Source organism: Ornithodoros turicata, chromosome 3, assembly GCF_037126465.1.
Source record: "Ornithodoros turicata isolate Travis chromosome 3, ASM3712646v1, whole genome shotgun sequence".
Lineage (NCBI taxonomy): Eukaryota > Metazoa > Arthropoda > Arachnida > Ixodida > Argasidae > Ornithodoros > Ornithodoros turicata.
This window is the reverse complement of record NC_088203.1, coordinates 747,361-1,035,718: the sequence shown is the minus strand read 5'-3', so window position 1 is coordinate 1,035,718 and position 288,358 is coordinate 747,361. Positions and strand designations below refer to the sequence as shown.

Here is a 288,358-nt window from a genome sequence, read left to right as displayed (position 1 = left end):
CTGGCTTGGATGCTACCATCTGCCGAGCTTATCGACGCTGGACCCCGCGTGTGAGGGATGTATTGTTACGCTTGGTCGTATGTTGGGTCGATGTGGTGAAGGTACTTTCGGGTAGTCGGTGAAATGTTTACGAATATCGGCGGTCGTCAAGATGTCAGTGAGGTCTCTCTTTTTGAGTATTCCTTCGGCTCACTGTTGGGTATTCAGCGTGCTGGGTTATTTTGAAGGAGATGCTTTGATGCGGTCTATATACAGACTGTGCATGATTAATGTTACATAGTGAGAAAATGTATTTAGTGTTGCGGTTGCGATGCAACTCCAACTGAGACATCTTGGAAGACGTTGAAGAAATTAGATCGGCAGTTTCACCTAACTACACCTAAGGCTCGATATGAAAACCAGCTCGACCATGGTGGAACAAAACCGCGGACCCAAAACGCGCGAACCACCATCGAACCCCAAAGAAGTTTGATCCTTGAAGCATGAACCTGTCGCACCAGAGAGGAAACACTTGACATTAGACACAAAAGCCAACAACTGCCATTCTCTGGTTTCTCTCCAACCATTCTGTCTGCCGTACATCACGACGCGCAATAAAGTTTTATCTCCGGAATTAATTTTACGACCGCGAAAAGGGGAGTCCACCACCATTGATTCTTACGCGCAATTAAGCCTCCGACGTCTAACTCCATTGGGCCGGTTTCTTGTCGACCTCCTCTGTCATCCAAGGTTTCGTTTACTCTTCGACGACCCAGTATGTGTCCGTGTAAATCCTTGGAGCAGAAACTTTATTAATCTTCTCGGATTCTCGATACCACAAAGGGCATTTTTGTGCTCGTCTGCTGCCGGCGTGCACAACGTAGTGCACGAAGACAGCGATGATTAACTTGTTTTAAGCAATGCAGGAAGCAAAATGAAACATGAGGGGGAGAGAAGGTGACGTACGGATAAGAGATTAGGTTTAACAGCTTTGAGCTTTGAAGTCACGTTATCTGAGAAGGCTTCGCACTTTGGCAGCTATTTTGAATCGCCAAGGGCACATACCTGGAACCCTAGCGGTGCCGTCACAACATCACTTCCTCTTCCTCCTCCTCCCCTCCATGTACCCGTGGATTAAAACAGTTGCTTCTTCCATGCATCCACAGAAAAGGTCGTGAGCTCATCCTTAGATTGCAATCTCGATAACTGCACTCATGTTGACTCGTCACTCGCACTTTTTAGCTACGTTACTGCCAGTGAAGTAATTGATATTACGTATTGCAGTTGCATTGGGTGTAAAATTCAATTTTAATGATACCATTAATGACCTAATAGGAATGGCGACCAACAGGAGGCTCACCATTGTTTGCAAGCAGCGACTATACTTATATTACATTTGCAAATAGATCTTGCAAACAGAATACCAAACACATGACAACTATGACATGCGTTGTTTTCCCAATTGAGCTGCGTTACCCTAACACACTGCCTGTCAGAGATTAGGGAAGCAATGTGTGAATATACGATGATCAGTGGAGTAGCTCGCAAAACGAGTTAAGTGACACCAATGGCTACACAGTAGACAGAAAAAGGATGCAGAAACCAAAACATGCTTCTTGAGCAAATAGCCGCCAAGAAATTCGTAAAGAAATTCTAATGATGTGACGCTGTTAACAGGACTAGGGCCTTGAATGGTACCAAGGTTATACCCTAGTCAGACGACAAACATAAGGCCGTTAGCGGAAAATCCGTAACTTCAGCGGTAGCCCAACTATCATTTCGAATACCATCGTTCTCTCCCATGATTTGTTGAAAACATGAGGGGTACGCCTTTTTCGTGACAATTATGAACTGCATAATTGTCACAAAAAAGGCGTTCACTCTAGGAAGATGCCAGTAGAACTCTGTTTACCAAGTCGTCGTCGTCGTCGTCGTCTGTGGTGCCCTTAACAGATGACGCAGTAAAAGATATCCACCCTTCGCTAGTTCACCCTGCCTCCGCTAGCTTCGAAAGCTTAGTATATAGGCAGATGGATTATCACCTCGCAGTTTAAAAAATTCAATAACGGTTATAACTCCTCCCTATTGGAAATTTGTTCCTGTGGTTACCCCTGAGCCTGAGTGGGGCGTTTGGGGTAACCCTAGGCCCTACGGTTACCACAGCAGCTATAGGGGAACCCCAGGGCATAGGGTTACACCAAACTTCCCACAATGCCTTAAGATCTCAGGCTCTGTGTTAACCCCTGCAACAAATTTTCTATCTTCAGACACATTTGTAGTGCTTGGGTCTTGTGAGCAGTTCCTCATATTATTTACGGGCCGCCCCACCACCTTTGTCATTACCCCCAGTGTATGTTGAGGTGACGCCTAGGAAGATCCCGAGGGTACCTATGGCAAACCCCAGAAAGTTCTGGGTAAACCACAGAACACCTTTGGGTATTACCCAGGACGGCTTGGGGCAGCCCTAGGGCGTCTTGGGGAAACCCTAGTGCGTCGTGAGGAGACCTAGTGCGTCTTGGGGTTACCTCAGCAGACCCCCAGGATACCTGTGGTAACCTCAAGCTTTGCCTCAAGGTAGCATCAGACCTTTCTCCAATAGGGCTGTAACGTGAATTCCAGCATCAGCTGTGTGTGAGGACGCACAAAGTGTTTATTTCAGTGTGATGACCACTGCTTTGTGGTCGTTAAAACGGTTGACGAGATCAGTGATGTCTTGAACGAAGTGGATGTTTTCAATTGCCAAGACCAGGCACGATCCGTGTCTCGTGGTGAGTTGGCGGACGTTGGTGCGTATCGTGAGGTCTAGTTGGTAGGGCATGTTTTCTAGGAACGCCTACGAACGCCCGCTGAAGCGTCCATGTTCAAGTTCCCGACGAGGCGGAGCTTGTTAGTGTCGTAAGGTGTAAGTGTGTAGACTCTATATAGTCGCGCATCCGTTGCTTCGTGCCGCGAGGCGAGAAGTAACACACGGCTATCACGAGTCCACTGGGCACACAATTCCCTCCGATGTCATCTTCACAGACGGGCACTTCGAGTGGTGTAGCGGTTACACCGGCGCGCAGGTAAATGGCGACTAATGCAGCGCGGTTGTTGTCGTTGCGGAGCGCCCCAGTGCGGTACTTGAAGCCATCAACGCGAACTGCAGTCCAGCGTCCTGGCAGACAGCCTCCTCTCCACACGCCCTCACCAATCGTTTTTTTTTTTTTCTGCTTCTCTTTTGTGTCGCAGCTTTGGCCGCTCTGTGCGGACCACGCAGGTCACAGAACTAGCAGTAGGTCTGCAGATAACAGCTGCCGCTGTAAAACTGCTACTTTTTAAGGAATGGAGCAGTACATAATGGTACCGTGATGTTACACGTAGAGTTTGTCTGCGCAGTGTGGAGCCCTTGTAATCCAGTACGGCTGATGACAATGATATGCTGCAACCCGCAGAAAAGCTGACTCACAACGTGTTTACAGAGTGTCTTGACAAGAGCAGAAACAGCCAAAGGAGCATCGGCACAGTTCGCCATGGAAGTTCTTCAAGTAGTAAGAACCAGGCTCCGTCGGTTGACACCATCCTTTTCTTCCACAATGATCTTTAGCAGCTAATAAAGACTGAAATGTGTGGAAATATGTCTCTGCCAGAAATGTGACATCGAATAAACTTGTGGAGGTTTGTTGTATCTGGGAGGTACGGTTCTTTGGCTGTTCGCAGTTTAAGCTGTAGAGGACTTGGGCAATTCCGATCTTCGTTATGCGCGGGTCTGGTCTTTCTGTGGCGGGTACGGGCCGGGATTGGGTTCTTTTTTAAGGATGCGGCCCGTGTCAATCTCTAGCTCAATCTCCTCAATGTTCGCCAGGACATTGAGGAGATTCATCAGCATTCTATCGCTGTATCCGATGGTCTTCGAATTGCGGAGCGAAGGATACATTGATGCGCGGTCTGTGCAGAGGGGAAGTAAAGTAGCGCGGTAAACGATCCAGAATGGCAAATGACAAAGTTGGATCCGCTGAATACACGAAAGACCTGTTCAGCACTATTGTTGCCATTCGTCTGATTCGTCGCAATGATTCGATTCGTCGAAAATGACCTCCTGTCATACCAGCTTAAACCACAGATAAACAGGACGGCAAGTACAATAACCGTTCGCGACGTCACAAGCAGAAAAGCTGTCATATATTGCACTTAGGTGGCGAATAACAACGACTGTATTTGAGATCACCGGGCACAAATAGAATCGGTTCGTGTGGACACTTACTTCCGCTTCGATTTTGTTCGCCGGAAGTGATAGGGAAACTTTCGCAACTGGTTGTTTTTCTACCAGTAGGAAGATAAAATGACCCCGTTTTATCTTTCAATGAGGATATTACAACAATGAATAATTAGGCTCGTTTTAATTGAGTACGAGACAGTGGACGTCTAACGCCTTAATTCGACGTGACGCCTGCGTACTTGACACGTCTCTAATCCATCAGCAGCGAAATTCTATAAATTACAATTCTGAAATTTCCTAGGCACGTAATGTCACAGCAACGCGTCGTTCTTATGTTTGCCCTTATGCTATTTAATTCTCACCAGCTACATGATATACTTTCCTGCAATGCACTGTGTATAGCGCGGCGATCAGAAAGGAAGAAAAGAAACACCTCAATGAAAGTTCACGAAACACCGGAGAATTAAAACCAGGTTAGAAGAGCCTCCAAAGATGGGCAGGTTTGTTTTACAGCGAAAACCGGAAGAGCGCATTCAAAAGGTTTGAGATTAGCCTTCTCACGGTGTCTTCAAGGTGCACTCGGCAATGGTCCTCTTCAGATCTCCCCGTGAGTTGAAATTGGCTTGTCGCGAGAGATTTAGAGAGAAAAAAAAAAAGAGAGATGAAAAAAAAGTGAATGTGGCCACTCGTGTCGCTGCACTCTTGTCGAGTGCTAAGAGAGGGAAAGTTGAAAGAGAGAGTGAAGTGCTAATTCAGCAAGCGGAAATCGTCGTCGAAATGGAAAGCATGAAGATCTTTATGTGTTTGAACCAGATGATGAGCTGAGAATCGCGTTCAACGAGAGTCCGAACAACCGAAGAGCCATAACTTTGTGTTGTGAGAACGATGTTGACGACGATTAGGCATGTTGATGATGACGGTCACTCATAGGTAAGTTACTCCAAAAAAAAAAGAACTCAGTTACATATAGCCTGCAAAAAAGTATCCGTCGTCAGTTACAGTTCCTCTTTTTGAAATGTGCCTAGTTAGAGCTACAGTTACCACATTAAAGTATCTTAGTTACATTAGTTGCCTTTTAAGTAAAACGTAACTCAAACTGTACAAACTATGAGTAAAAATGTAACTATAGTGTAAAAAACTATATGTAAAAAATGTAACTCTCAAAAAGTGTTTTAGCACTTGTACTGTCCAAGCATAGTTAGACAGAAAACGTGGATGGAGTTAGAGGGCGAATCATGATGAGTCATCCTGAAGTGGGGGGGGGGGGGGGGGGGGGGTTGAGAAAAACGGCAGGGGTTTTAAAGCCTCCGCAAAACGACGCTAGGGAACTGACGCGTGGCATATCTTGCAATATCATGGCTACCGTCACTTTGACCACAAGCGGTAAGTTACTTTTGTAGAAAAGTATCTGTAACTAGTTGCAGTTACAAGTTACTTGTGACTTAGTTACTACCCAAGACATTATGCTGGCGGTGATCGGAACAAGAAGGGGACAAAGTACGGGACAAGAAATGGGAAAACTATTGTGAGAACCTCTGGAAGAAAGTTTGACAGTCACAAATGTGAAGGTAACGCTTTACTAGGTCAGGATAATCTGCCTCATTCTTAAACATCGCCCATAATCTCAATTGCATGTAAGCTTTGTTTTCCCAGAACCCCGTATTAAAACTATTCTAGTAAAAATGCAATAAAGAAGGCTCTGCCTATAGAAACAGCCAATGAGACAGGAAAGAAACTCGTCCCCATTACGACTTGGTTCGTTTATCTTCCGACAGAGTTTCCTCCACCCCCCGTGATGTATGAAACCGAATTGTCATTTTCCGTCGGTGAAACCGATTCCTGGTTCCCGATAAGAAATGCCTGCAAGGCGTTCACCAGAGCCAGTGATCAAAGTAGGAAGAAGACGTGCACTTCCTGGATCAAAGAGGATTAACTCGGGTGGGCGTAACAGTTGCGCCGCCGTAGCAGGTTTTCGCGTCCAGGTAATACGACCTCTGAGCCGTATGGATAGTAGTCCCTTCATCACGTGCCGATGCACTGGTCAGGCTGAGGTATACTGGCAGCGGTAGTTCAAGAATAGCTCTCAAGTTGGCAACATTATGAAGCTGGACAGAGCATGCAAGGGAGAACATAGAGAGTCTTGCGTTGGGGTACCGGCTTATTGGTCCCCTCGTCACGATTGTAGCCGAGATTACAAGAAGGGCTGACGTCGGGACCGATAGGAAGCCTGTTGCGTAATATGAGAAGGCAACATTGAAACCCAGAGGGGTCTTCACACAAGACCCACTTCCAGAAAAAAAGAACGCGTTAATTGTGTGGCTTATCGTCGAGTCCACACATTGATTTCTTTCAAAGAAGGACTTAGGTTTGGCAAGACCATTCAGTTTGCTGGTCCTCTTCTTTTCGTGCCCCAGAAAATATCAGGGCAAATTAAGTGTATTCTTGTTTCGAGGCTTGTACGATTCGTCGATTTGTATATTTGCCTCCCGTATACACCGTTTTCCAGTCAGCCTCTCACACAGTGCTTTTGCTGGCAGCACAAGCCAGAAAGGAGGAAAGCTATATCGGGGAGGCAGCACACGGCTCGTAACCTTTACTTCTCTCTGGCTTGGGCGCTAAAGAGTTTTCGGTGTGCTCCCCCGGCTAGACGGCGCTGCGCTTTCAATAATCTGGCGTCCACGACAAAACGGTGTTACTTTCGTCTGAAGCCACTGCGCGGAGCCCTTCGGTTGAACCAGGGAATTTTTCTTCGATACATTATAGACGACCTGTACTGTTATCATTGTTCTCTTGGAGACACAACTTCTCGAGTTCCTAAGAAAAAGGCATAAAATGCGGGATAATGACGTGCCGAGAGATCTTTGTTCCGCTTAAAGTCAAAGCACCCCACATAAAGAACCTTCTGTTACGACGTGCAACGGAACCACTGCATCCGTCTTTGTTCCCAAATGGAGTAAATCAAGAGCATCACGCGATACAACAAATGATCATGACAAAGGGTGACGCCTCACTTTTCCGCTCAGCCTCCATCCTCGCAGCATCCACCGGTTTATCCACCGGTCCTACCGATCATAGAGCCACTAATGACCGGCTGAGTCCGCATTGTTTCAAAGCCGACGCCTCGCAGATTCATGATGCACTTTCTCCTTGGCCGTACCTAAATAATCTTCGCGCCACACCTAGAACAGCGAGGAATCTGATGACTTCCTTCCTAGGGATCCTCCGACTCTATATGTTGTTGCTGGGGTCGGGCAGGAGTTGGTCGCCGTTCAGGATCAGTTAAAAGCTAGGGCAGTAAGAGTTTTTGCCAGTAATACCGTAGAGTTTTGCAGAGTACCGCTGCCAATGAAGGTGTGCAGTGTTTGGTAGGTGACTTTAGTCTCTGTTCACTACGTACCTGGTGTTAGCATGCTCTCAGCATTGAGTGGTCCTTCAAGGGCCAGTTGCGAAGATGTTGAAACTGCAACTGATACCTTGAGTGCAAACGTATATAACATTACCAATAAACATGGGCTGCTACACTCGCATGTTGCGTTTCAACTTCGAGTCTAGTCCTGTCTGCTTGTGTTTTGTGTTCCTGTCCCTACCACCGCCTCAAGTTCGAGGAAATGATGCTGTCAACACTGATTGTATAGTGCTTTCCGCGAGTTAGGGACGCTTCATCGGTATTTTTCCTAGAACTTCGCGTCTGTTGTACCGAACAGAAATATTTAGACATGCTTAAACTAACATGGTTGCCAACCTTAAGTAGTTGTTCTTCCAACTTGAATTACAGAGACAACGATAAACTAAACCAATGGCAAAACCAAACGTTCCATTCACCCCCGTTAATTGTTACATATTATACGTAGAAGGCTGTAACATCTCCGTACATCGTCACAGAGTGCATTTTCAGGCGCAACGTCACGGTCAACAACTATGGGTAAGAAAAACCCAGAGAGTAACAGCCAGCAGAAGAAGAGCGTTCCTTACAAATAACGACTCTTCTCAAAACCTGCCGTAACCGTTAGACGCCAAATATCCAAAATAAGCCCGTCAACCCTGTAATCTCTGTACAAGACGTCAATTTTCAACTGCAAGGAAACGATGCATAAGTTCAAGGCGGAGGTGATCGCTGGAGATCATTGACAAAACATCGATCACGGGACAGCTATTTGAGGCAATTAGAGGGTAATTACGCGCCCTGGGCTATCTCTTTCGGCAGGCGTCTTTTTGACGGCCCGATGATGATGGCCAAAGAAGGGAACTTCGGAGAATTCGTGCAGGTCTAAACTACTCGCTTTTATTTTCCTATTATTATTGGCGAGTATCTTTGACAGTACCTTATCTTGAAGCGCTCTTGGAGGCGCTTTTGTGGTGGTGCCATACAGGTTAATGTACGTTATGGTGGATCCAGAGGTTCCAAGGTTAACCTTGTAGGACACTTGGATCGTGGCATAACACTGATAAGCATTCCTGTAGAAATAAATCGGACTAGTCAGGATTTTAACGATTCCGCAACAATAAATGAATGAATAATGATGATGACATGGGATGCTTCCCCGCAGTACTCATTTAAAAGAGGACGAATTAAAGGGGAGATGACCAGTAGGAGGTTTCGAGTTCTTGAAGGAGGTACAACATCTCGGCTATACGCGGATATACGTAGAACATGTTAAGTAAAAACAGTTTACTCTGTTCCTTCATCATCATCATCATTAAGTGAAAATATATAGACATTTGAACATTTCCCGAGACGCCAGCAATTAAGTGTCACGGTACAACTTGTTCGAACACGTCATCTTCCGCGTCTGATGACAACAGCACATACCTTTATTGGCTGTCTAAACTTATCTACAGACCTATGTAGCTGAAGCTGACTGAACTGAATGCAACGTATTCTTTCCAGGAGTCCCTCTACCGGTGTGCGCTCCAAATCGGCTAAAGCAGACGACCTAAAGGGGTTTACTTATTTATCATACATACTCTACTGCTTCACTAGGTGGAATTGTGTAGGGGAGAGGGGAATACATAGCACAAAAGCTTTACCAACTTAAAAGCAAAAAATAATAATAATAAAAAGGACACAAATGTTTGACAAATTCAAGTACCAATAATGAGCATACTGAAAGGAAATCGCATGAAGCGAAGGTTGACCCAAGTTAGGGGTGGACAGGGGTGCCTCGACAGGGGTTTTACATCAAAGTGATAATGGAAGCCTAGAAAACCGAAACTTATTCCACGAAGACATCACGGCCAGCAGCTCTGTGAGTCAGAGGGATCACGTTCGTTTTTCTTCTTCTTCTTCTTCCGGGTTAGCGCCGAAGCAAATGTGGCTATGCGCGGCGTACAGACATGGAGAGATGGAGAGAGGACAGCAGGGAGGAGTGGGGGCTGAGCGTCCGTCATCACGTGCTCACGAGAACCAATAAAGGGTTTATGTCCCACCAACTACGACACGAAGAAGAATACTCTGCAATGCATGCATAACGCCAAGGACGACATTTATGAAAGCGTGAGAACCCCTTTTCCAAAATATCGTATGACCGAAAAATACGGATGGTTCTCGAAACCAAAAAAGACACGCGCTTGGGATATCAATAAAAAGGACGCAAAGTAAACTCAAATTTTCGCCTTGGACCGGTTATTTCCTGGCGAGATTAGCACCAATTTCGTCGATAGCCAAGCTGAGACCTTCCATATAGCATCCCCCACGTAATGGCTGGTAATAGCCGGATTCGGAGGTCATTAACAACCGGATTACTGAGCCATGTTGGGCCCCTAGTAGGCTCCATTAAAGATGTGCACATGGATGTTTACGAGCACCTTTTCGAATTGCTGAGCTGTTGTACGAGTAACATGTACCTGCGTTGAATACACCAAATCAGTCTCTTCTGTGTAGCCGTAAAGGAAGAGGAAACTTAAGGGTAATCGTATTTATACGGACAGAAAATCACTTCGAGTGGAATCGACAATCACACGTTATGTATACTTTAAATGTGAACGCGGATCTTGTGGCTGTAAATGACGTTAATCGACAGATTTCTACGTAAATTGAGGTAAATGAACAACAGCCGCAACGTATACGCCCATTTCGCAGTTTGTGCAACTGTTTGGGAATCGAAACTCAGAGAGAAAGAAGTAGAGAGTAAACAAAAAACGCAGATTGATGCAGCTACTATATACACAACTTTGTTGGTTCAAAGTGGACTTCTGGAGGTATAACTGAACGTGCCAACCGCAGTCATCGAAATAAAGTGTCGTTTATTAATTATGAAATTAATTTCCCCACTTTTCCGTCAAGCAATACGTCCTCCAGGGTACCGTGCAAACGTCAATTTTTGTTGTTGCAGCGTATCATGTCATGGCATGTTATTCCACGTTATCACTCTTTATCGCATATCGATCATCGCACATTATGCCATACACATGCTATCGGGAACAAGTGACTTTTCAGCCACAAGAAGAAATCAAGTACGGCAACCCAACTCGTTCCCCAATTAACCTTGACCGCAATAAGCTTCCTAATTTCAATAAATTTGCCCGCGTCGCGAACCTGCTTTCTCCCTGTGTGGTGATTAACACAGACGGCGAGCCCCGCATATCAAATATCTATTTTCCGCAGACTCGCGCAGGGGACTCGAGGTAGCCAATATGGGGTCATTTACAGTCAATCTTTTCATCCGTTGCAATTCGGCGATCGATAAAAGCGCCCCCAAGTGACGTCACTCGATAGATCTGGCTTGCGTGTCCACTGCTCGGTATGTCCGGAACTCACGACACTGAATATCGTGGATGATGGAAAACCTTAATTAATAGTAATTTTGTGTATTGATCACCATATGGCTGGTAATCGCAACTACTATTTGATCCGAAGGTATCGAGCTCCGTCTGAGGACCACGTCCACGAGGGACGTTATGCACACCTTAAATGCTTATCGGCTAAATGAGTGTAGCTTCGTCCCTTCAAAGTTGTCTCGCGACGCCACCGAATATCAGAACCAGTGTTTTACGTAGCGCTGCTACCGTACTCGCTACTAGTTTCAGTCCCGCTAGATTTAACATTGGTATTTCCTCTAGCAATTCGGGTAGCGGTGGACCTTTTTTTTTTTTTCTGCTATACCGCTATGGAAATTTCCATGAAACGGAAACCTAGTTAACAGCACAACAAGAAAAAAAAGTAGGGCATCCGCAGTTTGTCTGTTGCTGTTACTTTTTTCTTCTCATGCAAGCACCCACGTCTAGCGATCCCTTGACTTTCACGAGAGAAACTCAAAATGCATCTGTCATGCAAGTGTACTGTTGATTTGTTGATGACGTTCAACTGCAGAAGCTGACTTGTCCCCACGTATAGCATTATAATTCAGCAACAACAATAATTCAATATTTTCTCGTAAGGTCTTTATTTGCCTATTGGAAGCGCGCTTCCAGAAGCAGTAGAAGCAGCATGCTTTGAAGCCATAATTACTAGACTCGTTCCTTCAAGAGACGCCGCTTAGATTCTGAAACTATCCCATACGTGCAATCAACTGTCAAACCGGAACGACAAAAATCGTGAAAGTCAACTCTCGCAAGGTGAGCCATACCGAACATAATAAATATGAAAAGCAATTTTGTATCCAACAGCTCCCGTGGCATAGTGGTTAGGGTGGTCGCTTTCCACGCCGAGAGTGGGAGGTGAAGCGGGTTCGAAAACTCGCACAGGCTGTGCTGTGTCCGGTTTTCCCTGGGTTTTCCGGCAGGATTTCCAGACGAATGTCGGCACTGTTTCCCTGAAGGCGGCCCAGAACACAAACTAACCTCCCTGTCCGCCACTCCTTCCTGCTGTCCCATCTCCATCTGGCCATATGGGTCTTCTTTTCTTTTTTTTTTCTTCCATTGCGTTCGCAGGATTTTTTCCTTTTATCGACATTCACGTTCGACGCACTGGTCACCAACAAAGTGTGAGGCCCACCCAGTACCGGAGAAGCTTGGACACGCAACTATAGAAAGAAACGGTACATATATTTCTATTATGGAGGCCCAATGGAGGCTGATATGAATGAAACCTCGTCCGCTATTCCCCTCACGTAGTCCTCATTTCGCAGGCCCGCGTTCCTGCTTAATTTAGCGCCATTTCCGCTTGTCGTTACCAACACTGTGTCCCGTTTGACATCACCTTTTATATCTTGTTACTTAGATATCGGTTGCCGACCCAACAGACCCTGGGTCCTAATGGGTTGTTTTTCAGAAGGGGGAAGCGTTTGTGTGGGTCGCGTTAGATCCGTCCTAAGCGAACGGAGGAGAACGTGCTATTCGCGTTAACGTTAGATAAAGTTGATTAAATGAATTAATATATAACGAAATAACGTAATGAAAATTGAAATACAATGAAAATGAAGAAAAACCAAAAATATAATGAAATAAATGTACGAAAATAGATTAATCTGCCCCTTCAAACTGGAGACCAAGAACATTAAAAAGGTGATTTTATGGCCAAGACAAAGTGAGCATTGAAACACCAAATGCAATATCCGCCGGGGAGCATCGCAGGATCACCTTACGTCCTGAATGTTCATACAATTGTAACGCAATTTGTTAGTTATCTTCCCCTGAATATATGCACTAAGTAAGCAACTTATCAGCGCAAAACGAGACGATTAAAAAGATGGCAATTAGCGAGCGTCGTCACGTGACTTCTAGTAGGGATCCTATCGATTCACTGGGAAATTCCCGACGGAACTAAAAATGCCTCGAACCGTTGCAACAGGACGTGATGATGCCAATGGAAATAAATAAAAAGTCTCAAAAGCCTCCTCTATAAAACTAACTACCCTGGTCGCAAATCAATGGCGAGACGTGCTCACAGCTTCTATCGCTAAGAGAGGTCTGTCAACATTGGGCGTTCCTGTATGCTTACGGGTGGTTGTGCAGGATTTGAGGAGACTCGCTCGTCACACTTTAGTCGGAACAGTGCGACATAGTACCACGGCTGAACTACATTATGCCAATGAAAAAATGGCTAGGAAGCAAGCGCGAGCTGGTGAAGATGATGCATGATGTAGAACCCCGAGACTAGGGAACACGAAGGGACAGACACAAACACGAAGTCTCAATTTCGTGAGACTTTGTGTTTGTGTCTGTCCCTTCGTGTTCCCTAGTCTCGGGGTTTTACATCATGCTACATTATGCACTTTGAAACACCCCTTGTTGAATGGAGGTAATTCTGAGGGCGTCAGAAGGCTCTTTTGAGAGCTTCAACAAAGCATTCGAGAACAGACACGTTTCGATTCTCGCCGTATGAGGACCTTATCAAGATTTCATGGGCAGGTAGCGTTTGAGGAAGTGACGTCAGCAGAAACAGTTCTCTTACTCTCATCTCTCTATGCTGGACAAACTCTTCTCTCTTCTGGCGATATTTCAGCTCAATGGAGAAAGACGATATTTTCTTCGCACATAAGGCTTCCTTACTTGCCCGGCACACAATTCCCGCTGACACGTAAAATGGAGGCTACATGTTAGTCAAGGTGATGGTCACGGTGATGTGATAAAGAAAAAAATGGGGAAAATATTTATTTATTTATTTATTGTGGTGCTCCAAGGGCCTTGCGGGAGAATGCATAACAGCAATGATTACAGAACAGTAACAAAAAAAAAAAATGGTCAAGGATTGCATAGGAAGGCGGCGCGTCAAGCAATTTATAGGAGGAATGCATTCGCGGGGCCAGAAGCTTTATTGGGGGGTGTTATTGGACAAAACTACATACGTACTTTCGCCATGAACTTCTTACCTCGGTTCTATCACCGTCACCACCATATACTTGATTGGTGTGACGTTCTTTCAAAGTGCCTGAAGACGATAAGTGCGGTGTTTCCGAGCGTCAAGCCAAATTGTATCCGGCGTTAAGCGGAGGTGTAAACACAACCATCTCATTGGCGGACGATCCGTCGTGCATAGTAACGACAGCGGGGCTTCGACGCTCGTCATGCAGTTCACGTCGCTGGCCGTGACAAAAATAAGCCGGCCTTCATGTGGAGGCCACTGGAGGGCCACGATTTTTGGCGGCAACTTTGAATGGCCTTTTGGTAACAGGTTCGCACGGAAGTTCATTGGAGACAGCGAAAGGAACTTTTGCTCTTGAACGTATTCGTTACGTTATGATAAGACACCTCCGGGAGCTGAGTTATTGAGCTTAACTGGGTGCGTAAAGTACATAAAATGCTACCAACAACAACAACAACAAATATAATGACGAGTATAGAATTTCCGTTGAGGGAATTTCTTCTTGAGCACTCTCAAGATAAAGGTTGTTTCATCGGTACCCGCAAGGAAGCTGGCCTATTTTCTGGCTGTCTCTGCCTCGTCGAATTCATACATGAGAAAGCAGGTGGTGCAAACTTATCGGTCCGTGCAGCTGCTGCGGTATCCGAGATACGTTTTACCCAGCCGACCATCCAGCTTTCCAACCACATCTCGAGGAAGGTCATTTCGTTTTCTCGACACTGCATGCTCGTAGTGTCTAGAAGACAACCATGATGCCATGGACAGCACTGCCATGGCACCATCGGTCAAACCGGTTCTCTGAATTAGATGAGACCTACTGCGCAGTGATCACCGCATATTAAGCAGTTCTCGAAACATCGGAACCATCTATTATTTCGTGTTAACGCCGCAAAGCAACTGTGGCTATGAGTGAAATACAGAAGTGGGCAGATAAAGAAATCATTGTAGGAGACAGGGCGTCCTCGGCCGACTCCAGGACTCGGCTGTGTCGTCTGGAAGAACTAAAGGAAAAGCCGGGAAAACCTGAGACATGTGGATTGGAACCCTCTCACTCATTTAGAATGACCACTCGATCGGCCGCTGGTCTATTCACTACAGCAGTTAACGAAAACTTGTTTGTCTGTTCTTGGCGGTTTTAGAAACGAAATGTCTTTTGTAAGTCTTGTAAGAATGCCATAAAGAGAGCTTAATGGATGGAGGAGGAGGAGGAGGAGGAGTGTCGTTGGGAGGAACCGAGAGGTCTGCCTGCCTGATTAGGCGGCATGTTTCTCGGGAGGGGAAAAGTGGTGGAGAGGAGGAGAGGAAAGGGTGAAAGTGGAGTAGCTGCGTCCATGGGCCGACTTCAGGGGAACTGTGCCGGCATACGCCTATTACACATCTGAGGGAAGTCCAGGAAAAACCCCAGACGGCACAGCCGGCCCGCGGATTCGAACCGCGGACCTCCCAGTCTCCAAGCGCACGCGTTACCGCAGCGCCACCGGAGCTGGTTTTAATAGATATAGGTCGGGAGACTCCGATATTTCCAATGGAAGAGGGTGGTTAAGCTCGGAGATTCCGCACGTACAGATCCTCAAAACCTCTGCAATCTTCTTTGGGCTGTATTGCATTCACCTATGTGAACCGAACATCGCTTCGAATAGCGGAGCTATTAACTACTGTTACTGCCATCTAGATACAGAAAACCTGCTTTAATACCTACTCTCGCTCCTTCGCACGGGGATGTCAGATGCGTTGTTTAAGCGGCTCTGTTGTGGTGCGCATAATTGTTCGTAATTTTATGAAACGACAGATTGATTATGACGACGACGAGAGATGTTTTACCACGAATCTTTGTGATTACTAATATAATATTCATATGGGATAACGGTTTACGTACACTAATTTAGTTGTCCCTTAAGTACAAGACGCGGATGTGCGATCATTGCCTCCGCCGGCGCAAATTTGAATGAATCGCTTCGTGACGTTCCTTCTTGCGAGGCATACATATTTCATGAGCGCCAAATTGGTCTGCGGCCATCTATATCAACACGGTAATCTGCTTTAAATGTGCTAAGTGCTTTGACTACAGTAACTGATTGAGTCTTTCGACGAGTATTAAGAGACACACGATTAATGGCAATAGTAAATAAGAGCGAACACGCGGTGGAAGCCTCGGTTAGATCATCTCCTTTTTTATCTTAATTTCGCATTGACACCGCGACGCATCTGTGGCTATATGGGAGGGCTGTAGCACGCGTCATGGTCCGGCTTCGTGGGAAACTTGTTTAGAAAGTGGATCGAGTGGAAGCTTTTCTCTACTCGGCTGCTGAGCAAAGATCATTTCTTGTCCAGCGACGTTCGCGAAATTATGTGTCCGAAAGGATGATCCCCTTACGGACATTTTTATTTAGTGCTACGAAGATAGCCCCTCCTCGACCCCAACAATGAGGCTCCCTTTTTCCTGTGGTCAAAGCTTTTTCGCTTAAATAACAGAGGATGGAACGCTTTAAACAGATGGAAAGACATCGTGCGTGTGACCGCCTCCAAGATTACGATCATTAGGCATCCTTCAAATAACACGACTCCCGTTATGATGACAGCGTGGACTTGTTGGTGCATGAACACTTTGAAAACTACGATATTTCCGCCCGACAGTATACGATTGTCATATTAAAGGGAAGTTGCGCACCTTCTAAGATGATTTCTGTTACTATAAAGATGTGTCCATAAAGCGGGAATATCCCTGGTGTTACGCGTCCAGCTCCAAGCGATATGCACAAGAACGCGAATGAATAAAGAAATGCCAATTTTGTTACTCCCCCATCCATGTACCTTCAAGTATTTTTTACACCCTTTCAGCGTGCAAAAGGAGTTTTCTTATTTCGTATAGCTTCAACTGAGCGTGTAATAACAGCGTTGCGAGATAACTCGTTTTGTCTCGAAGAATGTCCCTTTTCTTTCAACAATCTTTCTTTTCTTTTTTTAATAAGCATATCACGCCCCTAAAATGGTGGTTTGTGTTTCAGAAACTGTATGCTGTGAACTTGCATCAAAAGCCCGGAAGGTGGAAAAGAAGAAAGTTACTCAAGCGGACGCGAAACAAGCAATTGGTACTCTTATGAGACGTCTGTGCAATGAACACTGGTGCAGCAGTGTCCCTTCTACGTCGTTCCTGCGCAAGGTGGACCCAGATCTCCGTTTTTATATGCCGTCAGCGCTTCCTCGACCCATCACGTCGCTCATCTACAGGCTTCGCCTCAACGTGCCATACAGTGGGCGACTTTTGTTTAAGCTCGGCATGGTCCCGTCCCCCAACTGCGGTCTGTGTGATGTAGTTGAGGACGTGGATCATATACTCCAAGACTGCCCGAGGTACAGTGCACACCGTTGTACCCTTGTGTCGTCCCTGTCCCGCCTGGATAATCAGCCATACTCCACCGAAAAGGTTCTTGGGTGCTGGCCAGCAAATCAGCTCATACCTGCCATGCGCGCCCTGGCGCAATTTCTCGTCTCGACGGACCTCTCTGACAGATTGTGACGCCCTTTGTTTTTGTGCATTGAGATTTCGCTTTTGGTGCCAAGCTAGGTGGTGATGTTCTCATTTATTCTGTTTCCATTCTGTTGCAAAGCGTCGAGTTTTGTGTAATTTCCCTTTCTTTTCTTAATAACGCGTCCTGGAGTAGCCAGTCCCGAGTGGCTCGAGACTAACATTTTCTTTTAAAAATCAATCAAGAAAGTACGTTGCTTCAACATTTAGCACCTCGGAAGATATGTACGAAAACGATACGATTAGCGTCACAGCGTGCGACAGCTGCTTTAATGAAATTTCTTGTGGATATCGCAGCGCCTCTAATTTTTTAGACTTACTGATTTTTATTTTCAAGTGTTTTGGAGTAGTCGGCTCCTGTGTTTTGTATGGAGCCACCATCTCCATATTTTTCTTTTCTAATTCCAACTCCAAGGGAGTTACGAAATCCAAGCTTAGCAATGTTATGCCACCTGCTTGAAAGGAACAGGGCTTATCATGTTCTCGGAACCGTTAACGTGAACACTTTCTGATCTACTAAAACGCGCTAATATCTCTTATTTCTATCAGTCCTCTCGAGACTAAAAGCTAATGCGACAAGAAACTACGTTAATTTGTGGTTCGACACCACGGGACGAAAATTGCCGCTTCGTAGATTGATTCGAGGTCATAACGAGCTCTCAAATATCACGACAAGCGGAACAATATTGTACGAGACACGGAAGGGTAAAAATACGGATAGTATAAAAGTGGAATGACATTATAATGCAATACGCAATACAAGACACAACAGCCCGACAATATTTGGTCAACAAATAACGTCTCAAAATGGCATGACATCACCGTGGTGGGACACAGAAATATTCACCCGGTCAATTGGAGCGAGGAAAATAATCGGCCACCCAGCGACCGCGAAACCAATTAGTCACCGCGAAGAACCTCGTACTTCCAAGGCGTCCATACAAAAGCAGAGATTACCATAGCCTAGCTCCTATCAATGTTAACGGAGATTACGTATTCGAATCACGAGCCGCTATGCCAATTATTTCTTCGGTGCTCTACGAGGTAAAAATAAGAGTTGATCCGCAACGGGTCTCCGTCAGTCTCTTTGGTGAGCCTCTCTCACTATCGGGAACATCTTTAGCGGCTGCAATAAAAAATACTCGCTAGTCCGACTTCCGCGATTTCAGACACAAACAAAGAAGAACAGGCGTCTCTGGGGAGTAGAGAATGTGTTTATCAAGCAGTGAGGAATCTGCGGGCATACTTCGTGGAGAACTCATTTGCTGTAAAGGTGGACTGTAAAGCGGTATAGATGTCAAACCTCAGAAAATTTATCTATTCGATACTCCTACGTCACAATTTTTGTCACGATTGCTCCCATAGCTTTTCTTATTCTTCTTGTTTTTTGTTTTGTTTTGTTTTTTAAATTAAAATTGAAACTTGCGGGCAACATTGTGTCGAAGTTTCTGCCAACTGCGCATTGCTCGTCAAGAACGGCGGCAAAACTCCATTGCATGCGCATAACATTGGGTCTAAAACGAATTTAAAGAAGTCGGCTACGTGTCGGCTAGTAGTCATCATGAGCAGCAAGGCTCTCGGGGACATAGTTCACTGTTGCTCGACACACGGCGGGATTATTTCCCCCAGACGTCGCCCGGAGCCGTTTTATCTCAGTTTTACTCGCAAATTAAAAATACTTAGCGTTCCCTGTCACACTTATAACTTGTTGTGCTGTGTTCACAAGCAACAAGCTATTGTCTATCTACTGCTTTACGGACAATACCCTGACAATAGAGAGTTTTAGTAGATCGTACGCAAAGGCGGTAGCGTACGTAACGGATAGCGTTGGTGGTTCTGCGCACTGCGCGAAGCGCTCTTTGTGTTATGCGCGTGCGCAGAACCATCAACGCTATGCCTTTCGCACGCAAAGGCGATACCGTACGATCTACTAAAACTCTCTATTACCCTTTACGGACGATAGCCTTAACAATACCCGGACACAGCCGGGACCGAATCCAGCTCACCTCTCAATTGGTATTTTTGTTCGAAACAGGAGGAAAACTCAATGGTGACTTCTTCCTGGGTAGAAACCGCGACGCTATTTCGTCATTCGACTGTCGACTTTCGATTATGCGGAACGAGCCTTACATTCGTGCTGGTGTATACGTGACTCGGTGAAAATAACCAACGGCGACATGGCAAGGTTACTTGTCATGGGCTGTGCGCGCACTCAAGTGGGTCCTTACGAGAATAAAACCGACGAAAGTGAGAGATTCAAATATGGCGGCGAAAAAGGATACGAGCCTCTTGATCACGTGTGCGCTAACCCTTACGATGCAATGGCACTTAATGATGCAGAAGACAGCCTCGTCTTCTCTTCGATGTCACATGCAAACATTTGAAGCTACCGAACCTGTTATCATAAAGAATACGAACAAAACTGAGCGCAATAAAAGATACTCGTGGCAGAGGCACTTTTGCTTCCTTCCAGGGTACACTGAATAGCGACGTACTCGGGAACTTGAATGGGCGTCTTTCTCCCGCCATTAACTCTTTATCGTCGCTGATAAGAAAAAAAAAAGAAACCTGATCGGGGAAGGCAAGAATGCCTGAAAGTGGCGGGCCCCTGCAAGGAGCAGTTGATAAGGAAAGAGTCGACTGGTAGGCAGGTGACATGCCTTCACGCTCCTATAATTCCTTTTCAAGGGTTCGTATGAAGTTTCCGAGCAAAATTCGGTACCTCCAAATCATTATCCTCAATTGATTTTCTTGTCCGGTTAAGCCTAATCTTTCACCGACGACTTTACAGTTGGAGTGCATTCGAGAAGCACAAAAACACGCTCCGCATGCGTGCACCTGAGACGTTCGCACGTACGCAGCATTCTTTTCGTATTTTTCTTTTCATAGAAAAAAAAAATTCATTTAAAAATTCTCTCATGTCTTGATCACCTCCTTGAACCGCAAAACAGAATTCACAACGGCTTCTGTTTTACTTGTGTTGTCTTTGATTAATTTCACGAGGTAGCCAAGGGTCTATCCGACCCTTGGCTACCCTTGTGGATAACACATCGTATTAACCTCCTCTTTTGATATAGAAAGGCGAACCTAGACAGGCATGAAGGGCTTCGAAAGGTCCAAGATCATCGTATATGTTCCCCGTGTGACCATCGAATTGAAACGCGTGGCGGGCAAAGCGAGCGTGAAAAAAACCGACCGCACGATTTGCCGGCGGCGTCCCAACGGAGCGGATTTATCCGCTGGGATATCAACTGGCCAGAGGTAATTTTCCCGCAGCTACGGGTGTCACTCGCTGTGGCCTTTGAGCGAGAACCAATGCAGCTTCAACGTTAACACAGCGAACCAACTGTTGTGTAAGACGTTGTGTACAGATGGACATGAGGGGGGAGAAGCGGCAGCGCCGTCCGAGGTATTACATCAAGGACAGCATCAACTTGGCCGCTGATAACAGGAAAGGAGAGAAGTTAGACGTAAAAATAGAAATCAAATGACAACCGGATGCGAGATTTATATTGCGAGCAAAATGTCAACTCCTTTTTACGCATTCGTGTCCAGTTCTACCTACAGTGAACAAACATCACTCCACCCTAAAATATCCTCCGTCATCTACCCTTTCTTCTCTGCGGGGTCTCTAAAAAATAAGGACGCAAAAGCTACCCTGGAAGAGGACGAGTTCCAAATGGTTGGAGCAACTTTCTCTTCGGACATCTCAAGGAACCGTCGGGGGCGTCCATGGCCGACTCCCACGCGTACGATATAGGTCGTCGGAGAACATTGCACGTGAAAAGGTCTAATCAAGCAGCCCACGCGCTCTACGGTCCTACGGCGGCGTTGATGGAAGTGACGGACGGATTGTGTGAAAGTGCGGAGGAGTTTTGCACGCCAAGTGTCATGTCTAATGAGAATCGTATTCTTCTGAACGACGCGTTATCTCCTCATCCGTACTTTTTCTGCCCCTCTGGGATCAGTTCGACGGCGCAAACAAGTCTCTGTTTGTGTTTTCTTTTTGATTTCGGTGTCAGCACCGCAGAGCAACTACGGCTATGACCGGTGGACAGGGGGACTGTGTCTCAGGGGGAAAAACGTCATAACCCAGCTGGTGATAAGGCGTAAGACACGAACCCAGTAACTTTGGAGCGCCGGTTGACCAATCGGGAATTTTCCCCCAGCACCCCCAAATGCACCCCCAAATGCCCCCAAAATGCCGGCGAGAAGGGCCGAAACGCCACAAAAGCAGCAGACCCCGCCCGCGAGATCAAAATCTTGTGACCAGCTTTGGCACTCGAGTCCGCCGTAGTACAGACCTGAACCGACGTCAACCAACAATGGTTACCTATGTCCTACCACATAAACGCACTCAAGAGCACCAGTGGGTTCAAAAAGACGCGCGACTCCGTCGGTGCTAAATGATTGGAGGCAATTATTTTCTTGTATCGGTGACGCCCTTGGAGGTTGATTAACGACTTTAAAACATCAAGTTGACGATGCTTGGTTTCTGCGCTGACTGCATCGGTCATCTACCAATGACAGCTGCATGAGAAGCCCCTTAGGCCCCGCGCTCCTTATCTGATGAAAACGCTCAAAGAGGTTAAACCGCAACGTCGGCCGTCGTTTCGAAAGAAGACGCCTCGTGTCCTTTATTCCAACCGGTACGAGATAGTGGTGAACAAAAAGTGTGCCTGCAGTCGGTTCTTTTCTTTTTCTTTTTTATAGACGATAGTCGTTAACACCAAAATCGGTTACGAAATACTTCTCTTTCAAAAGCGGGTGAACGGCGACCTTCAAATTCCACCGTCCAAACCCCCGACTGCGCTAATAAAACAGACAGCCAGAAAATGACTCAACGACCACTATGATCCTTTGGCAAAGCGCCTCCACACATCGCAGCAGCAAGATCTCGCAAGAGCCAACAACATACCTAGTGATAGTTCTACGGGGAGCATTCAGAAATAAAGAAAAATCGCCTCTGGGCTGGTTTGGTTACCGACAATTCTTTCTACCAGTTTTTCTTTTTTTTTTTTTTTATCGCATTACCGTCACCATCTATCGCATCAGGGACTCTCTGCACTACAGGCAAGGCAATTCCCATACCCAGAAACGTGTTCTGTCAAATAGGAACGTTTTAAAAAGTATGGGATTGTAAAAGCGAGCAAAGAATACGAAGAGTGTCTCGGTTCTATCTCGTATTTCCTTCACTACCTTTTATCTCACCACCGATGGCACTTGTTTCAGTACAACCGTCTCATTGCCGTAATTATAGCTCAGAGGTTAAAGAGACGCTCGGGATGCGTGAAAATCTCGTAGGCAGCGATGAATAGATAACGAGATCGGTTCATTTCCATACGCAGTTTTTCCGTGAACACCAATAGAGCTGTCACGTAAATACGGCCCTTGCGATGTGTTACACAACCATTTTTCCGTGTCTCAGCGCCGATGAAGCGAATGAATTCGCCTTCTTATCTAAACGAGTCTATAAAGTATGTGACAGCGGCTACTGAAGGGAGATGGCTGAGGCAAAGCAACCCTCACATGACTCACTCACTCACGATGTTAGGTACGCAAACTGAAGTACCTAGGATTTTTTTTTATTTGTATTCTATTCTATTTTTCTATTAAATTCAGCTATAAATTCCGATTTCGCGCAAAAAGTGGTGCTTCACTCTCAGAAGGCGCTGATGTTCGCCGAAAGTCATTACGCCGAAACCGAACCCGGGTCTATTTGTTTATCTGGAATCCTACTGGGCCTTTGGTGAATGAAGTTTCCCATGCAGCAGCTGTCGTCAAACACGACCCAACTATGGGCGACGTATTGTCCTTTTAAATTGATCGCATCATGCCAGGTAAATGCAAAAAAGGGTTATTTCCATCGATCTGACCCCGCATGCCCAGTGGGGGAACATCCCGCTTATGAAGCCAGTGAAGCGGTCACACACTCATGCCGTTCAGAGCTCGACGCCCAAGTTTGTTCAATCTAGAAAAACAATTATTTTTTTCCCCTCAATACTCGGTGGAGGTGGTGATGGTGAAAACTACTCGCCGAGACCTCTAAAAGCAGATGGTGGTGAAAGAGGTCGCCGTTGTCGCAGAACTTGAGACAACCACCATCCCCAGTGACATCGTTCTGCCCTCTCATTGGTTAAAATCCGGAGGCCTTTTGAGACACTTACGCTGTTGCGTTAATTGTCCGAAAACGTCCAGCGCAGACCGGGAGTGATCATTCTCTGTAATGGTTGGTCTTAACCGTGCTATGTGGCGAAGCCGATCTCTTCACCACCATCTGTTTCTAGAAGTTGTGTCGGCTGTGCTGTTCCCTCCGAAGTCGGCCCAGGACGCCCCTGCGATAGACGTGACGTTGCCCGCCTGAGCGTGGCCGACGGTAAGCAGTTCCTCCACCACCATCTTTTTTACAAGTGTATATGACCGTTAAAAGGATTGTGAAACCGTTTCCAAAAACTTGTTGTTGTCTTGTTCTTGTCTGTTTGTCAAGTAATATTCTATCATGGAGAAAGGAGGCGCGTACTTCTCCGTTACCATGACGATGTACGCGCTTGTAATTTGGGATCCGGCCACTGGAGAACCGCTATCGATATGTAGCATTCGGGATCGCGTGCACGGATAAAACGTCACTTCCGTTTGACGTAACCTCCCGAAGGACGGCCAGTTTGAAAAAAAAAATCGCAGTTTTAAAAACCGTTCAAATGAGGAATGTGGGACTTTGGGTGTCGAATCCATGGCCTACAACGTATGAAAAGGAGCCATACATTTAGTGCTTTCTCAACCCCTTGAAGAGTAGTTCGCATTTTGTGTCTTTCCACAAAGCCATATTTTCACTATAGGAAACAACAACATCAAATAAGTCGTGAGTATGATCTGGTGTGATTCACCACTGGAGGGCAGTACACTACCCCATTGCACGGGAAACATTAGATGTGAGATATGAGAATCAAGTTAAAGTTATGTGCAAGTACAACATTTGAGCTCTCCTCCACTGGCTGCGCTGCGCTACAAAAAAGGAAGGTGAAACAGAGAGGCGGCAACTCTGTGCTCAGTCGAGTACTGCTAGCCGACAGACGTTCAACCTGGCAGCAATTCTTGGCCCATGTCAGAGCCACGTGCAACACCGTCGATGTCTTCTGATCTTCTTGGAGTTCCTCTTGTCTACCGGATTGCTCCAGACACGCTGTAGAGTCCTACTGTGTACCTCAATGACCGTTGGTGTTTCTTTCTTTCTTTTTTTTTTTTTGTTCACTAGGAAACGAAATATGTAAAGTGGATCGAGTCTTCCTTCATCCCGTTCTCTTCACGTTGCAGCCATGCGTGGCAATCTGTAACACGACCACTAAAACACGTTTATTACCACGCTTCATCGAGCCACGTGGATCACCGTCGATGTCACCAATAGGTCGGGATCTGTCGGTAATCAAACTGTTTGGAACTCTGGAACAAAGTGGGGCATATCACCAAGGTGGTGAAAAGTTTGCTGAGACACGTGAAGACAGGGAATTCGCGTGTTTGATGAGCACGTCCCGTTTTGCCTTGTCTCTTCGTTCCCAATGCAACTTCCTCAAGTCTGCCTGGTACAACTTCTCAACAAACTTTCAAAATTTGAACTGGCGGAAAATTATAGGGACACCTATGTGGATTGTGCCACCTAGAGAAATGTTACAATTTAAATGGGAAGTACAACTAGAGGCACGTGGTCTTACATGTCGGCCGTTAGCGCTCGTACGCAAAGCTGCCTCGCGGTCGCCGTCTGACGGAGAACGAGCGAGGCGAATCCCGTGCCCTTCATGCAGCCGGGCTCACTCTTGGGCGCATCGCTGCGTAACTGCGTCGTTCAGTCAACTGCCATGGTTGTAAAAATTGACAGTTCAGTTCCGGAAGGACTAGGAAGCTGTAATCAGGCTTGTGTCACTACGACGGGTGTACAACAGCTCTATATCCGCCAACCAGCTGAAAGCAGACATGGGTCTCCAAGTGGAAGATCCTGAGAGCCATTCACCGTAAGAAAGGCATCGCCTGCCGGGAAACCATGAAGAGTGCTGCGTAGCTCAGCGATTCGCACACGCGCGCTCAAGAGGACTTTGCCAGCCAACATATTGCCATGGTGCAGTGTGTGACGTAAGGTGCTCGTACAGATAGCATTTGGTTCTTCGAGACAGACCACTGCGAGCTGCGGGTTCTACCGCCTAGTTCTTTGTGCCTGCTGGAACTCATATCTGGTTCCTGGTGCTTGGTTCCGGCTGTCGGTCTGCCCACCAGATTCCTGCCGCTGCCTCGGATTGTTGCTGGGACGCTGCCACTGCGAAGTGTGCGCTGAGCTACTCCTGCCGCTGGGTCTGCGTACGAGGTGCTTCCAGGATAAGTCACAGCCCAGGATCTCGACCTACGACCACAAGAAAGGTTGTGCTTACACGTTATTTGACTCCGTCTCATGCTAGCTTCTGTCCAAATAACCCTGAGGGCTCTAGCATCCGCGTTCAGTGTAGGAACTGTGGACTGGCCCACTGTCGCGTATGTTAGCTCACAGACCGCCGCATCACACACATGAGAACCGAGTGGATGAAGGCAAGGCCTCTTCTGGTAACCGTGTCTGCGTAAAGTTTCACGTTTCACGGTCCTAATGGTGGTTCCTGTCACAACAGGAGGGTTTTGCGCAAGGATCCACCTTACCATTGCAAACTAAACTGTCGTGATGGTTTGAAGAGCCTTACGGGGGCTCTCCTCGCAGGCTGAGTGGAAGACCCTGAGAGATAGACAAGAAGGAACATTCTTCGCTTCTTCTTCTTCTTCTCTCTCCTTCCCAAGAAGGCCGCGCTCATTGGTATCCGTAAACGATTTGTCCAATCATTGAGAGAGATGGCTTGAGGAGACCAATTCGCATTGTCCTAAGAAAGAGAGAGAAAGAGTAAATCACGAAGGACGCAACGGATGACTCTTGTGTTTCTCCCAAGGTAACGTCATCTGTCATTCCCCAAGGATACATCTTTGCCACTCTAAGGTAGCCTACGTCAGCTGCAGAATGAACGGACTCAGTTCTTCGAGGTCACCTTCTTCCGTTCCTTCGTCGTCAGCCTAACCTCGTTGTCGTTGACAGGGTCTGGTCTTCCAGAAAGACAATCCTGCAATACAGGTGAGCAAGCACACCCGAGCATGGCTGCAGCTTAACCAAGCTACGGCTGCCACTGGCCACCCCCTACCCACTAACTACAACTAATCACTCCCCTGGAGAATCGTTGTGCGCAGGATGTACGCGAACTGACACCACTATCTGTCAGGAGCTCAATGAAGCTATAAGGGATGCATGGGAGTCAAATCGACATTGACACCTAATTGACATCTCCTCGACGCTACTGGTGCCAACAGAGGTCCTACGAAATACTAAGTGATGATGATGGTGGTAGTGGTAGGAGTACTAAGTCTCGTAATATGTTTGCTTCTTTGTTACAAAATACACTCAAAGTGCACCGCACTGGATACTGCACTAATTGGCGGCACCCTTCTCGTATCGTTTATATCGTAAACAACAACACTCCTTATGTATATACTCCAATCACGAATAATCGAAACGTGCGGTATAACTTCTCGAATCGCTCTCAAGAACCTAACAAGCGTTGACAGCTGACAGATTCGTGCGCACTTCTAGAGGTAACGTCCACGAGAGAAAATCAGGCAGTGCTGTCACGTGCACTCACGATCGTCAAATTCGAAAGCACGATTAAGACAGTTGAAGCGCCGTCGCAACGCCCCTTTAAAACACTCGATGACAGAAGAACGTCAGGGTAGGCTACTATTTAGGATCACGAAGTGATCCTTGATGGCTGTCGGTCCATAGTGTGTGTTTATTAACGAGCCTTCTGGTCTGCGATCGCATATGCTGTCTCGGAAGGTTGAGGTAAGGCTATGGACTTTTGACATTGCGTTGATGCGGCTTCAAGTACGAGCAATATGTTTTATATTATAGACGGCGTAAACACATGGACCAAGTACAGATCTCGCCAACGAGAAGTCGCTAATTTCTCTCATTATCGAAGCAGGTGGTGAATTCACCGACCCGTGACCCGCAGGAAACGCGAGACTTGATGAACAATCCCCGAGTTCTTAAGGAACTCCCCCATCATTATAAAGAACATCTTCATCATTCTGTCGCTATGTTTATGATGTTACCAGTGGACGCAATCAGCAGGTGCTGTGGCAGCCATCTCCTCCGACACCCATCATTAGTCGGAGAGCGACTGATTTATTTATCATTTCGCGATAGGTGGACTATGATGCGCGGTGGAAGAACTGCCTTTTAGGGTAGGGCCCACATACACAACCAGCAGATGGGAAAACGACACCTGCAACTTTGCGAGCACTCAAAGGAAATGTCTATACATTTTGAGTCGCAAAAAGAACGCGACCTTTTCTTATTCGCACATACTTTAACCGGTGCAACTAAGCACGTTCTTCATCGCATAGCAGACTTGTGCTTCAAGTACCAACTACCCTATCCTGTGGCCTGTCCGGAGGCCAAGGTTGCGTGTTCGAACCCGGCAACTTGGCAGCAAGGCGCGTCGAATTCCGCGAGGGACGTCAAACAAGCTCTGTCGTATACACTCAGAACCTTCGGGTGGGCAAAACTAATCCACAGATTAGTCGACCACTGTGACGTCATAATTTTCTGGCCCCGTTACCGATTATGAAATACTTTATAATATAATATTACATCAAATCAATTTCATATGGAAGAGCGCCCGGTTGACGTCATACCTTCTTTCACACTAACAGTTGGTATTTTTCAATGGTGAATCGCCTTCAGTATATGCTCCGTTTATTCTGTTTGTTCCGTTTATTCAGTATACTCTGTGGTTCCCGTTCACTCATGAACTATGGAACAGGTGCAGAAGCGCAGGTTTATACACAACACCGACATAAGAGTAAAACAACTTAAACCGTTCGCCCCTTTTGTCGGAGAGATAAAAAATTTCGCGACGACGCGACGGAAATTCAAGATAAAAAATTACTAGAATAAAGTTCTTTAAGATTTTAGATCTTAGATTTTAGAAGAGTTTAGATTAAAGTTCTTTCTAAAGTTCTTTTTTTTTTTCGTGTAGTTGTAGCGAAATACCAAACTTGACGAGCACAAAGACGTGTTTACGATTCGATAAGAATTCAGAGGAACAAACATTCCAGACGTATTACACTGCGAGTTATCGCAACGATTCGTTTAAGTATATTCTTATTTTGCACGTGTTATTAAGGAATGGAATCAGTTAACGGATAGGATTCTCACCTCCAGAACTGTGTCCTCCTTCGTCTCGAGTGTTATTTGTGTAACCTCTGAGTACCCATCCCATTTTTCGTGTCGCTCGTTTTTTACTCTTTTTTGTTTCTCCTTACTATCTTCTTCACTTCGGAATCTGTTTCGATTGTTAACCTGATATCTTCAGTGATGCCGAGGTGTATGCTGATATATACCTTAACAAAATGTTTCCACTCGTAACTATGACTTCCAGAAGGAAGGATGTTGGTACTCGGTAGTATCAGGAAATAAATAAATAAAATAAGTAATGTGCAGCATATGAACGCTCGTGGGTCCCAATTAGAGCAGGTACTTCTTCCAGTAGTATAGTTTCGATGGGTTTCTCGGTTTGTGTTCGAGCTCTGAAACCCACTGAAACTCTTGAACGAGTTTTACCTCGAGGGCTTTTCAAAGTTTCAAAATTGGTGATAGTATCGATTACCTTGGGCCTTGGTGAGAGGGGCTCGAGGGTGTACCCGATACAAATGGCGGAGTTTTTATTTTTGTCTCTCTCATAAACCAGCGACGTCGTAGACACAACTACCGCTCGTTTGGTGATCACGCTAAGCAGTGGGAGGACGTGAGGCCAAAAAATGGGAAGCTGGGACGCATTTTCTTCGGGAAAGAATATATCATCGCTGACCTCGCCGTTAGCACATTCTGCAGAACGAGGTGCCCGCAACCGACCTCTATTGGGAAAAGTGGACATAGAGCGTGTGGCCGATTTTCAATTTCGAGGGAGACCCTTCCAAGAGCATGACGGAAAGTAACGGTCCTCAGGCTGAATCAGGCGAACACAAAACAAGCCTAAGAACATGGACAACTTAATTATGGCAGTCATCGAGAAAGCCAGACAGCGGCGGGAGTCGAAGCATGTACCTCTCGATTGCCCGTCCAGAGGTTACATACGCGGTAGAAATCATTCGCTGTTGAAATAATTTCCACCACACCGGCAGGCAGATGGCTCGGAAATAGCAGCCTAGCACCCATTATGCGCTGTACCTTCTTGAACGTTACAGAGAGACCGAAATCCGTGACGTTACGCAATACAACTCCACAAAAGCAGGAAGACCCTTCCTTTTGGCCAACACTTAATCTGAGAGCAAGAAAGTTTGACCCAGATGGAACTAAAATAACAGTTACCCTCTTCCTGTCTTGGCTTAATCGGGCCGAGTTGAACGCGAAAGAACAAGATTTATTCCTTTACCTGCGAAGAGTAGAGGTTTAATTCCCGTGTATATAAAGGTCTGCCGGATGTACGCCGAAATAAACGCTTAAAAATATAAACGTTCGAAAATCCTCGCCTAATTATTCCACACGTCAAAATCCATCCGCCGAAATAAACCATTTAACGCCATCCGCGACCTTAAAATCCACACTGTCAAAAGAAATCATAGTAGGCCTCGGAGGGTGCTCTTCTCTCTATACATATACGTTACTTTATGAAGGATACGATGTTCTGCTCAACGAAATTCGTTCAATATTCCAATCTGTTCGCCGGTTGAAACCCGACCGAGTACCGGTGGCTATACTTGGTGGAAGGGTACAAGTTGCTCAGACACGCCTTCCTTCCTCCAGGGACGTTAAATGTGATGTGTCGAGACGCACGCTAAGGAACCCTCAGGTGGGCAATATTAATCCACAGACCCGACCACTGTGGCGTCACTCATGACCGCAGTTGACGACCGCAAACCGCAGACCGCGACGCAAAGTCCCTAATTATTATCTATTTCCATTTGTATCATAATCAGAGGTGCCTTTTTGGACAGTTGGCTCCGTTTGCAAAGCTATCTCCACACGTTGTCCCTCAGAAGCCCGTTTGTCTATTAGTCATGTCTATTAGGTTATTCCGAGAAAGAACCGAATAAATACATAGTGAAGAATACATTGCAGGATTTTAAATACTGACATAACGGGCATAATTGGGCAACGTAGGTTTGCCAGTCTTTTTTGTTCAGGGGACATTGTTTAAGTTTTTTTTTTTTTTTTGCTGGATTTTTGGCACGCTGGTGTACGTCACCAACACGAGGCAGCCGTTTACTTTTCAATTTTCATTTTCTAAAAAAAACTATGAGAGCGGGGGAGGGAGGATGTTGCTCGGGAACTATGAGCGCAATGAGGGCTCAGGCTATCGAATATTTTCTGAGATTGCAGATACCTTCGAGACATCGACGAACCATCAACTGGGACTTCCCTCGCTGCGAGACTCTTTACCAAATTACTGCGATGAAACACAAAGTGTTGTCGTTGTCATCCGGATATAGACAGCAGATGACACGATCGCGCTTGGTCGGTTTTAATCAAATAGTGAGGCATAACTCAGTCCAGAAGTGTGACGAGAATACGTCATCTAATCTGGTGAAAAGCACAGCGACGGATAAAACGTAATTTTCGAGAACGCAGTTTCTTTGAGCAAACTCATTTCCGCATACCTCCAGAGATAAATGACCAGCTATACGGAGAAAATTGGTTCTGGTCTCAGCAGTGCAGATAGAGTAGGTCCGCACTAGACAATCTCGCAAAGATCACAGGCCAACTCTATATACAGTCGTGAACATGACCGGTGCTTGAGGCGAATGGATTCCGTTTCAGTGGCCTTCTCCATCGAGGACATTTTTTTTTTACGGAAAAGTTGACAAAATCGGTTCATTTCAATTTATCTTTGTGACTCGAATCACCTTATTTTTTAAAGGGATACGTTCCCTATCCCCAATAAACAAAAAATCCCTCCCTCTTGCGCTAAAGCACAAAGCTACGCTAAAATGAACTGCTTCAGAGCGCGTCGGCATATCATCAACGGTTGGAACCAACAATATTATGTTTTCGTGACAGTGCAGATAACAATGTCAAAACTGATGACCGTCTCAACCGTGAGTGTCAATAGTTTTGGATGTCTTTCAGTCCATTGTGACTGGGATATTCCCGGTTACGAAATAAATCAGTTGTCTAATCCACATCCTTCACTCCCGCTGTTAATACAGGGTGTTTCAAAAAACGTGTCATTCGGACTTTATAAAAAAACGGGGCGACGGAAAAATACGGGGTGAACGGCATTTGTGTGGCAACTGAATTTGCCATCTTGCAAAAATATTTTCATTTGATTTTAATTAAAATAAATTGAATTTCTTTAATTGAACTCTAAAATTTCCCAAGTCAACCTAACGTTTTTTTTTTTACAGAATTAGAGAGCCCGTAGCGAACTTAGTCAGATCCACTAAGAAATCCGCTCGATATTGCAAATGGAACTGCCCAAAAAAATTCCGAAATTGAGGCTTCAAAGTTTCGGGTATCGTTGCAAAGTTTCGGGTTTCGGGTAAGTAAACTTTTTTTGGATCTGAAAGGCCAGTTATTCAGGTGGCCCAGCGACGATTCCATTTCACCATATTACCACCAGCAATGGGGTAGAGTATCCCATCTGGCCATGAAACTCCCCACTCATAATCATCATTTAAATAAAGTTGTTGTTGTCGTCTAAAATGCAGCTATTGTATTTAGTACACTCTTGAAACACTCTTTAAAAAAAGCAGGTGTACTTTAACTTCTCTTTCTTGCCACATATATTACTCCCTTTTGGATAGTTCCGCTCTAACCCCCTACTGGGGAGTAATATTATTCTCCGGCAGGGACTAAGGGAGTAATGTTACTCCCTGAGGACACTCCTTTGTTGAGAGTAATTGTACTCTCCAAAAGGGAGTTATATACGTGGCAAGAAAAATGAGTTTTTTTTAAGAGTGAAGACGTGTGCAGCGTCCTCTACGACGTCACATTCGCTACAATTCGGGGAGGAAACCTTTCCAGAAGTATAACCAGTAGACGGCCGCTGTAGGGAGCATTGAGGCGAAGCCTACAGATGATGCAAGCGGCCGATACTATCCCGCGGTGGCATTCGAAACTTGAGCTCGGGTACTTAATTGATTTCGGTTTCCATATTTCTCGCGCGATGCTGCGTACGGGTGCGATCTTTCGCTTAGCTATCCTGCTGCCTCCTGGTTCACACATGGGGATGACGGAAGATAAGAAACAGCCCTCTCCTTCTCTACCCGACCCCGACACGTTCGGTGGGTAGGTGAGACAGCGTGCCTTTATCGTGATGACGACGAATGCACCGCGAGGGCTTTGTGAACTAGTATACTGTAAACGTATTTTCATTCGCGATGTATTAAAAATTGTACTCGCGAACACAGCTTGACGTTTATCCCGCGAAAGGAAACAGCCCTGGAATCGTGAAATCAAATACACGCGAATAATTTCGCAAATGACTGAATGCGCGATTCGCGAAATTTAATACACCGCGAATAAAAATGCGTTTACAGTATGTGCAGAAGGAGAAGTCATATCGAAGCGAATTGGCAGCGAGAGAGCGAAAGAGCGCATTAGTACGCTGCTCCGCGCAAGAAACATGTAAAAACCGAAAGCAATTAATTACTCGAAAAACTCAAATCGTCGACGCCCACTTTATATATATTATATATATATTCCTTTATTTTTCTTTCTTTGTTTTGTCTCATTTTGTATTCTCTTTCTTTTTTTGCTGAAGGTTCCGACAAGTAAAACAGAGTTTCCGAATGCGTCCTAACGAAAATTTAAAATTTGGGAGATTTATTCAATTAATGAGCGTACGCAAATGCGCCGCTCAGTTTTTGGCCGATGTCTCAGGGATGCTCGCTGAAAAGAAAGCTTGTTGACAGCGCCACCTGTTTAGGAATTATTCAGCCGGGGGACGTTCGTGAAACACCCGGTATAGCGGTAATAAATATCCGGTCAGAAGCAGCATATTTGCTGGAGGGTGGCTATCCCGAGGGAGGGTAACCCCGAAGTAATGTCACTTCGTCTGACATCCACATGCACTATATTTCGCCGCGGATATGAACCCTCCCCGCTTCACTACTCCTTGGAAATTCTGCAGTGACGTCACACCGACTTGCGTCCAATTAGAACGCGTTTATGACGTGACTGCGGGTTTGAAGGAATTTCAATTTCGTCTGTTTATTTTGCAACGTAGATTTTCATCAATTTATTTCGATATACACGTTGCTTGTTATGCGAGGAATTGAGGGTCGCCTCTTGATGGCTTAGAAAATGGGAGATACCTGGGTGAATAGCGGAACGTCACGCGTAAATCTGCAGATGATATCATAGACGCGCAAATGATTTAATTCGCAATTTAATCTGGAAATTTATTTCTATCCCGTTCACCGGTTCAGTAAGCCAGTACTTACCTTTTTCTTTCAACTATATAGGACTTTTAGAAGAGCTTCTTGGATCAGGTCCAGAACTCAAAGTCTTCCTAACACGTCGTGCTTGGCGGCAGCAGAACCGGCCTTGGGCGTTGTCCTTGACCAGGTTCCAGCGGGGTGGCGGACGTCGCTTTGGAAAGTATTCATTGCGTTTGCCCCGGTGGAGTCCAATGTGTTCTCCATCTCTAACGGCAGTTGTTCTACATCCATTCTCAAGATCCTCTCTAGCCACACATGACGACTTCGACATATGTTCTACTATGCATGCTGTACACCCACCAAATATCGAAATTTCTTCAACTCCAAAATGCGTGAGGATTGGGGGAAGAGCTATTTCACTGCAGGTAGTATAGGATGCAGCACCTCAGATCAACTACATAAGTGGTATTTCTAAAAAGCTCCGCAAAAACAATCCGTTTCTCCTTTCCGGTTTGTAGTAGCCGGTTGTAAGGGGAGGACCTCGATCTTCCCGGTTGCGAAATCCCCGATCTCGAAACAAGGAGAATTACTTCGCCAAACAGCTGTGGATAGAGCGCGATAATTTCCGAGCTTCCGTTCGAAAACACATTTGAAGGTTATACGAGATTTACGGATTTACGCGGAGAAAAAAATCTCGTAGGCAACGCCACTGCGTCATCGTCGAAACGAACGGGTAACTTAAAACGTCGTAAAGAAAAGAGTCTATTTCCTTCCAAAAAACGACAATTAATCGAGTTTCGTCTTCCACTTTGGGAAAGGGAAGAGAATGATGATGATAATGACGGACAGAAGAAAAAAAAAAGGGGATGTGAGTCGCTACCCCAGAGGAAGATCCTGACGGGTAATGGAACAGAATTCTAGTTACCTTCTCGCGGCTTTCTTATCCCCAAGAAGGATCTCGCCAGAGACTTTTTTTCTCTTTCATTGTCGTTGAGGGTGGAGCTGCACTTTGGCGAATGTTACCAGATGAAACTTGAAGGCCAACTGCGCGTGAGCCAGGAAAAACAAATTCTACGATTATAGTGCTCCGCTAAGAGTCCATTTGACATTTACTTAGCAGTTTCGTAATCTCGCTGAAAGCACGTTGTACGAGGCATAGTCCGCCGGCTCCTGATGGCTTAGCACTGCGACGGTACGGTATGGCATTGTAGTGTACTAGGGTAGCGTCATATCGTAGTTGCCCGTCAAACCTGTAATGGTACGTCAGTATGTACTGAACACCGAATGACGTATAATCATGGGATGGATGCGTGCCTCTGATGGTGGAACAACATGGACCGAGACACTGGTAGCGGTATCTTCTTACGTTCAACACCCAGCCACTTGAATCCATCCGAGTCAATGATGGCATAACCGCAACAAGGTAGAGGCCTCCGTGAATTACAGTCAATTTGTCAGGGAACAACCCTTACACCACGTTTCACATGGTGCTGCGAGTGGGAACAATCCCCGGACAGAGTGTCTACGGAACCAAGCGTGGATGCGCCCTAACAAGAGAGACAAAGACACTTGTGCGCAGCCAGCTGTAATTGGTCGTCCGCTCCCTCAAGCGTAGTGAACCCGAAACGGAGGTTGAGCGAAATATTTGTCCTTGGAAGACCAATGGTGGCTATCAGCGGTTGTGATCTGCAAGTGATCGATACCTTCACATTCCACCAGTGGGATGTTGCTCACCGGCTCCTATACTTTGTGTCACCGAAAAGATACAAAACCAGGAATGGACCGAACGAGGTATCACGTTTTCTGGCAGACTCAGTTCCCCTTAAAGTCGACCGCAGGCAAAACCCCACTACCTCTATCCACGCCACGGTTGCTCGAGAAATAAAAAGAAAAAAAGGGAAAAGCTAACCAGCAGTGTCGTAGGGAATACACAGGCAGACGCAAGTAGACTAGTATACACATTAGTACACGTGTTGAGTGGAACGTTTGTGGCTTCAACGCTTTCTGGAAATATGTAAATTGCCTATTTAAAGCAAGCACGCGTAAATGTGATAGAAGACAACAACAACTTTATTTAGGTGATGATGATTGTGGTGTTCCATCACCACGGGCGATACTAAGTATTGAAGAAGTTTGGCACTATGCACATCTCGGGAATTATTCCTTCGCGAGAACGTTATTTTTAAATATCACGCAAAAGGTGATGTGGTTGTCTGGCTGATATGGCTGCTCCCAGAGCGACCTGGGACAACTTCATAGACATTTGCAGAGTCTGAGAAAACCGCGGGGAAAACCACTGAAATTCGGTCCAAATTACCGGAGCAGCAAGTGGCGACAACAGCCCTCAGTCGAAGTGATTACACCGCGTCCAATGACTGCCCTCCTTGTATACGACCCTTGTATAAGAACGCCCTTGGAATGAAGACTGAATCAATAGTTGTGACTTACTGAGGGAGCAATTTACCGCCTCGTTGACTGGCACAACCAGAACTCACTGACAGCTATTTCATTCCATTTCTCGCAACAAAAAAGAAAGAACAAGAAAAAACAAACACTCAATCCTCCTTTAGGAACTAGGTGAAATTTCTCGGAAATCTAGCACGGTGGCGTTCTTCCGGATATCGCCAAATTTATGGCCTCGGCCGACGAGGGGGTCTCGCTGGGAACTTGCATTAAATGCGACCCAATATTTATGCCTTCATAAGTAAGTTCCGTTTTCAAGATAAAAGAAAGAGACGAGGAATCAAGTTAGGACTTATCTTACCCCACAACTGCTGGAAAGCTTATCGCGCTTTATTGAAGAGGGTTTACAGGTACCTGCGAGGACCAGACTTTTAACATTGATTTTCGAATTGTGCGTTAACGCAGCGAGGCAACTGCGTTCTACAGGTACGGACAGATGCACAGCAGGAAGGAGGTTAGCGGAGAAGGAGGTTAGCAGGAGCGGGTTCCCTCGGCCGATGGTTGCCGGAACTTAGTGTCCCTGGTTCAGGCTCTCCTTGTACTCACGACTGTACTCGTCACTAACATTCCAACATTACTAGGATCTCAACACCGGTCGAAGGCTCTTCGAGGTTCTCCATGAAATCGAACGATTATATTTTTTCCTAGCCCGTAGTGCTTATGTGAGAAAATGATAAAGATCACGAAAGCGCCATCCTTGTACGCTTCCGTGCTCCTCGGGCTTCAATAAGATCAATGAACATAACCTATGCCATAACAGAGACGCACCTTACACAAACAAACGTCTCCAGTTACCACCCGACGGGACCATTATCCAAACTGTCTCCCTGTCAATCACGACTCGAAGCGGCTTCTTCACACGTCAACTCCCAGCCGCAGGCTTTCTTTTCACCCAAAAGAATACCATGCCGGAATCGACCTCGGCTGCCACCGAGGAGTACCAGGACCTTGTGGAACTTAGAAAAACAAATCTTGTATTGTAAACAAGACCTCGCCATGCAGTAAACGGCGTGGATTTGAATGTGCAGGGCGTGAACAAAAGCCGTCAAGACTAGTGTCCGAAATGTGAGAGGAGTCTTGAATGGGTCTAGAAGGGTTAAGAAAACAGGCGCTGTTTATAAGATTTTTGGAACCAAGTGACATAACTCCACACTATGTGAACTTTACAGAAATACAAGTTTGTAAAAAGGCGTGTGTGGATGTCTTCGCTAAGAGCAAACTGACGCGTTATTGTGTCGCGCTGATAACAAGGTGCTGACTGAGCATTGGTCCTTTTTTGACAGCACAATGGTCCAACTCTATTGTTGCGAGGGGCAGTAACAGGGGTGCGATTTACCACAGAGAAAGTACCGAGAGCGTGCGTTGTGCTGGCTCGTATAGACAGGGACGTATTGAGAATATCGACACTGATGTAGGGTACGAACAGTTTTCATTCAAGGTGAGACCTTCGTTAGCTCTAGGAAAGAATGCAGTATGAATGATGGGATACACAACTCAGGTATGGGAAGGGTTGACAATGTTCTGTGGGGGAGGTCAGTGGGGGTGGAGTTGGTGAAGGTGGAGAAGTGACGAAGGTAGCCGTAAAGGGAAAATCTGGAGAGCCATGAACAGGAAAGTGCAGCAAGGGCGAGAGCGGTGCACTCGAGCTTGAAACGTTGGTCGACCGAAGCATGGGTGACGCCTCCCCAATCATGATTCTTGCTCAACACTGCAATTGGAACCCCACGTGAAGAAACGTGGCATATTGGCCCGCGTAACCTCCAACAAGGGCTTTATACGAAAGCCGATTCAAAGCCCTTTTAATATCCATATTTAGAAGGCGTCCTTTGACGATGTCCCAGAGCTTAACGACGCTCACACCAGGAACAACTCTCGACCATTTCGAGATTGTGCAAAAAGGACTAATACCGGATTAAAGGAGAGGGTCTTACAAGGAACCGCCGTGTCGCCTCGAGTATCCAGGGGAAGTTTTTTCTTCTTCTTCACAAGGAAAGAAACGGGGGTCTGGGAAAGCTCTTTAAAGTCGGGACGAAAGGAAAATCCGAGCGAGGAAAAAAATAATATTTCGATCAACATTTCATATGGACGTGACGTTGCGCACCTCATGTTAGAGGCTCTGTATAGAACCCTATTGGACGCGTCTCAGTCTATGGACTCAGTTTATGACCATGGGACAACAACGGCAAGCTGTTATCATCACCACCATCTTATGACTATGGGTGAGGACCTGACTAGAATACTCGGGGACAATGTAGTATCGGAAACGCCGCTGCTTCATCTGGGGTGTCTCAAATCTAGCCCATCTTTTTAGACCGTGTTACAGCTTGGACAGTACTTAAACGTCCTACTACCGGTACTGCGCGTAAACGACATATCCTCAATTGGAGACTGTGGCAAATCTGTCCAACAAAACAGGATGCTGAGCTTTAGGGATAAGCCCACTTGGATAAGCCATCTGAGCGTAAGCATAGAAACCAATGTTGTCCAGTAATGATGACAACTACGTTTGATAGTTAACTATAAAACTAACTATTAAGTTCTACTCGAGTGTGCGATAACCCTACATATACCGTGAAGGGGTATATTTTTACTCCCTGTTAGCACCGCGAAGCGAGTGTGGCTGTATACAGAAGTGGGTCAGTGTGCGACAAGAGCCGGTCTCTGGCGAGTTTACCGAACGGCCCATGGAAAACATGAGACAGCACAGCCGGTAGTAGAACTGGAACCTCTCCAGCTTCAGCATGCATGATGTTGGAGCATACCACTTGCCAGCGGATGTCACGCATGCCAATGGTATACAGGGTGTTTCACCTATAACACCACATGCTCTACACCTACGTAGAGCAAAAAAACAAAAGGAAAAGGGGGAAGGCGGTAAGAAATACAGTTCCTTCGGTGAAAAAAAAAACGAAAAAGTCGAGTCAGTGAAGCAGAGAGTCAGACACTGTGTGGGTCACAACATAGTGTCAAGGTTGTCGATCACAATCAAAGCCATAGTCCCGTAGTTGTAATGTGTAGAAGTGATAAGTTACAAAGCACTGATCAACTTGGTGAACTCAAGAACCACAACAGAACCTTCAATGCGACCGCGTGTTGGCCAAGAACCTAAAATTTGCGCAGCGTCGAAAGGGCGGGCATCCAGACCTCTAGTTCTAGGGCCCTACGACTGTCGCCGTATTTCGAACCACAACCCATGAAAAGACATTTCCTATGCATTAGTAGCAACTTAAAAAAAGGTGACCGGCCGGCCCTCAGTGATTTCGCAGTCAAGAACGCCCCACCCCCTCAGTTTCCCTCTCAGCGTCACGCTAGGGGCTGCGGCTGATAATAGCACCTCTGTGTCAATACATACCGTTTTCTTGTCTGTCTTTCTCTCTCTCTCTCTCTTTGTGTGTGTGGTGGGTTAAGAGATGGGAGAAATACACACGTGACAGTTGTGGGTGAAACTGTCGGCCTGCCGGCATTTCGTCATGTCACATCGACTGGGACGGGTTCAGCCTGGTATGAGCTGAGCGCGGCATGGGCTATGGCCTGAAATAGAAAGCTAAATCAAGCCAGAAATTACAAAGGCATCACGGAAACAACGCCTCAATAGTATTGTGATGGGCTGAAATACGTGTTGAGGTCATTCACTTGAAATGATTAGTATTTGGTTCGTCTTCAAAATTCCAGCAATTGTTGTGTGGGGAAGCATCTCATGTCATCATCACTTTTCCTTCATTCGTTCCCTCGGGTTGTTTATGGGCACCTAATCAAACATAAAATTATTATTATTGTTACTATTATTATTCATTTCTCGTTGTTATTGAAGTGCGCTATAACTACCCTTCAATGTGCTTCAGCAAATGTTATTTGTGGAATTCGTACATGTCATTCAGTATAAGTCCCATTTTGTGACATTTTTTTTTCTGTTATGACCTTTGCCGGCCTTACTTGAGTTGCAACGAGTTCAGACTGATGTGAGCTGTCTCGGTATGAGTTGAGTGTGGTATGAGATGACGACCTGGTATGAGTTGTGTCGGTGCCGTCGACACAGTTCCTCCTGAATGGGCACAAAAAGGCATACTAACCCCCTCCCCCCCCTCCTGCTGTCGTCCTCCATCTGTCCATATCTGTACGCTGCTCATAGCCACAGTTGCTTCGCGGTGCTAACAAGGAATAAAAAAAAACGTGAGACCACAAATTGATTATGTCTCAACTACGTCGTTTTCTTTGCGATTCTCCCATCGTCGTATACCCCCTTAAACGATTTCATGAGAAAGTCCTCTAACATCTTTCAGCCTCCCTCGCCGACCACTATCTCTCTCGCTTCCTCGCAAGGAACGTGTATACGGTTGGATAACTGGAGATCGCGCAATAGATGACATATCACCAGCATGAACGCCCTTCGCGAATAAAAAAAAAAATCACCCTTATCGCTTCGAAAGAAGGACATCGAGTCAAACCGTTTGTACCTGCAGGTTGACATCCTTGCGAATGAAGCAACGTTTCTCGAGACAAATCCAGTTTGAAGGAAGCGGGAAAAAAGACTTTCCATTATTGAGGTCAGCAGTTGGAGCTTCACTTCTTTATTGATGCCTATGAAGCAAAATAGTTTTTCTTCTTCTTCTTCATCTTCTTTTTGGGTGTGTGGTTTTCATCTCTAACCGGTATTATGGCCATATAATTGTTGCGAGTCATTCGAGAATTGCTCGCAGCTGTGGCCACGACTTAGAGAACTTCGAAATAGTCTTTTGGTAGTCTTACCTGCGACGTGGTTCTAACGCCCGGATAGTGCCTCGGAGGCAGAACCGTGGCTATGATCGTGAGCGACGTCAGAGTGGTCGGTCTGTGGACTAATTCTGTCCACCTGAAGGTTCTTTAACGTGCACCGAAATCTCAGCACGTCCCTCGTAGAAGGTCAAAGCACCAAGTTCTTGGCGTCCTCCGCCGAGGTTGAACTCGCAACCTTGGGATCAGTAGGCGAACACACCACCAACTGACCCAACGAGGTCAGGAGACAGAAATTACATTCTGGTGGACATATTCTTTACCGATGTCGTCTGAGAAGGAGTGTGCCTGGACAGAATACTCAACTCATTCTGGCTGCAGGATACAGAAACAACGGAGAACCACAATGGACCAGCGATGGAGTAGAATAAATTCTCGCTTTGAAGTGTCACAGAACAACGCGAATGTCAACTGGTGAATAGTAAACTTGTGAACAGTGAACGTGCGAACACGTCCGAAGACGCGTTCAGTTTCTTCTCTTTTTTTACAAACAGACCGACCCGCCGTCCGGACAAGCGCGGAACGTGAATCATTCGCGGCAACTAAACAGGTTGCAACGCGTTGGACAATACAGATACGCACTACTTATCACGGGTCTGCGTCCTGAGACGTCTGACAACTATCAGATGATAAAGAGGGTCCCATAACATAACCGCTCTACACGCCTGAGCCATTTTCCTGAGCGCATTCATACTTTCCAAGATCCCTCACCACAAACCGTCGTCTCAAATAAACCGCCTTTTAACGACAGAACCTATCGGCAAATTTCCGAAAGAAAACATTTTTCTGATGACGTTCTCGTAGATGCCCTTTTCGTGTTTTTGGGTCGCGAATGGGACGCCAATGTTAAAACATCAGCAAACAGGTGACTTCCAGGAGGAAGAGAGGGAATTCATATTAAAGCGAGAGCAGGAACGGACCGCTCTCATTTTGAATTCGCAGGGGTGCGCGGCAATACGAGAAAAACAAGGAGTATACGGAGAAGAAAACGAAAAAGGCAGCGAGGAAAATCTTGGGAGGTTTTGGCGTTAATTGAGTTACGTCATTGATTAGGTGTAAGGAAGGAAGAGGTTGAACGGCATCATTGCCAACGGGGAGAAAAGATAAAAATTACGCGAAATTGCGTTCTGGAATAAGTGGAAGGTACGTGATCGAAGTATAACGTGAGAGCACCGTAAACCGTTGTTTGGCGACGTCTCCCCTGTGAAATAAAGTTGAATTGAATTGAATTAAAACGTGTGTTTCCGTTATAGTACAACTTTCGCCCCTCAAATTCTCCCCCAGCGCCACCGAAAAGTACGTGGACAACAGTATTGAGGAAAGAAGGCTTTATTCCAGAGAAAAGTGTGCGTCTCTCTGAAGTGAGAAGACACTTTGGGTATTTATTTTGATCTGTCCAGGAAACTACCGTTGAAACGGCAGACAACTATGTTTTGGAACTAATATCTCCACTTTTATTCTTTTACCAATCAATCAATCAAATATGAAACCCAAATGTAGCTGTACAAATTCCTGACTATCAACGAACAAGCTACTGTATTATATTATCTTTATTTCGATGGCACGTCACATAATGTTCCGTATTTTACTTTGCTCCGGTTCCTTTTTTTAGCGTATTATGTAAGTAATTTTCACACCTATTGTATACATAAACTTACTAAAAGAAATGCGTATTTATATGACTTGTGTCACGTATTTAACTAATTCTAGTCTTCTACTGCTGGGCCTCCCAGACATTGCACGTGCCAACCAAGCTAACGGAAACAAAGAAATAAAATATATTATATTAGGATAGAGTAACTCGTGGACCCCCATCCAAAGCAATACTTTCCCAAGACGTATAGTTTGACAATCCGGCAGACTCGCAGGTACAATGAATTCCCGCGTTTCCTGCAGCAGAAAGTATTGTGGCCAAGACTTCCTTTCTCTCTAATTAGAAGCATTAGCAGCGGTGCGCGACGCTCCCGCGGAGTGACTCAATTTTGGTCCCAGGAAAAACAACAGTGACCGAGCGTTCCATCATGAACTCGCTCTTTTCATGATTTTATGCTGGTGAGGGAGTTGATTGATTTTCAACCTGTTAAGGGACGAAGTAAAGCGAACAACTGCCGCCAGCCGGTCAAATGGCGGAATGGAAAAGGTCTGTATAGCATCCGGATTGTTGAATGTGGAATTATATTCCGAGGTTAGGACTTTACCACTGTCAGGGCGTTTTCGTGCAGCGCGGTGCGAGTTGCAGTGCAGTGCGAAGGAAGCACCTGCGGAACGACCAATGCACGATCGAGTTGCCACCAGTGTAACATACACGCTCAAGCCAGTGTAAGATTTTCTGCTATGCGATAATTAATAATGCAGAGTAACGAGCCGGGTAGGCACAGGCGACATATAATGATGATTGGAGCCCTACAATGAATGAGAAGGGTGAGTTGAAAAAAAAAATAGCTCACTGATTTGAAAGTAGATACGTTACCGTCGCAAAAAATAACTTTATTGAAATGATGATGAGTGCGGAGGTTCATCGTCAGTACCAGTACGAAGAGAGCACCAAATGAAGACCCCGTTAGTTGCGTTCTGCAATGCCCGCATCTCGAGATCCCCAGGAAGCTCTTGGCACGTTACATGATCACGTAAAGAAGACGGACAAAGAAATCCCAAAATGCAAGCATGCGCGCTCAGCAGCAGCACGCGTCATAAGGGGAACGGCAATAATCCGGATAAAGATGTAATAAACAAAGTGGACGGAGAATGAGAGGAGCACAGCTGCGAAACGGGGCAGGAAAAAGTCAGGACAGGGATAAGGAAAGTTCTTCTCCGGTTTTATAGAAAAAAATAATAATAATAAGTCGTCTTCTCCCTCGTTTCTTCACTAGCTTGACGTCTGTCTCCGCGCGCATGGGGGAGGGAAATTGCGAGGATATTCTGAATTTAAATTATAGGCAACCAAGATTTCATCGAACCTGAGGAGACCGCCAATTAATGTTTCATTTCGCTCACCAAGCACGCGGCATGTTGTTCTCATTCTCATTTTCGCAGTTATTATTAAGTAAATGCCGACATTGTCGTGACTCATGTCCCCACCTTCCTCATGATCAGCATCATTATTATCATTACTGATTGAAGAGAGAAAATGTTAAAAATATTGGACAAAAAAAGTTCGGTTAATCACAGAGAGTCTAGAAAGGAGACTCATCCTGCTTCACAGTCAAGTATAAAAATATTTCTCGCAAAATGTATTAACAAATAGAATACTGGCATCTCTTATTCCTCATTTTGTCTGATTCTGTCCTCTTCCAAATCTCGATCTTCCCTTTCACGATTTTTTTTTCTCTCTCTCTGTTTGTCGTGATTATTTTTCGGCGCGGAGACCGGCAGCTCCCGTGACGTCTGGATTAACGCTTCCAATTTTATCATTGGTCACTTTCCCATAAACATACGAGTTGATATTGGAGCTTTTTTTTTTTCGCTTCGAGAGGTCGGCAGAAATGCTGCAAGGACCAGTCAGTCCAAAGCACAGATTTGTCACCAAATTACATTTCCGTAGAGACAACCAACAGTGTATGCAAAGCCTATTTCGGGAGACTATATGACACTGTCTACGCAGGAAAGTTGTTCGAAAAGACATTCTCGCGAAAACCTTCGAAGCAGATGATATGTTCAAACGGAAATCGGCAGCGACGTGCATTGCATAACTTAGGCCATTTTTCACTCCATCTGGTGCATCCATTGAGAGGTCTACAAAGACCGTTACGAAGACCTGTCTCAGAAGATCTCATGAAAATTGGATGAGGTCCAGGCTTGCCATACGGCTACTGGACCAGACGACAGAAGCCACGGACCGATGGCAGATGGAAGTTATGGAACGGCATGGACGAAAGTTTTTCTTTTGTTCTTGTTACGAGTTTTTTGGACGGGGAGTGGTCTGCAAAGGAATGTAGTTAGGTTTTTCTTTCTTTTTCCCTTTGCTTCGTTATGTAATTTCAAGTTGGAATGGTTTGCTGGAGGTCAGGGAAATGTCGCTGGGTGCAATTTGTATGCTCTCTACGGCTGTGTCATCACGTGTTGCTAATACACATTGCGAGATATTCTTGCAGTTCTTTACTTCACGCGAACTCTTGTGAAATATTTACGGGACGCAGACGTACTACAAACTAACCAGTAGAACATTTCTTTGATGCGATCGACATTATGTCCGTAGGATGTCAGCGGACCCTTGCACTACAACTGCGGGGTAATATGGAACATACGACCCTGCAACGATAAAATCCTGTCGCGAATGAGGGAACAGTCGAGTGCGGTAAACTAAGAGTTAAAAAAAAATAGAATGAAAGCCGTGAAAGAGCTTGGATACCTCGCTTTACCCTGCAAAGGGCAGAACGGAGCTGTCAGGACGGGTCAGGTATAATAACAAATAGGGTTCCACGTTTTCGGTTTTAATCGAAAAACATACGCATGCATTTTTTTCGTCATTCGGTTTTAAGTGAATGAATATCCGAGGAAAGATTAGGGGATTAATCACTGCACACGTTAGATTTAACAACAACAACAAAGGAAAAAAAAACACTGCTTTCACGATGTAGGTAGGTACCACCACCATCGCTATAGAGCAATAAAGTCTTCCTTTTGTGATGTCTCACAGATGCTGGTCTTGTACTGGCTTTTGATTTTAAGGCTGCGCTGAGACCCAGCTTTGAAATTACGTTGCGATTTATATCCGCCGATAACTGCAGGGTAAACCATGTACACGCCAGAAAAATAACCGAAAAACGCCGATTTCATGAAAATAAATAAACGCCGGAAAACGTACGTCGAATCCGCCTTAAAATAAAAACTGAAAGCCCGGAACCATACTAATAACCGAGCAGAAAAAGTAATTCTAACACGAGTGGACGACGGTGTTCGAATCGCGAGGCTCAAATCAGGGAAGAAAAAATAGCAACAAGCAGTAACAAGAAAAATGACATCTACGAGACAACAGCTCATATAGTAAACGACTCGGAGCCTCTATTAAATGGTGGCACCTTCAAGCTTGGTGTTTAGGGCGATTAGCTTCCCTCAACAACCAAGGGGGGGATCTGTTTATTTTGGCAGGAAAAGTCAGCTAGACACGACTGCTTGCTAGTAAAGAATTCCATAGAGAATAAAGTTCCTGGAATAGCCCGAGTCAGGCGATGTACATGGAGTAAGAGGCCCCCTCCCCACGATGCCCCACTGGGGCCCCACAGGCCTACGATGTCACAAGCTGCTACAACAACAGCTACATGCGTGACGATAGGATTAGGTATTTCACTGCAGTAAATGCGATACCCAATACCTCAGTACATATGTGTGGGATGCAGATACATGGCAAGTGAGACACTGCAGTTGATCCAGTCGACCACACGAAAGTCTCACGAAACACGTATAGTTTCCATGACTTGTGTCAGAATGGCCATATTTGAGAAACGTTCTTTTCTCGCTACCTCATGTTGCTCGGAATTCCACTCATTTATTTCTTCTCATTTAGATAATAAAATAAATTCATCCTCTTCGCTTCTTTCTCTTTCGTTTTTTAATAACATACCCTCTCCCTTTTTCGGCGTTCTTTGTTCGACGTTCAACTTCCCCCCGTTTATGCGCCGATACAACTCAACTTTTATGCAGAAACTGGTGCCAGAAGAATGTAATGATTCCAAAGTAGCCCTTAATGTTCGAAAAGCGTACCTGAGAACAAACGCCCTGTCAGGTGGAAAAGAGGTACGAGCGTTGTACGTGACTGTATTGACCCGACGTGAAACCACTGTCTAGCTGACAATGACAAGAGGTTTCTCAGTCACAGTCTTGGCTTAGCGTAAGATAATTCCTGGACTTTTGGATGACCGAAACGGAAAAATATGCGCGTGGTCATCTTCCTTTTCCGCCAATCGATCAATCGCAGACACGTCTCGTGTGATGGTGATAAAAAGAAAAAAGAAAATAACTAGAACGTAAGTCGGGCTGCTTGCTACCTCAGTATACGGACAGTCGACAAAAACAGGGAAGGGACTAGCAGCGTAAGTCACAGTTCAGCCGATGTAAGATTGTCATAAAATATCTATAGTATATATATAGCTGAGGGACACGCTTTCAAGGCAGCCGCTTCATGATGCGATGGCTGAGGACCCAGGATTTTCCCAGAGTCGGCCTTCCAGACGAGGCAAACTTGCCTCTATAGGACCCTGCGACTGACAACCTATATTTGTATATTTAGTACAAGTTGCAGAAAATATCGTTCGGTTCTTCTCAAAATGAACTTGTGTGCGCACGTGAGGGGGAAGTGTTTCTACCCTCCTCATGTTTCAGCGTCACTCTTAAAGCTTGTTCCTTGAGAATCTGCAGCGAACAAATAATATGGAGGGAGTAAAAAAAAAAGATAATTGATTCGTGAACGTGCTGCAAAGTGTGTTAGCACATCCCCATTCGTAGACAGGAAAATCCCAATTTTACGACAGCTTGGTTACCCCAACGTCTCTTTGGCCACTCTGTGCGGCCCAGTTCTGCACATGATTACTCTTGAGCTTTCTTTATGTCTCCGGCCTCTCCGACCAGCCTCTAAGTGTTTGTGTTTGTGTGTACTTTTTAAAAGGCAACCTAAACAAGCATCCGTGCGCAGGGATACTCCAGTATACAAATGAAACAGCTCAAGTAGTAGCCCTGAAGATCTGTTGTAGATGTTTCTTTTTTCTTTTTTTATATGTACCCCAGTCTTATTTCCAGTAAGCGTAATACTGCGCTTTTTGTTTTCCCGTTCCATGTACAATGAAATCTGTAGTCGTTATATTAGATCCTATAAACTCTTTCACTAAGCCAGTAAGTGATTCGTTGTTGGGGGGGGGGGGGGGGGGCAGTGTCTCAGTAGAGCATCCGCTTAAAAAAAAAGCACCGCCGTGGTGGTTTTGTTAAACATACGGGGGTGTAAATAGCAGTGGAAAGCGAAAACCAATTGGACGAAAAATACAAAAAACAGATGTCCCGACGTTTCAGAGCCGCCTCGGCTCCTTCTTCAGGGGTGACGGGTCTGGTCACTAGGGGGTGTACTTGTTAACTTTATTCTGTAAGCTTAAACATGGGTCCATCCGTTTCTTAATTCTCAGCCTCTTAGTTGAAAAGACATTTGTCCCACAGTGATAGAGAGTGGATCTTGAGGCAAAATGGCTTAGTTCTCAGTTTTTGCACTCCTATTATGCCTGTTTAATATAACAGCAAGGACTAGGTTGAGAAACACTTTAGTCCCGCTTTTATTGTGCCTATAACTGGCTATAATACGCTTTTTACGCTTATAAGTGCCCTTTCTGGTGCAGCATATCGGCTAGCAACACTCGATCCTGTCACCGTTGCTTTCCAACCAGTGATGGACACAGGTAGGGGGCACCGCCTCCCCCCAAATCATCAGGTGAAACATTAGGTTTCCCCCTCTGCCCCCGTCCTCGCCACGCGCTTTCACAAAGAAACCGCTCCCCACCCCCGAAAGTGAGGGTCTGGATCCGCCCCTGTTCGCAACCGTGTTTAAGTGTTTGTCGTGCCGTAGCAATTTTCCTTCGTGACATATCAACGATGCCCAGAAGAAAGACACTCAAAGGTGTCAACGTCCAGCCGTTTGTTCATCTCGGAGACGAAAAAAGAAAAAAGAGGTAATTACACGTTTTACGTAGATCTGTGCGAAGCGTTAGTGGATGGAAATATTTCTTGGTCGAAAATTTAAAAAAAAATCCAATTTTCGAGCGATTCCTACAAACAGAATACTCATCTGAACCCACTCTGCGCAAAAGTTGCCTCCGACAGTTCCATGCATCAGACAAGTTGGAGACTCGTGCATTTTGGACTTCCGTGGACGGAACTACAGATGTGGCAGGACGACTTTGTTGCTGTCAGGCTAACTGATCACGAGAAAACAAAGCCTTTTCTATCGTGCTCAAAACCATTAGAAAAGAACGAATTCGTCGTTAAAGGTGCTCTATCCCTCTGGTGCTGACGACAGCAGAATTTTATTTCTGCATACACTGATGCAGCACTTTATATGAACAAAGCCGCGTCACTATATACTCTTCCTTGAAATGTTCTCGCTCATGCAATTCATCACCCCATCATCGTCACCATCTATTGTTGTTGTTGTTGTTGTCGTGCAATTCATCGCGTTTGCGAAAGAGCTCAGAAAGGCATTTAACAATCTGAGTTGGTTGCCACTCAAGCTGTACTCGAATCTGTGCTTTTAACGAGCGCAACTTCACCTTCGATCAGAGCCCATCCTGCGACGACGTATTACAACTCACACAAAAGTCCGTTATTAATGGTTTTGAGCAGATGAGAGCGTTGCAGTGAAAAGTGGCCAACTCCTTGTGTAGGAGAAAGCTATAGAAGGAGACCTGGCGTATCAGTGCCCCCATTTCACATTTTTGACCGATACGGAAACTTGAGACCATAGTGGCAATGCACTGACTGCGAACGAACGTAGACTTGATAGCAGCAGACGTGGAAGAACGACCATCCCCGATAGTCCCATTGCTAAAATAGCTTCAATGAAGCTGCCGTGCGTTTTGCACAAAGTTCTGACCGGTGAAGATCCTAAGGTTTCAGATGCTGTTGAAATACATCGGGGAAACCGCTGAAAGGCTCGTTGGACTCGTACAATCCTCAAGGGTACTGTCATGCAACAGAGCAGAGCTGAGAAAATTTAACAGCCTTTTCGTTCCAATTGCTCTCGTAGTCTAGAATTGCGAGCAACACTGCGTCCAAGTAGCCGCCAACTGCCCGTTGCTCGTCAAGTATGCCGCGGCAAAACTCTATATAGCATGCGCACGACATTGGGACAAGACGTCCTACGTGTTGTCAATCATGAGCAGCAAGCCAGTTGAGAACACTGTTATTTCCAGCCTGACCGTTTACCGCTATTTTACTTGCGAATTATAGCATTCCCTATCACATATATTGGGCTGGCTTTACAAGCAACAAGCTGTTGTCTGTCTGCTACTTTATAGTCCCTTTAAGCAACCAGCCTCAAAACGATTATCGAGACAAAGAAACAAAATGTTATACGCACACACACATCCTCATTGTCGTCCTTTACGTAGTGGTCATAATTGAAAACGACGAAATCCTTCGCGGAAATAATCCCAATCTCTGACAGCGGTAATGGCTTACTGTGGCTTATGCTGATTACGATAAGTACAAGTATGCACTATGTGCAGGTGCCATGTTGGATAGTGTGCCCACCAAGCTTGCTTTAGTGAATCTCTCATGACTGCATGAAATAGATTTATTCTGCAATTCACCTCATTATAACCACGGGGTTTATCCTTTAAAAATATTCCTACGGTGAGTAATGACTGTGCCTACTAGACTGCTATTACTGCTTTAACAGAAAAGCTTCCAAGTAAAAGTCGCCATATTTTTGTCGTCCACAAAAAGTATGAAGGAGCCTCTTTGACCAACTCGACCGACTCGAAAGACAAGAAAGAAAAGTCCTTAATCTGAGGCCACGCACGCAGCGGAACCTGCGGGGAGTCGAGATTCAGGTATCGCCTTTTTCCTTCCTTAGTTGCGGCGCTCGATCAAACTGGGCCTCTTTTCCGCCATCCGCCTCGGGCATCCTTTGTCCCTTGGCCTAGGAATTAAGAAGAAAAAAAACTCAAGGTGTGGAGCAGGTGCGCGATCGGCATTCCCAGTCAGAAGAAGCTGCAGTTGGTTACACTGTGGTGGAGACAGATGTTTTCACGCAGGTATCTCGAGTGATTCACGTTTCATCATATCCTACATAGCAAGAGGTACGCTGCAAAAAGGCTTTTCGCACAATATTATCAGCGCTCAAATAATATGTAGATACTCTGCAGGAAATAATAACGTTGCTATTACGCTGCCACAGCGTTGTTTCCACATCAATCGGACTGGATACCAAAATATGTTGAAAGCAGATTAGAAAAGAGTGGATCCTTCCATAAGAGACACCCTGTGAGACGCCCTTACCTAAGAAACTTGTTCTTTCACGTATGAACAAAGTTAAAAAGTCCTATGCTTAAGAGGACGCCTGTGAGGACCTTCCACCTGCGGGTGCTCGGCGGAGGCACGCGCATCTCTGCAAACCAGTCACGTTTCAGTTCTGGTACGGAAACAATTATTCAGCGGTCTACGGGTGTAGGAGGCGGCTGATAGAACATCCATCTCTCGGCGTCCCCAGGAAGCCACGACCAGTCACGACCGACCGATGGCACAGGCTGGAAGGTCTTGCAAAAAAGCGCTTTGGTTTCACGGCAGTTGGTCATTCAAGGTTTCCAGAAGGCAGGCTTAGGTATAGCGTATACTCTTTCTGTAGAATATCTGTATATACGGGACGTATTGTCATTGTAGGTTAAAAGGAGAGGGTTCATCGCTGCCTCCAAAGAGTTCCATCCGTACGTAAACCAAAATTAGGTGATCGAGCAAATGTGTTCATTAAAACCAATGCAAGTCCCCATCAGCCACGGTCTGATAGTAACCTTCGTATATACAAGCAACTTCCACGGCAAACAGAAAGGCCTTTTGGGGTGGACCGCTTTGAATGCAGCTCTTTTAAAAGGAAAGACCGGTCGGGCTTCAACAACAGGTGCTGTGGCGTATAATTTACCTGTCTTCCTACATCATATGTTCCTTCTGAAAGATCACGTAATTTACAGCTTCGAGATTGTTCCATCCAATGTTATGAAGTACTCCATTCACGGCTATCTATATTACGTGTGTATAGCTAGCGTGCAATGCATAAGGATGGTATCTGAAGAACTGCGTTAATTCATTCGTGCCGGTCATTCATTGACCCCGTCTTTTACATCCACGAAGACAGCCCTGTATAACGGACGCGCATCTTGTAGAGGAACTCCAGATGTGCCGACACGATGTTCCTAATTCATCGCCGCCACAAGAGACGAAAAATAAGAATGCTCGAAGGTCATAAACCTTCAGGTTCTTTTTTAAGCGGCGTAATTTGAGCCCCACATATAAACATGTGTTCTTTATAACCGCAGGTAACGTTACAAGATACAAAAATCCTGGCATGTTCTTCATACGCAGCCAAAAAATATGGGAAACAAGCAACCACCGTCTGCTCTGTCGGCAAAAGGGCGCGATCACACAGATGGAGAGTTTGTTTCTCACGAGAAACGAAAGCTCGCCACGCACACATTACTGATATCGCCGGGTTGCTCATAAATGATGGCTGCGAAATTGTCTAAAAGCACTGGAGAGTAAACCATACCAGAAACGAGCATAGTTCTAATATCCAACGAGTTGTTCTCATATAGTAAACAGTAAGCTGATAGCCGGTGCTCCTCGTGGTATGAAGAATAACATGATGCCAACATTGTAAACCAATCAACCTATTAACGCAACATTCCTCATTATCTGCGAATTCGTCTTCAGTGCTAAATATCTTTGTGGAAAATGAATTTGAATTAAAACGGTCTTTTCTACAGGTTCTTGAGACTTGCTACGAGGTTTTTCACGGAAATCGAAGCTGCTGTAGAAGACTTTGTGAGCGAATGGTCCTCACTTAACTCTACCTTCTTCCTCACATGTGTGGTGGGGATAACGCAGTCGCGGGACGAGATTGAATAAAGGAAACACTCTCTTTCAGGCAGGAAAGGAAACCAGTTTTTATTTTTCGAAATCTCAAAAAAGCAGCTTTCTTTGTATTCAAACCAGTGCTTCATAAAACACCTACAGTCATCACACATATTGCTTCAGCTTCTAAACAGATAAACTTTTTCTTTCCAATAAATAAAAAACAAACATCGCTAAAGCGAACAACACTAAAAGAAAAAAAGTCCACTTCACAGATGAACCGAATGGAATCCCCCCCGTTTCGTTGACTGGTCTGTAAGCTTTACCGGAAAAAAATTCTCGGCCATGCCAAGTTGTATAACGTGACAATAAATGGCAATAAAATATTTTTTACGAGCCCCGCTAAAAAAGAAAATCGTAGCCGACGAAAGAAGTCGACAAAAACGTTAAAAAAAAAAAAAAAAAAGAAAACACGCGCACATGCACACACACCATTTACAGGCACAAATATATTTATAATACGAACCACTCTTCAGTCATAAAAAGTCATAATTTGTGTCAGCAGCCTTTTTCTTTTAACTATATTCAACACATCGTTTGTTTTTCAAGTCGCTCTTTTTTATTAGCTATGTATAAGGTATGTACAGTTAAACACAGGAACCCTCAGTTTTGTGCAGAAGAAAGTCTCTATTTACACGCAAGAAAAATGTGACTCAAGAAAAATGTACACACACACCATACCTGCACAGTCCAAAAACGTTGGTATTGCCCACTGAACAGTTAGTAGATGAAATCACAACCGCACGTGTGTTGGATCGAGTTCTGCGACATCTTGCAAGTTTGTAACGTATAGCAACCGTCGTAAACTTGCCAGATTAGGATTTTAACTTTTTCTTTTTCTTTCAGTTTCTATTGTACGCGTCAGCTTCGCTTTGCGATAATCGCTGTTATGCGCGTTGGATTGTGACATGAAATGTGACATGAAACCTTCGATGAATGAAACACTGCTATTCCCTGAAACTGCTGCCCAGTGTGGGTTCATCCCACACAGCTGGAATGTCGTGAAGTTCACATCTTCTCTGTGTGACTCCATTCAACGTAAAAGAAACGAAACACACATTTGTACATTTCCATGGCATCGGTCCTGAGACTTTGGAAATAGGAGAAAAACGGTGTTTTTCGCCTAAGAATGGGACCTTTTTCGAAAGTGTTTGTTTAGGTCAATGCGGTTTTTTTTTTTTTTTTTTCAGAATTCTCGCAGTTCTTATGTCGATTTTGAGTCGGGGCCCAGAACTGCGGTCAGTGATGCGCTTGTTTGATGCCTCCGTTCATGCAACGTAACCTTAAAACGACTTCCCAGTGAGCGAATGAAACCTGGTTGTGTCTCAGCGAACGCAATTTCTGTTACCACTAAACTAAACAATACTGTTGGATTTTTTGATGCGCACGAAAGACAAAGCCATCGTGAAGCAATTGAGACACACAAAACCAGAATAATCAGAATTGGACTCCTCCAGACGGATACTGGAAGGCCCTTTGGAAAGCAAAAGTTTGAAAACAGCTACATGTTATATATAACGATAAAAAACAAACAAAAAAAAACATACACAACCAGCGATTGAAATAAAAGGAACGGGGAATCCCCGCCATGCAGGTATGCCAGACGGCCCTATTAAATTCCCTCACTGCATAAAATGAACGTGAAATTAGCATGAGGAAAATATGCGAGACCACGTTCCGCCGGCTCTTGCATTACAGAAACAAACAAGCGAATGTTTTGGCGAACGAATGTTCTTCACAATTTTTTTCTATAGTAGCCTATACAAACTTTAATTGGCACGCGTGGTCAGTAGATACGACGACATCGTCAAACCACCGTTTTGAACATTTTGAACAACTAACGAGTGGCTTCTGCGGCAGCTTCTACGAAACGAGGCACAATTTTGCTCCTTAACTAGAGAGTTTTGGTCTCCTGTCTCTCTCGATGGGAGTATAAGCTTTCTTTCGTCGATCGATTAGATTCTCAGAACAATTTCGATTTTAAGAGAGCGCCAAAGGGACGCCACACGTGGTGTAATGTGCGAGCAGTTTTGCTGAAATGGCAGAGCAAGCGTTCTGGGCTCGTTTCCCAATCGTATAGAGGAGATTTTTGGCTCGACTTGCGAGTCTCGCGAACCGGCTTTTTCTCGCGTCCTAAAGACAGCAACAGAGAGTGTATATCCATTATGTCCCTCCCGGCTTTTCCGGCTGACCACATGAACAAAAAAGAAGCACCGGGATAAGAAGAAAAACTCGTTAAGATAAAAAGGCCTCCCCTCCGAGCAAACATGGCAAAAAAAAAAAAAAAAAAGCGCGATCACTGACCGGGATTTTCTCGCCCCTCAAAGAGAGGGGCCCCCTCTGGAGGGTCAACTCAACGGGGACCGCCAAGGAAAATAGAACGAAAGAAAGTGGCTGCGCCTACCTGGACTAGTTGGACCTGCCTGTTGGTTTGTGTTTTTGTTAAAACATCAGGTGGGCGGGTTGGCACCAGCACACATGCAGTTATTATATGCTACACGCGTCTTATGTACAGAAGTTGAGCTCGTACATGAGCCCCGGGATGAGATACCGACGTTCCCCCGACGTGTCCGAGAGAGATTGCACTTGAGAGAGACACAGGAGGCACATTGAGTCGGAGGATCGGGGTTTCAACCCGACCCCTGCTTGTCCACATCACTGTTCCTCTGGCGGGCAGCTAAACAAGCAGGGGTAAAGCGCTGGTCAGTGTGCCGTAAGAGATTGGCCGACGGGGTGCAACGGGCCGGCGGGGTGAGGCGGCGGAGGAGGCGACTGCAGCATCGGAGGCGAGTGGTGGTGCATGTCCCCGGGTGAGCCGCCATGGCACATCATCAGGTCGGGGGTGGCCGCACCAGCCGGTGCCCCAGCCTGCGGCTGGTTGATAGGCGGCGTCATCCGCTTCTCCTTCTGCCGCCGGTTGCAGAACCAGACGCGGACCACTTCCTTCTCGAGCTGCAGACTGTCAGCCAGGGACGCTATCTCCTGGGCGGACGGCTTGGGCTGCTTGTGGAAGTGCGACTCGAGGGCTCCTTTCACCGACACCTCGATACTCGTCCGCTTCTTTCGCTTCCTCCCCTGCGCCGCAATCTTGTCGATGCTCGTCGGAGATCCCGTCGTGCTGTCGGCTTCTTCTAACCATTTGGCGAGCAGAGGTTTCAGTTTGCACATATTCTTAAAGCTTAGCTGGAGCGCTTCGAACCGGCAGATGGTCGTCTGGCTGAACACGTTACCGTACAAGGTACCCAATGCTAACCCTACATCCGCTTGCGTGAAGCCCAGTTTGATTCGGCGCTGCTTAAATTGCTTCGCAAACTGTTCCAGGTCGTCCGAACTAGGGGCCTCCTCCTCACCACACTCGGAGGGGAGCCGCTGGTCCAGTTGCCGGAGTTGATCAGGATGACCCATGTGTTGATGCGGAGGAACTTGATCCACGTGGGTTACCTCTCGCATGGCAGGATGAGCCCCACCACCTAACATGCCATTCATACCACCGTAGCCGTGGTGTTGAAGAGGTGAGCCGCCGCCTTGATGACCCATTCCCATGTGAGATAGACCAGGATGATGCCATGCACTCATATGTTGCGGTGCTCTAGGATGATGACCGCCGAGGTGACCTAAGGGATCACCTCGGTCACTCGGAGCACCAAGCGGCTTGATGTCGGCTGGACCCATTGACCAACTGTCCGCCGGTAGGGATACCCATTGCGGATGATGGTGGTGACCCAAGCCGTTGGGTCCCTGATGTTGAGGTGGCATATACTTCATCTCGGGAGGCTCGCGTCCGTAACCGACGTGCGAAGAAGCAACTTGCATCCCCTGACTGCCCAGGTGCACACTGGTCAGGCTCGACACGCTCGTGTACGGGTTGGACGCGCCGGTCGCCATGCTGCTGCCGCGCCGAGCATTGGCGCAGCACACATCTGACTCTCCGAAAGCGTGCCTCCACTATGCGCGCTGCATGCAGCCGAGCAGTGCGCTCCGCGCGCCGCCGCCGCTGTGGCGCTAATGGATCGTAGTTCTCTCATTGGTCAGAAGTCGCGGGGCGTTCAACACGTGACACAAAGTCACTGCCCACTAGCAAGGTAGGGAGGAGTCGCGCATGTGCGCCGACATGTTAGGGAGGAGCGTCAGAAACGTGTTCGCTCGCGCGCGGCAAACCGCGTGTGTCGCTCCCCCGCGCGGCACTGAGGAACTCCTAGATGTCGAGGAAAGACAAATCTCTGGACGGTTCATTCCAACAATTCTTACCAAAATAAAGTCAGCTTCTGCTCTCGTATACTGCAGTAGACGGTGTACGAAAGGTATGAAGTGTGTCAGGGGCGTCGGAAAGTGAGGCCAAGGGGTCGACCCCCCTCCTTGTACTCATGCTCAGGGGTCCTCGTCCCCTTTGATGCATGGAGATCGTGCTGGTTGTCTTTGTATTCTGTCTTACAAAACAGATTTTCTCGGGACTTGTACGTTCGTTTAAATGTATTTTATCTATACCAGGTGAGGTTTTTTCTAGATATCAGGAATCTCCTACATGGCGCAAAATATTCTCTGTCACAGCCATTGATGTCCCTGCCGCGAAACACAGTCAAAATTTAAACATATGTATGTATAAAAACCAGATAGAGACAAAACGGCCATTGCTTAATTAACCGAATGCAGCTGTTTTATCATATTTTGAGTAACTGTGCACTGCATGTAGGGATGACACTGTTTTCTTTCACTATGCAGAAACTTTCCCCCTGTAGCGAAGGTCGCATGCATTTTGGAACAAGACCTATTAACTTCGGGACAACATTTAAAAAATAACTTACGACAGAGAGCAATTTCAATTGTCTATTAAAGAAACAACCCAAAATAGGTAAATAAATCGGGGACGACCCTCTGCAAACTTTTCTGATGTCCCTTCTGGAAGTTTCCCACAACGAGCGAGCGAATTTATATAACGTTCACAGGGGGGACTTAATGACGGTCTGTGTGGAAAGATGTGTACAGTTCGGGCGTGGTAGTCTTATAACGAGTCCGTAATCTCGTTAGCGAAACAAACACCAAGGATCGCTACTAGTTGCACCGTGGCGGCAGTACATCTTCCAGCAATGCGTTTCTAAATTAAATCCTAACAACCGCATATTGCAACCAACGCTCGTTCGAAACGTCGCTGAGTGGCCTAAATGAAGATAGTGTATTCCTGAGGCGATGAGAAGCCACGTCATTGTCAGAGTTGCTCCCTGGAATCACTAAGAAGGTGCCTATGTTTTATTAATGCCCCGGGCGACATCGTTTTGATTCCGATGAGTGCAAATACAAGTCACAACGCAACCGACGGGAACACCTGAGCTGAACGCGTTCGGGTAAGCTGCGGGAAAAACGAAGCCCGTCCTCCAAAGAAGGCTACAGTTTAGAAGGCACTTTTGTCAAACTTGACCAGTGGATAGTCAACCAGCAAGAGAGTGTTTCAACAACAGCACAAGTCTTCAGTATTGGGCAACGCGACATGAATGTATCAATCCGAGGGTATAACAGCGGAAAGTGACAACAGGTAAGAAAATCACGATGATGCGATTTTGCGATTACGAGGTATTTTGCGCCCATTATGACTGCGAGTGCACGTCAAGTTTTGACGGAAATTTTATAAAAGTCATCTTTGTCCGTTCTGTTTCCAACCTTCCGTTTTCTTTTGAACTTTTTTCATTGAGACTGATTTCGTGTCTCCATTAAGAGATTTAAGAACGAGCGAACCGACTATTTCCGAAGGGCAACGAAACGACAAATTTAACTGCGCCCAACAAGCCATATTGGTGGAGGCGTCAATTTTGGGGCTCGAGATCGAGGAGGTTCCGTCAGGTTTGCGTTCAAGTGGAATATGAGTTCCGCGTTAGACGGAACAGCGGAACAACCTTTCTCTTTACTTGCTTTCTGCGGGCGCTTTTCCGACGGAACGAAGTTGACCAAGTTCACTTGTGGACTGATTCCCCATGACGATCGCTAATGGTTCGCTTATAGAGAGCGATAATGATTTCTTCCTCAGCGTTAGGCAGCCAACCGAGAACTTTGGTTCTCCATCGGCAATGGTCACGTGATAAGAAGATAATAGCAATCGGTGGCTTTGCGTCGCAGACAACCACGAGCGACGCCGCAAGTACTGGTCGGTCTGCGGATTAATCTTTAGCCACCTCAGCACACCTTATTTAAAGCGGAAGACGGCGTGTCTATGTCACCAAGCACCAAGCGTCCTCGGCCGGGATCAAACTCGTGATAAGAAGACGTCTGCTCTTATATCGCAGTCTTGCATCAAACGATGGGCAATATACCATCGATCCGGTCTATATAGGTACTTGAATACTGTATACTGTAATAGTTCATGATACCAGAAGTGGTTTCTGGCGGCAACTCTTGTACTCATTTGTTCAGTTACTTCCGAGACATCGCTTTATATACATATTAGTTTTTGAGACAAGAAGGTAGAGAAAAAGATTAACTTGGTTTGTCTTGGTTTGGATGTAACTCTTGTGTGATGTGCATGCATTTACTCTAAGATATTGCGGAGTATCCTCCGTCCTTCCGCATTGTATAGATGGCAGAAGCGACGTGCACCTGTTTGGTGGAACGGGGGATAATGATGGGGTTAGGGGGAGGCTCAAGGGAATGTTCAGTGCCTGTAAAAGCTATAGGTGTGCTGTCACATACAGTCGTAGCGAGTTAGGACGGCTATAAGTCATAATACTTGAAATGAACAGTCGATTAAAACAACATACGTATTTTAAGGTGGCTTACGTTCTCTTTGTGTGGCTCTTCCTCTTCTAGCTCTGCGACAATATCGGGCGAGATGGCCGCTGAGGGAAGATATCGTGGAGAGTATCCGCTGTTATCGTCATGCTGTAGGCTTATTTGTTTCACGATAAATTTCACAAAATCGATCTTGATAGTATCTTAAAAGAACGGGTTGCTTTTATGAGTATCTAGTATTCTACAGAAATACTTTTCAAGGTTGAGTCTTTAGTACTTTACTCCGTTTCTTATATGTCTCAGTACCTTAACTTTTCGCTTTTCCTTTTTCCTTTTATCTCGTACAAGTCGCAGTTGGATTCGAGCACAAGCCTCAGGTCGATCTGAGGCTCCTTTTTGCAGCTTTCCAACTTCCACGTAAATGACGGAAATGTAGGATAAACTTTTGGGTAACTCTTCCATATAGTGCGTATACAGCTCAGTTCTGTAGCAAAACTTAGCGTTGTTACCCAAAATAGTCACTCCTTATATCACCTGCCTGGAATCTCGCCCAAAATAATTGGTGCTTTTGCGTCACAGGACTGATTATGAGCAGTGTCAGTGTGGATTTCACCTGTTGCGGAATCTGAGCAGGACGTCGTATACCAAGTTCCTGGCGAACATTTAGGAGGCAGACATCTACCGAGGTGTTCCGACAGCCGGTATTGAAAAGCTCAGGAAAAGCCCGATGGACTCAACAAACAGCTCATCACTCAGAACTCTGATGGCATGAGATTCGTCCGCAAATAAATGCGAGCATATTGTCGATATTATAAGTAGCTTCGATTACCGGTCCTACGGCTCGGATGACTGATGTGCTTTTCCTTGCTGCGTGACTATGTGGAATAGTTTTTGGCGTGACGGTTTCAGTTACAGTGTCTCGTGCCAAACAATATAGATTGATGCTGCTCTTTATGTTTATGTATTTTAATTTGGATGGCGTTTCGTTCTCCGTGTTTATAAGCCCTTTCTATATACATTTTGGCGCAGCCACTACGAGTGTCCCCAGTGGCGTAGCCAGAAGGGGGGAAATCCTCTTTCCCAAGAAATGTGCCCGTAGAACCCCTTCCGAAATATTTTTTGCCGGGCTGCGCAACTGGTTGTCCCTAACGGCGCACGGTACTCATTTTGAATGGAAAACCAATTGAGCTATATCGATTGATGTTCGTTGCTCATACCTTAATGATCAATTGTTATATTAAAGTGTTGAAAATCAAACGATTTGGTGAACGTGGACTGAACCCCCGATATTTCTTCCTCTGTTCGAAATACCTTGGCCTCCCGAGCTGAGGCATCAAGCCCATCCCGGCTCGTACATCAAGAGGATATTCGGTGTTGTTGGGGTACTTTTAACCGATATATGGCCAATAATACCTCGTTGTAATTTGGCGTATAACAGACTTCTTTTGTCAAACAAAGAAGCATCCTCGGAGCGTCACGCAATAAACCAACTTACTTGGCAGCTATAAAGTGCGTGCAAAGTATGCAAGTTTTCACTCTGTCGGTAAACGTGCCGGATTTGGTGGGCAAATACTTAATCCTGACGACAACAACAAATATATGAGGACGATATCATTTCACTCCACGTTAGCGATTAGATGAGTGATATGGAGAACGATTCAGTTAAAAACGATTGAGTGCAAAAACACAATGGAGTTAAGCACCGTGACATTATTCCGAGGTGTCTAAAAAGAGAAAAATACTTTTGCGGCCGGACCAAATCTGATACAGAATGGGAAACGAATTATGTAAGTGCTGTAAGTGCAAACTAATTGGCTCGAACGAGAAAAAATTGAAATTATGTCGAATGGGAAAGCGCGTTGAGTGTGCTATCATCTGTCTTGTTCATCTTGCGATACTTGCCACAATTCCTCCACTTATGAAGACCGCACGAAAGAGATCGGGTAGTTGATAAGAACAGCTGACGTTCATTTGGAAAGCACTCCGTCCAACAGCAGTCATCGATTGTATGCGCTCGTAGAATACAGCGCCCTGGGAAACCGTCGCCATCTGTCGGAGACAGATCGAACTTCGCGCAAACGCCCATGACGTGGTAAGATTGAGCTCTAGCACGAAATTCCGGCAAAACACATTGGCGTTCGCAGGATTTTTTCCCGGAGGGTCAAAGCTTGCAGCCAATACATATTAGACAATAGGATGGACAACCAATGAGGAATAAAGATTTCGAATAAGGAATCACCGATCCGCCCGGATGTTAACCTAACTTCAATGAGCAAGAACCGTTTTGCTCCTATATAATTATATTCACGGAAAAGTGAAACGTCTGTAACGCAATTCATATTACACGTATCTTTGGTGGTCCACAATATTGCACTTGATGAAATCCTCATGATTTTGTTTTTAATTCCGTGTTAGCGCCGGGAAGCAACTGTGGCTATGAGCGGTGTACAGATGTGGACAGATGGAAAGAGGACAGCAGGAAGGAAGGGGAATCACCAGAAAGTTCGATGACAGTGAACAACAACAACATAGATGAATGGATGATGATGATGATGTGGGATGTTTCCCTGCACAGTGACAGTGGCAGTGATGACAGTGAACTATAAGTGCTGGATGGAGTTTTCCTATCCACCGATCTGTTCCACCTACAATATCCATGAACCCTTAACACGACAATGAGACCCAGCAGAAGGACAGTCTCTGTTGGAAATATCGGCGGCTCCCGTCCTGAGGCACTTCCCTTTACATTAGTATAGAGAGTTGGCATAGCGGGGAAACGAAGAGCGAAAGAAAACGAGATCTCTCTTATGGATTCTGTTTTCGCTCCAATTTATCTTGGTGCAAACGAACAAATGAGCAGCCATTCAACACACATCACTCACTGCCTCAGACAACCAATTATCCGATAAAATATAGGATAAATAGTCCATCTCGACCACGAAGAATATTCTGGACAGCATTTCTCGAACTTTTCCCAATTGCACAGAAAATATATACTCACTTAGAAAAGACGGCCAGTCACTGTGACAAACGTGTGAGTATGTGACATGCTATTTTCTCTTCATTGTTTTTAATTGCCATACTATCATTTTATTTTACTTTACTGGATATTTAATCGGCCCTGCTCATGCGCGCCACATTATCCATTTTATTTTCATTCCACCAAACCAACGCCCAGCTCGTGTCACTCTATCCAAATATGAAACCTGTCTGTGTTCGTGGCTACATCGTGAAGAAAACGCTAAGATAAGATAAGGCTGGTTCCCCCAGTGTAGAAAAAGATGACTACGTGAGAATGTGCCCGGAATACGGAACATTGAGGCGAATGTTGTTCAACAACGATGACAGGATGTTCTCAATGACGGATTTATCGCACGCCCCATAGTGTTGATGGAAAAACAACTACTTCTCTACGCGTTACGTTTGGAGGTCACGTGACCACTAGCGGTTATTCGCGGTTTGCTCTAAAAAATAACTTCCTTACCTAAACGATCACCCTCACGTTGCTCAATGCCGCTAATTATCAACTACGTGATTGATTGATTGATTGAAAACAGAAAAAGCGGATCATTATACCATCCATTAGTTGAACGCCCACCCAACGATTACATATTATTTGTAATTCTTCCAACAATTACGAGTTTCGTTGAAGCGTTTGTACCGTAAGTAAATACCAGACAAAACGTGACAATTCCTGCAGTCAAATGGCACCCGTGGATGTCATTTCGCGACGGGTGCGTAAAAATCATTGGTCAACGATATATTTATGCTTCCACTATACGACGCCTGAATTCAATGACGCCGGTGGACAGTGGTCAGGGTAACAAACGCACGTGGTGCTGTACATCTTCGACAGCCGTTGTTACAGTTGAAAGGCGACGTTGTTTTCACACCTATATGCCCGGTTGCACTAACGCCGATTAACATTTGAACCGATATGAACGGTCCCTTAACTTGAATTTAACGCTTAACTCTGCTTCACTAAAAGGAGTTATTGTCACTCACTCATCGCGTCACCGACTAACGTTTGTAAAAAAAGAATTGAGTGTTAACTACAAGTTTTAGCAACACGTGATCTCGGTTCAAAGATAAGCAGCGTTGGTGAAACCGGGCTTTAGTCGCTCGTTTCGATAAAAGAAATCGTCTGTTTCCAATCAATTTGGGGAGGGGGGGATATATTTATTAGACGAAAAGGAAAAAAAACGGGGAAAAGGTCAGCCAAACGAGACGTCGGCCTGCTATTCCAGAAATAAGAAACAATAATAAATAAGTAAAAAGAAAAGATAAGAATTAAAGAAAGAAAGAAATAGGAAGGAATAAGAAATAAATAAAGAAAGAAAATTAAGAAATAAGAAATAAATAAAAATAAAAAGAATTAGGAAATAACGAAAAACTAACAAGTGATGAAAGAAGGATGAGGTAGATTAAAGATTTTGGATTTTCCTGTTAAGGTCTGTATAATCCCCCCGTCAGTCTTCTAGATATCCAACATGTGCAGCTGTATATGGCAATCATCATCCTCCGTCGTCCGACAAGGTGCTCAGGGCACTTGAAGATTTTCTACATACAACCGGGCTTATGGACATTCTATGACTCGCTGAATGTGTGCTGTGTGTACCCCGCCCAGCGATTCCGACATTTTACACTCACTTGGTCGAACTTTTCAACTACATGGTAAACTCCATCATCATCTCTTTGTTTTCTCATCATCTCATCATGTGTTTGTGCTTTCTGTGCAAAAGCATACTGGGGTAGCCAGTTCGACTTCGTCGAAACCCACATCCCCATTTTTTTTTTCTTCATCACATCACATCACATCATCCTTGCTGCGGTTGTGGTTTTAGCCAAGTGTGGCTTTATCTATGACGTCAAACGGGGAGTAATTGCAGCCTCTAGTCCCCTAGGTTGCAATCACTCCTCATTTTAGTCCCCTAACCTCGAAATTTACTTCCCAGGACTGCAAATAGTCACTGAACTTCGCAAATGGTCTCCTGAATGCAACAACAACAATAGATGATGACGATGAGATGGGGTGTTTCACCGCAGTGGTGCGGTACCCTACCCCATTGCACGTGGAACATTATATGAAGATGAATGCAATAGTCTACGTAAATATGAGCTATTCGTGAACTTGATGGAATAAGGCTATATAACTTAGCTAAGTTAGCAATTTTCCACCCACACAGAGGAAGAAATAGTTAGAGGTTCTTTCTTACGAAATTGTGCCTCTGCATGTCGCAAGATTTTATATCATTCGACAAATCACCGTTGACTGTTTAATTGAGAGCATTTCCACCCCTGTCACACGGGCATTTTCGATCCTGCTCGACCGAACCTGCTTGAACCCAATGCAGATCGGATGGTGCTACACGGCCGCTTCCAAGCAGGATCGAACTTTGATCCTGCTTGACTCAAGACAGTTCCCATAACAGGATTGAGAATTTCAAGACGGCTCGACGGACGCCATTTGCATCCTCGACCCCGGTGAACTGTCATAACTTAAGACGGACATGCGCGCGAAGCTACAAATGATGCTTACATCGGTATACGATAAATTACCATTAATATCGCTGTTATATAGGAAACGGGAAATTAATGAGTTCCGTTTATTCATTTGCACAGGTCAACCATTCAATGCGCATTGAAAGTGGCCGTGTAGCAGCGTCAAAACTCGAGCGTGCTCGGGAAGTTCGATGCAGATCGCATTCAAGAAGGATCGAAATGCCCGTGTGACAGGGGTATAATGCACATGAATCGTGTAGTACCTGGAACTCTTAGAACAGAGCGTGAAATGACGCTCTATGACATTCATTTACTCCCGAAAGGAACTAATTTTTGTGGCAGTGTATTTAGTCCCCAAAAGAACTAAAAGTACTTTTCTGTTTTTCTTCTTATCGTGTACTTGCATGGTGCGAGAAATTCGAGAGATCCAGTTAATGCTTAACTAGAGGCAACTCCACCTCGTTCTACTTCGTATTTCGATGAAGCCGGTGACCAAAACATGACGAAGAAAGCCTGTCCACCAGCCCGCGTGTATGCTAAGCGTGTATGAAAGCCCGCGTGTATGCTATTTCTATCTGTCACAACTACAAGCTCTGTCGCAGCTGTAAAATACACCAAAGGTGCTTCCCAGTTGAGCGTCGTCTGTCAGAATCCCGTTCTTTTTTCTTCTTTGTCAATTTGGGTTTTATTCCTGGTCGGAAGCATCTGATGGAGGCCCTCAAGTACTTCCAGCTAGAGGTTCACCAACTTTACCCGAACCTCAGTTACGCATGCAAACCCAGTGGGATCTCGAGGCTCGACGAAAATTGGAAAGGCTTTCCAATTCTTTAGCAGGCTCGCCGAGGTTCGCAAAGGTTCGCATTTTTTTTTTTTTTTTTTTTTCAGTACGCAACTGGTCTGCTAGTCATTTCGCGCATCAAATGGACTTAATGTTTTCGGTTAATTAGATCAAGTGAAAGGTATCGTGTTTCTCCACACTTGCGCCCCCGTTCTCAGGGCCATGCCGGTGCTCAATTCTGTGCAAACGCAGCTCACCCGAACGAACGAACGAACAAACGAGACTGCGCAACGAGTAAATGACCTGTAAGTGTGAGTACCATTTGTTCCAAACCGTTCCGAAGTATTCCTTTTCCTATAAAGCAGTTTGCGTATATCCCGCATTGTATCGTTTTGCAGGGATTGCTTCATACGTATGAATAGATCCCAGAGGAGTACACATCAAGTGCTCCAAGACTACGGGACAGATACGAGGTCCGAGGACTATGCAGATAGCCCATTAAAGTGAGGAAAAGCCTGTATATGCTTCAGCGAGTTCTCGAAGCTCAGCATGAAGAATATGTTCTTTGGCGGATGCTTGCTGCTATTTGCTACATTGAAAACATTCATTCAACTATTGAGGCTTTCGCAGAGAATTGTTCTTGCATTGCGATCAAGCCCATCAACGTTCTGCCCTCAAAGCTCTCTACACCTTTTGGATATCATAGGACTTGGATTCATATTGTAGAGGGGCTCATTATTTCATTCGCCGCATCACCACCAGCAGGGTATAGAGTATCGCCCATTCATCAACTTGTAATGAAGTTGTTGATGTGATGTGATGTGAGTAAAGAAAAAATGGGGATGTAAGTTTCGACGAAGTCAAACTGGCTACCCCAGTACACTTAATACAGAAAGTTCAATCTGATGATGAGATGATGAAAACGCAAAAGGATGATGTCCAGAGACGAACAGAGATGATAATTGAGTTCAACATGTAGGTCAAAAGTTCAAGAGCTGCGCCCAAGTTAGAGTAAAGTGGCGGAATCACCGGGGGCACACACAGGACACATCACACATTCACCGTGTCATAGGATGTCCATAAGCCCGGTTGCATGCAAATGAAGTTGTTGTTTGTTGTGAAAGCATCAATTGCACTGCATTGCAACTTTTATGTACGCTCGATGAGTTGGGCATAACCCATGCTGCTGTCGAACCTCGTAGTATATGGTTGGAACCTTGGGCATTTCGAAGACTGGAATAAAATAAAGCTATACAATGAACACTTTTGCAGTCGTTGGGGACAAAGTTCAGTGCAATTCTAGGAGGTGGGGGTATATGCTAATTGAGGAAGTTTTAGTTACATTTGGCTTAGTAATTGTTCTCAATGTAGTATGGGCCACCGCCTGACGGTATTATTCTAAGGTTACTGAGCATTCTTTTTCTTATTTTTAAAGTCCTGCGCCGTTGCTCAGTGAGCGAAATTCCCGTTGTGGATCCGCTTCCCAGAATGAGAGAAATACTGGATGCCCGATCGTCAATCCGTATCCTTGTGTATACGGGGGCAGAACAAGGGGGTTGGACACAATATGTGTACATGTAGAATGCTAGACCTGTTCATCGCGGCAAGTCTGTTTTTGTTCCGTGACGGTATTATAATGGTCGGTGATACCCGTAGCTCGATCCACTCTTTCCACTGCATTCGTCGTTCACAGGTCTTAGATCCACATAAAAGTGCGGGACGCTGCAGTACAAAGGTATATTGTTGCTTACCAAGTTTGACAAATCTAAACTAGCGGGGAAAGTGAAGCATGCGAGGGAGGCGAAACGCTTTTTCGAATATACCTCTGCAATTCATGAAAGTTAGAATAGATTCTTCCTCAGCTTTCTTTAAAATCACTATGCGAGGCGCCCACGCAGCACAAGCGTAATGCGTAAGTAAAATTTTTTATAGTATGCTCAAGTCCCCAGGTGTGGCAAGACGCCTTCTCTCATTCCGCCGCGTGCAAGAAAGGCCAAAAATAAGCTCATATAGTTCATTGATTGATTTGTAAAAGAAAAAATAAAGAAAAAACCCATATAGTTGAATAATTATTGTGTGACATTCGCTCATGAGAATGTAACACAAATACCGACGACAAATACACTTAGGCAGAGATAAACGCGCATGTGCAGTCTAGTCGAACCATCGGCAACTTTTGCGAATTTTCTGAACGAAAGTTCCAACTTCGCGAACCCTTGCGAATTAGAAACTGTCTAGGTTCGAATTCGCGAGGGTTCGTGTAATTCCAACTGACAGTGACAGTGACATTCGAACTGAAGTAGTGATATCACTATTTTTGTTATGTCTGTATACCAACTACTACGGCTTCCACCATTTTACTTCCAGCTGCTCTTTCTACAGGCATTTCTGCAGGTTAATAAATTGTTTAACCACACATACTTACTGGCCCTCATTGAAAGGTGTTGCCAAACCAACTTATTTACTTGGCGGATCATCTTCTATGCAACTTAAGAAAAAATGCAACAGACAGCACATCGACAACCACGGGGACATACCGAATTTCGAACATTTACCAACAACACCCAAGTATTAACGATACCAGAAAGCACGAACAGGAAGTGACGTAGACTACATGCGCACTCACGTTTTCCGACCGGAAGTGGGTTCATTTCACGTAACGTACCTGGCGAAAGAAAAGAGTGATGAGCACACCTGGCAACCATGGTCAGACACACTTGGCGGCAGAAGATAGAAAAAAATGCGCCGTCACGTATCCATCATATTCTGAATCCCACTTGCGTGTCACATCTACAGGAAGCTCTCGACAAACACTTTGAAATCTTTGGTGCGAAAATGCTGCTGCTCCTGTGGACTATATTTGTTGTCGAGACACAATTTAGTCGAGAAGAATATTTCGAATCTCTGTTGGAGCACTGAAGGACTCCAATCACAGTAGAGATGCTGAAGAGTTTCCAACAAATTACCGTTACCATGGACACAGAGTGCGATGAAAAAAAAAAAAAAGATCCAAAAGAAATGAATTCACGGCCCTCATTCGAGTCTCGGGGGTTCACACGGGAGGGTGGAAAACGACGGCAAATCCTCTCCCAACTGCTCCCGCAAATATTTTTCTGACTACGCTACTGTACAGGACAGTTATCGAGTATGAGGAAGTTAGTTATCGCTTAGTTGTCCTGCAACATACCTGGGTAGTAATGTCATTACTGTAATGAAATTACAGCAATGAATTACTTTTCTGGTAATTTGTAATGTAATGCATTACATTTGGGCAGTAATTTTAATGAGAGTACTCGTTACTTTTTACAAAAGAATCGTGTCTGTTCTGTGTTGGCACTTGGCAGAAAGAGACTTGGCCAACTGGCGAGTTAGGAGAATTCCAACGCCCACAATGAATTCCACATCCTCAACACAGTTAGGATTAAGCTCGTAGAAATGACTTTGTAATGTCATTACTGTTTCGTAGTAATTGTAATGTAATTTCATTAAATTTCAATTGCAGTAATGAGTAATGTAATTTAATTAAATTCTAGCTGGAGTAATCAGTAATGAAATTTAATTACATTTTAGAAGTAATTTACCCAGGTATGTCTTGCAATATCAAATCTGCAAAACGACTAAGCACAAATATCGTCTCGAAATGTCTAGAAATCTAGAAAGCCAGTTTTGGAGAAGCACTTTTGCGAACTGCGAGGTTTGTCAAGGTTGAAATATGGCAGCCGTCGAAAAAACTTGTCAAGTTGCGCTGCCATGGCTATTGCGAAGAGCGGTTCGAGAGTTTCACGGGTGTCTGGCTATGGTTTTGTCCTATCGGGATTAATCGTTTTATCTAAATTCCTGCTCACTATATTGGACGGCAATACGGACCCTCTTGGCGATCACAACTTTTCATTCCCAGTTAGTAGCTCACGTGAGCAGGTGCTTGTGTTCAACATTACAAGCATTCGAAGCAGATTTCGATAGCCGTGAAAGGGAGTATTTGAAGGTTATTCGATAAGGACAATGAAGAACCAACTTTTAATGTTTCCTTCCTCATGCTGTCGTCACCCCTGTTTTCTATTTAAGCTGACGTTCTCTTTGAAATAAATTTGTTGATAATATAGAATCTCCAGGATCCTTACGAAAAATTCCTGAACATGATGGCAGCGCCAAACAGTAGACGTGGAACAGAACAACAAGAAGGGTACAGCGCACTCCCCTTCTTGCTGCAGAAAAATTCCTGCTCATTTACTGTACTTGTAAGTTGGCCCGAAAGCAGAATGCACGTTTCAAGCATAACCTGTACAAAATGGATTCCGTCGCACCTTGGAAAGCACGGCAAAACTTAAAGTGCGAAGAGCGTTTCACGTTCTTTTCCTTTTTTCTTTTTTTATAGAGGAAATAGGTTTTTTGGCGAGACCTGAACAGAGAAGGATGACGTTTCCAGGCGGTGACATGTAGAGGGTTTTTTCGCGTGACTATGAGACCGTGACGACGACAGCCATCGGTGTCAGGGAAAGCAGACTTCCGATCAAAAACCTCGTTGCGACACCAAGAGGGACAACACCTACACCGTGTACGAGTTGCAGTTAGACTTGGCTCTGGATGCTTCGGATGTTATGGGTATAACTGTGGTAGCCTTTTCACTCTCATCACCTCGTTCGTTCTCGTGAATACATATGACGTAATCCTTTTCTGCCTATATTTTAATCACGATGATGACGATGATTGGACATTACAACGTTGCTACTTTATTCCTCCCACAGATGACGCGACGTACTCGGTTCATAATTATTATTGACGGATGACCGACGATTCGTCTGAAAACCGGAGAAGCAGCCCGTGAGGAATTCGTCACGTGACGTCGAGAAAGAAATCCGCGAATATGTACTTTCAGCGAGGGATTATTAGCGGTCGTTAGCGAGCAATTAAGTAATTATCTCGCTCTTTCATCTGTCTTGGGGCAACCAGAAACCACCTTCGAAAAGTCCTGTCCAAAGACCCGTCCCGACGACAACGCGTAGGACCGTACAAGTAAATATAGGTTGGTCGCATGAACTGTTCGCTCTGAATGGCATACAATTAATAATGTAAGACTTATCTCTCTTTCAGCTGGGGAACTATTTCTCGCGGTATTCGCCCCGAAAATCACGAATTTGGGTTTCCGCGAATATGTCCATAACACGGCATGTAACGCGTTCAACGTCAAGACTCATTATATGTATAACTTTAGCATGGCGTCGAATATCCTTCGTATAGAACAATGCGCGTGTACTAAATTAATACAGTTAACTGGGAACTGTCTTCACACCCTTTCTTCATTCAGAGTTGCATCTATTTTGTCCTTCAATGGGAATACTACGAGGCAGGAATTGGGCATTTCTATGACTTTCTCATTTGAGATCTGCGTATCAATTTATTTATTTATTTGTTGTAAATACGCGAAGGTCCCGCAGATGCGGGAACAACATACCGGAGGGTGTACGCAACACAATTGTACATTATTTGACACAATTTCAAAGAGTACACACTGCGAGAATCAAAGCACTCGAAGATGTGGAAGAAAAACTGCTAACAGCTGATACATGGAAAATCTCGCGAAACATTAGGTGCTCACCAAGCAAAGGAACGGTGACTCGGGGAAGGGGAGCTATCTGGCATTCTACAACAACCAAACCATGAATGGGAAGCTCGAACAATAAGTTATTAGTAATAAGCGCGACTTGACGAGGAAGGTGATTCCAGAGACGATAGTATCCGTAATTGTACGAGGAATGAAGGACTGGAAGAAGTTGGTTGCGCAATGTAGTGGTTCAACTTTAAAAGCATGATCAGTGCCGTCGGATAGATAGGATGGAGGTTCAATCATTAATGAACGTAAACAGTTATTGCGGTATTTCTTGTGGAAGAGATTCAAGGCTGAGAGTTCGCGCCGTTGTAGCAAACCCAGTTCGCGTTTTAGTTCTATCCGGACGAAAGTTCTTAAGAACAAATCGGGCTGCGCGGTTTTGAACACTTTCCGTGGAATTTTTATGTAATGCCTGGTGAGGGTCCCAGATTGATGCGGCATACTCAAGTTTTCGTCTCAGAAATGTTGTATACGTCAACTATTTAATATGTCGGTAAGTTTTTTTTTTTATTCCGTATTAGCGCCGCGAAGCATCTGTGGCTGTGAGCGGCGTACAGATGTGAACAGATGGAGAGAGGACAACAGGAATGAGTGGGGGACAGGGGTGTACTACTTTTGCTTTAGTACACCCCTAGTACGGCTTTAGTACACCAGTCGGATCACGACTTGGCAGGCTCAATTCTTGGTCCCGCAGCACTCGTGTACGGCTGCGGCTCTTGCGCTTGCATCAGCCTGGCGAGTTCTCTCAGTTTCCGTGACCGTTCAGTCGAGGTGGCTAGTGATGGTCGAGCCACCTCTCTTTTCCTCTTCCCGCTGTTTGTGGTCCGTCGATGGGGCGCCCGCGAACAAGTCGAAAATTTTCGAAACTTTTTAACATATATCGACTATAACTTTTGATGGGCACATATTTGGGTAATTTTATTTACGCACCTATTTAAAGGCCTACGAGTTATATATCGAACACGACCACTCCCATGTTAATCGGTAAACGCGCTCATGAGCTGTGGCCGAACAGATGCCGCGTAAGCGCCTTTTTTATCGCAAATTGCGCCACTAGCGCCATTTGGCTGCACGAATCATGTATCCTCGAGTAATGGCTCTTTTGCTCTACACAACGATACCTAAACGAATCGCGCATGCCACGCAGATACAGAGCTGCAAGCGTCACAAAGACATGTTTTCGTTGCATGCGGTTTTAGCAGACACGTACAAAATACTGCGCAAAAGTACTTAAAATAAGACACTAAAGACTCACCGTAAAAAGTATTTAAAATAGAATACAAAATACTCAAAACTGAAAGTAATTTGAGTAGAGTACTAAATACTCTAATTATTTAAGATGCTCTTTAAAGTACTTCAGTATTAAAAGTAAGCGAAACGCGTATTCTGAACGTGGACGAACAAATGGAAGGAATAAACTTCGTCCCCCATACTTAAGGATATGTTTTATGTGCAAGGTCTCGGTGTCAAGTAATATGTTTGATGAACTTTGGTGGACTCGAGTAGAGTTTGGTGATATTTTCTGGCCGAACACTTCGTAATGCCCCCTGTTTGCGCGAATTCCAAAATGAAAAAAAAAAACAAAAAAAAACGGGGGGGGGGGGGGGGCTAAGTTCCAGGGAGCTGATAATCTGGACATGGCGGGGAAGTGTGCTGCATGGATACGGCTTGACGAGGAAGGAAAGCAATTTGAGTACTCAGTAGCGAATCCTGAAAAAAGTATTTAAATACGTTAAAAATACTTGTCGCAAAAAGTATTGAGTAGAGTACCAAAATACCGGAAAAGGTATTTAAAATAGTGTATCTTGGGTACGTACTCACGATACGTAGAAGTCTGGGTTTTAGCACGTGTACCCCTAAACTTCCCATGCCATCATTACTTCTCCATCATTTATTGTTGTTGTTACCAAAAAGGAAGACATTTCGCGTCAAAATAACGATAACGCTCGGTATTTGCGATGCTATGTGAGAGTTGAAGACTTGCGCCCTGTGCTCATATAAGACGGTATTGTGATGAAGGCGGACATTCCATGTGGCGCTGGACGTTTACCAGCTCGCGTGGCTGAGTGAAGTAGCGTGCTGGCCATGTCACGTTGAGACCGGGAGGTACCCGGGTTCGAATCCCGATGCCAGCTGCGCTGTCTGGGGTTTTCCTCAGACTCTGCTAGACATATGTCGGCACAGTTCCCTTAGAAGTCTGCCCAGGACGCACATTACCAAAAAATGCTAGTCGTGACGTTGCCCACCTTTGTGAGGCCGACATCGGCGAGCTCTTTCACCACCACCGGTGGACGTTTTCTCGAGAAAGCACACCAAGATCACTTATACTCATTCCCAAAATAAAGCACATGTTGATTTTACACAGGTCTGTCTCCTTGGAATATCATTGTAACGTAAGAGTAACTCATTATCTGCGGCTGACGATTACTCCTTCCTTTTGGTTTTTAGTAACGAGTGACGTATATCATTTTATTTTTATTTTATTTTATTTATTTACTTTTTTTTTTTTTTTGCAAGGCGTACCGTATACAAACTTGACACGGAGATATCACAAGGTCGCTCGCAACATATGTGCAAGTTTCATTTCACCCTCGTTGTGCGTTTCAGTTCGCACAATAGGAACATATCCGGGGTAGTTGGTATAGGTTCATGATGGCAGCAAGAAAAGAAGGACATAGGTTAGAAGTAAACAGGACAACTGCAGACTCTCAACTGAGGTTTAATCAATTTTCAATTCGCGTTTGCTCGTTACGTCCGATCGAAGCAGTTACTGTGGTAGGCTACATAAAGAACGACTCTAATACCTGCCGTCACACGGCAAATTGAATGACATTCCCAGCGAATGACGTTCGCACTGAATGTCACACGGTGAAACCAAATGGCAATAGATGCGAATGTGTTCGAGGAATTCATTCGCTTTTCCCTCTCACGCAGACTGCGTACCCTCGTCAGTAGAGAGGTAGAAAAACAAACAACGATAAGCCGTTCGCAGAAATATATAAACACGAATCAAAGGTTGTACTCCATTTTTTGTCACGAATTGAATCACTTTTGACACGAAGGAAGGAAGGCTTTATACTTTTTCAGAAGAATACTCCCGAACTTGTGTTGGCTTGTAATAGATAGCCAACTAAGCGTCATCCAACACGCAGCGATTTTGTCGAATAATGTAATGTGCCACCAATTTCGAGACAAAGAAATAAGAATATACGTAACTAATGTACACGTATATTAATGCATTTTTCCCTCAAACTGACAATAATAAACATATCCCCCCCCCCTCAAACTGACAAGTCTCTGAAGTCCAGAACTGATGGCCGGCAGACTGGAAGAGGGCCCAAAAACCGAAAAGAGAACAAGCTCTCGTGCACCTGAGGTTTGTTTGCTTTTGTGCATGAGCCGGATGACGTTGTCCTGTGACCGACGATGACGGTGCCGATGAGGATGTAACCCGAGCCCGATGGTAGCGACCACCGTGGTCGCGACACAGGGTCGTGACACTGTGCTCGTTCACCCTCTCACATTGGGTGTGAAGGGAAGACGCGCCTCTGGAGATGCGTAATGAACAAAATAAAGGAAAAAATTGTGTTCCATCACGATTTTTTCTTTTTTTTTTTGCGGGCGATCTATTGAAGGGATTTTTGCTCTGAAAACGGCTTTGGTATCAGGTGACCGAAGGGACCAGATGTTCTCATTGGGACAACTTCGTAGTTTTTATCATTAAAAAGTGCATTATTGAAAGTTAATTAGGGTGCCGTTCAGCATATGCTATATTGCAATTGATTTCATCTCGAAAAAAGTGATATATGTATATATTTTTTAAATTCGTTCGCATTTAGCTGGGACATCATGTATAGCTCCATATGTTCGGCCCTGGTGTTTCAAATCATCGACAGTGACGTAATTTGCGAATGGCATTCTTCGTGTAACTCGAAGCAATACAAACGAATGACGTCCGGTGCGAATGTTGTCACGTGACAGGGGTATATAACGTCCTGTAGTAGAAACCCGCGCGAGGAAAGTTTATTTTCTTTTCATCAGTGCGCGAATATACGAAGAAATTAATCGACTGCTCCCGTCCACAACTTCACAAAACGAGTAAAAAGGATGAGGTGTGACCTCGCCCCGGACGGGCGTCGACAGCGTTTCTTCCTCCCGGGCTGGCATTCTCCAAAACGGGCTTGACATTTCTTTAGCAGCGGGTGTGGATTGATACACGCCAGTGGCTTTCGCTTCTTGCTTTTTCCCGTTTTGTGGGAACGTGTATTGCACACGTTGTGCAAGAACCCTCTTTTTCGAGGCTTTTAAAGCCGTTCGTTCATGTCCTCGTGTCTGGAAAATCCTTCAAAGTGCTCGGTGCTGATGTATTCACTCTTTTCCTCCGACAAAATTTAGTGTGGTGGAAATGTTCCAAGTGGGTGACATTCGCGTTGCCTCGGTGGAATAAAAAAAATATGTGTCGTTGCTATACCACGTGCATAACATACTCATATTTCTGGCATTCGCATTCGTGTACCATTCATTGTAGATCGTTACTTTTTTTAGAGGGTGCTCTCGACGTCTTGGGATGAGTTTAAGCTAATGGATTTATCTAATAAGTTATCAAAAAGGTGCGCTATCTTTATCCTCTCGTTTGAAACTGCTTGTTCGTTAGAGCGCATAGCCCAAGTGTGCAAGTTAACCAAGTTAACGTGCTATGCAGACACGAATCATATATATTGTGTTCTGACGCAATTCAACCGAGCACTTGGGCTTTGTTTTTATCCTCACTCCCACGTGCTTTAGAAAGAAATAAGTTGAAGGACGCGCAAGAACATCCCACCTATGGGTTGAGACCTCTTATGATGATGTTTCTTAAATCGATACCTCTGTACCTTAAACGACAACACTCCTTTCTAGAGTGAGCAGTTGTCCGCTTACTGGTCTCAAGGTTGCCGGTTCAGCTGCTTGGTGGTGGCAGTGTACAAATGGCGGCCTCCGCAAAGGACGGTGTGCTGATATTCCTTTTAAAAATGTGGCCAAAAATGGATCTCCGGTCGTCCGCCTCGATCCTGAACGTCAAATGATTGCTGAGGCACATTTGTAATTAATCTCCGTCTTCGAAGGTCACACATGTGACATTGCAATGATATCTTTGGATTATTAATGACTCGAAAGATGCTGGTAGCGGTAGTTCTATATAGTTAGAGGTCACAATTAGATATTGCGCTTTTATTCCCGATAAATCGTTTGTCATGCCGACTGATGATTGCAGGGTTTAGCTCGCACAGCGGGAGCAATGCACTGTCGTCCATTTGAGGAATACCTAGGTTACGATCATCCGCCATTATTGTGAACAAGACAAGTTACCCTTCGCTAGGAGAACAACGAGGAACTCCTCCTCATTCGTTGCGCAATGGTGAACGAAATCGCGTCCGTTACTAACCAGCGTTTACAACCAAACGCATTTACTCGGCATCCTTTTGTATCCCGACCGACTAACGCTATGGGATGTACATGAACAATGAGTGATATTTCGTTTGAAACGAAGGAATACAGCTCTAGAAATGATTGCTTACAAGTTTGAGCGTCAAAATGGGAGCGCTGGCTTCACACGCGTTTCTCTACACTTGTGTGCCAAGACAGTTTTTCCTGAAACTGAGCAGCGCAAAAAGTTAACGAGGCTCATAAAATATTCCCCTATTCTATTCTGGTCCGCGGCTACCTGGTCACGTCTTATGAATATAAAATAATGGGACGAAACTTTGCCACTAAGTTGCGATTAATGGCACCCTCTTGTCGCCAAAAATCTCGGCTTTCCATGATTCTGGGGAGGCCTTTCTGTGGAAACTTGGCTAACAAGCAGCTGAATGTGCATGGTCTTGAACGATCCCCTCGCTTGACACCCGTATTATAGGGATTTCTTTCCACCGCGATCGTCATTAAGTTCTTTTCTTGGACGAAACGATATTTTTCTTAATTTTGACACGAAGACATTGTTCAGTCACGTAAACTGCGTCAACCATTGCTACGAGTGATAATGCATCGGATTTGAAGACGACAGAGAGAGAGGCGTACACAGCGATAGCTGTATATGGAACTTTTGTCAGGACCGCTGCTCTCAAGATACTGGCGATGACCACGTTGTTGACGTGCTGCAAACTGCGTGGGTGGCAGGAAGAAAACAGGGAGAGGTAACAGAAACGGAAACGGGGGTATTATACCGGAAATATAGCAGGTAACGGTAACAGAAACGGAAACGGATATCGCACAGTTAGAGTACCTGAAACAGAAACGGAAACGACAATAATTTACGGTAATAATGCGGGTGCCGCAGGACCCAAATTATTGCAATTCTTCACCGTATCATGTAGATAAATTTATGAAATGAACCTCAATGAAGCAAACTAAAATTAACCGAAGCACTGAAACTAAAATGAACTATCAAACTGGAGCATATAAGTAAGTAGTATACAATAAATAGAAGAAGCATACTTCTTATACGCTTATGGTGACCTGGAAGTTGCAAGCGTGAGTAACATTCCTGGAAACGATGTTCATATTAGCTGTTCACAGAAATCACGTACCTATACAGGGTGTCCCGCCGAAAGAGGGCCAGGTGCCAAGAAAAAACGGAGTGCTCAACACAAATAGAACCAACTGTACGTGCTTTGCAGTTGTGTGGTCTATCCAAAAATATGTTTTTCGTCGCTCCTTGTCAATTAATTAGCGGTAATTAATTTTCTCACTTTTTAATTATCGGTTTTAGCTCTCAGATGTCAATGAGGAAGTTGTAGTACATGTCGAAAAAGACACAACTTAAGTGGTTCGAGGCCGCTATGCCTTGTGGTTTCGTTTTTTCCCGGGTTTAAAAGTTGGTTTCAGATGCCGGGCGGACCGCAGATCGCTGCCCACAATCCGCCACCCGCGCGCGACGATTCCAGCGCCCTTCGGCGCACATTGACCTTGAGATTAGCGCTTGGATACCATCCTTGGGCCACGTCACACAAGAGGCAGATATTTCAGCTGTTTCAAGGCACAGCTATCAGAGTGCACTGCAATCGTCGCGCGCGGACCCCGAATTATGGGGAGCGCTCTGTGGTGCGCGCGCCTTCTGAAACCAATTTTCAAACCCGGGAAAAAACGAAACCACAAGCCATAGCAACCTCGAACCACTTCAGTTGCGTCTTTTTCGACATGTACTACAACTTTCGCATTGACATCTGATATATAAAACTGGTAATTAAAAAGTTAGAAAATTAATTACCGCTAATTAATTGACAGGGGGCGATGGATTTTTTTTTTTTTTTTTTTGATAGACCACACAACTGCCAAGCACCTACAGTTGATTCCATTTGTGTAGAGCACTCCGTTTTTTCTTTAGCCCCTGGCCCTTTTTCGGTGGGACACCCTGCATGTGTATTTTGAATAAACGTTGTCTCTTGTATGCATGTATCCCTGGAGTCCTCAAAATAAACTTCAAAACGTAGAGGGATTAAGTTTTGTGACGGTCTCAATGTTATTTAAAAAAAAGGAAAGAAAGAAGGAAAACAAAAAGCTGGAGGTGGGGCGGTACCGAAAACCAAAACGGAAACGTAACGGAAACGAAAGCAACAATGGTGGTAACCGAACCTGAAACAGAAACAAATAAGGGCCAGTAACGGAGGTGGTAACAGATTCCGTTACCTTTCCCTGGAAGAAAACAAGAGCGTAACGCAATCTCCGTTTACCACCTGATTGAACGAATATGCGCGGCATACCGCTAAAAATCGTACGATGCGCGGTCGAAGGAAAGCGGAACGCGGAGGCGGCTTCTCCCGCACCGCGGGAAGAATTTTCCGCTCCGCATACGCGTTACCGCGCGCTTTTGCGGCCCAACGCGCATTGGCTGCACGAAGACAACATATGTGCTAGCTTAAGCTTATATATATTTTGGGCTAGCTTGCGTCCACCCGCTCCAACTCCCGTGGCTCAGTGGTTAGCGTGCTGGCCATGTGACGTCCAGACTAGGAGGCACCCGGGTTCGAATCCTGGAGCTCTCTGGGGTTTTTCCTGGGGGTTTCACAGACACTTTGAGTCGGCCCAGTACGCACATTCCCCGTCAATCGTGACGTTGGGGGACCTCTATGAGGCCGCCAACGGCGAGCCCTTTCAGCCCTTGTTCCACCCGAGGCCCACGACCTTACCCTTACCTTGAAGACCAAGCCCGCATTATATCCAAGATGGTTTCCGTTCTTTGTCCATTTTTCTACCCTTCACTAAATGTAATGCTCTATAAAAGTAATGGTTCGATTGAATTTTTTTCTGTTGGACCACCAGGAAATTTGATGAACCACAAAATATTCTGATGGCATCTAATGAACCGTCAGATCCACCTTGATGCTTCCTTGTGGACCACCAAATTGCCCTTGGTGGCGGCCCAGCAGACTGTCCTAGTTGGTGCCTAATAAACTATAGCAAACTGCCATTGGAGTGCTGCCAAATTTTCGTTGGTGTTGTCTTGTGGACAACCAGATTGAGATCCTCCTTCTTCCAACCCGTCTCCGCTTCCTTGCACTTTCAACCGCGTAGGTGCGCTCTGTCACTCATTCGTCCTCAACCAACACCCGCATATTATCTGTGAACATATAGTTGATTCCGCGGAACCCTTACGCAATTTTCAGTTCCACGGCGACGTTCGCATGTTCGCAACACATGTGGTTGTAAGTTTTCACTGGGGCTGAGACGTCGCGGATGGAATATGCGGAACTCAGTGTGTCAAGCAATTGATACTTTTCGGAAGGTTCTTCGGACTCAATGCATTTAGTAGTACCCACGCGGACACGAGACATGTTTCTGAATGCGGTAAGGCTTAACACATCCGCTTTGCAGTCATCGCAACCTTTGTTCGAGTGAGTATGTCGGAACGAGGGAATTGCGTATTATTTTCAGCCTGCATTCCATCTTGACTGGTAATGAGAGGTGGAAGTAGAATCGACCAATTATTCCGTCTGAAGTACATGTGAGCTGATGTTATTTTGTCTGCGATGAGTCGTTTACGACGTGCCTTTATCAGTCTTGCAGTTCCGCGCTGTAGATATTGTCCGTTGATCTGCGGTGTATTAGGAAAGAGTCTTACGTTGCTCCAGCTTGGTACCTGGACTTTGATTACTTTATCATTAAATCTAGGTATTTTCAACATGTGACTGAATCTTGCTTTCGAGATACACAACTGTTCGACCACCGTCAGGTCTGACGGACCACCAACTATGAGGCCTGATGGATGAGCCATTGACCATCAGATTTGACGGTCCATCTGAAAAATTTTCATTCGGGACGTAGTTAGTGTGGGGAATCCCCTCCGACTGTGACAGGACACACTCCCGCTACATTCGTCGTACAGAGGCTTTCAGAAGACATAAGCGGTCATTAATTTGTTCTAGGTTATAAAATGCTTATTAAATTTCGTTGGCAGGAAAATAACGCAAACGTCAATCCGCTAATGGATATAAGTGAAGTTACAGCGACCCCTAGCTGCTTCTTTGGAGACTTTCGCAACCGGCAAGCGATCGCCCCTTTAATGATAGACTTCCTCGTCGGAAACCATTTTACGTTCTACGAGGCCAAGTATCGCACATTTCTAGTCACGAATTCCATGCACATGGCCAGGTTGACCTTGTGCGTTCCCATTGCTCGCTTATTTGCTCGGAGGTTAACTGGAAATGCCAGGAGGAAAGCTCCATAACAACGACCGCCAGTTATGTCGTGTAAATGGATTGCACAGTATTGCGAGTGCTAACTAATAGGAATGCAAACAGAAGTAAATCCGGTGTCGTTAGGAAGCACGAATAAAACTCTTTTCATTTGGTGCACGCTAATATATAAAATGGAGCCGGTTACAGTAGTTCAATTAGAAATCTAAAAAAAAGTAAGTAAAGTGATAAGTATAATCACTAAAGGAAACAACAGACGTGTCATATCAATTAATTTATATTGGGTTCCTCGTTTCACGACGAACCTTACTTGGGGTATGAGGCAAGACGACGACACAAGTGGATGCGCTCCATAATAAAAGGGCGTTTGTGCAAGGTTTGTGCTAGTTAGGAAATATTGTCTCGTTTTTCAGCTCTATCAGGCAGCGTGTAGATACCCTTTGCTAGAGGATTTTTTATTTTTTATTTATTTATTGATACTGTAAGCCAATATGTGGCCCAAACAGGAGTGGCATACATGTTTGACACATACTCAACAATGGACAACTAAACAAACTAAACAGAGCTCAGTAAATTGACCCATCCAAACACGATCATACACTATATCTATTAAATCAACTTTTTATCAACACCACAAGGCATTGTATTGAGAACAAAAATAAAATTGTTTGGATACAATTAACTTGGTTACGTAGGTGCAATGCCTATTTAAAACGGGGATGTGGTACCGTGAGTGGCCACTAGTTTTCTGCGTGGCAAAGAATGTAAGAAGAGTTGAAATATAGGGCACAGAAATTTCTTTAAATCTACGCATTCTCTTCAGACAGTAGGCCGCGAGAATGTTTTCTCTTGGAGCTGGATATAACAGCGGTTACGTGAGTCAAAACCGTAACCTCGATAAGGATATTAAGGACCCGACGTGAGGAATTATATCTTGCACCAACGATTCGGAAACTAGTAGTGGCAAGAAAATATTCAGAGGATAGCGTCCATTTGTAAGCACGGCGTCGAAACACCGATACATTAATCAAGACCCTTATCCGACTCATCTGCAACGACAAGTGCTCGCTCGAGTGGACCGAAACGAAAAAGGAAACGGGCATGAGAAAACAATCGCCAAAAACAATGTTGGCCCTGGCACAAAGAAGGAAAGGATGTCCAATTCGGAGGAAATCGACAGAAAAAAGAAAATTTCTGAGGGACAAGTGAACGCTTGGACGACCGCCTGAGAAAGGTTGCAGATAAAATGTTGACAGGTCCCAAAATTTATGACACTCTTATTAGTCACTAGAGAAAAGGAAATATATTTTAGTGTGTCTCGAAAAGAAGGATGTTCTTTCTCCCTTGCCTCTATTATGTCCTTCTCGTATTTACAAGACGACAACTTCGAATAGACCAGGACAATGGAATGAATTATCATGATCATTGATAAGGCGAATATTACCAACGTTGAACCCAAATATAAAATCAAATACAGCCAGTGTAATAAATTACTATTGTATAGGGATGGGCCAAACGAAATCCTCAAATCCTCGAATCCTAGGCAGGTATTCGAGCCCCAGTGCCCAAGACGGCGAATCGAATCTTTCGAGTCCACCAACCACGTTTGTTTGTTTATTTTTCAAATTCGCCCTTCCGCAGTCCGTCGGAAGCCTGATTGGCCAGCGGGGCGCGCGAAAATCACAGCATAAAGCTTCGACATTACAAATTTCAAAGTAACATGGTTTTGCTTTGATTGCTTCTTAGTTTTATGGAAGAATTCGGAGACGAGAGTTTATGCATTTCCTGTATTCGATGAACAACATGTTAAATAAATTACATGTAAGAAGCATATATAGGTATAACGTTGAACATATAGGAAGAGGAGGCAAGCAAGCTGGTGTGTACGATTGAACGGTAACATATCCTTGAGTCTGAGACGAAACGTGGGGACGAAATTAGGACGAGCACGGGACGGGACAAGAACCAAGAAAGAAAGAACGTCGTCGTCGGTTCTTGTCCCATCCTGTGCTCGTCCTGTTTTCGTCCCCACGTTGCTCCTCGGGTATTTTTTCTCGCGAAAGTTTTCTCCTGAGATTCGTTTTTCGTTAAACAAAGGTATCAAATTCTGTTTCAAAGTGTTTTTCCCCTGGGTTGTTAAACTCCTTTTTAAGAAAGTATTCTAAAGATTCGAGATTCGTAAGATTCGCATAACCTTCCTTGTATTCGGATTTGGAAATTTCTGGATTTCTAAAATTATGTAATATCCGATGGAAGAAACGACATTATGTATTACTTCGTTGCTTACAATGTGCCAAGAGGGGCGGGAAAAATAAATAAATAAATAAGGAGGAAAAGGTTAGCCTGCGCTACGGCGGCTTGCAAACACTCAGTAACAAAAAAGGATCAGACGCCTAAGACTTACTGTGTGGCAGGTATAGTAAAGCAAACTACTGAAGTACGGATATGTACACACATGAATCACCTATATGTCTAACAAATCACAAGCAACGAAAATCGCAAACAAACAATCTGCACCTCAACATCCCATGTCATCATCACTTCTTCATTTATTGTTGTTGTTGTTGTCAACACCAATGAACACTTCCTGTCGTAAGAAAGGATTCCGCACTTGATTCTTACAAAATAGCTATTCATTTCCAACTCTGGACACAAGCTGGTAGTGATTTACATATATCTGCCGCTGCAATGAGAATTAACTAATAAAGTTCGACTGCAGAGGAGTGAAAGAGAATGATGATGTTGGAGTGAAAGAAAACGACACTAATAGGTGTTATTTGTTGTTCATCATATACTTGCGGCTCATAGCCCATTACCGTCGTCACCGTTACAGCGGTAGCAAAATTTAGTTGGCGGAAGCAGAGCAACCATTACAAACACATCGCGGAAACAAAGTTCCATCGTTCGCGGTAATGCGTTCGTTCCCAATGTCTTCCTCCATCCCCGAACTTCAACTTTGGCCCGTGATTCGCCACGGTCCTTCGCCAGACGAAATTTGACATCATGTTCAGCACATACGCTGAGCTGTCTACACTGACGGATCCTCTACCCCCGTAAGTGCATTGGCCGCCTTCGTTACTACGTCGGCTTCGCGGTGTCCACGCATATATCGCTTGGCCACTGCAGATCTTTTACGTCAGCGGCGCACTACGCCATTTTGACGATGTGTGTGGTGTACACAGACCCCAGTGCAGCCCTGCAGTGTATACCGAATATGAGCGTGCGTGGCCAGTCAGCGCGTGGTCAGTATTGCCAGACGCCTTCAACCAAGTTGAGCGGCTGGGCTCCATTTCTTTTCAATGGATCCCAGTTCACTGCGGGCTAAGCGGAAGACAAAGTGGCAGCCGGTGCACCGCAATGCCAGGCGGTTGACATTAAACCTGAGACGGCATAAGGCGGTTGGCATTAAACTCGGAGAATAGTGAAGAAGAGAAGAGGGAGACCCAGGCCCGCACCACACGAGGTAAAGGTGGTTGACAGGAGTCATTTCAACCGACGGCGGTGTAACAATGGCGCCCGGACATTACGGACAGGTCCTTGTTGTAATTCGCAGATCCAACTTGGTCGTTTTCACTCTCCAGGTCCCACCGTCTCTCTTCCCTTATGCACAGACTTCACTTTGCAACTCAGACACCGATTATGATACACCTCTACAAGCTCACGTTCCAACTGCGGCATGGTGGCAAACCTTCAACACGTCCACATCAACTGCCATCTATACAATCCGGAGAGAGCAATATTGCAGCCTCAACTGACTCAGCCTTCCCGCAATCTTAGGCCCCTGCTGTAATCCTGCATATGCATCGTCCACCGGTCTGCTTGAGCTCCCTTAGCCCAGACTTGTACGTAACGCGTTACAAGTAATTGCGTTACTTGTAATCAATTACTTTTTGAGTAATTTTTCGAGTAATCAATTACATTCTTGAACGAGTAATTTTTCAAGTAATTCGATTACAATTTTGAGTAATCAATTACCGAGTAATCAATCAATTTTGAACTAGAGTCTGACTCAAAATAACGATGCTCTGTGACAAATTTCCTGTGTCTTTGTTGGGATATTCTACTGTAGTAAGCGGAAAAATATTATTGCTACTTCTCGCGCGCGAGTCTTTCGCGCTATTTTAGCTGTCCCAATCACGTAGGAGTTGAGGTTTTTTTTTTTTTTTTTTTTTTTCGAAGCACACAGGGGCGGAAATTTTTGCATGAAATCAAAGTAACTGCCCGAGTATAACGCGTTACTTTTATATTCGTTACTCGATTACATTTTGAGTAGAGTAATTTGTAACGGTAATCAATTACTTTTTTGCAGTAACGGGCACAAGTCTGCCTTAGCCCCAATGACTTTCGCATGGGTGCAGGAAATGTAGTCTATAGCACCCCATCGTACTCTCAAATGGTCGACTGGATGAACTGCAAACCCCGACAGTTACGGCGCCTCTGCATTGCAGTATCTCACTTGCTATGTGTTCTATCATGTGTGCTCGTGTGTGTGTGTCATCTCCTTCATCTCCATCCCATTCATATATTAATTAACGTGTACTGAAATACAGCAACAATTCCAAAGTCGGACACCTCGGACAACACCCCATGTTGGACAAGATTTCAAGTCCTTGAGCTTTATTCCAAGTGGATTTAAACTCTCAAGCAAGAAGCACGCTGTTCGAAAAGCTCCAAAGGTAATGCCATTGAGTGGAATCCGCACGGAATTTAATCTACCAAAATCGGCAATAATTATCAGTGAAGGGTGGGGAGAGAGGTACCACTAATGACAATGAATTGAAGAAGGGGGGACATTTCTGGCAACACAGCTGTGTTCTTTTTTATTTTTTGTTTCCCTCGTTCACTGTACCGAAATACCTGCGATGAAATACCTGAGCTCATTATCCATGCATAAGCTGTCGATGTAGCATCCGAACGACAGTGTTTTTCTTGTCAGTTCTGGCGTTGTTTTTTGCTATATCACGCAGCTATCGTTTTTGTTTTCGAGGGACTAAGATTCGGAGGTAAAGACGTCACGTAGAATTCTTTCCGAACAAAAATCTCCCGATGAAGCATCTTTCAAGAACGACAACTGCGCCAACATTCAACTGGTTCATTGCAATAATGGCCCGGTTACTAAACCACCGTTTCAGTATGCACATAAAAAGACACATTTAGCGTGCGAAGCAGGGACTGAAACCGAGACGAGTATCGGTTACGGTTCAGTGTCAGAACTCTGCAGGTGGTTTTGGTTACGGTTACGATATTCACCGTCTCATATTTGCGATTACCGGTAACCAAACAGTAGAACTGGTATTTCTCTTTCGGTTTTCTCTACGATGTATCTGCATGCAGCGTGGATGTCGCAAAATGAGCTACAAAGTGCAAACGGGTAAAAATGAACATACTTATCTGTTGCAGGAAACTTTATTCAAAAAGCCTAGCAGGACTGCAGTGCAAGTACATCTTAGCAAAAGCGTGTTGAACTGTTTCCCCTTTACTTTGAGGAGAAGTGTAGCCATCGAAGAGTACGACGCATCGTATCTATGCAAGAAAACACTTTTGTAACGTACAGAAATAAGACAATAGACGCCAGAACATGCCGCCATAGGGAAGCTCATACATCGTTCTCCATATACGGCAGGTTACAACGGACCATCATTATGTCCTCTAGGGTGTCTTCCGACAGGCTCCCTCTTTGTGGGAATAGGATGTAATTTAAACTGGAAAATGCCCTTTCAGCGCTCACTTGCGCCTCCGGCACTGCTGCTACAATGCGGGTAAGTTGATAAAGTTTCGGCATTATAAGTTTTTGAACAAAGTAGGCAAGAAAAACTGTGTGCATTCGGCGGTTATGCAAACAGGTGTGGAAACGAACAACCTGCAACGCTTGGTATCTTAAATAATAATAATAATAATAATACAGTTCATAAGTCTTAAGGGACGTACGCAATACATGTCACACGATGTCTATGTCATCCGGTTATGGGTTCAAGCACATAAGATCGTACGTTGTCTACTAGTTCGACAGAAGCACGTTACGAACACCATTAATCAGAGGTGTAAAGCAATACAAATATCGCATCCAAAGTTGTTCGCGTACACGCTCGAACACGCTCGATTCTTATGAACCGAACCGAAATCACTTTTTTTTTTTTTTTTTTCAGGTTACGGTGCTCCTTAATTGCCGATGGTGAATTTCGGTTACGTTGCGGTTGCGGAAGAAATTTGTGTTCAGTCCCTGGTGCGATGTATGGGATATATTCTTTAGTTGCCATTATGAGCTCGCGAACGGTTTTTGCCACTCGACGCTGCTCGGTGAATTCATGGAAGCCGTCGTTGGGATGTGGTCCCATATCGAGGATATCAGAAGACGCCCTTATTCCTCATTTAGCGATAGGAAGAGTACGAGATGAGCTTACTGTTGTTCAATAGCTCAGTCGCGGACAATAAGGCAGAGTCACCAACCATAATGTCGTTTACTGTATCTGGCTCCAGACACAAACTTGGATTCTTCTGTTTGCTTTATCACGGACAAACTGCGAGATTACGCACGACCAGACGATGCAGAATGAACGACAAAGGTATCCAATTGTTATCAGAGAGCCCCTTCAAGACAATTGATGCTTCGAGTGATGAGTAACAGCAGGCAAGATTCGTTAATTGCGCTGTGGGCGTGACCTCTGTATCCGCTTAAAGTATTTAACTATTCGCAGTTATGACTAGTTCGTCGTTTGATTAGCGAAAGTAATTAGCACGTTTGTAAAAAAAATTCATAAAGTATATAAGGAAAATGTATTGCGTGGATCTGGTGGTGCGAATGAAAAGAAAGCGAATAACAGTGGTATATACAATGAAAAACAGTGTAGAACAGTGACGCAAACAATGAAAACCTGTACAAGTATGAAAAATCTACAATTAACAGTGAAGGAAAACTGCACAGCACGAAAATCGCGGACAGACGATATTAACGCACAAAGAGGCACGCTTTATATAAAACTCTGAATGAAGGCTAAGGCCAGCGTTCACTTGATACATAAACGCTGCACGGGGATCGCTGACTAGACAACATAAGGTACGCACTGCGAATCTGGAAGGCTAACTAGGTGTAAAGCAGTTGAACGAAACCTCGCCGACGAAACAGCGTGCCATGAAATGGGAAATAATTTCCACCCTTCGACCATCCTCGAAAACGCTGGTCCTAACGCAGCAGTCTTTGAGGTATCACGAGGTATCGTCCATACCGCATCGCGCCATAAATTTAATGAAGAGGTCGCTACAATCGCATCGTGACCTGCCCCCTCCTTCCTCTTGGTATATAGGAAATGACGCCGGGAAAACGTGTTCATGCACTAACGTGCTTAGCACGATGTGCGTCGAGAACATCGAATGCGAAGAATATCTATATGAATGACCTACCCCCGATCTATGGAATCAAAGTAGAGCACTCGGGAAAACTGTTTTTTTTTTTTTTCCTTTTTTTTGGGGGGTTGGAGAGTTGCTCTTAAGAGAGTGTGCATATTACCGAGGAACTGTCCTAGGAAACAAAGAGAGAGCTCCTTTTAATCACGAGAAGAAGCTCGACAACCAGCCAGCTTCAATTTTTCGTTAACATCGTTGCGTCAAAGATACTCCGTACCGTGATCGCTAGCACCAACGGGCTGTTACCGCTTCTACAACAACCCCTGTAACAACGTTGATAGTCACGTGTGAGATCCTCGGTGTAGCAAAAATTATAGAGGCGGTCACAGGTGGCGCCAAAAAACGTCTTCCGGTTCCACAACATCTCCCTTGGCACTCCCGTTCTTTATTTATTTCGGGGCATCCGAGGAGGGAGATTCACCTTTGTGCAACCTTGCACGCTCATGAACTTTGTGGGCGCTTGACCAGCAGTTCCTCCGGGTGCTATGAGAGAACTGGTTCCGTTCATTAATCCCAATTAAATATATGAAGCAATAAAAGCGGGGGCGGTTCGCGCCGTGTTATTAGGCTTTAGGGCGAACGCCGACGGGGATGAATCGTGATCGGCACATCATGGAATCGGGTTTCGCCGTCCCGATACGTATACCCAGGGAAACGTCATGGTGGCATCTTCTCGTCCTCGCTTCATTATTAATGGTCTGTGGATTTTTCTGTCCGGCGACATCAGACTGCTCTATGGAATTACAGCACTAACAGTCACTGAAATAAGGAAAATGTGGGAAAGTTGACGACGCGCCAACGAGCGTTAGACGGCGCCTGAAATCCAGAAAATGAAATGAAAAAGAAAAACACAAATTTCAGGTTTCACTAACTCGGAGGAAGAAAAAAAGCCCAGGGCGAACAACTTTCCTGGAACCTCAACTGCATTAAGTGCGTGAAATAAAAAATGTGAAAGGGAAAAAAGTCGAGCATAAATTTCAGCGCTGACGGCAGCACAGGCGTGGTAACAGGAAATCCACATATATTTTACACCACCCTAGTGGAGGGAGAGATCTCGAATCGACGAATGGTGTCTCGGCCAGAGCAAAGGTTGACGGCACAACTAAGTATTTTTATTTATTTGCGTCAGACTGCTTTTCGCGTGCCCCAAAAAAAGTCACCAATTTGAGTTCCCGCTAATGTTCGTATGACACGTAACACGTTCAACGTTAAGTACTAGAATGAGTACTGTCTTGAACGGATAATTTGCTAGTAGCTTTAGTACGCTGCTGTAAAATCCACAGAACACAGGTAAGAAGAACGGAAATGCTTCTTAAGGAAGGAACGGAATAGATATGACAAGAAAAATATATGGAGACAACTGTGGTTCCGTCTATTCCGTGAGTGCTCAGTATTAAGATGAAAGAAACGGTGGTGTCGCACGAGTGTGCGGAAATAAAAACTGAGGAAGCGAAAATATTCTTCCCTGAGGTGTCTGAGCTATAGAACTTGGTGTCCGCCTCAGTATCCTCGAAATATTGAACTAGATCGCGAAACGCTCGCTGATTGAAGAATTCTGAAGACGCTGAAAAGGGCGCTCGTCCAGCGCTGCCAACTCCGACGTGGTTCGTCATTATAACTTGCGGTGCTCTTTCGCCATAAGTACCTGCAAAGCACTTTTCAAGAATCCCCATCGTTATTTGGCGACAGGAATGAAACAACTTGCACTGAATCCAGAGGGAGCTAGTATTCAGGTGTGGCACTCTTCCTCTTCGTCACTCCTTTTAGTTCCATAATAGGAGAATCGAAAAGGAATGGAAGGTCGCCGCGTTTTTATTTATTATTATTATTATTACGTTTATTTTTATTTATTACAACAAAGTGGTGGTGTCAGGGACAAAAAGCTCTCGCGGAGCTTGACAAAGGCACCTGCAGTAGTGAAGGCATACAAAACACTCTGTGGAATATCTACAATGCTGGCATTTGCAGCTATTCACAAAAGAGAAACAACCAAAATTCATCTCGTAAAACATCGGAGATTTAAACAAAAACTGGTTCAACAGCGTGATAACAAAAACAATAATTTCCCTCCGTTGTCACGACTATCTATCTTTATTGGGCGGTACATGGGCATCAGCGAGCAATACAAATTCGCAATAAAACTCATTATTGAACGATACCCACTTCTTTTCGCAATGTATGGCAAGCCGATTTCGACATACCCTCATTCGGTTTTTAGAGTGTACAGGGCGTTTTATTTTCTATTTCTTTATTATTTTTTTTTTTTTGTTTTTCCCTGTACAGAACTTCTATAATAAGGCTATGTGAGCTACGCATACATGAGGTTTTTCCCGGGTTGGCAACAACAACAACAACAATAAATAATGACGATGAGATGGGGTGTTTCCCGGGTTGGGTTATGCGGACCTCCTGTCGGAAAGCCTATTCAACGCAAGACGACCAATTACCTAAAACTCATTAATTTACTTATTAATTAGGTGTTTTTTGGGAGATCCGAGATAGCAGAATTGGAGCCAGTCATTATTTAAATCTACCCCTTTTTTAAGTGACTACGCAAATGAGCAGAAACCGAAACCACGCAGTCCTCGAGCACGAAAGGGACTACGGCCGTTGGCGTCGGAGGGTCACGTGTTTTGTAGCGATGGAGCTGATTGGAGTAGGCGCATATCTGATGGCCAGATGGACCGTTTTCTGGCCCATATAGACGACCTGAGCCCCTACGTCATCGATTACGTTTCGCCGCCGCGCAATGCATGCTGATGGGCATTATCAGGCTATCAGCCGACGCGTTTTTTTCCGCTTCTTTCCCACCATAGCAAAATGTAACCTCGAACCGGTCTTCTCGTGACGTCACATGTTTGTGCTATGGAGGGGAGCGTAGTTCCAGTTTGAGCTCATTTGCATATCAAAGTTTTGCATGTCCAAGTGCTACATGCGTTTCGGGATTTAAAATAAAAGAGAGGGTGCATTCAAATAAGGGTCGCTTCCAATTCTGTTGTCTCGCATCTTCCCGGAAACATTTAACTAGAAGTTAACTAATGAATTTATTTATTTCTCGCGATATACCCAAGGGCCTGGAGGCATTACATGAGTGAACATCATATAACAAACCAGACAGTAACAAATACGACAAATTCTAGGTAATTAGTCGACCAGTAGTTACTTCCCAACAGGACGTCTGCATTACCAGCCTGCAAAAAATGGCCTCAGAGCGGTTCTCAGCACAGCTTCTGTTTAAAAAAAAGAAAGAGAGAAATCTGTAGACGATATAAAAAACACCCTGTAGAAACGAAACCTGATGTAAATATTGGCAGCATCTTCCAAAAATCCTTCACTTCCTTCGTTCTTCATGTTTTTAAAGTTAAAAAGTTGATGACTTTCATAAAGGTTCAACGGTGAAAAACAACAAAAGCGTAGCCATACGATGTCTCGATAGGCGACACTTTTCTCTTAAGCAGGAAGGCTGTCTGGTTGGCGTCGTGTACGTGACGGGCCCCGTTTTACCAACTGAACATTTCGCGTAGTCTCTCGGAACACGAACTGCTGCTGCTTTGTAAACGATTCATTGATTGATTGATTGAGATATAAAAGCTATGGAGAAGCTTGTGAACGAAGAAAAGTACGAATGGATATCTTTTCTTCATCCTATGCGATGAAGGTGCTCTCATGAAGAGGTGGCATGTTACGAGATGTCACCTCATGGGGAGTGCCTCACGTCAGTGATAGATTACTCGTCCAACACTCCGGGTGGTCGCGAAAATATTTCCCTCTGCACTTTCTGGAAGTAAAAGGTGGGCAACAACCGATATCTTTTGTGTACGACCCCGGCTAATTTTGACGGCTTATAAAATTGACCGTAATGTCATCCCCATTTTATTAACGAAGTCCCCGCGTGGGTCCTGCACTCTTAAAAATGAACTTCACCACATAGCACGCTCCTAGCCAACTATAAGCTCAAATGATGTCGTTCTCAACAAATTGGGGCAGATAACGATATCACTCGAGATGATGGTTGGCTAGGAGCGTGCTATGCGGTGAAGTTCATTTTTAAGTGTGTGCATCGCGCAAGCTTCTTTGTTGCGGTTAATTCCGTGGACGTTCGTCCTAGTTTTGCGTACATAATCAATCAAACAATCAATAAATCATTCCCGTAGAGTCGTATTCTCAAGCTACATGGTCTGAAATCAAGATAAAGTTGCATCGATACACAAAGAGAGAACAACAACAACAAGTAGATTATGACGATGACGTAGCAGATAAAGTTGCATATGGAAAATTTCATTCCGTGCTTAATTTTCTTTTGAATTCCGGGTTAGAACCGCGAGGCAACTGTGGCATGAGCGGCGTACAGACGTGGACAGATGGAGAGAGGACAGCGGATCTCGTGCTTAACAATTTGTGTTTTGTTTCACCGTTATAAAATGCATTAATAATCGCATTAAATGCAACGAAGCGTAATACCAACACGCATATTTCTCGATGTAGCAAAATGTCACGATTATACCCTTAAAGAGCCAATGAAAGAAGCATATCCAGCGTATCGTTTTAACTCCATAGTGGACTAGCCTGAGCATGTGGCAAACACGAAGAAACAACATACCACACGATGGAGCTTGTCCATACACCACACTTTGTCTACCATGGAGTTTATCCACCAGCTTGCCTGCATTTATGCCATAGTATCGCTTTAAGATCGGCTTTCCCCGGTGCTGATCGAACGTGTCCAAAAAATGTAGCTTCTTTAGCGGGTCTATCACTTGTTGAGTTCCGTAGACAGGAACACAATTTACTCGATCACTTCCACACGATGCGATGAAAAGCAATCAGATTGGCCCATTAAAACTTTCCGTCCATGAAACACCCGTGACGTCTCAAATCCGCGGGTCAACAAATCAAGCCGCATTAGCTGCGCATCTTCGCTAGAACAGGCCCCCATGGAAATGATAGAAAAACTTGGCGACCTTACAGCCGAGAACATTTATCAAAAGGACGAAAGTCACAAAAAAAGAGAGCTCTGACAGTGGCTCATGAGATGCTCCCAGGGGCTTCTTTTTTCTTTTTTTTTTGAAACAAATACGAGGTAGTGAAGTATCCTGCCAGGATATCCAGGATAGGATAGTATATGAGGGATGGTCGAATGTTGATGCATCATGTTTAATGTAAGAAGTTGTCTCGTGAAGCAGGCAAGAGCTCTGTGGGGTGCTTTTGACGCGTCCCATTCCGCTCAGGATGATGGATATGGTCCGCTTTTAATTTCCGTTACGATTTTTTCAGTCTCCTTCATTTCACACAGTTTTTACAATGTTAGTTTTCCTTTTATATGCTTGCAGGATCGACATGCAGTGGATTAGACTAGATTGGCTCAATGCATTGATGTGTGTCTTACAACCAGATTCTACACACATATGCTGCGGGGTATACATAATAGGTGCATGCCGTCGTTTCAATTTTGGTCTGAATAAGGACGATTTACGCGTAATACGATTTTTTCCTCGAGTTATCTCCCGATACTTTAGCCTAACAAAGAAGCCGAGAAAATTCCCCACTAGCAACCCGTACAACGGAATGCCTGGAATACACCACAGATATGTTTCTCCATTATTGTGGCAATGTCGATGTTTTGTACGCGAACCCGATAACGGTACGAATATGCATAAACAGGACCCGAACTCACGTCCAATTACAGATTTAAAATGACACCCTATTTTTCCATCTGGCATTCGTGCACGGAAGGCAGAAAAGTAGACGCGATCACTTGACTCGAATCATATTGGTGTGCAGTGAACACATGGGAGAGTTCAGCAGAACGGTATATGTATGTAGATAGGTCAGGTTGTCAGACTGAAAAAAAAAAAACGTCCGCTAACCGTCGTCCGTTATCAAGATGCACAACGGCGATCAAATCACGCGTTCAGGGTGATTCTTATGCCCCACTATGATGTGAAAAGCCTGAGTTTAGGCAACAACTAGATTGGCAGGACACACACGACATCTCTTTCGTGAGAGATCATCTTGAAATGACTGTCACGTGACAAAGAGACGCAAGTTTTCTCCCGGTGGAAGTTGCGCATGACACGATCAATACACTTGTACACTTGTTTGAGGATTTTAGAACAGGGCTCGTCACGTGACCGCGACGCGACCTATACGTCCTAGAGGACAGCGAGCCAGCAAATGCGAACAATTCCAAGTTGAAGCTGGAGCCCTCGGTTTTAGCATCCAAGTGGAAACAAAATGGGCCAACAAAAAAGGCCCGTCCTGGAAGGGAGAAAGAAATGTATTCAGCAACGACGCGATAAACGGCAGCCCAAACGTATGCGCGACATTTCCAAGCCAAAGTGGAATATCTCGACTGTCCCTCCCGCAGAATTCCTTTTGCATAGACAGAACGCATGTATAAATACTTAAGGGCTGCCTCCTTTGTCGAAATGGGCCCCTGATGCAGTTTTAAAGTTGGCCTCCCACCCGAACGGTTGCCTCTAGAGACTTTCTTAAAGTGTGTGGCTGCACAAAAGTTTCCCACAACTTAGTTTGCCTGGAGATGTGCAAGTTCGTTCGGAGTACAGCAAAAGGTAAGCAGCGGACTACATAAGATTCTCCGGGGGTTCGATGTCTTTCGGATGAAGCATGAGTGACCAATAAGTGACCATTAAGGTGTCATGGAGGGTGATCAATCACGCGCTATGTGTGCACTCATGTGCGAGACTGCGGTCAAAAGCGAGAAGCACAAGTGAGAGGGGGTTTACCTAAGGAGTCGAGAGAGGATCTTTTTTACGCTCAAGGAACGTTCGCTGCGATGACCACAGAACGGACAGTCGGCTCGATGACACGTTCAAAGAACATCCCTTATACTAACTGTTGCAAAGAGCCGTCAGTGTCCCTCATATAGACACGGTTAAGGCTGCCCTTTCAAATTGCTGGATGGTGCTTTCAACGGCTTTCGGTACCAACCTTGTCGAACGCGAGAAAATTGAGTACGCGCGATGAAGTACTCGTCGAAGTTTATACACAAGAGGCTACATCATGTTGATTTTGAACTTCTTCTCTGGTAATGCAACAGCGCCTCGATGGAAGTCAGGCAGAAAAGCCTGGATAGCAACTGGTTGTCAAAAAAAAAACGAGGAACTGCCTTCTGCAAGGAATGTTGGCACTCCATGTCCTCAAGTAAATACGAACATAACGTTGATGGATTATCACGGAGGACGGGGCCCGTGGGTGGAGCCACTTATTGTTCGATCCCAGTGAAAACGTCCGTTGATGGAGTCAGGATGTGCGACAAAAAGTGTACAGTATTGACTTTCGTCGTTAGGGTGAATAAAAAAGGTTTTGTGGGGTATCTCGCCTGTATGCAGTAGTCTTTGATTACGTGTTGAAAATAGTCGGTTTTCATATTCACGTCATATCATGAAAACTTTGTCTCCTTCAATAGACAGCATTTATCGATCGAATCCGTGAAACGGATGTCATCAACTACGAAGCAACGAACCTATGTCAGAATATACTACGGCGTATATAACAATCCAAGAGAGTAATAAACATGACCGGGGGATGATCCGGCCGATCATCTCCAGGGTCATTTCTCATTTTTCAATTACGTTCTCGACAATGCGTCTTAATCTGGACGGCCTCCTACGGCACGTCGGGTGGCCGGCGAACATTCCGGAGCCGGTCCATCCATTGCTGGCATCGTGTATGGCTGTCAGTGGCGTGACAGTTGAGCCTTGTTCCTGGCGGACGTCTTCCGTGTCGTGACGGATAGGCTTACCGGAGACAGAACCAGTTCCAACTACCGGGCTTGTCCTTCTGTCCACCCTGGAAGACGGTAGTTGAGTTGATCATTCAGCCGTGACGGGTTAGAGGCAAACTTTGGACATGATTATCGTTAACCTCTGAAGGCCCAGTGGCTGTTCTCTATCCAACTCAGATTTCGTGCACGGCCGTCTTCGAGTAATTGAGCGAGTCGAAGGTCCGTTAGAACATTGGTCTTCTACGGCACGTGTGGTCATTCGTGCCTTCGAGAACTAAACCACTATGGTTCGAACAAAAAAAGAAAAAAAAATCAGTATACTCAAATTTACGTCAAGGATAGCAAAGTCCAGAGATTTAAAGGCTATGTAAAGCACAAAATGTATTCGATAGCCTGGGCCCCCATGTACTCTAACGTTACCATTTTTTGGAAAATTGTATTGAAAACTATGTGAAACACTGCGTGGAAGTATCAACCAACCGCGCATTGCTCGTCAACTACGGCGCGCGGCAATACTGTATTGCATGCGGACAACACTGGGTCTAAAACAAAAGAAGTCTGCAAGGCTACTTGTCGGCTGCGTATAGTCATCATGAGCAGCAAGCCAGTCGGGAACATAGATCACGGTTGCTCGGCACACGGGAGGAGTATTTCCCACTAGACGTCGCCCCGAGCCGTTTTACCGCAATTTTACTAGCGAATTAAAAACATTTAGAGTTCCCCGTCACATGTATAACTTGTTGTGCTGGGTTTACAACTAACAAGTTGTTAAACATCCGTCTGCTGCTGCTTTACGATATGCTTTAAGCCTATCCCTCTTGATTCTACGATGAGGTTTTTTCTTAGCTTGGATCTTGGATGATGTTGAGTACAACTTGTTGCAGATCCTTTCGTGGTTCCCTCCCTCTTTAAACAGTCCATTTCTTCATACTGAAGAAACCCGAGACGCGGGAAAATGGGGGACAAACACAACGCAGATAAAACGATCGCACAGCGGTCTATATCAGCAGCTCGCCTCTTTCCTAACTATTCTATCAGCCAATTTCTGTCGAGGTCTGTCCCAATGTTTCGTTGTTTGGCAGACACTATCGAAATGTAGTTTCCCGCACTATGTGTAGTGCACTGCGAAGTAGGCTGTACAATAATAGACAGGAAAATCTTGAAATTGTTCGTAGAAAATAGACCACCGCGTAACTTTCTCTATTCTATATTTCAGTATTCAATACTCTATTTACTTCCATAATTCAGACTCCTATGCTGTACTGCGCAATAAACCAGCTCGTGTGGCGCAGTGGTGATGGCCTTTCATGCCGAGACTATAGGAGATGACACGGGTTCGAATTCCTGCACCGGTTGTGCTGTCTGATGTTTTTCCTTGGCTTTCCGGCAGAGTTTCCAGACAGCACAGTTCCCCTGAAGTCGGCCCAGGACGCATATTATCCTTCCTGCTGTCGACGCCCGTACGCCGCTCATAGCCACAGTTGCTTCGCGGCGCTAACGCGAAACTTAAAAGGATTCAAGCTCGAAAAGTTTAGGAATAATAGGAAAGCACATTTGTGAGCGATATTTTCTGTTGGGAAGCTGTCCGACAGCAACCTCAAGATGGCAGATGGTGCAATGTGATCCTTGTTGCCGGGTGAAACAAGCCGTGAAATCGGTGGCCGGAAACAGAAGGGACGGAAATGACTGGGCACGAAGCGGTCAGCCATGAATATTCCCCTAACTGATAGCGTAACTTTGACGGACTGTCCTTGGGACGGGCGAAGGATTGAAACTTGAGAATGTGTAACACGGTCACCGTCATGTTCAGCACCATGGAAGGCTCCCATGTACAAAGAACACAACTTGTTCCGTTCCTGAGTCTTTCATATAACTGAAGCAGCCAACAGACACAGAACCACGGCCGCGTCTGTCGTCCCTGTCTGTTTGCCTTAGTACCATGTACACACTGGGATCCTACAAGTTTGACCCAGCTCCCTTCCGCGCTCACGAGGATGTTCGCAAAAACAGCACGTAATCCCTACATGGTGTATCGCATTATTACAAGGAGGATAAGATCGGGTCGCTATCTCCAAGACCTCGTCGGAAACACTAGCGGTGTGTCACCCAAGATATGTCTCTCGGAGGTCAGTAAGAGTGCCGTTACTATGGGGAAGAGACTTCCCTATGTTACACCTACTATCACTAAGAGAGCCGAGAATCGTCTCGACCTTCCCATCGTAGGGATGCACTACATATTCGAAACGCATAGAATACAACCCCAGAACATTACAATAGAAAGCATATTGAAGAATCCCGGGTGGACACAATAGGTAACTTTACGGAATCAGTGGGAGATTCTGTCACAGAAGGACATTCTTCCAAGCCTCTTGCAATACGAACGCACATAATTACGAGGATTTCTCCGAGAAACGTCCGGCTTTTTTAGGTTGGCACGACCTCCCGTGGCGGGGAACCTTTGCAACTCCCGCTGGTGTCCCCTTTTCATGGGGACAAGCTTCCCACGCTTTGTCAGACATGTTCGAACGAATATTCCATTGGACGGGTTGTGATTTCTTACCAGATCTCGAGGAATTGGCGGAGATGTATTGCACCTAGTATGACCCTATACATAATTACCAGATGGTGTGTACATGGCCACATCGCACCACCATCCCATGTAGATAGGATTTCGTAGCGTTGTTAGAACTGGCGTTGCTACCACCCTTTTCGGGAAGAGATGTGTCTCGTACATTCGCGAATACAAACATCTCTACCTCTGCAGCTCTACCCAAAAAGGTAGGCGTTGTAGGATTCCAAAGACCCATCGGTGCTTCTTTCGTGTTTTTCTTTCTTCATCGTCAGTTGATCCGCGTAGCACAGATAGTGATGGAGGACAACGGAGCTCAGTTGTTTCTAAAACGTCTCATATCTCACATCTAATGTTTCGCGTGTAATGAGGTATGAACTGCTCTCCAGCGGTGAATCACCCCATGTCATAGTCACGATGTATTTGTTATTGTTGAATATTTCGGAAAATCGAAAACAGCGACGAATTGACGCAATAAAAGTAAAGAATATGGAACCATAAATTCCTCCACTTAGTGGAACAGCTACACCATGCAACTATAGAGACAAACAGGTGTTCAACATGAACATTCTACGTGGCAAAAAGAATTATTCCAGGTCGCTACTCTGTATTATCAATATCAATATTATTTTGCGCCACATTGTTCAATAAACTATAGGGAGTTGGTAGGAGAGGATGTGAAAAGCAAAGTTAGCTTCTTGCATTGAGGTAAAGAACATTGTTGTTTTTGTCTGAGTCGATTCTTTGGGGGAAAAAAAGCAAAACGTGTTTTATCTAGTTATCTTACATGATAGCGGGTCCGCCTAAGTCCGAGGGCTTGTGACACAGGGGCCGGTGCCTGCAGCAATTATCGACCAACAAGGTTACAGGACATGACACTGTTCATTAGGCAAAAGAAACTACACAAAAAGCAACGCTGGAACAGTTTCAATAAAATTACCCGTAATACAGCTTGGATTGGACTGACGAAGCTTTCGTTCGACAAGTTGTTGAGAATAAAGGAAACATAATATATCCGGCAGTATGGGTGCCGTAACGGGTGAAAGTAAACGGAACAGTATGTTCGGGAAGTGGTTTCCTATAAGGGGTCGCCTGGCGGCACGATCTTTGTATGCCTTGGCCAAAAATGCTTCCGGGCAACAGTATACCTAAAAGGATTTTTGAAACGAGGAAGTTGTACAAATGCAAAAAGGTCCTACACAAAATGTGAAGGCGAACCGTACACAACGCTCTTCAGACATTTTATTTCATTTATTTTAATTATAGAGTTGATTTTGACATTTCCAAGTTTCGCTACAATGCCGAAATATCGTCACACTATATGGAGGGACACTATACTCTAAGCTTTTCAGGATCGTTTTCCTAACTCTGGGTGGTGTAGTATACATATAAGTAACGTACAGGAAAGCTTTCTTAACCGTCTCAGCAAACATAAAGCAGATGATCACTGTAAGAGGAACTGTTGAACAAAATACCCAGATATTTAACAGTATCATTGTAGTCAACGTTTGTACACACACACACAGTTATCATACTTAGAAGAATGTAAAGTAACCGGTATATAGTATATAACATGCACACATTTCAATAGACAGCTGCCATTTTTTTCCTTCTTTTTATTGGATACAAAAAAGAAGTAGAGAGTACCGGCACAACGAGGTAAATTTTAGGATATGGTATTTCATAATCATATGGTATGGAATATACAGGGGTAATGTAGATCATGTAGGACAAATTTAGCACATTCCGAAGAGCTCTGTTTTCCAAACATCGTATTTTTGTTGATTTGATCGGGATGTTGTTCTCACAAATCGTGTCTTCCCAATCCCGACTGCATTGAAGCCCGAGTGGCAGCCTTAATCCTTTGACTTTCAAATGTGCTGTTCCAACTACTAGGCTTCAGAGTAACGACACTGATGGCGAATTCGGGGTGGTCATTTCATGGCAACACGGCCTAGCGCTCGGAAGTCGCTCGGAAATTGCCCGCGCTGGATCACGTGACCGTTGCCACCCGAACACGGGTGCCAGGAATCTAGCTGTTTTAGCCCATTGGCGCTAGGCGCATTGCGGTCGCACGTCTTCTGGCTTCGTCGTCTGCTGTGAACTACGATGTGCGGACCAATGAGGGCATTTGTCGTCGTTGCAGTGCGGATGTGATGACACCGGACATAGTTGGGCAATCCACTGCTCGGCCAGGCGAAAAAAGTGCTAGCAGTCAAATTCCGGGCGCTCGGAAAGCACCACGTGAACATGCAAGATTGCTTCGCTTTGACCAAGCGAACATGACTGGTCGGGATCTAGCAAAAAAGTTGCCACGAAATGACCACACGAATTCGCCATGAGCTATAACCGAGCTCCAGAGGCGAGCAGGGAAGTGATCTTGTTTCCGCTCCGCAAGAGCGCCATCCCCCATTCAGTGATGGGAAGTACTTGAAGTACCAAGTACTCAAGTAGTACATTTCTGAGTACTTGTACTTTACTTGAATGATATTTCAAACCGTGTACGACGGTTCTGTGATACCCACGATCTGATTCTTTTTTTTTTTTTTTCAAGTGTGCAGTTACCTCTTGTAATTAAGTCGTGTTCTAGTTCTCCATCTAAAAGAATACTGGTATCATTTGCGTATAATGTAAATACTGCATCTAACTGAACTATGTCATTTGTAAACAAATTAAAAAGAAGGGGAACTCCCGTGTGGCTAACAACGGCGTGCCCCGCAATTGCGTCTTGTGACAAAGACGGTTAATTTCGAATTTGGTTTACTAACCAAATAGATGAGACATAACCGTAATCTTCCAGTGTCATTCAAATTTCTAATTCTTCAGTCAGGTTTTAGTCGAGATCGATGCAGGGAAACACCTGCGGGTGTCCAGGATCATTTTAGATTTTAACATTTAGATAATAGATAATACAGTTGTCGACATAGTAGACAATGCCAAAACTCTCGGCGTAAGTTTTTCCTCTACATTTTCTTGGTCATTACACGTTAATGACGTAACATTCGAAGGCATCGCGAACCCATGCATTTCTGTATAGATATCGTACTCACATAACCAAACGAGTCATCATGGTACTTTACAACTGATTAGCTGGTTTGTTTGAATGGCACTCGTTGATTAATATTCGTAACCAGTATCTATATGAACTTATGTGTTACTACCTTACCGATTATAAAAACTCCTTAACTAATATATTATCACTGTTTGACCTCAAAGAGCATAGTTACCTATATAATAATCGCGCCCAGAGTTTTTGGCATATCTCGCGCTGTAGAACCAGATATAGTGAACAGAGTATATATTACCCTGTATCTTGAACGAATTCTCTATTGATCTATAACAGTGTCAAAGAAGGGTATTCATATTGCACGCATTTATTTTACATGCCACGGATGCATTTTGTGGCACTTAACCAATGAAAGTTTGTACGGGGGCTGTGAGGCCGACAAGTCGTCATTACTGCGACTTTTCTTCACGGCTCCCACACAACTTAAAGTGGAAATAAACTATCATTCATTCATGTTCGTTTTCTTATTTACAAATTTTATTCTGCGATAACGTGTGGAGCATGAACTGTTGCCTTTTTTTCTTTTTCAGGAACAACGGAATGTGACTTCCCTGACACTTCACCTGGCCCAGACAATTCCAAGGGCGATGACATCACCTAACCTTTTGCCTATTTAGTAACTCTAATGACGACCATCGCCACGTCGTGCGGTATATCTCCAGAGGGTCACATCCCAATCTGCCGAATCCCAGTTCGCCGAATGCAGTTAGGCGGATTCTCTGTGAGGGGAAGGTCAACCCCTTTCGGCCAGCTGGGAAAGGACACTTGAACTTTTCGACGGGTTGGGTATGGCGGAAAATGACCTAAATAGGAAAGGGGCGAGAGCGGACATCTTGCAAGATGAGGAAATATCAAATGGCTCCTGCTGAATCATCTCCGTTTTTTTTCTTTTACCAGTCAATCAATCAATCAACCATCACTCAGTGAAATATATAGCCGAAGAACTATAAATGATGTTGAAAAATGACACACGTACATGGCACATTGCAGCTAGCTGGCTATAAAACGATGCAACAGCATATTGTCGTTGCATATCGTAAATTCCAGTATCCCCCCCGAGACTAGGAAACGTATAGCGAGAGAGAGCGCATACAATATAAATAATTAGGAGCAGATCTGTTGAATAGAGAGACGACAAGCAAGAGTAGGGGGTCGTCTCAGTATCAAACTTCTCAGATGTGTTTCTTGTTTGTGTGTGATACATTAACGTTTCCTGGTCTCAGGGCTTTTCGTATTGTATCCTTGCCACCATCTCGCATGTTTTATTACCATTCTTTGATTAACAACAACAACAACTACTACTACTACTACTACTACTGCTACTACATGAATGATACGTGTGTTATTTCGTAATTTGATAATTTAGAGTAAGAAAATAATCTCTTCAGTGTCCATTTTATTACGGTACACTTCAAACCATTAAGATTTAAATGTTGTTTTTTAAACCGAATATTTGATTAGGGCTCCTATTGGTCTATATGCACTTAGAAGCCGTGAGCTCTGCGTCACTATCATGCTGAGAGGTCCTGTCGCAACGTTGTGACTGGATATGAGGATGATTTCATGGCCAATTATTATTAACCAATGAAAGCGTATATTATTGCGTATCAAGGTAATGAAAGCACTCCATATGAGAGGAACGTATAGGTGCTGGTTGCGGTGGTGGCGACGGAGCTGCTTGCCATATAGTCGGCCACGCTCAGGCGGCCAAAGTCCAGACTATCGTGCGTCCTGGGCAGACTTCACAGGGAACTGTGGCGTCTGAGGAAGACAGGACACCAGCTCACAGTCTCGGCGTGAAACGCCATCATCGTAGGAAGAACACAACGTCCCACGAACGGTTTGCTCAGTGCTTGCTTGGCCGAGCGATCTACCTTCCGGTGTTGCGGAAGGCACGTTGCCCTGGGAGGACCTTGCCTCCTGGGCCAACTTCATAGGGAGCCTTACCGACAGCCGAGGAGAATCCAGCGTAAAAACCCGAGGCAGCAGAGTCACCTCCCAGTTTCGATTATCCTAGCCACTAAGCCACGCACGGTAGCGAGGTAAATTCGGCGAATTATGAATGGAAGTGCCGGTCATTCGGCCGGTTGGTACAGCATATTTGGAGTTGATGAAATGAATGTGCTCATCAGTCGACAGCCTATTGTCCAAACCAAGGACCCCTTCTTCGAAATCAAGGTGTGTGCGATATCACTCGTGAGCGTGCTCATTCAAGCTCAACATGGCCAATGAGTTGAGCATGAGCGAGCAGTGCCGCTCTACCTGCCTCCCACATAGGGGACAGCATCAAGGACGGCTCCGTCGCTTTATATGGACCATTTAAATACAAAGAGTATTTAAATGGTCCCCCCGAGTGGAAATCTCACCTGCGCCCTTTGAAAATGAATTTCCTTTTTCCTAGCCTTTGAGCGCACACGAGAAAGTCAGTCTTTTCTAAACTTCTCCTCCGACTTTTTCATCGAATATGAGCTTTAAAGGCCCACGACCATTAAACAGCAGTCTTTTCCCGGCCCTTCCTTATGGATCACCCACGTATTCCTTACGACTACATGGCCGGGACATAAACAAACCAGAGAGGAACGCTGTCCTATTACCGCCTTTGTAGTTATGCATCCCATTGTAAAGGCCCATTGTCTAGGACAGTCTTCTTTTTATATTCCTCCCTCCTTCCGCGATCACACAGCCAGTCCGGTTATCTCTTCGTTATCGTTCCGGAAACACGGGGACGCCATCGAAGCCCGGGTGCCCTGAGCTACTGTCACCAGTCGTGACCGATGGCCACACATTCATCAAAGTCCCCGGTCAAACAGTAGAAAATAGCCCGGGAAAAAGGATATATTGTGCGGGTCTAACCCGTGTGATCCTCAAAGAGGAGGAACTATGGTCTGGACCCTTAAATGAGGGATCGTCCCGATTCTCAAATGAATGACTTTGTTTCGCTTCAAGTCTTTCTTTCTCTCCATACTGGTGGACTTTCCGCTCGGACAGTCCTTGTTGTTGTTGTTGTTGTTGTTTCTTTCATCGGTTGTGCGAGAGGAAATGATTCATGAATTTCATGACGACGATGGTTCGTAAAAGTTTCTTTCGTCCGATAAAGAAGGTTTCTTGCAAATGGTGGGTCGTCCAACTTGGAGAAAAGCGAAAATGTCTTTCAAGGTTGGCGGTGATGAATCAGTTCCTTCGGAAGTGCTGGCTTTCATCACGCTCTAACATATCATAATAAGACACCGTGTACAATAACGAGAAATAAACCACGAAGCCCATTCAACACCTTCGCTTCAACTTCTCAAAGAAGTAGACACATTAAAAAGAATTGCGTTGCTTATATGACTAGTATGCTTTTTGTGTTCACCAAAAGACAATCCCCAAAGTGCCCCATCATTGTAAGGTACCCTCTCGAAATGCACTTCTCTCGCCATTTTGATGACACTTCTTTTAACCTTCGGCAGAAGAAGCGATGATAAGGGCGACCTTTTTTTACTCCTATTCAACGCACGATAGGTGTGACACTTTCCAGGAAGGAAGCCCTGAGTGACGTGCTTATCGGACGTCTAATCACGAGCCAAAGGTGACGTAGATGGATACGATGGGGGAGTTTCATGAAGGGCGGATAATGAGGCACCGGTTGATGCGACATGACTCCAAAGTGAAACTTAAGTTGAAAGTCAAGGCGTTCTTCGAGAAACGCCACAGGATTTGCAGCCATTGATCCCCTGACGCCAAACTGTAATCACAGCTACTTCATCAATCCAAAGCTCCATTAGCTTCAACCCTCGCACCGTCCACAACTATACCACTTACTTTTTAACGCCAGGTATATTTGCTACCGCAGTATAGTGACGAGAACTTCTTCAGACGTTTTTTGATAGTTTTCCATCAGTTACGTAATTATCGGTGCTCGTTGAGGCTCTTGCGTTGCCCCAACGAACGTCTATGTGCGCTCCGACTGAAAGCTTCCTGCGTCTACTCCTCTTAAAAAGTACTTCTTGAACTGTTCCGCATAAGCTCCTTCACCTGGCATTTTAGAGCGATAGCTGTATGAGGGAACTTTTGTCGAAGTCACGCCGTGGTTTCTTGCATTTTATTGGGCGCGCCATTGATTTGCGCAGCAACAAATCCAAGAGCAGATAAAGGACAAAAGAAGGCGGCTGGCGTGCAGGGTGCGAGCGCAATCGGTATACCATACCATGCACTATCAAAGTATCAACCCAAGCAGCACAATGTACTGAAAGTCGAGTGCAATAGGGGTGGACGGGTAGGTGGAAGGCCTTGAACAGACTCTTGAAACTAAAGAACATTGATAAGACACATACCGTCCACCCCTATTGCCCCCGACTTTCAGTACATTTTGCTGCTTGGGAATACACGCTATGGGGCAGCCACGAAGACATACGCCATCCGCATATAAGGGAGCTCAGGGCCCGGCGTAGCACATCGGGGGAGAAGTAGCCCAACGGGCATCAGCTGCACGAAGACAGCACGACCTGATAGTGAGGGAACACAAAGCAGTTGTAGTGAGACGAAGCCGAGAAGATCCGAAAGTTAGGGAATGCGATGCCAAGAGACGAAGGCGGGAGAACGAACAAGTACGAGAGTACAAAGCCGTAAGCCATGAGATGGAAACGGTCCCAGACATGTCTACGTGACCGGTCAGGGGAACGAAGATGAAAGACAACGTGTTTTCCGAGCACGATTCCCCCGATTTCATCTCCCCCGTCCCGATTCCCTCGGCACGAAACAACGGGCCCATTTCTCCCGCTCACGATTCACCCGTCGCTTCTCCCCCGTCGGATAGAGTGACCCATAAATAACGTCTGGCTTCTTCGGACTAAATGCCTTTACCAGATTCGGGAAGGGAAAATCAGGAGCTATGTTTGAACCTGTAATTCGGGTTAAAATCGGGTGCTACTGACACAATCGGGTGATATGAATGCGGGGGAATCGCGCCCCACCCGTTTGCCGCTGGCCAAAGGAATCTTGTACACTACCTGAGCAATTGACGTCTCACACGTGGCCCTACTGAGGCTGTTGGGGACTGGTAGATGTGGCGTCACCGAAAGAGAGAAAAGTTCCCTGGTTGGCATTGTTTGGCAGCCGGTTCAAGAACGTGACGTTATCGAAAGAGATTACGCAACACCATCCAGATAGATAGAGCCTGCTTACTCGTCGATGTGACGTAAATACTAATAGTCAGCCAATCAGGAACGAGCTTTCAGCGGTCGTAGTCATAGAGACGAACCACCGTCATCTACGATCTGTGATGGAACGTTCCCGCATACTAAACGGGAAAATTTTTAAATAAAGCTCAGTACGGTTCTCGTGACTGACTTTCTGGAAAGCGTGTTGTCTACAGATTAACGTGTTCCAAGTTAGTTGCAATCATTTCCGAGTTGTTGAATTCACAGACGAATTTTCACTTTCTATGTCCACGTAGCGAAGGAGGGAGAGGAGGCAATATTCTGTATCCAGGTGGCGTTGGATCAGGCAAGCATTGTTATCTAGGTGGCATTGACGTGGCGACCGCAGGCGCTCAATACCGCCCAGTGTTGCACGACAACGACACAGCTTAGACTACTACTTTGCAACGAGAAAGTCACGACAGTGCCCACATAGCAAGTGGCCACACGCAGAACCCACCAACACGTAGAACCCATTTCAAACCTCCCACGATAACTTGACAACGATCTGACGTTCCGAGGCAGTCCTTTGGTTTGCGTGGTGAGCGGCCATAACTCCCCACGGCGGCTCCCCACGGCGTCCGCCCTTGGAAATGGATACCCCGTAAATCTGTCGTTTGTAGACACAGGATGCCTAGGGATTAATAAGGTCAAGTATTTCTTTGGTCTTTAACGGAAGGAATTCTACGGCTGCAAGAGCATTGCCTTTTGCGTTCTGGAACTGAAATATGGTAGCGTAGGGGCTCAGTAGCATAGGGGGCAGACAGCTGCGACAACTGTCTGTTGCTGAGAAGTTGGTTCTTAAAATCGCGCCAAGTACAGGGTGTGTGCAGAAAAACATGACCCGCATTTTTACATGTAACTCGTTGTCTACTTACCCGAGGAACTTCCGGTGGCGTACGATGGCGTATTTATGCGTCCGAAAGCTACAAAAAAATTCTGGAAGCCATACTCAGCATAAAAAATAAACAGAGCGCGAAAACATCGGCTTCCATGCATTTGAATAGGGCAGCATGGCGGTCTGAGGAGCGGTGTGACACGTACCGCTAGGGGCGCTATCGGCGCTGTCGGTCCCGAAACCGAAACGGGGTTCCACAGCGAAGCTCCTCCTGATTTGAGAAAGGAAGTTTGTCAGGTTGACGCCTGACGAAATTTAATTCCGTTTAAAAGATGGAACGTTCACTGTGGCGGTACTTCCCAAAGAAATCAGCTGGGTTTGTTTAAACATCGACCCCTCGAAATTAAATTCAAATAATTCGGGAAATGTTAGTGTCATGGAAAGGTGGCAAGAAATTTTATGACAGAGTGTTCTCTGAGGGTCTCTGTGCATTTTTAGGAACTGAGTGTGTTGTGATATTCGTAAAATATTGAAGGGTTTTCTTTTTTGCAACGCAGCCTCTGCATATCTTTTGGGTAGCCCTGAAAAGGGCCGTTGTTTTTGCACCACCTGTGGGCGGTCAGTCACGGTCTGCCCAGCACTCAATGTGATGACCTCTTCTGTCTATGCATTTCTGCAGGCGTTTACGGTATTCCACGAATACCCTTGACAAGATTTCGATGTCGAGAGACCGTATAACGTTCTCTATCCTGGCCTTAAGCTGTTGTAGGCTTGATACTTGTCCGCTGTACACTTTGGATTTTACGTACCCCCACAAAAAGAAATCGCAAGGGGTGAGGTCTGGCGACCTGGCAGGCCAAGGCATTGTTGGGGAGCCTCGCCCCATCCACCTTCCTGGGAAAGTCTCTGTCAGCCAGTCCCTGACCTCTGTCGCGAAGTGGGGAGGCGCGCCGTCCTGCATGAATATGCAAAGTTCCTTCTGCATGTGAAGGGATGCTAGTTCGGGCAGGAACTCCCTCTGCAGCATCGTGAGGTAGTTCTGCCCTGTTACGGTGCCATCAAAGAAAAATGGTCCAACGATGCCCTCCCGCCACAGACCGCACCAGACTGTCGTCTTCGGGGACTGCACCGGCTGTTCCAAAAGCCAGTTTGGATTAGTTCGCGACCAGTACCGGCAGTTGTGTCTGTTCACGTGGCCGTTTATGTGAAACGTCGCCTCATCACTAAACAGTAAAAACTGCAGGTGGAGTGGGTTGGCCTCAATCCTGGACAGCTCGTCGATGCAGAACTGCACTCTTCTTGTGTAGTCATCCTTGTTGACTGCGTGGACTAGCTGCATCTTGTATGGACGTAAGGCATGATGCTTTAATGCCTTCCGTACTGTGGACGTCGAAACGCTGAAAAGCCTCGCGGCTCTTCTCACGGACATGTGAGGGGCGACCTCAAACGCTCCTACGATCGCGCACTCGAGTTCGTCTGTGGCAACAACATTTGGATAGTCGTGTTTTTTGCTGTGCACGGTTCCTTCTCCCGCAAAGCGTGACACCCAGCGAAGAATAGTCTCCTTACACGGGGGACGGCGGTGAAACCTGTCCTGGAACCTTCGGCGCACCTGTTTAAGGCTGCGAAGTTCAGTATACCACAGAACGACTTGCGTGCGCTCCTGTACTGTCAATTGAGGCATACCGGCAAAAGTCACATAAAAAGCACAAAACACAGCAAAAGTAAAACTAACGAATACGTGTAAGATATGAAATAAGATAAGAGATAAAGGAACTTGAAATAATACGAGAACAAACAAAGATAATATGAAAGCAAATAAGAGTGTACGGAGGCGATCTTCCAATGCAAGCTCGGAGAACCAAACAGACGACAAACAGTCGTCTGCTTTCGAAACAGTCCCAAACATCAGAAAACGACGTGCCATAATCATCGCTTGATAGACGGAAAATCCTTCAACTAAACGGAATTAAATTTCGTCAGGTGTCAACCTTACAGACTTCCGTGGTTATGAATTTCTTATAGCAGGAACGAGCTTCGCTGTGGAACCCCGTTTCGGTTTCGGGACCGACAGCGCCGATAGCGCCCCTAGCGGTACGTGTCACACCGCTCCTCAGACCGCCATGCTGCCCTATTCAAATGCATGGAAGCCGATGTTTTCGCGCTCTGTTTATTTTTTATGCTGAGTATGGCTTCCAGAATTTTTTTGTAGCTTTCGGACGCATAAATACGCCATCGTACGCCACCGGAAGTTCCTCGGGTAAGTAGACAACGAGTTACATGTAAAAATGCGGGTCATGTTTTTCTGCACACACCCTGTATAAAGGGCAACCTCCATGGAACGAATTTTTTGCAACGAAGTTCGCGCGGGAGACTGCCACGCGCGTTCCGCCGCCAATTGTTCGCCGGCACCGGACGGCGTCGGCAAGTCATGCTTTGATGTCACTGTTGCCAGGGTATGAGGTGAAAGCTTAGTGAAATCAGTTGCTCGAAAAAGTGCATTTGATGTCACAAATTTTGCAACTAAATCCAACAACTGTCTGAAAAGATGCGCCCAGTAACGTACCGAAAGGCATATTCACTACTGCGAAAGGAAAACATGTTTCTTGGCAGAGAATGCCTCACGTTTTAGGGATACAGTTGGCGAAACAGCGAGCAGACGACAGCATCCAGTTGCAAGAAGAGGACGATGACTATGATACACGAGAGCAGACGACCACGTGCATACGATCTGGCGTAGGCTCGTAGCGGAAGAGCACTTTGATTGGAGTTGACGCTTCCGGAATCGCGGACGCAGATCGGCGGCGGACGCTCACATTTTTGACGCCTCGCGCAGAGCGTCCGACGCTGAGCGAAGTTCGCAGCTTTTTCGCTGTACATTCGCTCCATGGAGGTTGCACAGAATCGCCCGATTCCCGCTCTCGTCGCAGGTATAGTTAACGTGCGGGCTTTCAGACAATGTTCTATAGGTGAGAAGAATCCAGCAAACGTCACGTGCACCAACAGCCATTTAATCCGCCCCAAAGCACTTATCAGACGCCGTTAACAAAGACGTACACGATGGCAAGAGCCCAAGAAATGGTCGCACGCGTTCCACCAGCCTTGAGGAAAGCGTCTAAAGTGTTAGCCGCTTGAAGAGAACCTCCAGCTACGACTGGGATCAATGAACCGTTGGATATTTTAAAGGCCTTTCTCCGCAGCCAAGCCAAAGCCACATCGTCTTTCATGCGAGATAGTTCACTTCCGACCACATCCAAGGTCTTAGCGTTGTACTCGTTCAACCAATCCATCTGCAAGGAACACGGGATGAATGAAATGCGTCGGGAGCTTCGGGTTAACGTACCTGTGCTTTGTTGAGAAGCCTCCATTTGATGAGATTAGGCTCGAAGGGCACGAATGTGATGGGTTCGAATTTCAGGTGCTTCTGAGTCAAGAACTGATACTACACGGGGAAGAAAGAAGATGTCGGAAGGAAGATGAAACATTAACGGAACTTACGGTGGTGTTGACGGAGGTAACCACCATGGATGTTTCTAGTCGCACCCCGAACTTATCTTCTTCGTAGTAGCCTGGTTCTGAGAGTATAGTTGGATTAGGTATCAATCTCGTATGAGCTAACCGTCAATGGGCTTACCGTTAGAAAGAACCATACCAGCGAGGAGCGGATAACCCTTACTAAAAGGCCAAATCAACGGAGGATCTAAAATGGATTAACGGTCAGAGATGATGTTACCAGTCACGTTCCCACATACACTTGTGGCGAGTGTGAAAAAGAAGTGTGTGGCGGCATGTTGCCCCGACTATTGAAACTGAACTTGACCGCATAGCATGCTCTTAGCCAGCCATCCCGAGTGACATCGTTCTGCTCCCTGTATGGTTAAAAACGGGGGCCTTTTTCGTGACACTTGCGCATTATGCTAATTGTCACAAGAAGCCGTACGCTTTCCACAAATCAAGAGCGATATCACTCTGTACAATGGTTGTGGTCAAGTTCAGTCTTCAGAACTCGTCGTATGGGATATTGTCCGAAGCGAAAAATGCGGTTTTGAATTCAGTCACCTTATTATTTGGGAGCTGAAAGACATTTTGTTCCTCCTTGAGGACGAAAATACTGTTGTCGTCGTGCTCAACCTAAGGACGGCATATTAAGCCCCGCTCTACATACGCTACCATTGGTTGCAACACCTAGCCGCGTCACTCTACGTGGCGACATACAGACGGCATTGTGACTGTGGAAGAGCAGGAGGAACGCATTCCGTGATCGTGTGGGCATACCGAAGGAAAGTAAGACGAATTGTTTAAATATAACGCATAATCGAGAATATGCGCAAGACCCTTGAACAGAAGTAATAAAAAAAAAAGGGATCCTCGTTCAACAAAGTCGTCCTCGAGGAAGAAAAAGGATAGCCACCAAAGTGAAACCGAGGTGAAACCGAGCCTAAGACCGGATTCACACGAACGTTTTTCGCGTTCGTGTTTTTAACGGAGGCAAAACGGACCCATTGGAACCTATGCATGGGGTTCGAACGCCATTACGTTGTGTTTTGAAGCACACGGACGACGAACGTCGTCTGAAAAGGTCGTGTGACATATGGCTAACCTTTTCAGTGACTTTCAGCTTCTTTCATCATTGATTTCCATCATGTTCTACACGGCGAGCGGAGTACGTGAAGGACCGGCCAGAATAGGACGCTTCAGAGACTTTCTCGGCACGGACACACTGTCCGTGAACAAACTTGCATGTGTGAATAGCACCATATATAGACTATAATGGATCCGTTTCTCGCTCGTGAAAAACATGGACGGGAAAAACGTTAGCGTGAAACCGGCCTTAAGTTTAAGTTGGGGGCATTTTCACCCATCCTATACTTCGTAGGGATGTGTGTCCGGAGACTTGTAATCTAAGCAGATTTTTTCCTCCATGGTTTCAATGTTACCATTGCAACAGCGCGGGACGCTCGTGTGGACCCAGTGTAATTTATGTGTATTTGGGTAGGGATTATCATTGGAATCACGAGGTGTTGCATTCGTCATTCACCTATCGTTACACGAGACTGACTTACGCTCATGAACCAGCATGTAGGAACCGAGACCATGGCTGACGCCGTGCAAGAAGTCGAGGCCAGCCCTCCACAAAGGAGCTCGAGCAATCACATCCAGGGAAGAATCTGAGGTTAGAAGCAATTTTCACGAGGAGGATATACGATATACGAAAAGCAGACCTTTTGTTCCTTCTGGAAATACGGTCAGGAACAAGTCGACCATGCCCATCAGCACTCGCGTATAAATCTCCTGAAAACGATGTGGTTAGTGCAGAGAATGTATTTTTGCGCCTCAATACCTTTTCATATTCTGCTGGAGTGCCATAATGCAAAGTCCTGGCGACATCCGTGGTGCCATCCCTGCACAACGACACGATGGTTGATAGTTTCATCGAACAACCTCGGCTACTTACAGGTATTGTGCGCCACAGTCGAGGAGAAAGATGCTTGTATTGTCAATAGTAGCGTTGTTGCCGAGCCTGGTGCGGTAACCTGGCATAGCTGAGTGTGGACCAACAGCAGCCACGGTTTCGAAGCTTTCCCCACGGTAATGTGGCTGTTTACTTTCCACAGAAAATCAGGATGAAATATCGCTCGGAATTATTGGTCCCCGCTTACCTCCTGAGTACGGTCAGTTCTTCGATAACTTTCATTTCATCCCAACGTTTCTTCTCCGTCAGATCAGCGTCAATGCGTGACAGCAGAGAAACCAACACGATGGAATCTTTCAGCTGCAATGCGCGCCCCCAAAATAAGCGTAATAAAAACGTCCACATTTTATTACATTGGGATTCATTGGGAATTGCGATAGAGTTCTCGCCAGTCTCACTGATTGCGTACCAAAGCTGAGTAAACGCTGATGCGGCCAATTTTGTAGTCAGCGCTTTCGCTGTCAAGCAATGAAGCTATCGGTTCGAGACAATGTTGTGACGTCCCTGCCCAAGTTCGGCTGACCATGCTTACGTCAGAGTGAAATGCCCCTTCTTGCTACGACGCTTTGCATATTTTCCATACGAGATGGGAACTGTTCACGTCACATCTTAGAAGCCACCCTTGTGGAACACGCAGCTTCGTGACATTTTTGCCATGTATAACGTGAACGTTATACGGAGGATAATATGGTACGTGTTCGCAAAGTCGAATAGCCACTGGGAGTTACAAATCTTACGTGAGCATTTCTTAGACCGCGAAGTTCAATGTTGTTCTTGATGGTCATCATCATCTTGATGGGTGCTTCGCTCACAACCAGTTTGTCCTACAATGATGTCGTGTTACAAGGACAGTCAAAAAAGGGAATGCAAGCACATACGACATCCATTTGACCACATATCGCGTAGCTGCAAAACGGTGAGACCAGGAGCTTGTTGACCAAGTTGCCGCTAAGGTTTATTTCGTTCGGGATTTGCTTGTAGTCTTTCCACTGTGTAAGAGGTGGGAACACATTATTTACGTGTATGTAAAGCGAGCAAGACGTTATAGACAAGCAATGCATGAAGAACGAAAGTAGGAGAACATCGCGAGTTTAAAAATCTCGATAAGAAATCTATCAGAGAATGGAGGACGATAAGTTGTCAGCAACGCTCTCAGGAAATGTGGTACCTGTACGCAAGCCCAGTTGTTGCAATCTTCCATAATCAGGTAGTTACGGACTTCCGTCGTAAGCTTCTTAGCGGACACGTAGAGCCTGATCGAAAATATTGCCACAAAGTTGTCATTAAATAAAATAGATGTCTCACTTTTGTTCGTCTTGAGATACAAAGGCAAAGGCTTCAAACACTGGCGTGAAAGGAACCTCTCTGCCTCTCAGGTTGTACAGCCCTAGAAAGTATACATATATTATGTGGGTACGTGTGGGTACATTTATTTATTCTGCCGCCACTCACAGGCAATTTCTTCCAGGTTTGTGACCAACACAGCGTCGATACCAGACTTCTTGAGGAAGTCGCGGACCTTCCGAACTTTGTCCTGCCAACTCTCACCTATACAGAGACATAGGCAGAGGAAAGGCAAGGCAAGATCGCAAAGGATAGCTAAAGATGCCAAAATGAGTCGCTACAATTTCCGCATGAATGCAGTCTATAGAACCAACTCACGGAGACAAACGACAGACGCTGCCTTTACAATATCCGTGTAACGTTACTGCCGCCAATTATTTGCGCACAGACACGAATTATGTGCACGTTGAAGACGACATCGTGGATTGGGTATTTCTGGTGATGAGCAACATAACCTGTCTCATAAGCCCAATTAAAGGTGTTTCTGCAAAGCAGTCGTACCAGCGAACTCGATGCTGTGCACCGAGATGGTTGTATTGAGCTCCGGAGGTCTCGCAGTCGTCCAGATGTCGTCAACGAGGTTTCGTGTCTCGCCCACTATTTCGATTCCGAACGGATGAAGTCCATCTGCCAGTCTTCGATACTGGGTTCGATACGAATTACATTAGCATTGGTTGAACGTATACCTCTATATACGACGTACCTCTTGGAACGGTACCACACGGCAATCGATGCCGACACGGGCACTTCCGTGTAGATTACTTTTGAGCCATTCTTCGATGGTAGGTACGTCGGTTCGTCCTCCGCTCATGAGTACCCAGTTGCAGTCGAGCTCATCTTCCGCCTGAACCATGTAACGGCCTTCCACCCATAATGCAGCGGAGTCCCTCAGAACCACTGCAGTGCCTGTCACGTCATTTAAGCAATTAATATTGCGATGACGTGCACTTTCCAGGTTACCAGGACGACCCCAATGTGCATTTTTGTTGTCGACACTGACCTGTGTCTCCGGAGAATCCCGTTATGTACTCTCTCCTCTTGTAGTGGTCCGGCACAAATTCGCTCTTAAAAAAAATGTTCTGTATATCATCATGAACGTAAGGCGGTTCACTTACATGATGCGCGTCTTCAGATGGTATTATGTAGCCTTGAAGGTTGTCTTTGCTGAGAAGGAGCCTTAATTCCCTCAGCCGGGCACTGGTGTTCACCCTGGACGCTGTGTGGTTCTACACGATGGAAAATACATCCGTCAGCGGGGTCTGAACCCACGTGCCACCGTCATCCACGCTCGCAAAATCGCCTTAAAATTTAACATTGCGTCGACTCCGCCATTCTAGCCACTTCAAATATAGCTAGGCAGATTTCTATAAAAGTGCTGAGCGAAAGAGAAACAAAAAACGACGATTATTTGGAAACAAGCCTGTGCACCATTTATCGAATCAAAAGAAAATTTCTGGTACGATTTCTAAACGTCCTCGATCTAATACTTTTCGTTTCATTAAAAATGTCTTAAGCCCCGTAAACACTCGAGTGAAGCTAACGTTACATCAAGTTGAACGGAACGAGCGCTATTTTTCATTCAAAGGAACTCTTTCATACCACGATAAAAACTGACTATTTTTCAAGACGCATTCCCACTTACGGCACCAAAGACGCAGGATGGGCGACTCTCTTCTGGCTTGGAGAACATATAAAACGGCGACTTCTGCCTCACGACACTGGCCAGTGCCGACAACAGCGTCGCTGAAAGTACACACGCTATGAAATATCTTGCCTTCCTTGTGCCTCAACATATAGACGTGCTTCAATCCGATGCCTTCGACAACAACATTGTTGAGTGCCGTTGTTTTAAAGCGTAAATAGTTCCCCTAAACGTGCTCACTATTTAAACAACTGCGGCTGTCGCTGCTTCGAGCCAGTGACGCTAAATAAGACCCAACATTTTACCGACGATGTTCAGGTACAATCGTTCCATGTGATTTTCGAAACTAAGGCTCAGTATATTCGACGAGCGAATCCTAAAATTAGGAAAATACCTGATATCGTGAGCCATAGGAATGGTCCAGCGGACGACATGGTTCTTCGCAGCTCCACTTTCGGCTTTCGAAGCTCGTGAAGCGAGATGCCACGAGGAACATTCTTCTTCTTCTTCTTCCCGTGGAGAATGGCCATTAGCCACAAGGGAGATTGTCCAGGGCTATAGAGTTGGCTACCTAGACTATGACATGACCCGGGTACCTCCCAGTTGGAATCCGCCCAGATTTGTCATAGTCTAGGTAGCCAAATCTATATAGCCCTGGCCAATGTCCCTTGGGAGGTACCCGGGTTCGAATCCCGGTGCCGGCTGTGCTGTCTGGGGTTTTTCCTGGGTTTTCCTCAGACGTTTTTAGACACATGCCGGCACAGTTCCCTTAGAAGAAGGTTCAGATTTTAGAGTGTATACATATAGAGTCAAAGCATTGAGAGACGTGACATAACAATTAAGAATCCGTCAATGACGACTATGGAAACGAGCTGCCATCAACAGTCCACTGGTGTTCGATTGGCGGTCTTTATTTATTGATCATCATTATTATAAATACTGCAGGCCAGTGCTTTGGCCCTTACAGGAGTGGCTTTACATAGGTAAACACGGAAACTCTACACTCTAAAACACGACCTAATAGATTATAACGACCACGTCATAATCGGCAACGCCTATGAGGAGCCCCTCCGCACAGTCCGCTAGGGGCGCTACTCATCGGCACGCGAAATCTGCATCACGATTGGACGGTGGCAATTTCAATTCTGAACGCGCAGAAGCGTGCGTACGACTACTGTAGCAGACGGCAGCAGTAGTTCCTATGGAAACGAGTAGAACGATGATGATAATCAACCTCAGAACGAAACATCTGTGGAATATGAATATCCACCGCTTGTACAGAAATACTAAGGAAAGCTGAAGTACAAAGTATCGTAGAAGTTGAGGAAGCAATAACCTGGGACGATGAGTAGCGCCACCGCTAGCTTCCAAATGCGGCTCTGGGAAGAGGTGCCACGACATGGTCGTTATAATCTAGTAGGTCGTGCTCTAAAAACACAACCTCACCGCACAGCCCGCTCTGCGCGCGCCAACCATGGCCACGAACGATAGAGTTATCACTTCTAATTTGAAGAGAGAGGAGGGCGTACGCCTTTTTGTATCCATTATCGTATATAGACTTTCACATAAAAAGGCCTACGTCCACCTCTGTCCTCGAATCAGAAGCGATGACCCTATCATTCGTGGCACCGGCTGGCACTGAGCGCGTTATGCGGTGAAGCTGTGTTTTTAGAGTGTAGGTCTACAGCACATTAAAATGACAATAGGTACACACTGTAAAATAAAAAATAAAATAAAAAAAACAGCAGATGAGGCGCTACAATGACCAAATTAGTGGTTTGAAAGCACTATCAGGTAATCAGATCCAGTCATTCACTGTTCTCGAGAAAAAATTATTGAAAAGTGTCTTTTCTCGAAAAAAATTTGGCATTAACAAATGGTCGTGTCGACTGTGTCGTGTTCTTGTTACAGTGGAGAGAAACCGTGGTAGTACTAACAACCTTACGACACTTTATCGTTGTATACGTTGTTCAAAAGTTCAAAGCGTACAAGAAAGAATACACACAATTTTTTTTTTTTTTTGCTTACGTTTTTCTAGTTCGAGCTCTCGAATTTTTACAAAATTAATGTTCTCAAAATCTGAAGACAAAAAAATCGTATGATCTGGTCATCCCCCAAAATCAGCAATGTCAACAAACATGGCTGCCTTTGACGTCGCTGTAGTAAAATGTGTCCTCCGTCTGCTAGAGAAATGCTTAGAGGACATGCGAAAAAATGTAATGAGATAGTCTCGAAGGAACGATATGTGAACCTGCAATGTCTGGTATTTTTTATGCACTATTTTGATGAAAACATCCGAAAAATAATGCACTGTCGAAGCTATAGGATTCGGAATATGGCCTCCCAGGGCACGCGAGAACCGACCCACGTTCGGAAATCGTGCGGCGAATTACCTTTTATCGCCTGGACAGCTGCGTGCGTAGATCGGATTCCTTTTTTCTATTCCGCGCCTCAACCTATGTTTCCCTAGACTCGTCTCGCCCTCTATGGAGTGGCAATAGAAGTTCATGCGCGTGCCTTGAAGAAGGCAGTAGAGCTACGCGCTACCCTCTTCTGCGGCGCCAGTTGTGCTGGAACTGCAACATGGCGGCTTTGCATAGCGGTACATCGATTTTGAAACACAGTGAAATCGATAAATTTTCCGCAAAAATAAGTAAGAACTCGCTCTGCAACTTTTCCTCTACGAGGAGCTGTCTGACCTACTTCACAGTGTGAAGCGGTGAAACTCGGCTCCTCCTCCTCTGGCGCCTGCGAACGAGTCTCCGGGAACATTATACGCGTTAAGACGCACGACAAATCGTAATGTCGTGGTAAGGTGATACGACATAGCAGCCAGGTACTCTAAATGCGCTCTAAAGGTTAAGGGAGGGTGATCTACAGTGTTGTTGTATATTCTGGTCACCTGGATACTCCCCGAATGGGACATGAAGGTGTATATGGCGTTACTGCTCATTTCGCGCATCCATGCGCCGTCAAACGCGGCCACATTATGTGGCGGCGGTCGCCACCGCCGTCGCCACACGTGCAAGGGTGGCGCGCCGCCGCCCATTGCAATCAAACGCCGCCGCCGTAAAAAAAAAAAAAAAAAAAAAAAGAAAGAGGAGGGAAAAAATCTGTCTGGCTCCTAGCTCGAGTAGTTCGAGTCAGGTCCCCCAAACTCACCTCGGAAAAGCGTGCAACGAAGAAGGCCGCCACTAGATACCCCATTGTTGCCGTTCCGGATCACTTCAGCGCGCTAAGTTTAGCGGCAAAATGGTTTTGTTGTTTCTGCGAATGAATCTAGTCTTTATATGTCCAAATAAAACGCGTATAACAACTTTCTGTGTCGTGTTTCACTTTTTGGTCCCGTTTTTAAACGTGTTGAGCGATCTGAAGGATCTAGTACACGGCTGCGTGCATCACATAGCGTACCTGTCGTACCAGGCGCCGCAGGCGCAGTCGTCCATTTCTCCTTCGGTGACTTGGCCTGGCTTGGATTGTGCTTCAACTGGATCTTTAGCGCGCTACAATCAAACGCAAGCCAACGTCTGGTAACAATGGGGTATCTAAGGGCGGCCTCCGGCATTGCACGCATCGGGATAGGAGCAAATACATGGGAAAATGGCGACCTTGGGGGACCTGGTTCGAGTATGACGGTGTCGTCCGCTCTTCCCTGTTTTGAGTGGGAATTTTGAATGGCAGCACAGGCGTGGGGTGGCGCGGGGTGATGTAGGGGGAAGATGCGGTCAGCCTGCTCTGGAGTCGCGGCTCGGTGCACCCAGAGGAGAGAGAAGAGAAGAGGCAGGCGTGAAAGAGGAAGGTGAGAGGTGAAGGTGGCACAGGAGAGGGACGGGTGTGCTAGCCCTTTTGCTCTGGGATTTGGGTAGTCCAAGAGGACTACTCAGCACAGAAAACATGCGAACATCCCTCAGTAGTCTTCATTGGGGTGCTCCCTAAACCACGGTAACCGCCAGGCTTATTGTCGAAGTTACCCCATCGACTTTGCAGCACAGGCTATTAAAATGTCAGTGCTCGTGTCGGCTGTCAAGAAAATTCCTTACAGACTGCCACAGTCCTTTCTGACTGATCTCAGGCGCCTACGGTTGCTTTCTTCTCAGGCCCACACATCTACATGAGGACCACATACGTGTGGTTCTCCCAGGTCGAATGTCAGTTCCTGCTCGCCGGGATCACTTTGCAATACACTAGATTTTTCCACATCGTCTCCATGTTGCAAGTGGAATTATCTGTACGCCGCCCCGTTCCACACCGTACGTTCAGCTGAAAACGGCGATTGTCTAAAGAACAATGGCTTCAGAACGCCTCCAGCAGCCCTTGGCAAAGGCGACCATCGCAAATGCTACGACATATGCAAACCATTTTGGGAGATCGCGCGGTGTCAACGACGAACCTCTGCTGAAAGTACTCATTCTTCAGCGTCTCCCTCCCAAGGTGCCGATGCTGCTAGCCACCGCTACCAATCTGTCCATTGCTGAACTAGCTGTCCATGCTGATAAGATCATGGAGGTCGCCGTGCACATGGTCGCAGCCGTCAAAGCGACCGGAGTCATCTCCGACGGCCATGGCAAGTCACTGCTCTCCGTACGCCACTGAAGAGCCACGGACCCAAGTCCAACGCATGTCCAGCCTCTCGGCTTCCATATTGCCCAGCAAGCACAGTTCCCCGGATGACGACAGGGTTCGACGAACTTCCCGCCCGCAACACCGGCGTCGCCGGTCACAGTCTCCGCGGCGCCATCGACGTCTTTCCCCAACTCAGGAAAACAACCCAACAGATTTCTATTGGTTCGCGCAACTGCGGCTCACCGTGTGCATGGCCGGGAAACCACCTCGGGGGCCACTGTCGTCGGCCTGCTGACCCCCTTCGACACTTTGCTGTGTTGTGTGTGTCCTTTTTATTCCTGGGCCCAAGCGCAGTTTCCTTACAGAGGTCAGCCCAATTCCAGCTACCATGCAAGAGTGAACAGCTGGGCCGTCTCGTTTATTCTCCCGCAGCCGCAAATGTTTCATGCATTGCTGTGTATCGCGAACGCTCTCTGACAGTGTCACTTGGGCCTACGACGCTCCTTTTCATGGATCTTCCGAACTGTAGTCATTTCACACAGCCTTATCAGAGCTGATTTCCTTCATCGCTTCGGAGTAACCGTCGACCTGACCCGCAAGACGCTTACCGGTTTTCCATAATGAGCCGCACGGAACCCGTCCATTATGGCCACCGGTAACCGTGAGCGCTGGCCTGACGCCCTCCTCCTGATCCTCCTCAGTCTACGAAGTGCTGGCCGACGTGGCGGATTCCTCGACTGAACTGGTCTATGGTACGACCCTTCTTCGTCTTCCTCCCGATTTCTTTACCACGTCCTCAGCTCCACCCGTCGACCCCTCCACTTCCATCACCCACAGACAACCAGAAACATCTTATGAACATCCATAAGAGGAGTAGTCCTCGATATTGTGCACGTCTAATATATACCCGCTTTGATCCACTGGATGTCGCTTGGACGTACTATCAACCCATCCACACATCTTACTAAGCACGTCTAATGGACGTAACTACTGGACGTTTGTCACATCCATCAGATATCAGTTCAAAGCACATGGAGGACATCTATTAGAATTAATACGAGCATAATTTAATCTTTATGGGTTTTCCAGTTACCGATTTGGCAGGAAACTAGCAGTTGGAACAATGTCTGATAAGTTTGTACCATCCATTACACGTACATTGCACCTGCTAGATGGATGCACAGTGTACGTCTAGAATATGGGTACAATGCATGTTCCATAGACCTCCACCGATTTCACGTATAATAGATGTCGGTCTTGGATACGTATTTGGATATTACTGGTACGTCCAGTAGACATTCGTGGTTCACCTTCGACAATCTCAAAACCTGCTCCTCACCTTCAGTCCTCGTCGCACGTCTTTCTTCGACCGGACCGAGGTTGCCGTGCCCTCAAACCATGTTACTCCGGGCACTACAAAGTCCTCTGAGGAATGAGAAGACTTTCCTCATCGTCCTACATGACCGTTCCGAGTCTGTTGCCATAGACCGACTCAAGCCGGCCTTCTCTGACAACCACGTTCGGTACCTCAGCGTGTCCGCTTTCCGCCCCACAAAACTGCTACGTGGTCAGCCACCCTTACTGAGTCGCTTCCACCACATAAAGTCTCTTCTACCTCAATAGGTGACCGGTACTTTCTAAGAATCGTGGGAAAAGGGTCGACTTCCGTGTCTACACTAGCAGACGCATGCCCAAAATGCATCATCCTCATCGATCATAGTCTTGGCCAATCTCCCTTGGTGGATAAACGCCACTGTTCCTAGTGGTGGAAGAAGAAGAAGAAGAAGGAGGAGGAGGAGGAGGCTAAGGGCCATATCCTTCGTGGCTGAAGAAGAAGGAGGAGAAGTGGCTAACGGCCATTGCTCTGAGGTGGAAAAAGAAGAAGAAGGAATGTATTTTTCTTTTGTTTTGTTCGGATCGTTCGGACGGCATATTCCATACTTTCGTGCGCTATGTGCCCTCTTCTCAACGCTGCCACAGCTTCGTATAGTTTGGTGCAGGACTTTGAAACGACAGTGGACCGGCTGAAGGTAAAACGCGGTCTTACGCGTGGCGCGAAAGTGATCAACGATGCAAAAATAATTCACGACGGCGACGATTCCACAAGAGAACCCGACCCAATGCATCGTCCGGCTGACGCTACTAAACTAAGAACTCTGCGTTGGAACCACTCCTCCCTATCGAACAGCTGGAAAAGCAATTGACAACCATATCTGATATGACTCAAGATAAGACCCTTCCTCTGATCAAGTACCGTCTACAACACCGAAACAGCTGAGCAGCAACAGGGACAAACCCAGCTAGCAGCGGGGTTAAGTTGTCAAAGCCGGAGTCCAACGCAGAGTTTTGGGAGAGATTTCAGGATGCGGCACACAATAATACGACACTGTCGAGAGTAAAAAAAATGGCACTGTTTGAGCTACAGGAGCCTGCTACGAGTGATGCCCCGAAGATAAGAAAAGCGTCAGGTCGCCTAGTGACACAAGGGGACAACTCTCATCACATGTGCAGTTGTCAAAGAAAATACTGGACAGTATAGGCCATTGGCAGATATGCACAGTGTTCAACAGAGGAGGTTCCACCTGAGACACAGAATATTGACACTGCACGAAAGAGGCAAGAACGCAAGGACTATGCGCTGGAAAAAGAAGAAAGATACAGGCAAGTACAGTTAAAGGTCAGACCCAAATATCTGCAGGCGACGTTCGAACGGCACTAATACAATAACCCGCTAATAGCCCGCACTCCTGAGGTGGCAAGCGCAAGAGAGATTTGTTATGTGGGCAGCTGAAATTTAGTTACTTTATTTTTGTCGCTTCGAACACGTGTGCTCTGAGCAGCATGCACGAAACAACGGGCTCAAAGAACTGAATGAATAAGAGCATTTAGGGCGCAAAATTTACACACTTCAGTAGGCTCTGCAAAATAGGGACAGCTTGTCGAAGCCAAAGGCTGTGATTGCCTTATCAGATAATGAATTCAACTCACCCGATAAGGAGCAGGAACACTGCGAATTATGCTTTCTGTCGCGCTGTTACGATTGAAAAGATGTTCCATGTAACTCGGCTGGGACATACTAGCGGGGCTTGTCGTATCCTCTCCAAAACCGCATCCCTTGCTAACCGACCTGCCTGGGTAGCCGGCCTAGGTAGCCCTCGGTTGACAGGAGTTGAGTTTTCGCAGGCGTGCTATGACGTCATTCTTGCTAACCTCGATCACGAAATGTCATTCGAAAAGGGCGGCTGCGCCGAGCGCCGCCGCCGATATGCCGTGAACGCCGTCTCCCCTCCCTCCTACCCCCGAAAAAAAAAATTCATAGAACGAAACCAAATTGAACAGCATCCTACCAGCGCTGATCGGTGAACGGCTGCGCAAAATTGACAAAATACGAAGGTCCCACTGAATAATTCACAGGCAATGTGTCTTCAGGCCAATTAAGCCTATTCAAGCCAATTCAAAGCCATTCAAGTCAATCAGCCTTCGGAGTCTTCAATGTAACTCAAGCTATGTGACGCAACCTACCACCCGTTTCAGAGGGAAAAGCCGCAGTAGCCATCCATCTTAGAGCCTAATCCAAATCCATCTGTAAGACAGACAAAAGCCGCAATATCCAATCCAAAATGCAATCCAATCCAATAAGTGGTCACAAGATTCTGACTGTTTACGTTCACGCCTCTTTCGCATTCCTTGTTTTAGTTGTTGGGTTACGGGAACCTCAGGATGCCAGGTACAGTGGGCGGTCTTTCTCAAGACATTAAACAGGCAGATGATGACGTTCGATCGATCTGCGAAAAGGTATCGTTCTTCAAGTACAAATCTCGTCGTTTAGTAGCCAGTAAAACTTGTAGTGTACGAAGGCTTCATATCATTCAAAATGCTGCAAGTTGAACATGGGCATTAAAACTCGCGATCATTTATGTCACGAAAGTGGGTCGTTATTTCTGTCATTTTAATATGGGCCAACTAATATGAGACCGTTGAATAACTAAGTTAGGGATCGTGGCGCGTTTTCGAAAACTTTTAGCCATTGATGGGCCATGCTCTACCCAGACTATATACACATTTACGGATTGAATAGGGGGAATTTGTACGCGCACATCGTTGTACATGGTACGTTGTTTTTAACCTGTTGCCCTCGTCTTTTTGCTGCAATTCTGTCGCGGTATAATACGAAACAGTTCTGGGGGGAGCGACTCTCGTCGGCAAGTACGCCTTCCATCTTTGTCACAAACTACGTTCATCTTTCATCCAGGTCCGGCCTGAAGTGGAATCTCGAGCAGGCAAAGCCTTCTCCCAATTTACCCCACTTCATTACAAGACTCAACTGGTGAATGGAGTCAACTACTTCGTCAAGGCAAGACATTTATCGGACCATTATACTGCATAGCTTCCAAGTGGTTCCTTGTTCCCTGTAGGTTCAGATCGGAGAATCCGAGTATATTCACGTCAGAGCTCACAAGTCCTTCCAGGGTGAAGTCACCCTCTGGGGACATCAAGAAAACAAGTCTCTCCAAGATGAATTAGTGCATTTCCAGTAATGACGCACTTTCTTGTAACTGGTCATAATAAACTCCGTCATCACGTGTCTCTTGCTTCTGTCAAGCAACCACGCGAATGAAGTTCAAACAATACGTGCAGATATACCACGTATGTGTCACTCCATTATCTAGCGAAGACAAAAGAGAGAGAGCGCATACAACCTTCATCTAGTGAAGAGTTTGTTCTGTACAGTATGATAGTGTGAGCCTGAAAGCCACTCTGAGATAAGACGCTTCTGTCTGTGTTCTGGCCTCGACACAGTTCCTTTCCATCATATCCAACACTTGATATCCCACGGAAGTGTGAAGAATTCCATATTAGTCAAAGAGGTACATTAACAACTCAAGAGAGCACCAAAACAATGTTGAAAAAAAAAACAAAAAAAATATTTGTACTTATTTTGGAATTTAAACAATTGTAGGGGTTGTATTTCTGTTTGCAAATGGGTAAGTTGTATTACTGCTTGCAAGCGATGCCTTTGGAATCCCTCTGGAAACGTTCTTATCACATAGGAACGACTATTCTCTATTTGTCAGCCTTTTTCAAAGAGCAACGTGCCCTTTGAGAATATCTTAAAACGCAGCTGCCTGAAATAAAAGTCCATAGCAAATGACTGTCTGATATTGTGTAAATATCTGCGTAAATACACACAAGTAATATACTACCTCAGAATGAAAGTACAATAATACTAATCTGAATATTAGCAATGATGACTAGTGAGTAGACCTGTAAAAATTAATTTTCCAAAGTAATTGAATTATAATTACATGTTCACAAAAGTAATTAAATTAGTTACAATTATTCATTTTCTATTGTAATTCAATTACTGAAAAACGTAATTGCATTACACTGAATTACATTCATTCACAAAGATTACAAATTCACAAAAAATTACATTACATTCACAAAGTTGACTGCAATGGGCAAACGACATGCAAACAGCAAGATTTGATGTACACATTTATTGCGCATGTTCTGAAGGATGGTCGTAGTTGTGCTTGTGGTAGAAAAACAAGTTAGAGAAGTCTCTTGCCACGTTAAAGAATCACCGAATATCACAGGCTTTCTTTCTTCAGGTATGTGAACAAAGTGTGGATCATGAGTGCAGCTTGTAACGTCCATTGGCTTTCGAGAGTAAGGTATTCTCAAAGTTCTTGTCTGTAAAGCTACCACGTCTCCTTGTCATAACAAGAGGACAACTGAAAACAGACCTGTGCTCCACTGGTGCACTGCTGGGCAGCCCAACATTGTACTTCATGAACACCGTGAGCACACAAGGAAGATCTTTCAAGCACTCTAGTGACTCCTAAGTGCGGGTCGGTACCCACAATTCCTACTCCGGAGCACGAGTTTTTCTCTTTCCACATTCAAATGTAAAAAATCTGTACCGAAAAATGCAGTCCTTGGGTAATCACTGTGAAAAAAAATAAATAAATAAAATGGCGTGGAATTGACCCAAACTTTAAGCATTGGGCCTTCCCAGATAGCGTTCAAAGTAATTCAAAATGTGTTATGCGGTACTTGTAAAAGTAATTCAATTACAGTTCCAATTACATAAAGCCTAGTGTAATTCGGGAAGTAATTAATTACTTTGTAAGTAATTAATTAGAGTAATTCAATTAATTGTAATTACTTACTTTACAGGTCTGCTAGTGAGTGGCCATTATTCGAGCAGTAAGGAGCAATCAAAGGGGCTCCCAGTACAAAACTCATTAAACCTGATCAGATTATCCAGGGGAGCTACATTGAGAGGAACACAATTTAACCCACTATTTAGCCTGTCCAATTACTTAATATAATAAGTAAATTTATGATGAAGTTGATTATGTATATTAAATTAATTTAAGTTTATATATTATAATTACTCAATAAGCACAACAGGGCACAAGAGGACCTAAGTTAAACCTTCTCTGACCTCCATTTGTCTGCACTTGTCCCATTCACAAATGGAGGTCAAAAACAGCTGAGGCCCTTCTGGTTTGTGCCAGAAATGGAGGTTCATAAACCGAGGGAGAAATACATGGCAGGTGTTTTGTTCCAGGACAAACTGTTCAGAAAGGTAGAGAATTCATAAAACGAGAGTTGACTGTTTAATAATAATAATTATAATAACTTCATTTTTGTTTAGGTGCCCCAAAACAACTACTAGGGTCTTCTTATCGGTACACCACAAAATGTTATACATGTTTAAGTAGGTTATGAGAAACAAAGACATTCAAATAGACAAAATGGCAACCAAGTTAACAGTTAAAAGTTAAACAGAACCAATGGCCTATGAGGGGTATGTAGAATATAGATGTTCCATCCAGTTAAGTGAACAGTATAATCCAGCCTCCCCGACGTATACAGCAATGAACAGTCACCATATTTTGATCGTTGATGCACCGTATCCTGCGCGTATCAATTAAAGTTTTTACAGTACTACTGTAGTTGCCCTGTACACTTTTAATCTGCTCCAAACAAGGTCCTAGCAACAGGATCGCAATAAAAGTTCACTTCCAGCGTGAATTCTTGTGCATACTTTATTAAAATAGAGAATAAAGTACAACTGCCTCCACAGCAGAGTTTGCCAGTGGTTTGCTCGGAAAAAAGTACAGCTGTTATGATCGGAAACCTTACAGTAAATATGACGCGCACGGGTGCCTTAATCTTACAGTTACAACAAAGGCGATACATTTGATCAAAAGTATCGAACACAGCGTACGCGCATATTTCTCGCGGCAAATATTGACACACTCCTTGCAGCCCTTTTGCGACTAAAGATACATATACCTTACAACACCGTTGACCGAAACCTGTAGAAAAATTCACTCTCGCAACCGTCGTAGACACTGCGGTAAGAAATGGCTCAAAATCTTCCCCGTCGGCTATATACGATTAAATCGAGAGAATAATGCTCTCTTTGTATTCCAAAGCTTTAATCTCCCAAAGCCTCTAGCACGCAGCTTCCCCAGACACTTGTTTTGTTGTTCTAATACGAGCTTACGTATTCTCGTAAACGCGCCTATAACAATTTAGTCGCGCGCTGAGGTACCTCGTATCCTCGGCAGAAGAGGATACTGTACAAGTTTTATAAAGCGCGTAAAACATTTACGAGTGTGCACCCTTCCCTCATACAAGCATTCTCGTACGTTTACGAGTGAGCCTCACAGTTTTCGCTTAACCTACCAAGCAGTGTATGATGCAAAGAAAGAAAGAAAGAAAAGAAAGAAAGAAAAAAAACAAAAAAAAACATGCAGTGCACCATTGGCTGTCACCACTCAGCGAGTCGAAGCTAGATCGTTTAATTCGCCGACGAAAAGAGCTTTCGCAGTTCTATGTGCACGGCTCAACGAGTGACACAGATCTACTGGGGATATTGTGGGTAAACCGGATTGGGCCGTGGATAGGAAGTGGCCAGGGCCCCACCCCTAGCGTACGGGTTGCCAGCAGATGTAGGTGTGGGACTAGCGGAGAACGCCGTTGCACTCGGAGAAGGGCTGAAACCAGGGAAAGGTTGCCCGCTGGGAGCCACGGAGTAACCAGCCACCTGGCTAGCCTGCTGTTGGCCACTGGGAGGAACCTGGCCTGGTGGATACTGTCCGCGGCTCTGGGTACTGTTCAGGTTAAAAAAGGGAGTGGAAGATAAACTTGCGTGGATCTCTGACACTTCCTTTCCCATGTCCACTTATGTAATCAACTTCAAATTACAGAATGCTCGAGACATCTCTAGATTTCTACCGACGCAGCAGATATTATACCGGGGTTACGAAATAATAGTGGCCACATATGTAGTCAATTTTACTCACCAGTAATTTGCGCATCAAGCGATCCCTCCTGTGCGGCGCGTTCACTAGACTATCCGGACCACAGATTCTTTTTCAGGTGCACCATTCCAATATCTCAGTCAGAGAAGGAGAGGAGACTTATGCGAACCCGTGCACAAAAATGGCAAAACAAAAGAGCTCCCGATAGCAATTGAAAACGCGCATGCTGACGCTGTTGCGTAGCTCTGTATCGTAGAAGTTTTATTCGTCCACTGGTGCATTCTATACAGATTTCTCCCGTAAAATTTCGGCAATATATGAACACGTGTTTCGCTAGTGGAGGCTCGTTAACAAGAGCAGGTCCGGACAACGCGCATCCTGGGGGAATGGCAAGAAGCAATCGAGAAATCGTTTGCGGACACGCTCGATGATTTTGAGTGACGCTGACGTCACGAGCGCGGAAGGCTCAAATATTCGCGAATATCGCAAATACTCAAAAGCCAGGAAAGTAAAATTGTAGAGTCCAATCGAATATGAGAACTGAAAATATTCTATCCGTATTCAAAATGTCGAATATTCGCGCAGCCCCAGTAAATAGTGTTCACTACCCCTCCGCACAAGCACTTCTTCCAAGTGAACGACACTCTTGAAACAGAACTGTGCCGCCTAGAATGCTGTTGTTCAACCATCATCCTGAATGACATTGTTCTGTCCCGGTTGGTAAAAAACTGGAGGTGTACACCTTTTTGTGACACTCGGGAAGTCACGTTAATTGTCACAAAAAGGGGGCGTGCCTTCCACAAATCAGAGGCGGTAACGGTATCATTCTGTGCAATGGTTGGCCTTCACCGTTCAATTAAGTCAAGTTCTGTTTCTATGAATGCAGCGCGCGTACATTCATAAAAAAATATATCTCCTGGAAAGACTGTGATGTCTACAAGGCGCATCATGGAAGAAAAATGTCCTACCCTGGTGCTACTGAGGAAGGTGGATACTGTCCATATGGACCTGTCTGGGGCACTCTGTTAGCTGCAGGCAGACCAGTGTAGCCAGCCTGACCCTGAGGCTGCTGTGGAAGACCTAAGGAATGACATTATGCTTAATTTATTTCGAATATATTACGCAACACTGTTGAGAACATTATGAGTGGCAAAATAATTACATTAATATAGTCACAGTGGTTGAAAATATGGCCGAGTAGTTTGAGAGTACCTGCAAACGGGGATGGCACTTACCGAGGGGGTATTCAACTGATATAAGAACAACAATGTATTGGTGTCTAAACTTCCACTGAACTTCAAATTCCCCCCCCCCCCCCACCGAGATTATGACGATCAACTACGATACGGTTGAACAGTAAATTACAAAATGTGTAGTACAGTAGACTTCCGTTAATTTGACCCTGGCTTGAACGGAAATTTTGATCGAATTACGCGGTGCTCGAATTATATATAAGGCAAAAAATGAACTCTGTCAAAAGCATCGACATCGACAAAGCATCGACGTGGTGAAACGTCCACTCTGCGTTGTCTTTGTACGACATGTACAGTTCCAGAGCATTGAGTCAGGCCGCAACGTCGGTCGCAAACGCTGTATATTTACGACGGAATCCTCTTCTTCAGTTTCGCTTCCGCCGTCTTCAGTGTTCATGCAGTGTTCATGCATGGGCAACCATGTTCATTGCACTATATTTCCGTACAAAATCTTCAGGTGTGCGCTACCTGCCGTCTGGAGGATTATAAATTCGTATCATTCAGTGGCTGCCGTTGCATCTTCCGGGCTAACTTTTCTCTCGCACACGTGACGCAAATGTGAAGGAGGCAAATTATGCGATGTGCACTCATTTGGCGTTCGAAATAGCAAATTTTTTTGTCAATAGGAATACACGGCTATTTGACGGGTGCTTTTGGGCCCAATTTCCTGACAATCCCGACTTTTCCAGTCGCATTAAAGTTCCCCGACAATTCCCAATTTTCCAGATTTTCGGGATTTGTAGACACCCTGAATCATCTCTTCCAGAAGCCAGCAGTTATTTCTTTTATTCCTGAATCTTTTCTGCGAGTCAAAATCTCACCCTGTCCCTGGTACGGTGGCTGAGGATGCTGCTGCGGAGGATAAGCCACTCCTTGGGGCTGCCCAGGGTGCTGATAATGACCCTGCTGCTGCGGCTGTTGGATCTGCTGTGGCTGTTGGACCTGTTGCGGCTGTTGGACCTGCTGCGGATGTTGGACCTGCTGCGGCTGTGGGACCTGCTGGGGCTGTGGGACCTGCTGCGGATGTGAGACCTGTTGCTGATGTAGTTGCTGCTGTAGGTGAACCTGCTGGTGCAACTTTTGCTGCCCAGCTGCAGAGTCTAAGCTAGAGATGCTGTCTGGAGTGCCCACTCTGCCATTTTCTACTGCAACAAAAATTATGGGCGCAAGTTGTACCTGCCTTGAAAGATACAGTTGACGCACATTTAATGTTATACTTCGCAAGATATCGCGGTTATGAAGCGCGTACAGAAAGAGATAATAGCACACATTGGAGGCCGATCATTGATCCTCTTTCAATTCAAGTGGCTGTTCAAGTTTGGCTTTGACAACGGGGCTTTGTGACATCTAACTATGCTGGTGACATAAATTGCGGGGCTGAATGAATAATTCACCAACACCTAGGCAATATGATCCGAGAGACGTCCCAATTAAATGACGGCAGTTGAAGAAAAGACACCGGCAATGGGATGGGTAGCGCGGGTAAACCCGCATTACCTCCACCCACTTCACTATCCTTTCGCCACCCTACATTTTTGTGCAAATATTTCTACAACTTCGGAGAAAAAATTGTGCCGTTTCGTTTAAGCAACGGGTCAAGAGAGGTTGGTCGAGTGGGTCGTCGAGAAAAAAAAGAGTTCCTTTCTTCGTGTGTACCTTCATTGCCATGTGGCTTGGCTTTGCTCTGTGGTGTGGAATCATCGCCAGAGGCTTGCTTGGAGGCGAGGGGATCAAATTCTTTAGGTGCAACTGCGTTGGGTGGCTTCGACGACGGAGCTGTAGAGACACCACCATCTCCGCAAGTGTTATTACACTGTAACGTTGCTGTACAAGCTTACCACTCTCTGAAGAGGAACGTGACTCTAGACTGTCAAGAAGCCGGTTCACTGTGTCTCGAACCTGCTGCAGTTCTTTCCGCATATGCTTTACTTGGTCCGGTTCTAACGGTGCTGGCTGGTGATTAACTACAAGTTTCGAACACAATGAGAAACAGAGTTAAAGAGTGACATTCATGAGTGAGAGTGAGCGAGTACTCACCAAAAACCGCTAGTTTTAATATCCTACTGCACTGGATTGCAAATGACAAATCAGAGCTGTCGAAGATGGTTATCAGGTCTCCATCTGCAAACATGTATGTTGATAAGATATATGGGAACAGCCAAAGAGGAATTGTGTTACCTTCATCTTTGTACTTGACCGTCACTTCATCGTTGCTCTCCAATTTCCCTCGAAATACTCTCTGCATCATAAGGATGAGTTCGTCATACGTGATATCTTCATTGTGAATAGGAATTCGTCGAATATCATCTCCAAGCTGGGCTTTTATTATGAGTTTTCCGCTCAGATCGAGCTGCGGATATGTTGAATCTTCGTTCGCTGACGAATAAGTGTTCATTTTTCTGCGAAAGAATCAGCAAACAATAATGGATGGAAACATTGTTCAATATTGCTGGCAAATAATGTTCACTTCGGGCTTTAGCGACAAAAACAAATGTCGTCTACACATTGACGCTATCCTGTTCTCTTTTCTAGAAACAAGCATAGAAACAAGCACTATGAAACCGTACGGAAATTCAAGGCGCCACGACTGCTATGTGACACTGAGGAGTTCCTGCATACCAGTCCAGTAAGCTTTCGTTTCTTTTGTGCCACAAATATAATTGAAATTAAAGTTGGTAACTTCTATTTCGTGTCAAATTAACCTTAATTGAATTAAATCTAGCTGTACGTACCGTGGCAAAACAATCCGGCGACAGCCACTCCACTTCCCTTCACCACCGGAAGCACTGGTGATGATAATGATGATGATCTGTAATGATCTGTGGTGTCGTGCGTGTGGGTGGAAGTCACAGTGGCTGAAAGTCGAGTCTACATGTGTATCTTTTCTGTTTCTTTGCATGATAATCCGAGCCTAATTTGTTCGTGGGTTTATTCGGGTCCAAGCGGTTCAGGTTTCGCTAGGTTTAGCGGGAGACCGTTCCCGGCACCCATTCCGTGTTCACTACTGCCGCGCTTTTCAAAAATGACATTTTTTGTGAAATACCCGAAATATCTGTGGGCCTCGTCACGGTGTCGGCTTCAGTTTCTTTTCTCTGCAGGTGCTAGACTACTCATAAGTAGAGCCCTGATTCTTAGGCAAACGGCTTTTTTTTTTCTTCGTGTGATTCTAATAGTGCCTTTTCAATACAGGAGCACAAACTGGGTGCTGGGGAACCCCCTGTGTCGATGCATATTCCGGCTCTATCGCCCTTGCCAGAGCTTGGTTCGCACGGTCAAGCCGCCAACGTCACCCCAGTTTTCGCGCGACTATGCATCGATAGTTAGCAGGCGCTGTTTCTTTGTTTGATTTCGTTATACATATCCGTTTCTTTAGAACAGAGAGGAATGCATCGGAATAAGGGATGATTTTCGTGTTGCGATGGTACCAAATATGAATATGTAAGCCCATTCGTACCCGCTCGAGCCTCTTTTCTTTTTTTCACACCCGCAAATGTCTACAAGGTATTCTCGCAATAAGTATCTACTGATCGAGAACATTTTTCAAGCCATATTCCTCAATCACGAACAACAATGTCTATTTATGCAACAACAATAGATGTTGACGATGAGATTGGGTGTTTCACCGAGGCGGTGCGCCATTGCACGTGGAACATTATATGAAGATGATGAAGGAAGGATGAAAGCACGATAACATAAGAGCATGAGAGAATGTGTGTATGAATGTCGTATGAATGTGTGTATGAGTGTGCAAAAATGTAAGAGCGGAAGCAGGATGAGTGAGAGAGAGTGACTGGTTTGTCCCTTCAGATGACGCACCCTGGAAGTCACTGAGAAGGCGTGTTAGCTTAGCTCAATTGGTAGAGCCCTGGACCGATAATCCAGAAGATGTGGGTTCGAGTCCTACAGCTGGCTAACCTTTTCAGTGACTTTCATCGTTCAACGATAACATAGTACAGCGTCTGGAGCAACCTTGTGGACAACAGGAAGTCCATGAGTATTTTATGCAATTCTTATACGTGTGACGGAAAGTAGATCACTCTCGCTAAACAACCGCATTAGCTGAACGGAGTACGTTCACCAAACCATTTTCAGACAGGAGAATCTTTCGCATTTTCAATGACAGCAGCCTTTGAACATAGCACACTCGATAAAAACTTGGCATACAACTTAGCAATATCCAAGGTAACCTAACATCATCATATAAGTGAAATAGGTATTAGAACTTACAACCATTTTTCTTTTGCGGGACACATGATTACCTACGTACAACGATTCCTGTTGTTGTTCTTTTTTTTTTTTTTTTTTTTGTGCTTCGCCGTTATTCCGAGAATCCCGGCGGAGGTGGTGTCGGGTAGTAAAGTTGTTCATCCATCAGTTGGAGACCGACCCGACCCGACCCGTGGGGCAGGGTTTTCTCATATTATTGAGCTGTTTTAGTACGAAATAGTAGGTCACCGACTGTAACTGTTCTACGCTTATTGGAAGCCGCAGTACATTTTCCGTGGAGACATTTTCCTGGCAAAGGCACCTGAGTGAAGCCTAACCTTGCTTGTCAACAGCCCGACACCTTCGTCAGGAAACGGTCCCTATTCATATTGGATCCTATTTCATTAGGTACAAGATAATCCCTGCATTTATTTCCTTGGCCACCAAAGCAATAAACACGCACCAGAGGTTGAAAGACTCCAGCTGACACACAGGAGGGATTACGAAATTCTGGGTTCGAACATACCACCAAAGTGCACCAAACATTAATTGTCACTAAGATCTTGCAAATAAGATGTGCTTACGTATGGCGGATGAAGTTTATTCCTTTCATTTGTACGGCCAAGTTCAGAATACGCGTTTCACTTACTGATAATACTAAAGTACTTTAAAGAGTATCTTAAATACCTCTTATAGTATTTAGTGCTCTAGTAAAATTACTTTCAGTTTTGGGTATTTTGTACTCTATTTTAAATACTTTTTACGTGGAGTATTTAGTATATCTTACCTTAAATACTTTTGCGCAGTATTTTGTACATGTCTGCCCGGTGACGGCGTGATGGCGCACACCTTTAGCTGGAAACCACTGGAAACAGCTGTATGCTCGTGCAGCCTTTACTCCGTTCTGGCTGCAATAACGCTGGCTGCCTGGAATATACTACTGCCGATAACATCTGTGTAGTCATCTGCCATAGTCACATGCAATGTCATATGGGGATAGAAAGGGATTACATCTTATAGCACGGTGTTTCTGAACTCATGTTATTGCAGGGAACACGTGATCGTGACCGCCGACCTCAAGGAACACTGTGGAAGTGGGTCAGGCGAACTAGTAGCACATATTCAATCGTTTATGCTGTTTCGTCGCAAGATGTCGATTCAGTTTTGCCGGATCCATTCAACCGTTTCATAATACATCCCCGCAGATAACGCATTGTGTGTCGCAGATCGCTGATGCTTGTGAATCCCAAATCCGTGTAGGCACCAACGAGATAGAGCGTGAATAAAGGGCGCCTTTGCGAGGCTCTAAGCTTTGAGGCGACCCTCTCCTTTCTCTCTCGCACTCCTTCTGTCAAGGCAAGAACGAACGAAGAGCGAACCGAAGGATCAATAGAGAGTTTTAGTGTATCGTACGCTATCGCGTTTGCGTACGTAAGAGATAGCGTTGGCGGTTCTGCGCACGTGCAAAACATAAAGAGAGCTTCGCGCAGTGCGCAGAACCATCACGCTATCCCTTACGTACGCAAGGGCGATAGCGTACGATGCACGAAAACTCGCTAATGAAACGCGTTGGGTTGAAGCGGCCGTGGGTCATGCACTTTTTCTGCACGGAAACAATCAGCTGAATTCGCTATAAAGCCGGTTCCTTATCAGACAGCGTCAAACGATTGGGTTGTGACACACGACGTTCCAAATTCCGCAATCTTTCGGCCTCAAGGATTTCTCTGGTGGTCTTACTCATACATCACACTGTTTGGCCATAGTCTCTCTTCTGTAGGCTCGAGAAAAATTGTTGGCGGCATTAGGGAACCAATAAATGGCACGGAATTTCGAAGCGTATACGCGCGCAAAGACGGTCACCGCATGGGTCTCCGAAGTAGCTCCGAAGTATGCTTTCGAAACACAAGAGAAAAGCAAAGGTGTGGTGACGGGTTGAGTCAAACGACGAAAACGCAGTGACCGTCAGCCACGGCAAACTGGTCCTGCGATGTATATGGCCGCGTTAAATGGGAGCCCTAGAGTAATGACTCCATCCACTAAACGGCCAAGCTCGTAACAAGGGTCCAAATTTGTGACACCTTCTCAAAAGCAGATTTGCGGGGCCAAAAGAGACGGAAGCGAAGTGACGTGTTTTGCCGTTTGACCTGCACGTGTTTACAAACAACAACTTTATTGTGAGATCATGAATGGGGCGTTTGATCGCCTCATTGCTGGTGGTGATACGGGGAATGAAATAATGAGCCCCTTCGCAATAAGGATCCAAGTCTTATGGTATCGAGAAAGGTCAATAGAGCTTTGAGGGCAGAGCGGGCTCGATGTAGACCACGCAATTTTGTGAGAGAGAGGAGGCGAGAGTACGGTTCGGGAAGCAATGAAGAAGAATGTGTTCTAGATCTTCTACAGCATCGTAGTGTCTGCATCGGGGAGAGTCAACGTGTCTCAAGCGGTAAAAGCCACATCGAGGCGCATTCGATCGACTAATGCGACATCTTGACGAGATATATGTGGAAGCGTGCGGAAAATGAGCGCTGGATCTACTCTGCTCAGCATAGCTGGTGGGAGAATGTCAGAGCTTCATTGGCGGGAAGCCAGGGTAGTCATGAAGCTGAACGTATTTACAAAGATGAACCATCTCAAAAGAATCAATCAGTTGATCGATTCACTAAAGCCGTGGCTTTTGACGAGATATTGTGCAATCTCACAAAATTTTAGGGGGTCTCCTCCAGATTTTTGGGGGTGTTAGGGGAGTGTAGGGAGGTCTGGATAAATCACTGCACTAAAGGATACAAGCGGGATACTTGGTAAATGCTCATTAATGCTGTTCAGTTGTGAGTACGCAGTTGTGTGCCCTTGTCTTCGTCCGTGTCTTTTGGGCTGCGCTACAAGTATAAGCGATCGATCCACGTCGGGAAACTTAGCATCGCTGGTTTCCTACGTTCGTGCTGGTGTGGGCGACATTGCAGAACGCAACGACTCAGCTTTTAACAAAATCAATTTATTCGATGCTACGCTTTTAAAAATTGCGTGCCCGCAAGTGTCTGCCAATACCCCAAAGCGGAAATAGGTGTGAGCGGAAGCTCCTTGTGGGGTTAGAGGGAGTCACCCCCTTTGGAGCGACGACTCAACGCACCGCTTGTCAATCCCGAACGATCAAATGTCGGGGCACGATAGATAGGGCTGTCCGACAGGGAAGGAGGGATCCTTTGTTACACTCGCGGGTGTCGCGGAACCCCAAATGATCTAGGCATACAAGATGCGTTCAATGGGAATGAGACCCATTTCCATAGCCACATGTTATCGCATATGAAGTTGTCTCTGACTTACCTTTCTAAAAGAAAAAAAAAAGAGAAGAAAAAGAGAGAGACAGGAAACAAACAGTTTGGACGGTGATCAGGGGCGGCGACGTCACCTGATCTCCGTGGACCGACACATTGGTAGACTGCAGTTGTTGATTACGTCGCCTAATCTAAGTTATGGGATTAAAGTGGTGTTGTTGAAAACCGTTGTCGAATTATACGAAACGGGATTGCCGTGAAGTGGGCCTTACTTACCAATCCGTTAGTGATTGACGACTGCAAGAAATGGATTCGTGCGGCTCATGGATTGGCCCCTTATGTCAGCAGCGTAGCCAGAGAAGTATTTCAGGAGGCGTTCTACGGAGACTTTACATAGGGAGAGAATTTCCCCTCTCCCAAATGCACCACCACAGGTACGATGTCGGGGAGGGGGGAGGTTAACCCCCCCCCTCTTACATTTCCAAATCAACGTGTGCGCGATATCACATAAAACGACTATTGTTGTTTAAAATGTTTACGAATGGATGAACGGATAGATTGACAGATGGATGCTCAAGGTAAAACAAGGTATTGATTTCCGGGTGTGTTACTACTACATGAAATTGCTATCACATGCACGTTTTTCGTGCAACTTGGATGATTGCAATTTGTGCTCACGTAGTGTTTAAAAACGTTCCTTTGTAGTACTTAAAGGGGTCGCAATGAGTTTTCAAAACATGGGACGAGACATCTTGCTCCCGTTTATTTTCTAATCATTCTTTAAAAATTCATCATCGTCGCTTTTTTTAAAGGTAGAAGTGCGAGGGTGCAGGCGAGCTGGTACATTGTAAGACGACGACAAATCCTGAGACAAAGAACAGAAAATAATGGTTATTTTCTGTCCCTTGTCTCAGGTTTTATCATCGTTTCACTGTTTTTTTTATCATTTAATCATTCGCGAGTTTATAGCAGTCTCCCAGGTTTAGAAGAGTCGCTTCTTCTGGTTGTTCATCACTTTTCAACATGCATACGCACACGCACGCATACATAAAAGCACACACATATTTTGTCCGTAGAAATAGATGTAGCACATATACTATTATTTGTGCTCTTTCCAGATGGTTTATTTGTTTCGCTGTGGATTTAGAGAGGCGTGCCTACGGAAAATTTACCGCGCCGAGGTGATGTTAGAAGATGAAGGAAAGCGACTCCTTTAAAACTGGGACGCGTCAGCCTATGGAAGTTCTTCTCCGTCTGGACGACTCCCAACGACGTCAATCAGTTTCGGTTTCATATCATGCGACCATTGTAATGCGGTTTGAAGAACCACCTCCGACTCTCCATTGCTCCTTTTCTTTCTTATACAAGCGTAAATCTCACTCTAAATTAGTCACGAAAAATGGCGCAATATTTGATCGGTTTCTTTGAGCAATCTTTATTAAGCCGAGGCAACCAAATAAAGACACCAATTGCTGAACTCTTCAACGTTTATATGTACAGAAATAGTTTGAACAGAAGTGCACGATACAGATCTAACGAGTGCTCAATAAATAACAACAAAAAATTGTCGCAGCCCATTTGCGACTTAACGAGAAGTGGACGGCATTTCAAACGTCAGAGGGAGTGTTTGTAAAAAATAAATATCTATCGTGGTCCAGGTAACGAAACACTATACGAGTTGATGGGAATTTAATGAAGAAAGCTGTAGACTGGGGACCGTTGTCGGGCTGCCCGTTCAATCAGGAATAATCTCAGTGGAATGTTTCTGCCACCTGAACCTTACCCCCTCTGTAGCCGCGGGCCATAAATAACATTTTCCCATTGGATATTTACTAGGGATGTGCCAACCGAATCCACGAATCCTAGGCAGGGATTCGAGATTCGGGAATCCGAACCCTAGTGCCCAAAACGGCGAATCGAATCCTTCAAATCTGCGTTTCTTCCTTTTTCAAATTGGCGCTTCCGGAGTCTGCCGAAAGCCTCAGTAACCGACGGGTGTTTTCTTGTTTGTTTGCTTACATTGCTCTGGACTGAGAGAGTTCCAAGCGGGAACTCTCATTAAAAGTTAAAAATATGCTTTTGATTGTTGCTTTAGCTTTATAGAAATAGTCCATGAATAATATGTTAAATAAATGAACTCTGTGGGGATATTTTCTCCCGAAACTGAACTATTGTGTTTTTTTTTTCATTAAACGAATGTATCATATTCTGCAGAAAAAAAAAATTCCAGTAGAAGTTTTTTTTCTTAGATTTTTAATCTGCTTCTACAGAAAAAGATTCGTGGATTCGGATTCGTCCCATCTCTATTATTTACGTACATAAAACACAGTAGAACAATGTCACGTGTCTGTCAGTGAATGAACAAAAAGAAAACTGCTCATAACCGCCAGGAGCATTGATAACTACCCAACTATATTGTGATCAATACCTCCTCCAATGGAAAGTGTTCGCCTATATGACGACACAAATATCAATCGAAACATGCTGATGTCGTCGTTCATTTTTATAGTCAAGCTTTCTTTGTCTGGGGGTATTTGTCCATCCAAACAATCACTTTCTGATTACGTTAACGGCCTTATCACCGGCTTTCCCTCGAGTTTCGAACGCTCATATACACACAACCCTAAGCGTTTCCTGCCCAATGTCATTATTCCCGCGAGCTCAATTATACCAACATCTACGATAAACGAAACCTGACTCTCTAGGACCTACGTTCCTGATATGATTGTAAACATAACGATGATCATAACTGATAAGGAGGGACAAACGATGACACCCATCGAAAATCGTCTCTTGGCACAGTCTTCTCGAGGAATGCCTTTTTGTGTCCGTAACTGTTGGGTCATCGGAGAATTCATGGCTCCAAGTCGTTACAGTCGACGTTGTACCACCAGTCGCAGACGCCGCGTCGTTCGTTAAAGATTGTGCCGTTGGGACAAAGGAAGCTGTGCCGAGCGCCCAGGTTCGGAACTCCTGTGCACATGTGCCACACCTGCAAGGACAACCATATCTATCAGGCGACGTGGTCTGGGGTTCAGACCCTTCAGGGAGTATTATTCAAGATTATTGTAGGTTCCGTAGGTTCCAGGTTCCGTATTGTAGGTACAAAATGTAGTGGAGGTAGGACTCAGGTATGTATTTCGGTGCGCCTTCATCATACTATGAGCTACCACACATGGATTTTGTAGAGACATTTTGAAAAACGCATTACTCAATAAAAGGGGACAGCGCAAAAGACAGGACAAAGACAAAGCCCCGTTTCTTTCCTTGTTCTGTGTTTCCAACTAATGTTCCAACTTGCCCACATTACAGCTTCGTCGCAATAGTCGATATCGAGTTTTAATGATGTGCGGGAATGACTAAGCTTCGCATCGAAAATGTAATAAATATTGCTCGTTTAGATTTATTCGACACAGATATTTCGGATAAACTACGGCAACGACACTTCGGCGGCGCAGTCTGACGCGGAGACTAGATTAGGGCTTCGCGCTGTTGTAACCCTAAACTAACCACACTAAAGTAATAGGTCTGCTGCTATTCGCCAATATCTCTCCTCAAACCTCTAAACAAACAAACGTAGGCTAACTTCATCTAACCCAATATTGGGCATTGCCCAACATCGCCGCCGCCTCCCCGCTAACTGCATGCGTGGTTGAGGTGTAGTTGCCGTAGTTTAGCCAATATTTCGAATGACATTCCTACAAGTACCACTTTCTGGAATTGCATGAGCCACATTGAACAGCTGTTACCTGGCAACCGGCGTCAGAATCGGCATACATGCCAGGGAAAGGCTTTTCGTCGCAGTCGAAGCTCGTCACGGGAACACGACTGAAGGTAGGAAAGTCGATTCCAGGAAGTCCCTTCCGCGGTGTCCGGTTCATCATCATTCGACTGCTGGGGTTCTTCCTCTTGTAAGAAGACTTGCCGAACACGTTGCCATCATCGTCGTCGTCGTTTGACAATGGCTTCGTCTGAACAAGAAGAAATTACTTTCAAGTGTGGCCTCTGTAGTCCAAGGTTAACTCTTCAATACTGTATCCGTCTAGAGTAACAGATGGGGAATTACGGACGTCGTGGTGTCGCCAAATTGAAATCGGGATGGGCAACGAAAAATTTTGCATTCATGGCGTCTTCCTACGCAGTCTAAACGCACGTCTGAGATAATGTTGCAGAAATGTCGGGGAATGTAATCAATGTTAAGCAATAGGTGCTTTCCTTTCCCCAGCTCCTTGAGTATGTATTCTTGCGTTTTGGTGAAATAAAGTTTAGCTGCGTTTAAGATTAGTTTTGTTGTCCTCTGTATTCCTCAACCTCATGGTTTTCAGTATGGACTCGTCCACGTCCTCGACGTTCCAGCTCTTCTGCCTTTCTTTGAATTTGAATTTGAATTGGCTGTTTATTTCGATAGTGAACAATGGTATAAATACCGAACACGTGTAGACCCATACATAGCAGTCTGCTAGTAGTGGGTCCGCTACAATGATTTACATAAGCAATTTCACGTTCAACAGAACGAAAAACTCAAGTACAGCAATACGGACAACATATCAGTACTGAGAACACATTTATACGCTCTTATAAAGAGTTCATAGCCTGATTAGGACACAGCTATTGTGGACATTCAAAACAGAACCTAGTGACAGCGGGTTTAAAGTTACGCGCTCTTTTTGTGTCTATGGGAAGAGAGTTCCATATCTTGACTCCTTGAAATGCCACAGACCTACGACCATAAACATTATTGACCTTCCTAAGGTTAAAGTTCCCTAAATCTCTCTCTCTGGTCGACCTCAATTTGGGTTGTAACAAGCGAACAGAAAACGGAAAATTACGATTAATAATACTGTGCGTAAGTAAAGCTGTATGCTGTTTCACAACATGATCAAAAGGAAGAACTATTAAATTTCGAAATAAGATCAAGGAGGGGCTGTAACCGCTTGTGAAAGTCATGATCCGCTAACATCGTTTCTGTATCCTAAGGATAGGTTCAACATAGGACTGGTAGCTATAAATACAGCGTAGTACACCAATAGGAAACAGTTCTCTTGCAAGTAAGAGGAGGGAACAAGCATTGGAAAGTTTTTGACAAATATGTTGAATGTGAGGTCTCCACTGGAGATGCCCGTCAATAATTACACCAAGGTATTTAACTTGATCAACTAGACAGCTCTGACCTGACAGCTCAACCTGTCTCAACCTGACAGCTTCCCGTGAAGGAAAAGTGTGAAGTTCTGTGAAAGACAATCGTGTCTTCCGCTTTTCTTATAAGTTCTTGCTCAACACTCGTTGTATCGACGAATCAAATATGTATTTGGCCTAAATTATTACGTATTACAAAACCGCTGCAATGCTGTGAAGCCCTGTTTCCCAGAGGCGCGCTTTTTGGAATATTCTCAAGGAGACGCGGATTTCAATACAATTTATATGCCTAAAATTTTGATAAATCAAATAAGTAACTCTTTTTTCAAATTGTTTTAGTCTCGAAATTCGTTATATAAGTGGACATTTCCGTACGGAGGACACATTATACGTGGCATTTGGACGATTAAAGATCTGATAAGCTCAAAAATAATCACTCCAGACATGTTCCAGAATCATCACCGATTCATGAGGGTTTGTCAGCGAGGTATCTAAAATGACGGTAAGTCCAATGTCGGACATCCTGAGAGAGGTTATTCTGGTTGGAGCCCTGCACGGGCCGACTTTTCCGGGCCCGACCCGGCCCGGCCCGGTGACCCGGCGAGTATAGATCCCGGCATAGTATTTCCAGCCGCGATGTACGCGTTTCTTGCGATTATCAAACAAATTTATCAGTAAATTTATAAGGAGAGAAGACAAACATATAAGTGATGGCGGTTTAACACCATAACCGCACCAGACCAAATTAAATCCAGAACGTACGCGGGCATGGGCGTTATCGTTACACTGTCAAGATTTTGCGGAGGTAGAGGATGCTGTCGACAAACTCCTTCTCCCAGTCCATATCCCTCTCACCAAGCTTTGCCAAGTGATTGTGAAATACGTGAGGAGTGAGGAGCAATGTAAAGTGGATTTGAGAATGTTCTAGAGGGTCGAATCATATGCCTAATGCAGTATCCCTTGCTTGTCTTTGCAAAATATGCACAGGAATGATAATAATAATAATAATTGTGTGTTTACGTCATGAGACAACTGAGAGGAAATGACACAAGCGCATGATGATATGAACTAATGCATCTCCATTGTGTGGAATTAGCTTCGTGGCCCGGCCCGGCCCGGCCCGCGGTGCTGGCGTATTTTAACGGCCCGGCCCGCTGTGCTAGCGTATTTTGTCGGCCCGGGCACGGCCCGGCCCGCAGCACACAGCCAATAACAAGCCCGGCTCGGCCCGCGGGCCGGGTCGAGGGCCCGTGCTCGTGCAGGGCTCTAATTCTGGTACCTTTTTCAACTGTTCGTCAGGCTCAACGGCGATAATATGGGCGGGTATATTGATAAACTGTAAGAACACACGGTACAATTTATGATAATATGCGGAACACCCGAAACGCCGAGTATTTCTTCGCATCGGACCATAAATCGGCTAGCGTCCTTAAGGGTTCTGTTACGCGTAAATTAGTGAATGGGGATCAGAGGTGGGCATCCTCACGAGGGCAAATGAGGGTGAGGGTGCCCTCACCCTCACATCACCCTCATGTCACGCACATTGAGGTGAGGTGAGGTGAGGAATGACTTCTAAAAGGGAAATTGAGGTGAGGTGAGGAAAACTTCTCAAAAGAGAGATTGAGGTGAGGTGAGGAAAATGTTAGTGATATTGAGGTGAGGTGAGGTGACGAAAAAATTTTGAGAGGGAGGTTGAAGAGATGTGGAGCGGCTATTTTCAATTAAGCGATCTCTTAAAAGGGTACCGGGAGCCAGCTTTTTCTATTACCAATGTAGCAGAAATGTTTTTGTACTGTGAGCATAGACTCTCTGCACTAAAATGTGTTCGCTGTAAGCCCGTTAGTTTCGGACTTTCAGTTGAGTCAGATACATGATAGACGTTTCAGGTCAGATGCACGTACAAGTGAATATAGCTTATGTGTGCTTTATGTATTTAGCTTGGATTTCAATACAATCAAAGTCGGTTGAGTCAAATATATGATGTGAGACACATGAACAAGTCAATATAGTTCCGTGTGCATTATGTGTTTAGATTTCAACAAAGCCAAACTAGTCAGTCTGTAAGCAGATGTCTTTCACGTATTACTTGGAACGATAGTGCATGACAACCAATGACCTTATCAGAGACTGATGTAAGAAATGGAAGCAACAACACGCGCTTTAAGTGCAATAAGCGCAAATACCGGCATATATTCCGTATTGCAACAAGTTGAACCATTGAGCTTTTAGTACGGCAATGAAGTTAGGTGGAAAGGCACAAGAAGGCTGTGTCTACATAAAGTAATTTAATTAGTAAGGCAACATATAAGTCACTAGTAATCCGTACAGCACGTCTACCTGATTGCTTCAAAACGAGGGTCTTCAAGAAAAGGTCCCCGAATTCCGGCTACAAATGAATACGTCCGCTATTTAAATAATATTGATCGATAATATAAAGTCATAATAGACAACAATGTACAAATAATTCGAAGTATAGCTGCATGCCAACCCGAAAACGACTTCCGCAGTCCCATTATGATTCTCGCTCGAGATATACTCCATACAGGCCATTCCTGCCTTGCCAATATGAAAAACAAACAACTCAAAATTGCTCGGTTTGTGCAACTTCTCTACCCATCATACTCTACGTCCAATTTTTACTGATCATACATGTAGTGGATACTTGTTGCAAGAAGGACGAGCCAAGCAAGGCAATGAATCTTAGTTGTGGGTACTTGTTGTCAGGAATAAATAAACGAAACGTAAAAAGCCCGCTGCTAATACTTATTCCGTGTTAGCGCCGCGAAACAACTGTGGCTATGACCGTCCTAATTCAAAGAGCAATTGTCAAGTGAAAACGGCAAAAAGTGGATATATTTTAGAAAGCAGGTTGAGGTGAGGAAAATACTTCAGAAAGCAGGTTGAGGTGAGGTGACGTGAGGAAAAACATCCGGGATGAAAACTGAGGTGAGGGCAAAGATCGTGAGGGCCCACCTCTGATGGGGATCGTGGTTCGCCAAACAATATACACGAATTTCAGCTCTACATATTGACACCATTTAATATTGAAAGATGTTACTCCACCTTGTTCTTCCTGTAACCCCTTTTCCTGAGTGTATTCCTAGAGGAGGTCGGGGCGTCGGTTTTGGCGTACGCCCTTCGAATATGAAGGGGGGCCTCTGTGGAAGAGACGCGGATCATGCTCGGTTTGGGTACAAATCCGTCGAGTGAGTAAGCCGGTGGCCTCGTGGGTTTCGGCCTCATCAACTTCAGGAGTGGCCTGGCCGTTGATGAGACAGTCAAAGTGTTGTGACGGAAGCGCCGGGACGCTGGACGCCGAGGAACGGGCCATGCGACTGCTGGACTGAAGTCTGAGGAAGACAACTCGAAGATATCCGCTTGCTTGAGGACGGTGTCGAAAATGGCTTGGCGTTTCACCTGCGATATCTCGCGTGTGTCAAGGAACACAGTACTCACTGAAGATAATATCAATAAACACGATGACAAGTTTTCTTGGCGAATGAAACTCTCTTCCAAACACAAACTGGAGTATTAAAGGAACCCTATCAGAAGCGACCATGAAACATATTTTCTCTCAAGCTTATCACTTAGAAGCTAATAGAAGCTAAAAATGTATAGAAGAGGGAGAGAGAGATCCGTCTGTGGAGACTCTGGAGGTCCCCTGGTGCCCTGACATAAGAAGCGCAGCGTGATTGTACATCACATCGTCACGTAAGCTGCACAAATGTAGGAAAGGTATGGAAAATACCCTGTGGGTCGTGTTAAATGATTTAAGTTTCTGGTCGTTATTTGTGATGAACACCTCCTTTGGAATAATCGACTTAGCGAAGGCAACAGAGTGCGAACTATATTTCATTCTTTCTGTAAAACTCGTAACTATACGTCCTGACATATTCCAAGTTATTGCGTGTTGGTTCGGGGTTCTAGTGCCACTACAAACCTTTCACTTATTCAGCGTTCGCAGAATAGGGCTGTCGGTAATGTTTCATATACAGCAAGCCAATCCGAAAGCGGTAAACCGAATTTCACGTGTATCGGATATATATGTTTTGAAGTTGACGAGAAGAGTTTTTAGGGAGTTCAAGAGTCGTCCTGATACTTTTCATATGGATTATCGCTTGCCAACCTATTCTACGCCTTATTCATTGCGTTCAGCGCCAGTGGTCTCAATCCCTGGTCACCGCACATTTTATGGGTACCAAACTCTGTCTTTTGTAGTGGCCGTTTATTACAACCGATATTATTATATGATGTGTTGATTGATTGATTGAAAGAAAGAAAAAAATGGTGTGTTAATGGGTCACTCTTGGCCAATTTAGAGGAAAACTTGGGGAGCTCACGTTTTAGGCGGCGTTATTTTCTCTTATTTCTATCGTATTTTATCCATTTTGTTTCATGTTCTTGTCAAATTTTGTTCTTCAAGTTCTGTTAAATTGTTTGTTGTATTTGTACATGTCGTGTGCATTCCGCCACGTCGGGGATTAATTTCCCTTTTGTGGGGGCACATAAATAAATATTTAATAAAAATAAAAACAAACGCCTCGCTCATGAAAAAAGAAAAAAGACACCGCCAAGAAAAAAGAAAAGAAACAAAAACGAATAGCGGAGCTTTTGGAAAGCCTTCCAAGCCGACGTTACCTGGGTGTTTTCCTGAACTGGTTCAGGTGTGGTCTCAGACTCGAGGTCGATTTCCGAAGGCTCAGACGTCGTCGTTCGGAGCCTGGGTCTTGCGATGGGAAGCTTATGCCTGGAGTAGGCCTGCTTACGTGCGTTCAGGAATAAAATGGCTGTGGATGTGTCGTTGCTGCCGTTCTGCGAAAGAGTTCACATTTCATTGTAACAGATTCCATTCCAAATAATGTGTCATCATTCAAATACATTCCAAATTGTTTGCAACACAGAATTGTTCCACCTTCTGAGTTTTATGGTCACGATAAGATGTACCGAGAAATAGTTTATAATTTTCTCGACAGTAGCGCTCAGTGTGTAATGAAGTCACGTGACTACCTAGCCAATAAAATTCGATGCCATCCGATCCAAGGTGTCGGAACGGCACGCCGTGTTTGCTCGAGAGCCTTGTTTCGGAAAACTTGCGTTATGTTGCCATGGAACTGGAACAAAGCATCCCGGAACGTGCACTGGTTCAAGTCCAGGTTGCTTTTTTTTGTTTTCTATTTTGAATATAACGCGCTCAATCTGACCGGCAACGAATGTCGGTATGTAGCTGTGATGAACGATGGACCTTTGATATCGTCTACACCAAACAACCAAAGCCTACCGACTACAGGTGTAAACAAACAGACAACTTGTTATCCCCCCACTCTATAGGAACGACAGAGAGTTCTTGCCGGCTAGATGAGAAGATCTGGCTGGACGAACGCTCTACAGCCCTAAAGTCCTACAGTGGTCCTACTAGAGTGAAACCTCTCTGGAACGAACCTCCACGGGACCAGGATTCTTGTCCGCTGAACGGAGGCGCACGTACACGAGAGGTATTGAAGTAAGAACATTAAGACTTGCCGGAGGAAATCCAGCTGTCCGCAGTAGGGGAGTGTCCGTAATAGGAGGTTTCACAGTACCGCATCATGAGGTAAGACAAGGAAACGTGGCGTCGCACGCGAGATTCCAATTGGAACTTGTACTTTCCGTTAAAAACTTGTCATATTAATAATAACTGGGAGTAGATTTACACGTAAGGCGAGTCTGCCCACATCTTTTTAAATACCACAATGGTTTCAACGTTTTGGAATAGTACAGGCTCAACTGCACTAAGCATATAGATGTAGATGCTCCATGCAGATACATCTGTAAGAACGACTACCTCTCACTAATAGCACGTGTCAGGCATAAAAATGAAAAGCAAAATGCGATCAATGCAATGAGGATTAAAAGCTTCAGTATCGCGTACTATACCTCTATCAGTCTCACCTGTTTGATCGAATTTCGAAATACTGCTTAATGTTGCTCGACGCGAGAGTCAGCAATTTTACGAAGTTTGCCACTAAAGCGTTCGTTTTAAGTCTCCTTCTTTTATAGCATCCGGAAATTTCTTTGTGACACATGTGAAATTAGTTCGGCGACAAGTGGCACATTTCCGCTGTTAAGAATCAATTGAGAAGTTCATTCGTATACTACCGTATTTCCCAATATTTCTTACGTAAGCTAAGCGTGGCTCGCATGTAGGCAAACATTTTGATACGCTGCTAGCGGTACTAGCAATGAAAAGGAATGAAAAGTAATCCAGCGGTCAAGCAATGAAAAGTAGGTAGCAGAGCACAAAACAATGGCGCTCAGAGGCGTCCGATGTCCAACAGGAGTCATTTTTAAAATTGTAACCTTTCACCCACAGTTGCGGTGTGTTTGAAGGAGGCTCAGCGGAAGAAGGAGACACGCTTATTTACATGACCAGGAGGCTTAATCACTTCCATCGTTCGCGAGCCAACGAGGGGCGGAGCTCTCGTTAACATGAACACGTGACACGTTTCACGTGACGCGCTTTTTTTGTTAATGGGACAAAGGCGTAACCTCTTGCTCGGGTAACGACCGACGGTGCGGACCCAATGCCAGGCCAATTGTGCCCATCGCTTATAAAAGTTCCATCATCTTTGATAAGTTCTTCGTTAGTGCCCTCCCAAAACGGGAGGCTTTCCTTCCTGTCCCTTTCGCTGTTTCAATGGGGATGTTGGGCCGTTATCCAACAGCGCGTCCTTGGATGCTGGCTGTCTGATGGCGAATCGTTGAAACATGATGCCCAGTCGTAACACAACATAAATGCTCGTGCCAGTCACGAAACTGCATGAACGTTGAACCCGACAGCTTCTCAGTGCCTCACAGAGTGCGTTTCCTAGAGAACCTTTCAAATTTTCCTCAGCTATAACTAGCTGGCGAACATCGAGGCGTCGTGTTATGAAAAATAAACGACAAGTAAGCGCTTTTATCGCCGATCCAAGGTCTAACGTTATTCCAGAGGACAACGATCTATCTATGTACAGTAACTTGGGTTCCTTTATTTCCCTCTAGAGAGAGCCTTACATAAGGGGAGGGCAATGTAAAGTGGACGCTTCAATGTATGTCAAGTACATATACAAAAAATACATGTACTATAACGTGAACAGCAGTGATATGTTACAGAATAACTAACGGAATATGCTACAATAAAGAACTTTTAGTTCTGTTCTGTGGTTTCTTGCTACGCACAGGCGGAGCATACACTCTGACTGGATGTCAATAATATTGTCTAAAGGCCGGTGGAGGATAAGAAGAGGATCGGCGTAATAAAGCTTACGAAAAAAAGATATCTTCCGTCTGATACACAGTGCGGGCATGGAGATTATCCTTTTATGGCTGTCACACTGGAGAATAGTGATAAATCCTGCGTCTTTATTCTGAATTGCTTCGATCTTATCAATCAGGTATTTTCGTTGTGGGCTCCATATTATTGATGCATATTCTAGTTTCGGATGGACTAATGCCGTGTAATCGAGTTTCTTCGTTTCCCGAAGAGATAAATACAAAATTCGGAATCCTAAAGTTTTATTTATCTTTGATGACCCCGGAGTTGATATGTGCGTTCCAAGAGCGACCATTTGATAGTGTCACGCCTAGGTATTTGTAATGCTTCAACCTTTCCAACGAGCAGTTTTGGTGTATTATAGTCATACAGATAGAGGGAGTTCCGAGAAGTAAAAGACATGCACATAGACTTGTCGTTATTGAAACCCGCAAGTCACTTAGAGCAATACATGACAATGTTATTTAGATCAGCCTGCAGGATATGGCAATCAATCGGACTCTGGATGTTCCGGTAAACTTATAAGCTTATTCTTACCAGTTGACATCTGTGAGGACCATTCTTCCTCGCAAAATGAGCTCGACTCCACAGGGCACAAAAAGTGATCCTTCAAATGACTCAAGGTCTAAGATCCTTCTGGAGGCCAACGATATTTCCATGGACAGTAACTTAGTTTCCATCTATTCTTAGAAGTTGTCTTACATACTTGAGTGGAACTGCAGCAAGAGACACGGACAGGTGTCTTAAAACATAAACGACAGGAGACCTGCAGACTCGCGACCAGCAGAAGTTTAATGGAAGGAGACAAATATATACAGTACACAGAGCAACCAACCAATTGCAACACAGTAGTAACTTGAAGTGAACTTGCAACACAGCAGTAACACGTGGGGAGATACCGAAAGCCATTCTCATGGGTAACAGGCAAGGAAATCTCTTTCAAGCTGGGTACTGTATATATTCGTCTCCTTCCATTAAATTTCTGCTAGTTGCGAGTCTGCAGGTCTCCTGTCGTTTATGTTTTAGCACACTTGTCCGGGTCTCTTGCTGCAGTTCCACTTAAGTATGTACTGCAACCAACTACCCCGCTTCAACACACTTGTTGTCTTACATCGAACGCATAAGGGTCTCTGAGGACCGTCCTCCCTCGCAGAATGAGCTAGACTCATTAGGTCGTCATGTTAAAATGATTCAAGGTCTGCGATCCTTCTGAAGGACAACAGTCTTTCCATGGACGTTAACATAGTTTCCATTTATTCTTAGCGGTTGTCTTACATCGAACGCATAAGGATATCCGAGGGCCGTCCTCCCTCGCAGAATGAGCTAGACTCATCAGGTCGTCATGTCAAAAATTATTCAAGGTCTGCGATCCTTCAGAAGGACAACAGTCTTTCCATGGACGTTAACATAGTTTCCATTTATTCTTAGCGGTTGTCTTGCATCGAACGCATAAGGATCTCTGAGGGCCGTTCGCCCTCGCAGAATGAGCTAGACTCATCAGGTCGTCATGTCAAAAATGATTCAAGGTCTGTGATCCTTCTGAAGGACAACAGTCTTTCTATGGACGTTAACATAATTTCCATTTATTCTTAGCGGTTGTCTTACATCGAACGCGTAAGGGTCCCTGAGGGCCGTCCTCCCTCGCAGAATGAGCTAGACTCATCAGGTTGTCATGTCAAAAATGATTCAAGGTCTGCGATCCTTCTGAAGGACAACAGTCTTTCCATGGACGTTGACATAGTTTCCATTTATTCTTAGCGGTTGTCTTACATCGAACGCATAAGGATCTCTGAGGGCCGTCCTCCCTCGCAGAATGAGCTAGACTCATCAGGTCGTCATGTAAAAGATTATTCAAGGTCTGCGATCCTTCAGAAGGACAACAGTCTTTCCATGGACGTTAACATAGTTTCCATTTATTCTTAGCGGTTGTCTTGCATCGAACGCATAAGGATCTCTGAGGGCCGTCCTCCCTCGCAGAATGAGCTAGACTCATCAGGTCGTCATGTCAAAAATGATTCAAGGTCTGCGATCCTTCTGAAGGACAACAGTCTTTCCATAGACGTTAACATAGTTTCCGTTTATTCTTAGCGGTTGTCTTACATCGAACGCATAGGGGTTCCTCAGGGCCGACCTCCCTCGCAGAATGAGCTAGACTCATCAGGTCGTCATGTCAAAAATAATTCAAGGTCTGCGATCCTTCTGAAGGACAACAGTCTTTCCATGGACGTTAACATAGTTTCCATTTATTCTTAGCGGCTGTCTTACATCGAACGCATAAGGATCTCTGAGGGCCGTCCTCCCTCGCAGAATGAGCTAGACTCATCAGGTTGTCATGTCAAAAATGATTCAAGGTCTGCGATCCTTCTGAAGGACAACAGTCTTTCCATGGACGTTGACATAGTTTCCATTTATTCTTAGCGGTTGTCTTACATCGAACGCATAAGGATCTCTGAGGGCCGTCCTCCCTCGCAGAATGAGCTAGACTCATCAGGTTGTCATGTCAAAAATGATTCAAGGTCTGCGATCCTTCTGAAGGACAACAGTCTTTCCATGGACGTTGACATAGTTTCCATTTATTCTTAGCGGTTGTCTTACACCGAACGCATAAGGGTCCCTCAGGGCCGTCCTCCCTTGCAGAATGAGCTAGACTCATCAGGTCGTCATGTCAAAAATGATTCAAGCTCTGCGATCCTTCTGAAGGACAACACTATTTCCATGGACGTTAACATAGTTTCCATTTATTGTTAGCGGTTGTCTTACATCGGACGCATAAGGATCTCTGAGGGCCGTCCTCCATCGCAGAATGAGCTAGACTCATCAGGTCGTCATGTCAAAAATGATTCAAGGTCTGTGATCCTTCTGAAGGACAACAGTCTTTCTATGGACGTTAACATAATTTCCATTTATTCTTAGCGGTTGTCTTACATCGAACGCGTAAGGGTCCCTGAGGGCCGTCCTCCCTCGCAGAATGAGCTAGACTCATCAGGTCGTCTTGTCAAAAATGATTCAAGTTCTGCGATCCTTCTGAAGGACAACAGTCTTTCCGTGGACGTTAACATAGTTTCCATTTAATCTTAGCGGTTGTCTTACATCGAACGCATAAGGGTCCATGAGGGCCGTCCGCCCTGGCAGAATGAGCTAGACTCATCAGGTCGTCATGTGAAAAATGATTGAAGGTCTGCGATCCTTCTGAAGGACAACAGTCTTTCCATGGACGTTAACATAGTTTCCATTTATTCTTAGCGGTTGTCTTACATCGAACGCATAAGGATCTCTGAGGGCCGTCCTCCCTCGCAGAATGGGCTAGACTCATCGGGGCGTCATGTCAAAAATGATTCAACGTCTGCGATCCTTCTAAAGGACAACAGTCTTTCCATGGACGTTAACATATTTTCTATTTATTCTTAGCGGTTGTCTTGCATCGAACGCATAAGGATCTCTGAGGGCCGTTCGCCCTCGCAGAATGAGCTAGACTCATCAGGTCGTCATGTCAAAAATGATTCAAGGTCTGCGATCCTTCTGAAGGACAACAGTCTTTCCATGGACGTTAACATAGTTTCCATTTATTCTTAGCGGTTGTCTTACATCGAATACATAAGGATCTCTGAGGGCCGTTCGCCCTCGCAGAATGAGCTAGACTCATCAGGTCGTTATGTCAAAAATGATTCAAGGTCTGCGATCCTTCTGAAGGACAACAGTCTTTCCGTGGACGTTAACATAGTTTCCATTTAATCTTAGCGGTTGTCTTACATCGAACGCATAAGTATCTCTGAGGGCCGTCCTTCCTCGCAGAATGAGCTAGACTCATCAGGTCGTCATGTCAAAAATGATTCAAGGTCTGCGATCCTTCTGAAGGACAACAGTCTTTCCATAGACGTTAACATAGTTTCCGTTTATTCTTAGCGGTTGTCTTACATCGAACGCATAGGGGTTCCTCAGGGCCGACCTCCCTCGCAGAATGAGCTAGACTCATCAGGTCGTCATGTCAAAAATAATTCAAGGTCTGCGATCCTTCTGAAGGACAACAGTCTTTCCATGGACGTTAACATAGTTTCCATTTATTCTTAGCGGCTGTCTTACATCGAACGCATAAGGATCTCTGAGGGCCGTCCTCCCTCGCAGAATGAGCTAGACTCATCAGGTTGTCATGTCAAAAATGATTCAAGGTCTGCGATCCTTCTGAAGGACAACAGTCTTTCCATGGACGTTGACATAGTTTCCATTTATTCTTAGCGGTTGTCTTACATCGAACGCATAAGGATCTCTGAGGGCCGTCCTCCCTCGCAGAATGAGCTAGACTCATCAGGTTGTCATGTCAAAAATGATTCAAGGTCTGCGATCCTTCTGAAGGACAACAGTCTTTCCATGGACGTTGACATAGTTTCCATTTATTCTTAGCGGTTGTCTTACACCGAACGCATAAGGGTCCCTCAGGGCCGTCCTCCCTTGCAGAATGAGCTAGACTCATCAGGTCGTCATGTCAAAAATGATTCAAGCTCTGCGATCCTTCTGAAGGACAACACTATTTCCATGGACGTTAACATAGTTTCCATTTATTGTTAGCGGTTGTCTTACATCGGACGCATAAGGATCTCTGAGGGCCGTCCTCCATCGCAGAATGAGCTAGACTCATCAGGTCGTCATGTCAAAAATGATTCAAGGTCTGTGATCCCTCTGAAGGACAACAGTCTTTCTATGGACGTTAACATAATTTCCATTTATTCTTAGCGGTTGTCTTACATCGAACGCGTAAGGGTCCCTGAGGGCCGTCCTCCCTCGCAGAATGAGCTAGACTCATCAGGTCGTCTTGTCAAAAATGATTCAAGTTCTGCGATCCTTCTGAAGGACAACAGTCTTTCCGTGGACGTTAACATAGTTTCCATTTAATCTTAGCGGTTGTCTTACATCGAACGCATAAGGGTCCATGAGGGCCGTCCGCCCTGGCAGAATGAGCTAGACTCATCAGGTCGTCATGTGAAAAATGATTGAAGGTCTGCGATCCTTCTGAAGGACAACAGTCTTTCCATGGACGTTAACATAGTTTCCATTTATTCTTAGCGGTTGTCTTACATCGAACGCATAAGGATCTCTGAGGGCCGTCCTCCCTCGCAGAATGGGCTAGACTCATCGGGGCGTCATGTCAAAAATGATTCAACGTCTGCGATCCTTCTAAAGGACAACAGTCTTTCCATGGACGTTAACATATTTTCTATTTATTCTTAGCGGTTGTCTTGCATCGAACGCATAAGGATCTCTGAGGGCCGTTCGCCCTCGCAGAATGAGCTAGACTCATCAGGTCGTCATGTCAAAAATGATTCAAGGTCTGCGATCCTTCTGAAGGACAACAGTCTTTCCATGGACGTTAACATAGTTTCCATTTATTCTTAGCGGTTGTCTTACATCGAATACATAAGGATCTCTGAGGGCCGTTCGCCCTCGCAGAATGAGCTAGACTCATCAGGTCGTTATGTCAAAAATGGTTCAAGGTCTGCGATCCTTCTGAAGGACAACAGTCTTTCCGTGGACGTTAACATAGTTTCCATTTAATCTTAGCGGTTGTCTTACATCGAACGCATAAGTATCTCTGAGGGCCGTCCTTCCTCGCAGAATGAGCTAGACTCATCAGGTCGTCATGTCAAAAATGATTCAAGGTCTGCGATCCTTCTGAATGACAACAGTATTTCCATGGACGTTAACATAGTTTCCATTTATTCTTAGCGGTTGTCTTACATCGAACGCATAAGTATCTCTGAGGGCCGTCCTTCCTCGCAGAATGAGCTAGACTCACCAGGTTGTCATGTCAAAAATGATTCAAGGTCTGCGATCCTTCTGAAGGACAACAGTCTTTCTATGGACGTTAACATAATTTCCATTTATTCTTAGCGGTTGTCTTACGTCGTACGCATAAGGGTTCCTGAGGGCCGTCCTCCCTCGCAGAATGAGCTAGACTCATCAGGTCGTCATGTGAAAAATGATTCAAGTTCTGCGATCCTTCTGAAGGACAACAGCCTTTCCATGGACGTTAAGATAGTTTCCATTTAATCTTAGCGGTTGTCTTACATCGAACGCATAAGGATCTCTGAGGGCCGTCCTCCCTCGCAGAATGAGCTAGACTCATCAGGTCGTCATGTCAAAAATGATTCAAGGCCTGCGATCCTTCTGAAGGACAACAGTCTTTCCATGGACTTTAACATAGTTTCCATTTATTCTTAGCGGTTGTCTTACATCGAACGCATAAGGGTCCCTCACGGCCGTCCTCCCCGCAGAATGAGCTAGACTCATCAGGTCGTCATGTCAAAAATGATTCCAGGTCTGCGATCCTTCTGAAGGACAACAGTCTTTCCATGGACGTTAACATAGTTTCCATTTATTCTTAGCGGTTGTCTTACATCGAACGCATAAGGATCTCTGAGGGCCGTCCTCCCTCGCAGAATGAGCTAGACTCATCAGGTCGTCATGTCAAAAATGATTCAAGGTCTGCGATCCTTCTGAAGGACAACAGTCTTTCCATGGACGTTAACATAGTTTCCATTTATTCTTAGCGGTTGTCTTACATCGAACGCATAAGGATCTCTGAGCCGTCCTCCCTCGCAGAATGAGCTAGACTCATCAGGTTGTCATGTCAAAAATGATTCAAGGTCTGCGATCCTTCTGAAGGACAACAGTCTTTCCATGGACGTTGACATAGTTTCCATTTATTGTTAGCGGTTGTCTTACATCGGACGCATAAGGATCTCTGAGGGCCGTCCTCCCTCGCAGAATGAGCTAGACTCATCAGGTCGTCTTGTCAAAAATTATTGAAGGTCTGCGATCCTTCTGAAGGACAACAGTCTTTCCATGACGTTAACATAGTTTCCATTTATTCTTAGCGGTTGTCTTACATCGAACGCATAAGGATCTCTCAGGGCCGTCCTCCCTTGCAGAATGAGCTAGACTCATCAGGTCGTCATGTCAAAAATGATTCAAGCTCTGCGATCCTTCTGAAGGACAACACTATTTCCATGCACGTTAACATAGTTTCCATTTATTGTCAGCGGTTGTCTTACATCGAACGCATAAGGGTCCCTGAGGGGAGTCCTCCCTCGCAGAATGAGCTAGACTCATCAGGTCGTCATATCAAAAATGATTCAAGGTCTGCGATCCTTCTGAAGGACAACAGTCTTTCCATGGACGTTAACATAGTTTCCATTTATTCTTAGCGGTTGTCTTACATCGAACGCATAAGGGTCTCTGAGGGCTGTCCGCCCTGGCAGAATGAGCTAGACTCATCAGGTGGTCATGTGAATAATGATTCAAGGTCTGCGATCCTTCTGAAGGACAACAGTTCTTCCATGGACGTTAAAATACTTTCCATTTATTCTTAGCGGTTGTCTTACATCGAACGCATAAGGGTCTCTGAGGGCCGTCCTCCCTCGCAGAATGAGCTAGACTCATCAGTTCGTCATGTCGAAAATGATTCAAGGTCTGCGATCCTTCTGAAGGACAACAGTCTTTCTATGGACGTTAACATAATTTCCATTTATTCTTAGCGGTTGTCTTACATCGAACGCATAAGGGTCTCTGAGGGCCGTCCTCCCTCGCAGAATGAGCTAGACTCATCAGGTCGTCATGTCAAAAATGATTCAAGGTCTGCGATCCTTCTGAAGGATAACAGTATTTCCATGGACGTTAACATAGTTTTCATTTATTCTTAGCGGTTGTCTTACATCGAACGCATAAGGATCTCTGAGGGCTGTCCTCCCCCGCAAAATGAGCTCGCTCATCAGGTCGTCATGTCAAAAAAGATTCAAGGTCTGCGATCCTTCTGGGGGACAACAGTCTTTCCACGGACAACGTAGTTTCCATCTGTTCTTAGCAGTTGTCTTACATCGAACGCATAACAGCCTCTGAAGGTCATTCTCCCTCGCAGCACGAGCTCGGCTCCTCAGGACGTCAAGTCCAAAAATGACCCATGGTCTTACATCCTTCCGGAGGACAACGATCTTTTCATGGAAAGTAATTTGGTTTCCTTGTATTATTAGCAGCTGTTTTACATCCAACTGATAAGGATCTCTGAGGACCATCTTTCGTCGCAAAATGATCTCAATTCCTCAGGGCGTTATCATATTTCATTGACCTCTTTAGCGAGCGTCCGCCAAATGCTTCTAACGTCCCGCTGCAAAACGGCTCAATTTGGAGAGCAATTAACGTCATCGGACGTAGACGTTACATAAATGGACGTCAGGTGGGACGACATGCCCTAGAGCTTTTGGAATGGTTCCACCTGGCACAGCAAGCCATCTAGATCAAGGCCGTACTGTCGGCGGGATTTTTAAAATATAGGGCGCCTACGGATGATGCGAAAAACTCTTCTTACGAAAAGAGGTCTGGTGACTGCATAGTAGGTACTACACGTAAAGAGACCAATACGCACGAGTCTCAATAAAGGATGAAATCTTATAGTTGAGCTTATTTGTCCTTCTGAAGCCTGGTCAACACTGTCGAACCTCGTTTGGTTCTATTTCGTTCTGGAACCGTTGCCTCCCCGCATACAGGTAAATAGATATAGACACAGATTAGGTAGATAAAAAAGCAAAATAAAGCTTGGAACGTTCAGCAGGCCATGTAAACGCACCACGTTAAATGACAATTCGCTTATCCGGCAATGACCGAGGTTTTTTCACAAATCGGGGAAGAACGTTTTACCCTCTATATCAGCGGTATCCAACTCAAACTTAATCACGGGCTGCACTGGCCTGGCCTACACCACGCAGGGTCGCAGATGGACGTACACAAACACTGTATCTGCTTTGGGGGACCACGTAGCCGAGGCCGAGTTGCGCGGCGGCAACTGTCACAGCTGTCTTTAATATGACACCGAATTCGTTCTCCAGGCCATACATGGATGCCGTTGGCTACGACACGTATGACATATGCGGCAGGCTGTCAACCGCGGCAATGGACAGACTCCAAAGCAGCTCTCCTGTGGATTAAAAACATGGGCAGTAGCGGTTCCCTATCCTCACTGGTGATAAATATCCTGTGCGCCCTGAAGTCTCTACAAGAACGCTCTCACTCCGTTGCCTTTCAGTAGGTTCCAGGGCATTGTGAAATAACTGGGAACCACGAGGCCGACGCTGCCGCTGCACATCAACAACGGTCTTCTACGCCCATTATACTCTCGAGAGGAAACAGAAGATCCCTCCTCAGGCATCTGTCTGACTCCTGATCTGTCCTACAGTGGCAACGCGACATTCCAACCAGGTCCTCTTTGCGAAATGTAGACCCAACGCTGTCATACCGCCTGCCTGCAAAGCTTCCTCATCCCCTGAAGTCGCTCATCCACACGACTACGTCTGAAGGTGGCCCTCACTCCGTTTTATCGCTACGAGCTAGGCTGTGAGGCTAGCCCTATTGGCAACGAGTGTGGTGTACTTGTCAAGGTAGTGCACATATACTCCCCCGCTGTCGGACTTATATCAAGGACAGGCGTACACCTCAATCAAGGCTTGCCACTCTTGGCAAGAAAAGCCCGAAGGAAATACGAAGTGGAACAGACAATATCGACTTTGAGGCTATGCACCTCGAACTAAACTAAATGCGAACAAGGTTACAGGAGGACGCGCTCCTAATGACGCGTTGACGACACTTGAGGCCTCCTCTTCCTCACCAGATTCCCGAGGTTCACTTGTAGGTTGACCGTAGTGGCAATCCTCAACTGGTCTCGAAGATGGTCATCAGATAGCTGGGACCTCAGCTTAGTCTTGTTGATATTCATCATTGAAAAGAACTGCTCGCATACGTATGTACTTCCTACCATCGGCAGAGCACGGCTGACGTCAGACATCAGTGAGGGAAAAGATTTGCTGTCTACTTTGGTCAAACTTTTGTCGCAATGTGGAATTGCACTGCATATCTATTAATTCCATTTGGAGCTCGGACTTAACGTCTTCTGGAACTGAAAAGAGGTCCGAGAGGTTGAACATCTGAATTTGAATTTATTCAAGATATGTGAATGTAAATTACATTGGTTATGTTCAAGGGGTGGCCTAAAAGCAGCAAGACTGCTGCTTTCATCGCCTCGAGGATCTCCAAATCATGAGACCTTGACATGAACTCACACCACAGCACAGACACTGCCGACGAGTATGTGCGAAGGGTTTCCTCGTTCTTGCAGTCAACGGCTGTTGGACAAGGAGAGTGAAAGAGATCCTTCGACGTTAGCTGTCTCTCTTAAAATTCCAACTTTCTCACAAAACCTTTGATGCTGTCGTACATATCTGTGATCAAGCGTGCTTTCCCCTGCAGGTCCATATTCAAAATGTTCAGGTGGTTAATTATGTCGACGAGAAACGCGAGGTCACGCAACCATTCGGGGTCGGCCATTTCAGGGCATCCTTTCCCCTTGTTGTGAAGAAATTCCTTGATATCACCTCGAAGATCGAAGAAACGTTGAAGTACTTTCCCCCTGCTGAGGCATCTGACCTCTGTATGATAAGGCAGGTCTTTGTACGTGGCATCCAAGTTTCGAAGGAAATCGGCAAACAGACTATGATTCAAGCCTCTCGAGCGATTGAAGTTAACGGTGTTGACTACTGCGTCCATGACGGCTTCAAATTAACTACGCGGCAGCACAATGCCTCTTGATGTAGGATGGAAGATTCGTGGGCACGCCTTCCTCTGCAAGCGTTTGTTTAAGGCGGGATTCCAGATCTAGATTGCGACCAACCATTGAAGGAGCTCCATAAGTCGCTACTGACGCGAGATTCTCCCATTTAAGACCTGCTGCTTCGATGCCGCCTTTTACCGCACTCCACAGGTCACTCCCCGTCGTTGTCCCTTTCAGAGGAAGTAGATCAAACACGATGGAAGTTGATGTTCTGAGGCTGGAACACAGGAGAAAGAACAGCCACACAAAGTATCAAGTGCCTAAAAACAATGAGTCTTCAGCTTCAATTCTTCTTCAGTCAGTTCTTCGAGTCCTGCAGCTGGCTAACCTTTTCAGTGACTTCCTTCTCTCTTCAGATCAAAAAGTACATGTCGAAGTCGAGCGTAGCACCGCGGATGGACACCACGCACTGAGGAATATCATTCATGTCCTTGGATTTGTCAAGTGCTAAGGAATATGCACAACCATTCTTCGAAATATCGCGCAGCTGCATTTCCAAATCTGCACCCATGCCCTCAACCTGCCAGGCGACAGTCTTTGCAGAAAGGCTAATCTTCTCAAAAGAATCTTTTGCGGTTAGGCACACAATTTCACCTGCATGAATGAGACAGTTCTTGATAAAAAGACCTTCTCTGAAGGGTTTTTGCGATCAACTGCGACACAGCAGAGCTTGCTTCAACGGCGACCTCACTTTCTCTGTCAATCTGACGAAAAGTGTCATTAAGTCTTGTGACTCCCAATTTGAGCCGCATGACCTTTTCTTCACGGATCTTTCCAGTAAATTCCGCGTACTGTCCTTTGTGAAGCGCTTTGTAATGACGTAGGGAGATTGTACTCTCTCGGAACAGCAACAGTTTTTTGGTACACCAGACATTCGGGGATGTTGTTTATATTCGTGAACAGATATTTTACGCTTATCCTCCTCTACCGGTCCACTTCAGATGTGACTTCGAGCAGGCCATACTACCTATGCTTTTTTGTAGTCGGTCGCAAAGACATGGAAACACTGAAAAGCGCAAACCGACGTCCTGTGAATGACGCTCGTGCACATGACGTCACGCGCAGCCTTTGAGCGCCTTTGAGCCACGTGACTCGGGAAAACATGTGGATGCGTCACATGCGTCCTACTGCGGGCCGAATGAGGTAACAGCATGTGTTTTTCCAATATCCCGCATACCCCAACAACTCACGACATGCCCTCCTACTGTAACTCCGGTGCGGCAATATGTTCTCCCGAGTCACATGACTAAACGTGACGTCACTGCACAAGCCTCATTGCGAAACTATCGTAGGACGACCTTCGACCGCTCAGGTCCTTTCGAGGAAGCGTTGGGTGGCCGCGGCAGAGCTCCCGTGTATTGTAGTGCAGTGAGCTATTTTAAGTGGGCCTGTGAATGTTGTTATTCGAAGTTATACAAGAACTAAATGGCTTTCCGAAGGCCCACGATTGCCCATAGCGTTTACTATCTCCCTGACTGCTTTCTCGTCTTTCCCTTCATTTCTTTTCGTTTTTTCTCTATCTTTCGTTACGGGAGCCCCGCGGGCCGCGTGTTGGAGACACCTGCCCCCCTGCTCTATATTATGGCTGCCGGCGGTTAAACAAGTAGGCTTAATCGCTTGCACGCGTTACGAGCTAACGAGGGGCGGGGCATTCGTTGAGAAGGGCACGTGATAAAACACGTGCACGGCGCTCTTCGCGCGATACATGAAGGGCGTGGTATACGTCACGCGCAATATGTCACGTGCTCATCTTTTTCAACTTCCCGCCGCCACTTTGAATTTCCCGGCACTCGTTAGCTCACAACGACCGTAACGACGATGAAGCGATTCGTGGTGAAGCCCTGTGGTTTAGGATGATGTATGTCGATCCTATACACACCGATGTCCAGGGAGGCTATGTTCGTTCAGTGTCGAGATACATGATGCGTCGAGAAACGTAATCGGAACGTGCTTATTGGGCAGCGAGCAGCAGTGCTTCCCGCTGTCTACTGGTGTCGGATATCGGTCTCGAGCCCACTAACAACAGCGGCTTCTTAAAGACAGAAATGGCTGTTACCCCTTTAGCTCCATTCAGAACACTCACAGTATACAAAAACTAGCCACTATGGATTTGCTATATGGTAACAAGTCTCGACACCTGTCCGCCATCTTGAACACCTTGTAGTATGTATTCAAAGTGGCTCAAGGGGTTATCAAAAGTGACCACAAAGACGCGAGCATCAAGTGGGGACTGTCAGATTGTCAACGGGAACAATAGAGAACGCAAAAGGAAGCGCCCCAGCTAATACTTGCGGTACCAGTGCTCTAAGCCAGAGGTCTCCGAGTTGGAGGAAAAAAGAAGATGGGCGAAACCCTTGTCCAGTCGAAGCTCTAGAGCGATCGGTGGCTGTCAGTCGAAAATGCCACGAGTTCCTAAAGTACAGAACACTTGTCTCACGAACGGGTCAAAAGTACCACTTTAACATCGCATCTTACCGGAAAAATTCCCGATGGGCGGTTTGACACGTGCGGTTCGCGTGGAAGAAAGTCTTTCGTGAGATCCCGCCGCTCCCAGATTTTTTTTTTTTTTTTTGTTTCCGAGATCTGCTCCCGGCTGTTGTGATCACAAACAAGAGAGATCTCGAAGCCATAAATACCGGACTTCCTAATCCCCGTGAATGTCAGCCTCGACGATCTCACCGATACTGGCGCCTTCACCTGTTTTTGCAAAGGGATTAACGTCCCCGAAACTTTAAAAGACGATTAAACGCCCATGAATTCCAAAGGCAAATCTGATTAGTAGTTGGTTGGTGGCGTGTCATTGCGATCTGATTAGATGTGTTAATTGAAGCGCCAATCGAACGGAAGGCAGACTCCCGCCCTTTCTTGCGTTCGCCTTGAATCAACTCCAGATGCGCAAGATCTTCACGAAAGAAAAATGTGTGTCACGCCGTTCCCATACTGATCCGCACCTCGATATTCCTTTTATCGTACCAAAGTTCGGCACAAGAAGTGGAGGAAGTTGTTGCACGTTCCGCGAGATTGGAGCGTCAGTTGGTGCGCAACCGCCCTTGGAAGAGCAATGTGGATGGTAATGTGGATGGTCGATAGTAGTGTGATGGATAAGATATGGGGCAAAGTAAACCGTCGATGGCGTTATTGGCAGCGTGATGTGTTGAAACACATATGCTGAACACGGAATATCAAGTTCTCATGATGGGAATTCATGTTCTGAGGCTCGAATGCATAGAAAGCACAAAATACATACAAAGCCTCAGGTGTCTAAGAAAGTCCAGTGACTTCCTTCTTTCATCGACATAATCATCCAGTTGATCTCGTCCAGTCCCTTTCGCAGCCAAGGATCATATACCTATGACACATTTTTTTAGATTCACGTTATATATTCCTGGTACATAGTAGTCTCTGTTTCCTACCACGACAAAATGGTTCCTGTACATTTCATCGAACGGATTAATCGAAACAGTGACGGCCGTTTCATCGAACATGTTCTATTTTGTCGGAAGCATTCTATTCGTTACAGTCCACACGGGTCACTCGTTAAAAACGGGATCCGGAAAATATGACTCCGAAAGAAAAGGGCAGCCGTAGGCGGAAATAATGTCCCATGGTTAACGCTATACCGGGTGCGATTTAATGCTGTATTAATGATAGCGTGCGATATAGCATTGAGAACACTGGGCAATTTTCTGAATCCCGTTAGGGAAGTATGATAAGACTGCGCACATATACAATATTTTTTTTATATATTGTTGCATGTGTCGTCTCTGGTAGCGTGGCAACACACCAATGAAAGGACCATGACCCAATTCAGGGTACAAGCAAATGAAGTTTACTATTTACATAAGTACAAGAGTTGGATGATACAGAGTAACTGTTGGCGATCCGTCCAGCCTACTCATCGTCGGTTGAGAGAAAGACGCCTGAGTCACTCTGGTCTAGGTCTGGGTCACTCTGGCATGAGAAAGAAACTGCCTGTATTTCGCCGGCAGCCAGAATAGCGTTGCCAGGCGGGGACATTTCCTCCGGGGGCGTTTTCTTTTTCATTTGTTTCTTACACCCCCATACCCCATACTAGATGCGAGTTTCCCCAATTTGCCATAAGAAAACGTCATTACGTATCCCCTGGATGTCCACTTAAATTACCGCAAAAAATCTAAATGCTATCAGACCAATATGGATAATGTGCAAAAAATGAAAGGTAAAGATATGTAGGGATAGAGTCTAGGACATTCCGGTGCACGTTCATTTCGGTGTTTTTCTTCGAGGGGAGGGAAAGATATGGAAGAAACTGGGCTCCAGCTCCATGCTCCGGCTGGAGCATCCTCTGCTTGGTCCCTCTCTGATCTTACAAACGGATTCCGTACAATTGCTACACAACTGCTCACCATCCATGCGCTGAAGACGGATAAATGCTCACTAACTTCGTCAGCCAATTGTTATGTCGTCACTTTATTTCTGGTTTTTCCTAACATCACAGCACAGAGCACGCACTGCCTGTATCTCCATAAAAAAATAATGTGCGCATGTAAAATACGTGTGCTACGATGCGTCCTCTAAACAGTGCTATTTCGGCAATAGGTCGCTTTTATTAATGCTCACAAATGATTCTAGGCAAATATTAATCTAACCTGATCGCTTCCCATCAGATCAGTTCATCTTATCGTTAGAATACAGTCGGTCGTGGCCGACAGAAGGGACAGTTCCTTATACAGTCGTGACGCTCGCAACATTGCTCTACAGCGAAATTCCCTTTCCATCCAAACATCTTGAGTAGTATGTGGACCGAAGCGATGTAGTTGGTGGAGGTACATACTACATACTGAAATGATGAACTGCAGCACAAAAACGCACACAGGTAGGTTAAAGACAATAATCTACAGACACAACGGTAGACTCGCAAGGATCATGAGTTTATTGTGACAAAGAACTATATACGCACTCTAGGGTTCATTCGCCGCAACTTGAGACTCGCAGCGCTCAACGTAAAACTAACATTCTACCGAACGCTAATTCTTCCTAAATTAGAGTATGCCGCTTCGGTGTGGGATCCCCAGGGCAACAATCGCTCATTCACCAACTGGAAATGGTTCAGAACCGTGCTGCACGGTTTATTCTCGGGAATTATAGTCGTACAGCCAGTGTCGCTGCGATGAAATCAGTCCTTAACCTATCTTCCTTGACTGTCCGCCGCCAGGTTGCTCGACTCTGTCTGTTCCATAAGATATATTACTACAACGAAACGCTAAAACCCCATTTAATCATCGCCAGAAAGTTGGTGTCCCAACGTGGTGTACTAAAACGTGTTTAATTGACTTCACTGGAATGAATCTTCTCCCGGGTCACATTAGCTCCATCACTGACTGTGCTTCACGGCCACTTGAATGCAGCGTAAGATTATACTGATCTGATTGTCCACCAGTGATATTATCTGTGCTCGTGTTTTTGGCTCATTTGTTGTTGTTTATTTTGTTTATTTTATTTTTATTTTTATTTTCCTGCTTTGTTACACGCCCCTCCCTTCTCTAATGTTGTAGCCCTGAGGGTAAATAAATAAATAAATAAATACGCATATACGGTACACAAGCCCACCGAATTTCACGACTAATGGCAAAACCGTGGAGCAATAACAGAAAGAACAAGCTGAAATCGTGGGCAAGTACCACATGTAATTTGAACAGGCAAGAGATTCCTTCACCAGCTTAGTTAAGGATAGGGATACTACACTTCTGCACGTGTCGCCATGCAAACTTAGGTAGAACGCTTCAAGAATTTACCGTAGTACCTTTGAACAGGGTGCCGGAGCGAACCGAAAACCACAACCGAAAACGGAAAAAAAAACACGCTATTTTGGTGCGAACCGGAACGGAATCGAAACCGTATACGTTTTTTTCGCTCAGGAGGGAAACCGAAAAATTTATTTAACGGTTTTCAGTCCAAGAAAAAATTCGCCGGTTTGGACTACGAATAGGCGAATGAAACTGACGACGTGTGTTCTGAAGTCATGTCATGGATACTTTACGAGGGTTACGGTTACGGTGGAATGTATGTCGGTATACTATGACCCTTAGGCTCCCTTTTTAACGTTTTATCGTTCGCGCGCATATACTTGAGGAACATGTGACAGATTGTGACTCTCTACCAATGTGCCGTAGTGTTCGTTTTAATTTCATCCGCCCAAACTCTCCTCAACTAAACAACGACCCGAGGGGGCTGCGTAACGGCTTCTCTATCAGTAATGTCCCAAAAGGTTGTCTGAGAGCAGCGAAGTTGAATACACATAGGTATCCGCGAGGGCAAGCGCGTGCGAAGTGGCGCCTCTTTTGTGGACAGGAAACGGAGAAAAGAAAACGGAGCCGTCCAGCGCCTTTATGAGTGAGGGTGTTCCTCGATTTGCGTCGCACTCGTGCGGTGGTGCTTGCTCGCTAGGCAGCAGCAACAGACACTCGGATGGGACGCGATCGCACCAATCCAGCAAGAGTGTACTCTACGTATGACATCACGACAAACAAGTCCGTCTGTATCATGCGCTTCAAGAAAGGAAAAAGCCTATTTGAACAGACAGTCACCTACAGGAACCAGGAGCTACCAATTGCACAGCTGCCTATTAATATTAAATACCATGTATGTGGAATAGACGGGCTTACATTTAGCAACATTGATTTTTTTTTTTTTTGAAAGGCGAACAGGCTACTCCAGTACGCTTATACCTAGTAATCAAGATTTTTCAATACCTTCTCCAGACGTTAGTCAATTTTCAAAATATGGGTAATTTATGCTTCTGGTAAGATAGAATAGTTAAGTTTGGGCGATGAGCGCTATCCGTCCCAATGGTGGAGATAATATCGTCACATTACAACAGAGCATGACTAGCAACCAGTTACATTCCCCGGAGCAGCGCTACATCAGTGGCGTCCAGAGAGCATCTGCCGCGTTCCCCTTTCCAGGCTGCGGTTCTTCCCCAAATCGGGGGTTCGGTCTCTGTTTCTCGGAACGTCTCTCGGCTATGCATCACCATGACCAGCAGGGCACAAGATACCCAAGGTCAGCCCACATCGCCGAGGAATGTGGAAAGACACTAAACATAGTTTTATCCGATAATTATCATCTATAGCATTCTAGGCACCACTGGGTTATGTTATCAATACTGCTCCTCTATCTTTCTCGACTGGCCAGGATATCAGGCAGCTATCTGCTAACAGTAGCAAACGCAATGGGACTATACATCGTAACAATGTTCAGAACGCCGTAACAATATGACACTCTTCATCGGCCATGACTGCCAAATATCAGACATCCTTCACAAACACCAACATCTTCTTAGTGGGGGCCTCGATCTGCACGTTTCGCGTAAGTTCTGCTGACGGGTTCGGTGAAGCGGAATTTGAGGAAACGACGATGAAACGTCATGGATGAAATGGTGCTCGACAGAACGGAGTTGGATGAAACGGCGTCCGATGAAATGGGCGGGAACCCTACAAAATAACGTTGTTCCACGTGGTGGAAGAAAGATTTCCGGTTCTGGAAGCGGTTCCGGACCAGATATTGGATGCGCCCTCCAAAGATAGGCTTCCTTCTTCCTTTTCCTTTTTTGGCGTGCATTCGCTCGTGAGTGGGCCAAATGCTGATGATAATTAGCGGCCGGGAAATGTGAAATCGAGACTGGGATTTATGGGCTTGAAGGAACTAGACAATCTTCATGGTGGACGATCAGTGAACGAGTGATTCTCGCGCCGGTCGTCGCTCAGCAACCGGCCCATGAAGATGACGGATGACAGCTGCCTCCTCCCCCACCCCCCGAGCGAGTAGGCGAAGCGTGCGAGAGGGATCGGCGGAGGACAGGTGCCCAGTAACGGCGTGGTCTAGGGGGTCCTGGTGAGGGGCGCATGGGAGCCACAGTTAGAGGGGCGCTGACGAGAGAGGGCAAAAGGCGAGCCAGTGTAAGCGGGCTTTAGACGATCCAAGGAGACTTTGTCTTGCTGGCCTTTGTGGGAGATAGTGAAGAACTTAGGGGAGTGTCTGATGACTAAGTAGGGGCCCGTGTAGGATTATTGAAAGGATTTGCGTAGTCCGTCAACACGAACGAAGACGTGTGCACACGTTTGGAGATCTTGGCTGACGTATATACCTTGGTTGACGGCAATGTGCGGGGTAGAACTGGTCGTATGATGTCGGCCGGGTCGGGGATATTGGAGTCTGTTTGTCGGAGTAAGCAATTCATCTGATAGCTATAGGGTCGTGCCAAAGACAAGCTCCGACGTAGTGCATCCCAGGTCGGGGCTCAAGACGGAACGGACGGATGACCACTCCAAAGTCGGGGAGTCGAGTGAAGAGTGCGCGGAGGTCAGTGTGCTCTCGATATGCACGCTTTAATTAGCGGATCATCCAAGTACGCGAATACAAATGGTAGGCCGCTGGTGACGGTATCAAGAAAACGCCGAAAGGTCTTGCGACGCATTTCGCAGGCCGAATGGCATGCGCAAGGATTCGAATAGCCCGAAAGGGGTAGCGATTACAGTCTTGGGCACGTCCTCGGGGGCCACAGGTGTCTGGTGGTACGCGCGCACCCAATCCACTTTCGGGAACATGGTCGATACGTGAAGATGGTTGGCGAAATCTTGGATGTGCTGTATGGGGTAGCGTTTAGGAACGGTGGCTCGATCCAGGGCTCTATAGCCACCACATGGTCGCCAGTCACCGGACTTCTTGGGCACCATGTGGAGAGCCTTCGACTAGGTCCTGAATGAGGGTTGGATAAGGCTGAGGTTGAGCATGTTCTTGGCGAGCGACCTTGAGCTTCTCTGGGGCAAGCCTGCGGGGGCGAACGTGCACACCCTGGTATCGATATAATGAAGCACGTCGTGCTGCACGGGGAGTTTCCAGTCGTGCCCCGCAGGTAGATATTCGTGGCCTCACGCTAGGACCCTCCTCGGTAGCTCAGTTGGTAACGTGTTGGCTTGCTGAGCTCAAGATCGCGGGTTCAAGGACGGCAGCAATGTAGGGGAGGTAAACATCGCTTCCAGCACCGTATATCGGAGATTTCCGGCGCACGTCAAAAGAACTCCAGGTAGTCAAAAGTATCCGCTGTCCAACCCACGTGCGACATATCGCCATACTAGGCAGGCAAACCTTACGTGTAACCATTATTATCGCGCTAGGACGGCGCAGAGGCGCAGAGGCGACGTCCAGAGGTTTCTTGCACGCCACGCTTATTACATCTCTATTATTATTGTTCTTGTGAGGGGTTGAGATTCTAATGTGCCGCTTTTTTCGGTCAACCAATAATTACTTATAGACTAGTATAGGTGATGCCCCAAAGCATCGCTTTTATTATGTCAGTTGAGGCAATTTCATTCAGTAATGACATTCAGTTGACGATGATAACGGATGGTCCAATTTCCAGTGACATCGTTTCCACATGATTTACCGCTCGACGACTGTCTCCAACTTTCAAGCACTTTTTTAACACCACCAACTGAGGCCTCCAATATGGGACGTCACGTCCACCGGGCCCTTATACTATTTTAGTGCACACACAGGACCGTCCCTAGGCACTCGAGATATAAAATACCGGTTTCTTCCCGCACAGGAGCCTATAGCGCCGTATATGCGATGCTTTATACCTTACACCATACAGCATCAGGAACAAGTCGCATTAAATATGCTTAGTAATGCACCAAATGGAAGTAAAAAACAAGTATGTATGTGTCACAACAATTTCGTAGTACGTGTGCACTTCTGAGGCATTAAAAATGAGAGATCAATATATAAGGTATGTACACGACGGTTATTAGGAGTTTTCGCTCAGAAGATAACTATAGATGTTGATGTTGCGAAAAACAAAAAAAAATAAATAAAAGGGAGAGGTTGAATTCATCACACGACGAATTCGGCTACCCCCATAAACACATCCCTTCCCGAAACAAATAAAAAAAAAATTGGGAACGGAAACTGTGCAACAGCGTCTGAGAGCGTCTTGGAGGTAATGTGGACGGAACACTGAATTTCAGCTCCGGGTCTACTAGATGTCGCCTATCCATCGCAGTCTACACATAGATTTTGCATGCATTTCCCACCTGGTGTTCTGCTCAGTGTCACGATGGTTTCGCACATATTGCTCATACCGGTTCTAGTTAGCGTGACCAGTCAAAGAAAGCCTCAAGTCAAAGAAAGCCTTCGTCTACGACTGATCGTCGCCAGAACTCCTCTGCTTCTCTATAAGATGGGTCTTCTCCCGTCGCCGAAATGCCCTACTTGCCTGTTGAAGCTTCTCCTCGACTGCCGCGGGTTCGACACCACTCGACTCACCCTCAAACGACGCCTTTTCGAGTTGCAGACTTTTCTCCGGCCCAGTACGACATCCGGCACAGCGGTCTGCGACCAAAGCAGCTCTGGCCTTCCTAAGCGACGCAGGTCTCGTTGCACAGCCTGTGACCTCATCTCATTCGTCAGTGCCCCACCCTCACACCTCAACCTCATGCACACTACTCTCACCAGTTTTTCTTTTCATCTCTTTCATCCTTCTTGTTTTAATTTAATTATAATTTAATTGATTTGTTTATTTTTACATTTATTTTCGGATTCTTTACTCGCCGAATAGCGAGACGACAGTCGGTTGGCTGACCTTTCCCTCTCCTTCTTCTAATAAATATATCCTCCTCCCCATCCTCCTCGGAGCTTACCTTTGGGAAGGTGTCCTGTAGAACGACTATCGATAGCTACGCAGTCCATACCACAATGTGACGCAGCTCTAACGGAAACTCAATTCGCCGTGTTACGTATACCTTTTCGTCCGGCAGAAAATATCAGTTATTCTTCCGACGGTCCCATGTTGGAGATAATCATGGCAGTAATCATAGGTAACGTAATGGTTTCATCATTGTTGCAGAGCTAGGCGTGCCGTTCAATTGAGGCCACCCCGAAACCTCCTTCCCTTTAATTGCCTTTTACTTAACGCTCCAATTTCTTGACGAAAGGAAGGACATCTAAGAGTACCGGAGGAAAATAAACGGTATTAGCCTCTTTCTAATGAACTAATTGATCGGTGACAACGGTCATGCATGGATTCAAAGCGAATCTCTGGCGGCACGTATAATATTGTGCGAAAATTTTGAATCCGACTGGACTGAATGTATTGTCTACAGCGTCTTTCAGCCTCGATTGACAGCTTTCTTTTTTTTTTCTTTTTTCTTTGGAGGAAGGGGTTAGTCTTCAGTAGCGAAAATGCGTCCCGAAACCTCGAAATCTTACACTATTCTACTCAATCCTGTACAAAAGATAGCATGAAAACCTGGATCTCCCGAGGTATGTATTTTATTTTCCCGTTATTTTTGCACAGTGTCCCAGAGGCATATACACTAGCGGACTCCGACAGATGCGCTTCTCGTCATATTCCTGCATGGTATACCCTTTAAAGAGGTTATGTATAGGCAAACAACTTGGAAATCTCCTATTGTTACGGACGGTACGCCTGCGGTGCGCCGTATGAGCTATGCACGTTACATAGACAAGTTCAAAACGCCTCGTAGCTACAAACACAGACGAAAGGCACACACAAGACAGGACGAACTGCATTTTGCGGGACGAATGCATTTTGAACTTGTCATGTACCGACTTCCCCAACTTAGGCCTCTCAGTGGTTACACATATATACTTTTACAGCTGTAAGTAGGTAATTAGGGTAGATTTATGTGGCGACATGCTGCACGTGCCGCAGGGTAGGACCTGGCGTTCTTTTGACGTGTGTCCGGCACACGGTGCAAGAAGCAATGTTTACCTGTCCGACTTTTACAGACGCTAGACACCGAACGACATTTCCCAGCCCCGATGACAGCAGGGTTCTATTCTAGTATAACAGCTGGCCTATTAACTTTGCAAGAAACTTTTCCTACACAAAGATTCTACTATTCCGCAAACGCGTTCCGTTATTGATTTGGTTAAGTAGGTTATATGCGGAAATTGAGTTTGGTCACGGAAAAACGCGGATTTAGAATTTCGAAACGGGAATTTGCAAACTTTATTTTTTGTGCGCTAAAAAACTCATTGCGGACGAAAATTGTGCGGCACACTTCGCCACGAATATTTCGCTACAGTTCCTGGCAGATTGTAACACTAAACATGATCAACAGAACAGCGGCATATTCTCCAATTCCTGTAAAAGTTCTTCTGTTTTTTTTTGTTTTTTTTCTTTTTTCCCCGCGGAACCATTTTCGCGAATTTAAGTATACGCGCCATGTAGATACACTGACGTCACCGAGAAACATGAGCCCACGTTTTCCGCGAACTCAAGTTCCGGCATCGACTAAGGGCTTGCACAAAAACGCGGAAACATATTCCACGCGCAATGAACGAGTTGTATACAGTATGCGGAAGACAGTTGCTCAGAAGCGAAGCAATACATACTTTTTGGGTCCCTTTCAACGAAACCTCCTTCTGCCTCAAATCGCTATACCTATGCTTCAAGTCCCAACAGTTTCGAGTCAGCTGACATATACGAGAGATTCAGCAAATTAAGAATTCTGTCCTTCGCCCAGCGGTAGCGCCTCAAGGAGGAAAATGGAGAGTTTGCGCTTCGACACAAATTATGAGAGCGACCGAGAGCGCAACATTTTTCTGCTTCGTACGCATGTGTGTCACTTCGCGGTAGATGAAGACATTGGAAACATCCACCTTTTATTGCCAGAAACATGTATGTAACGATTCAATGACGTGGTGGGATTATAATGAAAGAGTGTATTATTACACGGTGGAATATGCCGTCGCGGAAAAATGCGGAATTTCCGACATATACGCACCGAATTGGGTCGAATTCCGCGCGTATATATTGGACCCAAATATTCGGCATCATTTTTCCGCGACGATAATTCAACCGTGTAATAATACACGCCGTCGTATTCCCACCCCGCCATTGAAGCGTTACATACATGTTTCTCGCAATAAAAGATGGATGTTTCCAATGTTTTCAGGCTCCATATACCTCGCACTATTGTTTAAAAAAAGAAAAACCGGTGGTGGTAACGCCGTCCCATTTCCCGTCATGTGGACCCAGTGATTGGTACAGGACGAGAGGTGGGACTCCAATTGGTAAAAAAAATTATTCTGCTTTTTCGCAATCTACCGAAGATACTTTCATTTCGACTTCTGTATGCTATTGATACCAACCGAAAATAATAATGGGGAAAAGAAACAACCAGTTGGTCTACGCGTAATATGGGAGGTACGGTCAAACCTCGTTAATATGGTATACCCGTGTTACGGCTATTTTGTTCTAGAACCATCCCCTGCCCTGTAAGTCCTTCTCGTAATTATGCCAATTCGCTTGTCCGACAATGACCGAGGTTTTTACGCAAATTGGGGCGAACACGTATATTATAACTTCCGGTGGAGACAAGTGGACCGACAAGTACCGTGTGGTTTGGGATCCTACACGCCTGGTTTCAAGGTGACTCATGATGCTCGTTGTGGTTATGTTGATGGTGATGCGATAAAGCAAAAAAATGGGTATGTGAGTTTGGACCAAGTTCAACTGGCTACCGCAGTACGCTTACACACAGAAAGTACAAACAAATGGTTGTGGATCTCGGGAATATGCATAAAAGAGCACTGCCCATCTTATCATAATGACCTGGTGCAGTCGTACGGGACAGCTACATATTCATGCCACGTCCATAACGAAGCGCAAGCCGAACGAAGAATCCCTTCTACCAACCAAGAACTCGACGAGCGGACTCAGAGGGAACTTTGAGCAAGAGAAAGACACGCAGAATGTGTTTCCCATTGACCACGCAATAATATCATTGGAAAAGCAACCGATTTAAACTGTAACCACCCAGTCACTTTTATTAGATTTATTCTGCGAGTAAACTGAGAGATAATCAACAATACCTGCTGCATTGCGGTAAACAATGGTACAGCCTTCTGTTACGCACAACGTTTTCGTTTGTTCATATTATGTACTGTCCGTTAATAAGACAATTTGCTTTATGACCAACAGTGCGAAAACGGTAATGGTCCTATTAGACAAGTTCAACTGTATACCTCGGTGTCTGGGCGAGAGACATCGTTTTGAAGTTATCCCGGCTGCAACCACCCTTCAAAGGCCTTGTACGGTGTAGCATACTGTGACTAAGTGTCAGTGAGCGCCAAACTTGATATGTACAGTAGCCTCAATCCGTCAACGAAACAACCTCAGCGGGACATCGAGTAAGACATCAGCGAGGACAACCCTGTACGACGAACATAACGTATAATGTAGTTCATGAAGGCCTTGGACCGTCGATGGAACTACCGTTGCACGATGTTACTTGATCGGTTTCATCGCCGTCCGCAAAATTGCCTTTCGGGTAATTTAGCGTATTAATTGGGCTCGAGAAAAGTATTCGGCAATGGAGGCTCGAAACAACACTAGTCACGTGGCGTCAACACCGAGTTTTCAGACAGACCACGAGCTTCTCTGATGAACTGGGACGTAAATTTTCCACCTGAACCGTCGCGCAAAAATTATCACAATACTTAACTGGGATTCATCGTGACATAAGTCGACCCGAGATCAAGGGATCTAACTTGGCGGGTCGCTCTATTAGTATGAAGCTATCTGTGCCATGAGTCAGTAAAGAGTCATTCGAGCTCAAACGCCCCGGCGGTGTTGCTCGACCAACGTCGATTTCCGAGTACAAAATATATGATGTTGGGACATGCGGTGCACCAGAAAAAAATATTTTTCCAAACGCAGTGCAGAACGGCTGTAGGGCGGGATCGAATGTCGGCTCCGGGCCAAAATCCAGGGCGCGCTTTCGCGCTTGTGGAGGGAATACGGCTGTAAATAAATAAAAAATTCGAATTACGTCGTTTTGAGAAAGGATAGTGTCATCTCTGACAGCTTCCATACCTCAGCCGGTCGGAGGATTAAAACATACTGGACAAGTAAAATCAACCCACGTTGTGCCAAGTTCGGAATTTTTTCCTTTAACAACGGTTGACTAAAATCGGCGTATTATATTGTTCTCCAATAGTAAAGTACCGATACATTGCACAGAAAAATATTTTAGGTCGTGTGGGAAATGGTTTATTTTCTTTAAAAAATGCGAAGTTGGCCTTTTGAGCAAATATCGGCAAATTCAGCGTGTAAAAACGGGCATTGGTGGACCAGTTACGGACCCGAATTTACCGCCGAGGGGAGTGAGTGAGTGAATGAAAAAAAAAAAGAAATTGAGAAAATTGGCACCACCGCCGAGGTACTCATCATTATCCCGGCTACCAATACTGAAAATATCTCCAGGGCGTTTTTTGTTTATCGCGCGTGACGAATTTTTGAAGTTGCCATAGTACGATAAATATGGAATAGCGCGGAGCAATGTTTTCGCGTCAAGCAGCGACATCACAGATGGTCTTTTCGAGTGGTTTTTGAAACTGTCGGAAGAATGGCATGATCAAAAACAAACTTTAATCTGCATCAAACAAATGAGTTGCAGAGTTGAGGACCTTACGGCACCATGACCCCTCTATTTCCTGGAGCATATACTGTGGACGTTATACAATACTTACGCCCTTATTGCGCCTTTCTGGACCTACAACCGTGGGTCGTTTGAGTAGTACTCATATGTGGTGTCAGATCTCCTTTTGTGGCCTTTAATTCCCTGACTATGCGAACCATTCTTTCCGCGAAGCCCCCAAAATAAATAATGCAGTGCTAATAAAGTAATGCTAAAAGTGCTAAGTAGTGCTAAAATAAATAATGCGCCAGTGTAAATAATGCAGTCCTTTTAGCGAAAGAAACTTCATCTTCATATTTTTCCTTGAGTTCGCGCAGGAGCTTGTCGTAATCATTTGCCAGGTCTCTTTTGTCGTCTGTGTCTGTGGCAACTCGTACTTCCCACCTAATCCCTTTGACCTTTCCCCCATTTTTTTTTCCTTTCGTCAAATAAATATATCCCCCCCCCCTTTGGCCATGATAGACTCTCCACACGTTTGCAACATCAAATTATCGACATTTTTCTTGCGTACAGTTGTCGTCGGGCTTCTTTCTTCTCACTTGTGTTTCACCCCGTAGCTGTAGTGAGACATTCAACAGCGACAGCGGCTCATCATCATGGGCACTCTCTGATGTGGAAGAGGCTTCAGCTACAGGTTGCACGGCCGTACCCTCCTCCTTAAACCTGAGGCACCGTTTGTGGCAGGTTGGGCAAAGACGGTCGCCAGGGACGAGACCCAGTGATGGCGCCCTTCGAGAAAAATTCACGGAAATCGCTTCGTGTCCTTTATTTTCTCGTTATGGACGGAAAATCGATTAACACAGTTCCTCGAAGCCAAGACGAGAGGGTGTTTGCGCACGTGTAATTGGTAGTGGTATCCACAAATTCTGGTGATATCTTTCGGGCTTCGCTGAGATCTTGATGGTATAAGGAATTGGTCCTCAAGTTACAGGGTACAAAAATCAACGAACGCTCAAGGCGTTCCAGTGGATCTTCCGGTCCAAACGTGCAATTACAGGGAGCCACAATACCTGATGCGAGGGCAGCCGTGTCGCTGGACAAGCTTGCCATAGGCACCACGTACAAAACGAGAGCAAGCTAGCCACCCAGATCGGGAAAGCACTTTCCCAAATACCACAACTCTTTCGTGTGAGGTAGTCGTGCATGTGTTGTCTCCCCAACAACATCAGTGAGGGTTCGTTACATCTCCTGTCTTATGTTGGGTTCCAAACAAAACAAATCGGTGACGTTGTAACGGTAACGTGTTGGCTTGCTGAGCTCCAGATAGCGGGTTCGATCCCGGCCGAGGACGGTAGCAACGTGGGGGAGGTAAATATTGCTTCCAGCACCGTGTGTCGGATATTTCCGAAAGAAACGACTACACAAAACTATACTAAACAAAAAGAACCGCAGGTGGTCGAAATTATCCGCACGTCTTACCCTGCGGCACGCGCAACATGTCGCCACAGAAATAGGCTGACGTGTAACATCACGGCACCACTCCCATTATTATTACGTTGTTCATTACGGTGCAATTACCAGAAGGACACAGCTGACCAATTGCAAGCATCACGAAAAAGATCTAAGCCGTTTATGCTTGGGACTATATAAACGGATTCCCTTGGAACAAACCATTCACTTGCCGCATGCGATGTTAGTGGACTAGTAATCTGCAAATGTTGCCTGCTACAAGTGAAACCTTGTGTTTGGTGTTTTCATTCTTTCGACAGTAAAAAAAAAGAAGAGAAAAACACTCTAAAAGACCACTTGTGACGCCGCAGCATGGTGCGAAAGCATAGCTTAGCGTCATTTCATGTTTCTCGTACTAAGGCAACTTTAAAAAGTCGTCACGCGCTATAAAGAAAAAAACGCCCTGGAGATACTTTCAGTATTGGTATCCGGGATAATGATGAGTACCTCGGCGGTAAAGTGTCGCCGACCAACTTGCTCCTGCTGAACCGTAAAAGTTCTTCCCTGCCATATACGTGTCTGTTCATCTGGGTCTACACAACAACCAAAGTCTTGTACTTTTCAGGTCCTTGGTTGCGCTGCTCAGTTCATAGTATCGTCGATCAACTTGCTCATGCTGAACCGTAAAAGTTCTTCCCTGCCATATACGTGTATGTTCATCTGGATCTACACAACAACCAAAGTCTTGTACTTTTCAGGTCCTTGGTTGCACTGCTCAGTTCATAGTATCGCCGACCAACTTGCTCCTGCTGAACCGTAAAAGTTCTTCCCTGCCATATACGTGTCTGTTCATCTGGATCTACACAAGGACTAAGGTCTTGTACCTTCAGGTCCTTGGTTGCGCTGCTCAGTTCATAGTAACGTCGACCAACTTGCTCCTCCTGAACCGTAAAAGTTCTTCCCTGCCATATACGTGTCTGTTCATCTGGATCTACACAACGACTAAGGTCTTGTACCTTCAGGTCCTTGGTTGCGCTGCTCAGTTCATAGTATCGTCGACCAACTTGATCATCCTGAACCGTAAAAGTTCTTCCCTGCCATAAACGTGTCTGTTCATCTAGATCTACACAACGACCAAAGTCTTGTACTTATCAGGTCCTTGGTTGCGCTGCTCAGTTCATAGTAACGTCGACCAACTTGCTCCTCCTGAACCTTAAAAGTTCTTCCCCGCCATAAACGTGTCTGTTCATCTGGATTTACACAACGACCAAAGTCTTGTACTTTTCAGGTCCTTGGTTGCGCTGCTCAGTTCATAGTAACGTCGACCAACTTGATCCTCCTGAACCATAAAAGTTCTTCCCCGCCATATACGTGTCTGTTCATCTGGATCTACACAACGACTAAGGTCTTGTACCTTCAGGTGCTTGGTTGCGCTGCTCAGTTCATGGTAACGTCGACCAACTTGATCCTCCTGAACCGTAAAAGTTCTTCCCTGCCATAAACGTGTCTGTTCATCTAGATCTACACAACGACCAAAGTCTTGTACTTATCAGGTCCTTGGTTGCGCTGCTCAGTTCATAGTAACGTCGACCAACTTGCTCCTCCTGAACCTTAAAAGTTCTTCCCCGCCATAAACGTGTCTGTTCATCTGGATCTACACAACGACCAAAGTCTTGTACTTTTCAGGTCCTTGGTTGCGCTGCTCAGTTCATAGTAACGTCGACCAACTTGCTCCTCCTGAACCGTAAAAGTTCTTCCCTGCCATAAACGTGTCTGTTCATGTGGATCTACACAACGACCAAAGTCTTGTACTTTTCAGGTCCTTGGTTGCGCTGCTCAGTTCATGGTAACGTCGACCAACTTGATCCTCCTGAACCGTAAAAGTTCTTCCCTGCCATAAACGTGTCTGTTCATCTAGATCTACACAACGACCAAAGTCTTGTACTTATCAGGTCCTTGGTTGCGCTGCTCAGTTCATAGTATCGTCAGATCAATTATAGCTTCTCCTGAACCGTAAAAGCTCTACCCTGTCATATACGTGTCCATTCACCTGGATCCACGCAACGGCCACTCTTACACCTGTCCGTGGTTGCGCTGCTCTGTTCATAATATCGTAATACGAACTAGCTCCTTCTGAACTGTGCAAGTTATTCTCTGCCAGATACGTGTCTATCCGTTTGGCGTAGATCTACGCAACGACCAATGTCTTGTACCTTCATGTCATTGGTTGCGATACTCAGTTCATAGTACCGTCAAATCATAGCCTCCTATATTTAAATATGCCTGTCAAATCACACACTTCACAGTGAGACTGCGGGGGAGGGGACACATTGTTTATCTTTTTTTTTAACACCTCCAAGATGTTAACAGAAGCCTTTGCCATAGTGTCCACTCTGCGGTAGGGTCGACACCAAGAGCGTGTACTATGCTTTCAGACAGTAAGTCAGCCGTGGAGGACTGGCGTCGTATTCGCCCAAAGTGATCAACGACATCGACAAGGAGATCACTTGCCTGCACGCCATGGCGCCGTCTCTAGGCCACAGTGTGTGGTTCCAGTGGATTCCGTGCCACGTTGGTGTTTCGGAGAATGCCATCGCCGATTCTACGGCGTTGTGTGCCCTTGCAGCTAGGTCTGTCACTTCCGTTCTGCTCTTCCAGTATGTCTGTCGGCTAGGGGTCATTCGCCGATACTGCACCAATAGCTCTCGGGCCTTTTTGCAAGACGTCGTCAGAACAAACTCTTTTCTGTGCTCGATTGTCCCGACAATGGCGCACGCGCTTACTCGAGCTGCCGTGCACAGACTTTTATCTGACCACTCCGCTCGACCCAGTACGACATCCCACACTGCGGTCTGTGACAAAAGCAGTTTTGACGTCCCTCAGTGACACAGGTCTCATGAACAGCCTGTGAACTCAAGTGGTGTCATCTCATTCTTCAGGGCCCCACCCTCACCTCCCACCCTCATACTAATTACATTAATCTTTTTTCAAGTCATCCTTTTCTATAATCTATCTGATCTTGATTTCACCTTCTGTTAGTGTATGCTTTATTTCCTCAATTCTTTTCTTTTTTGTAGTGGAGTAGCGCGGAAACAACACGGACACAGAAGAGAACCAAAACAGGAGATACACGGGAAATAGTGGAGGCAAACGTAATTGATAAGTTGGGAGGTGAATTCTTGGCGACACCGTCGATCAACCTATCTGGAAAGGAGATAGCATTTCTCCGGCGGAAAATGTGATGGCCAGGTTCCTGTGGTTTCTGTGTGGCCTAATGTCCAACGCAGCAGAATGTAGTGAAAGTCGAGTGCAATGGGGGTGGAAGGGTAGATGGGAGTGCCTTGAACCCAGTGAAACTAAAGAACATTGATAGGACAGATACTGTCTACCCCCATGTGATGTGATGTGATGTGATAGAAAAAGAAAAAATGGGGATTTAAGTCACCCCCCGTCTACCCCCCTGCACTCGACATTCAGTACATTGTGCTGCCTGGGATGTGTTCTATGGTTCTCTTTGCAAAATGTTGAGAGAAAGCGCTAGGTTGCTCTGTTCTGTGTCCCTGTTTTTTCCGCGCTTCTCTACTACAAGTATGTTCCAACACGCAAAACGTCTCACCTTGTTCTTTTCTTTTGCTTTTATTGTACTTTCATTTACTTTTTCTTTCGTTCTTTTCTTTCTTTTTTTGCGGAATAGCAAGTCGACATGCCGTTTGGCTGACCTTTCCTCCCTTTTTACTTTGTTCTGTAAATATACCCCCCCCCCCCCAGCTACACTGCTAGGCCCCGCACAGCATAGTGAGGTGACCAAGGCACTTCTTCGGTTCCTGCGGGTCTGTGGCCTTCTGGGTGCACGTGTTATTCCGCTGTTGAAGCCAGGTTAATCCCCATCATAGCTCTCCTCCTTTAGACCAGTGAGCCTGACTAGCTGCCTTGGAAAGTTAATCGAGCACATGGTACTCGCCAGACTGCTTTAGTCGGCACAACGCAGCAGTAGATTCGGTTCTTGATTTAATCACGTCTGTGGAAGAGGCAAAGGTGCACAAGAAGACGGTGCTTGCTGGCAGCCTTCCTCAATGTTAAGCGGGCGTACGACACTGTAAGACACGCTTCTGTCCACCATGATCTTGTTGATGCCGCCCTAACTTCCAGAGCACTCTCATGGCTCACTGATTTTCTCCATGGACGCGAACTGTTCGTCCGCACAAACCAGTGTGATACGAACCTTGTCACGTTGACCCATGGTGCGCCCCAGGGGAACGTTCTGAGCAACATCTTATTAACATTGTTATGGCTGGTCTTCGGGGTTGCCTCGGCAAGAAAGTGGCTATCTCTATCTATGCTGATGACATTTGTCTACGGACCAGCGGCTAAACCCGTCCTGCCCTCCAGCGACGCCTCCAACTCACTATCGACGCTACCCAGCAGTACCTGTCGCTGGCGGGCTTGGACATCTCGATGGAAAAGACAGTAATACTCCCTTTTACGTGGCGGAACATGCGGCCGTTCCAGCTTTCGGTTGCTGGCATACCATCGAAGCACGTGTTTCACCTTTTACTGTTGATGCTGGGTTCCCCTTGCGGAAGCATACTGCGAGCTTGGAGACCAAGGCCCCGATCTTGAACTTTCACATAGCGACCGTTATCGTTATATATAAAGTTCGCGCGCTCCAATGCCGCTGTGCTAGGCTCGCACAAGAGCTTGAGGCGAATCACGGACCGAAGTGATGCATTTGAGACGCATTATGGGATAAAAACGAGTTGAAGATCGGGCCCCAAGATCCACCGTTGGATTGCGGTGATCCGTCGCTTGACAGGCATGAGATGTGGTAGTGACACGAGCTCTCTGTTGCCCGTCCACGGGGCTTTGGTGTGAGGGTCGCTCGCGTACAGTTTGGCGGTGCTTAATGGCCTACCGACATCTCCAGGTCATAGTTTGCAGTTTCCTCCCGGCGCGAAGCCCTCGTGTGTGACTTGGCGCCCTCGAGCAGCAGAGACCCGAGCAGTTATTGCTGAAGCGAAGGAGACCCCGCTGGGAGTTCTTCGCTACGGTGAGACCTACCGACTTTTCCGCCGCCTTTTATCCCATCAACGGCGGCACCCGCTCGTATCGAAGATTTTGAGACGCAAGCACTGCAAGGTCCGCCCGGTGATTGCTCAGCTGAAGCCTAGCGCTCCGCGTTTCGTGGTGAAGACAGTGGCTCCCAGTGCCCCTCCATGGTCTCTGTCAAGCCCAGTCATCCGCCTAACTGTTCCCGGCCTGCATGGAAGGAAAATGGATACAGCCCCGTGTATCGCCAAGCAGCTTACCCCGGGCATGATGAATGACAACTACAGTGCTGGACAAAAGTTTACTGAACACGTTCCGGCTCATTTCTTCCTCATGGTGACATGCTAGCAGCGAATGTTACCATATGGACTTACAGGCACGTGCCTAGGTATCCCAATCACCTGTTTGTAAGTCCGTACGGTACCATTCGAAGAATAAATGAGCCGGAGCGTGTTCGATAAACATTTGTCCGGCACTGTACACGACGTCAACGTCGAGTGAAAGAAGGATGAGTGAGAGAGAGTGACTGGTTTGTCCCTTCAGATGACGCACCCTGGAAGTCGCTGAGAAGGCGTGTTAGCTTAGCTCAATTGGTAGAGCCCTGGACCGGTAATCCAGAAGATGAGGGTTCGAGTCCTACAGCTGGCTAACCTTTTCAGTGACTTTCATCTTCCATCGTTAATTTCTTAGGCAATTTGAGGCTTTGTATGTATTTGTCCTTTCTATGTTGTTCCAGCCTCAGAACATCAGTTCTCTCATCTACTCGGAATAGCTCGACCTCGGCATTTGTCATTCCATCTCAGTCAGTCTCCTGTGGTTACCATCATTCGCACAGAACATCATCTACGTGTGCTGAGCCCTACGCCATTCTCTTTGCTATGCAAAAAAATATCAACCAGTCCAGCTCAGTCTTGGATCGTCTTTACAGACTCAAGACCACCGCTGACCGTGTGTGGCCAACTTGGGGATACGCGGGTCCCTCAGTCCTGTTGTCTTTGACAACCGTTTATAAGAAGGCGACCGTTGCCAGACACACTGTCGCGTTGCAGTGGATCCCCGCACATGTAGTGGTGATCCCCGCAGCGGTAATGAAGAAGCAGACAGAACCACCTTGAGCACCCATCAGCACGCAGCTTCTTCCCCGATACGGATGTCTCCGGGCGACCGAACATACCTTCTTTCGATATTCACCGGCCCCAAGATGGCATGGCAACACGACATAGCCCACTCCTTTCTCTCGGGTGTAGAACCCACGCTTTCTCTCGAAATGCCTCCGCGACTACCGCGCCTCTTTACTGCACTCTTCCACCGCATGAGGCTCAACACTGCATTTACACTGCCTTTAAACACAGTCTCGGCTCCACCTCGTCTTCCCTCTGCCCCACTTGTGGAGTGCACGGCGACCTCTGTCACGTCATCCTGGCTTGTGGGCAATATCTCCACGAGTGTGCACTAATGGAAGTTTCTATGCAACGTATTGACGAGCAGCCGTTCAACCTCGCGAAGATCCTCGGACCATGGTCGAACGCTGCCCGCCAGATGCAAAGCCTTCGTCTTCTTGAGGAGTACCTGGCCTCCATGGGTCTGGTGTCGGATCTGTGAAGGTGTTCCCGCCATCATCATCTCATCCATCATTCCCAATGTGCAATAGGGCAGTGTACCGCCTCAGCGGCCACGTCGCACGATTGCGCGTCGCCTGTGTCTGAACTTTTCTTTCGCCTTCTGTTTGGAGCATTGACTTTTTCACAACCGAGCTGCAGACGCTTGTGACTGCTGGGATTCCGACGTACATAGGGGGCGCGGATTTCATGTATGAGGGGTAGCCCTCGAACACGCTTGGAACCGCTCCTTTTTTGAGTTAACACGTTTAGGAGTTGACCTTCTTCTGAAGCGGCAAAGTGTTTGTTGCAGACAACGAAATAGTTTGATGTAGCATTCGGCTCCCAGCCTTTGCGTGAGATCGCCTTTATCCACTGCTGGATCCACGGCAGGAATTTCGTGAAAGGAAACGCCGGGTTCTTCCTTTCTAGTACTTGATGTGGATATCGGCAAGCAGCAGCAACACATACTGACCACTGTCTATCGAAGCAGGCATATACGAACGATTCATCATGAACAAAACACATTAGGTTGGGATAGCGTCAGAACTTTGCTTTTCGCTCTCGCTCCGCCCTCGTTTAGCATTACAAAAACGGATAGCAGAGCACCGCTTCAATGAAATCTCGTCAGAGACGGCGAGGTCAAACATTAGAAACTACGCTCTGTGTCACCCAAAGGTTCCGTGGCCAGATGTTAGCCTATAGTACTGAATGAAAAATCACGCTGAGACATGCAGACGACAAATCAGAAGGCCTTTCTGTGTCACCTTATTGGTCGGCCGTATATACCGTTCTTGGCAGTTCTCGCCGACGTCGTGAAAGAAGTTCGGCATGGCAATTTTTTTGGCCCGTCGTCTCTCCTCTCCCAACGTCGGAAGTGCGCGTCTATTTCCGCCATCCGCTCACGACGCCGCGTCGGGCGTCAACAACTGAAAGCTGTCCATAAGCCACAAATGAAAGTACCGTTAACGACGCGTTGCCTTTCTGTCGTCTGCTATTGAGTTTCCAAAGACTACAGCGCGGAACATTGCCCAAGTAAAGTAAAACACAAGGAAATGAGCAACGACAACAACAGCTTTATTTGGAGATGATGGGGGAAATGCGATGCTGAAGGTCAGATATTGTTTACCTTTTTCCGTAGCTACTTATTTTCGCTTCTACCAGTGGAAAACTATGGAAAATGTTGCGAATACGGCAGTAAGGACGCTGCGACGACGCGCTGATGTCATGTGTCGGAATGCAGCGCCACGGGCGGCGAACTCGATCAAATGAGGGAGAGCAACGGAAAAGGGCTTAGCACGGCAAAGGGCAGCAGATGTGACAGGCATCTTAAAATATAGGAGGCATTGGTAAGGCCAACTAGCTCCTCCTGGACCGTAAAAGTTCCTCTCTGCCATAAACGTGCCTATCCCTCTGGCATGGATCTACGCAACGAGCAACGTCTTCTGCCTGTTCGTGGTTGCTCTACTCAGTTTACAATATGGCCTACCAACTACGCCTTCTGAACCGTAAAGGATCTTCCCTGCCACGTACGTGTCTATTCACCTGGCGTGGATCTACGCAACGACCAACGTGAGGAAATCCTTCCAGGCGACGAAGGTCACTGTTTTTGGCTGCAGTCACCCGTGTCACTCTATGGTTTGAGCGTGAACGAGGAGGCCATTGTCATGTTATGCCATGGCCTAACATGACATGCCAGGTGACACCCGTGTGGGTTCTTGCCGATAACGTCATAAAACGTTTATATACACGAAGTGAACACTTTGCTATAGCGTTTCCCTTTTCGTTTTCAGCGTAGTGGCGTTACTATGTATGCTACACACCACACTTATACTCCTGCAGTGTCGGCAAGAGAATGCGTCTGCCTTCCTTGCGGTTTAGGAAATAATAGACACGACCTAGATTGGAATGGCAAACTTGGCTATCTTTAGTGGCAGGGAGCAAGCGTTGCTTCCCACACCAGAACGGCATTCTCTGGTCACAGGCACAACATGGTGTGTGTTGGGTTGCATCTGTTGAGGACAACACTTTCTCCATCCTTTTCGGATGATGGGCGTGAGAGGAAATATGCCACAAACTTTTCTTCGTGCACTAGAGCTAACTTTTAATGAGTGAGCCTGAAAAGACGGGTGCCCTGCTCTGGATTTCAATTTCGTTGTGACATCAAGGACGGCACAATATTTCATTATGCCATCACTGTTGAGCGTTCCTTAATATGAACGACCCCGTTTTCCTAAATTCGTGTGGCCCTGACCGTATCGATTTCTCTCCCTGCCTTAAAACGGCTTCGCAACGAACCTGGCGGGCAATCAGGAAATGGAGGTCACTTGTTTTTCAACCATTGACCTCGGTTGCGCCCGATTAACCTCCGATTGTTTTCCGCCTTGTGGCACGCGTCGGGATTGACAAGCCTGAAACTCGAGTAATTGACCCAGTATCGACTTTGATCCAAGTTGTTTTCATGGCGCTTCAAGAAAGACTCTCCCTGTATTATGTAAACACAAAGTAGCGAAAAGGGTTCCCTCAGGATACACGTAGAAGGACTAGCTTTATATCGTGCCGTTTTATGCAGTATTCCCGTCTCTGTGTAGCATATCGGTCCTCAGTGTTGTTCACAGACACCAAGTTGATGGATTCGCAGGGTTTTTTTTTTTTCCTCTTCCAAGTGGAGTATCCTTTGTATGTGTGTATGCGTGTGTGTGGCTCATGGGTACCGATTATCACATTGCACATCATCCACGTCTGCAGAGCTACAATTCCTCAGAAATGTCCGTAGATGGGTGTTATCCAAAGTTGCTCTGCATCTTCGTGGATCCCGAGCTCCGGTTGTTACATCCACCCTCTAGGAAATGAGCCGTCTACAGACGAGTAGGGATCACCAAGTATCCTTACAGTGGATTCTGGGACATTGTGGCATCCACGGGAATGAAGTCCCAATCAGCAGTATCTATTATGCTCTCCAAAGGAGACAGAAGAAGCTACCTTGCCGATATGGTAAAGCCCCATCTACAATGGTGTCAAGATGTCACATCGAGGACCCTCGTTAGGGAAGTGGGTCCCGATTTATTCCTAAGCTTGCCCAATCGACTGCCTCGCAACTTAACTTTTCGTCCATTATGCGCAGGCTCCGCCTAGGTGTCGCCTTCACCCCACTCTTTAAATACGGGCTTGGTCGCTCTGACACCATGTTATGCCGTGCTAGCAGATATCCAGCACGTGATCGTGGACTGTGTTCTCTTCAGGGTTCAACGAGAACGGTTGGGAAACCGACTGAAGCCGATCCCTGCCGCTCCGTTCACTTTGGCGACAGTCCTTGGGCCCTGGACCGATATCCTGCAACACCGTCGTGCCCCGCAGATTTTCCTGGATTTTCTGCGAAACACCGGTCTTATGTCCTTGAATCTAGGTGTGTGGCCTTTCTATCGCCTCTCCCCCCTCGTCCCCTCGTCGCATTTTATATATCATGCAGTTCCGTCCGCATTGGGGTAGTGGACCTCAACCCTGGTGACGAATTTCCCCATTCATCATCATCATCAGTGTATTTGTTGTTGTTGTCTTATTTTATATTATTTTCTACCAAACTTCATTAAGTCAAACTTGGCCGCGTTCTGAATGGCTTTAAATAGAAGCGGGCATTCTGGGTTTTTTATTAATCATTTCACATTTTAAATTTTGCTTTCGAAAATTTGGTCTCGTCCGCCCTCCTCTGAGGAGCGAGGTCTGGCAAGGGGGGTGACTCTCTCGAGTGAGTTGCGGTGTAACCCAAAGGCTTCTACGTCTTCCGGGTCAAAAACTTTTGTCTCGCTCGAGAACAACAAAAAAGGGGTCAAAATGGTGTGACGAAACTCCTACTTGACGCAGGAAACACTTTTTCTCCGCTCTGGACCCGGATTTCAACCGAGGACGTCAGGGCAGGACGATACGTGAATGTCATCTATCCAGAAAGTGTCATCGGGTGTCACAGTTCACGTTGATGATGTCAATATCGGATAATTGCTCCGTTGCGAGATGTTGGACATATTTGCACCGCACATCATAAGTGTCTTTAGCGTTTATGATTGGTGGTAGAGGGAATGATGTAATGATGAGGGCAGGTCGTCGTCCTACAACTAGAGGGAAAAATCGGTCGGACGAAGAGCTCAGATATGGCAGTCGTCCAAAAAGCCAGACAGCGGCGGAAAAGAAGGCTGGTTGGTACGACAAAAATGAAGTAGGCCACAACAACGGTTTTGCACATTCAACAAAAGGGATAGCGTTGTAGTCCTGCACAACGCGTTATGTTGTGCAGGACTACGAACACTATCTCTTACGTACGCAGAGGCGAGGCTATTATTACTGGTACAGATGTAGTACTGCTTTTCAGGCTGAACCGGAACCTTTTCTATCGTCTATCCATCAACCGAACACCCGTTTTGTGGTTAAAGAGGGGGTCGGGTTAATGAATCTGATACTGGAGGAACACAAAAACAAGGTTTCTGCAGGTAATGTCGTAGGTTCCCAGATGGGTGACCACGTCAACAAGTGTGGTTGCATACCTGAATTCTACTAAACACGGACGATTTATCGCTCGACAGATAGACGTGTAAGACAGACAGTGGAAACGATAAATATCGAGGGAATAGTACATCGTATGCTATTGCCTTTGCGTCCGTAAGGAATAACGTTGGTGGTTCAGCGCAAAACCAAGGTAGTCGTGCAAGATGGCGGTCACGCAGGAAACGCTCCCGATCAAGAACAATACAGCCGATCTTTCACTCGTTTACGTTGTTGCTACTAGGCTGACGGCTACTTGAAAGACAGTAATCACGTCCGGTGGAAATACGGGTATTCTGGAAAAGTGGGCTCTATGATGAACGCTGAAGGAAGTGGTCCGCCACGGGGGGATACTTTTGTGTGCCGTGGTTTTCTGTGTGAACAATTGGGAAATAACTTGTTTGGAAGCCCACCCATTCACCCGTTCTCATAGTGGAGAACGCGCCAGAGGAATGCAACAAAGAATGACATACATCAACTTGGACATCAATGCGAAATTCCGATAACCAGCAGGAGATGCACGGAGGCTGAAAGATATCGCCGACGTTCGACAAGGAAGTGAGTTTGTGACGGATTGACGCCGCGGCAATCGATATCCTTCAAGCTAAGTGGGGGTCACATTCACTTTCTCCAAAACTACGATGTCTCGTGTTCGACTGCAACTTACGTGGAGGTGCAATACGTCCCGGTTTGGTTTTACTTGCTGTAGGGAAAAATAAGATGTGGTGTTCATGAAGAGTGCCGTGTACCGCGTCCTTATACATATAGTTGTTAGATAGGAAAAACGAACATCCCGTTTCCCCCTGACAGCGTCCAGGGCGATGACGTCACAAGTAGCCGAGATAAGATTCAATGAGGATCGTAAAACGTAACCAGCAAGTTTGGTCTCCAATCGGTGTCAGAAACCGAAAGTTGTAGACAACGCGACTCAATTATAAATAATTAGCCGCGAATTGGGTTGCATCGTAAGAAAGCACGTGACAACATTTGCTCGGCTTAAGTGAAATTTCGAGTGACGGTTAAGCCGTGATGTGAGTCATAACATGCGGAGCAGTGGCGCAGCCTCGGCCCGAGACCCCAGTGCCTGCCACTGGACGGCTCACGCAAATCGTGCAAATCCTGGGCGAAAAAATTATATATGAGACGGGGGGAGGGTGCAGTGTACCGATTGCGAAGATTCTTGCAGTTCCTGGCGTCTATCTAAGCAGTATTCTTGAATCATTTTGAAGTTACGAGCTTTTCAAACTACTTAAAATCTCGTGACCCGGCCTCACCGGTCACTAAAGCCCATATGTAATCGCAGTGGTTCATCCAGAATTCCAAGCACGGAGGGGTGTCGGAAAAAATTGGAGGGGGGGGTCATTATTATACAACAACAACAACAATAAATGAAGAAGTGATGATGACATGGGATGTTTCCTCGTGGTAGCCACAGGACACTACCCCACTTCACAGTGGTTAATATGAGAGGATGAATTATGGTGAAAGTGAAGCGACGACAGGTCGGAGTTCTGTTTAGAGCTCTTCGAGGAGTCCAGTGGCTTGCATGAAAGCAAAAAGGGAGCGAAGAGCCCGGCACTGATGCGCAGGGGAGCTCCATGGGCCAAGTACTTTGGACAGGCTGAATGGTCTATGGTCGAGGAGTTCAAGTTGGCGTCGAAGTACCCGGCGTTCACACGTGTACCGCTCACAGTCCTCGATGATATGGGGGATCGTAGCTGGGGTGCGGCAAGCTAGGCACAGCGCCGTGTTACTGTAACCCAGCTTAACATGGCACACAGGGGTGAAGGCGACGTTGAGTCGTAGACGCCGCAGAGTGTCGTAAAGCTGCAAGGGAAGCCACCAGTGTCGTAAAGCCAAGGGAAGGGGTGTTTTCCAGGTTTCAGTATGGGAACCACTAGGGCCTCCTTCCACTGAGCAGGGACTTGTCCATCCCTCCATGATTTATTGTAGATCTCTTTGAGGACCAGAAGGCAGGTGTCATTCAGGTTACGGAGCGCAGCATAGGTGACCAAGTCCGGACCAGGTGACGACTGTTTCCGAGAAAACGCCAGGGCCGCCTTGAGTTCTGCAATCGTGAAGTCCGCATCCATGTCGGGGTCCGATGATAGAGGAGCTTGGCTAATAGCGCGCTGTAGCTGCATAACATGTTCCTGAAAGCCTGAACATTTCGCTGCCTCGGAGCTCGCTGCTATGGTCTTGCAAAATTCGTATGCAAGTTCCTTCTCGGGCTTGGAAATCGAGAGACAGAGATCGCAGGGGGTTCTTCGCCGGAGGAGCTTCCCGGAGGCTTCGAGCAACGCGCCATACCTTCGCAGTACTGGTAAAAGGGGTCAGAGACGCACAGAACTGCCGCCATCTACGTACGTCCACGGCCTTCAGGGCCTTTTGTACCATTACGTTCGCACGACGTGCATCCTGAACATCCTTGAGTTGGCCAGATCGCCGAGCCTTTCGCTCCGCCCGTCTCCTATAAGCACGCAAACGCTCCACTACTGGATCCGTACCTGCATGACCAGCAGCGACCTTAGCAGTCGTGGTGGACGACGTTATGCACCGCACAATGAGATCAGTAATTTCCTCTGCTGTCATTCCCGCCTGCACATCTTTCTTGCTCAGGTTGCAAAAGGACTGCCAATTGGTCAACCGAGCGATCCTGTGGCCTGCTCCGGGCACGTACTTGGAATACGAGAGGAATATGGGGAAATGATCGCTGCCTCTGCCGTCCAAATCCGTACTCCAAGTGACATGTGGAAAAAGATCCCTGGAACAGTGCGAAACGTCTAGTGCGTCCGTCGAGAAGCCTCGACGCAAGAATGTTGGAGACCCATTATTCAAGGCACAGAGGTCAAGATCTTCAATGGTCATTATTATAGTTCCGTCATTACAGTTTAGCATATCATTACCGGCATGTGTCTAGAGCTGAAATCGCAAGTGCACCCCATGTTGGGGGTTCATAGGTGGAAAAGTTAGGGTGGTGTCACTGGACGTTTCGAGGTGTTAGGGGGATGTAAGGAGGGGTCTGAATAAATCAAATCGCATTTTGAACGTATTCATCTCTCATATCGCTGATTGGACAGGTATGCGTGTGTCCCGAATCAGCGGAGGGGCGTTTTCGTATCGAGCCTCCCCTATACCTTGCATGGAGGTCTGGCTACACCACTGATTCCAAATTGTGTACGCAACGTGAGAAGGAAACTCGGAGGTCGGTTATGTGAAAGTCTGTCAATGAGCATTCTTTCGTGGAAGCTCTCGAGAACCCCGCCACTTGAAACACCACAAGGGTTGGAGCAAACAACCTCGAGACAAGGGTTAAATATGTACTCCACCCATGCTTTGGAAGCGTCTCCTAAACAGAACAATTGACGACCTTCAAGATTTCGAGATACAACGAACGATTATTGACGTAATTTGACCCTGTTAGGTGCAGACCTTGAGGTTCCAATGAGGCACAGCGGACTCCACTTATCGTAGTCATGACTCTAGTGATGACTAGTGTGATTATAGGGTCGTTGTTCGGCTGGGCCAGAGGGCGCTCCTGTTTACGGCAGTCAACGCCACTTGTGGCGATACTGCTAAGTTTTCAAAGTAGCGTGTTCTCTCATCACGCACATGGTATGTGCTGTGTCAGAATAACCAAGCTGTGTTGCGTTTTTTATAAGGCAGGCATCCCCATATCATCGTCATCATGTATTTCTCTCTCTCTCTCTTTATAAGGCAAAAGAGACCGAGGACTGTTTCCCCCATGAAGTCGGAAGAGGGGAAACCATCAACAGTGGCGCGTTTTTGGCGCATGGCCGAATATTATCCGACAGGCTCGAAATACGAGTAAAATGCCGGTGCTCCTCAGGTGCCATAGATCTAGTAGCTCTGAGCGAAACCTGACTGAAGAATAAAGCCTGAATGCATACAGTTGGATATCTCTGGTTTCAAATGTTTTACTCACGTTTACGAAGAGGGTGTGAGTACATGTCACTCTTATTTAGTGACTCTAGGTGTGAGAGCCGGTGGAGTAATGATTTAGAAAATGAATGGAGCGAGCACTATGGATTCTTGTCTGTAGTCAGCTCTTTATATGAGCGTTACATTCCCTCTTTTCCGTCTTTTGCTCACTCCAAACCACGTGTCACTTATCCGTGACTGTTTCGGAAGAGAGAAATATGAGAGTCAGATCAGAAAAGTCATCGGAACAATAATTTAAATGTCTTTGCTGCTGAGATTATGGACTTTGAGACACTTGACTGAGAATGAGAACTAACTTAATGAGAGACACGTCTCAAGTGCAATACAACTTTCGTAATCCAATGACCAATTGCGACTACGGTGCATGACTCCCGGTGGATCCTGCATAGGTATGATCGTTTTGGGATTCACATACACTGGTGATATCTCATGCTTCTGCTATGATTGCCAAGCACTCGCTGTCTAGGAATTTGCTCCACCTATACCTGCAGAATATATAAAACTAAGAATTAAAAAAATAAACGCGTAATCCACATTGCTCATGATTTTCGCATGGTACTACGCAGCCCCAGACATACGTCTACGTCTACGACAGAATGGTGTGGACGCAGGGGAGCTGGTGGACGAAATTCATTATAAAAAAAGCCTGAGCGTGGGGCACGAAGCAGGTACAAAGAACGAACAGCTCAAGTTTATAAGCCTGCAGAATCACACAGCTATCAGCTTGAGTTTGAATGAAAAAAAAAAAGACGAAAAAAAACAGATGGGATACAGATACGCTCCGGCGTTCTTTGTGCAGTTCGTGCATTTTATAACAGTAACGTGGTCCAGGCTTTTATTTTTCCAGTTCTCCGGGCTGTACATTCTCAGATATAGCGCAGAAGCGGGTGGAAGGTCGTGCACAGCGCATGTAAACACATTCGTCGCCCGACCAGTTTACTTTTAAACTTTTCCTCCCAGTACTACCAGAGGAGAAACGCGGCGCTAGTGTCGCGCAGCCAAACTCCAGGCGAACGTCCCTATAGACGGGTTCAGATTTGTCTCAGTTCCAGAGGTGCTTTTTCCAATGATTCAAAAAATAAAATAAAGTACGTACATATATCGTATTTAATTATTTATTATTTTGCTATAATTGTGTCTACATTCTTGTGTCCTGCTTGCCACAGCCCAGCAACGATTTCCCATATCATCGAGGAACTCGACCGGTACACGTGTGAACATGATAGGAACTTCCTTCTTTCATCATTAACACTTGTGAACGGCGTGTGCTTCGACGCCAACTTGAGCTCCTTGACCACAGAACATTCCGCTTGTCCACGGAGCTCCCCTGCGCATCAGTGTCGGGCTCTTCGCTCCCTTTTTGTGCAAGCTATACTTGGCCTCCTCGAAGATTTCTAAACCCAACTCTGACCTGTCTTCGCTTCACACTCACCATTAATTCATCCTGTTTGAAGTGGGGTCCTGTGGTTGCAACAACTACTACATGAATGACGATGGGATGAGGTCGTCACATGTCATCATCACTTCTTCATCATTTATTGTTTGTGTTATTGCACCATGGAAAGAGTGAGCAAGCTCATATATGAAAGAGGACAGATAATTATTCAATATACTTGATCCAAATACAGTAACAAAGTTTTACGTCACAGTGAGGCCCTTCGTGACCTAGACGTAATCAATCCTTAGCAAGGTAGAGGTAGGACTAGATAAAGATAAATCGAGGGTCAGTAAAGCTTACACACCAAAAAGGACATCCTACACACAATTAATCCACATCAATGTACAGCACGCGCAGCCTCGACACTGTGCCTAATTAGGGCTTTACAGTAAAGCCTCGAAATGCGTGACTGTTCGCTGCGGTTGTTCCCATAGACTCTCAAGTCGATACAAGGATCCCGACAAGGTGTCGCAGTCAACTGTCTCCTGAGGAAGCCTATTTCAGTGCTTGATTGCCAACGGGAAGAATGAATGTTGGAGTCAATTTGGATATGGGGGGTGATATACTTGTCCTCCATCGTATTCGTATGAATGTTGCACGCACACCCTCACTCCTATATAAAATGCGCTATAAGAACTCCCCCAATTGCACAATGTGTTGCGTGGAAGCCGACATTGAACCCTATCTATTATACTACAACCGGTATCTCTCTCAACGACTACAACGCCATTTGCGACAACTTGGTTACCCCAACATCTCTTTGCCCCTACCCAATTGAGCTTTCTGCATGCCTCTAAGACCCCCTTTGTGTGTGTGGTTTTTGTTGCTTTTCTCTTTTATTGAAGGAATAGATTACCTTTCCTACGGCCCTTACTATTTTCCTATACTTTATTTTTGCTACGGCCTACCTTTACTACGTTTCGGCCTACGCCCGACTAACCTTTCCTCCCTTTCTTTTTTCAATAAACATACTCCCCCGTGTTAGTCTATCCTTTATTTCCTAATTATAACTTTGCTTTTTATTTTGTCGCGGAATGGCAAGCCGACATACCGTTTGGCTGAACTTTCCTCCTTTTTTTTCCTTTTTGTTTGTTCTAATAAATATACCCCTCCTCCCCTTTGTGGCGACCTCATCGATTTGGGTGTTTCAGTTCAAATCATGTGTGATGGTTACACCGAGGTATCTATGACGCGAGACACGAGTTAGATCTGTGCCCGTTGAACTATAGGAAACCAACGTATATGTCAGTACACTGACAGAAAAGAAAAACGAAATGAATCGTCAGATAACTACAAGGAGTTTTCACTCGCGAAAATTGGCGAAGCAACGACGTCACCCATACTTGGCGCACCTGAGATATGCCTTATTTCCTTGGTTTGCCGCACAAGAGGCTTCAAACAACTTTTACTTTGTTACAGTGCCAGAAATGACCCAATTCCGTACTTGAGGAAATCCCAGCCACTTTGGCGCAACTGCTTTTCATTCACCCAATCCATAAACGCAGTAATGAAATGGTAGTATGACTAGAAAATAAGTTCTGTTGGGCCTCTGCAACTTTCGCGTGCAACGACTCCGCGAAAAGGATTTTCGTTGGCAAGAAACTCAGTTTTGCTCCGCCGAAGGTTCTCTATGTTGATTGCCAGATGGGTGGACGCGATAATCTACCCACTCTTGTTCACAGGGTGATTTGTGGATCCATGTTGTGCTTACAAAGTGTTTCCGGCCTTGTTTTACATGGTAGGAAAGACTGTAAACTAATATAGAACGGACTGTAGCGCAACTATATAAAAGCCCGCAATTAGTCAAAGTATATAATAACCGTCGTAATGGCATTGAGGTAAGTAATTATACCGACGTGCATAACGTGCTTTGTAGAACTATACAGCAAAGAAGACAAATGTGTTGAGTAGACATCATTCTTTATCAATCAAGGTTGCAAGGCAGATTTATGGAAACATGTACGGAAATACTTAAGATGATACGAATTCCTTCAGTGGACATGATTATCGTATGCAGATAGTTAGCCCGTTCATTTTGCTATAGTTAGCCACCGAACGGAGATTGTTCTTCTTTTCGCCCAGACGAAGACGAAATATCGCCGTCCCAAAATATCTTCTCTTACAGGTGCCGTAAAGTAGCGGCTTAATATTTTTAATTTGCTGCCTCGTCAATCAACAGTGATCTATGTTCCCCACCACGGAGTCTCTCCGAGCGATAAGATAAATTACCCTTATAATTCGCCGCATAATTTCCGCTCGCGTGCCCTGAAAGGCAAGATTCCGAATCCCGTTCTTGGCAGTGCATTAAACAATGGCACGTAAAAATCATTCGACTTTGCAGGTCCACATATTGTACCCCGGAGACTTTCTATTTAATTTTGGCTTGCGTCATCCCAGTATTTCTTTAACAGAAGGGGGGCACATTTTATTACAGCGACGTCAAAGGCAGACACGTTTGTTGACATTGTGCATACGTGCGTGCAGCCGTCCATCTCCGGAACTTGGCCGTCCACGTTCACCCTGGCGATCGAGAATTTGCCGCTAGTTTTCAAAAGTTGGGCCAAGTGTTCGGCAGTCGACGAGTGAAACGTGACTCCAACGAAACGGGACATTTAGTGTTCTTTGAGAAGAAGAAGAAGAAAAAAAAGCGTTTTTAGTCCCCTCGTGTACAATAGATGGAGGCCATGCAGACAGAAGAACAATGGAGAGAAACTCGTGCCGTGTCGGAAACCTTCGTAAGATATCTGGAGCGAAGGCTTGAACGAATTCTTGCGAAACATTCGCGTAAGTGAAAGACCAAATTGAAATCCCTCGTAAAATTCACGCAGGTATAGCAGCTAAGTAACAAAATGAGAACACTGTGTCACCGGGAACCACAGTGGTCCATAAACTATATGTCATATAGGCTATTTGTAATTATCTAGGCGTTAGATAACGGTTGCGCATACACTATGGTGTAGTAAATATGCGCAATTAAATTGGTTAAGCATGGTTAGGTTAGGTGAGGTTAAATCACTGTATTTAGCGTCAGTGGCACGTGTGTACGTAAACGTGTCAAATAAAGTTCAATAGGGTTTTCGTTTCCTTTCAACGAACGATTAGTTTATATTACAAGGTAGTCTTCGATAAGCATCGTAACGAAGAGATGACGAAAGATATGAACCCATTTTTGAAGATGTTTATCGTCGCCGATAACATGTCGCGCAGTAGAAATTTCTCGGTAGCGCAACAGAAAAAAAAAAGTTGGCAATCAGTGCACGCGAAGGTCGTCGGTCAATGTGTTAATGTGTGGTCAAAGGTCAATTTCTTTTTTAAAGTGACGACAAGGTGTACCAATTTAGGTGAATTGATTGGTGTTCGGAGGAAACCTTCCTCGTGGGCAGAACGTCCCGAGAACGTCCATTGAATGATCGGTAGGACTGAAAAGCATACTTTCAGTTGTGCCTACACGGGCTCGACAGTTCTGCCAATAGATATTCAATATTATAATATATATTCGAGATATTCACTTATTCCGATAACAACGATTAAATTACGTTAAATCGAGCTATTCATCAGTAAATATTTTTGAAGAGACGGGAATGTGGAGAAACAGATTACCTTCATCTGTTTTGGCTGTGTGCTACGCCACTTCTATGTATTGCCTCAGATATTCCAGGGTCATTCTGCGTGCAAAAGCGCTTTAGATATACGCGGGGCAACGTGATGTTGGGGAATGCTCCGTCGAAGCCAAGAAAGAGGAACAGTGTTTCATTGAATTTCCTTCGAGCACAGCATCGATCGTGTGAGCGATATTGTCGGCCGAGATGTCCGCGGCATGTTCCAAGAAGATATCGCGCGAAAAAGAGACGTTTCTATTTTCGCTTTCTTTTCAGTAAAATTCATTAATAGTAAGTTGATAGTATATTGAAAGTAACGAGTTACTTTTCTGAGTACTGAGTACTCTGTTCAAATACTTTTCAATGCTGAGTAGGTACTCGGTTAATTTTTTTGTCTGATATTCAGTAACTTAACTTGTTTTGAGTATCTTGTACAACCATGAAGGAGCTTTATGGTCCATCCATATATAGGGTCTGTTTCGTGTGTTTTGAAATTCCATTACCTTAATGCTACGATCGAGTGGAGTATATCTCCCATTCCCAGCCGAGCTCGAGTGCAGATCCAGAAGAGCCTTTGGATTACTATGCGGCGTCGTTGTGCATTTCTCCACACTGCTATGCTTATATACGAAATGCGTGTTGGAGCATTTTGTTCTTTGTTTTGTGTGTGTGTGTGTGTGACCGCGTCGTGTCTTGTTGTTAGTGCATATTGTATTATTGTATTTGTATGTATATTGAGTCTATTTGTAGTGCATTGCATTGTATTTGTGTACCAACATTAGGGTCGTCACGACCGTTCTTGGGCACCAATAAAACATTATTATTATTATCATCATCATCATTATTATTATATCTTGTTTTGTGCTTAAATCTTGTGGAAACACCGTTGCGCGTCTCCATTCTACAAACGTCTCTATTATCTCGGAATTTTTCGACCAACCTTTCAAAAAAGTTGCGTTTTCTTGGAACCTCCGCGAACTCGGCTGGTTTGCGACGTCACGAGCGAGAAATATACCTCGGGGAACATAACGTCACGAATGAACGACACCGGAAAGAGTGAAAAGACTTACCGTGTAAGCGGGTCCGCGGCCCAATTCCTGTGCACCTGAAATAATTAAAGCCCAACATTATAAATGGCAGTTTATGCTTCGCCCTAACCGAGCTTTCTAAATTGATTTCACTCAAGTGGGTGTAGTGTTATTGGTCGTTGAGTAATTATATACCAGTTCACTCAATTGTAGAGCTACATAGAGAAATGGGCCTTGCCTCGCCTATGTCACGCGTGGCGGTTTCTCACTATCTCTCGCATTATCTCACATTTGCCATCTACCAAGTGTTGAAACGTCCAGAGGTACAATCTAAATTTGTAATATACTTGATGAGTACTTTAAAGTACTTTACGTTGAGTACATTTGTAGTATCGTACTTTGTACTGTACTTAAAGCACAACAGGCGCTAGGTACTTTACTTGAGTACAATCTTGAGGTACTTTGCCCATCACTGTTAGAAAATTTTGCATCGCAAGATTTGCAAATGACTGTAACTAAGGTACGGCAATATTTTCCAGGCGTCAGTTCTCTAACGTCATTTTGTCGAGGTTTCAAATGGCCTACCGTTTCTGCGAAGCAGGAATTGCACATAATTTGTCATCTCATACGCAGCTAGGATGAGTAACTCCCATGAACATACACAAGAAATCCTCTGCTTCCTTTTCTTTTTCGCTTTCCCCCTTCCCCCTTTTCTCCTTTCTTTTCGGAATAGCAAGCCGGCTCTTTGCCTGGCTAACCTTTCCTTTCTTTTTTTCTTAATAAACATACCCCCCCCCCCCCCCCCTGCTTGTAACACGGTACGGCTGTTCTTTGACAGTACAAGTGCTAAAGCAAAGCTTTAGTTACATTTTTTAAATATAACTGTAAAGTAAATAAGTTATTTTAATGTGGTAACTGTATCTGTAGCATCTTAAAAAGAGCAACTGTAACTCAGTTATCATTTCTGCAGGGTATCTTACCTACATGGCTGTTTTCGCGTCCCACATGCTTCACAAACGGGAGCGCTCGAAAACACGTCATCATTCATAATTTAATTGTTCTTCTTCTTTCTTGTATGCACCCTTCGGCACATCCCGAGGCTTCAAAAGACACCTTCTCATTATTTCGTCCCATCACTGGCGGCCGAAATTAACGCTTCAGAGAATGAACGTCTTTCGCAAATAAACTCATAATTCTAGCAGGATGTAGATAAATGTGAAATCCTCGTGCGGCCCATGAATGGCCGCTCTTCGCATGAAGCTGTTGAGTCTCGGTATTGAAACTCTTTTCTATTGTTTCATCGGGGAGTTAAGTTAAAATGCACAGTATGAATCGTTTTAAAAGTGGCTTTTGAAATGTCACGATCAACATACAGTGGTCAACGCTTAACACGCACATGAATGGGATGATAATGTGGTGATTCACCGCCGTTACGGCAGTACACTGCCGCATTGCTCTTCTGAAAGGGATGATAATGGAAAAGTGTCCCATTATAGCTCGTCCATTAGTCCAGTGCAGGAGAGGAACTCAGCAACAACTCGTAGGCCTTGCATCTGATGTGAGGGATCCGACCATGGCCCGAGGATTTTGGCTAAACTGAACTGGCGTTTATCGACGCGTTGCAGAGCAATTTCCAAGAGTGTGTGATCGTACACCACACGTTGAACAGAAGCGCCGTCAACGAGGAGATGTTTGAAAGCGGGTGAAGCCACATTGAGTCTCATGCGGTGGAAGACTGCAGCAAAGGACGCTTAAACCAAGTATACCTATGTTTAGTACATAGATGGGTAGAAATCCAGCGAACCGGTAGAGATGTAGGAAGGGAGTTGCCTCAGGACAGAAGCCGCCGATATTTCGAACAGAGACTGTTCTTGGCCCAGAAGAAGAACAGTCTCTGTTCGAAATATCGGCGGCTTCTGTCCTGAGGCAACTCCCTTCCTATGTTTAGTACATGAAATTCGTAGCTAATCCATATACATCCATTCATCCATTTAGAGGATCTTTGTGGGAGTAGCAGAATTCGTCAGGCGACGAATTCAATATCCTCCCCCTTTTTTTATATCGTAGAACGTGAAAAAGCAATGGGCAAGTTTTCTGCGATAACGACTCGCAAGTAAAGAGAAAACGGTTGAGAGCATTAAACAGTTTAATTTCCGAAAAACGGGACTTTCGTGCAGTATGCTGCACTTCTTCAGGTTTGAGGACCTGCTACAAATAGTGAAGAATATATGAAACCGCAAAAGAGTAGAGGGCGAGGGTTGAGAAGAATACAAATAAATGTACTACAAAGGAGGTGGCTAGACAAGTTCGGACAGACATACAGATGACGTAGCACAACATATGAATGGACGCAGCGGCCAGTCCATTCATATGTTGTGCTACGTCATCTGTACGTCTGCCCGATCTTGTCTAGCCACCTCCTTTGTAGTACATTTATTTGTATTCTTCTCAACCCTCGCCCTCTACTCTTTTGCGGTTTCATATATTCTTCACTATTTGTAGCAGGTCCTCAAACCTGCACGAAAGTCCCTGTTTAATGCTCTCAACCGTTTTCCCTTTTTTTATATATTCAAACTCAAACTCAACTCCACGCACCGGCACGTAACCCGCGCGTTGTACATTGTCAAAAGCAAGGGGGAATATTCGAGTTTTTCCAATGCCGGCATAACTGTGTACTATTCCTCTCCTATTCCCCATTTCCCCCAATAGCAATGGTGTAGCATTATGCTCAATGAGCGGAAGTCATCCCCATATCATCGTCATCATGTATCTCACTCTCTCCTCTCCTATTCTGAATCTAATATGGACTGATATAGATCGAACAGAATTATATATCCTAATCGACGTTTCATCAAAACCATTATATTCGAATACTTTTGCAGAGGCACACGTAATGCCGGCACAAGAGACGGCATAAAATAAAGTGAACGTTGCCTGATCACATCAATTCAGTTGGCATTTATTTTAAATTTCGGTGCTTGATAGTCAAGAGGGACTGCGAGGCATAGCCAGATGTGGAGTCCCAATCTCATTATCTTGCTTCTTCAGTTAATACTGTGGGTTTCACTGAACAGAACAATAAATATATCCCCTCCCCCCCCCCCCCCCCCCAAGGCCTAACTATGCTTTATTTTGGCAGTGTGGAATTTAAAAGCGCTAATTCTTTAATGGCTTATTTCTGCGGAAAGATTTTTGACGAGTGAAATATTATGTGCTGATTTAGGTGTTTACTTCGTCATAAACACCCAACAGCTTCGCATGCTTTTAGCGGAGAAAGTGCCCTAGAGCACAGCGAGATATCTTTTGCGGAATATCTTTTGCAAGTTTTGGAGGACAACAGATAACTCCTTTGCATCTTGCAGTGAGATTTTATTTCTCCGCCTAAAGAACAGCGTATATAAGTCACGACCAGAAGAAAATGTTTCACCTTGGCTGGGCTAATGGGTTTCTCGCACTTATGTTTATGCGCCAGAAACAAACTATACCATACTTACAAATCAATGGGCGTCGACTGAGACGAGAAACAAGGGCAATGATTCTTGAAGGGGGCCAATTTCAGGTCTCGTTGACACTGTGGGACGTTATCGCTATTATGCATCGCCGGCGTTAAGCTGCATTTATTAGAGAGTGCTAGTAGACCAGTGATAAACGTCACCCTGAGGTTATCGTATGTGTTGGGACAGCGTGCAGTTGATTGGGTGCGCCAGACAGGGTACTGGTCCAAGTGTCAGGGGTACCCGTAGCAGTAATAATAATAATTGGGTGTTTACGTCGCGAGACAACTGAGATGATGAGCGACGCCGCAGCGGTCGGTCGGTGGATTGCTTTTGCCACCTGACGTGGTTCTTTAACGTGCGATGAAAGTTCATCACGGCACCCCGTATTTAACGTCCCTCGCGGAAGACAGCGTGTCTAAGCAACTTGTACCCCGCCACCAAGTTGCTGGCGTCCTCGGCCGGGTTAGGGGTACTCGTGCTGTATTAAAATGTGAAAACAGCACTGTCAAGTTTTGAACAGTTAAAATCGTAACGTTTCGAAACCAATATGGGTTTTATCATTTTGTTAAAATATTTACACAGCACTGGAAACTACACAAAACAGTCACGGGTTCCATCAGCAACACGTACTTTGGAAGGTGCGTTATCAACGGCGATTGCTGATTCGATTGCTCGACTGCAGCATATTGATGGTGCTTGATAAGGCATTCGTTCCTTTTTGGTTCCGCTGCCTGCGATGTTTAATGAACCTGAAGGGATTGGAAATTAAGAGGTTTCAAAAAAAAAGTTTCCACGGTTGAAAGGAAATTACTTCGGCTAGAGGTCCATTCATTATGTAGTCCCCAGTTTTTCTTCTGTTCGTCATCATGTCCCCCAGGCAATGCATCAGAGGATAGTACAATGGGAAAAACTATTCGAGCACTCGTTGCCTTGGAAACACGAAGAGCCAATGACACACGAGAGAGAGGTCGTCAAATTGGAACTGGGAGGAAAAACGAACTTGCTTGACACTTTGGAGCAATCTCCAATTTTCCTCCAATAAGCCAGGAGGAGAAACACGGTTTCCTACCGAAAATAATAACGTTTCCCTTTCTGGTACATAAAAAACTCGACTTTTAGTTTCCGTTTACGCGCTACTTTCGGTACCGGCTTCTGTTTCCGTTTCCGAAGCACTATTTCGCTTCTTATTTCATTTCCGAGCTCTTGACAGGCTTTGGCGAGTGCTCAGCAGTTGCATATTTATACCGGAATATGTTTATTATGAAAAAAGAAAGGATGGCATTGCTTAGCAGTCCACTTAGTTGCGCGCGAGACTTGCAAAGCTCAATAACTTTTAAAATATCAATGTGTGTGCGCGTCCATCATTTTGTTTCCAACTCTTCGAGCGAAATATGAGAAAATGACACCATGTGACAACTTCTTCTTCCAGCGCTAGCTCCATGTTCCACAAGATAAATTAACCCAAGGCTCAAATAAGATTCCTCACAGTCGCTTTCTTGTCCTGTTTCTTTTCTAGATTGCTCGTCTATTGGGCGAGATGCTGGCCCCCATGTGCTTTGGCGGAGATAAGATAAGACGTCGTCGACCAACCACCAAAAGTGTGACACCCTCTGTATTCGGTGAAACACCAGTTCGTAAATTCAGTTGTCATTACCAACCCCAGATCTCGTTTCCGTTACAGTGTCTGGTACTCGAAGCCAAAATATTTTCATTTCTGTTTCGTTTCCCGTCGAATTAGTGTAGTTATTGTCTCCGGTAAAAAAAAAAAAAAACATGCTCCCAAGTGTAGTACAGCTTGGAGACAAAAGTTTACGGAACACGGCAATGGCGTATTCCTTCATCGGAGCTATCAGAAAGAGGTCGAATAGGAAACGGGTGACTATCTTTCTCAGTATATGTGTGCGCTCCTGTTTTCCGCTAAGCTGTCATTTGGATGGAGATATGTGACACCAAGGTGTTCCGTAAACGTTTGTCCCAAGCTGTACCAATCAAGTAAGTAACCCTTCCAAAACACATCAACCAACGACATCGAAAAGTTTCCAAATGAAGAGACATTTAAGAATCCTCCCGGAGAAGAACAAGCGTGAAGCTTTCCAGGGGAAATGTTTCTCTGCATAGCTCTAAAAATCCTCTATTGCCCAACCACGGCCCCTCGATCGCTGTCTGCTGAGAGAGGAGCTATCGAGGGCTCCTAGGCCCTAGGCTCACCTAAGCTCCTGGAGTCCGGCGCCCCCTGTGGGGAAGGCGCCCGGGGCGGCTGCTCCCTGCCCCCTCCCCCATCAGAACGCCTGTGCCACGCAAACAGAAACGCTTGGCCTTTCTAATAGTAAGGTTAAACCCCCTAATTTAATAATATTTACCTTACACACTTCCTGTGCCCTTTCGTTCACGCCGCCTTCCCTCATGTTCCAGCAAGTACATAATACAACTACTAAAGGAAAGTCCGAGGGGTAAGCCAGGTCATGTTTGCTCCGTGCAAGCTTTTGAGAAGAAGAAAAGTCTCTATTCGAAATATCGGCGGCTCTCGCACTTCTTCTCGACCTATTTATATATATATATATATTCAAACTCAATCTCAATATGACCTGTTCTTCTTACCTTAAAGAGTGATCTTAAGGCAACATTTCTTCCAAGTACTGTCAAAGAAAACGTTCACGAAACGTTGAATGCGATGCTTTTATCGAGTCAAAAATGTATATTTTGGAAAGATTTCCCCGAGTTTGTATCGAAATCGTTGAGGACCTTCTCAGCAGGCTCAAAAGGAACAATGGAAACGTTTTTCTTTGAATTACCGCACTTCCTTCTTTTCAAAAACCACCGAAGTAATAGCTTTTGCTGCAAATTGAGACCGTGATCCATCCTTCCATCTCCACGTAGCTTTTCCACTTAACGGAACCGTGTCGGCACCTTTTTTTAACCGAACCAAATCTCCTCTGGATAAGACTAGAAATGGACAGGAAAGCCATATCTACCCTATCAATCTGATTGCGAAGCACGCACACTTCAGAAAGACGTGCCACAACCGGAATTGAAGTCTTCTTGAACAGGACACAATGTCGTCCTTGCTTCCTTATTTGATCGTAAAGTTCCGAATTCCGAAATGCAGGAACTGTCGCATGCGCGCTATCGAAGGGAAGATCTCCTGGAATACAGCGGAAGAAAAGTGAAGTGCTACCTAGAAATTGAGCGAATTTGGGTCGATTCAGGAAGCTGTCGTCGCGGTCCTACGGGGTCAGAGGCGACAGGCCGTACGACAATTAAGAATGTGCCCCCAACGATAAAACACATTTGTCTCAAACCTTGCTCTAATATGGAAGTCGCAAAGAATAAGCGAAACACATCCCTTACGTGTTTTGCTCTTGCATGGCGGAGAACGATTGACACAAAAACGAGAGACAAGTAAGCAGTGGAACATTCCCACGAAGACCCAAAGACACATCTTTTTTTTTTTTTTCTTTCAGGCAACGGTGTTACCGATAAGACGCCCTGACTGACGCACGAACGCATGCGCCACCGACGACCCAATCATCCTGACAATAAAACGTCCGTGGAAGACAGTTCCCAGTCATCACTCACGCTTATAATGATGGATCGTGGAGGGAAGATTCTTTTCTTTAGGTCACTCGACAAAGAGAAGCTGTTTCGTCGTCGCCTTCTATTCATAGCTGTAAAACCCATTGAGGTGATGGTGAAAAAAACGGACGCGTCATGCAAGAGCGAACTGCGTAAAGCAGTCGAATGACGACGTTTTTCTACATGAGCGACTTCATTTAAACACCCGATGACTGATGTTGGCTAGAGTACGCGAGAACGACGTGTAGGTAAACAACGGTCACCTCGAAGAACGGGTTCTGTGTGCTCGGTCGTCGGCTGTTCAGCTCATGCTCGATGAGGAAGTTGCCAGGATGATGACCCGAGTGAAAATTCATGGTCATCAGTGAAGTAGCGAGAGGACAGGAATAACTCATTCAGGTCCGTCTGCACCGCCCAGTCCTTCGTACCGTCCGGAAAGTGACCAAGTATCAATGTTTCCGCAATTACCTCCAATTTCGGTCAGACATCTTCGGGGTCCACGACGCCAAATTTGTGTCCTTCTTGGTAGAAGAGAAATTCTGCACTCCTGCAGCGACATACGATGGTGCTCGAAGAAACCGAATGTCTATATCGGACTTTGTAATCTCCGCCATCTCAAACCCATTGGGAACACTGACATATACGAAGACCGTTCATTGGGGAAGGAAGTGATTACGGCAAGGTGCAGTTAAACGAAGCTATCATCCGAAAACTTACCTATAAAATGTTTCAAAAACGTTTATGAGAACGTTTCGTGTTGTCGTCTCGTACAGACAGAAAAATATTCAGCCGCGATGCCGTTCTTACTTTGGACACGACTATATCAGACGGATGGATAAAGGGATAAGGAACTAATAGTGATCAGACGGCCAAAGGGACATCCAGAAACGTGTGTATCAGATTGATACAGTATAATATTTCGCGTCACTTCACAGTCTACTTATGGTCAAGTTTCTCTTCTGAAAACAGCTTACATAAATATGAAGGGAATTGCCTTAGGACGAGAGCCGCCGATATTTCCAACAGAGACTGTTCTTCATAAATGAGTTTTAAAGATTGTCACACCCTCTGTAGCTAAGGGACCCCCAGCGATGATAACATCATGATGACGTAAGCAAGGCACACCAATGGGACCGAGCTCGTCTGCTTCGCGTTCGGACCGCAATGCACTAAGTGAAAAGTCCTCGGCAGATATGTAGACTTTCACTAATCAGTGTGAGCTCTGAAGCGACTATAGATGTCGCGTGGAACACGTCCTGCGCTAACGCAGAATTGACGTTCGACAACATATGGTTCTCACGAGTTGCAGACGCCCGGTCGCGTTCCCTGATTGGACTCCGATTTCCAGAGAGGGAATTCCGGCATGCTATCAACAAATCTCATCAAATTGCGCGGAAACTACTTCCCTAATATATGTGTCCGATTTTGGGCTGGTTTACAGTCCGACGCAAAGTTTCGTCCGCGCCATCAGACAAAGTTCGTGACGCCGCCGTCGTCACTTGATCATGTACCAGACTTGTATAACTTGGTAACTTGAGTAGAGTATCTAAGGTACGTACCTTAAATAGTTTCGCGAGTATCCTGCAAATACTGTCAAAGGTCAGTATTTAGTAATCTAACTTAAATGCTTTGTTCAATAACTTCTACTCATTTTCCAAGTTAGTTTGAAGATACTACTCTGTGCGGAGGTTTGTCTCGGCAATGCGCTTTGTGCTTTAGCGTCTGAAATATTCGGAACATCCACGTCCCTCTTGGGTAGATCAATGGGTCCTGCACTCAACGCAGGGAAACATCCATTCATCTATGTTGTTGTTGGGTAGATCCCACACAGTCCTTCATGATGCCGTATACCCTTTTTGGAGTATTTACTACTCTATCTTAAATACTTTACAAGAGTGGGTATTTAGTACTCAACTCAGCTACTTTTTTACCCGCTACTCAGTAACTTGGATTAAATACTTTTTGAGTGTAACTCGTCATAGACCGACGGCATAGAGCGAAGGGGATTTTATTTGTCGACGCTTTCAACCTGTCCCGAACACCTGTCCTTCTTGCGTTCGTCGATTGACGAGACGAAACGTTGTTACTTCAGCAGCGACGAAAGACGCTGTTCGTATTTACGGCGCAACCGGAGGTGGGGTTATAGATTGCGCGGCTCTGAAATCGACGCTTTTTCTGCACGTCCTCCCAAATGTTGTCTTTTGAGCAGTGTTGTACATATCGGCTTTACAAGGAACGCTGTTACAGTACTCGGTACTCTTTCGGCATCGGAGTGCGTATCGCGATACTTTTTTTAATCAGTATCGTAAAAGTATTTCCGTTACAAATTTGTGGTAACGCGATCTCTGTATCCTTACCGATACCGATATTTTCTCGTGTCCCGCCCTTTCTTCACCGCCCATATACTGTCACGCTCACGCTCACATATACTGTGGGATTGTTAACTTGGGATAGGATTCCTTGGTCATTGGACTGCACGGTATGTGCGGGCCTGACACTAACATAACTGTCACTGCAAGGATGGCAGAAGACGACTTCTAGAACCAGCTATTGATAAAAGTCGAGCATAACGTGTCGGAGCTACATATGAAATATGCTGTCATTTTACTACTTCAGAAAAAAGTATCGCGCAAAGTATCGCGTTACTTCTTTAGTAACGGTAGCGGTACTCCGTTACTTCAAAAAGAAGTATCGATATCGGTATTTCGATACTTTTTACTCAAGTAACGAGTATCGGTATCGCGATACCATATTTCGATAACGGGTAGAACACTGCTTTTTAGTCTTTGTTATTAATGGGACGTGCTTCGTGCAGGCTCTGATGGTCGATTACTGCTCGAAACGAAAACCTCAAATGCCTTGGTGAGAGTTTATTGTGGAGGCTACCGTCGGCCGTCGTCAGGACGCCACGCTTCACTGTATACCGCAAAACTACATAAACGGAACGACGTTGCGTTTTTCGGAAGAGCTTATAATCTTCCGAAAATTCCATCGTTTACATTTTCGTTTCTTTTTATCGAGGTAACATTTATTAACGACGTAATAAATAACGAGGAAATTCTGAGAAAAGGCGGCAGCTGCGAGAAGACATACTTACAAAAATATTCCCCGTTATGCGGCAGAACACGGCATCGTGAATCCTCGACACACCTCTCGCTTGCGACTCATCTTATTGTGTTCGTTGTAACAACCTTTGAAGAAGACAATTTGTCCGTTATCCCCGCTTAACGAACGCGTGACTCCCTCATCGCAATTACAGCCAAGGCCCAAGGTGTATTACACGACGCCGAGTGAAGGTCCACAAACTCTTTCGGAATGAAAGCCTTATCATACCAGAAACAATCAGCGTGTCACCCCGTGAAATCGTCCGACGTGATAAGGAAGATAAACGTGGACTATTGTTTTCAATCTGAACACGTATATAGTATACCCAAGAAAAATACTTCCTCGCTGTCAGATTGTGTAGTAATTATAGGGTTCTTACGTAGATGGTATTTGCGGAAACCCTATTCCTTCTTGTTCGAGGCGTACCCGGGGGCTATATTAATGAGTATAGGAAATCTCTTCAGAAACATGTAGATTGAAAGCCGAATTGAACCCATTCGAGAAGAGAGTTTCCTCTTTCTTCTCAGTCTCTATATGAGCACCGTAAGCTTAGAATTGAATAACCGACGTGTACGTCATAAATAATGCAGTCCATACATATTTCATCCGTAGTGCATGAAGATGTCCGCACACGAAATTTCATGAAGTGAGAGGTTCCATAAACCCCATGGAAACATTCGCTGTGAGGAGAGCATCGATATATACTATATGGAGTCCATGTGTGTTTTGACGGCTTATTGTGATGTGGCAACATTCTTTTTGGTTACATTCAGCTACGAGTGATACGAAAGAAAGTTAATTTCCATATCGAAAATTAGTCTCCACCGTTGAATAAACTAAACGACCTTCCTTCCATATAATATATACATATTTCTCGTTATCGTTAACCATTTCTCGACAACAGCAGCGACGTCGTCCTTCAGCCTGTTGATGAATACTCGAAGCCACGTTACGGCAACTTGGAAATGTTCCATAAAACCACTGGACTCCAAGGTTAGTTTATCTGGAGCATTGGCCACAGGGTTGTCTTTGTCATTCGAGGCGTCGTGTGACAGAAGAAGAGTGGTGCCACGAAAAGCTCTTCCTTGCCTCACACATTCCACGCTAATCGGTTCAATAATCTCTCCATCTTGTGTTTTCCCTCTCATCATCATCATCATCATCTTCCACAATAATGCTTCCCTACGCATATGTGCGATTATATTCGGAGACGTTCTCTGTGACCTGGGATGAACTAAGACTTTATGCGCATCTACCAAAGTATACACAAAAGCCTAACAGCTGTTTGTGGGCACTCCGTGGGGAAATAAATAAATAATACGCGTAAATATACGAAAAGAAATGTGATGCAGGCTCCGGAAGCACAGCGTGGCACCGTATAGAGTACGTGCAAATGTATTCTTTATTGGAACAACTTCCAATAAAGAATACATTTGCACGTACTCTATCTCACCTATAATGGGTTATTGGAGTTGTCGGGTGTTCAAAAGTGAAAGATTGTCCCTTGTATCGGGGGCAAAATGGGGCTCAACGTAACGTTCTGGTTAATTGAATTCAATTGTTGCCTTCGAGAACGCGCGGCGCTCAGCGGGACCGCGTGAATGATTGATTGATTTTAGATGGAGAGAGCACAGAAGGAAGGAGTGGGGGAGGTTAGTATGCGTCCTGGGCCAACTTCAGGGGGGAACTGTTCCGACATTCGTCTGGAAAGTCTTGGGAACAGGATTCGAACCCGTGTCTCAGTCTTCAGCACGACCTTGGCTACCACCAAAAAGGGGAAGACGTCTTCCAAAATGCGTCTTTCCTCAAGTTCCATTTTGAGAACTGACTGCGTATCAAGAAGCTGCTTAGAAGAGACACGTCGAGCTGGAGTTCCTTTTTGAATAATGTGGCAAAAGAAAGGCAATTGAAAGCTGCCAAAATATGTAATTTCATTGTACATTTATATTCCTCGCGCTTGGTGATGTGTGGATAATTGTTAAGACCTTGGGGCCTTTTTAGAAACACACATTTTGCATCAGCTCCCGCTATGGCTTTTCTACACGACGACGATTGCTTCACATCGATTAACAACTAACGGCTTGAAGCGGCAAATGTGGTAAACTTGGAAAGGCCTCAGGTCGAAGCGCTTCTTGTATACACGCAGGACGTAACCTATAGCGCAGAGCGGCGGCGACAGTACAAGATGTTCGGCGTGCCACAAAAGGCTCAATCTAAACGGGGTCCTCTCTTCCTGCACAGTTCATAGCTCCATACGTGAGTGTTTCTCTGCTGCTCGTCACATCAGGTGCTATAAAAAAAAGGGAACGGAAGTTTCGCGTAAACATCCGTCGGCACTTCGTAAGATGGAACCTTAATTGTGTTTGATCGAGCATAAAGGAGTCAGTCAAATAGTACACTCGATCAAACCGGCACAACAACCGGCAGATGTTCAACACGCACTGTCAATGTACTGCTCGATGTGCAAATAAGAACAACCTCGTACATCGAACGAGGAAGTGGATAGAGGAAGCATCAACTGCACCGCAAGATCCATCGGGAACAACCTCATTAATAATATGATTTCAATCGCACAATGCGTGCCGTCGTAATAAGCTCAATATATATTGTCTTTCCTCCGAGGTGCATTCGTCACAGTGTTCACCGAGCACCTAAGTAATCCGTCCTTACATTACATTAACACGAAGAAAGCGTTTTCAATTAACTCTACGATCGCTCGGACCTCGAGTTACGTGTGCTTCAACAGATAAATATGACATATTACCTATTAGAAATAACGGAAACTAATATTTTAATAATTCGGGGCTTTACGTCGTGAGACAAATGCGATCGTGGTCGGGTCTCTTTGACGTGCGCCGAAGCAAGTCGTACCCTTTGACCAAGTTGTCCTCGGCCGGGTTTGAACCCGCGATCTTGGTAGCTCTGACGGGAACTCTATCCGAAGAAACCCTCAAATCAGAGGAGGTAATAAGGGATCCAGGTTTTGAGCGAGTGTGTTTTTCAATAGTTGGAGCGACGATCCTTTGACGCTAATTAGATTAGGCGAATTATTCATGAGACCTACATGCGATCCGTCACGTTGAGCGCGCGATGCCCTGCGGCGCGGTCAGAGCGTTTCCGGCAAGCTCTTCAACGTTGTTCTTGTTCATCGGAGCGCCTCTTTCCTTACACGGCAGAACGTGAAATATGGTATATTTCAACGCGTCTAACACATTTTGTCGCACTTTCTGTCGCGTTTCGGACAAAATATTTATTCGGGGTTTTACTAGAATCTGCTTTTAATCTTAATGCTGAGTTACGTGGTTACGTGTAAACGTAAGAGTCGTTTTATTTATTCATCGAGCCAATAAATGAGGTTCTGTTTGTTCAATGAGTGACACAAAAACTGACCGACAAGGTGGCTGAAATTTGCCGTTACTGATGTCATCTCGATAGTTCTTCCTGTCATCATCATTAACATGCCGTGTCGCCTCAATTACAGACAGCCCATATTATTTTCGTATACATAAATTACCAAAAGCGTGTGAATATTTAACGACGCCACATTATCAGCATTATGCTGTTAGTCACGTTCTTTTTTTTTTGTAATCTTTGTCTTTAATCTATCTCATCCTTCTTTCATCGTTTGTCAGTGTACCCTTTATTTCCTAATTCTTTTCTTTTTTATTTGTTTTATTCTCTCATTTATTTGTCATTTATGTTTTATTTTATTCTTCGTCCATTTATCTTTCTTTTTCTGTTGCGGAATAGGAAGCCGACGTCCCATGTGGCTGACCTTTCTCCCCTCCCCGTTTTTTTTTCCTTTGGTCTAATAAATATCCCCCCTCCCCCTCAAACCGAAGCGAGCTACCTCTCAATCGGTGCTAGCCAACTGAGATTACGATCCGGACAATGTGGTGAAATGTAAACATTGTATAAGCACCGCGTGGTTTTCGGCTCGCGTTAAAGGGAACACGCACACATTTACAGTTACGGCGCGTATTACTATAGCCGTTCATTTTCCAGTCGTCCACGAGAAGCAACTGAAGACGATCATGCACAGACATCACTCGAAGAAGGACGATTCTAATTCCACATGCTCCGTTTGACGGCACGAATTGAGAGTGGGAGAAGAAATAAATATAGCATAATTACTTTCGCATATCTCCACGTATCTCAACAGGACGAGATTATGTAGCAACTGTACATTTACGTGCTTATCTGTTGAGTGACGTACAACAACCGGTCTCTTTGGAATAACAATGTTTGCGGTGCATCGCGGAAACGGGATTCTATTACGGTATCAAAATTATCTGAGCAGGAAGGGCAGGACTACTTGGTAAAATTTCGTGACTTTCATTTCGTGAGCCCTTCAGGACGTCACGATAACGACAAGACGTGGATTATCAGATGGATGGAAACATCCGGGCACATTTGATCGGCCTCTGTAAGCCTGGCTGGATCTGCTTGCTTGTGCGTAGGTGGCAAGTTTTCCAGATAGGATTCGGCGCCATCACCAAATAAAAGAAGACTGGTTGGATGAACGAACCACGTGATTTTGTCACGTATTGTTGCGGTCCATGGAGCATGCATCATGTTTGTGTATACATACAGGGTGTTTGCTCTAACGTGTCCAGAAAATATATTTAATGCGAGTGATAAAAGAAAAGCAAGTGGTGCTTTTCTGCTACTTGAGTAAGAAACAGGTACCGCTTCACTATAGTAGCACCTGTTTCTTAGCCAAGTAGCTGAAAAGTAGCGATTGTTTCTCTTTCATCGCTCGTTTTAAATAAAACTTCCAGACACGTTAGAGCAAACACCCTGTATATAGGGAGCTTCTTTTTATTTTTCTAAAGAACCGGATGTCATTCGAAGGGTAAAGAGGGGTACACTAAAATAAAATGCCGTCTGCTTTGTTGTCTCACTGGTTCAGCTGGGGTCCCCACCCATAATGGTACAGAGTCAGCTTCACTTAGATACCGAGCCATTCGAAAAATACAGCTTCCTTTTCAATAAATAGAGAGACATTTCTGACGGGCAATTCATCTCCTCGTCATATCTGGTATATCTTGAGTCGAATGAGCTGAAGAAATAAGGTGTAAGTAAAGTAAAGTCTCGCGAAACACTGCAGTTTGGTTGCACTGAGTAGCTGCGGATGGAATTGCGTCTGTCGAGAAGACAGTAGGGAGAAAGGTGTCTCTTTGAGATGCGATCGATTGATATTCCTGAAATATTTCGCAACAGAAAAAAAAAAAAAAGTGCCCAAGCATCGCATTCACTTTTCGCTCAGGCATCGGAAGAATTTCTTCGACTCGTTGGCATCTGAATGTTTTTCTTCCCCTTCTCATTTCGTCTTTTTTTCTTTTCCTTCAAGTCGTTGCGAAAAACAGAATTTATATCTCGTAATAGCTTGCCAATGTTGAGGAACAACAATGTCGCGTACGACTTTTATCGCAGGCGGGAAAGATTTGCTGTTTGAGAAAAGAACGGCCGTGGGAAGAAAATCGAGGCGGCACGCGAAGCAAGCAAGCGCAACACGTATTGTCGTCGACGGTACCAATCGTTCTGAAACGGCACGAGTCAGTCACGTTCCTCATTGTCCCTTTGTAAAGTGGCTCGTTATCGGCTGCTAGTTTCAAATCAGTCGTCCAACTGCAGTTCCTACTTTTCGTGGAACCTTTTGACCCTCGCAGTTATTATTATTACCAGCGTAAAAATCTAAAACCAAATGTTCAGGTATCGCAGTATTACTATGGTACCGGAAATTTGGCGATTGGAAATGCTCGCAAAAATTGGTCAGGATGTTTCGCGAGCCGCTGTGAAAGCAATAGTTGTCGAGCCACGACTTCAGAGGGCATTCGATTTTTCCGTGTTCAGCATTAGTTGTGTAATGTTGACTATAAGTGAGACAACCCTTTCCACATCCTTCTGGAACACTAGGACGGGTGTAGAGAGGACACTCGTTGTCCATTACGTGGATGACTTGATCGATTACTTTCAAAGACCAGAGTGAGCTCAATATAAGTTAAGCCTGCCACGGCGCATATTTCTTAGGTAAGGGTAAGTGAATTTGACAAATGATAACGTTACAAACTTCATGTTGCTCCCACTTGATCTCTGTTTACAAGGATTGATGTCATGACGCCGACACCCTTCAAGAGCAACGTGCCGCCAGTCTCAGACCGGTCCCCCTCTTTCATTTGCATGTTTGGCCCAGACAAAATCTTTCACACTCCGTAAACAACCTCCCCACTTCATCATCAGAATATATATGTTGTTGTTTCAGACTCACTCCGGAAGATGGTGTTTTTTAGCCCCTCTACTTTACAATTGAGAAAGAATATCCAGAGAACGGTATTGCTGTAATTGACGTTATTTTACGATATCCTCGCATCTCAGCTTATTCAGACACGATTCCTTTCGTTATTGACCAACACCTTCCTTCGTTTTTTTTCATTCCTATGTTTTCTAGTGTTCTAGTGTTTTCTAGTTGAAGCCCTTGCTATCGGCGATTAGCTATACGGAGGTTCCTCGATGCATTCTTTCTCACTACCACCGCCACTTCTCCACTACCTACGTGATACCGGTCTCTTCAGCAGCCTGTGACATCGTGTGTGGGACGGCGGAAGACCCCTCATCGCCTTACTCTTAACTACCGCAGGACCACGCTCTAGCGAATCATTTATTAAGGATAAGCAAGCCGTCCTTTCTGGCTGACCTTTCCTGTGAAAATAAATCCCCCCCCTCTTTCTCACAGTACAATTCCCGTTCGCGGCGCAGAAAACGGAAGGACAAATCTGGGCTTTACTGGGCTTTAGAGGGATTCATTTTGTGAGTAACTTGCGAGAGTCTCTCCCGGTCAAGACCGATTTCTCATTTTGGAAGCGGTCGTGTCCTACATGAAATAAATAAAATTAATGTCGACTTCTAATTGGTAACTAGGCTTGTGAGTCTCGCTTAGCCCCAGATACTTGAAAAGAATGTCGAATACAGTCGAAACTCGTTAATATGACCACAGCCCCGCTCTCGGATTTTGGTCATAGTGCGAAAGGTCATAATGGCATTTTGACGAACATCATGTTGATTTTGGTGTTAATTGGCGGAAAAAATAATACGGAGACCTCGTCGACATTCCCCAGCGGGAGCGTTTTATATGACGTATAAAAATCATCAATAACTATTCCCAAGGACCGGTGATGGGACGCCCTCTTTATCGGCTGGTCATTAAGTTTCAGTTGGAACGTTATCATTTTTTTACAAGTAAAGGGAAGGAAAACAGTCTTCTCGGAGAACACATGCATGCCCCCAGGGCAGGCGTCTACGGGGGGGGGGGCAACCTCCCCCCCCCCCGCCCTGAGCCCGCCTACAATGGAGCCAAACAGGCAACTTTCGGGGAGCGAGACTATATGTGTGGGGGCGGGGGCGCAAATTACCCTCTTGTCCCCCGGGAGGCGAGAAGTAGACGCCGGTACTGCATGCCCCATTCGGTTAAAAAGGCGACTGTACAATTGAATGCATTCTTAATGCGCTGCTGCAATGATAGTAATTGTACTCCAGAAGGCCATAGACATATGTCGCCGGCGTACACGATAATGTGCACATCTTTGGTCAGACAATAACCACGTTAAAAATGAGCGGGCTCAGGACGCCGCCCTGTGGCACTCCGCTTGAAAGATGATGATGATCACTATCTCCATCGTCAGTGTGCATATACACTGTCCTGCAGGTCAGGTAGTCTGCTGTCCAACGAAGGGATCGACCGCGGATCCTTCGGCTGTACAGAGCATAGAGGGCGGGCGTGGCTGTAGCTGACCGTGTCGTTAAGCTCGTTTGATATCTAAAAAGGCAGCCGCAGTGATACGATGACGAGCACATTCATGTTCCACAAAAGTCGACTCCGATGTTCAACTTGTCGTTATTCCGTAATGCGTGTTAAGTGGTTAAGGGTATTATGGGCTCGCCGTTACGTCACGACTGACGGGGAATGTGCGTCCCGGGCCGACTTCTAAGGGAACTGTGCCGACATACATCTGAAAGCGTCTGAGGAAGACACAGGAAAAACCCCAGACAGCACAGCCGGCACTGGGAGTCGAACCCGGGTACCTCCCAGGCCCGTGGTGGTGGTGGTGGTGGTGGTGATGGTGAAAGGGGACGGTGAAACGTCGGGGCTGCCCGTGATTCGCCACAAGCTCTTGGGCGGGCCTACCACAGCGTTTTCAGAGCGCGCCAACTTTAAATATAACGATAACGATCGCTATGTGAAACTTGAAGATCGGGTCCCTGATCCAATACTCCGTCCATAGTACATCGGCCCTTACGGAAACGAGACATACATTCTGGAAGCAGGTTTTCACTCCCATTCTACGCAGCTGAGTATCATTTTTTTCCATAGTTTTGCCGACGCAACTCGACAGACTTATCGGCCTGAACGATGCCAAACCTCTGGGGGATTTTCCAGGTTTCAGCTGTGGATTCACCTTGGAGACATTCCAACTGGAAGGGAGTTTTCTCTCTTTCCAACTTTATTGATAATACGCAACACGGCTTCCTGAGCAGTGATGGACAAGTTGGACATATACTGTGATACAGGCAGGACCAAGCTATGATTTGCCTCGCCTTGATTTTGAAGCGGTGTTGAGTTCTGCCAGACGAAATTCAGCCGCCAGGGCTTCACACAGTTAGCACGCATTCCTCGTGGCATCGTCCACCCATACTTGATATGCACTCGTCACTGAGGATGCGGATGGTCTGGGGAAAAGTCATTTGCGGTCGACCTCACATTTGTGTTGCGGTAAATAGCCGGAGTTCTGAAAGGGTGTGATTGCGTAATGTTGGATGATCCAAGGGTCCATTTTATCTGCCGCGTCGTGGGAGAGGGTGGTGCAAAAAGAGCGCCACTGTTGACGAGACAAGTTTTGTAACTGACGCCTAATTACGCAGCTGCAAGCGGCATGCTTCGCCATCCTGATGACGAGATCGGCGAAATTTCCTTTCCGCTGCGTGACGAATTGCTTGTAACCTTTCATAACCTTTTCGCGTCAACTCGTGAGTAGGTGGCGGCAAGTACTTGCACGTAGATAACGCATTGTGCGTTGTCATGCGACAGCTGATGTTTGTAAATCGCAAGTGCACGTATTCGGGATAGTAACTCCGACTTTCCAGTGTAAGGCTTTCGAAACAAGAGAGAACAGAGAAATTGTCCAGTTGAGTCGCGTGTTGAGCTATCCGATGAGACGACAGCTATACTGGTTTCGTTCTTTACAATGAACCCGAGGTGCCTTGTAACTTGGTCCTGCGAGCCCCATACCAACAATCCCACGTCCAGCACCGTCTGATACCAAGGCTGTGTGGGCCTTGGTAGGGCGGTTAAGTTCACCTCGCGAGTGCTAAAATGTATCCTGTTCTTGGATGCTTATACGAGTCCAACAGCGCGACGTGTAAAGAAGAAAGACAAGGACAAGCACTCACTTCCAACACGCGCAACAAGTGAGTGTTTGTCCTTGTCTTTCTTCGTCAGTCGTCGTGCTTTGCACTCGTAAGCATGGAAGATCACTACAACCGCACCAAAATCATTCGGATTGTACCGCGGGACCATACGACAAGGTTCGCGGAACCGCAGTTGAGAAGCACTGCATGCTGTAGAAAATTGTAGTTCCACTGAAAGATGGTAGTCGACTTAATTGCCTTAGTCAGGCATGGGTAAGTTTTTCGTTCAACGATGATGACCCTGCTGTCCCATCACGGAACATCATTTGTTGCGAGTCGTACCATGCCCTTTATGCGAGCTTTGAAAAGTAGAAAATTACGTAAGCTGGTTACGAATAATGAGGGATTTTAGAAGAACGTATAACTTTATATTTAAAAAAAAAAGTCCGATAAATACGTTTGCTCAATCTGACGGCTTCTTCATTCCGGCTCTGTTCCTTCCTCAGATATGACCGATGAATGACTGGTTACTATGACCACATGACCAAGGACACTGCTGTTTTGCGTATTATGAGACACACCGAAAGCGGGCCCGCGTTTATATATAGTGAACAGCAGTTACCATAGGGTAAAGCCGGTTCAGTGACCAACGGTTATATAGTAAAGCCCCTAGCTGTGCCGAAAACACCGCTCATTATCATATGAACGAAATGGCATATTAACAATAATAGAGTTACATATGCGGAGGCCATCGGAAGTGAACGGTTCCCGAAAATAAGGGTCATAAAGCGGGGGTGCCGTATTAACCAGGTTCGGCTCTATACACTTTTTCACTGAGCTCTGTAGATTCCGGAGAAGTACGGATTTTGATCGGATATTCCCGCACAAGTTGCTCTGCTCTTTTCTTTGTTCGTGGCGCATAAATCTAATTTATGGTTTTTCTTTTACAAATAAACTGTTAACTTGGCTCAGAAAGGCCGAGGCATTGTTGTAGCGTGCCTCTCAACGAATCGACTTTTACGTGAAATTCCGCTCGTTGATGGTAGAAGTGCAAGGGTGCAGGCGAGCTGGTACATTGTAAAACGACGATAAAAACCGGAGACACGGAACAGAAAAAAGACAAGACGACACGTTCTCAGAAACCGTCGTTTTCCGCTCGTTGATGTCGGCATCGGTGCAATCTTAGAATAGCGGTTGTTTTTTTACGTCCCTTTCGAAACATCCATCGGTAGTTGACGCGAAAACTGGTTCTCTTCACATCAACACGCGGCGAACGGGTTCTCTGTCGTGCTTTGAATGAAAGAGTAGCTCCAGTTGAACGGTGCTTTTGAATTAATTTTTTTATTCAAACGGCGAAAATTAAATGAAACAGTTTCCGTCAGAATTCCCGTTTCAAGCTGTCCTTCCCGGTCACGATAACATTACTGACGAGAAGCTTCACCTAACGTTGATGGTGGGGCCAACTATATTTGCAACATTGGCCACGACTTACGCGCACTTTCATTAATTGTCAATGGCGAGAAATGTAATTTTCTGCGTGAAAGGAAAAAAAAACTCAACGATGCCACAAACAAGAAGTGCGTGTAAGATTTAGCCTCATTGGATCACAAAGTACGTTCCCTACTACAATAGTGATACCGCGAAAAAAGTGGCGAAAAAATCATTTCCCAGGTTCCCAATTCGCTTTCCCTCACAGTGCATGGCTGCTACACGTGAAGACGGCCTCGTTGAATCGTCGCCAGTAATCCTTCTTTTACGGCGACAGCTGTCGAGGGTTCAATTTTGTGGAGGTCCTGACCTGAACGTCGCATCGCCGAAGATCCAGCGAGAGATGAAGCGAAGAAACGAGATAGTTATTTTACAACGACAGCTGTTTTGTCGTTTCTCGTTGACCACTTTGCGATCTGGATGACTCCGATGAGATCGTAAACGGAGCCACAGTGGCTTTGACAAAAGAGGCTCTACCGATGCACTTGGAAGGAGACGCCACGGGCAAAAAAAGGGCTTTGTCGCTGTCATTGGTTTGATGACACTGTAATTCGCATCATGTCTGCCAGTTTTTTTTATTTACTTATCTCGAAGAAATTGCGTTGTTTCACACATATTCGACCGCTTTATCTGTTCGAATTGCACTGGTCGTTTTCGTTCAGCGCAGTGTAGTACGCGGGTTCAGCCTAGAAACGAACGAAAAGTAAACGAACGGAAGGACGCTTGGATTGAAGCGGTCATGTGACACGTACGCCACCCAGCGCAGCGTTTTGTGCGCTACAACCACCAGGGGAATTGGTCAAAATGAAAGCGGCCCAACGTGAAGCAGTTTCGTCGATAGCTACGATACTCGTATCGTTCGTCAAGTATGAGGAAATAAAAAGAAGAGCGAGGGATTACGGGCACACGTTCAAACGAAATATGCGCAATAGCTAGCTCTGTCGTCAGCAGTAAAGAGAAAAGAAACATGCTGGCACGAAACACCCTGTGTAGTTCTCAGATGCAGAGGCAGCCTCACATCGGGATCCGCCGATATTTTCAACAGATACTTCTTGGACTCGACATTTTACGGGATGTCGCAAGGAGGTTATACGGCCATGTTTCGCAAAAAAGGCACGTAGGTGACGAGCCAATTTTTTCATCACCGGCAAACGTGAGGTTTAATCCGACCACAATCAATTCGGTGTAAGATATCATGTTGGAGCTGTCAGATCATCTATTGCTGGGATGTGAACGCTTTGACGTCCAACAAAGCGTGCGTTTAATGAGAAACCCATTTTACGGCATCGTGTGCTGCGCGAACAAATGCCGGAAGTGGGGCGCGGCCATTCGCTATCTCACCGCCAATTTCGTTTCGCTGACCTCGATGGCTGAGCCGTCATATAGCACATGGAACGGAAGTAAACACAATGAGAAGGAACAAGGTGAGCGCTTATTCAACTTCATTTTCGTATCTAAACTTCACCGTGTCATTTTTATCTCGCGTTGTTCTTCAGAGCGTGTCAACTTTCATGTTCTTCGTTCAGGTAACTTTGTCTGAGGTGTGTTTTTTTTATTTCGATGTAAATAGGTTTTCAAATGTACGTGGGACGTGTGTTTCTCTGTCGTGGATGTACATTTTTTCTTTCTTTCTTTTTCCATTTCCCGCCCCACGGCTCGACTGGTTGATTTCGCTAGCAGACGATTCTCGCCAGCCAATACAAAGTGCTGACGGACTTGATGTCATCATAAGTCAGGGAATGCATGGGCGAGGCCGCCGGAGGCGCGCTTGTAAACTAATTTTCTCAGGAAGTCGTGCGGTCCCAAAAAAAAATTTTGCGTAATGCTTGCTGAAGGGTAAGTTCGCATCACGCGGTAAAATAATATATGCCTTCCATGCTTCTTTAAAAGTGTACGGGAAGGCTGATAGAGAAAAAGGAAAATACTGATAAAAATTGTCTTATCGACTAACTAGGTTCCCCAATGAAAAAATGGCTATAGGAAGCAAGGGAGTTGGTGGAGATGATGCATGATGTAAAACCCCGAGACTAGGGAACACGAAGGGACTGAGACTTGAGACTTCAAGTTTGTGTCTGTCCCTTCGTGTTCCCCAGTCTCGGGGTTTTACATCATGCATTAGTTTCCCCAGATTTTTGTTTAGGGGACGTTACTTCCGGGGACCTCTTTTCGGGGGACATTTTTTTCCCCTGAATTTCCTTGAAAGGAAGAAAAAAAAATGCTTCACGAAATTCCCCCAGCTCAATAATTCGGAAACGGCAAGAACCTTCTTTTCGGCAGACATATCGGCGAAGAACTGACTAGCGCATTTATGTTAAATAGAGATCGTAACTGTTGGTGCTATTTTCGTCGCTTGCGGCACTTGTACCGAAGCGATCGGAACCCTCAACCAAAAAATTAAAAAAAAGAAACACTACCGTGGATATTTAGTGATTTTGTTTAGTAATTAGTGGGTTTCTCGTCTACTGATTCAAAGGTCGCGTGTTCGAACCCGCCCAAGGACGCCAGCAACCTGGTAGCAGGGTACAAGTTGCTTGAACACGCCATCTTCCACGAGGAACGTTAAATACGGTGTGGGTTTGAGCGCACATTAAGGAGATGGCCAAAATTAATTCCCAGGCCGACCACTGTGGCGGCGCTCATCATCATGGCTGTCTCGCAACATGAAGCCACGACTTATTGTTATTATTATTATTATTATTAATTGGTTTCTGTTTTACATATTTCAAGCGCGCTAGCTGTTTTCACTCTCATTTCACAGACGGGAGGAACGGAACATGATGAAAAGTCCCAAGAGAGTCTCCGAAAGCAACTGTCGTTGGATAGCGTCTCTATAGCGGCTCTTCGTTGTCTTTCGTCGCTGATGGCGATGTGATAAAGAAAAGGTAATGTCAGTCCACCTCACCCTTGTCTGTCATTATCGCACTATGATTGCGCTACTTCCCGGGAGAAATATGTCTACCGAAACCAATTAATTATTCGAAACCAAGTGTCGACGCGCTTCTTATTTTTTCAACATTGTCGCTGACGGCTGAACGCGGTGGAAATGAAATTTAAAAGATAGGATGAACTCATCGGTCAGCTCTTGGCGTTTACCAAAAAGAATGTTGGATCAACTGCGGGACTTCCGTGGAATACCCGCGGTACAGCTCGGCGACTATGAACGGATCATGACAAAAAGGAATTACTCCCGCATCTTAAAATACAAGCTGATGAAAATATCTTTCTTCTGTCGGGCATCCTTTCCTATAGAAAACGGTTCAATTGGATCCTTTTCAGCCTGTACTTCCCATAAAAAAATGCTTTCCTTTCAATGTAGTTTTGCACGCGCACCGTTTGAGGAATGTTTCGCATGGAAATCATTCGAGTTCCTTGCGGGGAGGAGATGATTGCATTAAATAAAAGAAATGTCGTTGATGATGAAAAATCTTTTCTTTTTTCGGGTCCATAGGAGCGTGTTCTGATCAAATACACTAAACAACTGACAGACCTTCCTAATGAACAACAACAACGGCAAACAAATTAATGATAATGACTGGGGAAATTCGCCACATATTGAAGCTAATGAACCTTTCCTGATGTCCTATGGAAGGTGTAACCAGGAACTGCCTGCTGTCATTTGCATTGAAATGGAATATGGCGCAATTGACGAATCACTCCACAACTCCTGCGCTGACTCACAAAATATTTGCCCTTTGCAAAAATCCGTCTACCATGACAGACGAGGCGTCAAGAGGCGTTACCGCTTGAGGCAAGTTGACTCTCCCCAATGCAGTCACTGCGCTGCTGTAAAAGATATAGAGAACAATCTTCTTCATTGCCCACACTACCAACTAGGGTTGTCACCTTTCGTAGCGAAAAATACCGGCAGAGGGAGAGGAGGTGGAATAGAGGGAAAGGGAAAGTAGATGAGGGGTGGATGAGCACACATAGAGGCAGAGAGATAATACGAGGAAACATAAGTTCCTGTGTTTGGCTGGATCATTGATGTTAGGAATTGCTATAAACAGGCATGAACGGTACACTGGACCGTATTCGTACATCCGGATTGGACTGTGATTTACTTTGAAAAACGCATCGATGCGCACAAACCCTTCTTTGCAGGAGATCTCATGATGGTTGTATACGGCATAGGTTCCATCTGGCTCGACACAACCACTGATCTTGTCCCCTCCGAACACAAGACTTAACTCCTACTTAATGAATAACAATGATAATAATAATAATAATGAATAACTAATTAAACGACTCGTGAGTGCGGAGATTCTGCGCTCCAGACTTATTCAAGCTGTAGTGGAATGTTGAAGCGAAAACCTCCTAAAAGCCCCTGTGAAAGTCTTGAGCCACAAATACCGGCAAAAGGCTGCCGCGCGGTATCACCTTCCTACCGGCAACCGGCAGAGCGAGCAAATAACCGGCCGTGCCTGTATAATACCAGCCTGGTGGCAACCCTACTACGAACCCTCTCGAACCGCACTCTCCGGGTCTCTTAGTAAGATGGACTCTCGCCCCTTCTCCCTATCAAAGCACCTTTCTGGATACCATATAGGACTTGGAAGATCCTTATTGTGAAGGGATTTCATTCCCCATATCACCACCAGCAATGGGGTATAGAGTACCCGCCCCTGGCGATGAAACTCCCCATTCATCATCTCAAAATGTACAAGCTTTTTGCCCACCGAGTGATTGGCAAAATAAAGATGATGATTATTGTCATTATGTAACGGTCCCCGTGAGTGGTCATCTCGGCTCTCTCACAAAGCTTAAGCTATAGCTACTTTTAAAGAACACACATCTTAAAATTATGGCTGAACCGAAGAAAACAGGCTCATCGAGAGCACCATATTAAATGTCTCTCGAAGGTCACGCGGAAAGGAAAGAGATTCAAACAAAGCATGAATATGGGGATGGAGGCACAAACGCGAATCACAAATGATGGACTCGTTGCGATAGTTAGGTGGTAGCGGAGACACTTGGGACAACGGCAAATGTTCCCAGGGTCTCGGGGATGCTTCGCAAGTTCTCTTGGCAAAGTGTTCTCGTTTTTATTTTTCCATCAATCAAGCTCTAATTTACTGTTGTTCCCACTTGGATTTAATCTTGGTCTCGTCGTCCGGTTTTCTTTCAATGAACGAGGGATTGCTCCAAAACCAAATATCGTTATTTTATCGAGTTACTTTTGGGATAACTTCTCGAACAGTATTTTGCTATTTTGTTTAGAATGTGCCTTGTGTGTGTTCAAATAATTTTTTCATACCCGGAGTGCCCGTTAAAAATTTGCCCGATACGCCAAAGGTCATCTTACGGCAGGGCATATTAAGTTGCCCAGGGTGAAATTTACACCAAGCCACGCGATTGTAACCAATAAGAATCGCGCCCTCAAACATTTCTTTTCAAGCATCCGACGCCATGCAATCATATTCTCCATTTAGTCTCATGTATCGGCATTAAAAGAAGAAGACGACGAAGAAGAAGAAAAAAAGATCCGATGTTAATGTGCAATCTTTCAGAGACGTTGATCGGGTTGTTTACAGAAACGCTGCAGTTGCCAGGTGAGAAAGTTGACTCTCTTCGCGCTCACCAAGGTCGTTCAAGGTAAGCCAAAGGAAAATATTCTTAGGTGATGTTTCTCCGGCACGTTCGCGTCTTTATTATTTTCGAAGTAACGGATGGTGGATGTAAGATGAGCGATATATCGGGGGCAAGTCAGAGAGACGAGGAATCAAGACGAAATAACTTTTCCCACTCCCCGATAACTCCGCCCATTCTTACGCTAGAGTACTCGACCAAAATAATGAAAAATAAGAACATGTCTCTCTGCCAGTCTTTCATTTAGAGCGAGGTCATTTAGAGCTCCTTTGGAAACCGCTTGTGTACAATTCTCGCACGTGTCACCAGTCAAAGCATTTTCTGTTTTCTTCTTTAAATCTAAACCTAGTGGTGTGGAACTGCTGAGTGTTCCGTCTGTAATGCAGCATTCAATAAAGGAGCTTCTCGTCCACCTACAACTGCGGAAACCGGGATCCCAACATTGAGAATACATAGAGAAGAAACAGGTTGTACACTCGCCATCATCGCGATCAATATTCTATAGATCCACCCCTGGGGCAACGACAAAGACACAGTTAGGGAGGTCACCGCGCAGTTCCCTTTCAAACTGTGCCATCCGTGGTGGAATATGAAAAGTCACACGTTCTTTAAATAGACATCGGGCCAACTTGCACGAGCGTATTTTTCCAAGAACGTGCGTCGTGTTTGAAGGTCGGTCTGAGGCCACATCTGTAACAATGTTTCATCACGTTTCGAGTGAAGCATCTTCTTCTGAGATTCTTACTCAGCCAACAGGATGAAGCGAAGTTAGAAAATTGTGAGACGAGGCAGTTGAACGTACGTTCTACGAAAGGTACATAATCTTGTTTTGGAGTGCGCGATAATGAACGATTGACTATCGACAGATTGCTATAATAGTAATAAACGCTGGTTTGGTTGGAGAAGGACGAAAGTTTGCGACTTTTTGCTCAACCGCTCGACCCAAATGGTGGTCATTCATAATGCTTTTGGAGCAATTCGTTGTTTCGTGCTGCGCAAATAGAAATGGCCCCAGGTATTAAACTGGGCAGTAAACGCGGGATAAATGATAAAAGGAGGAGGAGAATTAGCTTCGCACGGGGACTCAGGAATAAAAGGCAACTGATGTTCTGAGGCACATAGAAGGGACAAAGCCTGAAATGCCTAAGGAATTACTTACACGTGTGCGCATAGAGGAGTGCAAAGGCACAGCACAAGAGCGCGAGTACTCCTTCCGTCGACGGACACATGTCCTACCAGGACAGGGTGCAACTGTCCTTGAAAGCAATAAAAGCGAAATCCTTGCGGGTGAGCACACACACGACACGAACACTATGTTTTGTAGCGACCGACTGCCGGTCCCGTCTTGCGGAGAAGGTCGCATACAACGAACTGCGCCTTCCAATGGTGCGACTTGAAGAGGCCGGCCTACATTCTCCTTCCTCTCTGCGGAAGGTCTTTGGGAGCGTCGCCTGGGATGGAGAGAAAACGTTCCCGCTCCGTGTTGAAATTGATAAAAGGGGGAAACGAGTTCGTAGCCTTTTCTTTCTTTGTTCTTGTTGTTTTTAGCAGGCCAGCATGCTACAAGGGTATTTACTCGTTGACGCTAAACAACTGTTCCAGCAGATCTAGTTTATTCCAGTCGCATTTGCTGATGAGGCAGCAACAACAATGGATGCTGACGATGAGGCAAGCATACGTACTGCTGCTGCCATAAATTCATTTGTTTCCTGTGCCGAGACTCGATCCTTCCACCTGCTTCCCTCCGTTATGCCGTAGTAACAGGCACCCGTCGGTTCGTCCTGAATTCAACTCGCTACATGGTATTCACACGTTACATCAGGTTTTTGTATTTAACTTTTACTGCTTCGTGTCTGATATATTTGTTGTTCCTTCGTATCTTTCTCGTATTTTAGTGCACCATTTCCCGGACTCTCAGGTTGTTTATGGGCATCTAATTAAAAATAAAATTACATCTCATTTCGCTTAATCCAACTTATCGGATTAAAGCGGTTGGATAGTTGTGTGGAGTTAAGCGAAACGGGACTGTCACTTACCGCTAGAGATTGACGTCTTCAAGAAATGAACTCTCTCGTGGGCCTTTTTTCCGATAAATAAACAGTGGCACTGTAGAAACGTCGACCATTCTTTTAAACGTATCACGGTATATTATAATCTTCGTTTAAATTACCCACTAAATAAACTAGTTTTTGTTAACTTCCCCGTAATCTGTTGTCCACGTCTTATTATTTTATTTTTATATTAATATACATAATACGCTGCCGCTATATGTTTCGAAAGACAGTGTGCGTTCTGCACTGATGAGAGCTGATTTGCAGCACCCTGTGTTGTGTAGCGTCTGTGAAGAGGCAGCCATGCTTGACCAAACTAACTTTTACGTCTGTGTGGCGGAGAGTAACCTCTATTTATAGGTGACCTGCGTAACGTTTACAGAGGATATTGCCTATAGGTTACACCAGTGGTTCACAAATTCTATAGGTCGCGAAACACAACTTTCAAAAGTGTCCGCTATTCTTCGTTACCAGGAAGCCCGTGGCAGCGGTTGTTTCTCATAAATGCACGACGCTTTCGATGCATCACGCAGCATCGCTTTCACTTTCACTTGTGAACGAGGCTCAAAATCTATGTCGTCAGGTCCACTCACTCCCACTGCATGCCACAGCGTCTGCGTCTATCGCGACATACGCTCAGCCTTCACGGCGCATCTTCTCGAATAGCGTGGCCTTGGAAAACCGTCTCGCGTGCGGTGTTGGAGCAAATCACGGCACCGTATGTGCTCAGGATTAAGCTTCCGTTTGTATTTGCAGTTTCTGAGTTTTGCGTGCATTCAGCTATTTAATGATGGAACGATTTCTGATCGCCCTTAAACGAAAATCATCTTTGGAGTTCGGAAGCATCGAAGCGAGACTTTTTTGGTCCAGAGAACGCGCTCGGAATGTAGCGCTCCTATAAAATGACAGTTGGTTTTGGCTAACGTTCATACGTCGGGTATCGCGAGACCGCTGGGACCACTGGGTTACGGAGTAACTTCTGAAATAGAGGGTACAAATTTTGACATGTTTACCCTTTACTAGACGGTACTAGATTTATAGTGCATATATAGCTAGTACCACAGCTTGCAAGGACAGCGAGACAGAGGATTGTGTCTCATTACTCAAGATATGCTTCAAATATGGCAAAGTTGGCTGCGTGTCCCCAACAACAGCTTTCTTTCTTCAAGTGACACGACCCGGGTCAGGAACGTGAAACGAGTCTTCGTGCCGTGTACATAAGGTGAAACGGGATCGGTACAAAGGAATGCACGTGCGGGAAACTTTCCTCACCTCACCTCGCCTTAACCTTTTTTTTTTCTGTAAGTTATCATCACCTAACCCAATCTTTTTCTGAATCTTTTTCTACCCTTTAATGTTCTTCCTGGAAATTTGCTTCACCGTTTTTTTTTCGTTTATTAAATAAATAAATAAAAACGCGTTTTAGTTGATTTTGACGGAACCCATTGTCCTACGTATACCGATACGAGGAATATACTTTTCTTTGTTTTTATCAACCAACCGACCAACGAGGGACCAAAAATTTACTAAAAAGGGACGTCGCCAACTTTTTCGAACGACAAAGTTCGAGGTGAAACCTTGCGGTTCGAATTGTTCGACGAACCTTCGAATTTTTTGGCAGGTGGAATAGGTTCGCATAATTCGATGCGACTTCAGAGCAGAAAGGTGAAATGAATGCAGACCTGGAGTAGCTTCTCCCGCAATGAGAGGGCTCACATCTCCATTTTTTTTCTCCTATCATCATCATCATCATCATGGATGCAGTGATTTTTATAGACCGTGTAGGAGGGAGGTACTGTTCTGTGCCTTTCTAGATGTCATTACTTTCATATATTAGGAATTGGAATAAAAAAAAAAAAACCTGTACCGCAGCAACGCCTGGATGCAAACACGAAACACTTCGTTGGAAATGGAATAAGACCAGTGTAGAGAACTGCTATGGTGTGACATCTGAACTCAACTGCGGTTCTCGATGACGACCACAGGAATGAGATAGTGTTTTGATTGGTACTAACGTAATGCGACTGATGCGATTGAAAAATGCTGGTATGTTTGCGGAACGCTAGGCAAGAATCTCCAAGCATACTTCTTGCTTTGTAAAAAAAAGAGAACAAACTATGGGGATTCACCGACGTCGTTTGTCAAAAACTGAAAGCTAATCTTGAGTGTTTCACGTCTACAAAGCGTTTATCTTCTTGGAGTATTTTTCGACCAACTTTTTGAAAAAGAGTAAAAGCTTCGCCAAAAATATGCAAATGAGCTTGCAGTTTGGCACCCTAATCTACAAGATCCTTTCGGGGCTTAAAACATAACGCGCTAAAGGCTTTCAAACAAACAGAGAAGAGAAGGGTATGTTATTTGGGTTAGCCGCCTCATGAGGTAAAGTTCTGTTTTAACCCAGGGGTCTAAATTATCCTACCCTGCGGCACGTGACACACCTTACCCTTCTTTTTTAATAGTGAGAGGACGAAAGCAATTGGCAATTCATATACAAAGATGCATAATTAACTTGGGTAATTAAAAGAAAGAAGCTGGAAGTCTCACTCGTGGAAATCCAACACGGCGCCTGTGTGAACAAGAACAGCTTCTCTTTAGAGAAGCCATCAAGTTCAAGAAATCTGCACAGTCCTTTAGGGCCCTATATATATGTGCGGTGGATGCTGTGTGGACGGGATCCACATTTAGGCATTCCCAAATCTGTAAAAACTGCTCGCGATTCTGACCCCTAGAATAGAAGAGAATAGAAATAGAAACGTAGGTCGACCATCCGTTCCATGACGCTTGATGCGCACTGAATGATTTAAAAGATTACTTCAGCACGTATGTCCTTGAGGTAGTTCGTCAGGCCAGACAGCGCAGGTTGGTGCTGCTTTGGCCAGCTCCACAGTACCTTCTCAGCACTAATGCGAGCCGAGACAGGGCTGTTGTCGAAGGCACATCAGCTGTTTATCCCAATATTTCTTCTACTCGGAGTTGGTTTCATCCCGGACAAAACGTCGTCCCACAGGCATGCAAGTTCTTTCTCCACGAAAACTGAAGCTGTTTTGGTGCCTTTTTCACTCGTAGACTCTCTATTTTAACGCCGTGTTTGTAATGTTTGTGTGTGGCCATATTTTGGTAGGTAGGTAGGTACGTAGGTAAAAAAAAATAAAGACGATATGGAGACCTTGACCCAACTCTACATTGTCCAGTACGCTTATGGCAGCGCGGTCTGGCTACAAACGAGTCTACAAAACACCTAAGAAAAGACATCCCAGGGTGCGAAACATGGCGATGGATATTTTTGGTATTTGCTATCACGTGTATTCTCCCATGGAAAATGTGAGGTAACAGTCCCAAAACAGGAGGTGTCGCAGTATTTATTCTGGCCCAATATATTGCTATACAGGGCCATTTATTTGCGAGTAAATTATTTCGGTAGCGCTACGTCAACAGCTTCCGACTTTCGGATAATGTGCTCGTTTCAGCGAAGCCTTTCTTTCGGTCGCCTCCTCGTGGGGTTTCTCTCTGCGTTTCTCAGATCTCAAAAATTACGAGGCTGAGCGAAGAAACGAAACGAAAAGAAAAAAGAAAACCGCGCAAGTTCGATGATATCTTCCGCGAGGAGGCCAGAGAGGATGAAGGAATCGACACGGGTCTTCTAAAGAGCGTAAATAAAACTGCTCTAGTTATTGAAGCTGGAATGCTACCAGTGAAAAAGGACAACCGCTCATTCATAACGGCGCTCTTATTCCGTTCAGCAGAAAGAAGCGGCCAAAAGATGAGCGTTACAAAAAACGTGGCCCTGCGACGCGGCTGTGTGCTCGACAAGTGCTTGCTTTCAATTTGGGCTCATTTAGCGCTCAAAGTACGTACTCGTTTCAGGATATTTAAAGAGGACGCTGGATTTAAATAATGACCAATTCTGCGATATCGCGTTTCCCCGAAAACACGTACTTAATAAGTTAATTAACCAATTTACGTAATTATATAGTTGTCCGGTAGTTGAATGCACATCCCATGTCATCATCGCACTTCTTCATTTATTGTTGTTGTTGTAGTTGAATACACTTTCCGACAGAATGTCCACGTCACCCGCTCATTTAGGTAGTCTACGTTTCGCTTTGACAGAAAATAAAGGAATTTGACACAAAAGGGGAATATCGCGGAAGAAAAGAAGACTGCTTTCCACGTCGAGAGCCGGAGGTTCGAATACCCGTCCCGGATATGCTGTCTGGGGTTTTCCCGGCAGGCTTTCCAGACGAGTTCCCCTTGAAGTCGGCCCAGGACGCATACTAACACCCCCTCCCGTCTCGCACACCGTCCTGCTGCCCTCCTGCCGCTGGAAAAAAAAGAAAGACAAGAACTGTGCATGAGGGTTATTCCGCTGGAAAGCGGGAAAAAGCAACTCGCTGATTGAGACTAATTAAGAGGCAGAATACGTAATGAAAGTAATTGAGGTCTGTGTGGTACTACAGGAAATGATCCGGCCGCATTAACGTAGAGCATATTTTACTCTCTCTCCCCCTGGTGGAAGATCCTTCCTCTGTCCCTCCCTCAAATGAATGCGAGTCCTCATATCTGCGACCAACCTCTCACTCATTGCTTCCGTAAGAGATCCTAAAGTGTGCGCTGTGATGAGTCGCGACACTGGTTAGCCGTCCCTTTAATGATTTCACGAAGGCTTTCAAACTGTATGTGTGCTCAACTATATAGGCAGCGTGCTCTGGATGTCTTTCTCTTTGAGACAATATATTCTCACTTTTTGGGTTTGTTTGTTTGTAAGGAAAAAAAAGAAGAAAAGGAACTGAACTCGTCTCCCGACTTGTTCTCCTACTCCTTACATAAATTCTCACCCACACCCCCACCCAATTTCCTTTAGTTCCACACTGAAGAACCCCGAGACGAGGGACACGGCAAAACACAACGAACTCTAAATATATCACCTGCTCGCTCGCTTCCTAACTATTCTATCAGTACCCTCGGGTTGGTTCTTTTTTCATTATATTTGTCTTCATCTTTCTACGCTCACTCTTTTTACTTGATGAGATTTCGTTAGCAGGCAGCACTATGGAGTTTCAGGGAGTGCACACTATACAGTGCAAAGAAAGAACAAGATCACATCACATCAGCGTCACGAGAAGCGTCTTGAACAAAATTGAATATGTTGGCGCTGAATAATGGATTCTTCTCGTAGAGATAACTCGATCGTCGGGTCGAATGTGAGCGGAGTCTTCCGTAGATAGGCGAATGCCACCTGCAGTTGATAAACACAAATTGCGAGCGGTACGCTTGTGACTTCAGTGTGAGGGCTTGAAAGGCGTTGAAACCGCATACTGATTCAAGGGTGTATGTGAAACAGATTGGTTAACATACGCACACACAAAAAAAAGGCCTCACGCTGATACAAAAGAGCGATAAAAGACACTAGAAGAAGGACACATTTCGTCAGTGATGAACAGTCAAGTCCAACGGGACCAACATTGAGGCGCAATAAATGCCATTTTCTTTTTAAATTGATTCGCGAGCAAACGTCCAGCATTGACAGAAAGGTCACGACCACCACGGGACGAGTAGAGTAAACTATCCAATGTGGGATATCGTTTCAGATAGGAAGGTTACGATGATCTGTAGGTCAAAGCGGTCAAGTTTATCCGGCTGCAATGCGTCGATTATTCGGATTTGCTTCGTACTTGTGACGGTATTCGTTGCTTTATTAACGTAGATAAAGTAAATGATGCAGGTTCAAGTGTACGTGGGAAGGTTACACTGTGTATCAGTACAAACAGGTTGTAAACCTTGTTCAGTCGTTGCTCTATCCTATTCTCGATCACAGCGCTTCAAAGTCAGAAAACTTTCACGAAGGGAACCTGTGGGTGAGAAGAAGCCGTCCGTTTCGGTTCAGTTGTCCAGAAAATTGTCAGAAAAAAAGAAAACTCGGCAGTTGCTGTTCATACCCTAGGAATATGTTGCCTACAAGGCATAGACCCCACCAACTACGACAAATAGACGATATTTTGAGCGTCTCCAACGTAGAACATGAACCTGTCGACGGTTATTTAGCCCGAGCTTAAACTCCACGCGTACCCAGGCAACAGATGTTCACCAAATTGCTGTCGGTGGTTAGCGAACCGCCGACTCGCAGAAAATGGCTCAAGAAAAGGGTTGGTCGAGAGAAAATTGCAGCTCGAAAGCCCCGGTGAATGAAGAAAAGGTTGAACAAACCACAGTGAAACGGTGCAGAACAAGTTCAATTGGTATCTTAAACGTCGTACACCTTCACCTTCATAACGCGTGATTCCGGAAGTTGTTCAACAACAACGCGGGATATAACAATAGCGGAAGGAATATGGACTTCCTCCTTGATATAATCTTGGCGGCCGTCCAGACGAGAATGCAGGAAACGCTCTGTTGGATTGTATTTCCAAGTTTTGCTCGTTACTTAAACTATTAGAAAAATTCTATACGGACCGGAAGTCTCGTTTTTTTCACTGTTTCGTATTTCTATAAGGGATCTGGACCAGGCAAAATTTTTGTTCACTGTACATTCAGAGCCGCTTGGACCGCCGTTGGCTGACTCCGAAAAACGCAATCAAATCCAATTTTGCTCAACTATCATCGTCATCAACTCCATCTGAAGTTCCCATGAACTGTAGACAAACACTTATTTTGGTAATGAGCGCTCATTTCATTTTTGCGTTACGGAAACATCGCAGGAGAGCCCACACAGCAGAATAAAACGGTTCACCACTCGAATAGATAACCACATATCCCGTTTTCTTTTCTTTGTCTTTTACACGGGACTGTTCTTTCTGACAGGCCATTCTTCAAACGTCAGTCACCTTAGCATAGTTAAGAACGTTGTCTGAAAGTGATCCTCCAGCAACACTCGGATGATTGCGAGTCGGAGAATGATACCGTTCAAGATTAACAGCCAATGCCAAGATGGACCCATTTTTAAACAGGCATCGTTGTAATTTCCCCAATGAATGCTTCGTCTCATCGACCTCGTCCATCTTGAAGCAATCGAAAAGCTGTCATCGATATGGCACAGAACACTTGTTTCGTCAGATTACGTGAAGGGGCAAAATTAATCCATAATGCCAGGAATGCGACCGCAGATGGATGTCCTGACGCCCTCTCAATGTCTGCCGTTACATACAGTTTCAATTTACCTTCCCGCCCCCGTCACAATAATCTCTCGGTCCGCCACTGGGTCCTACGTCATTTTGCAAACGTCAAAATACAGGTGACCATAGGGTTCGCAGAAAAAGCTAGATTTGCAAATAAAGCCTCGTACTGCTGACCACTCCCAAAGATGTAATAAAGACACTGGCTCTAAGATTCCGACCTGATGCCCTCTATTATCTTCTCGTGTCCACTGATATGACACCTGGCACGCTAGACGTTAATTAAGTGACCGAATATGAGTACTTTCTGTTATCCATGGTATGCTTTTTTTTTTTTTCGGCAGTTTACTCTGTCGGAAATTCCTTGCACAGAACTGAACTCCCAGAACACACATCTATTTAGAGAAGAACATCAAGAGTGAGAGACCTGGAACAGAAACTGACCACAGCCGTCGTCATTGTCATGGAATATGGTCACGTGCCAATGATGAGGAGATGCCCACAAGAAGAACAACAGTACGCTGTGATTTCTACCTTCAAAGTTGTTTAGAGCTCCACATAGTCTTACATTGAAATGGAATGTTTTGACTAGTACGCCCCTGTACTAGTGTACTAGTACGGTACGGATACCTCGATCTCAGGACTTGGGGCAGATACAATTATAATTTGAAAATGCAGAGAAGTGAATTTTGCGTTCTTGCCGTTCACCATTTTTTGTGACAGTGTTGGCATCTCTGTGGGTTTCTTCTCGATTCACGCGGATATGCAGGAAAGGGAGATATCTCTAATGTGAAGAGAGCTAAGCCAAGCTATGTCAAGCCTCTGGCTTTTTGCCCTGCTTTACATATCCCACAGTTGGAAGTGTGAAATAAAGTTATCTCAGCTTTTATCTCTAAAGCGTACGGGGAACGTCACAGTGACATATTTTGTCTCCTCACTTCCATTTTTGTGCATAATTTTCGCTGTTTCATCACTGAATGCTGCAGACTACGCCTGAAAGCTCAAGTATGCTACAACACAACAACAATAAATGAAGGAGAAGTGATGATGACATGGGATGTTTCCCCGTGGTAGCTACAGGACTTTACCCCACTTCACAGTGGTTAATATGAGAGGATGAATTATGGTGAACGCGAAGCGACAACAGGTTGGAATTCTGTTTAGAGCTCTTCGAGGAGTCGGCTTGCATGAGATCAAAAAGGGAGCGAGCCGGGCACTGATGCGCAGGGGAGCTCCATGGACCTTGGACAAGTATGCTACACTTTGCTACAAAGAACGAATTTACGTACAATCAATTTACAATACAGGAAATTGAAACAGAAATTTTATATTTAAAGAGCTAGTCACTTTTGCTTTTCTAAGTGATCTCGAGTAGCCTGCTCTCGAAATGAGTGCCTATCTCTCTTTTTTTTTCTTTTTAATTTTGCATAAAAAAGATGAGAGCAGCATAGATGTCGTTTTTGCAGTTAAGCTATGCGGTCAGGTGGACATCCCCTCGAACCGAGTATATAACTACAAGATGACTAATTAATTACCTAGAATTCATTAATTAACGCTTTATTTCCACCACGTGATGTTTATTTCCAGCGAGGATCGTTGGCACCAATGTGGTAGAGAAACTCCCCCCCTCGGTTAAGTAAACAGACGGTGTAACTCTTGAGGAGTGATTGTTAGGGGAGCAAGGTCCATGCTATCAACTTTGCTTATCAGATATGTCCGGGTATCGAACTATTCGGTTGCTAGGTGAGAGTAGTCGCCGACCTAGCGATGTAATAGGCGAGATCAACAAGAAGAGCTTCTCCCAACATATGTGAGCAACCCCCCAGGGAACCGATCTATCGTCTCTTATCAGATAACACTGGCCTGTCGCGAAGCTAACAAAATGGTCAGATCCTAATTACTATGCATCCAGGGAAGAGAACACGACGCCATGTTCTTTCACAAATTGAACTCAAGAATATGGGGTAAGGCCGTCAAGATAGGAATCCTGCAGTTGTAGCTCACCAAGTTGAGTCGCTGAACGATATTCATCGACTACCTCGGAGCAAAAGGTGAACGGTCATTGGGAGTAGTTAAGTTATCACGGACTAGTTTGGAAATTAATTTTATCTTTGCATCGTTCACTGTGCGGTATTTGAAGAGGTATTTGGGTGAAATAATTATAGCCTGGTCTGTCGGATTAATTAAAGTCTATTGAAGTAGATGCTAAAGAGAGATTGCAAGATCGAAGGAAAGGGAAATAGAAGAGATTGACACGAAGGAGAGACTCGTTTAACGCGTTTCTGTAGTAGTCTCGAGAAATAGTGTGTCCTGAAAATATAGTGTTGCTCAGAACGCGCAGGTTAGAATGAGCTAAAATGGGATAATTCCTTTTAATCCTACGCTTTCCAAGCGGTGCATTTTTTCATCAAGATGGGGCTTTACTAGCGACACCACCATAGACACCCTGCATTTTATTCTCCATTCACAAAAAAAAAAAAAAAAAAAACAGAGAGAAGGATACAGCAGGAAGTGTTCACTGCACTAAGTGTTCACTATGCTTTGTAACGAGCGAAACAGCTTTTTTCATATATTTTGCCTGCTATAGCCCAAAAGTATTGCATGTATGCTACATAGTCTACCTCTGCTAACCACAGCGAGCCTGGCACGCACTCCCCCTCATTAAAGCGATTCCAGCTATACAAGGGCTGTTCGGAACGGAGACAGAGTTGTGGAGATTCAGTGCCAAACTTCCTCCGTGTCTTCTTTCGACTACCCTGGCGAGAATATGCCGCCGATGTAAGAAGGAAAGCCATTTTTGTGACCGGCGTTCCGTTTTTCGCCATACAACGTCATCTTGCCAACTTCCCTGTCAGGTGCGGTGCAAGACATGTTACCGCAGACTGCACGCGACCAAGGGGGGTATTCTAAAGTTGTGACTCCGCAGTCGGAAGAGTTTCCTGTCCTTGTTGAAAGCTCTGGAGTTCCCCGTTGTGATGTGTGATGAGTAGGGAGCTGATGCAAAATGCATATTTTTGAAATGCGTTCTTACGTTACTCCACACATCACGAATCACTACGACACAATTCCACAATGTTTCGTGTGCCATATAATTGCATATTTCTTCCTGATCATCATATGACGGTTGCATACTATCTCATGTTTCTGCGCCATTTGCATATTACGTTATATTTCGGCGCTATTTGAACGGTTTTTTAACGTTCCCTCGTTTTGCCACTGCTCAATATTTGAAAAGGGAGGTCATTGACCCAAAACCCGTGTTCCAGCTCTACGTCTAAGCAGTGGATGCGTAGCCACCGACAGAACCAACGTCTGAAAACAGAACGCGCGACAAGTACTTAGTGAGTTGAAGTTTTGCATGAAAAAAATAAGGAAATGAAAATAATGAGCTCCGTTCTCAAAGGCAATGAAGCTGTCTGCATAGGGCATAATGAGCTAGATTGCGAGCGAATAACATCCAGCGACGTATAGCACCCATTTTCGCGGTACATGGTTTTCTTCATTTGCAAAACGACAAGTTTTTAATGGTGTCATGTAAGAATGAACGTGTATATGGCTTTCACCCCGCAATTCAAATGTGCTCCACCTGCGGTGTCGTGACGAACACCCAGCACGTTCTTCTGGAATGGCTACGGCCCGCAAAGACGGATACTGCGTGATGAGCACTAATTGGCCCCTATGAAGATCCTATGCTCCATCGTCGTGTACTTCACCTGTTCATGGTCTTCTTGTCGTACCAGACTCCAGACGGTTTGTTCTCATGTTTTCGCCCCTCATCATCTTCATATAATGTTCCATGCAGGTGCAATGAGGTATAGTAGGGTACAGCACCGCCACGGTGAAACACCCCGCCTTATCGTCAGCATCTATTGTTGTTCACTCACAGTATACGTTCCACTGCCAATAAGGAATGTGCATTTGCATTTGTAGAACGCTTTTTTCTCTCTTTTTTTTTTGCAATTTAACTATTTATACGGTTCCAAGGTACTCAAAAGCTTTCTGAGCAACGTTCCCATCATCATAATATATCTGCGTATTTCGTGCATATTTAGACTTTCCGCGATGCATATTTGCATGCATGTTTTGGAAGATTTCTGCGCATAAAATCCCGGAGTGATAAGAATGCCAAAAGTACCGTCTTCGGAATATCACCGCAGCACTCGGAATATCGGGAATATTGTAGCAGCACCGCAACCTCACAGCAGAGCCACGGTACACGTTGTCTTGCCTTCTGCTGATGCCAATGCTCTCTCAGAGCAGACTTTCCTAGATCCCATCTTCGCGCCGACGGAGATCAACAGATGAAGCCATCAGATGCACCGAACACTGAATGCTGTGAGGAACAGACATCAACTCTCGATAGCAATGATACATCTGATGAGGTGTCTTCCGTACCTTCGGTTTCACCTGAGGCGTGCACCGATTTGATTATTGCCAAACCCCCACACAGTCAGCCGGCGACTCCTGATAACATCAGCCACGAAGAAGGTGCGCTCTACAAGTATGCCTTGTGTTCGGCATCCACGTAAAGCCAAGAAGAAGAGAGCTGGGAACTGTTCGGGTCACCTCCGCGTCTTCGTTCATGCGTCTTCATTTTTCATCTGACTGACGCTGAACGCTGAAACATTTAAAGGGACTATCGCATCCGTCCATTTCGAAACTATAGTGCCGTTTTACTCCGTGTCCATCGCCGATAATAACGCCCAAAATGCGACGCTGAATTGGTGGCGTTGTTGTGCAGCTTGATATAACACATGGCAAGAGCAGACGACGCATATTGAGAGAGGGATTCCCTCTCTGTAAACGTCACCCGGATAAGGGTTATGATGATGGTGAAAGGGCTCGCCGTCCCAGACCAATCAGGAAGCGGCTGGAGAGACCTTGGTAGCCTTGGCGACCGATCGACCGACAGGCAAGCGGGCGAGACGGAACACTCGGGGACGGCGTCTGCTCTGTGGTCGGCTTGAGGAATGTTGCCTCTGGTTAGCGTGGGACGTGTTCGTACATTCAGGAGCATAACACCGTGTTCCACACGCAACATGGTCTCGTCAGAACCCACACTGGTAAGCGAAAGTCGGCGTATTCAGACGCCCCGGGCGCCACAGAGGACGTCCAACAGCTGGCGCTGGACAGTATAGAGCGGGAATGAAGAGAATTTCAATTTATCATCTCGATCGGCAGTGCAAATAAGCGCTTTCTTTTCTTTGTTTACAGAGCTTCTGACGGCAGTGAGGGAGGGTGCCTCGCCCTGGGCGCAAACTCGCCACGCGACGGCTCTGGCCTGGCTCATCGTGGCCTGGCTTACATCATTATTAGCTGCAGAGGGGGATCTTTAGAACTGGTTTATTTAATACGTAAGCTGTTTTCGGGGGAGAAACTTGCGACGAACATTACCGTATTCACATGAGCGACATTGCCTAGAATAGTGAAGGGGAAGACGCGAGCTTTCTACTGTCACGTGAACGCTCAACGTTGTCTTCACGTACACTGCTAACCGCTTGGAATATCCTGCGACATAGCCAGAGCCACAAAATATTCTGTAGCAGAAGACAACAAAAGACGCTGGCAGTGCCAGCAGTGCCATCTGCAAGTGTCGTCTGCTAAGTGCGCGCCACTCCCCATATTCCGGCACCGTGTGAATGCTCAACATAGCACGGGGTGGAACTTCGGCTCCCTGAGCAGTTTTTGCTTTTTCTTCCACTAGAATCTTCCGGTGCGAATGTCGCTCATGTGAATACTTCTCATGCAGACATTCCCGGATGCGATAGTTCAGAGAAGCAGCATGCGATAGTGCTCTTGGTGGCGCGTCTCATTGTGGCCTCTTACTACTACAAGAGACGAGTTTTTGTTCGCTCAAGGATACGCGTGATTTCCGCCAAAATTGGCGGTAGATTTACACCTAGGGTGAAAGTCATCGATTTTCCGTCGACTGTTTCTTTTCGCTTAGGTCAGCTCGGTCGGATGGAGCAGTAGTGGTTGTTTTCCGATAGTCTTTCCTCCGATATTGTATTTGTCACTATGACTCAGCGCACAGTGTTGTTTGTTTGGGTATCCCCATACCCAATACAACGCATTTCGATATATGTCAATGTGTACGGGCCTGGGTCTCCTGGCTTATCAAATGCATTCGTTCGGTACCTACATGTATTCATGATTGAGCCGCACCCCTTTATATTAGTTGGGGGGTTTCAATTGTGTTCTAGATTCTCACAGGGATGTGTCTGGTCTGGGTTCGAGGCAGCCTACTTAGAATGCCTGTAAGCTTAGACGAATAGCTTAGCTGTCCTCCCTCACCGACGCCTGGGTGTATGCTCACGGCAATCAGTTTACTTATACTTGATCTCGCGGGAACTCATTTAGCCGTCTTGACAGAGTTTACCTCCCAAGTAAGTTTGCCGACTCGAATGGCAAACGTTGCCGTTCTCAGTGCCTCTGATATGTCTCTATAGCTCTGACCATGTGCCTTTTCACGTAGTCTTTGAACCATACCCTGGTTGGGCGCTTGGCTGGGGTTAGATGGTACGATATCGCATGGTCCTCAAGTCACCTCTCAACTACATGCAGTGATCTGTGGCCCTTCGACCCTCTCCTCTGCGATGACCTTAACAGTGGATTGAGTGTCTGGTTGCAGCTGGCAGACCCAAGGAAGTCGCCCTTACGAAGTATTTAAAAGAGCTTTGGCGTCGGATGCTTATGGTGAAGCGTGGAGGTGCTGACACATTGTTCATGCAAGAATATTTTGACACTCGACGAAAAGGCATTGCCGCATTTTCCGCTTCTCAACGCGAATGGCTGCTGTAATGTTCAACCGCAACCGTCCCATTTTGGACCAGGATGTTCTGCTTTATGTACGAAACGCAGACAGCCTATACGTCGAATCGTCTTGAACAGTGCTGAATAAAAGGCTTCGGCGCATTCCTCCCACAGAGTGACACGCTAGCAGGCATCGAATGGTACTGTGCGGATTTGTAAACAGGTGACTGTTTACCTACCTATAGGCACATGTCTGTAAGTACGGTCGGTCTCATTCGCTAGCGCGTCACTGTGAGGGAGGAACGCGCCGAAGCGTGTTCCGTAAACTTTTATTCAGTACCGAACAAGTAGTCCTGGAAAACCGAGCCATGTCTCCAGACCCATCTGCCATTGTTCAGATTTTCTGTTGCTATTTAACTCGGAGAGTCAGGAGGATGAATTTCCTTTCTGATTTACCTGAATTGCCTGGTAATCTTGTGCTCCGCTGTTACTGGATGTTCTTAATAGAATGAAGAGTTCATCTGCTCCAGGTCCTTTCGGGTTGCCAACTGCATTTCACAAACAGTTCTGGGCAGCGATGGGTAGGACCTTCTGTTCGTCAACGACAGCCTCCCCCATCCAAAGAGTGCTGAGGCACCGCCTATTGGTGGCCTATTACGCTATTAAATTTGGTGACTACAAGATTCTGCCTCCCTTCTGGGAACACGTTGGAAAGATGCGTTAGTTGTCTCTCTGTTAAAGCCGACCAAGCAACCTTCTGATCTCTCCTCCTTTCGTCTTGCTTCGGTAAAGCTCTGGAGCGAATGGTGCTGTATGGTCTAGAATGGTGGCTTGCACAGATGACAGGTTTCCGTCGCCTTTGTAGCGCCATGGATACGGTATTCGACCTTGTCATCTCCGTCGAACAAGACAAGACGTGGACGTCAAAAGAGCTTACTTTCTGCGTGGACCATCATCATCATCATCATCCGCTCGTTGGTAGTAGCCAAGGTCGTGACTGGGAGGTGGTGGGTTCAAATCCTACCACCGGCTGAGGTCTTCCTAAGACTTTCCAGACTCCACCTCAAAGTGTCTTTCACCCCACAATTGAAGAGTATGGTCAGATGCTGTGACACAAGCCTCTGTTCAACCTACGGTGTCGTGGCCAACACCCAGGACATTCTTATGGAATGTGCGCTCTACTGCCCGCAAAGGCGGATACTGTGTGATGAACTTGCTCGTATCCTTTCCCATACACTGAGGTATGGTACCGCAATTGTTGCGGTGAATCACCTCATCTCATCATCATTCATGTAGTTGTTGCCCAAGAGACCGCTCGATTTAGCTGCACTCATTGGCCCCTATGAAGATCCTGTGCTCCATCGTTGGGTTCTTGGCCTGTTCATGGACTTGCTGTCGTTCACTGGATTGCTCCAGACGCCTCTGGTTCTTTCTCATATTTTCATCCTTCCTTCATCATCTTCACATAATGTTCCACGTGCAATGAGGTAGGGTACCGCACCACTGCGGTGAAACACCCCATCTCATCGTCATCATTTATCATCCATTGTTCTTGTTGTTGTTTGAAAGATACTCTTCCCTCCTTGATCCCTCTCCTTGAAACCTCTTGAGTTTCTTTATTAGGAGGGGAGGGTATGGAAGTTTATTAAATGAGAAGGAAAGGTCGGTTCTCTTTCGATCAGATCAGTGTCGCATTTTTACCTCTCTGACGGACAGCGCCCTTACAAGATAGACCCGTTTCTGATGTTGCTATAGAATAGTGCCTTTTTTTCCGCCACGAAGCAACTGTGGCTATGAGAGGCGGCCGCCATTCCGTGATTTCAGGCTATGACTCACATTTTTGCCTGCCATGGCTGCGACAAGAAATGTTGCAATCAGGGTACGTTTTCAATTGCAATGTTTTGTCAGCGCAGAGGCAAAAATATATACAACTTGCGCATATGCATATAAAAAATGTTGTCGTTTTAATATCCACGATATGATCGGTAGTGGAGCTATATGTACTTGAAACAGAAAGGTAAAAAAAAATTTCAACATCCTGAAATCGCTGAGGAGAGGGAGCAACAAAAGCTCAAATGGAAAACTGAACTATTTGACCCTCAAAGGTATCGGGGGAGGAAAGGCGCCATCCAGAGCTCGTTGGCACAACACAAGTAGTCCAGCCGTTCCCGCTACGCAAGTTAATGTGGAACGAGCATTCTCCGCACTGAAATCTATTTTCTGGTCAAAGGTCCCGTCTTTCCCCGGAAATACTTGATGGCTTGCTGTTACTCAGGTCAACAACGTTGTCGAGTCATTTAGTCATTTGTAAACGGATTACAACAATCGCGAGACGGGCTCCTTGTTCTTGTCTATAAGTTACAGGGCAGGACCTGCTAATCTCTATCTTTATTTCTCCGTCTTTTGGAAATCAGTCTCCATACACGATGTGAAACTGATGGAACCGTTATTTTCTTACTCCGGAGCTGAACCGGAACTGAAGCATCTTCTTCGACACCCTGGTTAAGAATTGTGCAAACTTGAGGTGAACTTGTCGAACCAGCTTAGTAATATTGCTTTTTGGCATGCTTACGCACAGCAAGACAGCTTTAAATGAACTGTTGCTTTGATTTGGTTTGGTTTTAAGAAAAAATCAAATGTAACTGTAACAAAATAAAACTGTATTCGAGTCGTGTCCGAATAAAGTGCTCACTTCAAAAGTCACTTATCCCTATCATCGCCAAAATCCGCAGCAAATAATGGCGGGTCTGCAAAGCCTTAATCGGTTGCAAGACGCATTCATTCATCCGCTTTCTTTGTCGCGGACATCCTCAGAAGGCAAGTAATAAAGGAAACTCACGCAACCGCAAGATGGCGTCATAAGAGGATGACGCCCAGTGCGATATCCAGGCCGGTCCTTTATCAACGGTGTCGATGTCGTTGGTTTGCTTTCATCGTTAGCGGTCACGATAATTGGACCAATTACAGTACTGAATGACAATTGAATGTGGTCGAGGCCGTGCTTCTTGTTAGAGAATGAATTGCTGGATGTGCACAAAAGGTATTACGACGACACCCTGCCTGTATGACAGAGCATTTCTTGTTGCAAGGTCCGCTCTTCAGAGCCTCTAAGATAAAATACATGCATGGGTAGCTTTCAGTGTTACCTTTAGTGATGAATTCTCCTTTGGTCTTCCCGACCGACCGTGCTGCGAACGGCGATAAATATCACCAATGTGTTTCCCAACCCATTTAGCTAACGTACCTCCCCTACTTATCATCAACTTGAATTAGCCTACGACGCTCCAAGGCCGCGCAGGATTCGGTTGCAAGAAAACGGAAATGCTGTCAACGAAGGAGTGTCCATTAAAATGCCCATCCTTGAAGGCAAGGTTATTACAGGTGGGAATCTCCTGGTGGGCTCGTGTCCATCGTGGGTTATTCATTACAGAGAAGAAAACAACGCGTGTCACGAAAAATGACGTTAAATCGACTTTATGTCGTAAAATCGTGGGGGCAAACATTGAGGAGAAAATAATTATTTTTGCCGTAAGTGCTCGGAAGAAGCTTTCGTGTCCATGCAGCAGAGGTTCGTCTCTCGCGTTACTGGTGAAGACATTCCTTTAAAACTCGGAATGCGAATAAACGTCAGTCCCTAGCTTTTCCGATTTCGTTGTATGGAAACTTTCCTTCATATCTTCGAGAGGTAGCTATGGACGCCGGTATTTACTCGATTATTGACCAGTTAGCCCAACTGCACTGAACCGTGGCGAAACCCGTTGCAATTTAAAAGCATAGATCCTGTTTTTCATTTTATTCATTTGGCACTGTAGAGTAGGCGTCTGCAATGAGGGTTCAGGAGAGGATTTCCTCAACAAAATGATCGGAATATGGAGACCATTTGAGTCCACCTTGTACTATTGTTAGAAAAATTTATACCTTTTTGGGTATAAATCGCCCGTGCAATAACTCGTACCTTTTAGGGTATAAATTTATACCCTCCGGAAAGGTATATATATAGTTTATACCCTAGTGGAGGTATAGAATTTATACCTTTTCTTCGCATAAACTGTACCTCTGCAGAGATATATTCTAATCCAGTTTGCGACAAAATTTTAGGAGAGGGAGCTGAAATAACATTTGATGAGAAGAAAAGCGTTTTTTTCTTTTTCACCACACTCACACATGCAAACTATTTGAGAGTAACGCTCGAGTACACCACACGAATTCCTCGTATAAAAAGAAATATAAAATAAAATAATATATAAAAAGAAAAGGCTCAAAGAGGAATACCCGTTCCGCGAGTTTGGCGGTTTGGATCGATCAAATCCAGATATCGACATCTAAAGGACAACAAATACTGATATACGGCTGGCGACTTGGCAAACTGTGGAGCACCCTTTGCCTGGCGGACAAGGTATAAATAGCCTGCAGTTATACCTTAGGAGGTATAGCCTCGGTTGTATGTTTTGCACGAGGTATAAACACGTGGTAATGAGGTATAATATGTTACGTTATCCCTGCTTCATACCTCTTTGATACCCTTGTGCATGGTTGGAGGTATAAATCGGAACTTTGTACCTTTTCTATACCCCCAAAGGTATATATCTGCAACAGAAGGTATAAAAAAGGTACAATAGCCCATTATTATACCTTCTTTATACCTTTTTTTTCTAACAGTGTATCTGTCGTTTATATCGCCGCAGGTGAATTACTTTCCTCCGGAAACAGTAGAGAACGGAAATATTACAGTACGGCTGCTTGATAAAACAACATTTTTTAGGCGACGACGATTTTCTGCTGGATACCTTTTTAAAGACTGGGTACATCAAAGGGAGTGTAAAATGCATTTTTGTTCTTCGGGGGTGACGCCGATATAAACCATTTAAAAATAAAACGTTGAAAGATAAATATCTTGAAATTACAACTTCCAAAATAAACCTTTAAAATAAATCGTGCAAATACCAACATTGTCAAATTAAACCCTGAGAAATAAACTTGGCAAAATCAACGCGTCGAAATAAATCTTTCAAAATTCATGCTCCCTAATTGATGGGCAGCCGAAGCTTTCTTCGTTCACGTCGGAAAATAGTACTCTCTTGGAATGACAATTCAACTGAGAACGGCAATTTCGCTCTACTGGAAATAGGTTGTGTGCACATTCGCCGTGACTACGTACGCCGTATATTACTGTAAAGGAGAAAGAAAGGGACAGATTCGAAGCGCTAGCTAGCTTGAACGCACGTGTCCGTGCATCCACCACTTCCACGTCCATGACTACGTAGGCACCATATACATGCGTGTGTGGAGAAAACTAAGTAGTATTTAGTGACTCTAGAGAAAACAAGGGAATGAACAAAGAAACGTACAACACTCATCCATTTACGCCATGAGGCCTTCCAGCGTATATAGAGATGATATTGTTCCACCAGCTCAACTCCAGGAAATGTGTGTGTTATTCTTGTATTCATACGCTTCGTCGTCTCACTCTCAAACTGGATATTTCGATTTCCTCAACTATTATTGGAACAAGTATAGTTAATTAAGGAAGAGATGCGAATAGAGAACGTAAATATTGCGGATTAAGTTGAGCAAAACATCCTGCATGTACGATTTATTTTGACAGTGTGGATTTTACGAGCGTTCATCAGATGGATTTCGGCGGGTGGAACTTCGCCAGCGTAGATCTTCATTTCGTTTTATTTTTAAACGCTTATTTCAGCATACACCCTTCTGTTTTTCATACCCGGACTGGGACGCCCTACGTGCATCAGATTGCTTCGTCTACCGTTATTGTTTGTATCCGGCCTGACATGTTGGACTCGAAAATAAATGGCGCTTTTTCAGCGTGCAAAACTTGACTTCCTGTCAGCCGACTCGTACGAATGCAATCGTGCACCTTCTATGCCTTCTATCACGACATTCGCTTCCCGAAAGCTCGCTAGCCTCGTTGAGTGCGTTCTCAATAGATGGCGAGACGATGGATGTTAGTGTCGACTCAATCTGGAGCACAGCGATTACATATCTTAAGCGAGCCTCTATAGTATGGCTTACATGTCCCTTTCTCTCTCTCCCTCCATTAAACGTTCGAGCAAGTTGGAAGGTTTTAGAAGAACGCGCAGTGTTTAAAGAAATAAGCATTCAAAAAGGAACGAGAATTGACGTTATACAGACAAGCTCCCGTCTGTCTGGACAACCCCGTGGGATTACGTGAATGCAATAATGGCCCATCACGATTCACCATGTAAGAGGCTATTTTGAGCGGAGCGTGCCATCGTGTCGGTACGGCTATCGGACACGTGATAATATTACTGCCGGCGTCATCTATAGCGCCGTTGCCTTGGGCACAATTAGCCACAGATCCCGGTGTAATTAAAGACTACGCCAGTGCCGGTGATTATAATTTTGCCCCGGCATTTCCGAGAGGAGGTACGTAACGTGTCCAATGAGAAATTCAAACGACATTAAAACGTGTTGGAACGGCCATTAGCGTTATGGCTTCTTCCAATGTTTACCTTTTATACGACATTTTCGACGACGAGTACGATATAAAAGGTGGTCAATTCTATCCGAACGATCGAATGTAATGGCTGATTAAGCGTATGACATTTGGGAAAAGACCAGAAATGCAGAACAGTACTCGTATACGTGATCCAAGCTGTATACTATACGGCGGATACTGCTATCAGGAAGAAGAATAAAACACAATCAGCAACATTTTGTGTTATCACGCCAATTTAGTCCATCGTAAAATTGTCTCAATCGGAACGATGCCGAGTATTCATTTCCTTTTCGTACAAACGCTACTTTTGTCTTTGTGTCAGCGCTGTCTTCGCAGGAAGTTTAATTTAAAGAAAGAAGTTGACGAGGAAAGTGTCATCTGCGTGCTCATCTGCATATCATAGAAGGCGCTTCGTGTGTTGCACATCCCACGTGAGGAAATTTTAAGCGCTGTTTTGGTCATGGTGATGTGATAAAGAGAAAAATGGGGATGCGCTGTGCTATTTTTATACAATTGCAGTATTTCTCGCTGCAGTGATGGTGAAAGGGCTACCGCCCTTTGGGAATGTGCGTTCCGGGCCGACTTCTAAGGGAGCTGTGCCAACATATGTCTGAAAGCGCCCGAAGAAAAGGCACTGGGATTCGAACCCGGGATGCCTCGTTGGAATGTAATCCCCCTACGAGCTCCATGCAAACTCCAATCGACTGCGGAGTGAAGATTATTTTTACACTCGACGTTAAAAACGTTTCCTCAATTCCTGCATCTATACGAGTGATCGAAAGAGCAGGCTAAAAAAATACGCTGCACGAAGCTGGCAGGAAAGTAAACCCGATGGAGCAAAAAAGATTCCAACTGGTCATGCATGTGGCGGAAGCTAAATCAATTTTATGAAGAAACGTCGGGAATGATCCTCCTTTTGGCCGCGACCGTTCATCACTAAAATACCGAGAAGGTTCTTTGAGGCAAAACGACTCTTACTTGTATTATCGCGGGAGAGGGATAAAAACGTCTTCCTGGACCATTTTTTCTCTCTACTCTCAATTGGGAGTGACATATCGGTCGGATAGTGATAGCGATAGTGATAGTCGGTCACATAATGAGCAGCGGTCGGTCGATTCAATCTTCCAATAGTAAGAACCAACTTGATGGTAAACATTAATTTCTTTTCCGTAGCGTGAGCGAATGGAATCGATCGTTGCCTGCATCGTAAACTCTAGGGCCTTTCAAGCTCCAACTAAAACCTTTCTGTCGGACGCCTAGCGGCCACTAGATACGCCACTTTATAAAAAGTAATCTGCGTATACTTCATCGTACTTATAATTCAGTTCTGACTTAATGCTCATGTATGTGATATGGATTTATTAGTCTACGGGTGTACTGTTTGTGACGCATTATGGAGGACCCTTTATTAGGGAATTGTTGCCCCCTGGGTCCTCGACCTGTATATAAATGTCCACGCGTATTTTAATTCTACGTTACAATAAAATTCGCGATTACAATTACATGATCCGTGATAAGCGATCGACCGTGTTTCATATATTTTTCTGTTTATATTTTATTTTGTGTCGCCAAGCAATTGTGGTTATGAGCGGTATACAGCAGGAGCCGACTTCAGGGGGAACTGCGCCGACGTTCGCCCGAAAAAAAACTGCCGGAAAACCCGGGGAAAACCTCAGGCAGCCGGTATTTGAACCTGCGTCAGCTCCCAGTCTTGGCGTGGAAAGCGATCATATATTCGCGCGAGCTGGTGGGTGTAGCCCTATAAGCGTTTCTTTCATTTCACACATTTCTATATTCATAAATTGAAAGCCACCAGTAGTGGGGTTGGAACCCTCAGCCTCTAATTGCCATTCAGATACGCTACCACGTACGCTAGCTCTGCCCTCTGTTCAACGTCCACACACGAAGGTGTTTGTCCTTCAACGTTATGTATTCGTCATAGCGTGTTCCATTGCGAGAGTAATTTTTGCCCCGCACTGGGTGTGGCTCCCGGCGGAGTCGCACGGTTCAGGACGCGCCACAAAAGACAACCTGCGCGATGCACGAATAAAAAGAAAAAGGCAATAAAACTGGAACATGACGGCCTACTCTTCTCTTCCGCTGGTTTTGCCCCAAACTTTGCCCTTGGTCCTTGGAGGAGATTTTTTGCCCCTGCTCCGTCGATGGAACATTTAACGCGTGCCCAGATTCTGCCAATGGAATAGTTTTTGCCTCTCACCGGTGCAAAACTTTGACCCAGCGCTGCTAATGGGATGTGCGATTACTCTGTGCTGTACCATTCCATGGGAGCCCCTGTCTGTGTTGCGCTAGCACACAAGCTGCGAAGGTATCAGTATACCGCCGCACATGCCAGTTCGCATAAGCAAAACTCTAAGAAAGGAACCTTTAGACTCATCCTACTAGGCGATGGCGAGAAGAACCATTACAAAAGACAATTTACCGTGCAAAGACATATGTAAAAAATTGCTGAAATTATCCGATTCATTCAACGTTGCCACATATACCAATACAAGTAAAAATAAAAAATAAATACCGATAAAAGTGCACCCAAATTTCCACCCTCCCGCAATGAAGGAAGAACATGACCTCGAACGTCACGCATGCATATAGCTGATACGCGAAGAAAAAAGAAAAAGATGCTGGAAGTTATTTATCCGGGATAGAAACTATTTCGCGCGAGGTCTTCCGAGGAATGTCCTGAAATCTTCACGGATACTGTTGTGAAAATGTGTCTGGGTTTGACCCGCTAGGGCGAAATAGAAGTCAACTAATGGCGAATTCGGGTGGTCATTTCGGAGCAACTTTTCTTGCCAGATCTCGAGCAGTCATGTTCGCTTGGTCAAAATGAAGCAAATCTCGCATGTTCGCGTGGCGCTTTCCGAGCGCTCGGAATTTGCTAGCTAGCACTTTTTTTGCCCGGTCTCAAAACGATCGAGCAGCAGATTGCTCAACTGTATCCGGTGTCGTCACATCCGCACTGCAACGATGGCGAGTGCCCTCATTGGCCCGCATGTTGAAATCACGTGGTTTAGCAGACGACAGAACTCGAAGACTTGCGACCGCGACGCCCCTAGCGTGATCCAAGTACTTAAAACCGCTAGATTCCTAGCAATCATGTTTGGGTGGCAACGGTCACATGATCCAGCTCGGTCGCCGACCTAGCAATTTCCGAGCGCTCGGCCGTTTTGCTACGAAATGCCCACCCGAATTCGCTATAAACAACGACCGTGTTTGTTTTCCATTTTATTTTCTATGTCTTCTTCTTCTTTTCCTGCGCTTTGGAAGAAGCGCGTTCAAATTCCGAGTGAGCTAGCGTAAGTTAGAGCCCTATATTCCAATCAACAAAGACAATACAATCGAGACGAATTTCGTACCCCCACCCCTGGAATTTTTATGAGGGGATTTTTATGAAGACGCCTTTCACATCCAACCTCCTCCACAGCTGCGGAACTCTATGCCATCATTTTCTTTCTACAACACATCTCTGATTTTACACCCCGGGAATGGGTAGTCTTTACAGACTCCAAATCTGCAGTTCAAGCAATTGAAAATTCCGGCATACGAGGCCCATCCGCACCCCTAGTCACAGATGTGTTAATGGCTTAAGACACTATCTACGCAGCAGGCCACAGGCTAGTTCTCCAGTGGGTTCCAGCCCATTGTGGTGTCGTGGGGAACGAGCAGGCCGACAGCGCCGCAGAAGCAGCACACTCGTATCGGAAACGGACCAGCATTGTTCTGCTGAGAGGAGACCGCCGTTCAATTCTGCGACGCCTAGTGACACCCCTGGCTTCCCGCCAACGGACAACCGGCATTCTTCCCCCCTCTATGTTGAGCAGAGTTGATCCAACGCTCGCTTTCCGCATGCCACGAAACACCTCTCGTCAAGATGCTGCATTCATCCATCGAATGCGCCTCGATGTGGCCTTTACAGCTCAGTGGCGTTACCGCTTGAGACAAGTTGACTCTCCCACCTGCTGCCACTGTGGTGTTCTTGAGGATCTGGAGCATATTCTTCTTCATTGCCCTGACTACCAACCTTCCTGAACCAGACTCTCCGAGTCTCTTCGTCAGCTGGACTCTCGCCCTTTTTGTTCCTACCGAAATTGCTTGGTCCCTGGCCCAATCCAGCCCAGCAACGCTCTGCGCTCAAAGCTCTTCTGACATTTCTGGACACCATCGGACTTGGATCGTTATTGTGAAGGGGCTCATTATTTTATTCCCCCCATCCCAACCAGCAATGGGGTAGAGTATCGCCTGTGGCGATGAAACTCCCCACTCTCCAAGGTCGAAAATAAAGTTGTTGTTGTTTTATGAGGGACACGCATAAAAGGCTATACACGTGGGATGTGCACTCTAAACGCTGCACCTGTTAGAGGTAAGATTTTCTACCTTTTAAGAGGTAAAATTTTGCAAAAATGTACGTTTGATTTTGTACGATACAGAAAATCTTATAACGTACAGCCTTTAATTACTGCTCTCGTAAGGTGCGCCGCTTCAAAGGTACAGATCATAAGGATTACACGCCCGTATCAGGTACACAGTTAGTGAGGCACAGCGTATATTACTGGTCTACATCCTTACTAATAGCGATAGATAGATATAGGGTACATTTTGGCCGGCTTACACGGATGCACATTTTAGCCCACTGACATGCAATGATGAAGACAGGAGTCGGATATCGAGTTCTTTATTGCAGTTTGAGTTTCTTTTTAAGGATCGGTTTTAGTAAACCGTTGCCTACTATATATGTACACCCGCCTAAAAGCTGCCGAATGCAGTTGAATAAGATAAATTCTTCTCGTAATACACGCACGATGATGCGGCAGAGAATCTCTCTCCCACGAAACATGTCTTATCAGATGCCTTATCATTCAATCCGAAGAATACATATGACCCTGGAGCGACTATTTATGTATTACTAGCCTCTTTCTGGGGCCCAAGTAGGAGTGGTAAAACGATACAGGAACGTTCAATAACGTGAAACAACGCAATAGTGCTAAAATCATAGCAGCAAACGAGGAGACAGTGTTTAACAATAACGTGTCGCAAGAGGGATGACGTAACAACCATGCAAGATTGCCCTGAACACTGGAAACAAATTCAACGGCACATTGTCTATTCCACTCCTTTATTGTATTGTACGCGAAAAAAAGAGAGAGAGAAAAAGCGAACGAGTCAGCTGTAAGGCATGATATAGAATTTATTAGCATTACGTGTTGGGCGTATGTCACACGTGAAAATGTAACGGGATCTCAGTTGACACGCGACGTAAAGCTCCCAATTATTATATAAACGTAACGGCTCGTGCCTATATTGAATTCACCATTTAACATCTCGTAAAAAGTTCTGAATCCCGTTAACACCCGCTTTTTTTTTTTTTTTTTTTGTTAAGATCAGAAACAGAACTAAGACGCGTATATAACGGAAAGCCTTCTTCTCAACTGATTCAAGTTTATCTCTATTGCTGCGGGTGAAGATGCCAGAATTACGCGTGTTTATTTAGACTCCACACTGGCAACACCACAGGTTAACAGCATTAAACATGTTACTGATATTTTACCTCGTTTTTTCTTTAACCTGTTGTGTGGAGTCTAAATAAGCATGACTGCGGGTGGACATATCCCACACGACATTCTAATTCTGGTGTGGTTCTTCCTCCTGGGAACATAGCACGAACGACATTATCAGGTGAGATAGGATTGATGTCGTGCTTTCATCTTCACTTTGTTTCTATCACGACCCACTAGATTATGGCGACCATGTCATAGGCACCCTTCCCAGCGCTGCACTTGGAAGCTAGCGGTGGAGCGGCCAGGTTATTCGTTCCTCAATTTCTACAACACTTTCTTTTTCAACCTACCTTAGTATTTTTGTACAAGCGGTGAATATCCCACAGGAAAGTGATTGTCATTCTACGCGTCTCTAGAAGAGCTGTCGTCTGCTACGGTAGTCGTACGTACGTCCGCTTCTGCGCGTTCAAAATTCGAATTTCCGTTGTCTAATCACGATGTAGATGGACCGATGTGTAGCGCTCCTAGCGGATCTTGCTGGCGGGTCGGCGATTATGACATGGCCGTTGTAATCTAGTAGATCGTAGTAGTAAATTTCGCAGATTGCGATTTCATAGTGTCTTGAAAAGAACGAGCTACTTTTCCGAGTAATTAGTATTCTTATTAGTAGTTTTTATTATGTTTCGCATTAGTCTTACTTTATTGCGTGATGCTCAGTAACTTATTTTTCTAGTTGTAAAAGACATTACCCTGAGTTTAGGTTAGGGTAAAGACGCAGATGCAAAGGCGAGACCCGTCTTTGCCCCAAACTCAGGGTCATGTCTTCTACAAGTAACATACACCACCTATCTTGCGTTCTTCTACGTTCTAATTTTTTTAGTATCTTGCACAAGCCTGCTTGGGGATTACGCAATCCTTTTTCCAAAACGATTTCTTTTGGTTGCCGTTCCTCCGAGGACAGCGCCTAAGGAGAGATGTCCTTATGATAGTCTCGAAGAAGCATTTACATAGCGACGGTCGATAAAGACGAATTTGGGAAGACTCCTCAGAACCAAAGATACCGAACTGATTTTGGAACCTTGGACTGATTCTTTGCATACCCGCGGATTAAGCTCTCCAAGGCTATTTATGGCGGAATTTCCTATTGGAATTTGCTGCGGTCTCGGACGTGTGGTGCCCGTTACGCCCCATTTAGGGTGGAGTTCCGTAGACGGCCTTTAAAAATTAGTGAAATAATCCGTGGAAGTAGAACGTTGAAAAACAGAAGCATTTTGAAACAAAGTGTGGGCTGAAAGATTTTTATATGTATTTGTAATACCCTATTAATCACTTCTGTTATAGTAAAGCGACGGCACTGCTAAGCCCAAAGGGTATCAAGGCCGCATTCTCGCATTGTTGTACGTAACGCCGTTACAGTAATCGACGCTTTTTCGGTATCGGAGTGCGTATCGCGATACTTTTTTTCAATCTGTATCAGGAAAGTATTTCTGTTACAAATTTATGGTAACGCGATAACTCTATCGTTACCGATAGCGATACTTTTTGGTGTCCCACCCTTTCTTCACCGACCATATTTCTCACTCTTATATTCATTGTGAATGGTCCGCCTAGCCGTCGACAAGAAGCCTGTGGACCGGAATTATGGAATTATAATACCAAACACACGTTCACTGTTTTTCTCTGATACTGAAAGAAATATCCAGGCTGTGTTGAACAAAAGAGTTGAGGTGAACGAACAGCGGTCAAGCCCTTGGCAGTGCGCACTCAGTCACGCTCACATACTGTGGCATTGTTAACTTCGGATAGGGTTCCTTGTTCATTGGACTCCACGGTGCGTGTGGGCCTGATACAAACGTAATTGGCCTCTGTCAGCTGCCGGAGCGACCACGGCCTGCAAGGTATTATTGATAAAAGTAAAGCATAACGTGTCCGAGCTACATACGAAGAAAGATGGAAGTCACTGTAGTTGTCCTTTCTATACGTGTTCCAGCCTCAGAACATCAATTGTCTCATGTTCTACATATGAAATATACTGTTTTTTTACTTGAAAACTTTTCACGTAAGCGACATTTCTATGTTGCTTCATGTTCGTATTTCAAACAAAAGTATCGCGTTACTTTAATGTAGTAACGGTAGCGGTACTCCGTTACTTTTTAAAAGCAGTATCGATAGCGGTATTTCGATACTTTTTACTCGAGTCGTTAAGCTATAGGTTACTTGAGCGAGGTTAGTCCGGGCCAGGAGTTGGTCCAGTGTCGTGGGGTGGGCGGAGCCAGAATCTTATTTGCTGAACGGCTCGGAATGGTGCGATATTCCGAGCACTATACGTTATGAACGGTACTATAACACTCGCTACTTATTTCAAGAAGCGGCTGGTAGGGTAGACTGTACATCATATTACCTTGTGTGACGATTGTTTCTCGACAATATTTTTACCTGTAATGAATTTTCGGAAGATTTTTTGTATCATGTTGCGCTGTTCTGATCTGTTGTACGGTGGCTCTACATGTTGAATTCTTCACGTGCCTATAGACAGGGTTCGGTACTCTTTTTCGACGCCAATAGACGAATAAATACGTAAAAATTATTCCGAGATTTACTCATAGAAGCGCGATGAACTGGAGTGAACCTAAACTGAACTGAACCTAATCGTGGGTCGATGCGTGTCACGTGGATTTTTTTATTTCAGTTCCATAGGCGACATCCCGCTCCCATCTCCAGCCAAAAAAATCTTTCGTAGCCACGGAAGGCAAAATCTGCTCTGTGGGTAAGGTGGGGCAAGAGGCGACATTTGCCCCTGAGGCCACCTGCCTCAGAGACACGTTGCTCTATGCGCTTGAAACTTCTCTCATAGGTGGCTCTACATGTCCGCTCTATTGCATGAGTTGAAGAGAAAAAAATCGGTTACTTCTGCCTGGAATGTAAAAACCCGCCAAAAAGGCGTTTTCTGTAGTTCTTTTTCTTGTCATCTGTGCAGCACCGTTTCGCAGGCTTATTCTGTTAACGTAAGTTCACATTGTTTATTCATTCATCTAGATATATGCAAAGTATGGGCACTCTTGGGTTTTCTCGTGTTGAACAGAAAATTACATCCAGTGTTATGCACGGGGCAAGACGCGACAATTTGGAGTTAATATAATTCAGAAATAGATTAGTCAACTATTAGGTGGCTTTGTGTTTGTTCCTCTGGTATTTCTTTTCCATATTGCCCGGGATTTTCCAGTAAATTTTGCTGTATCCTAGGATATTTCCAGCAAAGCAGAAGCGCACACAAAAGCGAACGGCATCAGACTGGCGGTGCCTTGTTTAGAAAGGACGGTGAAGCAAAATAGAATAGCACCGGGTTCTGTGCACGACCTACCAGATTATAACGACCATGTCATAATCGGCAACCCCTATGAGAAGCCCGTCCGCACGATCCGCTAGAGGCGCACATTCAGCCGGAACCTGTGCAGGAGACACGCTGCTTGCCGAGGAAACGACGGAGATACCTGGAAGCGTAGCTCGTGGTCTACCCTGTACAACAGCGAAGATCGACCAGATCCTGTCAGCCAAGAAGAGTTGCACATTTGTTGTCTCAGTTCACGTATCATTCTCTTTGCGTCTCCTATGGTGAAATAAATGGCCTTTCTTTGTGCGTGACCGTGTTGAAGTGCTGTCAGTGCGTAAGTGAAGTGAATGTACGACTGCCGTAGCAGACGACAGTAACAGCTCCTACGAAAACACGTGAATTATGATAATCAACTTAGGAAGAACCAACTCCCGTGGCACGTCCACCGCTTGTACAAAAATGCTAAGGTAATCTCAAGTACAAAGTATTGTAGAAATTGAGGAAGCAATAACCGGGCCGATGAGTATTCCAAATGCGGCGCTGGGAAGTGGTGCCCATATGACAATTGTCGATTGCAAAAGTTAATTCATGTATAGTTCATTACTACGGCGTGTCTCATCTTGCCCCGCGCGATGTCTGGTCTGGACACTAGGGTTGGGGCAAGATGAGACAATCCGCATTTTTTTAAATTTCTTGTTCCGTGTTTACCTTACACCGGCTACGTCCGTTCTGAACTTACAGTAAGACGCTCTAGACCCCTGAGAATGCGCCTATGGCTATTTTTTGAATAACATAAAAAATAAAAAAAACGGATATTCAATCGCTAATTTCTGTCTCTTCTTGCCCCACATTACCCTAACTACCCTAATCCTAACCTCGTGCACAGAGGGGCATTGTGGCCGCGATACCGCTGTCCCTATTCCCTGAAGTCGGAAAGTTGAAGTGGTTCGAACATGGGCCCCAGTATACGCGTTCTTTATGGTAACGGTAATTTTTTTCCGATTTGTATACCGACAGGTTGCTCTTAATTCATAAACTCTGAGGTGTGTACCTGCTGCATACCCGACAAAATAAATTTCCTAAAGAAAATGGGACAGCTTTGCACACAGCTGTGCAAACTTTGGTACTCGCAGCTGAAATACAGCGACAGCTGTTGAGAGAGGACCTATATTATGTAAGTATTGTGGGGATACCCTAGGATACCCTTGTGGCGTCCCGTGGACGACGATGACGATGTGACCCTAGCTGCCTTCCTGCTGGGACATTCCATCTCCTTATCATTTTACATATACTGATCAGTTGTCCATCCTTAGAGCAGCACCGTTATCAGTGTTTCTATTCATTCCTCCGACTTTTCATTAGGAGACACTACCTTGTATCCTTCTCCAGTGTGGTAAACTTGATACGGGTCGAGCTAGATGTTAATGCTAGAAAGTGTGGGGGGTCAAGGAGTACGCACCTACCCGCCCGGATTCCCGCTCCATGAGTTCACCCTGGAATCCCTTCGCTTGTGGGCATCCCCGAATTGTTTTCAAGACAGAGGAGCACTCCCTCGGGTTGCCCCGAAGTCACCACTCTATCCTTTCTGTTCTGCCAAGAGAAAAGAGAAATGCATACGTTGCAGTGGACTGCTTGAGCGTAGCTCAAATGTTGCTCCGCTTTCTCTTATGCGTACATAACATCTTGAGCACTGAATTCACGTTGCGAACAGCAAGAAAAATCACCATCTCCTCGTTTTATTATTGCCGCGGCGCGTTGTTCTTGCATTAAATCAAATCACTTCTTTTGAATGCACTATGGAGAGAAGCAACGACTTATCGGTGTATCTCTGTACGCAGGATTACAAGATTTGGCTACTTTCTCACTGTCGTGGCGGGGAAATTTGGCGATGGCGACTTGGCTATTTTGTGGCTACTTTGCGGATACTTGTTCGCATTTGCACGTAAAACAAAATAGGTTTCATCGCTATTGCACATCGAATGCCTCAATCCCGTGTCGGGTATGCTTCTTTGTTTCTGTGTTGGAGATGAAATGAATCCACCGACCGTATATAGTTATCTCGTGACGTAAAGGCCAATTATCGTAAGCTTTAAACGTGGCTGGTTATTTCATCCTCTGGTAATGTTAGTAATGTTTCACGCGGACCGTAAACTCGTGTCAACGATACGTCTTTTTTTTTTTTTTTTCTGAAAACATCGTGTGCCTCAAGAACTCGAACCCAAGATTTTACGAATTGGTCAATGTGTACTAGCCTAAGTGGCAGGTCCGCATTTGTGGTACCTGAGCTCATTCCATATGATGTGATGCCTATATCCACACCACTGGCAACACAATTGGCTACTTTTTGAGTACTATCTCACGGCACGTTGGGGACTTTCGAGAATTTTGACCCTGCAACCCTCTCTCTAAGCGGTTTTGGCCCCATTTTGCAATTAAAGCGAGGAGCGCTCACTGACGCACATTCTGAAATGCAATTCCTATTACTAGGAGCCACTACTAATGCCGATATACTTAAATAAAAAAAATAAAAAAACAGTAATCTCTTGGATGCCTTAAGTACTATATAAGTATTTCCTACCCAACTCTAAATACTTTCTCTTCTAGATATCCCTTCAGTTGGTATTGTAACCTAAATACACAGTATCTCGTACATATTGAGATCACGACGCACGTTGAAGAATCCTCATGTGGGCAAAATGAAACCACTGTGGTGTTGATCATAGTTGTCGCGCGACGTAAAGCCATCAATTATCATTATCATTAACCTAAACAACAGATATGGGCATATTTCGACAGGTATCGACTCGGTGGACGAAATAGGAAGACCCACCCGTAATGACATTCGCTGCCGGCCATCCGTTAACGACAACATACGGAAGTAGTCGCAAAAACTTGCTCGAAAACCGCGAGACTTTTCGCCGCAATTACTTATCACCTCGTATTCGCAATAAACATTCGCGCTGGATGGGTGAAGAAAGGGTGTCATTATGTTGCAACTAAAGGGACTCGTTTTCATTCCGGGGCCATTAGAAGGAGGAAGAAAATAATTTCTCTAAATTTCGTACAAGGAAGAACAGCACCCTTAGGGAATATCTCCTCACATGTTCGACGGATATAAATGGCCTCACTTGAGTGGGTGTGTGATGACGCCTGCAAAATGCTATGAGGAGTCGCATTTTGTTTTTAATAAGCATATTATCCCCCCCCACCTGGGTAGACCCTACTTTATCTAAATGACGGCAGTTGAAGAAAAGGCACCGGCAGTGGGATTCAAACCCACACCCTCTGATTGCCGGTCACCAGCTCAGCTGTATACTCGTGCAGTTTATCTTGCGTTAACTGTTGCCACTGACCTGTAGCTGTAAGAGCCTGTCGAACTAAAAGACGAGCAGAGCCGGTTGGCACATGACAACAGCGAGGACGAAAAAAGTAACGTCCAGGGAACGTCCAACTTTCAAACTACATATACTCATAATCAACCTTTAATCACGTAATAAAATGTTGAAAGTTCCGCGTTCCTTGCCTGTCTGTGTTGCTTCCGTCGTCTTCGCTGATGACTCTCCAAGCCTGTTCCTGATTTTTATTTGATCGATATTACTAGTACATTCCTACCAAAATTTCTGCGCAAACCCCACATGGCCGATTTGTAATATTGGTGCCTGCAATGCCGCCAGAAACGTATTGGTTCAGCCGCATGCAGGCTCGCTGATATCCCGAGTAATGATTCGAGCAAAGATTCTTCGAGAGACTTGAAAGGGAGCTTTTTGGATCGCCGTTTATCCACAGTTGTTGATAACGTTACAAGATTACTAAGAAATGAAACTGATTCACCCGCGGTGCGACGCACGAATAAGAACAATAATTCTTGGCTTTACTTCGCGATACTACTGTGTCAACATACGTCTGCGAGCAGGCGTTGTCTGTGATGAACCTCATTAAGTCAAAGTTACGGTCACAGCTAAGAAACGAACACCTCAACGCAGTTAAGACTGCAATTGCACAATCACGTTCCCACGGCGTTGACGCAATAGTTAAAAACAAGAGGTTTCTTCGTGACACAGCAAATAAAAATATATGCCGACCGTATGACTGAAAACGCTAAGTAACCCAAACCTATGCGTTTTAAGCTCTTTTTCTGTCATCTTTAACAGAAACAGGATTCCCAAAGGCCGTCGTATGCGGCCCGCGTAGTTTCTCCATGGCTCAATGTGGCCCGCGGACTCGAATGAGTTCCGCACCTCTGTTCTAATCGTAACACCCACTACAACGTACAAATATCCTTCCGAACGCAACTGATACACGCACGTTCCTCTATACAAGCTTGAAAACGTGCACCTTTCTGTTTTCGAATAAACATATACCCTCACCTGTGCAGGGTAACCACACACACACAGAGCAGTTACCGGCCACGGCACCACGATCGCTCCAGCGATCGAGGGTCCGTGGACTGACAAACCAAGAGTTTATTCATCGCCTCTTTCCCACCTTCCTCTCGTCGACTTTTTGACTGGTCGTTTTCTTTTTTCCTGTTCACGAAATCTTTGCCACCCCCAAAGCTAATCTTTTATCCATGAACTGCTCAACATTCCTAGATAAATGAACTGAAGGGTTCTTACCCTGCGGCGAGGCTCTTAATCATTTTCAAATTACGTATATATAACGTTCATATTTGTGTCAACAGCTCAGGAAGTAGATAGTAAAGGTCTTCCGTTATCGTTCAAATAACAACATTTCGGAGAAGACATCAAACTAAATGTATAGTTCGTCACACTAGATGACGCGGCGAGACATACGACCCAGTGACCCCTGCCGGAAGACACCGCAGCCAAATAGAGGAAGGCGATGAGCACGTCAATGTTTGATTGGCGCTTCTTTTGTTGCCCGCCGTAGACTAGTCCAAACATTCGAGCGTCGCCCCTGCCTGTGAAATGAGTAAAAATAGGTCTCGCTTTCAAAGCGGATTTCTTGCCCTGGGAACGTGTTCTTCGCCAAATAGCTATTTGCGTTCGAGGTGTGAAGCAGGGTCAAGAACGTAGAGGCGGAGGTGGCCTTCGTACGAGGACTACGTTCTGTGTGTCCAGCGCACACCTGGGAACCTGGAATATAAGGTATAACTTTGCCTGAGACGTTGAATGACGTGGACGATGTCGCATACGATAATGGCACGTTGTCGTAAGAGGGCCCGCTGAGAGCGTCTATGCATATGTAATAAATATATGGGATAGGTCAACTTAGCCAAAAAAATTTAAAACCTTTGTGATTGGCTTAGGTGGACGCAGGACGCCTCCGAGTCACAACATGCTGGGAGATCGCTCGGAAATTATCGCCTCGAGATCGAACTGTAGGTGGCGCTGCGACGGATGCCCTAGTGGGGATACGGCATGATCGGACGCAGCAGGCTCTGGCTTTTCTACGCAGATAAAGCAGTGTTTCTGGATGAAATGCCGCTGTCAGTGCCTCACATATTATGGATGTGTTGAAATGCGATATTTAGAACGCTCATATGGTGCGGAAGTTGACAAAAGTTCTGCACTGCGAAACGCTCAAGCCGCGAAGTTGTGAAAAGAAAATCTCCTGTGTGGGGAAACACTGGATCCTTTGTTCCAAGCGAGATTTTGTTTTAGTCTTTTGCTGCTCTCGCTCGAATATTTATTCGTCACTTGTGTAGCCGTGTACCTTTCTATCTCAACAACAAGGATTAAAAAAATAAAATATCTCAAAATTCCTGTCTCTACTGATCTCAATGTACAACGTACTAATCAACAATCATTTTGAAGCGATTTTAAAAGCTCAAATGTCCAGAAATTGATCCTTCCGAGCACGTTTTCGAACACGATGACCACAGCGAAAGCACCGGCTCAAGCGGCGCGTCCCCACTAAAGGCAGTTCACGGAGCAGCCGCATGGTGGCGACGCTGCTCGATCTCGACGCGATATACGCAAACGACGCATACGAAATACTGATTCCGGATCAGTATTTAGTATGCGGGCGCACACCCCGACAGTGACGAATGTGATTTGCAGCCCCATACAGTTGGTGTAGATTCGTCTTACCACTACGGAGCAAGATTTTCCGATGCGCGTCCAGCTGTGAACACGACAAAGCGAAACGATTGTTCTGCGGGCGAAGAGACTGTCGGCGTCAATGCCACGTGGAGCATCGAGAAACAGCTGTAACGGGCTGTAACGTTTCGTTCTCCAGATATTCCGCTGTTGAAGCCAGGTAAATCGACATCACAGCTCTCATCCTTTAGACCAGTGAGCCTGACTAGCTGCCTTGGAAAGTTGATGGAGGGCATGGTACTCGCCAGACTGGAGTGGTGGCTCGAACATAGCTACGATTTTCCCGCAAGAAATGTCAGGCTTTCGACGGCACAGAGCAGCAATAGATTCGGTTCTCGATTTAATCACTTCTGTCGAAGAGGCAAAGTTGCACAAGAAGACGGTGCTGATGGCAGCCATCCTCGATGTTATGCGGGCGTACGACACTGTCAGCCACGCTTCTGTCCACCATGGTCTTGTTGATGCCGCCCTACCTTCCAGAGCACTCTCAGATGACTTACTGATTTTCTTCATGGACGGGAACTGTTCGTCCGCACAAGCCAGGAGGATACAGACTTTGTCACGTTGACCTATGGGGTGCCCCAGGGGAATGTTCTGAGCCCCATCTTTAACATTGTTATGGCTAGCCTTAGAGGTTGCGTCACCAGGAAAGTGGCTATATCCATCTATGCTGGATTACATTTGTCTCTGGACCCGTCCTGCCCTCCAACTCGCTCTCGATGCTATCCAGCAGTACCTGTCAATGGCTGGCTTGGACATCTCGACGGAAAAGACAGTAATACTCCCTTTTACGAGGCGGAACATGCGGCCCTTCCGGCTTTCGGTTGCTGGCATACTATTGAAGCACGTGTCTCACCATAGGTTCCCCTGCTTCACTGTTGATACTGGGCTCTCTTGGCGGAAGCATATTGCAAGCTTGAAGATCAAGATCCACCGTTGGATTGCGGTGATCCGCATGACAGGTATGAGGTGGGGCAGTGACACGAGCTCTCTGTTAGCCGTCCACAGGGCTTTGGTTCGAGGGTCCTTCGCGTATAGTTTGCCGGTGCTTAATGGCCTGCCGACATCTTCAGATCTTACGTTGCTTGCAGTGCCTCCTGGCGCGAAGCTTTCGTAGTTGCCTTGGCGTCCGCCGAGCAGCAGAGACTCGAGTAGTTATTGCTGAAGCGAAGGACACCCCGCTGGACCTTCTTCGCTACGGTGAGACCTGCAGACTTTTCCTCCGCCTTTTATCCCATCATCGGCGGCACTCGCTCGTATCGAAGATCTTGAGGCGCAAGCATTACAAGGTCTGCCCGGTGATGGCTCAGCTGAAGCCTAGCGTTCCGCGTTGTTTCGGGGTGAAGACAGTGGCTCCCAGTGCCCCTCCATGGTCTCTGTCAAGCCCAGTCCCCCGCCTAACTGTTCCTGGCCTGCATGGAAGGTAAAGGGATACAGGCCCGTGTGTCGTCAAGCAGCTTACCCTGGGCATGATGAATGACAGGTACACGGCGTCAACGTCAGTTTCCACTGACGGGTCACCTACTCGGGATGACTCGTCCTCGGTATTTGTCATTCCATCTCAGTCAGTCTCCTGTGGTCACCGTCTTTCTCAAACAACATATGTTCTTATATCGTCTACATGTGCCGAGCTCTACGCCATTCTCTTTGCTATGCAAAAAATATCAGCCAGTCCAGCTCAGTCCTGGGTCGTCTTTACAGACTCAAGACCCGCGCTCCAGTGTGTGGCCAACTTGGGGATACGTGGGTCCCTCGGTCCTGTCGTCTTTGACATCCTGCAAGTTTATAAGAAGGTGGCCATTGCAGGGCACACTGTCGCATTGCATGTGCAGTGCCGGATATGTCGGCATCAGCGGCAATGAAGAAGCAGACAGAGCCGCCTTGAGCGCCCATCAGCACGCAGCTTTTTCCCCGATAGTGATGTGGTCGGGCGACCGAAGACATCTCCTTCCTAGACTCACCGGCCTCAAGATGCAGGCTCAGTGGCAACACGACGTAGCTCACTCCCTTCTCTCGGATGAAGACCCTACGCTCTCTCTCGTACTTCCTCCGCGACTACCGCGCCCCTTGACTGCTCTCTTCCACCGCATGAGGGTCAACGTTGCCTTTCAACACCGTCTCGGCTCCACCTCGCCTTCCCTCTGCTCCACTTGTGGAGTGCAGTTGCGACCTCTGCCACGTCATCCTGGCTTGTGGCCAATATCACCACGAGCGTGCACTGATGGAAGTCACTATGCAACGTATTGACAAGCGGTCGTTAAACCTCGCGAAGATCCTCGGACCATGGTCGAACGCTGCCCACCAGATGCAAGGCCTTCGTCTTGCGGAGTACTTGTGCTCCACCGGTCTGGCGACGGCTCTCTGAAAGCCCCCATCATCATCATCTCGTCCATCATTCCCAATGTGCAATAGGGCAGTGTACCACCTCAGCGGCGGTGAATCGCCCACCTCATCATTATCCAATGTATGTGTGTCTGTGTGTGCCCAGATATTCCTAGCACGTGCATAAGACTGTCTATTTCCTCCCACACAAGTTTTTCATCTCTCGAGATGGAGAAATATGTGCCGATACTAATTTATTGCAGCACACTTTGATACAAAACCTCAACCCGCCTTTAATCACAAGGTATAATTAAAGCCAAAAATATAAGATGTGTAACGAACGGAGTAGCCCAGTAAACTATAGACGTCTAGGAGATGTCCACCTGATATCCCAAATTGGATGTTTGGATATCCCATGGGTCATTGCAGGGAGCCCGTAGACGTCGCATGTACGTCCTGGCGACTATGGTTTGTCCCACTTTTTCCACATTCCACGAACGTCCCAGAGACGCAACTTCGGGATATTTGGATGTTCACAGGATGTTCTCAAATCTACACATATTATTGCTATAAATGTGTTCTGTGTTCTTTGAGAAATGTGCTATACTATGCAGTGGGGTGCCACACATTCTCATAAGATATGTAACAATGTTTTATTTAAAGGCTACATTATGGTCAGGTTTCTGGCACCATAAACGTATTGTAGTGCGGTAAATGGCAGCCCAGCGACCTTTCGGCCATGATCCAAGACGAATGCAGACCGCGCGTTAATAAATGTGCTTTCGCCTTTCACCGTATGAGACGCAGGCTCCCTTTTTGGCCCCTCCACTGCGTACGCGGATTTCAAGACATACCAGAACGAGCATATACTGTAAACTTCATCTGAATCGCGCATTCAGTCTTTTGCGAAATTCTTCGGGAGTATTTAATTTCGCGATTCCAGGGCTGTTTCCTTTCGCGGGATAAACATCAAGCTCTGTTCGCTAGTACAATTTTTCGCGATGTTTTAGCGGTCGCGAGATTCGCGAAAATTAATACATCGCGAATAAAAATACGTTTACTGAAATACGAATCGTTGGATTACGTTCATCAAGTGTAGCGTGGCGTATCACGTTTCGAATGGTGCCAACGTCTTTGCAGTTAACTTACGAGTCTGCAAACGACGTCAGCGTATACCTGCGAACGTCCCTGACACCCCATTCTGGCAAATGTCGTGTTTTTAACTCAAGCTACCGTCATTAATGTGATTACTTGGTAAATAAAGTAGTAAAACACCAAAAATCTTCCCTTTTGCTTACGTCATGCTACTAAGGGCCACGTGTGCTAGATGTCTAAAAAAAACAAAAAATAACACGCGCTTTCTTCTTTCTTTTTACATCTACCAGATGTACCAGGGACATAGAAAGTAAGACACCTTTCAAAGTCACATTGTGGACGTACAGGTAACGTCGCATATGCGACGTGTGCGACCTTTTGTGGGACGAACGTACCTGGGATATTTCTGGTTTACTGGGAGGATACACGATGACGCCATCCAGTGTTGCTCGCAAAACGCTTCCTTCTACGTGGGCTGGTCAGAGCCAGCGCTTTCCAAATTTTCAAAATGCTTTTCACAGCGGCAGCTGTTAACGGGAAGGTTTCAGGAGATTATGTCGTGTCTGTGAAACGAAAACCCCCTCACCTGTCCGCGCCAGAAAGGAGGAAAACAGCAAGGGACAGGCGCGCGCCCATATGCTGAAAGGGTAAGAGAGCGGCAGATGAATCAAACGGAAGTACACATTAGGGAGTGTGGCACATAAAAAGTGTTCTATGGCAACAAACCAAAAGGAAACTTTGAAGTGCAAGATCTCCAACGTGAGATGGCAGTCACTTCAAAGGAATCAGGGGCTTGGCGTACCATATTTGCGGAACGTTATCGTTCCAATCTGCTTCTAATACTGCTAAACTTCCCTACTGAACCGATGATGTGATAAGTAAACAAACGAGGATGAGCAATGTGACGTCACAGGAACACCGACTCCCCAAAAGCGCGTTTTCCGCATTACCTTGATTCCCGCGTTTGTGGTGTTAGAGAGCTCCTACCCGACGCCGACCTGACCACGTTTCGCGTTCGCTCGACGTGAACACGTTCACTGCGCGCCGGCAAAGTTCGTGCACTCGCAACGTGTCTATCCGCCGATCGATTTTCTGCAGCTCGACATGATGGGTTAGCAACTGGTCCCTCCGCGAATGCCGTTTATGCAGATCCGGTGCCTCGATCATGCCCTCATGCACAGAGGAGGTCAATACAGTATTAAGGGATCGGCGTTAATAACCTTGAAAGAGAGATAAGATATGCAGGTTAGCTGGTTGTACATGATGGATATAGGAACTCCGAGACACGGAAAAGACGTACCAAGAGACGTCGTCCTGTGTACGTCTCGGAGGTCCCTTTCAGCAACCTTTCTGCAAACATATTACAAACGAAGAAAGAAGGAAGTCACTGAAAAGGTTATCCAGCTGCAGGAGTCGAACCCACGTCTTCAGGATTCCAGGGCTCTACCAATTGAGTTAAGCTAAGCTAAGCCTTTTCGCTAACTTCATTCTTGTTTCGTTCATTGTTCTTAGGAACTTGTTGCTTTGTCCTTTCTTCTGTGCTCCAGCCTCAGAACATCAACTTCTACCATATTACGAGCATTCTAATAGACATTTGTAGACCGTCACGGAAAGTGTTGCAACATTTAGCGGCAATGCCCAACCGCTTCGTCATCGTCAGCAAAAGTCACTAAGGACTGCCGCTGAAAACCGCAACACCTTCGGTTATCGTCTTGATTCCTGCTTTGTTCCTACTGAGATATTTCGAAAGTGTGTTAGTTATTGTAGAAATAACACAAGCTTGATATCACTTTAAATGACCATTAAACGCACAATTCGCCAAAAAGTGCACACTGTCGCACAACCAACATAGTAATTCGTGCTCACGCTCCGCCCAGCGATGCCCTGCCGACAATATAGGACTTTTCTGTTTCAACTAACTCGTTAACCGGTTTCCATCAGATCGGTCAGCTAGATTGTGGATATCGTTTATCTATTTGGGTCCAATATTGCAACATAGTTGCCAGCTCTCGAAGGCAATGACACTGATTCCGGCTGTCGAAATACATCGTTGTACGGCAATTTGAAAAACAATATTCCTTCCCATTATAGAATATGAGCGTCCGTTATTCCCGCAGTAATAATGGTGGGTTCTCCTCCGCTATACGATGTCTTACTTAGTTCTTCCGGAGATAGACTTCCTCATCGTTAGGAATTTCATTTCAGTGCGAGCGAACCAAAGGAAAGAACAACCCTTCAGAAACCAGAGTTGGTAAACGGAGAAAGCTATTGTCGCCGATATGAAGTGATTTTTCTTTTCTTTTTTCGTCTAAAGAGCTTCAGGCATAAAGTTGCGAGTCATCTATAAAGTTTTTCCCGTCGACGTAAGATATGGACCTTCCTTTGGCGGACACTTTCATCAAAATTCATGAGACGATTGTCGTCTTTTCAAAGGGGACGAAGAAGATGGTAGGCAAGGACGTGCTCCCAGATAATTGCACGAAAATTAGGGAAGAAATAAAGAAATTTCTGTCTTTAGAGCGATCTTTGTTCAACCGTTCTATAAGGCTATATGAGAATGCGTGACTAGATTCTGTTTTAAATTAGGATTCGATTTTCGGTGGAGTTGGACGCAACTCTACGAGACGGAAAATCCACTCCCACGAAAGTCTTTATGGTGTCACTATGGACGCACAAGGTCCCGCAGGATTGGGAACAACATATACAACCCACTTGTTAATATTGTGGAATTGCGTGAGGATAGCGTCTCTGTTTCTTACTGCTTTTGGTTTGAGGCATTCACTTGGTTCGTGAAAAATCCAACTTACACAGTGCTACACCATTCTGCAACATATACCGAGATAGGACCAACCTTGGCTGGCTTTGCAGGTGCTTGACCAACAAGTTCGTTTCTTGGTGCAGGTCTGCCCGCTGGACGACGGCTGGCCAAACCCGGTTCTGCCTATTACTATAAAGCATTGCGCCAACGCTGGCTGGTCGAAGACGAAGAGTCGTTGGCCCAGCTGTCATCCGACTTTTTGCCAACCGTCGGTCGTTGCTTGCTTGGGGAGAACATACAAAGTTATAGAACGCACGAGTTGGAGATAAACATCTTTATTCCTGGAAGATGAGACTTGTAAAAAAAAAGTTGTTGTTGCTCAAACGCGCGGGAGAAACGACGGGATTTAGTTTGTATCGAAGAAGGTCACCTGTATGGTTGACGTGGGTTTCATTTGCAACCGCGCATGGTGTGCAGTGATGGTTCGTTACTCTAACAATATACTATTACGGATAGTTCGCATTTACGGTTGGGTGCAGCGGCTCTCTTTCCTTCCGGGAACAGGCAGACGCAACCGTATCCGGTTCCCATTGTAGCGGGCCGTGGACAATGACGAAGATGGCCACGCGCCTGAAGCACCTGCCTTCAGTTCCACCGGCGCGGCCATGGAGACAGGCCACCGTCATCGCCTCTCCGTGGCATACCATCATCGCCGGTCGGGGCTCATGTAGAGGAAGACCATCAGGTAGGTCCGTTCTGGCCAGAGGCTACGTCTGGACTGCTTTATTGTTTGGCCAGCGGAACGGTCGCGGCACGAGATGATCTGGGCAGGTGACGATGAGCTGATGACGGTAGCGGCTATCCCAAATTCTATCCCAAATGACTATCCCAAATTCCTGATGACGCCTTCGACGAGCACTACCACAGCGCCCTATACATGGACCCACCGCCTGCAAACCCCGCCGTTAACGTACCCGGCGCCTTTCTACCTGCGGCCTCACAGTCCAGCACGGCCCGCGCACCTCTGCAGCCGTGCAGCATTTCACCGTCCGGCTCACGACGACAGCATCACGACTGCCCTTCTCCTGTCGACTGACGCGCCGACGCTCACGTACCGTCCCCCTCCACGGTACCGATTTGGACGACCATGCAACGCTCCGACCGGTCACTGGTCTTACGATCCTCCAACCGACCATCGCTTAACGGATCCCGGGGACCGCCCTGCGCTGTGCACGGACTCCGGCACACTCACTACCCGCCATTTCCCTTCCGCCTCTCGACGCTCATTCGCAGCCGGCCGCGACAACAGAGCAAAGTGCTCGGCTGCCGGTTTCGGCAGTCGCGGCCGCCGACGCCACGGCCCGCATTAGCCGGCGTCTCGGCAGTTTTCACGGCAGTCCTCACGGGTACGCAGCATCACTTCCTGGGACCCTATGAGCTCACGCTCCCGTGCCGGTTGCGGCACCCCAGGCCACGACTCTGACGCCCAACGATTCGCCCTTCATCTGCCTCGCTCATCGAGAGCTTCACGCAACGGGTATTCTGCTGTCCCACGAATTCGTCCGGTAGTGCACGTCATCCACGGCCGCTCTCGCTCTCTCCCTCCGGTGTAGACGCAGTTCACCATTCTTCTTCTCTCCCGCCGCTCCGCGTCTGGGGAGGGGAGCACTGTAGCGGGCCGTGGACAATGACGAAGATGGCCACGCGCCTGAAGCACCTGCCTTCAGTTCCACCGGCGCGGCCATGGAGACAGGCCACCGTCATCGCCTCTCCGTGGCATACCATCATCGCCGGTCGGGGCTCATGTAGAGGAAGACCACCGTCCTCTACACCATAATCGCATTCTCCCGTTGCGGCCCTCCAATGAAATTACCATTCTCTGATGAAAGAAGGAGAAAACACGCTTGGATCCTATTAGACTTCTGATTGCGGTTCTTACGTCAAAAAAGCTAAAGTCGAGTCAACTCATTGCGTTCGAGTGTAGTCTGTGGGGATCCCAGACGGCAGACTCCGGCGTGACCTCGCCCCCGGGCACATTCCTCTGGTATTGTTCCCCTGTCCTCGGAAGCCCGGGAAGTGAAGGTCAAGACGAGGTGTGATGGGGACTGAAGGGTGGTGGATGGGGCAGTCGGCTCTGGGACGGTGCGCAAGGAGGACAGTTTAGAAGAAAACTCAAGTTAATAAATGTGAGTCAGTATACTTTCCGTGTCAGAGTCATTCTTGGTTGGCAGCAGGGAACGAACTAGGCTATTAGAGCCCACACCCGTGGGTTCCTAAATAGGAGCAGATCCCACAAGTCCTGGTTCATCACCCACGACGAACTTGTCCTACACGTGATACCAGAAAATGAGTGGAATCGCTGCTGAAAAAATACGTCTGGCCTCCATCTGTCCACATCTGTACGCCGCTCATAGCCACGGTTGCTTCGCGGCGCTACCACAGAACAGGTTGGAGAGACAAAGCGTCTCGATTCAATAATGGGGTATTTGCGGACGATGCGTGTAGACTATAGGGGACACCAAGTCAACTTTTCCTATAGTCTCGGGGTTTCACGTTATGCATCAACTTCACTAGCTCTTCTTAGCCATATTTTCATCCGCAGACGGACCACAACGCTATGGCAAATGCTAATGAAAGAACTCACAGAGGTTGGTAACGCCACGGCTAACACTGTGGCGGAATGTGCGTCTTGGGCCAACTTCTAAGGGAACTGTCCCGACATATGTCTAACAGCGTCTAAGGAGAATCCAGGAAAAACCCCAGACAGCACAGCCGGCACCGTGATTCGAACCGCGACATGACCAGCATGCAACGCTAACCACTGCAGCTACCAGCTCCCGTGGCTCAGTGGTTAGCGTGCTGGCCATGTCACGTCGAGACTGGGAGGTACTCGGGTTCGAATCCCGGTGCCGGCTGTGCTGTCTGGGGTTTTTCCTGGGTTTTCCTCAGACGCTTTCAGACATATGTCGGCACAGTTCCCTTAGAAGTCGGCCCGGGACGCACATTCCCCGAGGGCGTCAGTCGTGACGTTGCCCACATACGTGAGGCCGACAACGGCAAGCCCTATCACCACCCACCACCAACCACTGCAGCTAACACGTGCAGTTTTTTTACTATCTTTTTTTTTTTACCTTTGTAGTTGTTTTTGTAAGAGCGATCCACTGAGACTGTCCAACGTGCACGAGGGGAAAGGGAAAGCCTTTCCCCTCGGAAAGGAGGCTCGGAAAGGACGCTGCGCGAAAGGCTCATGCCCGATTTCACCAACGCTGGTTAACTTTGAACCAAGATGAAGCGTTACTAAAACTTGCAGTTAACACTGAATACTTATGAACGCTAGTTGATGACGCGATGAATGTTTCAGTGACAATAGCTCCCTTTGATGAAGATTAGCAGAGCGCTAAATTCACGTTAGGGGACCGTTGATCTCGGATCAAATGTAAATCCGCGGTACAGGGTGTAGAGTATGTCGCTGACGACATAAGGGGGTCATGTTTTTACCATTGAGAAACGGCTCGTGAGGATTCCATAAAAAGGCCAGAACGTGACGGATCCTGTATATACGATGCAGGCAGAAGGACGTGTCTTACAGGGACAAAGACCTCACGATACAGCCATCAACGAGTTTCCAGTCAAAATCAAGCGCCGTAGAATTGGTGCAAGGTGACTCCGTTTGATGGAGCTGAAGGGGATACGTGATCGAGCGGAGCTCTTACAATCAATTGCGTGACACGTTACTCTAAAAAGGTAACTGATTACTCTTGGGAAAAGAAATAACTCGTTACCGCTATAAACTACGAGTAACTGCTATAAAAATAAAAAGTTACATTAACCATTTCGTTCCACAAAATAAGTGATGTGCCACAAAAAAAGAAAGAAACGATTCATCAAATTTCGCATACCTTGATGCGTTTACTTGCTAACCCTTTGCCTTAATAATATTTCTTTAAGAATCAGTAAGGAGAAAAAAGAAGAGAGGTTTCGTGTGTGCAGCCTTTGTATCTACCTTTCTCCGCATTGAGCGTTGAGGCCGCTCACGAGGCCGTCCTCGAGTCCGTTCAACTTGGCGTCGTAGCGCTGACTAACGTCAATTTATTAACATTGTCCCTGAAACAATTTCATTCGCCAATCCTAGAGTAAATCCGTTTTCGTCATCCGAAATTACCCTTACGCGACTACCTGATGCCATCGTTAGAGCAGCGTCCTTCTAGTATAAAGTCAAGACGTCTTTTTGCGTACAAGGACTACAACGTTTAATTTATAGAGCGCTGGTTAATTAACTACACTAAGTATAACTACAAGGTATTAACCAGAACGACCCCACGTGTTTGACACGCGAGGTATAAGTATTGCTGTGACGATGTCTTCACCCCGATGACATTGGCGAAGAGCTGTCAGTCACCCGACCATCAGACTCGTTTTTGGAAAAGACATCTATGTCAACCATCAACAAATAGTTGAACGGGGAAGAGAAAATTGCGGACACACAAGGAGCAAGAAGAAGCCGGTTGGGAGATGTGAACGTGAGAGTATTGACGAAAAGTCCACACGGTTGATTGAAGGGAAGATGCAGATGGAAGAGCCTGATACGCCACGGGGAAAAAAATGTCTTCTATGTAAGCCGGCCCCACACGGCTGTGATCCCTTTCGAGGCTACAACACAAATATGTCCTGTAGACATTTCTCACCGAGACCTCGGTACGGGGAAAGTTTACAAAGGGCGTTTATGTTTACTCGCTCGGGGTCGCTCCGAGCGAATAAACATAAAGGCCCAGTCGAAACACGGTAACCGGACATGTCGGATCCTCATGTGCACGCCGGATCCAGACGCCTTAATTCTTTGTCGTATTTTCATCCTTCCTTCATCATCTTCATATAATGTTTCACGTGCGATGGGGTAGGGTACCGCACCAACGCGGCGAAATACCACATCTCATCGTCATCATCTATTGTTATTGTTGTTGCGCACGCCGGAGATTTCGGTGCGATGGATCTCCCGTTAAGTGACCATGCAGAGAATGATTTGCCAAAAAAGAAAAAGTCATCACAAGTAGTATAGGTACGTGGCCAATTGCCCAGCTTGCCGCTAGGGGCGCAACCATCGCAAGGATTTTTTCGTTTTATGCCTTTACAGTATTTTTATTAAAAAGCTACGAGAGCAGCGTATCATAATTCGCCAGGTGACGAATTTAATGATGAAAGGAGGAAGTCACAGGCTTTGTATGTATATTTGTCCCTTCTATGTGTTCCAGCCTCAGAACCTCAATTGCCATCACGAATCCAACATCTTCCCTTTTTTATATATATAATCAAACTAAAACTCACTCGTTTTTGCGTTCTATGGTCAGGTGGACATACTCTCGAAGAAAGTGTGCAACTACGAGATGACTAATTACCTGATTTTGGGCAAAAGCGAGCTTAACAGCTGGACGAGAGGTCAGAGGCATGTAGAAAGCGCAAGCGGGTAATCGTAATCACCCCCTGGTTGTGCAGAACTGGGCCGAGCAGAGTGGCCAAAGAGAAGATGGGGCAACCAGGTTGTCGGGACGTCCCTCGCCCAAGTGGACAGAGCACAACATTCACCAAGAAAATGGGATACGTTCAACGTGGGCACCCGCTGAGGCGATCGCGTGGCAGACGAGCTCTGAAGACGACTTCGGCAGTGACCTATGAGGCCGGCTTTCCATGCTGTGGCTTTCGGTTGCTGCTTCTGTCGATCTTCATCCGCTCTGGTCTCCATTCTTGGTCAACGGCCGGGTCAAACAATAGGAAAGACGGCGACTTGATGGCAGGCCTACCGTCCCACTTGGAGGCTCGGTTTCAGGAGCTCGGCTACCGCCCTCGTCGATCCGTCTCCTCGCTCACCATATCGCCGTCGGGTGCGCCTCCTTCCGGTCAGTTAACCCCAGCTGGGCCTCTAGGTCGTAACTTGGGTTGCCCGGACGTCAGCACTGGTGGAAGAAGACTTCGGGGACGAGCCCTCAGGTCGAAGGTGGGTTCCAGGCATCAAGGCGTCGTACATCTCCTTCCGGGCATCCGTCCAGGCTCTCGCTCTGGATCACATATCGATGACGCTTCGCTGGTTCCGACCTTGGACGTAAACTACGACTGACTGTCCGACTGCTTCACTCCCTCCCTCTCTCGAAGTAATCCACGGCTTATATAACCTTCCCGCGCCATGTTACAGTCCGGGTCAGTCACGTACGGAAAACCAAGAACACATGTGCGTTCGAAGATCGCTGTAATTGCCTCCGTTAACGTACAGTTATGCTGGCTTGTACACAAAGCCACCTCTAGGAGAAAGCAACACTGTCTAAGGGGGAGACACTGCATACATGTCAACTAAAGTTTTATGGCTTTCAACTCTAGGGGAACACGAGCTCTTGCGACCGTTTCAAAGTAACAGGGCCCTTTGATGCTAGAAAATTTTATCAAAAGGCCCAGACCATCACATCGTAAGTGGCGTTAGAGGTCGAGTCGTTGAGAGAGATACTGTTGCAGGATACACAAATATGTCAATAATGGATAGTGCTCAATGTTGGCATCCACGCAACAAGTTGTTCAATAGACCTCTAACTGTTAGTGAACAAATGGCGTCATAGTGTTCGACAGCGCCACCAATTTCGTAGAGTTGAACTACGCTCGAGGCTAGGGGCGAACAAGGTCGCGCCTCAAAGCCACCGTCTTGAGGGGATTACGATGGTCCCTGAAAGTGACGCTACCTTCCGTCCTACTTTTCTTTCAATAGGAGGCATCGAACAGGTGCCCATTCATGGAACAAGTGTCCTCCCCTTCCGATTTGTTTCTGTTTCAGTCCGTGTCATGATGACGTTTCTCGGGTAGATGTCTATTGAGGAAGTTCGTGTGGCGCATTTTATACAGGAGTGAGGGTGGACGTGCAACATTCCTTCGAAGATGATGGAGGAGTGACTATTCAGCTCTATTGCAACAACAGGCAACAGTAAAGTCCTGCAGGGGGTCAATAAGACGTACGAAATGCCCCCACCCCCCTATGAGGTCCCCAGAGTCCGCTTGGGAGTGCCGGGGACGAGAACAGCACCAACAGCGAATGTACAGGATGCAGGCATAGGCCGTTAGGGTAGAGGCGTAGCAGGCAGAGCTCTGGTAGAGGTTACAGGACTCACCATTGTGTCTGCGCGGGTGTTACCAAGAAGTAATACATGCGCCGGGATCCACTGAAGCGTAACAGAATGGCCCGTGTCCGCGAATTGGGTGAGAGCTTGAAGTATGGGCGCGTGGAGAAGTGCGAATAGTGCTGGGGTGAAAGAGAGTAGCAGAACAAGAGCAGCCTGGTTGTCAGTCAGAAAAACCCACTGTGCAGTCAGCAGGCCGAGCAAGTGCTTTAGAGCTGACAGGATATCGACGAGTTCTGCTTGCCTAGAATACATTGGGCAAGGAAGGGCTTAGGCTTGCTGAAGGTCAAGGATTTAAGACGCAGCGCCCGAGCTGTCCGTCGTGACTGAGCCGTCTGTGTAGTCGTGGCGATGGTTCTGATACATCGAGTGCAGAAAATCGATAGCGAGTTGGAGGGCTACAAGTGCGGGGGTGTCACGCTTGCGCTATAACCGGGGATGAGGGGCAAGGACGGGCAGAGCTTCACATTAGTGGCGCATAGGCGTGAGCATATGAGGAGGAAGGAAGATGATCCTTTAAGCGTGCGATGCCCTTGCCGCAAGCGGAGTCTGGGCAGTCGTCGTCAATATGGCAGAGACAGTGGTGAAGGTGACGGGTGAAATAGCGAGTGCATACTCGAAGGGTATCAGCATGCCGTAGAAGGGGAACAGGCGTTTCTGGTGCTTCAGCAAGAGTACAACACGTCTGTGATGTTCATGGTATTCCCAGACAAATGCGGAGGCCGCGGGCCTCGTAGCTCGCACAACTGGATTTGACCGAGGGCATGCAAGACAGGGAGGCTGCAACGCAGTGTCACCAACACAAGGGCCAGGTGAACGCGAGGAAGATCAGAACAGGACTGGCCCCACGAGACACCAGCGATACGTCTGAGGACGTGAACTGAGGCGGTCGCCTTGGTAGTAATCATCGTCACATGGCGGGACCACGTGAGGTCGCGATCACGACCATCTCTATAATACACGACCATAACACTCGCTCGTTCGCCTATGTGACTTCCGTCCGCGCCTCGAGGAGCGGAAGTGCCGTATTTACGCGCGGGGCGCCCGTCAGGGGCGCCACTTGCGGGACCCAGAAGAGCGTTTCTTGTAGCTCAGCTGTGTGCAATATGAGTGGTCCTTGTGGTTAATTCTTCGTGCGTGCACGTTTGTGTATTGACGCAGGTTCTCTGTTCATGTAGAGCTAAGAGTTCTGAAACTAAATACTCAGAAATAGGCTGTGCTCTGAAGCGTAGGTGGCATGTAAAACTGTGAAACTCGCGCACTATGTGCCGTACATCGTACACAAGGCAGCAGCACCTTGTGTGTTGGGCCAGTTATCATGCGTTTATGATTGTCAGGCGCAAGCGCGTTCAGACTTTATGTTTCACGTGAGAGGCGTTCCGTGTATACAGGGCAGTTACAGAGAATGGGTGAATGCGACCGTAAGAAGAAACTGTTCCTGGCAAAGAGATGACTGACACCTGTTACGACGTCCAACAGAATTTGTTGTATAAGCAAGCACTTCAGTTTTAAATCAGCAGTTGCTTGTTTTGTTTTCCTACTTATTGGACCCTTTTTATTTTACTTTTACGCTTTTTTTTTCTTCTTTTGCGGTTTGCCATTACAATGCTCTTCTAACCTTTATTATGCTGTTCGGGTAGAAGCCACTCTGAGAATTTTTCTTGATGGTGGCTTTTCTGCGACGCTACCTTTTGGTGCCTTTTTTGTGTTCGTTTTGCACTCCTGGAAGATGCAAGGCTGTGTAAACTTCGTGATCACTAAACGTAGGTACCGTAGCCACGGTGCCACGTCCGAGAATTTTGCGCTTAGCGCCGATGCTAAAGTCTTCGGGCCTGAAATGCCGAGAACACGCAGATTTCGAGCTAGCATGCAGGCGAAAAACGATTTTAGATGGAGAGTTTTTGGCTGTTGTTGCAGACAATGGTCGCGGCTAATTACTTTGTTGTACGAAGCATCTTCATCAAATTTAATGCAAGCCTTTGCTCATCGGCACCAGTGAAGATGCTGTTCTCCTCTGCGAATCTGATTGTACGGCCGAACACAAGAATCCTAAGTGATGCAGTCAAAAACTTCTAATATTAACACTACCGTAATAGTCTAACAAATAAATGCTATTTTTCCTTGCTGACTTGTTGTTATGGTCATCGTTATTTCTGTAATTCCAGATGACATCTTCATCACAGTATTTATGGTACTAGTTACGGCACTTAAATACTGTATATTTTATATTGCCACGAATCATCATCGCGAAACTTCCAGGGCAGGCACTAAACGGTACATCTCATCCCGGCGCATGCTGAAGAAGAAGCAAGAAGCTTCCAGACACATCGCCTGCTCTCTGGCAAACGCACGTGCTGTTTCTAGACTTTTCGGCGCGACGCTTAAATGCTTGTGCGCTCCAGGCTGGAGCATTCATTCTTTGGACTCAGTTGTGTTCGGAGAGCTATCACTCTTGTGTTTTGCTACCAAGTAGTCTAATAAACCGTTCGCTGTTTATTCGACGACTCGCCGGCCCATTTCGCTTCGTGACAATATTTAAATACTCCTATCCAAAAGTATTTATGAAGAGTATTTAAACACCCCTTTCAACAAAGTAGTTTGTATTTATATTTAAATACTCAAAAAGTGCATTTATGTCCACCCCTGGTCGGAGGCCACGGTTCATTACTCGTTTTTTTTTTTTTTTTTTTTTTCAGAGAGAGATGCGTAAAAGGTACTCAGCTAAATTAGATAAAACTATTTATGGTACACACTGCCATCCAAAAAGTGCACCCTATATGAAATGAAACAATCGCTATTAGCAATGAAGTTACTTGTGTCAGGACGCCGCGATATATTTCGAGCCACTTCTCCAGTAAGACAGCATTTGAGCGGAACTCGTGGAATGAAATACTTGTGTTCGACACTGCTTTCTTCGGCTTGCAAAGCGGGACGGTGCAGTACACCATCACGTCTGCACCATGCACAAACCATGCACTGGAGACAAACACTGTCACCGCGTGAAAAATAGCAAAAACCAAACGCGAATGACAGCAGCAACGGTATCCGCATAGCATGCGTCGTCTGCCGAGGGTCCCGTATTCAGCGCCACAAGCGCGCGGCGGCCGCTTGGCGAAACTACATCAGTGGCGCTGGGGCTAGGTGCGAGTCAGTGCCGTGTATACCAAAGGGAGTCTGGCCATTAATGGGACCTGCCTATACCTGAGGCTCCACCCACTTTTTGAAGTATATCTAGCCAATCACAGGTCGAAATACAGTTGTCTATTGTTACATCCATCCAGTACTTATAACTTACCCTTATTTACTGGGCACTACCATTTTGGAGAAAATTGATGGATTTGGATTGAAACGGATATCACTGGTGACAGACCAAAACGACGGATTTTGCGCCTACTTTTATCAACGCCATCTGCACGGAGAGAGGCATGTTGGGAAGGCTCAGAATAGCAGAAATGGTTGCTGGCAGAAGTGAATGGCCAGGATGGCGGTACAGCCGCTTCTTCGTAGCAGACGACAGCCGGTATGAAGTTTTATATCACGTAATGTAAGTACATTGAATCAAAAAGGAGCAAAGATGTATGTATAAATAAAATGCAATTATATAATGCAAAATCCTACGTATAAAGATCGTCCTTCTTGCTATTTTCCTGGTATCACGATCTTAACTAGGCCTAACGTTAGCGACGAAACATCCCATTTTCACGTAAATAATGATGGCGGAGCGAAAGTTGAAGCTGATTTTGCAGATGCGTACATGAGGATATATACTCACAGTATGAAATTAAAGTAGTCCGTGAAAATTTTTTGTCACGAAATCTCCGTTTCGCCGTTCCAAGCACCATCCTCCATCTTGGAGAAAATTTGGTGTCATGGCAGCTCCCATGGAAAACGGTAGCCAATGAAATGCGCCTAAGTTTGATTGACAGGTCGAGCCTCTTTTTTAGGCTCCTCCTAACGGCCAGACTCCCTTTGGCATACACGGCACTGGTGCGAGTGTGATGGTCGTGGTCGCGATCAAGTATGAGAGGTATCGGCACGACCGGACGAAGGACAAGTGGGAGCCATCAAGGTGGAGCGGATACCTACGGAAGGATCTGTGCGAGAACACCATTGCAACAGTCATGACAGGGGAGACCGTTATACCCAGGTCCCCCAAACTCACCTCGGAAAAGCGTGCAACGAAGATAGATACCCCACTGTTGCCGTTCCGGATCACTTCAGCGCGCTAAGTTTAGTGGCAAAATGTTTTTGTTGTTTCTGCTAATGAATCTAGCCTTTATATGTCCAAATAAAACGCGTATAACAACTTTCTGTGTCGAATACTCTGCCAGAGTCCCCCTGAACCTCGACCATCCGACTTCGCTACAACGCAGCACTGTTGATGCTAGAGATCTCGTGCTGAACATGGAAGCCAAACTCTGCAGCGCACACTTTGAGTCGCTATAGACGATCCCTATTCGTGCAGTTCAGACGCATGCTTTTTTAAGAGCCGGAAGGAAATGCTTTGTTTGTGGACCGTCACAGTATAGGCGTCGCCCTATTGTCATTCCTACCAGACAATGAAGCCGCATTAATTTAACGAACGCCATCCATCGCTGGAGATCTTCCCGCTAACTATAATATATTTTAGAAGGGTTCTAAAAAATCGTGATTTTTTAAATTTGATTTGAGCGGGCTTTCCTTTTCTTTTTCGGACGACAAGCATCACGGTTCTGAAAGTAAGCCATGACAAGATAGACAGTTGGCGTACAGAGAGCGTATATCAATTGCAATAAACCTCATCGCATTATAGAAACGTTAGATGGCATGTTTCCGTTTTTACTTCTTATGTTCTTTTATTTTTCTTTTTTTTTCTTTGCTGGGAATAGCAAGTCGCCGTAGCGCAGGCTAACCTTTCCCTCCTTTATTTTTCATAATCAACGTACATGTATATCCCCCCTACCCTGTTTCCAGCCATTACCATGCAACGGAGAAGGTATTGCAAAGACATACATTGCCCGTTTTCTTTTATTTTGCATTTAGTGTCTAACTGGGAATAGCAAGCCGCCGCAGCGCAGGCTAACCTTTCCCTCGTTGTTTTTATTGTTTTCATAATAAAAATATATCCCCACCCCACTTTAAGAGTTGTGATGAAATCGTCCGAGCCGTTACTGCGCTCAGCTCTCTGGATTCCAGCCAAACAGTTCACGTCTTTGCATAGGAAATATGCAATGCACGAATAAAAACATCATTGACAGAAAGTGCGCTTACACAGTTGGCTGCCCCCGCATGTGCCTTAGCGTTGTCAGAGTGATGTCTACGGTGAACAAAACCCAGGGTGAATTTAGAATGTAGCACATTTTGATCGAGTCGTAAAAATACGAGATAACGACTCTGGCGCTTCAAATTTTACAGACTAATAGTCATTCGCCTGAAGTTTTATCCTTTTTTTTTTTTTTTTTCAAATGCTATCACTTTGTAGAAAAAAAGTTAGAAGCAATGCAAATTCTTGCATTTCTTACGGCCTATACCGCCCGCAAATCGCCATTTTTTCCTTCGTCTGTTTCACGTTCATATCACCACGTATAGATGGCGCTGCCTGGAGACGAAGCAAAAAGCAGAACCTATGGAACAACCAGATGGATTTCGAGGCAGCGCCACCTATACGCGGTGATGTGAACGTAAAGCAGAGATTTGCGGGCGGTATGGGCCATAGGAAATGCATGGGGCTAAAACTTGCTTTGCTTCTAACTTTTTTTCTATAAAGTGATAGCATTTGAAAAAAATATGGATAAAACTTCAGGCGAATGACTATCAGTGTGCAAAGTTTGAACCATCATCTTCTATTTTTATGACGCGATCAAAATGTGTAACCTTCGCTAAATTCACCCTGTATGTGAAAAACGGTGATTTTAGTCGTGTTGATATAAATCGGTTCACCCTGATTATGACGTTTCGTTCATTAAAATTGCCTAAAATTGTCCCATAATGGTAGTCTCATAGACGTATGATGTTAGCGTCACGTAATATGGTCCTCTTAGGAAGAGCATCTATCACTCCCGTCAGTCTCTCCGATTATCCCAATATTGTCCGGAAGTAAAACATGACGGCACCGGAAAGCATTCTTCCGGCATCCCTTCCAGGGCGTATTTTCAAAGTTCTCTCAAAAGATCTTTAACCTTTGTGTCCAATAATAGGTGAATAATTGGACATTGTCTTTCTGTTTCCGGAAGTACGTCGTTCACTCTTTTGAGACAACTTTTTCGGAAGTCGACAAAAGGGCATGTGTCGTAAGCCTCATCTACATTGGGTTGCTGTAGCGATTATGCGGAAGTGTTTGTAAAGGTACTTGTTGGTAGGAGGACGTATTGTTTAGGTTTGTCATTCACGCTTGCATTTGAATTGAAGTAAATTAAGTTTGAATGAAGTTGAACACGACTTCTTAAGTTGACACTACTGACAGTGGATGGCGTCGTGTCTACTACAGAAAATTACGAGTCCTAAAAACTTAAAAATTAAAATACGGTGGCCTTTATACATAACTGTTTAGTCTCTACCTTCCTAGTATGTCAGAATTTAGCTTAGTGAAAGAAGTAAGCTGATTGATTGATTGATTATCAAAAAGAAAAATGGCTCCATATACATGGAGACCAGCTACTCCATGGTACGTATTCTCTCAAACAGGCTGTACGTATACACGTGGCATAACATTAAAAAAAACTATATCAAAAATGACGAAGAGGGAATAAGGGAAGGAGAAAACAAAGAGCCAGAGGGGAAAGCACACTCCCATCAAAACAGCCACAAAACCCCGCCAAAATTGTTTCAGAAACAATTTCGACCCTACAGTCAGTCTCACTCACTAGTCACTCGAAGCACGAAACTTTAGAAATTTTGTCTTCCGACCCAATGTTCATCCTATATTCCTCATAAAATAGCGGTAGGTTAGCGAAAGTGCACGTGAAGACTAGGTTGCTGTGTCCGTAATTTGTTGAGGTTGATGAGCCACAAGAAGTGTTCAGCCAGACATGTACAAAATACCGCACAAATGTATTTAAAATAAGATACCAAATACTGACAGCCGATTGTAATTAAAATACAGCTCAAAATACTTGGGAACAAAAGTAAACAAGACCCGTGGGTGTCGTTTCGAGGCTTGAACTGATATATCGCCAATGACGTAAAGGTTGCTGCGTGATAGGCTTCATGCTGCATTCCGACAATGTAGACGTCCCTAAAGACTTTACCTAAGTGAATCATGTCGGACGTTTATATCACTCGAAGACAAAATGGACAAGAAAGGGTGACAGAGAAGCCGCACACAAACCGGAAAAGAACGACCGTACATGCGATAAATCCGGCGAGGATTATAATCCAATCTACGAATGGAAATCCTGTAGACTGTTCTGCGCAATGTGCTCCCGTAACTTAATCCATACTTGATCGTACAACTATATACTTATGGAGGAAGGGACTCCATAAAGAAACGCCAGCTGTGTCCCACCAAGTTATTCTTCGTGAACCTGGTGTTGAACTGAAATTCGTCGGTCATGGTACATGCATGGCCGGTGGGGCTACAGTCATTATGGGCTCAGCGCACTTCGCCAGAGGGCAGCTCGACGCTCTGCCTTAGGCGCCACTCTGCGGCGGAACTGTTCGCAACTGGGAAGATGAGGCGGCTGCAATGGCTGTAGTTTTGTGGGCGGCGGCCTCTTAGACAGGTGGTGCCCGCGCTATAGGTTCTAACGTCCAGGGCGGCTATCCTTCGGACCCAGTTTGTCCTCACGCCGCGGTATCTTACGTGCCGGTGAATTCTGGTGGCATAGTTGCGGTCTGGCAGGTGAGTCAGCCTGCCGAGGTACGTCAGCTTCGACCGAGCGTCGCGCTCCCCGAATGTCGACCAGCCCATCTCGCCCGTCACCGCCAGTCGAGCTGTCGCGAAATTGCCGCCAAGAACCCACCGGCAAAGCTCATACTGGTGTCTATCCAGAGCTTTCAGTGTTGGGGGCTGGTATACCAGCACGTCATTTGCGTGGGTGGCACCTGGGACGGCCACTGTCTTCCAGAGGATGCGTCCAACCGTGTACGGGTTATAGGAATTTCTGGTCAGGTTCCAGGTGTACCCTTTCAATTGATTTGACTTAAGTACTAAATTCCTCTCATGGGCGTCTGAGTATTGCGGAGTTGTCGCCTCCCTGAAAAGGGGACGCACATGGAGGCTCCCTAACTAAGCCGCTCCGACTGGTAGCGCCATCTATCCACAAGAGGAGGAAACAGTCCCAGAGGCTATGGCGAACCTTCTACCAGAAGTCGAGCATAGCCCACCCTGACTCAAAAGGGATAGGACATGGCTACTACTACTACTACTACTAACGAGAATGCTTTCTTATACCGTCCACAGCAAGGCTGATATCGAGAGCACTGCACGGGCCCGGGCTTACCCGAAAGCTCACCGCTTACCCGAGCTTACCAAAGCTTTTTTTTTCCATTGGGTACGTGATATCATGGTATTGTCATCTGAGAACTATCACTTTTCTTTATGTGATCATGCTTATTTCGTGTAATGGGTCTGGGTTTCACACGTGCACTGACACACATTTGGGGACGACTGGTGTGGCGGGTGCGCTGAGAGCCCGTCACGAGGGTCAGTTAGGTTAGTTGTTGCCACATATTTCGTTCCGGAACGTCAGAGTTCGAGAAAGGGGAACTAACACCGGTGCATGCGCAATAGAGCGGAGATGAGTCTCTCTTGAACAGCAAGGTACATACATTACGCCCACGCGCTGTTGCCTTCCCGAGCAAGCACAGAGCGAATTGCCGGCAAAGAAACATAGCCGATCCGTTCGAGTGTACCTCCTCACTCTCTACCAATTAGCTACGTCCTTTTCCTCACTGCGTTGTGCTCTTTAGCAAATCTAAATACGCCTCCGGGCCTTGAAAACACATAGAGCAGAGGCGGGCTGGCGCCGGGCCTGAGAATGGAAACAGTCGAGTACGGGCTGGGCCCGCGCTGTAAATCTGTAGAAGACGTCGGGCCGGGTGCGGGCCGCAGCAGCCGGGCATGGGCCGGGCCTGAAAATTAGACCCGTGCTGTGCTCTAGGATATATACACAGGGATGACACAAACCCGCCATTGTTGTAACTTCTCCTCTGCTTTTGCCTCATTCCACCAAGTACGCGTGTTTGAAGGGAGGGGAAATGATGGTCCAACCCACATGCCTTTCGTACTGCTATTTGATATTCCACTTGGGCGCGAGAGAAAAACGCTAGTTAAAGCAACAGCCGAGAGATGGACACACAAGTGCCACTGCCTTCTAGGTCAAGTACACGGCGATAGCAATAGATGCCGCTATGGCAACGCCGCTTACCTGCCTACTGGTTACCTATTATAAATGCGTCTGGCCTTTAGGAGGGGCAACTTGGCCTTGGGGGAAGTCCCTCCAACTTACAATGGCGACTCTACTAAAAAGAAGAAAGAAACTAGTACCATAGTTGTACCAGCACGCAGGAATACTAAAAAAGAAAGAAATTCGGAGCTTCACAAAGGTAAAACCCCAAGAGGACCGCAAAGATAAACCGGACGCTGCCATCTTCATTCAAAGGTAATTTCTTCGATTACACAATAAAGAAAGTACACAAGATGAGCCTCATATTTATGGCGAATTTGGTGGTCATTTCGTGGCGTCACGGCCTAGCACTCGGAAAACTGCTAGGTCGGCGCCTGAGCTGGATCACGTGACCTTTGCCACCCGAACTATAGTTCACTGTACCCGAACATGAGTGCCAGGAATCGAGCAGTTTTAGTCGCTTGGATCACCCTGGGGGCATCGCGGTCGCCCGTCTTCGGGTTCCGTCTCCTGCACCACGTGAACTTGGACGTGCGGGCCAATCAGAGCACTCGCCACCGTTGCAGTACGGATGTGACGACACAGGATATAGTTGGGCAACCCGCTGCTCGATCGTTCCGAGCCCGGGCAAAAAAGTGCTAGCTGGCAAATTTCTGACGCTCGGAAAGCGCCACGCGAAAATGCCAGATTGCTTCGGTTTGACCAAGCGAACATGACTGCTCGAGATCTGACAAAAAAAGTTTGCCATGAAATGACCACAAACACACGTTTTTTTTGTTTTTTTTTTGCCCAATTTGAGCGCTTAATCTCCTGCAGACAGGGTACCGAACCGAACCAAAAGCGCAAACTAAAAAAGTGCTACTTTGGGCGTCATTTCTTTTTTTTTTTTTTTTCGTTCCGGAGCGATACTGAAAAATAGTCTCTAAGGTTTTCGGTTCAAAAGTTAGGGCACCTGGAACTCGAAGATACGTACCGGCAGTGCCAGATTTAAGAGGGGTGGGGACAAACAGGGCATACGCCCCTGGGCCCCCACCAGAAAGGGGCCCCCACCACTGCAAGTATCACTTCTGTATACGATACGGCTCTAGGTTCTCTCGAAAATTACGTATATACAGCGAGAACTTTTGTGCAATTGGGAAAATACTACGCCTGTTGGAAGATACGCGGTATAGATTGAGAAGTTACCCGTCAAAAAGAACTCGTTACGGGTTAAGTTACCGTGCGAAAAGGTAACGAAGTTCATAACGAAATTCTTCAGCCTGAAATGCACTCGCAGTTACGGAGATACCTAAAAGGATGAACGAATTACTTCCAAGTTACTTCGGACACAAAATAGCACTACACAGGTGCGAGCAAAACAGAGCAGCACAACAGATGATGAGCGCCAACTTGGTTCGAATAATGAGCCGGTGGAGGATTCGCGCACCTCCAGGGACGAAGAAATTCACGCCGGCACTCCATAGCAGGTACAACTGGCGAACGCCATGTGCTCTTATACGAGGCCTTATAGAAGGCCCAGTGCATTCAACTTTGCGTGACAATGCTCCTGGAAACGCGAAATAACTGCCGCCGGAGATGATCCTCGTGTTCTTTCGGTGCAGTCATCGATGTAAGCGAAGCAAAAAAGTCGAAATCGAAGCACAGAAGAAAGGCCATCGGGGAACCATGACGGACAGCAGACAATATACGTACTTTGTCACTGTTATGCATAGAAAGGGACATTCTTAAACAGCTTAATTTTGCGGAGCTCATTACTCATTTTTCAGTAAGGAAGTCGCGGAAGATTCCAATTTATGCTAGCAGCGTAATGTAGTCTTGAGCATCTCGGGAGCATCTTTATTTTACGACTTCCTCTCCTCTTTGGAGGATGTACACGGTATTGGCTTACATAAACATCAGTCAGGTGTTCGTCTGAATACGTGGCGGATTGGTGCAGTGCTTCTGTTTCGTCCTCGGGTCCAAGTGCTCGAGTTTACATGAAGCACCAAAAAGTACTGACCAGGCAGAGAGGCCCCACCATTGGAAATCTGGGGGGTTACTATACGTACTGGGCCGACTTCGAGGGCGTCTGGAAAGTCTTGGGAAAACCTGACAACCGGTGGTAGGATTCGAAGCCACCACCTCCAAGCCTCCAGTACGACCTTGGCTACCACCAACGAGCGAACGCCTTAGCGGTCATGTCACACAGCTCAAGTGACTCCTCAGAAAATATTCTGGGTAGTCTATAGCTGAGAAGCCAAAATCTCAATTCACAAATGTGTGCGGTGTCTACGTTCACCGCTACAAAGTCGCCGATACTACGAAAAGAAAAGAAAAGATGGAGTAGCTGAAACTCCCACAACCTTCAACGTCACGTCCACAGAGTAATCCGAAAACAGTGCACAGAGAATATCATAGATGGCTATATCGCTATATTAAGGTGGCATAGATGGCCTGTGCTAACGTCACAGCCGGAACCGGTTCCAACAGGTATGAACCGTTAGTCCTTTAACTGGCGCTAATAGAACCCACGGTCAAATGTTTTTTTAATGCGTTTATGAAGCTTCAACGAGTCATAAAAGTGTAAAACTGCGAGCGCCAGGTGTTGCAACACTCCGTTTCGAAATTTCCACAAGTTTGTGGAAATTAGAAACAGGTAATAACAACATGGAGTATCCACCAAAGCTATGTAATCCTCACTCACTGCTTTACCCCTGTACGGGCACTTGAACAATCTTGTAGAGATCAGAAATGCGCGTTAGCAGAGAGCCCAATTAAACGAGGGAG

At 45.7% G+C, this 288,358-nt stretch overlaps 5 protein-coding genes, 4 long non-coding RNA genes and 1 other non-coding gene across 15 annotated transcripts in view; 4 read left to right on the top strand and 6 right to left on the bottom strand.

The window, feature by feature from the left end:
- The window catches only part of LOC135389796 (uncharacterized), a 13,921-nt gene extending 10,461 nt beyond the window's left edge, over positions 1 to 3,460 (top strand). The window contains exon 3 of the long non-coding RNA XR_010421586.1: positions 3,438 to 3,460. This is a non-coding gene — a long non-coding RNA (uncharacterized LOC135389796). The remainder of the gene's footprint in view (positions 1 to 3,437) is intronic.
- A 20,839-nt stretch (positions 3,461 to 24,299) lies between these two features.
- LOC135389792 (uncharacterized) lies at positions 24,300 to 26,220 on the bottom strand. The gene is made up of 2 exons (XR_010421582.1): positions 26,116 to 26,220; positions 24,300 to 26,035 (listed from the first exon to the last, which is right to left on the bottom strand). It is a non-coding gene; the product is annotated as an uncharacterized LOC135389792 (long non-coding RNA).
- Positions 26,221 to 52,732: 26,512 nt separating this feature from the next.
- LOC135387798 (POU domain, class 3, transcription factor 4-like) lies at positions 52,733 to 56,697 on the bottom strand. The gene has a single exon (XM_064616931.1). It carries the CDS (start codon positions 56,599 to 56,601, stop codon positions 55,420 to 55,422), a length of 1,182 nt encoding a protein of 393 aa, XP_064473001.1. The 5' UTR covers positions 56,602 to 56,697; the 3' UTR covers positions 52,733 to 55,419.
- A 1,334-nt stretch (positions 56,698 to 58,031) lies between these two features.
- On the top strand, positions 58,032 to 102,795 carry LOC135389794 (uncharacterized). 2 transcript variants are annotated; one of them, XR_010421584.1, is made up of 2 exons: positions 58,032 to 58,243; positions 102,304 to 102,795. It is a non-coding gene; the product is annotated as an uncharacterized LOC135389794 (long non-coding RNA). The 2 variants fall into 2 exon arrangements; XR_010421585.1 differs by lacking the exon at positions 58,032 to 58,243 and adding an exon at positions 94,806 to 94,962.
- A 7,988-nt stretch (positions 102,796 to 110,783) lies between these two features.
- LOC135387796 (uncharacterized) lies at positions 110,784 to 124,049 on the bottom strand. 2 transcript variants are annotated; one of them, XM_064616929.1, is made up of 20 exons: positions 123,799 to 124,049; positions 116,248 to 116,348; positions 115,721 to 115,831; positions 115,606 to 115,669; positions 115,309 to 115,511; positions 115,107 to 115,248; positions 114,714 to 114,809; positions 114,567 to 114,648; positions 114,430 to 114,514; positions 114,140 to 114,250; positions 113,999 to 114,085; positions 113,449 to 113,561; positions 113,244 to 113,393; positions 113,130 to 113,190; positions 113,011 to 113,080; positions 112,852 to 112,956; positions 111,423 to 111,488; positions 111,287 to 111,363; positions 111,132 to 111,230; positions 110,784 to 111,078 (listed from the first exon to the last, which is right to left on the bottom strand). In XM_064616929.1, exons 2-20 carry the CDS (start codon positions 116,293 to 116,295, stop codon positions 110,821 to 110,823), a joined length of 2,028 nt encoding a protein of 675 aa, XP_064472999.1. In that variant the 5' UTR covers positions 116,296 to 116,348; positions 123,799 to 124,049; the 3' UTR covers positions 110,784 to 110,820. The 2 variants fall into 2 exon arrangements, with proteins under 2 accessions (XP_064472999.1, XP_064472998.1); XM_064616928.1 differs by lacking the exon at positions 123,799 to 124,049 and adding an exon at positions 116,642 to 116,849.
- Positions 124,050 to 124,435: 386 nt separating this feature from the next.
- On the top strand, positions 124,436 to 125,395 carry LOC135387797 (cystatin-B-like). The gene is made up of 3 exons (XM_064616930.1): positions 124,436 to 124,605; positions 125,063 to 125,164; positions 125,226 to 125,395. The coding sequence occupies exons 1-3, from the start codon at positions 124,531 to 124,533 to the stop codon at positions 125,346 to 125,348; spliced, it is 300 nt and encodes a 99-aa protein (XP_064473000.1). The 5' UTR covers positions 124,436 to 124,530; the 3' UTR covers positions 125,349 to 125,395.
- A 2,458-nt stretch (positions 125,396 to 127,853) lies between these two features.
- LOC135387795 (protein TFG-like) lies at positions 127,854 to 133,134 on the bottom strand. 4 transcript variants are annotated; one of them, XM_064616924.1, is made up of 8 exons: positions 133,081 to 133,134; positions 132,527 to 132,747; positions 132,386 to 132,469; positions 132,187 to 132,312; positions 132,005 to 132,142; positions 131,170 to 131,493; positions 130,064 to 130,175; positions 127,854 to 128,945 (listed from the first exon to the last, which is right to left on the bottom strand). In XM_064616924.1, exons 2-8 carry the CDS (start codon positions 132,741 to 132,743, stop codon positions 128,696 to 128,698), a joined length of 1,251 nt encoding a protein of 416 aa, XP_064472994.1. In that variant the 5' UTR covers positions 132,744 to 132,747; positions 133,081 to 133,134; the 3' UTR covers positions 127,854 to 128,695. The 4 variants fall into 4 exon arrangements, with proteins under 4 accessions (XP_064472994.1, XP_064472996.1, XP_064472997.1 ...); XM_064616926.1 differs by having other exon boundaries at positions 131,170 to 131,490; XM_064616927.1 differs by having other exon boundaries at positions 132,005 to 132,124.
- A 1,053-nt stretch (positions 133,135 to 134,187) lies between these two features.
- Positions 134,188 to 134,260, top strand: Trnai-gau (transfer RNA isoleucine (anticodon GAU)). Its single transcript has one exon. It is a non-coding gene; the product is annotated as a tRNA-Ile (tRNA).
- Positions 134,261 to 139,302: 5,042 nt separating this feature from the next.
- Positions 139,303 to 227,006, bottom strand: LOC135387793 (uncharacterized). The gene is made up of 6 exons (XM_064616923.1): positions 226,800 to 227,006; positions 199,029 to 199,063; positions 147,604 to 147,777; positions 146,029 to 146,382; positions 141,579 to 141,800; positions 139,303 to 140,821 (listed from the first exon to the last, which is right to left on the bottom strand). The coding sequence occupies exons 1-6, from the start codon at positions 226,867 to 226,869 to the stop codon at positions 140,684 to 140,686; spliced, it is 993 nt and encodes a 330-aa protein (XP_064472993.1). The 5' UTR covers positions 226,870 to 227,006; the 3' UTR covers positions 139,303 to 140,683.
- A 4,748-nt stretch (positions 227,007 to 231,754) lies between these two features.
- On the bottom strand, positions 231,755 to 261,311 carry LOC135387794 (uncharacterized). Its single transcript, XR_010421254.1, has 3 exons — positions 261,246 to 261,311; positions 258,342 to 258,468; positions 231,755 to 232,012 (listed from the first exon to the last, which is right to left on the bottom strand). It is a non-coding gene; the product is annotated as an uncharacterized LOC135387794 (long non-coding RNA).
- Between the last annotated feature and the right edge of the window lie 27,047 nt (positions 261,312 to 288,358).

Coding starts and splice junctions, on each gene's coding strand:
- LOC135387796 (XM_064616928.1), bottom strand. CDS start 116,777: ATGGCCATTCTCCACGGGAAGAAGAAGAAGAAGAATGTTCCTCGTGGC. Junction 113,562..113,998: donor GCGGTCTAAGAAATGCTCAC/GTAAGATTTGTA, acceptor CGCGCATTGCAG/CTGAAAGATTCCATCGTGTT. Junction 113,394..113,448: donor GAACTGACCGTACTCAGGAG/GTAAGCGGGGAC, acceptor TTCTGTGGAAAG/TAAACAGCCACATTACCGTG.
- LOC135387795 (XM_064616924.1), bottom strand. CDS start 132,743: ATGAACACTTATTCGTCAGCGAACGAAGATTCAACATATCCGCAGCTC. Junction 132,470..132,526: donor GGTCAAGTACAAAGATGAAG/GTAACACAATTC, acceptor ACATGTTTGCAG/ATGGAGACCTGATAACCATC. Junction 131,494..132,004: donor CAAGCCACATGGCAATGAAG/GTACACACGAAG, acceptor TTTTTGTTGCAG/TAGAAAATGGCAGAGTGGGC.
- LOC135387797 (XM_064616930.1), top strand. CDS start 124,531: ATGCCAGGTACAGTGGGCGGTCTTTCTCAAGACATTAAACAGGCAGAT. Junction 124,606..125,062: donor TTCGATCGATCTGCGAAAAG/GTATCGTTCTTC, acceptor TCTTTCATCCAG/GTCCGGCCTGAAGTGGAATC. Junction 125,165..125,225: donor GAGTCAACTACTTCGTCAAG/GCAAGACATTTA, acceptor TGTTCCCTGTAG/GTTCAGATCGGAGAATCCGA.
- LOC135387793 (XM_064616923.1), bottom strand. CDS start 226,869: ATGTGTCCGTCGACGGAAGGAGTACTCGCGCTCTTGTGCTGTGCCTTT. Junction 199,064..226,799: donor ACTCCTCTATGCGCACACGT/GTAAGTAATTCC, acceptor TAATTATTTCAG/GTGCACAGGAATTGGGCCGC. Junction 141,801..146,028: donor GGGGTTACAGGAAGAACAAG/GTGGAGTAACAT, acceptor CTTCTTGTTCAG/ACGAAGCCATTGTCAAACGA.
- LOC135387798 (XM_064616931.1), bottom strand. CDS start 56,601: ATGGCGACCGGCGCGTCCAACCCGTACACGAGCGTGTCGAGCCTGACC.